The sequence below is a fragment of the Phalacrocorax aristotelis genome, chromosome Z (genome assembly GCF_949628215.1).
Source record: "Phalacrocorax aristotelis chromosome Z, bGulAri2.1, whole genome shotgun sequence".
Taxonomy (NCBI): domain Eukaryota; kingdom Metazoa; phylum Chordata; class Aves; order Suliformes; family Phalacrocoracidae; genus Phalacrocorax; species Phalacrocorax aristotelis.
Window position 1 is genome coordinate 71,176,094 of NC_134311.1, and position 253,855 is coordinate 71,429,948.

The 253,855-nt window shown below is 43.0% G+C and overlaps 1 protein-coding gene across 4 annotated transcripts; it reads right to left on the reverse strand.

Annotated features, from left to right (window-relative positions):
- Positions 1-14,652: 14,652 nt before the first annotated feature.
- UNC13B (unc-13 homolog B) lies at positions 14,653-234,357 on the reverse strand. Of its 4 annotated transcripts, XM_075079701.1 has the most exons (39): positions 234,231-234,357; positions 205,647-205,676; positions 203,438-203,537; positions 197,177-197,294; positions 196,015-196,138; positions 189,294-189,364; positions 186,169-186,226; positions 167,164-167,386; positions 152,048-152,374; positions 150,079-150,169; positions 107,556-107,602; positions 102,207-102,285; positions 100,428-100,502; positions 99,704-99,923; positions 88,304-88,531; positions 87,852-87,993; positions 78,534-78,703; positions 77,595-77,710; positions 75,601-75,764; positions 73,225-73,375; positions 72,165-72,233; positions 69,261-69,350; positions 67,655-67,789; positions 66,688-66,821; positions 65,682-65,767; positions 57,913-58,039; positions 52,410-52,506; positions 51,478-51,621; positions 51,264-51,341; positions 50,195-50,272; positions 42,921-43,009; positions 39,638-39,790; positions 37,563-37,686; positions 29,565-29,621; positions 24,958-25,038; positions 24,451-24,598; positions 19,021-19,113; positions 17,758-17,917; positions 14,653-16,587 (listed from the first exon to the last, which is right to left on the reverse strand). In XM_075079701.1, the coding sequence occupies exons 1-39, from the start codon at positions 234,250-234,252 to the stop codon at positions 16,302-16,304; spliced, it is 4,785 nt and encodes a 1,594-aa protein (XP_074935802.1). In that variant the 5' UTR covers positions 234,253-234,357; the 3' UTR covers positions 14,653-16,301. The 4 variants fall into 4 exon arrangements, with proteins under 4 accessions (XP_074935802.1, XP_074935803.1, XP_074935800.1 ...); XM_075079702.1 differs by lacking the exon at positions 29,565-29,621; XM_075079699.1 differs by lacking the exons at positions 150,079-150,169; positions 152,048-152,374; positions 167,164-167,386; ... (5 more) ...; positions 205,647-205,676; positions 234,231-234,357 and adding exons at positions 114,093-114,115; positions 119,099-123,700.
- Between the last annotated feature and the right edge of the window lie 19,498 nt (positions 234,358-253,855).

Consider the following 253,855-nt stretch of genomic DNA (forward strand, 5'->3'; position numbering starts at 1 on the left):
GTAATAAGAAGGTTTAGCATGACGCTGATGGATGAAGCAGAAGATATTGGGGTTTCACCCTCCTGAAGATCCAAACGGGACAAAACCACTCTAACCGAAGACTGTTCCTAAAGCAGAGATGCATCCATCAGCCACATGATTTCACTCAACGTTTTGGACACTGACCAGCCCTACTTCATTTTCTAGGACCTGCCATGTAGGCCAGAGAGACCATACAGATTATCAGCCAGACATAATCGAATGTCTAACAACATGTACTGGTTGAGTGTGAAGAAAAATAGGCACTCTGAGCTAAGGACACCTCAGTTCAGAGGATTTTGGTACAAATATTCCTGCAGAGCGGTTATGCCATAAACCATCAGTGCCGTTTTATGAGACATGGGCTTCAACAGAAAATCCACCTCCAGAAGCTCCTGTTTGCCCCCATCCTTAGACTGGGAGCTGGTTTGGGGGAAAAAAAAATTATTTAAAAACATGAGTTTGAATTTTTATTGAATCAGTTCCGTTATCTGGCTTAGTGGCATAAAACCACATCAGCACAATATAGTGACAGCAAGCTGGTGGGGGCCTGGTTATGTCCACTTGAAGTCATTGGCACACAAACAGAGCCCAAGGGTTTTGGGGGCCTTCCACCCCAACCCTCTCCTTTTTTTCTTCCTTTTTATTTTATACTTCTTATCAGCAACTGATTTCAACGCAGGGTCTCATGAAGACTTGTGTTGTCACAACCCATGGTACAATGAACCAGGATGTTAGGTCTGGCAGAGGTTAACTTCTTAAGCCAGTTTCATGGCTAAAACTAGTGTCTTATAGAAGTGTGCCTTCACACATGGTATTAAACCAGCAAAATAAGTCTCCCAGTGGTGCCCAAGATATGGGATAGGGAGTGGATGTTACTGAAATGAGGGAAGATGAGAACACCCGCTTTTGAATATTCAGCTTGACTGTATATGGAGAACCCTATTTTATGAAGTGTGTTTGCAAAAAGGCAGCTTTAACTTGCCTTCAAAGATATGATCCAAATCTCTGGAGGGAAATCCCATGTATATTCACTACAGCTACCCAAACTCACTTGCAGAATCTAGAAGTCTGCTACTGAAAAATGTGTCAGCAGATGCTTCCTGACATTTAACGCTAAACACCCTATAATGAGGCTATAAACAACCTTTCACTCCAAAACATATGAAGGAATAGCACAAGACCCTGGGGAGGGACAGCTCTGTAGAAGTAGGGGTTTTGTTCCTGGTTAGGATTTTGACAGCCCTCCCTGGCATTGTTAGTTCTGCTGTGATTTGTTCTAAGGCATGTCAGATGTTTGTTGTACAAACAGACTCCCTGATGCTTGCACCATGGTGGAAAATAAAAAATAAGATGTGCAAGTAAAGAAAGGGTACCACAATCTGAGTCTAAAAGCAGCACATGGTCATGTAATCATTACAGCCCACTGCTGTCATGAGAACTCCTGACGAAAGTTTCCATTTTAACTTTTGCAATAATGTAGTTGTCACCTTCCAGTGAATTTTAGGAAGATTTATGTGCCTACCTCAGTTTCACAGCTGTTTGTTAGAATACCAGTGACATAACCTTCAAAGCAACAATTTCTGAGGCTTTGGAGAAATTGAGAGGTTTCATCAGTGGCTGAATACCAAAAAAGAAACCTTTCAGCCCTCTGAAATCTTATTAGCAGTTAAATGTAGAGAATGTTACAAGAAAATAACATTAAAAGGCCGGAGAGACTTCTTCATAAAATATCAGCTAAAGAACAGTAATAGAATAAAATCTGTTCCCAGTGAAGGTGAAACTCATCCCAAGATAGGCATGAATGACATCTTTAGAGCTCACATCATTAGAGCCATGTCAAGGCTTATGCAAGCTTTCCGCTCAGGTTCAGCTCAGTTTTTCTGAGATTGAAGTTAACATCATTAACGTGATCCATAGTTAACAACATTAACGTTACAGGACTTTGAACGTTCGACGGGATCATAAATTAGATTTTGACCCCACACACCTATTTCTGTGCAAACAACAAGTAAAAGTTCACAAAACATGTATTAAGCTTGTAGTTGTTCAACACACACAAACTCCTACAACTGTAGATGTTTAAAATGTTATTGAAAGTGATCGCTGACCTCTGTCTAGTGTTGTCCATCCTTAATTAGTCAGCAAGCTCTAAAATATTACAAAGTACTTTTTTTTTAAACATATAACATTAATTAGAGTAGGTTCAGTAAGAACAACATAGTGCATAAAGGAGTTCAAATCACCCACAAAATCAGGCTCAGACACACCAATACCCATTCAAGTGAAGGATAAATCTTGGTGAAGAACTTCCAGAAACATAATGGTTGTCATGTTTATAATAAAGGATTAGCATTAAAATACTCCCTTAGAAGGACAGGCAAAGCAGAGTACATGAGACCCAGTTTTCCCCTGCAGAACAAGATATTTTCTGGCCCAGCACACATTGGAAGTGAAGCTACAATACTATGTGCTAGTCAAGGATTGGCCTGAGTTTTTGAATTTTCCAGGCCAGGTGGATGTCCCCAGTCTGCAGCATTAGGCAGTCAGTGCCAAGGGCCCTTAGCAAAACTGATCTGCAGCCTCCAGTGGATGAGTTTACATCCCACTGCTCAAAATCCCATCTGGTGTTCACCTCAGCGGCTTTGGATGATTCAGTTTCCATCCTCAGAAACTGCTCCCCCGAAGGACTCCCCCATGACACAGCAGGGGTTCTTACAGCACGACTCTCACTGGAGACAATTTACAAAAGAGCCGCTAATTAATTGTCTCCTGCCTTATCAAGGAAAGAGCAGCATGGGCACCCAGATCACATCTGCCTTTCCTTGTCTGCTCATCTCCACCACTTTTGCCCCAGCAGCCATGGGATGTTACCCAGACTTGCATTACTGCAAATCTTACCCAGATTTTGGCTATTCATTATCTGATGTGTCCCAAGAGGTGCCTGAGGCTGCTGAGACTCTGGAATAGGACTGGGGAGGAAACATTAGGCAGGAATTAAGTTTTTCTAGGATTTTTCACATATTCGCATGTTCTTCTGAACACATGAATAGTTTCCCCTCCACTGAGGAGACAACATAAGTTAAGACAACATCATGGACATACCCAAAAACTTCTGTTTTCCCCAGCAATAATAGTTAGGCCTTTGAAAAGAGACATCTGACAAATAAGAACAAAAGAACTAATTTCAACAATGACACCCCCAAGTAGAGTTTAAATTCACAGGAGAATAAATTAAACAACGATGATATCTTGTTAGCATCATTTCCTCTTTCCCTGACATGTTTTTGGAGTGCCTGAGTATGTTCCTAGGACGCCAGGGACATCAGATGTTGAGAGATGTAAATTCAAAACTTCTGCGAAGATGCCTGTGATATCCCCCAGCTACTGAAATAAACTTTTGTTTAGCTTTGCAAAATCATCAGGCTTCCTGCTATCTCCTGTCTCCTCTCAAGGAAAGATAAAGGCTCAGTATAATAGGTGCCCTACTTACCTAAGGCTTTGATCTCTTGCAACTCCCTGCTCACAGAAGTTGGAAGTGATTTCTGAAGGAGCCCCAGCGTACGTGAATTTACAACCCAGTGAGCCGCTGTGCTTTCCAAGAGGGCTGGCCCCAGCACCACATCTGTGAGACTTCAAAGGGGAGAGGAAAGTAATTTTCTATTTACTGCTCCAGTTTCCAATGTCTCTGGACTCTCAGCCCTAGAAGATGTGATGTTCCTCAGGACAGACTCCACACTGAACTTCTATGAGCCATATTCAAGGAGAAATATGCTCGTGAGAGGCTTTGGTTTTCCTTGCAGGAGTCATAGTGTGAAATACAATGCATCAGATATATTGGCCTCTGCTTCAGATGCGTACAAACATGTATATCACTTCACTTTGTCTGAAACAGCTACCTGAACTAGCAGGCAAGCCCATGACAAAGCCATTGCTCTCCTGCAACCCATGGACAGGGTGCTTAGACCTTGGCAAAGCATGGACAGTATTTGCAGAGCTTGGATTCTCCCTCCATAATTTAATAAAAGTGACCACTTCACAAAGGTTACACCTAAACTGGTCATCTGGGAGCGATTCCAAGTCTCCAAGCATAGACCATTGCTGTGTACCAGTTCCTACACTGCTGGGTCTTGCCCTCGTACGTAATCTCTCACTGCCAGGTATCATGGCCTGCTTTCTACTGGGAGGAAACTTGAGAAAATAGTGTTTCTCCTTGAGGACACTCCAGATGGCTGTGCAGCATGTTTGGGCCAAGGTACTGGTCTGGGCAACGTGAGGAAGATGGGGTCTTCCAGACACGCCGCTGTGCACACTGGTGGGGTGGCTGGGACTCTGCCATGCTGACAGAGCTGCCCTTCAGTTATGCTTTCAGTTCGTGTGGTTGATTTAGTGCCAAACAGTCAACACAGGGATTCCTGTGATTGCACAGCCCATACCACCGTTGCTGGCACTCATGAAGAGGCAGGAAAGTCAGCTTATCTGATAGCATGACAAATAATAAAAGCTTGAGTCATTTTTCAACCTTAATGCTATTTTAACAATGACCTTACTTATGTGGTAAGGCTCTACGATCCTATTTAAAATATTTTTCCCAGACTTCCATGATTTCTCACGATTTTTGTCATGTCTCATGAGCCTTTGTTCCAAGTTCTCTATAATGGAAGCATTGTGCTCTATTGGAGCAATATCCCTGCTAGGCTTAGCTCCAAAGAAAAACAATACGACTAACCTGGCAGGGAGAACCCCGTGCTTGGTAGGAGTGGCACTGTGCCAGGAAAACCACAACACTTGCAGGATCTCATCCCGTATTTCTGCACAGCACCAGCCTGTGCAGTATCACCCCACACAAGGTAGGATCCTGATGGGGGTAGGACTTTACGAGAGCGGTTGAGGATGTGTTACTCCTGGCTGAAGCCTCACACGCAGACACGGACTCAGGCAGGCTGGTGTACCAGGTGTGTAGGAAATCTGCTTGGGCTGCCATGCTGTACAGAAAAGGAGGTTTGCTTTCACACCATTTGACAAGAAAATTATTTTATCCTCACTGAATACCCCATGTCAATATTTTATAGTTGATATAGTTCTGCAAAAATGTCCATTATGCAGTTGCAAAACACCCGCTCCATGCAAATGACAGACATGAGGGGGCTACCGAGCCATAAGGGCCTCCAGAGACATGCGTAGTCTGGCTAAGAAATCTAACCAAAAGCAGCACAAGTCCTCCAGCATTGTCCCTGCTACAGAGATAAACTAAGTATGTTCTTTTCTTAATTGTGCTAGAACTAGATAGTGTACTTTCTTCATTATTTGCAATGCTAGTCACATGGAAAGAAATCCCTGAAGACTCAGAGAGGTTTGGGTGGTTTTTTTTTTTGGTAGGGGGAAAAAAACCCTATTTCTGCCTAGGATTCCTATTCTACAGAACTATATAGTCAGATCAGATGTTCTGAGGGACTGGCTAGGTGTAGAAAAGAAGGTGGTAAGAACCCAAACCACTAATTGACAAAAATATCTCAGTCCTCAGAAGGCTGACCTGCTATTTACTGCAAGCAGGTAACAGGATTAATTGAGCCTCCTCCAGCAGGCAAGGCCCTTTCTCTGAGAAAGCTTTACTTGGGACAGAGATGCCAAAGGAGCTTGGAAAATTATTTGAGGCTATGAAGAAGAGCTGGGTGGAGACCCTCTGCAGAACAAGCCAACATGACCTGAAAGAATACTTCTGCTTGACCCAAAATCTACTAACTAGTACAACCTTGAGCATTTGAGCAAGATGTACCAAACGGACATTCAAGAAAAGCAAAGCTTTATGCTTCCCATAACCCATGGAGGTGGGACTAGATCCATCTCTGGTGCTTCTTGGGAGAAGGAAATAGATATATAATTTTAGCTTATTTCTAACCAGCTGTTCAATGGGATGGTGAAGGTTTTGGCTGGGATAGAGTTACTTTTCTTCATAGTAGCTGGTATGGGGCTGTGTTTTAGCTTTGTGTTAAAAACAGTGTTGGTAACACAGGGATGTTTTAGCTGTCGCTGAGCAGCGGTTACACAGAGTCAAGGCCTTTTCTGCCTCTCCCCCCGCCCCACCATTGAGTGACGGGGGGGGCACAAGGAGCTGGGAGGAGAGGGGACACGGCTGGGACAGCTGACCCCAAATGACCGAAGGCATATCCCATACCATATGATGTCGTGCTCAGCATATAGAGCCAGGGGAAGGAGAAGGAGGGGGAGACACGTTCAGAGCGAAGGCGTTTTTCTTCCCAAGTAACCGTTACGTGTGATGGAGCCCTGCTGTCCTGGAGATGGCTGAGCACCTGCCTGCCCATGGGTAGCAGTGAATTAATTCCTTGTTTTGCTTTGCTTGTGCACACAGCTTTTGCTTTACCAATTAAACTGTCTTTATCTCACGCTGTGGGTTTTCTCACTTTTACCCTCTGATTTGCTCTCCCATCCCACCAGGGAGGAGTGAGCAAGTAGCTGTGGAGGGCTTAGTTGTTGGCTGGGGCTAAATTGTCCTGTCAGACAGGACATTACTGCCTGATCCTTCCAGGAGGCTTCTGAAGTACTGAAGCATACAGCCTGGTAATGATTTATCATCTCCTATTTCCTTGTTCTAGACCTAACTTCAAGCTGACTGGGTCCCTGTGGGTTCATTTCAGTAACTAACGCTTTTCTGATAAACCTGCAGGTAGACAACCTCAGTCAAACCTCTCATCTTCTCTTGCTCTGAACATCTGACCTCTTGTCATGAGAGCATAAAAGTAAGAACCAGTGGTTGGAAGCCTCAAACCAAATAAACAGGTGTTAGGGAGCAAAATGCTTCCGAACCATTAACCAACAGAGCAAACCACCAGCAGCTGATCTCCATTTCTCAGTGTTTTAGTAGCAAGATGAAGAGCCTTTCTGGGAGAGGTGACAGACACGTCTAAAGCCACTGAGCTCAGTGCACAGTTAACTGGGTGAGGCACTATGCCCTGGGAAATGGAGTAGATGAGGTAAAGACCTACTGGTCCTTCCCTGGCTCTAATGCTATGGATATTACACATCCTGCAGTCATTATTGCTTTGGTGGGGTATAGGAAAGGGCCATAACAGCCTGTAGTGAATTGGGCAGATGGTGGGGTGGTAAACTATGAGAGAACCTCTGTCACAGAAGTTTATGGCTTTTAACTGCTTCAGAGGACTGCTTTTAAAACTCACATTATCCATGCTTTCTGCCAAGTCACGCTTTTCTGTCAATCTTTTACAACCACATTGCATGACTCAGATGAAACCCACAGCATGGACAAAATTGGCTACAGCATTAGCACTTGGTTTACTGATGCTCATTATACTGTAAGAACAGAGCTCTGAAGAACAGACATGAACTATCACCAGGGTAAGGTATTATGGCTTTGGGGATGACACCGGACTGGTTTACTGGAGACTGAACAGTAGCAACGTTGAGGAACAAACCATGTTTCTTTATCTCCCATTTCATCATCCCACACTGTGCAAAGAAGATTACAAGCGGGATATTCTCAAGACGCATTCTCTTCTTGTCCCCCTCCTCTATTTCCCTTTGCTTCAAAACTCACGCACATTAGCTAACAATTTTCAACTTTCAGCAAAATGCCTGATTGCTATGGTCACTCCAGGTAGCACAGGTGAATCCCGCAGATTTTCTCAACACCAGAAACAAAAGATTGGACATAGACAGAGGCACAACTCACCTTGACTGGACAAAAAATGTTAAGTTATGAAATACAAGGGAAAGCCAGTAAATGGCTTGTCAAGGAGACAGAGAAGAGAAAGACTTCCCATGCAAAATAGATCAGCCTCCATTTTGTTTGCTGTTACTTTTAGTGAAAAAAGTAATTTTCTGGCATCACTACATTTATGAAGTTTAAGGGCCATATATTGCTTTCAGAGCTGTCTTTTTATTTGTGAAAGGGCTCAAAAGAGATTGAAGGGGAGGGGGTGATCACCGAGTGCCATCATGCCAATTATCAGGCAACTGCTGAGAAGCACAGCTTGTACCCGCTGGCTTACAACCATGGAAATCCTTTCTTATGCTGGCACAGAAGTGTAGGAACCAAGTTTAATGTGTGAACTTGTGAGTCATCCAGTGGAAGATGTTTGGCTTGTTACCCTGGGGTTGTCACCTTCATGCTTCTTCTTTTTCAAGAGTGCTCACAACGAAAAAAGTCACTGTCCTACAAATCCACAAAGCAAAACTTCCTCCAGCAGAGGTTTTGCTTTCACTTCCTTCATAACTTGTCAATTCCAGAGAACAGATCTGATAGCATGCAGCACTGTCAGCTGACTGAAGCCCCTGCACCTCCTTCATTTGAGGAGCAGTGGCAGCAGTATAGTTAATCTGGACTCCAGCTGAAGGAACGAGATGTTCTTCGGTTGGGTTTTCCACTTCCAACAACTAGACTGGACTACAAGCTCCCTCTGCAGAAAAATCTGCAGGGATCACTCATGCAGCGCTATTAGGTTAAATAAAGGGTGGTTTGGAGAAATGAGCTGTGATATAACACCTTCAAATTCAGCACTGACCATGGTCTCCTGTTTGGCTACTTCCAACAGGGAGAAAAGGGGCAAGGAAGAAAATGCCCCAAAGACTTATGCACATATGCACCCTGCACATATGCAGCATGTGGGGGTTGAGGGTATCTGTGAAAGTGTGTGTGGTTTTGTTGAAAAATGTTTCAAAACTGAACACGAAACTGCCCTGAAACACACAGGGTATTTGTGTCTTCAGACTCCCGCCCCCCCGCAAGGGAATAAGCTATTGCTGCTGCCAAACTTTGAGAGAAAACCTTGGTCGCTATTGTGTGGGTTTATTGCATCCGTGATGGTCATCTTCAGAAACTTCCTCCTTTGATGAAACAGATGACCTGACCTAGGCTTGTCTCCAGGCACACAGAAATAATTCCAAATAAGGATCTGCAGCCTGACAAGCTGCTGTGCTTGAGAGAAAGAAAAACTGACCATGTTTAGCAGCAACTTAAATTAAAGGAGGCTTTTTGACTTCATCACCTCTTGCAGCTGCCGAAGTGTTACACCCCTCTGTACCTCCAGCTGTGATTAGGGAGCAGATAGACCACAGTAAATTATATTTTCTGCTCCTGAAGATGCTGACAGACAAGGTTTATGTTCCTCAGTTTGCCAAACACCAGTGGGTAAAAAAAGGGAGCCTTGGGAAAGAGCATCTCAAGGGAGGGGTGGGGGGGTGGGGGAAGATTCCCTGCAGGCACTGTGAGTGCTTCTTTGTTTGCAAAGTCATGTAACTTAAATGTACCTCCCTCCCCATACATTGGTTCACAGGGTTGATATTCTCACATTATCTGAATTATAGCCAATAGATGGAAATCCTTTTGGCTGACAGTTGTCATTACAGGAAATTAGCATCTCAGCAATCAGTGAATGGCTGTTATTATTTATGGCACCGCTAGATGTGACAATCGACAGGTTTTGTCGCTACCTAGTCACAAAGATGATAAAAGGAGGTATTATTCTGGGTTTGGTTCCAATAAGCAGTGAAAATACTAAAAAGAGCAACTCATAAAAGCACTATTATTCAGTGAATAGTTATTTGCAGTTTAAATGCAAGGAAAAGTAAAGGATCTTTTAATTTCTTAAACAACAACAACAACAAAAACCCCACAGGCATTGAAAATGAAACAAAGATAAATATGAACTTGTTGAAGTTCATCTGAATTCATCTTGCCAAGGGAACAGAGAAAACATAAAGATTCTTTGAGGTACGTAACTTGGGAGCACAGAGCGCTACGTACTTTGTTGTGGTGGAACTTGAAGCTAGTGCTTTGGTCTCCAGACAGAATAATTATTGGGCTGGAAGAACTCTTTGACAGAGTTTGTGATGAGTGCTGCTGGCCTGCCACCATCCTGAGTGCTAGGCAGTCACATCAGGATCTCCAATAAAAGCTTTAGTCTCCAAGTATTCTGTATCTTATCTGATATTCCTTGAACTTTCAATATGTTTATATTATTTTTCACGCAGTATTACATTGTACTGAAATAACTAATGCTACACTTCCAGACTTCTGCTTGTCATCTGTAGGCTGCCAGAAACTACTGCTCTTCCTTCACAATGCGTAACTGCTCTAATGTTCAGTGTATTTTGCAATGCATAAAAGGTGCTAAAAAATGAGCTCAAGCACCTCATGATCTTGCTTTAGCTCAGTGTTAAGCAGGTTTGTGGGTATGGAAGTCCCCAGGTCAGACTGACAGATGTCACCTGGGTCTGGGATTAGAGAGACAGAGTTCACCTGCTTGCTTGTCTGGCTGTATTTGACTTTGACACATTTAGGAGCGAGGACTTTGCTAAGGTGGTTGCAGAGCTCTGGTTCTGGCTCGCTCAATCTCTCCTTTCTTGAGATTTTGAGGTTGCTGATGTAATGCTGGAGGATTTCCTTGGTGTTCTGCTCTGAGGGGGAGCAGAGCTGGTGTTCGTGGGGACTATTCTGAGCCTCAAGCCTGTTCCATGGTCATGGCTGACTGAGGGACAGGCTTCGAAGGGACTCTGGGGTCCCTTCAGTCACGTGCTCTTTTTCAGGAAGGTGGTGGTCAAGGACAGGCAGATTAAAAAAGTCCTACAAAAGAAGAATTTGGCCTCACAGGGACCACTCATAGAGAAAGAAATGGCCTGAAACAGCAAATGAGGAAAAAGAAAATACTGTGCCACAGTCTCTACAAGTTCAGAGGGCTCAAACCCCTCTGATCCCAAGGGAAGGATCGCTTCCGTGCTACGCCTCTGACAACACCAAAATGTGGAACTGGAAGTTTGGCATCAAGAGTCTGTTCAGCTGTGATGGTGGACATTATGTAATCAGAGAATAATGTGCAAAATATATCACATATCCAAGTGACTTCCAACTTGTTAGGCTGACCTGAACAGCATGCAAGATTTTACAAGAAAGAATAATAAAAAGAAGGATGGAAAGTGAGACAAAAGGCAATGTGGGTTTGGCAAAGCTAGAATGTGCAGGACCAACTTGACCCTGGCTCTGATAAATGATTTCCCAGCTCTCATCTGTCAAAGGTGTACATGTGTGTAGGCTGGCTCCATTGCATCTGAGATGACTTGGGAGCAGTAGCCACTTCCAGGACTAAATGCATGATAGTAAGAGACATTCAGTGTCATTTGGGAAACAGCTGAATCTTACCACAGGTTGCAACAGGGCAAACCTAATTCTAGGGACATCTGTCAATTCAAATACAGGTGGACTCAAAAAAAACATTGCATAATTTCTGTTGGGAGCTCTTGGTGAAACTGGAGGAGATTGGAGTTAGTAAAAGGACTGTGAGGTGACATAAAGGAAATGGGCTGAGAAATATGAGAAGGCCACGAAGGCAGGGACTGATGATGAGAAGTCCTTCTTAAATCTAGGGAAAAGTGACGTTAGATAAGGCTGTACATTAGAGCAGGTGCAAAGAAATTATGCACATATGGCTGGAAATGGAGAGCACTGCTTATGAGCAGAAACCTATCTCTTGTCTGGTTTAGCACAACAAAGTTTAGTGGAGGTGGCAATGTTAATCCAAGCATCAGCAGCGACTAAAGAGGCCTCATAATGATAAACAACACTGTGGTGCAAGAACAAGTATTTCTAGATTGGCCACAAATCACAGGCAGCGAGAAGGTAGTTTGAAGTATCAGAGAACTGAGGTCCTGGAAAAAACCCTCCAGCGTCCAGACCCCTGGTTTAAAAGAGGAGTTTGGGGGATTATGACACAACATCCAGGGAGGGCTCAGACCCACGGCGTATGTTCCACCAAGCACTAGGGGATACCGCCAGCCTCATTAGCCATGTCGCACACATTCACAGGCCTAGTCCAGAGTTTTCTCTAGACGAGAAGAAATGAGAGCCTAAGAGCAGAAACAGAGGAAGATGACATGTCTGGAGGAAATCCCACGAGCAGCCTGACTTCCTCCACTGCCACCTCCCTCCCTGCTGCTGCCCAGAAACAGGGAAACTGAAACCCATGCCTGAAGTGCCAGCTGCCTTCTCAGTCTGTTCTAGTCACTCCCCTCACATCCTCTGCCCGCCTTCTTATTTCCAACCATCAGCTTGCCCATCTCTTCCAGGAGGACTGATAAACTGCCTCCCCCCCAGCCCCCCAGCCTGTGCCTTGGGTCTCTGCTCTTTCTGATCTTTTTCAAATAAAGGCTAGAAATAAACGGATTGTTAATAGCTCCCTACCATCCCCTGAGTCTCTCTGGATAGGCTTCTATCTCTCAGGTTTGCTCTGAGTAGTGCTGATTTCCCAAGCTGCAGCAACCTCTTAAACTTCCCCTTTTGGGTTCCTACAAAAGATCTCCCTGTCACCGGGGAAATCTGACAGCTTGTCTGCTCCTTGGTCCTCCCAGCAGCCTCCCACTATCTTCTGCTGGCAGACTGGAAGCTTTTTTGAACTAATGACTATTGTTCTTAAGATTAGGAGTGAACTTCTACCCTCTACTTCATCACGAAAGCTGGTCCATATTTTGAAGGCTGGACACTGTTCTGGTCCTCATATTCCTGGTCCTCACAGCTTAGAAGTGATCTATATAAATGGAAAATTTTCCAAGAAGGGCAAAAATTATCTGAGGTTTGGGATAACTGAATAAACTGGGACACTGCAGGCTCAAAAAGCAATGAAAAGGGTGGGATATGCTAGAGGCCTACAACACCTTTCTTGCCCAGGTAAGGGTGGGTAGGACCAGCACTTCAGCATCTTTCTGAACACAAGAATGGGGGGCATCAAACTGAGTAAGTTGGAACCAGGTTAAAAACAAAGGACTTTGTCTTTGTGCAACAAATTGTATATCCATGGAACTCAATTTTTGGAGGTTCAGGGTGAGATAGGAGAAGGAGAGCTTAGGGCTAACTGAAGAGAAATCATGGAGTCAGGAATATCCTGACCTAAAAATTGGCAGCACCTTGAAGTGCATCAGAGGAAGCATCACTGGTTTACCTCATCCTTACTCTTCCTCTGGACAGCTGCTTGTAATCACTCTGCTGTTCCGCAGACGCAGCAGAAAGCCCCCGGGCAAGAGTCAGACCATCGGCAAAATTCACTCACCTGCCTCCAGCATCCAGCTCCTGTCTCGCCTCTCTCCTGCCCCACTTGAAGTTAGCATCGCTCCACTCTGCAGACTCCTGCGTAGGATGGCAGCAACTCAGCGCTCCCTGCTGCTTGTCATCTTTGCCACCATGTTCTTGGAACGGCCTTTTCCAACTCGGCATAGCTGTTTCCACCTCAGGTACACCAGCACGTGTGTATATATATAAAGTATGTATTCTATTTATTAATTTAAAATATTTATTATTATGTAAGCCTATATATTTGACACACAGAGTGTATATCCTATATCCAGCTGTCATTTTGAGGAGCGTTTGGACAGAATGACTAGAGCCATGTGCACGACAGTATGGTTGCCACAGGTACAAGAAAAAGCGAGTGTTTGTAGCTCAAGTCTGCTGATTTTTCAGGCAGGGAAGAAAATGTGAAAGCATCACAATTAACATAAACCCAAGAAACAAGGCAAGATGGCATGACAGTTTTAGGCAAACATGTTACAAAACAACACTTATGGAAAATGATTCTATGATTACAAAGTTCACAAACGTAGTTTGCAGGAGAAGCACTAGGCTGGTGGATAAGCAATATATTCAGAAGCCTGGGGTTCCTGGCTTTGTTAGTAACAGCCAAAACTCTTGCCCTGCCCAGGCCTCTTCCCCATGGTTACAGGCAGTGCTTGTTCTCTGAACAGCTCTTTATTGGTTTCTCTCCACTGCAGCGCTCGCTGAAGCGATGACAAGTGAGCACACCGGTGAGTTGGAAACTGGCGTACCACTTAACCTGGCACGGAAGCGGGGCTGTAGAGCTGTGTTTCAAACACATCACATGGGATATGCCATCAGACTCAGTAACTTCATCATGGGGAATTTACTTGAATAGAAACACAGCTACAAGCTGGACTGTGAGTTAGCCAAGTTACTCGCACTGCTCAGCATATGTTACCTAAGGAAAAAATTGCTTCTTGGATCACAGAAATTCAGAGACCCACATCATCATGAAATACGAGTTTCTGAGTTATCTGAGCTTGTCTGCTGGAAATTGGCAGGATCCCCCAAAAATGAGGAGGAGGAGTAGTTTACCTGATATCAAGAAGGTTTATTTTCTCATCTCTTGTCAATATCATCTACAGAGTATTAATGCTCATATCAGACTGAAAGCAAGGAATCAAGCTTCGTATATAATTATTTTTCTTCATGTGTTACCTGTGCAGTATCCTACTGCCTGCCTGAGTCTCTCTGTGCAGCACCGTCAGGAGGCTACCAGAGTACAAAGGAAACTTGACTTAATGGCCAGATAGGAGAAGAATAGGAAGTAAGTTACTCTCTGTGCTTTTCTGTGATGTCTCAGTGTGTTATCAGAAACCAAGAACCTCAGGGAAAGATGTCAGAGGCACCATGGAGGAGGGGGGAATTGTCTGACTCATACCCCTTGCTGGGCATCTAGAGCACCAAGGAAATATCTACCTACTAAACAAGAGCAATTTGTAAAGATGCAGTAGCGATTCTGCCTTCTGTGATTTAGCAAACCCAATTACAGTTACACTTCAACAGATGACTCCAAGTGCTGCTAAAAGAGTTTATTAAAGACTGTACTAATAGTTCTCGTACCAATGGCACATACAATGATTCAAAATCATGACAAATAGCATGGAGTTTTGAAAAGCATTATTATAATACACCAAGGACAAGAACAAAGCAGATGTGAAGTCTCATAACGCTACGAGCAGGCCCATGAAATACAGGAGTCATATCATACAGCTGTACAAGTGTCAGAGAAAATAGAAAAAAAATAAAAATAAAAGTCATTCAGCAAAATATCCCCAAGAGTCATAGCAAAAAATCCCCAAAACAGTAAAACCCTCCAGCAAACATACCTCAGGTGCAATCACTAATCCAGACCTTCCTGCTGATGAATTTTCAGTCTGACTAATTCTGACCTCCCTGCAATCACTTTGCTCTGGACAGTGTTTCGCTTTGCAAGAAAACGAAACCAGCACGCTTCTTTAAGACAGTGCAAAAATATTTTCAGTGGTATTGTTAAATCACAGATTAATGACAGTCAGCATGGATCAACCGCAGCACGGCCACCAGCAACTTCAAGATCAGAACCGAATGAACCTGCTGCCCCTTGACCAGTACTCCAGACTGAGTGCTTGCAGAGGAGAGACGTGCTGCTCTCTCCCAAGCGAGCCATCATTTCTGGGTTCATAGTGAGAAATGGTCTCAGCTACTCCAGGATAACAAAATGCTACAGAAAGCCTGCAAGTATTCAATTATCCAATCCTACGTCAAAAAAACTAACAAAAGAATATTGAAGTGGAAAAAGTATATAGCAGCCATGTTATTTGTCATGGCTCTGATGTTGTTCCCTTCCCTACCGTGTCGGTCACGGTAGCCAAAGTGTGACTTGAGATGTTCAGCAGCTTACAGCACCACAGTGTTACAGCACTGGTGATGCAGGATTCCCAGCAGCACGCAGGGATTTATATTCTCCGAGACACACCATCTAATTACAGCGGCAGGGCAGCTGCAGTCTGCTCCTGGTGTGTTGCCTTTGCAGCTTTTGGCTATGAGATCTTAGGCCCCCCTGCACTAGTCCCGCTAGCCTCGCCCATGCTCACAGCAGCACATCCATGGTCATACAGTCATTTGGTGTGCATCTTCAGAGCAGTTTGCAACTTCTTTTTTAAGCAGACGTTGAGCTGTGTATCACACGGGGACATTGGTATAATGTGTGCCAGAGCATCCCCCGGCAGCTCCACAGTACACGAATTCAGTGAGAGAGAACTGTGCTTTGCCAAACCCCCAAATCATGCTTCTCCCCATTTCCACAGAGTTGTTTGTATCATAGTGTGATTACGTAGAACCTTTTTAACGTCTGCCAGCTTCGGAGGATAAAATCACAGTGCTGCATATCAACAAAACCCAGCATACCCAGCCTCCAATATAAAATAATTTATATACACAAAGCAGAATTTGCATCTTAAATAAGAAGAGATTGTCTCATTCTCTACAGTTTCTTACCCAGCTACTAAAAAATAAATAATTCACATCAGATTGATGGATTTGTTTCCCGTACAGCACACGTGCGCTATTGGAACTGACAAAGACGACATGAAAAAACCTTTTGTAATTAATAAAAGAGAATTGTTGAACACTTGCACATATTGGCACAAGGCAGAAGAGAAAAGGGAACATTACACAGCCCAGCTCAGGTGCCCTCCTCTGTGGAGCGGGACTCAGATTTCAACTTTACAAATTCTCTGGCAACTTCATCATTGGTTCTTTGAGAGAGAATCCTCAGGACTGTAAGGCCAGTCTCATCCATGTGAATCCTGCGCCCGAGGGGGCACCAGCAAGCACAGCTTCCTTTGTCCACTATGTCTCTGAGCTGCATCACTGCTATCCCCAGCACCCGGTCCTCCCGAGCGAAGCAGTAGTCCTTCACACAGACTTGGAGCTCGTAGGCATCAGGACCGTCTTCGTTCCCCAGTATGCTGAAAAACACACTCAGAATGTGTAAATTCCTCTGCAAAATAAAGGTGTCAGCAGCTGACTAGAGTGCTTAGATGAGCCACACAAAACTCCTTTCTACAGAAAACCCTGGTCAGAGAGGGAGAAGGAAAAACCTGCGGCATACGGGCACTTTCGCTGTTCCGTGGCTGATAAAGAGAACCTGGCTACTTAAAAAGAAAAAATGAACAACCCTTATCTAGTCGCCCTTCCATGCGCGTGTGTGTTAAGCTGTGAAATGAAAGGAGCAGAGAACGTTAAAGCCATGCTAATAGATCTTCAATTCAGATGACTTTAAACATTTCTGCTTCTGTTCAGGGTTGCTTCATTTTAGTAATTAATACTTTAATTAGATGAAGACTTTGTTAATGATTCAGAACCTTCCATTAAAGCAAAAGCTAACAGAAATACAGCCCCAACCTTTCTGATGTTTCTAAAATTAAAACAATAAAAAGAAAGGGACAAAATCCTTTTACTTAGAGGAAGCCTTCCTTTCCTCACATCAAAGAAAAATTATATGGACAGTCTGTCTCCCCTGAGATGTTTACAGTCTTTTACTGGTCATCTCTTCTCCTCTCTTTCTTAGTGTACAGCTGTGTGAGCACTGGTCTGTATCTCCCTTTGCTGAGCCTTCCAAGAAGGAAGATGCCTTTGTAATAATGAAAGCCAAATAGGAAGAGCTCAATATTCCGCATTGAGAAAGACCACAATTTTAGCTGTGCAACTTACTAACAGTCCCAAGGGCTGTATCCTTAGAAACAAGTTCAGAAACCATGTCCCACAGCTCAAGTTGGGATAAAAACACACATTAAGATTAAAAGAACTAAAAATACATAATGAACTTTTAGCCTCAACTCTACCAATAAAAGATACAAAGTGCATTAAAATGATGGAGCACAGTAAAATATGCTGATAGGACAAACAACGCATTTCAGACGGTAGCCAAAGGACACTGCTGGTATAGAACAGACCTCGGCATCCCACCCACAGCAAAAACTCCCACAATCTAGCTTTTCCTGCCAAGACACCAAAGACTTGGCCAAACTACTGGTTCAAGTGCTTTTTTGGGCCCTGAGCAGGCTGTTCATGGACACATGGACACTGGAAAAACCTATCTGTCCTCTGCATCTGCACTTGCTATTTTTCACACTTACAAGTGAAAGGTTTCATTGTATTTGGGAGCCCAGTTGTTGCTCTTCGACTTGGTTGTGAACTTCCTCTTCTTGTCACTCTGATGGGGCCCGATCATGGTGATTTCAACAAATGGACGGAACATGCCGGACGTTTGCCACTTCAGGTCATTGGCTGCCACAACTGGAAGAGAGAGTCACAATGTGTTTTACAGTAAATACTTGTCTGTTCCCATTGCTCTGGACACCTTTCTGCTCTGCTTTTAATTTCTTGTTTCAGAGGACAAAGTCCAGCTCAAAACACCCAAGTGTCCCAACACACATGGGCAGGACTTTTTTGTAATACAAAGATAAGCTTTTTTTTTTGCTCTGGTTTAAGTTCTGTAAAGAGAATTTAATGCTTGCGGCAGCACTTAGCTTTTGCCATATACATAGTCGAGAAATTAGTCAAAAAACCCAGGCATTCATGCAGCTCCAGGCAGGCTGCCCTGCCACTTCAGTGCTTAACTCTACGTTATGCGTGGGATGGAAAAAAAAAAAGGGGGACATTTTAGGGGCCAATATTGAAGCCTCTGCTGAAAAGGAAAATGAGACTGCAGGTAAGACAAACAAAGCCCATGAGCTGTGGGTGGTTCCAGAAGCCAGAATTATTAGCTCTTTAATTCTCATTCTCTCTCAGGTCACTGCAGGGAGCAGGCTGAAGCACATGAAATAGCTCTGAAAATCAGCTTTTGCATTGCAGTGTAGATTTAGCCAGGAGAAGGGAGGCCTGAAGAGCTGTTTATATAAATCTTTAGAGGAAATTAAAGTAGTTAAATATGCTGTATTCAAGCAAAGGAGACCAAGGAGGAAGAGGAAGCCTGGGATGAATCACTGCTCTGGTTATTTTCAGAGCAGCTCTTCAGGGACCAATGTGGCCTTCAGGATGGGGGAGAGGAGCCTCTGAACTCTGACTGGCTCTGCAATCTCTCGGTTTACACCGAGCAATTTCGCAACACAGGGCAGTCATGCTGCCCTGCATGCAGCACAGGCTGAACTGTAGTGGCTAGTTAAAGCCATCATTGGATTTTTGTTTACTCTGTGTATCATTGCCCAAAACCAGAGGGACTGTCATGGGCTGGACCAGGCAAGTTCACTTGCTGTTTTTCTGCATGTTCCTGATGTGAGACAGAGAAAACAATTCTGGTTTCACACCACATGAGCTAACACAGAAATATAAGACTGCCAACTGGAGGTTTGCCTCGACACAGTCACAGAGCCTGAGCAGTAACACATGCCTTGCCATACCTTTCACTGTGACCTTGTGTTCACCAGTTCCTGGGTGGGTATACAGGTCGATCTGTATGGACACTTCACCCACAGGATCATCCACACCAGAGCCTGTTGGAAGAAAATTGACAGCCCCCCGTGCACACACAGATTATTGTGTATTGGTGCCCATCTTTGGTTTATGGCCTCAGCGAGACAACAGCATTTTCACAGTACACCTTCCATAGCCAGCTTTTCAGTCAACATGGATAATGTAACAGTAATGCAAAATAACATCAGGCTTGCATGCCCAACACGCATAAACACTAACATTTTTTGCACTCCATCATAAAGGTTGCATCCTATTGAGAATACTAATAAGAATTTTAGAAGAATTTAAGAGACCTAAAGCTCAACAATGGACCCTCACAGAGAGCAAGGATTTTTCAGAGATTCCTGCCAAGCTATCGTGTGCACATGCAGGCATTCAGTGGTGGGCATCGGCATTCTTGACTGCTCAGGGAAGAAGGGAGAACAAAAAAACCCAACAACACCAAAAAAAACCACAAACCTACACCAGAGAGGAAGTTTAGGAAAAAAAAAGGACAATGATATTAGCGATTTGCACTGAGCTATCGTGCAGTCTCACCCTCCAAGAAGTTTTTTCCACATTGTACATCAGATAAAAGTTGTCATCCTGACTGACTATCTGCTTCCCTTCAGAGGATAATGAGAATTCCTTCACTGTTGTGCACCAAAATTGATGAGAGAGAAGCACTCATAACTTGCATACTTATCTCCCTTCATCCTTTTCAGCCAGGGAGAAAACAAGATTAGCTTCACAGAGGAAAAGATAACATGTTGTAACCAAGGGAGAAGATGTCATGAACTTCACAATTTGTTTATTATCATGTTTTCAACTTTTTAACTTTTAATCACAATCATCATGCAATATGTGCAAATAGAATTTTCTGCAGCAGGGAAGTCAAGATGTCATGTAAATTACAGAAAAACAGTCCTTTGCAAAATGAAAATGAAGTCTTCGATAAACCAATCTCAGTTTTACTTTCTGTTTGGTAACTGTCTGATCTCAGGCTGACAATTCGCAATGCTGTTGTAATTGGGATACCTACAGGGTTATTGGGTACCTATGATCAGCAGTGTTATTTTGCCAATTTTGAGGCTAAGACACATTACTATGTTAAAAAATTGGTATGTTTGAAATTCAAGACACAGAGCTTGAAGGATATAATTAAACAAACATTTTGATTAGACAGATCTAACATGTCAGCTTTCACAGGAACAGTCTGCAGGTAGCAAAAACACTGATTTAAAAACCAGGAGTTTGAGAGCTAATCTGTGCAATTCGCTGAAGAGAATTACATGGCGCAGAACTGTTGGCAGTAAAAGTCACATTAATATACAAGTAACAGCATCTGAGCAAACATAACAGAACCTCAAATTATTATCTTAGGGTAGATTCTCATTTTTGACCTGAGTACAATAAACAGCCTCTAGGCTGTAACATTTGTGCATGATCTTGAATGTTCTGTTTTCTCCCCACTTAGAAGGTCAGCGTTCCTTCTTTTCTGTATATAAGCACAGAGCTTTAAAATTGGTAGGCTTAATTATTGACTTGATCCATCTGACAGTGCAAGTCTGACACTCACACCATCGGCTTTTTCCACGGGAACAGACAAGATTACCAACAGTGTATGACGATTTTATCAGGCCACACCTGCAGAAATATCAACCGCCAAACAGGTCTTCATTTTACTATCTTTAGTGTAATTAATAGATTATAGAGGAGAGACTGATGCTTCAGGGGAATGACAGCGGAATCATCCCATTACCTTTGACGGGGACAAAATTTAGATTATGACCCCCTCCCCTGTTCTTGTCTTCTACAAAAATCTTGTTCTATTAACTGAAATGTTCAGAGACAAAAACCCATTTTATGGATGTTGAGTGAAAAACATTCTGATCATGTACAACTGTGTATATACACATACTTGCACATGTAGTGACAAGCAGATTTAAATCTTGACATGAAAGTCTCACTGGTATTGCGATACTGGAAGGTGAAACTGCAGAACTAAGCTCGTGCAATGTGTTACAGATGCATTTCACCTAAGATAACAAATAGACTTTGGACAGCAGAAAATAAATTGAGAGATGAAACAGAACAAGACTTAATTTTCTAGGGGTCTCTTGAGCACCCAGACTTTTAGCTATCCCCCTTCAAGCCAGATGTTTCAAGCTCGGCCATAACCTTGAGTGCACATCATAAATTACCATTTATTGCAGCAGCACGTCTCAGCAGACCATACGCATGCGAGTCTAGGACTTGAAACAGCAATACATAGCCCCTGGTAAAGGGTAGGGGAGCAAGTCCATAGCATCTCTCAAAAAACCATCCACTTTTGAAACAGCTTTCTCATCCCACGAATAAATCTCAAGCTTGGGGACAGGCTCTCAGGCAGGGTACAGAACTCTACACCGCACAACCCGTGGCTCCGTCTGTGGGATGCAAGCATTCAGTGAAAGTTCACTTCTACAGGGAGCTTGGGGAATGGGTCTCTGGAAAAGGTTTCTGAGCATGGGCAAGATGACTTCAAAAGCATGGCAGTTGGCTAATGTTGTCATGGTAACAACATTAGTCTTGAACATACCCTTATCAGGAAGAACATCCTCATTAGCAGTAAACCTAATACCTTTCCCATCATGCACTGAGACATGAATTCAAAAGGCAAGAAGCAAGCAGGATAAAGAGAGAAGAGTGTGAATTACAATCCAATTAACAGTGGTACTTAAATACAAGACAAATATTCTAGCTCTTAATAGACAAAATATTCTCTTAGATCTTCTGCACCAACACAGGCTTTGGAGAGCAAGGCTGTCTGTTAGTAAGGGAACGTCTGGGTTAAAACAAGAACAGAATTTGTGCTGGTATAACTGAACTGCAAGCCCCAATCCAACTTTGCAAGGCAAACATTTAACGGCATAGTGCTAGGGAAGCCTGCTCAGTAAGAAAATGAGGGCAACAGATACCTCAAAAACTGGAAGGTGCAACTATGGAGCAGCGAAGTAAGAGAGGCAAACAGCATATAAATAGTTCTGCATGCAGCCATTTCCTCCCATAGCCTTGTGGGAAGCTTGACTTAGGCAAAGGGAAACATCAGTCAGAGAGCTCTGCTAAGCAGATGTCAGCTGTAAATCCTAGTGCTGCCCCTTCTGTCCCTCCAACGCGTGTGCGGATCTCCAAACCAATCTACCAACAGGGGTATGTGAGAAGTGTATGCAAGCAATATCCTTTTCTAGCCCCAATCTCAGGAGTAAGTCATGCCTTTCTCAGAGATATTCCATCACTGATCCTGCAAATACAGGTGGTGTAGCTCCAGTCTTCTGTTCCCCAAACAGCATCCAAAACTCTCAAGTCTACTAATGTAGAAAATGCTGATCTGGACCAGCTCAGTGGCCCAGCATGCCCAGTACCTGTCTCCTAAAGTGGCTCAGATGAGCCACAAAAAAATGTCAGTCAGCTCTGAGATATAATCAATGACCTCATAACAAATGCATCATGTCCTAAAACTAGAGCTTAATTCTTTCTAAGCTTCTTAAAAAAAATAAAAATACCCAATCCACATACACTTCTGGGGCCACTCTGTATATTCCTGCTGCTCTCAGATTATATTCAGTTCTTTTAGTGTATCTGCTAAACACTCGCCCTCAGTGGAGTTTTACTGTCAAGTCGTGCATTGCATGAAGCTGCTTCCTCATATCAGCTTTGAATTTGCCACTTTGCAACTTCAACGGAGCATCTTCGTCCTCTAATTTTAAACAATCCTGACTGCAGCATGGAGTGTGAACAGCAGTGCTGCACACACCCTTATATCTTGGATTACCACGACAACATAATAGGATCCACATAAAAAACTAGCTTCAATTCATGGTCTGGATATATAACGGGAAACACTTGCAAACAGCAAAGATGTTAAAACACACTGTGTTTTCACAAGTTCCCGGTTAAAAACTGTTTGTGTAACTCTAATGGCAACAGCCAACTTCCTGGAGTCCCCTGTGGATATAGCAGTCTTTGACCTGGCTGGCCACTGGATGTCATCGTTGCTCTGCCGGGACACAGCTATAGGACCATTCTCTCAAAGGCACACACTGACTCTTTAGTTAACTTCAGTGTTCTAATGCAGCATATTTCAATCTAAGCAAGACTACATCGTGCTGCTAAAGGCAGGGATGATCAGTCCCCCAAAACTACACTCAACTTTCCACTGTAAAACTTTGAAACCAAACTCAAGGTTTGGTTTTCTGCTCAAGGATTGTCAGTACTTTTTTCACTGGTTGGGGAATGCCAGTAGCCAACATTCTCATCTGCACACGAGGGAAAAGCCTGTTGGCTAGGGATTGCTTTCCCCTTGATTTCAGGGCTCAGTGTGACAGTATGCTGATGGAGTTAGTACAGTCTGAGGGGATGCCGGCTCATGCAGGCTTGGAAAGATTAAAGGAAAAAGAACCCCAAGCAAAAAGGTGGCAGAAAGACACCCTCATGGAGCTGTAGGACTTTTGCTGCTGATATGTAATGGCCCAGTGTCAAGGCTTGTATTTGAACAGCCTGAAAACTTAAAACATCAGTTTTAGTTTTGACCTAGCCTCTAATAGCATCTGTTCCGTCTTCCTGATATTAGTGAGATTCATAGCCAGTGAAGGTCCCCGACTATACACCAAATTATTCTGTACTACAATCTGAAGATGTTTACCTGAAAGCAATGAAAGATAGGCAATTACCTGTCTACCCCTTCCAAATCAGTGAAATAGCTCCACTGTCGCACCTTCCCAAAGAGCTACCAAAGAACTCCAGTGACACATCCCAGCAGCTTACTAATATGTTATGATGATTTGTAATCACCTAGCCCACACATGTCCTATACTGGCTACAGACAAAACAGTGCTTTTGTTACTCTCCTGAGAGACTTCCCTTTACAGGCAGCATGTAGTTCCGTGACTCATCACGCTGCTGCCAATTAGCCTTAGTCAGACCTACTCGGGCTGTGGGCAGCGGGCCTGGGACACAGGCACCAACTAGCTTCTGTGTGGTGTCTTGCTGAAATGGTGTCTTTCACCACTGCCTAAGCCTCAGTAAAATAACTTCAAATTTCAATTCTTTTAAGTCACCCACCCACTTCAATTCGTGAAATGTGACTGTTAAATGAGGGTTGCAGAAAAAAAGACCACAAACACCCCAGGACACATATTTCTGCTCTCTCAAAATGTAGTTGTTGAGTGGGATATAACCCCCTTTCCCTCCTTCCCAGTTTCAGAAGCTCTGCACTGTTATTTTTCCAGAAATGTTACTGCCAAAAGCACTCTACAAACTGGCAGTACAAAACAGAGCAATTATGAACAGAGAAGATAGTTCCTTTCAACTTTGCCAACCGCACAAACGAGTCTTACCCTGAGCTGTCTGAGTCTGGACGAAGGTTTTTATGAGAGTGTCTGTGGTCTGAGTGTAGAGAGAGAGGGCATATCGGAGTGACTGCAGGTCTGGACTCTTCTCCAAGAATGTTTTCTTCAGGCCATTCCCACCAGCATGGAAATATTGCTAAGAGTAAAAAAAAAGAGGAAAAATTGCAACCAGCAACCAACATTTCTGGGGTATTTTGTCTGTGGATGGGAAAGAGCTGGAAAAATTCACAAAATAGCTTCTGCAACTGGAAATCCAGCGCTTAGACCAAGTGATACGAACTGCTCATGGCTTTCCTCTTCCAAGCACTTAAGTATCACTATGCTGGCTCCCAGTGCACGCCAGTCATCTGAGCCTATTCAGGTTCTCACAAACATGGCAGATTCACAGCAGCGACAGACTCCTGCCGTCTCCTGAACCAGGACAAGCACTATCTTCCCAAATAGTATTCGGGGATGGAGCAAGGGGATGACAGAGACAGAAATGGAATCACTTACTTTGATAGTATCCAGTGCCAGATCCAAAACAGCACACTGCTTTGGAGTGAGACTCCTAGTTTCTTCTCTCACCATATGATCCTGCAAACAACCATTATATTTGACATGAGGATGCTGTCAGAGACTGAAGGAAAAGGAGTCCCAGTACCACATCTTTCTCTGGAGTCATGCTGTGGCTACGTGGCCACAGCATTAATTCAGCTGTTTAAGGAGCACTTAATGGAGTCTCTCAGAGTAATTTGTTACAGCTTAACTTGAAAATAAACCCCCTTTCTCCATTTCTTGCAGGCACAGAAGAGAGAAATAAGGAAAGGAACTGGACAGAGATAAGTGACAATTTAAAATTCCAGCCTGTCTCTCAGAAAACCTGAACAGGAGTCTGCTTGCTACCCCTATAATTCCAGAGCAGCCACAACAAAACTCTCAAAACACCTCCTAAATCAAGGAATTCTGAGAACCAGATATTGGGCAAAGTTGTGAGATTTGGTTGTGGATTTTTTTTTAATTCTTCCATATACAAAGGTCACTAATTCACCATACTGTTGGTGTAGAGGAAGAAAAGCAAACAAAGAAGCAACATGTTCTAGAAAACACCTTTGATAAAAGAAGTTGATCCCGTTAAGACCCACCATCTCTAACTGCAAAGAACCAGAATCCCTTTGGGAAGGGATTCCCTTTCCTGCAGCAGGAGCATATCCCTGTTAGCCCCCTGCCTGACTGCAAGGGTGCATCACCCTTTGGTATTTCACTAAGCTCTTTCTCTCTGATGCTTAGTCTAGGTCTTAAGGAAAACTGGCACATTTTAGGAAGTGAGAGCTTTGCACAAACCCATATTCTAACTGTCTGGGCTGCAGGAGGGTCAGGTCAGCTGGCTGCAGCGTGGGTGCTGAAGCATACATGAAAAAGATGCAGGCAAATCAGGCGAAGGCTACTTATCCCTGCCTTAAATGCATCATAGCCTCTGATAAGAGACACTGTCCAGGACACACATCTACCAAATTGTCTTTTGAGTAAAGCATGCACAGTGTGTGGCATCATGTGTGCACTTCACACTGATAAGCCTGCTGGCTATCTTGCAGCCTGGTGATTCTTCACATTGCCTGGTGCTGTTCTCATTCATTATCCAACATGATCCATCTCCTGCCTGATGGCGACAGGGCTCACTGCAGTCTAGGTGCAGTGTTAGGCGTTTGCCATGCTCTCACAAGGCTAGCACCTCTGCACAGTACTGCATTAAACTGCACAGCAGACGCCTCTCAAGTCAGCAGTAGCTCAGACAAGTTTGCATTGTGCTTTCTTGAGTACTAGAGACACAGCTCACCTTGCCTCTTTTCCCCATGCAGGCTGCTCCTGTCCGTCTGCAAAGCTATGTGCAGGGGCACAGTACTCTGTAAGCCGCAAAGTATCTTTTTTTGCGACAAGCTGTCCTTAGGGGAGCAATAGCTCTCTTCCCTCTTCTTCATGAGCTGGGAGTAATTCAATTGAAGATGATGTGGCTTAACACTTCAGTACACAGAGGGTAAAACATTATTCCTCTGTCTGACAGTCAGATTAAGTGCACAATCAGCTGGAGCCGAAGGCCACGTTATGGGACAGGCCAATTTAGTCAGGGCAGCTGTGTCCCCAAGGCAGAGTGACTTTCATGTCTGTTGGAATGACTTTCTAGGTCTGCCTGCCAGGTTCCCCACACTGTGACAGAAACCAGGTGGCCAACATTTTTCTCTTAAACACCTAAAGAGCTCACTCAGCCCCGCTCTGAGTGGTCACCCTGCTGGTGCCCATGCTGTCATTGCACAGCAACACATCACTGCTTTCTATGACAGTTTCTCAGTGCCATTTACTTCAACATGTTATGTAAAAACAACCCAGTGACTGGACTGGTAATGCTTGCACCTACACACAGAGGAGCCCACGACTGTCATTCCCCTGTGTACCTGCCCCTGTGCAAATCCCACACTGTTCCTGTAAAGGACTGCACAGAGTGCTACCCTGCACTTCCCAGACTGCCAGCCAGGAGCAAGCCACAAATATTTACATCAAATAACTATGCAACTTCAAGCAGAAGAAGCATTAAAAAAAAAAAATCTTTTCTTGGTGTCTCAGACTCTTCCTTATATTCTCCACAGGTGTTCCCAGAACCTCTGCAGTCAGAGCTCGGCTGCTTACCCTGGGGCTGCGCAAAGGAGAGGAGGCTGCTGCTCCCTGCTCCACCTGCGGGCTATTAAGCAAACTGAGCAGGAGTTTGATAACAAATGGGAGGCAGAAATGTGGCACCAAGGTGCCAGGTATATGGTTGGTTTTCTGAGCATTTTAAAATGTACTGTGAAACTGATTTGTCAGCAGGACGAGAGCCTGTGCTTGTCAGGTCTGTCAGCCTCAGTTTTCAGCTGAGTTACCTGATTCACTAGGGCTCTGTTCCCCTGTTATAAGACAAATAAAGCTTAAAATCCATTCCATAATTTCCCCATGCTTTTAGTGGAACTGCAGAAGCACAGGAGAGAGGCTCTGAAGAGCCATTTACTCATGGCCTTCCCTGTTAGCTTGTATGTGCCTGCAAAAACATAAGGACAAATGAAAAAAAAGTCCACAACGCTTACACAGACCCAAACCATTTACACCTTTACTCTTCTGGAAATGAGTGAATGCAATGTTGGTTCACACCATCTGTCTGAACTAAACGCCTCCAGAATTCACGTGGTAGAGTGTTTTCATACTTGTGTACGCCTGTCTTGCCACATATAAAATCCTTTTTACCTGTGCTGTTGTAGTCCTACATGTGGATATGCACATAACGGCTTGAACACACACCGGGGCTTGCATGATTTGCCTGATTACGTGCACTTCTGAAAATGCAGTTCAGAGTTAACAAAGTTAAGCTTTAGAGTAACTGAACTGAAGACAGGCCGCTGCTGAGGGATGGCCTTCATCTGTCCAGTGAGAATGGAAACCAGCAAAGCTGCCAACTCATTCCTGGCTAAAGGCACTTTGTATACATTAAGAAATCCCAGTAATGAGAACATATGCAAGCAGTAAAAGATAACAGTGAATGTCATTTGCTACACTAAGAATGCAAGCAAGCCACAGGATCTCGCAGTCATCTGTGCTCAGACTTGTCCTTGTGACCTGGGAGAAGAAATGGAGCAAATTCAGGTCTCTCCCCTTTTAATACCAGGAGTGCACATATAAGGTGGGGATGTCTTCTCTTCCTCCAAATGCTGTGTTCTTGCTGATGTTTTTGAACAGGGAAGGGGATACTCACAGGAAAAGGGAGTCACATTTGGAGGCTACAGTCCAGCTCCCACTCTTCCAGGCTGGCTACAATGCTCCTCTCTCCCCATTACTCCCATGGAAGCAACACAGCTTTGCAAGTGCAGGAAGCAGAGGAGGTAGCGCAATCCTCAGGAACCACCAAATCATCAGGGAGGACAGCCTGTGGGAGCGCACGGAGCCATCCCACAGCACCAGTGACAGCTATTCCCGTGGGGAACCACACTTGAAGGCTGATGTTATGTCACTGTTAACTGCTATGTAAAAGCCTCAAAATTCAGCTGGAGAAAACCATGTGCACCTAATGACAAACCTGCGTGTCCAGATCACTTACTAGGATTGCTAATAAGCACTTCCTTAAATGAATTGTATGCTGGGCTGGCTCATAAACATATGTATGTAAAATGTGTCTGCTGAGCAAGAGAAATAGATAGTTGTATGAAGACAGCTGTAGTAAGTGCACAAGACAAAAAAATATTATGGGAAAGACAAATGCATTTTGAAACTGCACTGATCACTTAGGAGAATGTCTTTTGCTGTGGGAAGATTTCCCTGATCATGCTCTAAGGCAGAGTTCAAGTTCAGCTCAATCTTCCTTGCAGCAGAGTTTGTCCACTGCGACACTTCAGATTTAGACCTTGTCTTGGACAATACCTGTTTTGTACCACAAGTCAAACCACAACACAGTGCAATTTGAATGTTGCAAGGCATCACTATTTTCATACCATTCCCATCGTGACCAGTGAATTAATGCTTGATTGGGTTATGATGAGGTGGCGTGCACTTAGTAATGCTCATGTCATGCACTGTCATGTCACGCACTGTCAAAACACATCAACATAGCCATCATGCTAAATGCCAGCTTGCCTGTAAAGAGAGCCCACGCAGAAGGAATTTACAGACGCAGGCTTTCTTCCATAAGCAACAGTTATTTTTGTAACAGTTCATATAATTCATCAATAGCTAGCACAACTATCTTCCTGACTGATATCTCATTATCAGGATCACATAAGGCACTCCCTTTTATACATGGGGATACAGAGGAACTGGCCAGATATTGAGAACTCCACTTCTTTTGTTTTAAATTGATATAGCAAACCGATCACTGTATCTACAGAAGAGAGGAACTACTTTGATGATTAAACCCACAATAAAATTTAACAGTTAAACACAATACTAATGTCAGCAGAATGCAATTAAAAGCACATTTAATGCGTTTAAAAGCATTTATCTACAACTGCATTCAGTGACAAACCACTGGAAGCACAAGACATGCTATGCGCTACTACACTTCCACGCTTACACACATGGACATTAACACAAGCCATGCAGAACAATACCTTCAACTTTGACAAGTGTCCCAGTTCCTTAGCAGCACTGAAAATCAACTGTGTGCCCTATGATTGCAAGAAGTTAGAAAAGAAAGGAAGGGGAAAAAAAACATTATAAACAAGCCTTTCATGTTTTTCCTCTGAGCAATTCAAGTCAGTTCATAGAGAGACAGAACTTTACATAACTACCCCAAGGCCAGTCACAACAACTTGACTCCTTGCCAGTTTACTATCTAGTATAAAACCTGGCATTTCTGTGGATATCACATCAAGAGCTATTTCAGAGCACAATATTCAGCTAACTGGTTCACTCTTGCTTACAGCAGCCACCCGTTCGAACAGGATGTGCCTTCAAATGGATTGCGCAGGCTGGGGGTGAAGGCAGTGCGCTGGCTTCATCTGCAAGTGCTCCTCTAGGTTTCAAGTCAGTCTAAATACATGTGAAGATGATGTAAGACTGGCCAAAGCAAAAGATTACACAATTGATGACAATCCTTCTATAGAAGTAGAGCCCAGTCAACAGCATGGGGTAAGCATATATCAGATCAGAAACATAACTGGATCTGATCAGTTTTTGTGTGAGAGATGGGCGAAGTCCAGTGAATACGACAGCCTCGCCTTTACATGTCAAAAGCTTGACAATTGCTCTTCCCCCACTGTGGGTTCCTGATGCTGTATGACCAATTAAGAAATAAAAAAGGAAGATAAATCCTGATGACAGGAAATCGTGCTTCAAGTTCACTTACACTCTAGCATAATGGATTTTTACATACTTCCTTTGCAATGTTACAACAAAGATATTTTTACTTTTCCCCGCCACACCATTTCTCTGTTGTGTAATATTTGTAGCTACACAGAAGATGGACTCCTTTTTTACAAGGAGTACATGGAAAGGGCAAGGGGGAATGGACACAAGTTGCTCTTGGGGAGGTTCTAGTTGGACATGAGAGGGAAATTTTTCACAGTGAGGACAGTCACCACTGGAATAATCTCCCCAGGGAAGTGGTTGGCTCGGCCACACTGAACACTTTCAAGAGTCGTCTGGACAGGGTGCTGGGTCATCTTGTCTAGACTGTGCTCTTCCTAGAAAGGTTGAACTAGATGATCCCTGAGGTCCCTTCCAACCTGGGATTCTGTGATTCCTTGTCGTGGTTTAGCGGCAGCTCAGCCCCACACAGCCGCTCGCTCACTGCCCCACCGGTAGATGGGGGACAGAATCAGAAGGGTAACGCTCGTGGGTTGGGATAAGAACAGTTTAATAATTAAAATTAAAAGAAAAAACAGTAGAAATGCAATGTAAAGGAGAACAATGAGAGGCGCAAAGCCCCGGGGGAGGGGGGGAACGAACCGCCGAAACAAACCGCACGCGCCGCAGCCGCTCCCCGCCCGCCGACCCGACGCCGCGCCGCCCCCGCGCTGCCGCTGCCCCCCCTCAATATACTGGTCACGGTGTCACATGGTACGGAATGAACCTGCCATTGGCCAGTCGGGGTCAGCCGCCCCCGCCCTGGCCCTGCCCCTCCCAGCCCCCCCCCGCCACGCGGCAGAGCGCGGGAAGCTGGAAAGGTAGCCGACCCCCACAGTGAGGAGAATTAACCCCTTCTCAGCCAAAACCAGCACATTCCTTTTGCCTAGCAAGTTAAGTCCAAACTTTAATGAGAAAGCCAAAAGCAAACAACACATTCTCCAGCCTCTTCTCCCAGAGATGTTTTATGGGGTGTGTTAGAATTTATTTTCTTCCTCTTCAGTCCTTTCATTCATTGAATCTTGCCTTTAAAAGTCACAACTGCCTGTTACTCCACTTCGAATAAAACCCCAGCCTACTGTAATTCTGGCTACGGATTGTGCATCTACCATATCATGAAACTTTGCCCTCCACTTCAGCCCTCCTAGACTAGTCAGATTTGGGCTTTAGGACCAAGCCAAAGCTATAGTTGTCCTCTCTTCCCTAAATATAAACCTCCCCTCTATTACCTCTCAGAAATGCCTTAGGTATGTCTGGAGAGCTGTCCTTACAAAGATGTCCTTTGGTTCTTCCCGCTTGTAATTGGTCATTAGAGGCTAGCGTTAAAAGTATGTGTAAATGTCACCACAGGTGTCAGTTGAGAAGTGCCTGGGGCATGTCCCAGCTGAATGCCTGAACTAAGCTTCCAGGGACAGACAGTGGTGGGTGGCACTTTCCAGTAGGGGTTTTTTGCTCAGGAAAACATTTGGGACAAGATGAAGGTCATTTTCTTTGGGGACTGCTGGCTCCATGAGGACCACATTCCCCTAGAAGTCTCCAGTAAATCCAATTCTCCTTTCCACAGCTGTCCTTCCCTCTCCTTTACTACCCTTTCTTATCTCAACAGTCTTTAACCTTCCCACTTAACCACAACTGCCATGACCACTCCCCTCCCTCAAACTGTAACAAAGCAAGATGTAAAACCAGAATTATTATATTGCCATTTGCCCATGCCCATGCCACTCAGTTTGTTTTCTTTGCTGCCTTCATAAGTATATGTTTATTCGTTGCCTTTTAAGTCAGTAGTCTGTGGAGCAGGAACCACCCCATACATGCATTTGCAGAGAAGGCTCTGGGAACTGGGTTCTACAGGAAAGATCATTGCTGAAAGAATTCTTTCTTTCCTATGATTAAAGTTAACATCAGCACCACTGATGGGTTCCCCTCAGCAAAAAAAAGTGCTATATGCTTGTTGCTAGAGGTATCAGGTGCCCTTTTACAGAAGGAAAGCAGGCAAACAGTTTACAGCAGTAATGCTGGAAAGACTGAGACACACCCTAGGGACACTGGACACACTGTGCCCATTACAACAGCAGTCCAGAAGTGAATTTTTAGATTAGATACTTTTTCTTTAGTTTTGCTAGCTTCAGAAATTTCTTCAAGCTGAAAGACTCTGTGACCTGAAATCACAGACAACCTCTTGATTTGCTCTATCTGTAACCATCACCTAACCCTGACTGTTCCTCAGCCTTTTTTGTTTGTTGAATACAAATCAATACAGAATTAACATTATTGACTTTGTAGCTAAACAGAAGTTCTTGATAATTGATTAAATTCACAGCTCTTGGGGGGGAAGAAAGCGCAGGCAAGGACAACACATCCATAAAGGAAAGCTTCTGAAACAAGACTGGGAGCTTCACTTGCTGCCAACATCTAATGTGCAGCATTAGAGTACAACTCTCTAAGCTGAAAGAGTACAAAATTCTCTGTATTTCCACCAAACGAGGTTGAACATGACTGCACACCAGGAGCAACACAGATTTCACTGTGGGCCACACCAAATAATCCACAAGGGATAGGCAGTGCTCTGGTAACCCAACAGATATGCCTGCTGTTCTGTATGATTGGTCACGAAGTTTGCTTGACTTAAGGGTCTTAAAACTTAAGGTTTTCATGCCTATCTTCCAAGCAGAAAAAAAATTTACATTTTTATAACCTGAATTTTGAAAAAGTTAAGCGAGCAGTCTCAAAACACGCTAACATTAACATTCCTCAATCCAGTATTTTCAACCTTCATTGGACACTTTTTAAATATATATAGAAATTTGAACAACAGCATAACTAGCCTAGGCATGTAGTCTCCCTGCTGCAGGCTTCTAAGAAGAGCAGGTCGGTAACACTGAGCAATACCCAGTGACTTGATATGCTTCAGGGAACAAAGCTTCTCAGATAACTACTCCTCAGTTCTTGCCTGCTAAGAAAATCCTCATCAGTCAGTGCCAACCTCTGTCAATGTGTCTGCAGGAAGTTATTTTACTGTTACACTGAGTTTGTCATCAATGCTGGTAAAAATCTTGACAGCTCCTTCCTCTGCCAAATGGCATTCTTGTAAACAAGATGCGATATCTCCTCAAAAAAGTTATTTATTCATGGAAAACTTAGCACAAAGCTCCACAGACAGCACTTATTCCAGGTGTGCCTCTAGGGAAAGAAAACAATTAGACTTAAGTATCAGGTAGTTTTGAGAAAAACTGCCCACCACGGAACTGATTAAAGCATCAAGGACAGAAGATGAGGAAGAATGAAGTCCTTATTATGAATTGTTTCTGCCCAGCTCTGTCACAAATGTGGCAGGAGGAGGGACAGACCTTAGTGCTGGTTTTCCTGGTTCTTCCCAGGAAATTAGTCTTACCTTCCTAAACTTTTTGGAATCATGAAAGACATCTATAGTCCACAACACAAAGATTTTAAGTTTCTTGTTAATGGTCTGTTTTTCCCCCTCAGTGAAAGCATTCAGAGAAGGATCATCAGCTGACTCAAGTCTAATTGCTAGAAGCCAATAGAACTGCACTGACTTATGTTCCAAGAGGCTCAAACTCTCACAGCTTAACCGTCCTTCTGCTCAGCTGACAAAGTTAGGAAACAAAAGCCTACCGCAAGTCTTCTGAATTCCAGTCCTTCTTTGGAAAACATATTATTGTTCAGGCTTATTTTTCTGAGACATACCAGTCCAAGGAAGGTTCATCTGGTATTCTATATTCCATTCCCAGATTTTTTAAATTCCAACATTCAACAACAATGAGATCTGATCATTTATTAGCAGCATTTAAATTAATTAAAAAAAAAACTTCATCAGGCAATGTTTACTATCACCAATTAAAAACTTTTTAAAGACTTTTTTTTTTGCTATTGTTATGTATTAAACTTTGAGAAAATAGGCATAAAAGTGGGCATAAAAAAGGGAAAATAATTGCCCGTCAGCACAGAGATCTGGGCACCTGTGCAGTTCATAGACCATCATTTAATTCAAGGCTATGAATGCTTTTTCTCCTCATCACAGAGGCAGCCTTGGACTTTTTGGCTCCTAGCTAGTGCAAGGGAGAGGATTCATTTAAACTAACACAAGTTAAGAGAGGTTTCAGAAAACCTCTTAAAGCCACACTCTCCTCCACCACAGAACAGCTCTGGAGCAGAGCTGCTTGCAGATGAGCCTGAAGAAGAACCAGTTTGGAAGTCACATGTAAAACCTGTTCACAGCTTAAAGAAAATTTTGTTCTTATTCTGGACTACATTCTCATTTAGTGAAGAGGAATCTTACGAGTAGAAAAAAGCACAGCAGGAGCAAGAACAAATGGAGCCTCATGTGAATGGCTACATCGTACCATGTGAAATATATAAAGGAGAGGCTCCAGAGGAATCATCTGCGTGTAAATTAAGCAACTCTTCATTGACCTGATTAGTCACTGATGGCATGCTATAGTTTTATCCTAAGCAGTGAGGGAGAAAGAAATGTATAACTAATCTGTTAATATCCCCAAGCTTTGTGCACTGAACCCCAAAATAAGGATTCCCAGAGAGCTGTGTTTGCATATCCACTCATCCAAGGCACAGAGTGTTTAATTAAATGTTGATCTTTACTTAAAACTGGTGAGGTGTGAACTGCTCGATGAGTTACTGGAGATCATGTTGCTCCTAATCCCACAACCCACGGACAGTCAATGCTCAGAAAGGTAGAAGCTAGTCATCTGAAAGTCATTAAGGCACTGGCAGCTCAGGTCATCAGAGTGGGAGGCTGTAAAACTGCCCCGTCTCCATTGCATCCTTCACAGGATGTAGCTGCCTGCTTTCTCACCTGAGCCCCACCCTACATAAAATCTTCCAGAAGCAGCAGGGAATGGAAGAGCAGAGCTCAGATTTTCTCCCCTGTATAAAACAGGCTGAGCTAATTTAAGTGGAATAGATCAATCTGGAGAGTAACAGACATTAAAGCACTGTGCAGTGACAGGGTCATTCGAGAAACAAGTGAGACACTGCAGCATGTCGAGAACCATCTACCTGAGCATCCTTTCCTTGACCACCATCAGAAACACTTTCGAACCCTCTAGTAATTTTACAGAAAGGAGAGAAAATATTCTATAAAAGGGACCCTTTCCTACCATGAAGATCCCCTGGTTCTTTAAGGGCTGCAGAGAGGTTTTGGAAGGGAAACCCTCATCCAGTGGTCCTTCAAACATGAAGAGACAGCACTAGGGCTTTCTATTGCTGAGGGCAGGGAGGACAGAGAGTTACAGTGCCTGGAGCTATTTCTGAGCCTGATGCTTTCTTTTAATAGAAAGGAAAATTAGGTAAGAGTTGCATGGCAGAGAAGTGGAATAGCAAAGAGAAAGTGCTACTTCTGCCCACACTACCAACCCTGAGTTTTGCCTTGCCTTGCCTTGCCAGCCTTCATTACTAGGATGATGAAAATCTGACGGTGACAGAATAAATCACTATGTCCCAGGGCATAGTGGAAGCAGGTCTTTGCCGCCGTGGCCAGTCTAGCCTTGTCACAGGCTCCCTGCTCAAGGACTGCAGACAAGGCCATTTTAATCACTGCATTGTTCAGAACCGCCTTTCTGAAACAGTGACTCTTTTCCAGTTTGGATGAGTTCAGCCTCCTAGCTATGATACAATTGATTAGACAGCTAAAAATCCAGCTATGAACATTTTGCATTATCTCAGAAAACTGAGGATGTGCTTCATTACACAAAAAGAGCTTCTTAATTTGAAACTGAAGTGATGCCAACAAGAAACTATTTGTGAAAAAAACCTCAAAGTGACTTATAGGAACATCCTGCAGGTTCGAAAAATTGGCTCATCACAGTTATTGCCTTCTTCATGATACAAGCACTGAACCACTCTCCTGCTCTGTCTTTAAAATGCAAAACTAGCAAGTATAAAGCCCAAGCAGCTCCCCCCGGTCCTCTCTGAGGCCCTTGATTTCACTGCTTCTATTCTGAAAGGGGTCATGTTAATGCTGTCTTACATGCTGATTTTAGCACCTGTCCCCAAAGACTCCTTTTTAAAGCAATTCAATAGAAGGAAAGAAATTTAATCTTAAATTTACATAGGTTTCTTCTCCTTTATAAATTAAAAAGGCAAGCAGAAACGATTACTCCAAATCAGAGCTCAGAGCAACCAGTCTTTAGCGAATTTAAACCTCATGCTAATTTTATGCTTAGTAGGTATGACAGCACATTGCGTCTCAGCAGTTTTGTTCAAAGTTGTCATCATCAAGGCCAGAGGCAAAGGCCTTCCCTCTCAGAGCAAGAAACACCTACTGCAAGATGCAGGTTTGCGTCACTTCTCTAGGCACTGCAACCCAAGAAGTCCACTCAAAATATGTAGGCAACTGCTGAATAGTAAAGACCACTATTGTTCTACTTACTACTGGGGGAAAAAAAAGAATCAAAATAAATTAGCCCCAGACCGCACGTTTATTCCAACACAGAGATGAAAAGGAGTTCTGGATCATCTCCAAATAAAGAGGTTGTAGCCCAAACTTCACACAGCCTCTAACTGAGTGTCATCCCCCAGAGCAGCTGGGCATTCGTGACTGACATTTAATCAGTTTCTCTGGTTTCTCAAAACTAGGGAAGAGGTTAACGTTCCATTGTTAAAAACATCACTGCATTCATGACACACATTCATCTAGCACATCCACGCAGCTGAACAATTATATAAAAGATTGCCTTTGAAGACAAACTATCTGGACATGCTTCCAACTCCTCAACATCAAAGAGATAGAGATAATGCCAGTCCAAACTGATGTTAAAGCCGTCTGAGGGGTAAAACAGGGGTTGTGTTGTCATTAATAAGCAAGCCCAAATTAATCACATCTATACTGAGAGACACCTGACTAACAGATGACAACAATTAGATGAAAGTTTTTGCAGGTGTTGATCTAATGCCATCGAGACAACACTAACTGCCTTACAATCCCAAATACACAGCTTTCTTTAAAGGACTGCAATCAGTGTAATCTCATATACTTGATGGCAACTCCTTTTGGATCATGGATTTTGAATTGTTTTTTTCATCTGAGTGTGCTCTGTATCTTGCAACCCTACTATAAATAGAGCTGCTCTCTTACTTTGCTAGGTTACAGACATATCTTTCCATCCACAAGCAGGCTACATGCAGACAAATTTACCTGGACAGATGACTCATTAGGTCAAGGAGCTGAGTTACATAGGCAATGGCAACACTTTCTGCTATGAGTCAGGAAGGAGAAAATGTTTTACCGTATGGTCTGTAAGAGGAGGCAGCACAATCAGCTTCTCCATGGTATTCATTACAACCCTCCAGAGCTCCTTCAGCACCCGTTTCAACACTGTCTTTTCACACACAGTTGCAAACAGTGTCAGGCTGCAGGAAGAGAGCAAGAACTGAGTAAATTCAATTTGCAAGGACAAAGGAGACGTGTATGGAAGAATCAGTGCCACATCCAAAGCAGTTTGTCATAATGATTGCTTTAAAAGTAAAACTCTTCCCTTTTCGTAAACTACAGCCTGTCTTCACCCTTGGACTTCTAGCACTAAAGATGTGTGGCCAAAATGGATTATTGACATTTCTGATCTCAACCATTTCTATTTATTGACCTGGGGATTACAGAAGGTATCACTAAGTTACAGTGGTTGGGAATAGTCCAAATAAAAGCAGGTACCATTGAACTGGTTCCCTTTAAGAAGATACTTCCTGATGTATGGGGTTTACAGGGCATATAGGAAAAAATTACAAATACAGAATAATAGTTTTAAGCTTCAAGGGGTTATTATAATTATTTTTGTTGAATTGACATTCAGTATGATTTTGTTTAATTTTATATGAATTCATATCAGTTGAAATTGGTACTTCCCAGACTGTTACGCAGAAGTTCCTGCACAGCTTCTGAGAGCTGCTGAAGTCTCTAAATCTTCCATCTCTATGACCACACCTTGAAGAATTTCTTGGACTCCTCTGTATTTTGTTGCAATTGCATTCACCACCATTCACCTGCCATATGTTTATTCCCTTTTACATAAAGAAGTTCTGCCTTATCTCCCTATTTATTCCTCCTTTATTATTGTACAGGCATTTAAAAAGGCCAAGAAACATTAGATTCTTCTTTGAAATTATTGCTGGACTGGCATTTACTGATCACACTGGGAACACTAGAAAACAGGAAGTCTGCAGCCAGCAGCAGTGCACAGGTGATAGCTGACTCTTCTACATAGTGCAACATCTTCTCCCAGGTTTCCCTTCTTCCCACAGACAGTAAATGAACAAAACTGACCAGGGACAAGACTAATGTGGGTAGCATTGAAAAAGACTCTCCTCCTGTAAAGAAGGAAAGAAAATAATCCAGGCTGGGATTATCATAATCAAAATGATGTGCTGCACAGCTAGACGAAAAGCCCATAGCATACCAAGTTACCAGTCATACAATGGAAGGTGCCTTCTCAGGATTCATGAAGGCATGCATGGAAACTGTGCAAATGAGAGGGCTCCTAGATGTGATGATTGCTGCAGAGTCACTTACTACATGGTGACCCAAAAGAAAGAAGGGACAATCAATACAAAGAGCAACAAAAGAAACTATATTTTAAACTTGTAAAGCTTCACATGTCTCACAGCATTTGTTATGAAAATTGCTGGCCACCCCTTTCAAAGTAAGTAACTGCTGTGCATCAGCAAGAAGTTTAACTTCTACAATGATTTAAAACTATTTCTCTTTGTAGATCAAGGCTTAGCTGATGAGAATTATGCGCAGTTAGCCACAAAAAGATCCTGCACCACTGACTCATGCTGCATGGAGTTCATGGCAAAAGTTAATTAAAGCAATGGATCAAGCTTATGTACATCCCATAGTTCAGAAGTTTGTTTTCTAGTCAGAACAGCACCAGGTATGACTATAACACACACACTTAACACGGCTGGGATACTGAGTAGTATATGTATCAAGTATGTAAGCATGGTTTGCAATATGTTTGCTAATTGGATGCAGTACAATTTGTATAGGGAAAAAACCGTAGCTAGTAAATTTAGAATATCAGTCTTTCCCACTACTTGATCAGCAGCGCGTTTTGCTGATAGCTCTAGCTGCCAGAGGGATAAAGGAGAACTGAGAGTGTGCTCTGGCACTGAATGAAGGCTGAAGAGGTGATCCATGGCTAGAAGAGAGAGGCAGATATGGGAAGAAAACCCATCAATTCTTCCTGGGAATTTGGAGGCTGAACATCTCAAGAACAACCCAAGGACATGGAGCTATTTTTCCTTCCCCACCCTGTTCCCAATCCGATGCACTGTGCATGTAACATATATTTGAACACTCACTTACTTTCCATCCAGGAAATCCATCAATGGCCTCAGGACATTATCTGCATCTTGTGCAACTGTGTTTCTGGCATTAGCAGCAACATTTCCCGTCCCTTTCACTTGACAGAGGATATCAGACATTTGCTTGACACACTCATCAATACGACTCTGAAAACTGACAGATAGAAGAGAAGCAAAACCAAGATTATCAGTGGCAGAGATCTCAGCTCCAATACATAAGGTAAAATATTACAAGTCCACAAACCATGCACCCAAGATTTTCTGCTCGTTTCCTTACTGTATTTGTTACTAACGGGCATGCTATCCAGTTCTATGTGCAAATCATCCACAGACAGCGTACCACCTCTGAACACAAGACACAATCTCACTTGAGAGGAGTTTGTTCATTCACGTTGCAAAAACAAATGATCCTTTCCTGATTTCAAGAAACACTTGTTATTAGCTCAAAGCACCCTGCTGTATCTTTGCTTTCTACACAGGGTGTTACACAACAGAGAGTGGGATATAGCATGGAGCAATGGCATGATGCATGCACAACTCTGAGCATCCAGGAATTCACTGGCAGTAATTTGGTTACAACCCATCATAGGCTAAGTCTTTAAAATAATAGATAGCCTGAAGGCAGGCACGAACTGAAAACATTCCACTACCATACAGTCCTTGCTATATCAAAATGTCAAAATGGGATGTGGGGCTCAGTTGTGAAATGACCAGCATCACTGTAATGAAGTGACATGCAAGCCATTAAAGCACAGTTACTTCTCCATCTTCTACTGCTAAGAGAAAGTCTAAAATGAAATACTACAGTGGTTAAAAATGACGAATAGATCAGCAGAGCTGTCAACATATCAATTCAGTGAATAAAGGAAAATACTTTGGCATGTAAAAGTACAGTTTCTAACAATAGGACTGCAAGTGACATTTAGGTATCCAGAGCACAGAGATTTGAAACCAGGAAGAGAAGTCAGTGCTAGGAGCTAGGGTAAAGATTTAAGAGCAGGAACACTGGCTTGGAAGTCAGCTTTATATATGCGTAAGTGGCCTGAACTTCTGCTGTGTGAGCCACCTAGGACGTCTGTGAGTTGGGTGCTAGCATACAACCCCTCTGCCCTGTGGCACTCATCTTCCTTCTCCACGCCATCACCTCTTTCCTCTCCTGCACTGCCACCTCCAGCCTCACAGTCCCTCTGCTCACTTCTAACCTGCCTTTCACTGGAGCCATTCCAGCAGTCTTTCTCCACGCAGCCTCCACTTCTGCTTTCCCCATTTCTGGAAGAGTGGCTTGCAGCAGCCTGTTGTGGCTACAATGACAGCTTAACCAGAGGCATAGTCACCTCAAATAAAATAGTACCAAGAATTTCCCATACTGCTGACAGTCCCTGCTCTGTTACAGGCTATCTCACCCCACAGTTCTCCCAAATACTACAGCAATTGTGGGATGCTGCTTCAAGATGCTGTACATCTGCAGCCAGAGGATGAAAAATAACAGCATCCCTTTAAGATAAAAATTAATGTGAGGCAAAATTGCCACCAATTATGAAAAATTATAAATCAGTTACTGTGACAACAGGTTCACTTGAAAGTGAAGCTCATGTAGATGTACAGCTTAACAGGAGCCCTTGGCAGCATCACATTAGAAGACAACCTTACCCATGCTATCAGACAGGGCCTTCTGCTCCCTAATCCTCACAGGAATTCCCTCCATCACTCCTACAGCCTCCAAGAACAAAACAGCAGCTAGCCTTGCATGAACTATAAACCCTTTCAGGGTTCCTTTTCTCTGTGATATCATCTAAAGCAGAAAAAGCTTCTGTGTCCAGACATAACCCTCTCTCAGCGCAAAGGTGATGAGGCTCTCTGGATGTATGCTGCTTTCCCAGCAGGTGCAATGATCCCACACAGACGAAGAAAAGATCTGCAGCACCAGGTGCGCACAGTGTTATAGGAGCAACTGTTCACAGACTCGACACAGAATACTGTGGACTTCTGTCTTACCTTCCACCTTTACATCCTTTAGAAGGTCCTGCTTATACAGTGAACTGCAGCTCTGCTTTTCATTCCCTGTTACTGTTAAGGAATGAGCAAAGCATCTGAGCCATCTGACTGGCTAAATCTCTTGCCGGCACATCCCTCTAAAACCCTCCCTGGTATGTATGCTGATACTGAATTATTTCTTTAAATCATATTTGCAAGTGTCAAGATTGTACCCTAATTGTCTTGTAGCAGTGACACCATGGAGACAGGTTTCAGTAACAAAATTCACCCCCTAATTATGATTTCTCATCATCCTCTATCTAATTATGAACCTTATCGATTCAATTCAGTTACAGTTTGAATCTCTCCATTTCTTGCTACAGCATCCATTACTGGCAGTGGGAGCTCCTCACTTAGCTCTGTGTGCTGAAATCCAAAAGGTCGCTGATAAATCCCACCGTGATTTTTTGGTCATAAGTACTGCAAACCTGTAGACTTTAGGAGGCCAAGCTGGTACAATTTGCTTTATTCCCCCTGCCCATGTTTCAGCTATACGACAGTTCACGCCTGCATTAATCTTGTTATAAAGCAGAACATGAAATGAATGGGGTTTATCATGAGGAGTGGTTGGCTTTGAAGATCAATTGGGAATGCTGTATTTCTAGATTTTGCTTAATTGACATCTTTTATGGCTCACTACAAAAGTATTATGAAGTTGAGCACATTTTTATCCTGAGGTAAATGGTAACATGATTTGCAATAAAACTTGATTGCCATCAATTAATCTGGTGATACTTTAAAGAGCTCCTCCCCTTAAAACATTAGAAAACCCCATTCATTGCAACATTAGAACAAGTCAATCTCAAATTCTAAACCTGTTTCCATTCCAATATTCATTTAACAATCAGAAATCAGTCAACTGTTTCATATATTTAGAGCAGAACGTTTAAATAAGAATGTTTTTTTCATAAACACTAAGCTGGAAACTGCTTTCCGAGCAATAAGGGAGCAGGCAATTCTGTTGCTGACCAGCACTACTTACAGAAAAAAATCACTCTATGTAATTCAAATACATTTCACAATTGAGAGATCTCCACGTTACATTTCTAAGCAGAGCAATACAGAAAGAGAGACCTTAAACACATTTCTCACTTCTTTAGATAGTCTCAGTATTTGAAAGACCCTGAATTTATGACCAAAATAAAAATACAATGCAGTTGACACGAGTTTGTTATATGTTCTTAACCTGACCGAATGGAATTAGGCAAAAGAAAGGAATGGTTCAAGGACAGGGGCCTTGTTATACTCACCTGTTACCAAACACTGCACTCAGCTCATCCAAAACATTGTTCAGCTTCACCTGGAGCTCTTTGAGATGGTCACTTGCTTCTGCATCCAACTGTGGATGAAAAAAGAGCACTTAGGTTGAACCCAGAAGGCAGTCTCTGTCCTTCACAGTGCTGCTCTTCACTGTTGAGGCTACTCTTGATAAGCAGGTGTACTATCACCACTGGACTCTGCCAGCTAGGATGCCCTCCTCCTCTGCCTGCTGCTGTTACAGAAGCTGTGAAATCATCAACAAGTATTTGCCTAAACCACAGCAAATGGTTTCCCCAGGCTCCAGTACCCTCTGATACCCTTCCTGATATTTGTGAAGTTGAGAAAGAAAGTGAGTGCAAACTCCCTGTGGCCGACAGAGTAAGCAGGCTGAGAAATCGTCAAGCACTGTGCATTGCATTGGGCTCACGGGTCACTTCACTCCTCTAAGCCTAGAAGGGGACAGGGCTTTTCAGACTGGATGTTATTTACTTGTGCATTTCTCCATACACAGTCTTGAAAGATGCTATTTCACCTTCTACCCTGCTGTCAGCGTGCAAACTGAAGATTGGCCCAGCCACTGCTCTCAGGAGACTGGACCCCAGCTACTTGGAAAATCTGGCCACAATATCATGGCAGGAACTGTTGTGCACTAATCACTTTTGTACAGCATAATCTCAGCTATGGGGATTGAGCACAAGTAGCTCTTCTCTCACATGGAACCAGATAGCTTTTTGTATATGACTGTTCAGAGGAGACTTCACAAAACAAACAAACAAAGTGCCCCGAGCACTGTATGGACACTGCTGACACCGTGGCACATTCTGTAATGAAGTGCTTGCTCTGTTATTACTAGTCCAAAGCCACTTGTTTGTAAATTCAACAGTGCTCTGTGTTCCAGCTGTAGTCATCCCTCCAGCCTCGAAATAGCCACCTTTGAGCAATCTACCTTTGTGTATACATACCACCACATGATGAATGCTTTGGGATAATTTGCTCTGAAAAAGTACCTTGTAAAACAGACTTGCCTTGTATGCAGGCAGGCAAACTACTTGTAAAGCAAACATTTCTGGAAGGTTTTTGTATTTGGCATTCAGAGATTCAGCCCTTACCTCCAAGGCAGAGTGTCTAGAAATGTAATGAGCCAGATGCCATTATAGCGGTTAAAAACGAGTTTAGATTTTAATGGTATATCCAATAATGCAGCTATACAGGATTTGACAATGACAGGAGTCCCCACCTCTATATTCAGTGCTGAAGGCCTCTTCATATTCCTCAGCATCTGTCACAGAAAGCCAACCCTTAGGGGATTTGGAATCTGATCCGTTCAATTTTCCTGTTGTAAGCTGGCACAGAAAACTGACTCTATTAGGCATTTGAACCTGTGCTAATGAAACTTCTGGATCAGAATTTTTAAAATAATTTTTAAAATCCAAGCAAATTATGATTACTTAAGCCTTATAACACCAGGCATTGCAAGCTCTGATTATTTTTCCTTTATTAAAGTGAATTTATATTCCTATTACCTTTATAACTGCCTCCACAAAGGCAGAAGGAAGCTCATGTCATGCCAATAAGCAGTCATTCTAGCCAAGCTTGTAGGTAACAAAACAAAACCAGCATCTGTTGGTGGTGGTTTGTCTTGCCCCCTAAATTAATCTTTCCCTTCTCCTACTGTTTAAAGGGGCAATGAGTCACAAGCTGACTGGTTTGCTATCTACAATTAATGGCATTGAACAGTCCTCTAATTTTGGCCATTTCTGGTAGATTTGAGGTAGGACCAGTTCATGATTGATCAAAACATTTCAAGTAACTGCTTTTCCACACTATTTACTTCTACTTCTTTATAAACTACCAGATGCATGGTCTAGATGACATTTGAGGTCAGGATCAACAACTCGCCCTGGTTCACAAACCATCCAATTAATGACTTGTTTCACTGTGAGGTGACATGGAGAGCTCACCAACTACCTCTAAGCTTCTCCTTGCTATTGCACTTGTTGACTGCAAACTGATCTCCTCAGGACCAGAAGAAAGGCTGACCGACAGCCCTGCACTGCAAGAAGTGACAGCTGGAGCAATGCTTTCCTGTGGGGCGAGCTCCATTATCTGTGGTGAGGAACTCACTCTCCTCCAGAACGTTACCTCACAGCTCTCTGGGTGCAACCAGCTGCCCAGATTTAACTTTGAGGTGTCCAGCTTTACCCTCAGGAAGCAAAGCCCTGGCGGTAAGCACTCTGGTTCAGCATCCACCAAGTCCTCTGTCATCCTAGAAAGGCTGCTGTCTCCTGAGCAACTGCTACTATGGAAGTAGGAGTCCACATAATACATTACTGATCATTAATGCTTAGGCATTGGCACGCTTTGGCTTGAAAGCAAATTTTGGGGAACTACCTAAATGTGATTTAAGTTCATTATGAAGGTGTCTGTAGGTGTGTACTGCTGTTTCATGTATATAAATTACATGTCAGTTACAGAGTCCCTATAGCATGTGGTGTAACTGGAAACTGTTCTTTGCCAATATGGTGAAGCGCTGATAACAGTGCTCAAATGAAACGGCATACATTTTCCTTTTGCTGCTCAGCCAATGAATTCTAAGGACATCAGCTATCACTGATAGCAGGAAATGCTACTTGGACTGCATGATAAATCTGACTGGTAGAGTAAAGCAGAAAGCAGTATTAGGAAGCTGGGTCACTGCCATATGTCACATCCAGACCATTGCTATCAGAAGCTGGAGCTCAGCAGGCTTATGATGTCCATTCTGTGGGTGTATTGGAGATGATTCAGAGGAAGAAAGCTAATGAAAAGTTCTCTGTGCAAAAAACAGGTAAAGTACCCACAGCACGGTGGCTTCTGATCTCTGAGCAAATGCTCCAATTCCAGTGGAAACAGTGGCTGGCATGGCTGTAGCTCTGTGTTTGAGACTAAATGTGCAATGCAGAAAACTGGGGTGCACACCAAGAGGGAAAAGGTAATCCTATATTTACATTTCAGGGAAGAAAGCAGGGCCCTTTGAATTTCCTGCAAAAATTTGGACTTGGCACTTCAGAGAATCTGGTCCTCGAAGTCTCATCCAAGCACAGCCAAGGCTGGAACCTCAAGTTCTCTGCTAATCTGAATGGTGGCATTTACAGAATAGTGCTATGAACTTCAGTTTAGGTTGATCTTCTGCTTCTCTCATGGATGAAATGGAACCCATGAGTATAAGAATTTGCTGTGAAGGGCTTCCAAGTTTTCCAAGACGTGTCAGTAGCTCTTCTTTGGTTTCTACACACACTGGTGAAGCGTGAGCAACCAGAACTGGAAGGCCCCTCTGTAGCTGAAGAAACAGATACCTCTTGCCTTCCTAGAAGGTTGAAGATGTTAATCAATTCACATCTTAAAGCCAGAGAATATCTGAAATCATCACATCTGATCTGACATAGCAGCAGCTAAAGAATTTTGCTCTGCTATCCTATTTTAGCTTTATGCAAGTTACAGAGTTCATCTGGCTCCAGCTTGAAGTTGCTGATTTTTGTTCTGTCTCCGTCCACCAGCACCCAGGAGCTCCCCTCTGCAGAGGTGACCATGAGGCAGGGAGCTCAACAGATCCAACCTCCCTTTAGTGTCTTGGCTGCACTGAATTTTCATGCATCTCCCACTTTCCTATCGGATTCAAGAGTAAGAACCCTGGAGTGCTGAATCCAAACAGCTGCCAGCTTCTCAAAAACTAGGGTGGCCTTAGCTATGGCACATGGGATGCAAAAAAGAAGGCTTCAGTAGATACCACAAATCCTTTGAGAACATTCCTATCAAGCCTTGGCTGTTTCTAAGTTGTCTTGCACTTTGTTATTCAGCTGGCTAACTTAGGAATTAAAACGTGGCCTAACCCTGGCTGAGCAGTAAGAGGAGTGCTTCCTGAAGCATTAACTGTACAGATTAGCTTGAAACCAAAGGCATGAAAATTGTATGATGACAATCTGCTGCTACTCAGCAGCTAATTCCTTGGCTTCCTAGGGAGTGCTTGTCTCTGATACTCATCCTGCATGCTTAACTTTGGGAAAAAAAAAGTACAGAAATGTTTTAAACTAGGCTTCCACAGGACATTTAGGCTTCAGCACTGTGCAATGTCGTACAGCACCTTTTAATGTCAGTGCTGTGAGTTCATAACTCATGAAAAGCTAAGCAAAATAATGGACTGCAGAAAGCCATCTCTCAAGCAAAATGAGAAAGGTTTATTCTGGTGTCAGGGACAGTGCACTGAGCAGGCTGAAGTCTGCAGGAAAACTGCAGAGGTGGGTGGAAGATGTAGGTCACATTAGGTCTCATTAGATAATGTATGAATAATTAAATAAATGGGACCAAGTTCAGGCAAACACTAGCAATGAATCCATATAGCCCACTTTAGCACAGAGCTAAATTACAATCTCCATTCCACGAGTGTATTGGAGATGATTCAGAGGAATCAAAGGTATCAAAAGGTATTTGTGTACCCAATTTCTGTGCAGGACATGCTCCCAGATTCCACTGTTCATTATGCTTTTAATGCTACCTGCCACTCCATAAACACTGCCTTTCCAAAACATGCTTCAGGAACATCTGAGAATGCTACTGAGCCACAGTGAAGCTGTTTTGATCCAATGAGATCAACACAGCTCAGAAGGGAAAGAAAAATATTAATTATAAATCCTAAAAATCATTTAAGATACTACTTTCTCTGTGTGTGTGTGTCTGTGTGTATACACGTATATATGCCTTGAGATTTCAAGCACAGACTCAAGAGAATCCTTCCACACAGAGCTCGCTAATGCTCTGCTGCTGTCCTTATTGTTTCTGACTAGTAATGTTCACAAACCCTGTTTTGTGCCTTCTGAGTACTACAGTTGGAAAAAGAATATGGGAAGAGAGTGCAAAGTTACCACTCCTCTTCTGGGGTGGGGAAACATAAAGGAAGGCACTATATCAAGGAGCCCAATCTCAAGAAATAGTACTGGGCAAGCACTTCTGTTCCATGTTACGCCATTACACTCCAGGGTGACTATGGATGAGCCCTGTCCCTTCATTTCCCTTGCTGCAAAAGGGAGTAAGTGATATGGATATCCACAGGAGTGTGTTTTGGATGCACTGGCAAAGAGCGCTAGGTAGCAGCAGTATTTCAAAGCTTTCCAGAGTTGTGCAGTGCTACAGCTGTAGATGGAGATGGATCTGCGAATCAGATGCAGATGAAGCCACCAGTACACAGTACCTGAAACCAGTCCCCAAGTTCTGCCTTCGCACATGGTACATCTAACATACCTGCCACAGGAACAATGGCATATTTGGTACCCAGTTCTCAAAAACATCTTTGAGAACACAAAGAAGTGAGCTATTCAAGATGACCAGGACATATCACCATCCTACTTTCTTACTCCCCCAAGGAAGCAGTTCCTTTTTCAATAGAGAAGTCAGGACAATGCTTATGTTTGTGCAGACTATTGTGTGATGTACAGATGAATATAAATCAAATTTGTCACAGGAAGTAAGAACTGCCATTTCTGAAGGAGAGGATAAAACCCATAGATGCATTTCCAGGAGCATGATGGTCTACACATTCTACTTTCAAAGCTGTTGTCTCACCAATTGTTACTCACTAGCCAGGCTCAATCTACGTCAGAAAAAAAGGACTACTCAGACTAGGACAAGACCTTGTTAACTCTAGCAAAACAGAAGACCTGGCAAGTTTCAAGTCAAGAAGCAAGGTACTACACAGTTACCAAGAGGGAAACTCCTGGGGACAGCAAATAATGCAGGTACCTAATACAACACGACTTATTTCTGGTGGTCAGCAGCAGCCTAATGAAGTAGACAAGCAGCATTTGAAAAGAAAAAAATAATTTCCAGAAACCAGCTTCCTAGCATGGTTGCCTGGTTTCTTCCCATGTATTTTATTGCTCACAGTCTGGGTTCCTCTCTCTCTCTTTTTTATTTTGATTCCACAGGAAACAGTGGATTCACCACCTCTGTTCTACTTTACCTATACCTCCTGGGGAAGGTTTTGAAGTGCAGAATGCAGAGAAGAGGTCTAGGCCAGGAAAAGTAGCCCACAGTCTTAATAGACACTTTTTCTTCCTCCCCCTATTTCACACACTATCAGGGGGTATTTTCAATTTGCAGGTGTATTTTCAATTTGAAATATGGGGAAACCCCACTTAATGGCCACCACTACGGAAAAAAGGTGGCAAATTGACTCCGTAATGGAAATTAAGTGCACATGGATTAAAACTTTATAAACCACTTCACAAACCATCACAAGTTTCTTTTTTTCCTGAAAAATGAGCATTTAGGTACCGCTGCTATTACAGCTGGAAACATATAATTCTAGTTCTTGATGAAGCGCTTAGAAATTAGGATTGTTGAGATCACATGAAAAAAATGACAGCAGTTTCCCTTGGCTCATGGGGTAAATATATTTGGTGAGATTTTTGCCACTTCATAGAACTCTGCCACTGAACACAAGAAAGATTTGAAACAGCACTACAGGCAAAACTGAGGTGCCCATCAGCAAAGCTGACTTTTGTTTTGGCATACAGGTCATAGCACAGATTCTACCACAACACAACCAAAGAGAATGCACTTAGGCTTTGAAAATATTTTTTCCTAACATCTGTATCAGCAGGCTTTTCTTCATCTTCTTGAATCTTGAAAAGCAATGAAAAAACAAGAGAAAAAAACAGATACATGGATTATATCAGAATAGACACAGTGATCTGGGGGAAGAAAACCTTATTTCCATAAAAATGGCCATCTCAGAACAAAGAATGAAAACTAAGATATTTATATTCATGGACATAGCTGAGTATCCAACAAAGCATGAGTACAGAACTCTTATTTGCATGCCTGCAATATGTTGTCTGCAATATATTAGATATTGTATATTTAATGCCAACGGTACTGTCCCACATTTATATACCACATAAAATGACTTGATGCCACCAGTTCTCAGACTTAACTGCCTGTCTTCAGTGCTGTGAAACCAGCATCCATCCCCACATCCAGCCCACATGCACAGAGTACCTATCCTTCTCTTTCCTCCTCCATGCTATTCTGCCTTGAAACACTCACTCCTGCATCTTATGATAAATTTTGTTGAAAAGCCTTCAGGCATGGATGACCCCTCACATTTCTTATAGTGCCAGGTGTCACAGGGCTCTCCTTATGACTGCAGTCTGCAAGTACCAGCATGATGCAAATAACCTAGTAACAGTGCAGTAGGAATGAGTAATAGTCAGTCTTTTAGTGTTCTTACCTCTTTACCACCCATGGCTTCAAACATCTTCTCTAGCTGCACCCTAAGCTGTTGGATGTTATTCATCAGGATGCAGGGCTGAAGGGACAAAAGCAGATGTCTGTTACTGCTCAGGATGCCAACACATTTTCACCAGTGGTACAGTCTTGTGCCTCAACACCCTTCCCCAAGTACCACCAGATCTGAGAGTCCAACAGGAGGTAGGGCATGCACAGATTTCAGCAGTCAAACCTAAAAAAGATAAGTCATCTTCTTCTTCAGCTTGAAATGGGATGGCCAGTTTCAGAAACCCCAGATTGGGGAGATCTCTGCTGTTTTATTTTCCTCCTCAGCTTTATCACAGAGAACAAGCTGACAAGAAATCAGTGTCCGGACAAGGCCCAACTCTCTTCAGCTCCTGCCGTGTCCTGCAAGAGTCCAAGCTGTGTCACCTTCAGCCGCTGAAAGCTGCAGTGTACTATTGTGAACTGTGTACATCCCAGATCAGAAGGGGAACTGCTAGCCAAGGCTGCATTCAGAGACACATCTAGGTGCTGCCAGGCCAAGCCTGAGGGCAACAGTCAAAGGCATCCTGTGCAATAGACTCTTGCCTACAGTTACATCCCCAGTACAGGTGTGGGAGATAGCAAAATCAGCCTGGGACAGACCCAGGGTTCAAAAATGTAAGGTCCTGTTTTATTCCATACACAGAATTTTATTGAATTCAGGATTAAACAGCAAGATAATTAGATGGAGACAATAGTAAACCAAGAGTGATGCTATGTACCAGATCTACAGAGCAATCTGCGCCCATTTTTCTTTTAATCACCTCTGTGACACACAACCCAGACAGGTAGAGTGGAAGTTAATTCCAAGGGGACCTGACAGCTGCAAAGCACTGCAGATCATCTTCTGGACCTAGATTTATTTTATGGCCAAGCCAGAGTTCAATCCGCAAAAGCATTCGAATTATGGTAAAAATAATACTGAAAATCTTTCACCACACAGTGAGGTGCAGTGTAAGAAACTTGGTTTCATCAGGACAACTGTGTGATTCCTCAGGGCAGAAGAGAAACTTAGCATGACTCACCAGTTTCTCCTTGGAACAGTAGGTCTGGAAGCTCTTGGAGAGGATGTCAGCATACTGCATCAGCACTTTCCCAATAGTCTGTGAAGACAAGATGTGTGCACTGTTACTTGTCCTCTACCACTGCAGAAGATCTCCAGGAGGTAAAACAAAAAAAATCATACTGTTTTGCATCCCACTAAGGGAAGGACAAACAGCTGGATGTTGAGGGTTTTACCTTAGCAAACCTCCTGTTATAATGAGCAACAATGACAGGGTCTGGGCACTCCAGCTTCTTAATGATCTCAAAGCTCTGATTGAGTTGGGTGAAGACATCCACCACTGAGCAAGAGAAGAGAGCATGCTCAGACGTTTGCTGGAACTAAAAGAGAATTACAAAGAGTCATTCTCAAAGGAAAAGATCTGAAACACACCCATTTCATGGGTGTCTCCATCATCTGCCATATTGGAGGCAGAACAACTGTAGCAAAACCCACATCTTCCTCAAAATTCATCAAAAGCTCTCCAAAAGGCCCAGAGGAGCCAAACAGCCAATGCTGTTGGGTTATTGAGTTTATCGTCTTTCACTAGTATGACATGACAAGCACCAAGAAAATGCAGCATGATGCTGAGACCCTTAATGAAATGCACGGCTTACCTGTCAGTTAATGAGGAAAGAACAAGAGACTGACTAGCCTTTTTTTTTATTTTTTTAAGATTTTCTTAAAGAGAATGCTTACATTAGCATCACAGACTACAGCACCAACAGTGACTGAACAAATGGGACAGCTGTTGTTCTCCATCAGGAATATTCAGCAAATTAAGTAGGTTAAGGTCACATTCTTGCTGCATGACTGAGGACATGCAAAGTGCCTTATATTTCAATTACCTCTCACGAACACAGAAGGATGAAAGAGCACCAAGCCACTGGCTGACAGATTAACAGCGGCAGAACAGAACAGACATAAATGAATGACATGCAACTTGCTATTAAACAGCTCCGTGTGACCTGTAGAGAGAAGTCCTAAAATAAATTAGTTTCTTATTTGTTTAGAAAGCAAAAAGGGCTGCATCTCCATTTGTATGACAGCTGAATTTACAGTATTGTTGTTTGGTTCTGGGCACTGAAAGATATAATGCCAGTTCCTCCACTGAGAGTGACCTACATACCCCATCTTTTTTATCTCTCTCCAGGGCACCATGCAGGAATTCCAGGGAAACGTCTTCATTTTCATCCAGCCACTGCATCACAAACTGCTCAAACCAGCTGCAGGAGGGACAGGAAAGACGGCAAGTTACAGCAAGAAACACAGCACCCTGACAAGGCTCAGACAGTGCAGATGTTTCAGCAAGCCTTGTGAAAGCTTGCCACTGTTAGACGTCTGAATGCCCTTATCTGTGTGTGCAGCCAAAGTTCCCAAGAATACTCCTCCCTGTACACAAGCTACCAGCAAGCAGGGGCTGTACCATCACTTTGCTGGACAAGCAGAACACAGCCCAGACCAGTCTCTGCAGATTGTTGGTCTTGTGTTGGATTTGTCTTTCTCCCCGGTCCCTCCTATTTCTTCGTACCTTCCCCATTTTTCCCCTTGAGGACGACATTTAACTTTGCATCATCTCGGAGCACTTTGTCTTTTCTTCCCCTTTCACCCATGTGCCAGACAGGACAAGGGAGGCCTCCAATGCCACTACCTCTGCATGCTAAGAGGGACTGCACACTGTCCTACTGCCCATTTGGGTCTACCACCTTTCACATGAGAGCTGCAACTAAGTATAAAGGGAGGAAAAGTGCCTGTTTTCCACAGCCCTTCAGCTGTTTTATCTGCAGATACAGAAATATTTCTGGAGTGCCAGGAGGAAGAATCAAGGCTAGAAGTTTTCTCCACTTTAATTCTGCTCTGTTTCCCCAGGCCTTCTCTAGATCACCCTCCCATTTCTATGGGCTGCTCATCTCACTGTTAAGATGCTTGACTAAGATTAACTTCTGGTGATAGCACAGCACATCTGCTAGGGCTTGCAGGAAGCTGGCCAGCCCTGTAAGCAGCTCTTCCTTGTTTTCTTTTAAAGAAGCACAAACGTAGTTCATGTTAAGTGCTGGATCAACAGCCTTGGAGCATGGTCAAGTCCCCAAATGAGGCAGTTCCTAGAAGCAGGACAATGAAGTTTGTCTCTGTTTCTTCTCCTCACTTAGGAGAATAAGCTAAATGGTAGAGCAGAATCCAAGAAGCTACTGAAACAGTCACTGCTTTATCTCAGGGAGGTGCCTTACACAAGGTGGTGTCTGGAGCTACCTGCTGTACTGAACAAAAGGCTTCTACACAACCCCATCTGGGCCAAATAGGTAAGGCGAGAAGCAGCTTCAGTGATGGTCATCCCTCTGTGCTCTGCCCTGTGGGACGTATCCGTGTAGTAAAAAAGCAGGGTGGGGGGTGGTTGTCTGTGTTTAAGCAACAACATAGCACTTAGAGCTTTATTTAAATGTCTGTCTAGATTTGTGATGTACAAGTGCCAACATACCGCAGCTGAAGCAAATCTTAATTTCAAATATTACTAAACAGCATTCATAAATAAGGGAAAAAAGTGCCCATGTGTGATTTCAGTCCATATAAAAGATTATTATATGAGCTTCACAGAGTACAGCCTCCTCTAAACAGGCAGCTGCGTTCATAGAGATTGTGCTAATTATGGGCTGAGTTTGCAAAGAACATGAAAGCATGTGCCAGACATGAGAGGGAGATCAAGAGCAGATTCACAGACAGAGCATACCAGATAGCCTTAAATACTTTCTACACTTTGAAACATAAAGCACATCAATGCTAATATTGGAAATTGTAACTGACACAATGTTAAATGCCAAAAGGAACCTGTCTATGCAGCCCTATTTAATATAGACAGCAGCAGTGGATCATTGTCACAGACATATGGACTTACTGCATTCTGGAAAAACTCTTTTTGAATGGCACTTCAGGCTCCTAAAAGTCAGCATATTTCAGAGACTGCTGCAAGTTTCTCGAGCTTGCAACATTTTTTAATTAATTACAATAGCCTGTTTTACAGCAACAGCTCGATCCTTCAAAGAGAAGCCAGGCAATTTACAAGGAAGCAACTACACATCTCCCACCTCTTTCGCCATTCCCAGGCTGCAAGTTGCTGACTGCTTCAAATGTCATAGAACCATGTACAGTGAGTATTACTTGTTTGTGCCAGAAGCCATGATTTTCTCTCTGAGAAGCAGAACTACTTCCTGATTAACATTCATCCTTAGTTACTGCACCACATGCATTAGGAAGGGCCATTCACTGTTAACAACAGTCATTGCCCATTTTTATGGCTACCATATGTTGATATACAAAATCAACTGCATAGGTATTTTACTGTTTTACCAAATTGTCCAAACAAAGGTAGTAAGGAAAAAGGTAGTAATGGAGGGGTGGTGAGGGGAATTACCACCAACGCCCTCCCCCAAATAAAAATAAAAAAATTCACTAACTCCAGAAAGAGTGCACAGCATATCATTTGGATCAGGTCAAGAAATTCCATAACTACATGTGCAAAGCCAGCCTCAGCTTTGCCCCTTAATGGCTGGCAGGAAAACACAAGAGATATAAATTGTCTATAAATACTTCCAGCCTCTGGACACATTCAGGACCAAAATGTGCTTTGAGCTGTAACACAAAGGTAGAGTCATCTTAGACCAAATACCCCTTACAGGGTTTTCTATCAGGTCTTGTGCTGCTGAGCAAGCGAGGGGGGACTCTGAGCACTACACAGGCAACATATCCAAAATGATATTCAAAATTGTCTAGCAAAGAAACTAATAAAAATAATCTGATTTCACGCAGAAATACCTTCAAAATGTTGTTATATGGCAAATATCTTCTTCCTCGTCTGTTTCAATTATTGATCTAGAAGCAAATGCCGTAATGACTCACACACCAGCACACAAGGCAGAGGCTCATGGTGCTGCTTCAGAGATGTTCTGTGCTTGCAGGGGTCAGCACAGCCTGACTCAAGACAGCATAGCCAACCTTTCCAAATGAGGTTTGCACAGAATATGCCTCAGTCCTGTCTGCCAGGAAAGGGAATGGTGCTTTGTGACTACATGAAAGTTTACCTCTGTTGGTTGCACAACAGTAACGTAACACAAAAAGCTTCAATTTCAGCTTGGCCATAAGCCTAGCTCCTGTGGTTTCAGACTTTACAAGTGAATTAATCTTGTTCATTTGCTGTATTGATGCATGTGAGTACCCGATAAACATCCTGTGGGCCTTGGCAGACAGGCAGACAGGGTTTCAAAGAGTACAATAATAAATACTATATTTGATGAAGTGAGCCAGAAGAATAAGACAGGATTTCAAAGGATAGATGGATGCCTTCCACCATCAGAGAGGAGGTAGTCTCCAGTACAGCTACAATACTAGCTGCATGCTAACATCAGTATTAAAACAAAACATAGAACACTTCTTTACACATCTAAAAAGCTAGGGTTTTTCAGAAACTGACAATTCACAGTTTTTAACTGGCAGCTAAAAAGTGAAGAGAGGAAGTTTTGAAAATCCACTCCCAGCTATGTTGCTACTTCAGTTTCAGAAACTGCTGCAGAATTTCAGGAAATAAGGGGAGCATAAAAACTTCCGCTTCAATACTTTGGAGCCTTCACTTCAATCATATCTCAAGGCTATCAGAAACACGGTTTCTCATAGTTTCAACATGAAAAGTGAGTTTGTGCATAGCCTCTTGTCTGTCGAGTAGATAGACAACTCAGCTGTTCCCTGGACAGCAGCAATTTACTTTCATCTAAGGAGTTTACTGATGTGCAAACCTGATGCATGGACTCCTTTAAGGAAGCTTCAAGACTAAAAATACTTGTGATGAAGCAAATCAAAGGAAAACAGCACATTGCTGTAATTGATAGCAAGGGGATAGTTCATGACAGGTGAAGGTTATGGTTGAAATAAACATCACCTGTGTCTGACAACGCGGCTATTGGACTAAAATACAAGAATGAAGTAACAAAGCCAGTGGCTGTAAATGTACATGAGCACTGAAGCTCTACCACAAAGGCTAGCAGAGCAGAACAGTCTGCAAAAGACTGCAAAGCGAAATTGAGCATCATTATCCTGATCACACAGGAGAAAAAGACAGATTAAGAATATCTGATGGCTTGCCTGAGACTGCACTGACTCAGAGGCACAGCAAAGAGAACAGGCCTTCTGAGACTGTCAGTCCAGCACCCTATTCACTGAGTTAATGCCTCTTGCTGACCTGATTAGTTAAGCAAGGCCCATAGCCCAAACTGAGCAATTACACCAACTGCCTCAAGTCTTATTAGTATGCAGCTAGCTCCAGGCTTGAGGGACTGCATGCACCCCAGGATGGGAAGAGAATTCAAAATGCCAAACTGGAAACACAGTCCAAGGAAGATGGATTTCTTTTTTTTTAAGAGGGGCAGGTGTAAAGTGCTGCATTTAGACAGCAGTGAACAGTCATATACAGGATGGGAAGAACAGCTAGGACACCCTGTTGAGGGTGCCTGGGGCTGATTTGTTGCCCACTGGAAGCACCACTAGTCGACAATACAGGAAAATAACAAGCTGCTACCATCCCAGCATGCAAAAGCAGCAGCACTGCCTGCAAGGCAATGAAAGGCAAGGGCTAGATGAAACACCAGTATTTAACTGTGGGTGTTGTATATCCAGACACAGACCAGGTGGAGAGGGGTAACCAAATGTCATTATAAGGAAAGCTGGGAACAAACGGGAACCAGTAAGATGGGGAATGGACATAAGAAAAGCATTTTACTCTTATAAAACAGGAACAATTTGTTCTCCATGCCCATGCTGGTAGGACAGGTTATAAGAAGCTCAAATTGAAGCAAGAAAGAATTGGAGCGGGAAAAAGGGGAGCGTGTTAAACCCCCAAGCCCCAGTGGAGGGGTAACAGTGAAACACAGGGAAGAAAGCTGCTTGAAGGAGATGTGATGCAACCATCACTGAAAGCCGCTGAAAACCAGCTAAACACCAGTCAGAAACAATACACCTGCCCTTGCCTTAGGCCAAGTGTGGGACTAACACAGTAATCTCTCCAGGTTGCTCAGACAACTTTTTGGGCTCATAAACCTCTTGAGGTCTGAAATCTACTGCTGCTCTTTTAAAGTTAAACAAAAGATGCAAAAATAATCGCTTAGAGCTGAAGAGCAACAGTTTATCTGATGTTTCCAACTAAACCACTTGGTCTTAATAAAAAAATAAACCATTATCTTTACTTACAAATCCTGTTGTGTGTGTATAGGTACAACATTCATACACACACGTACATGCATACATACAGTACATACAGATAAAGCTGTATCTCTTAAGACAGGAATGTAAGCATACATCCAGAAGTCTGCTGTTCAGGAACCAACCAAAGCCCACCCTGCAGGCACAAAGTGGCTTAAGGACTGTCCATGCTATTGCTAAAGCTTTTGAGATCTTGGGAGATACTGCACAATAAGGGATTGAATTGTGTCAAGGACAGTGCCACAGAACACCAGAGGGGACAAACACAGAAAATCAGGAGTGAAGAAATGGTGCATCAAGGAGGCAGCCACAGGAGAATCAAATGACTACCCTCAAGGTAACAGAAGCAGATGCATGGTGGGGATTTACTACAGGAGATATAACACACTCACGCTGGATACTCAGGCACTTTTCCTTTGAAGGCAGGCAGATCACGAACATATTCATTGTACAGCCACTTCACTTTGAAGTGTAAATTCATATAGTCTGCACTTTTACACAGTCTGTGTTTCTCATGCTCTGTAAGGAAGGAAAAAAAGCAGTTAGGTCTGAATATACCACTATCACTGCATCAGGCAAAGGAGGGTCTTATAAAGCATATCCATGGTATGCACTGGTTTTGAGGATGAAGCAACTATATAGCCACGAAATCTTCATGACACATGATTTTGGCAGCAGGCAGGGGTTCTTGGTGGTTGACTGTTGGGTCAGTCAACTGGGTGGTTGACTGGAGTTTATCTCTGTAGCTCCAACTAATACTTCCACTTGTTAAAGAATTTTTGGTTGTCAAAGCAATAAAATAGAGCAATCTCTTATGGCCTTTCCATTTAACATATGACAGTCCAGATTCCATATTTGCAGGAAACAAATCTAGAAGAGCAAATCTGTTCATTCCTGGATATAAACAAAGGCAATACCAACATGTTACACTACATCTCCTAAGAGAAAGAATAGAAAGAAAAAAGTTCTTTAGAGTTCAACAGTGTGATTCACAAGCAAGTTCAAACAAGCTACACAGGAGCTGGAGCCTTCCCTGATCCCCAGTTCAGGAGAAATTAATGACATTTCTCGTTCAGAATGCAACTGTTTTCTTATTTGTATTGCCTTCCTGAGCACAGTCCACTGAAGCGTCCCATGGATATCTACTTGCTGCTAAGCCTCTTCCTCCTGCCAGGTTTCATTATGTTTTTGTACCCAGGCTATGTTGGGACAATGTAATTCCTTCCTGTACAATGCACATACCCCCACAACACGACCGACCCTTCCCACACACCTATGCTGCAAAAGCATTTGGCATACTCAGAGCTATGTTTCTGAAGAGGTCATCTCCTAGACCCCTGGCTCCCCTTTCTCTCTCACAAGAAATGTACGCTCCATGTCTTTGCTCTCAAGGTCCTTTGCAGCCTACATCCACACTAGCATCTTTCAGCAGTTGACTCCCACCCCTGATCAGCCCATGACCCCTGTTTTTAAACTACCGGTTAATTTCCCCCAAAAGCATATCAACACTTTCTCCCATGCCATGCCTCATGTGCTTACACAGGCAGCTCCTTCTACTCTACTGCTTTTCTTCAAAATCCTACTTGAAAAGAATAAAATTAATTCCTTTTTCATGATGCTGAGAGGACTCAGGAGCCAGCTTTTACCTGTACTGTGATCCTGAATCATCAGCTGACCAATTCTGCGCCACCACCCCTAGTGCTGCCTATTCCATATCCATCTATCGTCTGCCAAGCTTCAACAACATGAATATTTGTGCCAGGCTTCTTTGTTCACTCTGGCACCACAGCAAGCCGTTAGTCCATGACTACAATGTGAGGTATGAGACTAAAACACATATGATTTTGGCTTAGACTCAGGGTTTTCTTTCGTGCAACTTGACTTCAGACTCATCTTCCTAACTTTTATGTTGTCACCTCACTATTCATGTAACTTTCCAAGGGCATCACTGCTGACATGTAGACAGGATCCAGCTATGTTAAAAAGTGGAAGTCTTTCTAACTTTGAACGGCTTTAATCTAGGACACAGGTATAAGTATCCAGTAACTGTGTAGATATATGCACATGTGAGCAATACATGCTACAGATATTCATCACCAGAACGTACATCTTCATGATGCAAAATGGCCCCAGCTTTCTAATCAGCTCCTGACAGACAAGCTTGTCTTACAATTTCTCATCTATTTTAATGGAAATGTGAATTCTTGCAACTATTTCAAAACATGTAGAAACTTCCACATCTCTCTTGAAACTTCAACATGCACAAGAAAGGCCAAATAAATTATGAATTAGCCAAATGGAAACACAAAAAAGCGAAGAACATTTCATGCATAATTATTCCATAAGCCTTGCCAGTTCCCAAGCAGTGGAACACTCCAGTGGGTTGTTTGCAAACCTCTGTAACAATGTAATATAGATTTCCTTCCAATTCACACGTAGCAGATCCACCCGGATACAATAAAAAAAAAAAAAGAGAAACCCAACCCTTGTTTTAAAGAAATTAAAATACCCAATATCTGACAGACATAGTCCCCAGGGGCGATGGTTTGATGGACAAATTACTTTACACATGCTACCATTTCACACGTACATTACTCTCCACAGTGAATTTGCTTGTATTGGAGCCAATGCAAAGTCCATTCATGTTTTACATTAATAAATCTAGTACCTTTCTTGAGCGCTAAGGAAGTATGAGTATACTCAGTGTCTGAATTGCTGACCTCCCTCAAGAACAACTGCAGAAGAAAATGCAGAGCTCTCTCTGCAGATCTAAACATGGAAACAAACAAAGCAATAACCACGCTCACTCAGCTCTCTGAGACAGCGAAGGAATCAATGGACAATTATAACTTCATTAACTTTGATATGAGCTGCCACCCAGGTGCTGTTCCCATATGGGGAAAGAGCTGTTCCTGCAGAGGGAGGGTCTGACTTGGAGGTAAGAAGGACTAATATCAGATTTATTTCCTCAAAATTAAGCAGTGCACTAAAAGCAAGTCATTCAAGCCTTTTCCTGTTTTTTAGGACACTTAAAACATTACAACGCTGCAGAAGAGGAAGACGCAAAGCAGCCAGAGAAGCATAAGCCCAAGGACTGCTACTAGGACTACCTAGCCATCTAAGCAGTAAAGGAGACGCTTGACAGCAAGGAGATAAAACTACAGGAAAGTAAAAGAAAGAAGGAGAGGTCTTACCACCATAAAAGAGAACTTTACGTATGCGAAAGAAAGGTGGGGCTTGTGACAGAGAAAAGACAAAAGTGAACTATAACAACTCAAACATGGTGGAGGACAAAGAAGCCAACAAAGCCCCAAACCCCCTCATCCCCAGCAGCATGTGCCAACTGCCTTCCTCCCTTCAACAAGCCCTGCATGCTTTTGGTCAGCTGCTTTCTTTGTGAAGGGAAATGTTTAAGAGCACTTGAAGGTGACATGGAGACACATTGGCCAGAGACATAGTTTGAAAAATCCATTTTAAAAAAAGTAAAGTGAAGAGCATTAGAGCCATCAGTCTCAGCACATTTCTGCTCCACTTTATAACCTGGTGGTGTTTAAAGAGCTTAGCAGCAGCAACAGTGGAAGAGTGCACAGATATTTTGCAGCAACTGCTGTGTTTTATCCTAAAAAGACTGCAGAGTTCTGTAAGTCTCTCACATTTCCTCAGCAGATTTCATCTGCAAACGGTCTCCTCCAGAGAAGAGCTTTTAGGGTCACCAGGGCCATATTATTAAGGCATTAATAGGGAACTGCTTCCTAGCAGCACACTTTCTAGTGTCATGTCCGGTTCTATTTTTCAGGCAGAGAACAGGACTTCCACCACATCGTTAATCCATGGATTTTTTTTCTTGATTGTCAGCCTACTTTCCATGGCTTAATTTCTAGCAAATAATGCCAAATTTCTGCAAAGAAGCTCTAATAGGTACTGAGGCTGTTGAAGCATTTTCGCTTTAGACAGCTGGCATCTGTGCGTGCATCTGATCCCCCCTCCCCTTATTAGAAGTGAGAATGCGGCAGAATGATTTATTTCAATCCTGCCCGCCAAGTCTACTCGGTCTGTCTTCCTATTAGAGATGCTTCCAATTTACAACTCTCCTAATGCTGATGCATCCAAAATAAGATGAACCATTGCTGTCAAGGATGACATTGATTTTCTATTACTGTCCCTTAATGTCTTCCTAGCGAAGGAAGAGTGAAGCCCTCTTTGCTTGGAAAATTTGTGCTGTCTGGGTCACAGAGGACAGCAAGAAAACTAGTAACTCCAGTTACCAGTGGGCTCACAAAGAGGTTATCCAGCTGCTAAGCACTGGTCAGCGTCCCAAAGGTGGAGCTAACTGTATCACTTGGAAAAATCATCCTCTACACTACAGTGACTCCAGGGTAGCATGATCTTGCCAGCCAAGTCTGGGCCACACAACATATCAGTCTGATCTGTTTTACTCTTGGGTTGATGGGGAACAAGGGATGCTTCTCAATGCCTCATCCTGCACTGCCTTTGCCAGTGAGGAGGGAGGGGCCGGGTCTGCTGTTCATGGTGCCCTGAGCTGCCACTGCTTTGGGGGACAGAGTACACAAAACAAGTGGGGTAGATCCTGGAGCTTCTGCTGTGTCTCAGCAGCTGAGTCTCCTTAGGGGAGACAAAGGCATAACATAGGTCTGCAGTGCACTTGCTTTCCAGCGGTCAATCACACTGCTGCCATGACTATTGCTACCAGATGCTGAATGTATTTTAAATAGAAAATAGGTGTTTAATTTTTATGGTTTGGACATTTTACACATTAGCAATCTAACTGTTCAGAAGGTGCCCAAAGGACACATGCAGCAGCATCCACAGGCTTTCAAGACTTCTGGTACTGAAGCCCCTGAAAACTGCAATCTAGGTATAAATTAGTATTACCCCCGTTGCCTACGGGGGTAAGCTCCAGCTGGAACAGGCACAGTTAGCTACCACCCATGGAGAAAAAGGAAAACAGCTCATGCAGCCAGGTACTACCCTCCAACTCAGAGAAGCCATCTCCCACCTGAGCCTCCCAACTCTCTTCCACCCTGCATACTGGAGAGCAATGTGGAAGCATCATCCTGGAAGGAGGGAGGGGGCAGTTTCACACAGCCAGGCCCGCATTCTTTCTACACCAAAGCCATTGTGTGGCCTTTAAGCTAGGAGAAAATTTACTCCCACTGCACAGTAAAGGGCCAGAGACCCTCAGTTCTCACCTCAGCCAGGAGGGAAAGAATAGAGCCACACATGAACTATAGCTCTGACCTCACCAGGTATTCTCCATCAGATGTTATCTACAGCTTACTGCCTGGGACCCAGCAAAGGGGTTCTCACCCAGAACTGCTCAGTGTACTGGGTACCATCAAAAAGCAACTGGAGTGACTAGTCAGAATAGGAGTCTCCTAAGCAGACATACCCTCCTTTTCTGCAGCAGCAGCATGGTCTTCCATATCTTCTTTGCAGATCTGCCCATCACTGGCATAAAACTACGGAACACTAAAGCTAATATTAGCAACTACATCCAAAGTGCTAAAACTACAGGTAGCAGTTGAAAGTCTTTGCCTACTCACAACTACAAACTCTGTTAAGGAGCATGAACTTACCACTTGGTGAGGTGCATGAGCTCGTGTTATCCAGAACTTAGAAAGAGAACATAAGAGAAAACCCCATGAAGAAGGTTAGGAGCAAGTATTATACTCTGGGTTCATGTGCACATATTTCCACAAAACAGATGAGCTTTTGTTGCAGAAAGCTCCTGATGCATACGGATCTTGGAGCACACCAGAAATGTACTCAGGGATTACTCCACAAACTGGCAAAGACCAGAATATGAAACTCAGTAGAGTTAAACTGGTAGAGGAATTAGCAACTCAAACTGAGAAATTACAGAGCCAAGAGCTGAGGAGAGCAAATCTAATCATCATCCTCCACATCGCTTAATCTGTTTCCTTTAAACCCTTTTTTCCTCTCATTAAAAAAAAAAAATGCAGTGAGCTAATCCAATCATCTGTATTTAAAATACATGTAGTAAGGTGCCTGTAACTGAATTATTGTAAAGCTTGTTATAAAGGTTACCCTCATGGGTTTCTGGAGAGAAAAGCAGTGAGGAATCATACTTTCCTCAAATAGAATTTGGCCCCCTGAGGATTTCCTGAATATGTATTTGGAAGAGACATACACCAACACAGACTCTACCCCTGTTCAATCCTCCTGCAGGACTTGCACAACTAGAGTACAAATACATGTACCATTCAGTTTTTCAGCTTTCATTCCAATTGAAACCTTCCTGGTCCATCAGCTGCTTGTGCGTCCACTTTCCTCTCCAAGAAATGCTTGGAAGAGGGATGGTCTTTCAGCAAGTATTTGCTCTGCACTGATGAAATCACAGGTGGAAACGTTATGCCAATCTTTGTCTTAGGAAGCTCACAAATGACCAGAAAGGATGCTAGGAAAAGCTAAAATAAGCCAAGATTCACCAGGCAGGACAGAGGCAAAGGTGACACGGTATGAAATGTGAACAGAGAAAACCTAGGAGGCAAAGTTAACTTGGGCACTGGCAATCAAATAAAGGCATTAAAAAGAAGGAAAAAATCAATCATGTCCCCTTTTGACAGTCAAATTCACACACACAATCAATAACCTTTTTGCAGCTAAATTTTGGATGCAACAGGGAAAGGGAATCTTAGGAAAGTCAGGAACTACACCTGGAGAAATCCAGTTCTCATGACTGCTGGGAAAGGTGGCAGATATAGCACTTTCAACACACAGATGAGCAAACTTCATTACAAATTCCTGAGGCTGAGCACATCGGGACAAATGAGGACAAAACAGAAAGGGCAGCCAAAATGGTTGCAGGAGCAAACAGTTTCTAGAGAAAGTGAACATGAAGTTATCGCAGTTGCTTTATCTTTAACACATGAGCAAGCAGTGACAGTCACTATCACAGTTAGTAGGTCTTGGTCCTTCTTCCCAGTGTCTGTTCTTACATCAACGTAACCTCACAAGACAAGGCACTGTGGTGTACAAGCATATATAAAAAGTTTGTAACACACAAGTGAGAACATTTCACCCAGAACTGCAGCCTGCTGAATTCAAGCCTAGAGCTGGCAAAGGGTATCCCCCCACAGCACAGTCTCTACCCTGTTGTGTTGACAGAGACTAAGAAATAGATGGAGTCAATCCTCTCCACTTACAGAGCAATTGAAGAGCAAAATGCAGGAAACTGTTAGCTGGCAGCAGGTTTTTTCTAGTAGTCTGAAGTAAAAGCCTAATAGGCTGTCACTCTATAAGTCAGCCCAGGTCAAACTGGGGGCAAATGGATTGAGCGTAATTTTGTGAGTGACCAAAAGCAGTAACCTGACTCGGTTTTGGAATATGAGTAAAGCTAGCATGCCATAGGCAGCACTGGCACTTCTGCTTTACCACAATATCACCTCATAGGTGATCATAAAGCCTAATCCTGCAAAATACTGGGAAAACAACTGACACCACAGCTGCAGAGCTAGTGGGAACTGCATTCTCTCTGACCCTTGTAAGAAGCTGCTTACACTGTGCAAATGAGTTTATAGAACTAAAATCAAGTTCAGAAACCGTAAACAACCACCAAAAGAGCACTGCAAGCAGCAGAATTCCTTTCTGGGAGTTTGCTGGGCTCTGCATGTCTAACACATTTTCAGAAAAAGTAAGAATTCTCCTTTACCAGGAGTCTGGTGGAATTATGCAAATATTAATTCAAAACGAAGACATCTGCAGCAGGATTTATTCTAGCAGCATGTTTCTGCCAATGGCTTAGACTGTCTACACTGTATCATCCAGGGAACTACAGCCACGGCACAACCCAGAGTCCACCTACTTCTCCAGGCCTTTCTACCATTGTACATTGCAGAAAGAGGCTGCCACTGATCTAAGCCGTCATACCCTCAGGCCAACGTGAACTTCTGATTTCAAATCAACTGGGATGACAATACAGAATGACACACAGGTCTAGAGCTCATGCAGATCTCACTCTCAATGCCCACTCATCAAGCAGCTGTCCACAAACAAACCACTAGAAATCCCTGCTCCAAACAGTGGTGCTATTAATGTGCTTAAGCCTCATTTACACCCAATGGATGGAGAACAAGAGATCAGCAACAAGTCAGCTTGCAGCAGTGAAGAGTTCTCTTACCTTCCATGGCATATTTCATATCCTGGGCAAAAAGGCTCCACATCACCTCCGCGCTGATCTTCCCCACAGCAAGCTCCTGAGGAAACCTGAGGCGACATTTGGGAAAGGCTTTGGCATGTATCAGAGCAAAAGGCGCTTTATTCTGAGCTAAACTACAAGTTGAAAAGCTCAACATTACAGATGCTTCCTTCTCCCTAGAAAGTGGAAATTGGAGATCATGGACTGAACTTTATGGCATAGATTAAATAACCTGAAAACAACGCTGCTGGTGAGACTGGTTTTAACTCAGAAAGCCAGGCCCTGGATGTCTTTCCTAGAAGAGATGCATACAATAATTCTGGGTACGTGATCTCATCGCCCTTGCACCTCTTCCCCTTTCTTCCCCCCTTTTTTTTTTTTGTCTTTTTTCCTACGGTTACTAGGCTGACAGGTGAACATTACTCAGGTGTCCCTACCATGTTAAATCAATGATCCCTAGGGCATAATGCAGCTCTTTGTATACAATACCTTGTCAGATAAATCCCTCTCTCCTGCCCTGTGAGACTGCTGGAGTATCCATCGGCTGAAAAGACCAGTTTCAGGTTCCTTTCCGACGCTGTGCCAAACCCACCCAATGCAATCTCCCAGTGCTGCACTGAACACCACATTCCTGAATCACAGCATATAGTGGTGTCACCACGGCACCACTGTGTGTGTTAATGTCATCCCAGAACTGCTCAACATCAGAAAAAACCAAAAGAACTCTCACCCCATTTTCAGGTGCCTCCCTGAGTTCAGGATTGTAATAATCAGGGTGCTCGAACGCCATCGTAACTGAACCTTTTGAAACTCTTCCATCCCAATCAAAAAGTTATTTATATAGACAGAGACAGATAAGACAGAAAGACAGACAGACAAGATAAGTACTTCTATAAATACACAAGTGACAGAAGAGATAGAAAGCAGTTAAATAAAGCAGAGCACACAGAGATTAGCATTAGCCACACAGGACATGGAAGATCCTTACTGATTCAGGACTGGGGTATAAGAATTCTTATCCTCTTCTATGATGGAAACTATCAAAGTGATGAGCTTGGGCCAGAAATCCAGGTTCCTGATGCTGGGGCCCTGTTCCTCAGGAGGAAGGTCCTGACTTTTGTTCTGGGAAGGAAGCCATTGGAAAACCAGTGTAAATTTAAAGGGGAAAGATAAAGCTGACAAATGCAGATCACCATACAAACTCCGAACGCTAATTAGCTGTGGGCCATTTCTTCCGAGAAGCTTAAAATTATTAACGTCTGCTGGCAACCTGCGTGATCTAATGCAAAACACAGTAACATGCCAAACCATGTTGCTTACCAGTGGCCTCAAACCCAAATAATCCTGTTTTGTCATTTACCATGCCAAAAGCAGGTCATGCTCCAGAAAACCTGCTGAGACATCACTTGCTCTAAGCTTGTTCCAAAGACTTGCTTTTTAGGCACCTGGGTTGATGCCTATATCCATGTTGACACATTGTGTGTGCATTACTGCAGAGTGGCTGGTAGAGCTCTCATGGATTTGAAAACAGTTTGTGTCTATGGGTACCTCCTAAGACAAGTGCAGGGCAGTGGATGCTAGAATGCTAGAAAACAATACAGAATTTCATTGCTTGAGGTCTATCTACACTAAAGGCAGTTTTCTTGATCAGTCTGCATTTTCTCTAACTAGCTTTTTCTCATTCAAAGCTGCATCAAACCTTCCCTTCACAAATAACTGCTCATGAAATAAAACCGCTGAGGCCAGCAAAACGAATTGCAGTTAGTTAAGTGTAAAACAATTATCACCCTCCACTTTCTAATTAGTGCTCATCAATTGATTACAAGTTTTGCGCATTTAGAAGATAACAAGTCACATAATTTTGATTGTGTGGCTTTTTAATATCAATTAGTATTCTTGTTATTATCTTAAGAAAATCAGAAAATTGGCTTTCTGCCCGCTTGTCAGCTACTCACAGGATCTGTCTGGTACTCGCGACTGTACAGCTCATGACAATTGTTGAAAATGTACTCATAGGTGGAGTTGAGGCAAGCTTTTACACAGTCCTTCACTACCTGGCTGGCTCGAGGTGGACTCTGCAGCTCTTGGACCTGGCAAGGAGACAACAAAGAGAGTCAAACAAAGCACTGTTCATAAATCAAACAGGGAAAGAACAAGTCCCTGGTCTGGGAACTACCCAGGGCTTGGTGGATGTGCTTTCAGTGGCTTGTGCTTTCAGTGACCTGAAACCATGAACAGGTCACTCTCCCCGGGCATAAACCAGCAGTGGCAACACTGATGTCCCCACAGGATCATCTGGAGCATAAAAGAGATGTTGAAGTGCCAAGGAAGATTCTTCAGAATGAATAAATAAATCATGTGGCTTGATATGTGTATAATCTGAGCCAAGCACACATGATTTCTGCTGAATTTATAGGATTTTGCTATGAAGCCAGTGGGAAATCTTTTCAAACACTGGAAGAATGTGCAACAGACTAGCAGAGACATTATGTCTGATCTGGAAAGTCTTGCTGAAGACCAAACACTCACACACCTTTAAATACGGTAATTTTTTTAAAGGACGTCTTTCTTCACAAGCTTTACTGCATTTTAAAGCACACCAGAATCCTTAGGAACATGCCAGCCAATATGCATTCTCCTCTTGCAACAACAGCTCTTTTCATTATTTCACTGTTATGCTGCTTTTAAAAAACACTGCAGGGTTATTTTAAACTGAACAGATATGCAGGCATCACCCTGTGAATAAAACTATAACCTGAGACAATTTTGAAATCGTCACTACCTCTAAACATTTTGGAATATTTCTATACAGCAAACTTTCAATACAGACATATTGTCTGAATGAACACTTTCAAAATAAAGTTCTAAAACACCATTTACCCTAGGGCTTAAAAGTAAAATTTTAAGCACTTCCTGAAATAGCTCAAATTAAAGACTTGCTTTGTTTCTGATTAGGTAAAAATTATTAAGTGACATTGCTAACCTACAACAGTATTTTAAAAGAAGTTTAGAAACAAAAATTAGGAATTAAAAATAATGTCATTACACATTGCTTGAACAATAAACTTAACTACTGAACCAGCACATTAGCATTCGTAACAACTCCCTTGGATTTCTACTGAGAGATCCTACGCCATTTCAGTAACTTACCCTCCAAGAAATAAATTTTAAAACATTTACTAGATAAAAGTTTGAGAAGAGATTGTAGTGACTGATAAATGTTGTAGAGAGTTTTACAGGAAAAGCTTCCTAATGCTATTAACAAAAGTAAATTTACTTCCTAAACCCAGATAATTTTCTTTTTCCTTTTTTAAAAAAATTATTTTATGCCATATTTATGACTGAAGAACCCCAAGTTAAAAACAACTTTCACCTTCATGGTGCAAAATACAGTGGAGTAAAGATAAAATGTGGATGTTTATCACATGGTCAGCAGATGATGTCCATTTTCCTTATGTGTCTAAAGCACAACGACGTGAAACCATGGTTTGAAAACTGGGAAACCAAACCCTGTAGCAGAAACTGCAGAGGCCCCATTCCCATCCCCACCCACAACATTACCTTCATCCTGAAAAAAGTAATGCTGGTCAGCAAATCCACTGTAGACTTCAGGTCCTGCAGCCGTTCGCGGCTGCTGGCTGGGAAGTTATTCTGTCGACAAAAAAGGGAAATCCTGTTGGAAAGCACAGTCAGATCCATGCAAGGCTTCAAGCATGTGCTAAATAAGGAAAGTGTCTTGGAAACATTTCCTGCTCAAGAAGCTTGTACCAGTCAAAACAATGCTCAGTAAATAAGGCCTTTTTGCTGCAGGAGCTTATCTGTTTGCTTAATTAAATAGCTTCTCATATGAATGTAAAGTTTGTGGATGCCAAAAGACTGACAACCCTCAGCAGCAGGAAATCTCTCCTTGACTGTAGGAGGAGCAGGCAGGGAGCAACAGCCTCGCCACTGGCAGCCCTGGCCTCTTGCTTGAGGTTGCTTGTGAGGGTCCTTTCCTTTCTGCACTCACCCCTTTGTTTTTGGCTTCTCTTCTGAGACACCAAGGTGTGGTATATTAGCAACCTCTCCAGAGAAATAAACTGGACTGAGAAGGGAAAATGAGCACCGCTCCCTGTAAGAAGTCATAGTAACCCCTCAGTCCCCTGTAAGATCCAATCTGCCAAGATTGTACATATCCTTCAGTGCACCTTTCATTCTAATGCATTTATTTTACATACCCTGCCCACCACCCTACTGTCCACAGCCATAGCTTCCATTGTCTTGGTTCCACTGAAATTAGAAGTCTCATTGTTCCTTCCAGATATGACACATACGTGCGTGCGTGTATGTATGTATGCATCTACATGCATGTAAATGCATATGCTGAATCCAGCAAGCTTTGCTTCTTGCAAGAAGTGTTCGCTTTCTGACCTCAAGCAGCATGCCCTTTCCTACACTCCCATTCTTTCTTTCCCATGCCCTTTAACAGCATTCATGTTCCTCAGCACATTCGTACGATCAAGCTGATGTGATTGGTTTTGCTGCAAGTAAAATAGCAAAGGCAACCTTGGATAGTTTCTTCATATTTGCACATTTGAAAATTATTAGAGACAAAGGTAAAAAGAGCAGAGAGGAACAAGTTTTCATTTACTGCTGAGGCCTTGCAGAAAAGTATGCTGTCTCTTGACAGCAGTTGAGTATTGCTGCAGTTCAGCTAACCACTGCGAGCAATTTAATGTGCTTTACGGTCATTTGTAGATGCTCATTCCTAGACAACTTGCCTTTTAAGGTTAAGTTGTCCACACAGGGACTCTCTGGCACTCAGGGTGTTTAGCAAAATCGAAGACTTCCGTGGGTCAAGGTTTAAATGTAAACCATTGGATGAGTGTTGGGGACTGAATGCATGTTCTTGATTAGGAATAAAAATCAAGAAAAGATTACAATATCTATACTGAAATTCAACCTCCTCTATGCTTACGTCAGCTAGCGACCAACCATCAAAAAGAACAACTGATGTACATACAGAATAACTGCACTTGCTCACAAAACACTTCTCAAAATAATCAGTCATAGGGTGACTTGGAGCTACTCTTGAGAGGGCTCCACCTCTCCCCTCCCTACCTGCCACCCTGCCCTAGAAGGAACACACATTAGTTGAACACTTTCTTTTTCACAAATCCACACTGTAGATTATTCATTGGTTTAAGTGCTTACAAATAGCTCGATTAAATTAGGGGAAGGAGGAGGCTTAATCTGGGTAATTCAAGTTGTAAATGGCCACCTCCTGTCTTGAAAGCTGGATATTACCACCGGTTTCTTCCAGAACATAACCTGCCCTTCAGGGGTCTTAAAATAATTACTAAGAGCTCCCAAATTGCTTCCGCTGTTTCTCTAAACATACTGCCAATTAGATAACATCTAAATTATTGTAACTACACAAATCATTCCTGGTCCTTTATGTAAGATCTCACTTGTCTGTCCAAGTGCATTAGCCACTGGAAAGCAGCTTTTATTGAACACCAAGCAAACAAAAAAGGCATCACCACTACAGATTCTTATTGCCATGTGTTGATAATTTTCGCTCTGCTACTCAGTGTATCAGTGCTTTCGTTAGACCTTCTCTTACTAGTAATGTAGTTTTAGAATAGCTTTTTACACAATATTTGTTTTATCTTCTTTTGCACCTTGTCCCTCGTCCCTTTTGTTTGCTTCCTAATGCACTTATCCTCTTAGTCCACTTGTTTCCCTCCTCTGTATGTTTTACTGTGTTTCACATAAATGCAGTAACCAGAAGAGGATCTACTTTTAAATAAAAAAATAAGACCATAGCTCATATTTTGCCACCATTTTGAAACTTTTCAATGAATTAGTCACTGATTAAAATAAGACAGCAAGTCACGTGATAAGACTATGCTGACTCCAGAGTAGCAAAGAAAGAAACCAGAGAGTTTAAGAAGCGTAATGAACTGATGCCAATATTTGAAACTCATCTCTTCCCAATATGCTGAAGTGGGGGGATCTCAACCTGAGAACACATCTTGTAGATCCAGAGTCAAGGACAGTGATTCAAGTTTGCCAACCTAAAATAAGATACAACATGGCTCCAGGTCCTCTAAAAGATTTCTGTCTTCCCTAGGGAGAACACATCTGCTTTTCCCTCTGTAGATAATACCTGAAGTAGCTCATAAGAATAATTCAAAATAAGTAATCCAGCTACATTTCTGGGAGAATATCAGAGATGAGCATAGCTCACTATCCTTAAATTATTTCTGAAGTCTTGAGGAAGTTATAATGGAAAAAAAAACCCCATGGTTTAAGTTCTATCCATGAGGAAAACAAAACAGTGTATTCAAGCAACAAGCTTGTCATGACAATTCCATAAGACACAAACTACCCAAAAGGTTAGAAATGTAACAGAAATCTAAATGGTGTGTTTCCCCTCTGCCTACCAGAATGCCTGGAAGGATTCTGTTTATTCCCACTCACCCTGTACATTGAGAGATCAATCCGGAGTGAATTATGAAGCTGGTCCAGAAGCTTTACAAATCGTTCTTTCTGTGGAGCAGAAAACAGCAATAAACATCACATATCACCACTGTCCAATCGATGTTCAGAGTAAGCAGCAGGATATCAGGGAATTAGTGTCAGACCTCAGGAGCGCAGGAGGAAGCAATATGGATGCATGGTATTGTGCAAACAGTATTTTCTTTTGATTCTTAGATTTACTCTTATCTGTAATCATTTCTGAAGTCTGTGTAACATCAGAATTGTCAGAAAAATACTCAATTATCACTCTGAAGCAGAGGTAGAACAAAAACACCTCTGATTTCTAGTCTGCAATTTGCACTAAACTTATATTTAAGAGAAAATATTTATTCAGAGATTAATACAGGAAGACGAATACAGGAACAGGCAGAACAAGGTCTAATTCAGAGCAATGACGCAGCTCAAAGATCTTATCTATGAGTTCAGTGTCAAGTACAGGCTTCTCGTGACTGTCTTCTCGAGGTCATGCCCCTCCACTGGATTCTGCTTTGGCATTGTGACCACCTCCTCATTCGATCTATAAATTTGGAAAAGCACGAGCTTTTCCAAATATGTTTCCAGCATGCTCAACTCCACCATGTTATACACAAAACATTTTAACCATTAGGGGGACAGACTTTTTTTGTTGCTTTTTTCTTATAGCAGTTGCTGGTTTTAAAACCAAAAGTTCTGAAATGATCAGATTGCACGGTATATTTTATCAACAGCATCACCATGCAGAGTTTAAGATTATTTGTTCATTTCCATACCATCTGTGCTCCAATGTAATTTGAACACGAAGAATACACATCACAATGCATTACACTGATTAATATCTAAAATGTATGGGGATGGCGACTATAAAACCGTTCTCTTTGTCTAGTCTAGAAGAGGTCCACAGCTTCCAAATCCTCCCAGATTTAACGTTCCTTAAACAGAACAAGTTATTTACTGAAAGGCAGACGCATCATAGGCAAATTACAGAAGTCCAATTGTAACATCACCAAACATGCAAACATACCCCAAAGTTGGAGGCTGAAAAGCGGTCCGAAGCAGACACATTCGTGGAGGCAGTGGTGTGCGCATAATAAGCATTGATATTGGCAAGTAAGGTGCTCATCACAGCTGGCACACCTGGGCACATGTATTTAGAGGAGAGACATGCAAAATGCCTGCAAAAGGACAGTTCTGTAAGTCATTCCGGTCTCTTTTGTGTAGCACAACTTGTCTCTATCCTTTTAGTAGCCCCCTTACTCTGGCTGCCACCAGAACAGATGAAAGTTATGTTTTTTCCCTTTCTGTAAATCTCCAGTATCTCAGAGCTTTTCCAGAAAGATGCCACCTAGGTAACAGATATGCTTGAAACAAGAGAAACCCCTTCACTACAGCCCTTCCCAGATCACAAAATAGCTTATCAACTATTTGTTGCCAACAGCCTGTGACTTTGGTGATACCCTGGGTCCTGATGCCAGTTCCTAGAACCAAGCCTGACACAAAGAAATCTATATAATTTGCTGCCACTTGAGGCAGCCGCAGGTTCTGAGGTAACATGAGGCAGCAGCAATTGGAAAGCATTCAAGCACAGTAAGATCACACACCAGTATTTCTGTGCTGCACTGATACGTGATCCCTTAGGGCTAACCCTTCCAGCCTGCAGGAAGCACGCATGCTCATTTGCATTCTCCCTTTTAACTGCTCTAATTAAAGTGCAAGGAACTCTCCTGCAGGATATCTCAAAATTATACCAGAAGCATCTGGGCTTGTGAAATGATTATACAATCAGAGAAAATCTGTTAGGCATAAGGGGGGGAAAAAAATCAGAGCTTAAGAGGTCTGATATTATGGGACATGGCAGGTGAAGTTCATTCCAACAGACAGGAGAGTTGAGCCAATTTTAAGCAGTTCTTTTTAAGCACTAATCCTCAGTGAGCTCCCAGACTAAATTTGGGAACTGTTTTCTAAATAATGTAGCTTTCTCCCTAAGGGACTCATCACAGACATTAGCTTCTGTGCTAGTTAACCTACCAATGATTATAACTAAAAAAGCTCCAGTGAGAGAGTTTCAGAGGAATTCACAAGTCAGTATTTCAGACAAACATGATACTGATGCCTGAATGTTCACTTGCATGCTGCATCATACCTATGTACCAATTGGCCATTTAGGCACTTGGTAAATAAAGACAGACACACACGGTGGCTTTGTTCAGCTTGAAGAAGAGAAGGCATGAGGAGTGGGGATCTAATCAATGTCATGACACTTAGCAGAGAGGGGATGGTTAGTGAGAAGATTGAGTCAGGCCAAAATCCTTTTAGAGAGAAGATAAAAAGAGAAGCAGCAATATGCAGCAGTTACAGCATACAGCATAGGAAATTAAAAGTAGGATTTTCCAGTCTGCAGTTCAATCAGGTATTCTTTCTCCAGAGTAATACAGCCTGAGAACAGGAGAGAGGTGGTGGGTCTACATCCTTTGAAATTTTCAACAAACAGAAGGAGACCCTGAGCACTCTGGTTCAACTTTCAAGTTAGACCTGCTATAAGAGGGACTAGACCTCCAGAGGTACCCTTCCAATTCTTTTCCACTTTGGCTTAAATCAATATGCAGAGAAGGTACTTGCAAGGTGATGTAAGTACAGATCATAACTCATCCAAGGACCCAGACCCCAAAACTTTCAGCTTCTAACATGAAAAAGTTCACTTTTGTCTGCTATATTTAGTGTTATATTTGAAATAAGAACTGAGCTAAGTATAGCACTACTAGTCCTTAAGAGGAAGAATGGCTAAACTGAAATCCAAGCAAAAGTATATTGATAAGGAAAACGCTCTTTGAAGATCAAGAACTGCATTAGCCCAGCTCTAAAGAGGACAAATCTGTGGTTCAAACTTCCTGTAAATGCCTTCAGCAGCACCTGGGAAATTAATGACTTCAAAGGACTGTATCAATTGCCAAAACAAACACATTCACAAAACTTCATCCCTTCTCACACCATCAGAAATCTTCAGTGGGATCCTCGGGAAATATCTTTTTAACAGAAGAGTGCTCAAATAGTGATTTTTAAAGTCTTAAAACAGGGATGGGTCAGCTACCAATAATAAAATACGGCCGTTTACACTACCAAAGTTGGTGTAATACCTTAGAATTAGTTTTAAAAGTGCTCACACAAACTGTTCAGATAGATGCTTAATTCCAGCACTTTGCCAGACATTAATTTCTAGGCTTTGAGGAAACCAGTGATTCAGACACAGGCAGCCTCTTCCTACTCACAGTAAACCCCGTGAGGAGCAGCTGCCACTGCCAAGCCTTCCATTACCAACACATTTAATCTTCTAAATATTAACAATCACATAAATTAATTACACTGATTATCTGCATTAAAGACCACATGAAATGCATCTTACGTCATGGCCTGGTATATCGACTCAATGCCGTAACGCATTGCAAATTCATCTACGATCTCTTGAGCTGTCTCATCAAAATACACCTTCCAGGCATCATCTCCTTTGGCATCAGGGATCTTCACCACCCCATTCCCTTGCACATCTGTGAGATGGTGAAAGAGGTTCTGAAATACAAAACAGAAATTAAATTGTATGTGAGGCTGCTGAAGCCTCCAAGTGAGATTCATAAAGAGCTTGGAACTGCTGAGAAGAAGGCACTAACACAAATTTCTTTGCTCTCATCCCTCTTTCTTTCCCCCTACCCACTATGTATTTTTCTACTTTTACCTTCTTTTCTTCTTGTGTGCTCCTAGCTGAACTTTTTGCATGCATATCTACAACTTTACCCAGCAGACACTGTGAATGATGCAGAGGAGTGCTTCATTTCACTTAAAACACAGACTAATCAGTTTCTTGAAACCTACGCAATTCTGTCCTCAGAATGAAATGCCTTAATATGGACAAGCTATTTAAACTAGCTGATGTAACAGCTCTGTATCAGCTTTGTAATTATTATTATACAGCAGAACAGTCCAAACAGGTTTATTTTCCTAAAACGGACATCCTTTAAGATCACCCCAACAACTAGACACTTGCATTATTATTCAACATGACCTTTCACTTTATCTAACACTGCAAAGGCTTTCAGCTGTCATTGCAGTGAAAAAATTGCACATTCAGTTCAGTGGGTTTCTCAGTAACCCTCAAATCCATGTCACTTACAGATTCATCAGCCTTTCAGACAGCTGGCTCCCTGTAGCAAGGGATGCAAAAGTCTAATGATCTCATTAGGAGCTAGAGGACACTGCTTTACGCTACTATTTTTCCTGATTAAATTATGCTAGCTGTAAATCATCTTCATTTTATGATAGACAAATGAAGGAAGGAGATACCTAAAAAGGGACATTTGCAAAAAAAGAAGGGCAGCAAGTGATCATGCATGTTCAGATGGAAAAATACAAAATAGCTTAGCAAACAGAAGCCACCACTAAATTAAAAGCAATAAATATGTATTGAAGGACACAACACAGCCTACTGCTGTTTTTCTAAGCTTTGTATCTGTCTGTTCCCTGGTAAGGCCAGAAAACACCACAGGGTTCATCTAGCCCAGCGTCTGGATAAAGATGTTGTTCCCTTAGCTGAACATTCCTCTCTGTGATACATCTGCCTTCCTTTTCCAATCTGAATTTGCTTAAACCTCACTGGACCTCATGATATTCTTGTACATCAAGTGAAAGGGGCTCTGACTAGTCTTCATTATTCAGGCACTTAGAGACTGACCCTGCCACCTGTCTTCTCTTTGATAGATAGGTTGGGCACCATGCATCTCACCAAGACAGGGTTTTCCCTTTAGTCCTTCTCACAAAGTAATCTTTGGATTTTCTCCCAATTTCTGCAGCACTGCCTGCCCAGCTTAGTCTACCCTGAGACAGGTCAGTTCCCTGTAACTGCAGCTTATCTTCTGTTCCCCAATAGTTGTTCATAACTATACACCAGTGCAGCAGCACAGAAGATTACGTCACTCAACAGCCAGAGTCAAAGCCCTCCCTGGATCAGAATTTACTCAAAAGCATTTTAGTATGCTTTCTCTAAAGACATAGGTACAGTACACGCTGAAAACATCACTCAAGGGAATTCAGAGGTTTCTCCATGTTAAATGCATGGGGGCCTCTGAGTTGGATCAGCGTGTAATCTCTGCCTGACAGCAGCACGGCTGTGACAGCGGGGCAGACTGAGCCAGGCAGCCCTCAGTGCAGGGAAGACAGCCTAACGCCTTCTTTGCCTTCCTGACAAATGCAGGTCTGATGATTCAGCATGTTTCCAGGCCTGCAGAGCAGGGAAAAGAAAGCTCATCTAGGGCAAGGAGAAGTATTTCAAGGAAATAAAGGTCAGAAAATTTTTTCTTTGAGAGACAGAAGGGACATGGAGATGACTGAGCTGAATCAGCTTCTTACCTCATGAAGGCAAGTGTACTGAATATGATATGGGGCCACCTTCTCCTCGCCTTTGATCTCCACGCTGATTTGCAGGCGAATAGCCCCAGACACTGCAGACTTATCTGTTCGCTTCTCTAGAAGGAAAAATCATCAGCAATTACCTGCATTTTTCACGATCAGAGCACAGCCATCTTAGGGCAAAAACACTGGAAGAGAAACTGCTGGAAGTTCAGAGTCACCACGGAGAAAACTTGACTTTTTTCTTTCAAAACTTTGAATGACTGTAAGCAGGTCCTTCTGACGGCAAATGTGCTATAGGGTCCCTGAACTTGGATTCAGTCAGCTGAACTAGAACCACCAAGGACAGATGCTTTATCTATGAACGGGGCTGGCTCATGTGGAATTTGGTCCTGACTTTACCACAGATCTATCCTCCTGGGAATTGCTGGTTGTCCCTATCAAGATTCTGGACCTCCTAGGATTATTACTATGCCTGTAAACTCAGCACCATCTGGTTACTTGTCAGTACTTTCTACAACATTCTATTCTGGCCACTTGGAAAGGTCCCAACAAGTTCCCAGCCCAGTGCCATGCACTTGCAGGTCTTAGAGACTGGTAAAATGCTTGTGTTGGCACAAAAACAGGCCCAGGGCAGGAAACATGCCTCCAGCATTCCAGGGTAGAATCCAAACCCTGCCCCAAGAATTTACCCATTGTACTTTCCAATGCCTGACAGGGGAAACCCATCACCCTTCTGACATGTTATATTCCAGCTCGTCATTTTAACTGGGATCAAAGTCTTGCAACTGCTCCACAGCACCATCATATGCCCCTTGAAATTAAGTAGAGTTTTTCTTTTTTTTTTTCTTTCTTGAAAACTGCCCAGATGCACCCAAGTGTTCTTAAATGTTCCCAGACTAACAAGTGACATGTTTTCAATTCAAAAGCCCTGCTCACCAAGGTTGTACCACACATCCATTTCTCCACTCAGAGTACGGACTTCTATGATTGTCTGCCCCAGGAAATCATCTGACTCGCGTTTCAACCTCTGCTTGACGCGAGACTTGATGTCATCATCTTCATCCCATACACGCACCTTGATCCGGTCAGAAGAATTATGGCACTCACTGCAAGCAAGACAAACATAATGTTGAAGAGGACACAATGCAGCCAACGTTTATGTGCTATATACTTCACGTTCCTCTTGACCCACTTGTCCAAAAGCAGAGGGATGCATAAAGAAAATGTAAACAAATGCCTATTTATTTAAAAGTGGAGCGCCTGACAGGAACTACACAACAACTTCTTGGGGCACTCTAAGCCCTCCTGTGACATGATAGATACTGCACTTTAGATGCATACTGAAGGACTGCCCTGCCCTGAGTGCAACCACCAACTTCAAACTTGCTAAGCGGCTGCAACTCCCCTGCTCGTCCTCACTCTCTGCAGCAGCCCCTAAACTTGGGAATTCTCTTCACTGTTGTTGCTTTTGCTGTGAAGCCCACCAAAGCCTGGTGTGCTGGTAAACTTGGTGTACATACCCCCAAAATGCTGAACAGCATCTCACTGGTTTTTGATAGCTCTCCCCATCAATAACCTTATGTTCAGCTATGGGTGTTAAAGGCTACTTGTGCTGATGCATGTGCAGTATCTAGGATAGCACAGTCAAGGCCTGTGACAAACACCCTTCATGCTGATCAAAGATAAATAGCTCAGGTGGAAGTAGCACTCTTACTTCAAGACAGTCACAAAGAAGTAGTGTATTAATGTACAATACACTACAATCAGATGGTACAAACACTGCCTGTGTGTGGAAGGATAGGGTGCGATACAGCAGTTACAAAGTTGGTATTTAATTACTAGAATTGATTCTATTATTCACAGTTCAGACTGATACTTTGTGCCCTGGGCAGATCAGTAAAGACATTTCCATTAAAAAAAAAGCAGTCTACTGTTTGCTAAATTGGCACCCTCCGGCTTAATGCACAGGCAGACTTTGCGGCCTCCCCCTCTTTTTAGGTGTTCAGATACCTTTTGTAGATACAAACAGGCTCCTGGATGTCAGAAGTGGGTAGAAGAACCTCATTATAAGAGCTCTGCTCCTTTACAGGGCATGCAACACAATAAAGCAATTTGAATGCTCATATGAGACCATGACAAGGGTGATTACTCACCATAACCACTACAAATGTCTGCCCTCAAGGAAATAAAACCTATGAAAACAGGGAACTTCTGCTGAAGGCCTGTTTTCCAGCCTTTTTAACTTTAACATGCTGCATCTGTTGCTAAGCAACAGGGAGAAGGAAGAAATGGGTCAGAAGAGATCTGCTAAGCCCAGTCAATAAGAGGTGGCAGTGACTGGTATTTGCATTCTCCCTACCAACAAATCATTTGGGCTCCTATTGCCACTACTGTGATTCAGGACTGCTTAATAGATGTCCATTCAGCTCCTACCAATTTTTCCAGCACAGAGGAATAGCTGGGAATTATATGGACAAAGTTAGAGGCAATTCCAGGCAGTTCTGATCGCGGGCAGGGAGCATTGCTGCTCCCTGCCTTTGCTGTGCAGTTGAAGCTGTATTTAGAGTTCAGAAGAAATGAGGTTCAATATTTCTTCCTACTGCAAGGATATCTTCCTTTAACAAAACCATGCAGCAAGCATTCACAAGCAGGGAACGCTTGGACTGCTGCTCTTTGTAGCTCTCAATTTTATCTGAGCGCATTGTCATATCTACCAGCAACACTACATAAGCATGTAAAAGAAATCCTCTCTTCCTGACATGTTGCACTGATGTGCAGTTCTGTAGAGGCTCAGCATTCAGAAGTACACGGGTGCCTAAAACTACAGATTGGCACATAGTGCCATTTACAAAGCACCGACAAATTAGCTCCAGACTTCTTCAGACCTCATCTTCTGGTATGCCAATTCTTTGTTAGGACGACTTCGATCTTGTTTCTTTGCTACCAATGGTCAGAAACTGTTCTTTTCTTTAGGAAAACTTTCACTGTTGAGATCTAAATCTACCTTAGGTAGTATCACATGCATCATCCCACACGCCTGGAGTGGCTGGCTATCATCCTTCATTTGGCTACAGCAGTATAACTCACTGCTAAGTGCTACAGGAAACTTTCCAGTAGCATTTACTGAGCAACTGAAGCTTCTATTTTACCACACCTTTCTCTGTTGTTTTTAAAAGACTGCTCAATTCCTATTCCTTGTGCTGCCCCCATGCCAGAGAGTGAGCCTTATCAGTTGCTCACAGCAGCTGAAAGCCTTGGGCTGGTGGCTTACCCCTAAAACATCACCATCGAAGTCTGTAGGAACCACAGTACTTGCTTTTGGTGCTGCAAGACAGCTGTGTCAACACCAGTTCACCTTCCAGAGAGCAGCCCAAAACAGACCCATGAATGCTGGAGGACTTGGGCTTGTTAACTGGTAACAGGCTTTCTAACTAATGAGAAATAGCTTTCAATTTGTGACAGCATCACAATTCCGTAAGACTGGCTAACAAGCTCTGCTGATAGAAACTTTCCCTTTCATTAATACAGAGGCCAGTACATTTCTGAAGATGCCTGCCCCACTTCTTGCTACGTTTTTGTGAAGCTGGATTTCACTGTGTGCACACATTCATCCACCCCGTCTCCCACAGCTGAGCTCCCACAGCTTCCCCAAGTGGACGAAGAGAGAAGAAACTCTGTAGCCCCACTGCAAGGAAGAAACTACTGAATGCTTTCAGGCCCATTTCAGAGTGCAAGAGACTGTAAATCATGTTCCCTTTGTACATGGCTCAGAAATTGTCTTTCTTTTATATCCATATTGCCCTGATGTTTGCAGCGGTGCCATTTTTATAAAGAAGTTACTTTTACACTTCAAGCTATCCAATAAGCTAATGTTTTCAGGAAACAGCACACCAAACCTTTAAGGAAAACAAAATCAAATAAATTGTGAATTCTTTTCCATGAAGTTTTTCTGTGTGAAGCCAGTGGTTGCAGGAGCAGCGGAAGCAGCTGAGCCTGATTCTGCTGACTTGCTCTCTAACCCACTCTCTACCTCCATTTCTTCTGCCACGTTCCCCTTGGCCTTACCCGACCCCAAATCACCGGTTCCCACACATGTCCCCTGTGCTGCCAATATTCTGGGCTCTTCCCATGCCCAGCTAGCAACTAGGCTGAGGGGAAGCACGCGAGCACACGAAGCTGTAATTAATTCTGATCTGCACACATAGTGGCATGCCCACACACACGCTAAGTGGTATATTGGTGGCTAAACAGAACAGGCAGCTGGTGAATTTACATTACAGTGCCTCCCACAATGAAGTTAGTAATTCGTATCCTTCTAATCTAGCTCCAACTTCCGCAAATAAATTGTAGAAAGTGATTCTTAGTTCCGAGACCTCTGCCCATCTGTAAAAGTTGGCCCAAATTGGCTCAGATGATGTCAGAGGTCTGGGATGGAGCTTCATCTCCTTCAAAAAGTGGAGAGAAAGAAAAAGGAGAAGCAGCTAAAAATGACTAGAACACCACTTTTGTGCCAGTGATTTGTACTTTGAAGCAAAAAACCCAATGACATTTGCACTGAATTTGCTAATCATTTGCTGTTTATGCTAACAACATTTGCAGGACTGTTACTTGACCTCCACAGGAACACTAAAGCCAAAGTCATGAGCCTTGTTACGCTGTGGCAATACTTGAAGTTTGAGAAAGTCCTGCCTTAAAAGATACAGAGGTATACCTATAAAACTGTGTATCCAGCAGTTCACAAAATGATCTATATCTACAGTAAAAATCACAAGTTCAAAGCATGGAGGGTGCCAAATTGAAAACCTATAACTTTCTAACACCATTAGCTCATATTGCTGGACCTACACTTATGAAGACAAACAGAGCCTTGTAAATACCCACAAGGGTGAAGGTCCATTTGTATCGCATGAACTTTTCTTCCTGTCGTGGTTCAGCCTCAGCTGGCAACTGAACACCACGCAGCCGCTCCCTCACTCCCCCCACCCCTGTGGGATGGGGAAGAGAACTGGACGAGCAAAAGAACTTGTGGGTTGAGATAAGCACAGTTTAATGATTACAATAAAATAATAATAATAATGATTATGATAATAATGAAAATAATGTTAATATAATAAAATGGAAAAGGAAGGGATTTCTCATCAATTTCTCATCTCAAGAAAGTTGCTATCAACACGTTAACCCTTCAGGACACACCAAGCCTTCAGTTTCATTCCACTAATGCTGAACTGTGGAGACCTAGACTGTGCATCTCTAAAATGCACTGTGGAGACTAGAGAGGTGGGACACCAGTGCAACCCTATCACTCAACATGCCCATTTTACATAAAGACGTTGTTTTCTTGTAGTTTCTGCCTGAAGAACAGGAGAGACCAGAGGCCTCAGTTGCAGCCAGGACTCCTTTGTGCTTGGCAGCTCCCAGAACAGCATGACAGCCCTTGCCTTGTAAAGCTGACAGGCTAACGAAGACAAAAAGCAACAACTAGATGTAGCAAGGATGAACACTGGAAGTGAGAGAGCAACGGCAGCAACAATGTTTTGCAGATTTAAAAGTAGGTCAGTCAGACGGAGAAATAAGTAGTCTTGTTGTGCTTTGATAGTAAAAATATATATGGTTCCAAAACTGTAGTGAATATCTATATGGCCATATTCTATGAGCAGTTTCCCCTTTGCACCACAGCAGATGCAGCTCTCAAGAAGGGCCTGTAAAGTTTCACAGTCCAGTGCAGGGGACAATTTGTACAATGGTGGAGAAAGAAAGTGCACAGCTGCTTGCAGAAATAATGGATGGGATTGCAGGAGGCAGGAGAGAACAGATCAACACAATAGGACATTAGGACCTGTGATCATTTCAGGAGGAAAGTTTTGCTTCTGAGGAAAAAAAGCTTAAAAAAAAAAAAGGCAAAGCAATTTTCAGGAAAATGAGAAAGAAAGGAGTAGTTGTAGCAACCAGTACGAGAAAGTCCAGCAAAGAGTTATAACAACATACACAGAGGGAGCAGAAAAAAAAAATTGCCTCTGGGAAATGGTCTGGCTGAAAAAGCAGGAAGATTTGAATGTGGTTCAAATGAAGTGTCTTGACAAGGCCAGGTCCACCTGGCAGCTCTGTTGTGGCCAACTCCAATGGGAATGGAAGACAGAAAACTACTCAGGACAGGTTGATTTTTAAACAATGGCAAGTCTCCTCTATTAGGGGGAAGAAAGGACACTGGAGAAAACACTGAAGGCAAAAATCGGAGTGGTAAGAGAACAAAGCTAAAATTCCTAGCAGCAGTACCTGTAATATAAAGCAAGCAAGACAAGCTGCGTGGCCCCTGACATGCACTGAAGGGAGGCTGAGGGTGCAGAGTTACAGTGACATTTATACACACAGTGGTCTCAGAAGGGAAAGTCTAAAAACCAGGTCTGGTATAGTCATACGACCAAAGAGATAACTGAAAGATGCTGAGCTTGATCAGAGGCTCAGCAGCTGAAAGGAAAATTGAGGAGCCAAATGGAAGCTTTTGGATGACAACCCAGTGGTTAGTATGCCACAGCACCATTCCCAAAGGATTAGCAGGAATGTATATCATATGGGGCTCTGCATGCCCTAGTAAAATATTGATTATCTGCTAGCAGGAGGCACTGCATTTATTTTAACGCAGTTACTCTTCTGCAGCGAAAAAGAATAAACATGCCTCTTGCAAACTGTTCAGTGACAATGTAATCTGTTCCAGGCAATGATTTCACACCCACCATTCAAAGCTTCAGACACAGCTGTACTCAGACAATACAACTTCAAGTGAATATTACTGTAAAATGAACGAGTCATTTTGTGGCTAGGCCAAGAAGTATGGCAAAGTCTTGCTTGAATCCAGTAACTTCTAGTGCTCTTGGTCATTGAAGGCTGGGGTGCTTCCTGAAAAAAAGGTACAGACCAGCAGCCTCCAATGGAGCCCAGGGCTCTCCCTCTAAAACTGTCCTGTGGTCAAAAGCTTATTCACCTAAACACTGTCTGCCATTGTAACCCGTTCAAGTGGATGCTCAGCTTCAGCCTTTACAGAAAAGATTATAGGAAGCCTGTATTTTCTACTGACAGTCTAAAACATGCCTAAATGGAAAATTAATGTCCTGTTCTAAATGCATTGAATAGTGCAAAAATGTCTTCCCTCTAATATTACTGGGCTGTGGCCTAAGGAAATGAGTAACGCAGACTTTTTATGGAAGCTTCTATGTTCCAATAAGCTTTGTGAAAAAATTACAGCTAGATGGAGAAGAGAAGCCCGTACCAGCTGCTGTCCCTGGAAAGTGTGTAGCCACCTGGCTCTCATGAACTAATTGATCCATACAACTTGAAACCAGCTGGAGGTAGGACACGTGCTTCCGTCTGCCCAGCCATGGTCAGGGGCAAGGGAAGAGAGTTGAGGGCACAGAGGAGAAACGTGCAGGGCAAAGCAAGGAGGCTACCTGTAAGCCTGCTCATCATAGCTATAGGAAAGGGGTCTGGGATTACTGCAGAAGGGGAACAGGATGTAAAGCAAGGGAAGCAGGCTTCCTTGCTCACAGAAAAACATTTCTGTATTGCAGCAATGGCTGGCATCCCCTATCAAGCTTCTTCCTGCCAAGCACCATACATGCAGCGTCTTTGCATTAAGCCTGTGAACTTTGAACGGAGCAGAAAGGTCATAGGTCTTCAAACTCGAATGAAAGACACAAAACTCTATAACATGTTTCCTAAAGCTAAAAATGTAACTATACAAAGAAACCTGCAACCCCTTGCTCAGACAACAGGAATATGCTCCAAGAACCGGTCATTAATTGAAGCAGATGCTTGCAGTGACACAGGCTAGTAGTGACCTAGATAGCACTTATAGTAGAAACATGAAGTATATTTTCTAAAATACCACTCCAAATCTGGACTCCCAAATTGGGTCAAGCCTACCACAACATTTTGTTCTGAAAATATATAGAAAAGGAACAAAGTAATCTTTAAGGTATTTAAGTTAATAAACTTTTCCATCCATCACTAAAAATAAGCACAGAAAAACTATTTTAAATAGGGTACTGCAGCCTTAAAAAACTTTAAAACTTGTTTAAGCTGCTTTCAATAAACTTCACTGAATCTGTAGAAAGAATTTTACCACTTAGCTCTACATAGTCCACCTCAATTCATGCCACGGCTTACAATAACAATGCTATAACCATAATGACCAGTGCGCACCGATTTCTGACTCTATATCCAACCTTTGAAAAGACACTGCAATTATGGCTGTATAAAAGACACTAGGCACCTAATGAACACCAGCTACAAACAAGTCTGTCCAACAAGCCAAACAGAAAAGGAACAAAAATTGCTAAAAGACACATTAGTTACTGATCTGACCTCTCTCTACTCACATATCTTGCACCCCTTTAAATGTTTACGTGTTTTGAACACGAAACTTTTCATACGTCTACTGCAAGGTAGATTTTCAATGACTACCAGCACACCTTTCTACCACTGTAACAAACTAACTTCATTCTAAGAAACAAACACCCCCCCACAACCCTTTAAATTTGACAATCTCTTGATTGCCCTAAAAATCTCTTCTGAAAAAGTTTGGTATGTAATGGGTATTTTTGGCATGCATATGTTGATTTAAATTTCCATTTGATTATAGGGGCAGAAAATGTCATAAATTTTAAGAGTTGTAAGCTGAAAAAAGATCCATAAATGCAAAAAAGGAAGATGGGCATGTAAAAGACCAGTGCTACACACACTTCTAAATTACACTCTCCTCACACAGCATAAGGTGAGCTTTGACATCTACTAATGAAACAACACATTGATTCTAGTACTGAATGCTCTCCTGCCATTGATCTGGACACTGTGCTCATTGTGTTCACCTCCTCCTGCTATTCCATGGCAATTAAAACAACCACCTATACACCGGCAAGACAAAGTAGCATCAACTTTAATGCCTAACAGCATATTATCTGCTGAATCACAGACATGGCGATAAAATCTGAACAGTGGCACTGTTAAAACTGTGACATTTATCACGTTGTGCTATCTATCTTTAAACACAGTATTTGTTGAAGCTCCTAAAATTAGAAGGGAACACACTGCGAATACCATGGTAACTACTTGGCATGGTAAATCAAGGTCCTTAAGGCTCCCACACAGACTTACTCCTATTGTGACTAGAGTTATCCAAATGGCACCTAAGCATACTTACTACTTACCAAGCAGTAACGTTACCTTGGATTAAACTAAGAATAAAGCCAAGGGTTTAGTTGCTCAAAATAGCACCAAGACTTTTCTGATGTTATTGAGTAGCTCAAAACTACTTTAAAAATAATTTTGTTTGTACTGTGTAAAGACAAAGCTGGGCTGATATAAGCCTGATTTTAAAACACAAACAAATTTTACTTTGCAGCTCCCCCCAGTCAGTTCAGAAAAAAACAGGGAAGAAAAATTAAAAGGAAAGGGAGAGAAGGACAAGGGAAGAGCTTACACATTAAAGGAAATAAAGATGTTTGAGGTTGCATGAGATCATCCAGAATCTTCAGAAAATGCTTGCTGGATTTTATGTCTCCATTTTGTTTTATAACACGTTCAATGATAAATTGGGGGTACTGTTTACTGATTCAATAAAAGCAGCATGGAATAATACATTCTTCAGCCTTCTGAGAGCAGTTGATATCTAAAGAATTGTGCCTCCAGCCTTTGCTTTCAATTCAGACATGGATACATTGCTCATCTTGAAAGCAGATAATCCCTCAAGTTATTGTTACATTGATTTTCCAGAATTAAAAGGGGAGACTGGTAGTGTCACAGACAAGTGACAAGCAACTAACTACCTTTAACCTTTGTCAAACACCAGTAGCAGGTCACAGCAACAGGTCATGGGAAGACTGCTCACTCTTTTATACAAATTTCACTCTCTTACATTACAAAGAATTTTGAAAGTAAGTGTACTAGCCAGGAACAAAAGTTGCCGAGTTAAAGATTTTCCTTTCTCTTTAGCTTTCTTTAGAAACATCAATATAAAAGTGTTCACAGAGCAGACAATTTATATATACACAAGTAAGACAGATGAAATGGACAGGTGTGCACTATGTACACTGTTAAACACATCGACCTGCTAAATGCACGCACACAACGCTGAGTGGAAGTGAAACCATCATACATTACAGGTGGTGTGGGAGAGCATACTGACAGAGAAGACATAGCTGTTGAAGCACAGATTGTACAAACAGGCAAAATTGGGGTGAGAGTCCTTGTAAGAGAACTTACAAGTAAAACTTCTCTTCCCAAACAGGGTTCAGATTCCCAAAAATTGTTTTTGTCCTCTTCTTCGTTTTACCGACTTGAACGGTTACATATGGATCGCTGGACCCAGTCTTGTCTTTGGCCTGCAGACCCTGAGCACACAGCACTGGAAGGAAAAGAGAAGGGTTACCACCACCATGCAATAAGACAATGTGTCCACACACTGTGTGAAGCAGCAGCTCTAAGAGGCCAGAGAAAGAGGAATATCATGCATGAGAGCTTTTCTTATAAGCCTCAGCTCATGGTGCACTGCAGTGCCTGGGGTAGGAGTAGCTCCACCTGCTACCTGTACACTGAGCAGAAAGAGACACAGGAGGGAGAAGCCCTTCCTCTCCGTTCTCTTTAGCTTTACCCCAACTCTCTCTTACCTTAGGCTCCCAAGCCAGGCCAAGAGAACCCATGCCTTCCTTACTCACCCGTGATAGTTATCTTTGCTGACCATTTTGAGGTGCCATCAAGCACGCTCTGCTTCACTGTCTTCATCTGCTGAGCATGTGTCATTTTACTCTCACAGAACACATCTCTGATCAAGTCAAAGATCTCTGGCTTGTTCCGCTCCCGAATTTTCATGCGATCCTTCATGGCCATGATGAAATTCTGGGTTCGGTCTTCAGCTCCATGCTTTGAGCTCTTCTCTGCTGCTCCTGTGCACCAGAAAGTACACAATGCTCATCAGAAACAGACAAACACAAAGTCGTGTTTCACTGAATCTGGACAGCTGGATCAAAGCCATGAGTTACCCTCCACGATGGCTCTTGCTACTGACTTATACGGTCAGACCCCCCCATTTCAACATACACACAAGAGAACCTGGACCACTTGGACCTGGGAGGGTACAATGGAAAGTGTGCGGCCAGACTCCTCTATAACCTGGGACCAGGTTGCTCTCCTGACAACAGGCTTGAGTTCAATACGCCTGCAGCTGAGGAAGACTCAGAACTGAGGTCCTTACTCATAACAGCAGATACGCCCCCTCCTCTCATCACCTTGCTTTGAATAAATAAATCCCTGGTTGGACCTCCATTACAAACAGTATCTATGAGCTTGTCTCAGTGATGCACCTCTGCACCACAGAAGAGCAGAAGTTCAGATGGGCTGACATGGTCAGCATTCCCTACTGATGCCACAGGAGTAGTCCTTACTCAGCACAGCACAATCTGTGTCCTGTTCTTCTGCCAGGAACCACCCTGTTTGGATCACGGTGGAAGTATCCAAAGTGCCTCTCTGGATCCCACTCTATCAGTATGTAAGGAGACAACTCAAATAATCCATTCTTAGAATCACACAGGCATAGTAACTATAACAAATACCTATAAGGTGGTAAAATCAGGAGTTAAAAACTTGGGCCATCATAGGCATAGGGCACCAGTATGGTATCTAGCGGCTGGAAACACAAAGGCCAGACATAGGGTCTGTACTACATAGGTATTTAACTGTATCTGGAAAAAGAGAGGCCTCTAGTCACTTGCATAGCCGTTACAAAATATAGAAGTTCATGTAATTATGAGATAAGAATGCTCCCGCAACCAACTACTCCATACTCAATTTAGACAGTCATGTTTGCTGCCAAAATTCATCCAGTGACTATTGTGACAAACATGAGGCATGCGTTAATGAAAGCACTGACATGAGCTAACAGGGTAGACAAACCAGGGTGTGAAACAAAAAGCTGGAAACTCAAAATTGCACTGTGCTCTACATGCAGCCTGCAGCAATTTCCAGTTCTGATCTTAAATCTGATCAATTTAAACCAGTACAAAAGTCCTGTGAACACATTCAGTCATAATATTTCTGTTTAGTTTAATATGGTTCTGTTTGTTTGTGTGGGTTATTTTTGGTTGTTTGTTTGGGTTTTCTTTAGTTTTTCTCGGAGTGATTAATTAAAGTAAGCTTTGTCCTAGAAAAGTGATCTTCATCCAGATGTTCACCAATATTAAATTACCTTAAAAATATTAATTAAAGCAGGTGCAAGTGTGTGCAAAGGGAGCCACAGTCACAAAGATACATAGAACTGTTTTCTTCTGGAACAACTGGGCAAATATGGTATCTGGAGAACCTTTAACGTAAGGCATTACACTTTTGCATATGAAACAGTTTTAGCAGGCAGTCACCAAATATGAATAAAGTTCTATGAACACACACACACATAAAGGACCCCCAGCAGTACAATGTAACAGGCAACCTTGTTAGCAGGCTCGACAGGGTGCTCAGTGACTAATGCTGCCTGAAGACATTAATTTCTAAGGCGTTCTGTCTAACACCTTTCACCGTTACTAAATTCACTTCAATAAAGAAACAAAACTCAATTATAACTTCCACCATCCAAACCAAAAATAATAAAAACACAGTTTGGAACAGACTGTGACCACTGAAGTTTCAGAAGTGCATTAAGGACACTGCATACCAAGGCATGCTATTAAAGACCTGGGTATAAAACAAGCCATACCTCTGCATTACCTGGTAATTACTTTTTTCATTTTCCTTGTTAGAGGCTTGATGTTCAGTATCTCATTTAGTACAATAAAATGTATCTGCCCCAGTGTTTCCTATTGTTGGCTTAAGATGAAATGAATTAAAAATACTGGAATTAATTACAGAGTCCCTGCTGTCTCTACTCACTGGTGATGAAGAACTAGCACCACCCAAAGTGATGCCTTGTATCAGGCAATCATCCAGCTGTAGACCCAACATTTATTAAAGGAGTGTGAAACCAAAATGATACCAGGGGCTATACTTTGAACTTCAGATAAGAAGTGCCATTCAGCTTTAACAGAACTAGGTCTTCTGGGGATGAAGGTGGACTCTATACACTCTGTGCAGAGATACAGAAATTAGTGGGAAATCAGCAAAGGCCAAACTGAACAATTTACCTTTCCTAGCTGGAATTCTGAAATCTGTAGTGATCCAGGAAACCAACCCTGCCCTTTCTGACTTTAAGGAAATTAAGAATCAAATTCAAACATTAAGAGTTCATGTTGTGCATGAGCAGACTGCTCTATTTCAGAATCATTTTCTAAATAAATTACTAGCCAGGCAGCTTGTAAATCTTAATTTCTCACTGTTCATCACTGAGATGGGACAAGAGTTACCACAGTTCTGGGGTGGCACGGTCTGTATCATTGCTTTAATGCAAGCACTCCAAGAGCATCAAATGATGCTTTAGAATAAAAACTTGGACGAATGGTGGAATTCTAGTTGAAAACATATTTAACATCCCCACCACCTCTAGAGACCTTGCACGGTGCATTTGTCCCTCTGCAAGGGTAGCAGCAGTCCCTAGCATCCTGGGCTGCAGGATGTGCAAGCCATGTGTCACGGTTTAATCCCAGCTGGCAAGTCAACACCACACAGACACTAACTTGCATCCCCCTCGTGGGAAGGGGGAGAGAATCAGAAGGGTAACAGTGAGAAAACTTTTGGGTTAAGAACAGTTCAATAATTGAAATAAAATATAATAATAGTAGTAGTAGTAGTAGTAGTAATAATAATAATCATGATGTAATGAAAAGACAAGCAATAAAGAGAGGGAGGGGAACAAAACTCAGGAAAAACAAGTGGCGCAACCGCTCACCACCTGCCGACCGATGCCCAGCCTGTCCCCGAGCCGTGACTCCTGCCCCCGGCCAACTCCCCCAGTTTAATATGCTGGGCATGACACAATATGGTATGGGATTTGGCCCAGTTTGGGTCAGCAGTCCCGGCTGTGCTTCCTGCCAGCTTCTTGTGTACCTCCTCACTGGCAGAGCATAGGAAGCTGAAAAGTCACAGAATCACAGAATCCCAGGTTGGAAGGGACCTCAGGGATCATCGAGTCCAACCTTTCTGGGAAGAGCAGAGTCTAAACAAGATGGCCCAGCACCCTGTCCAGACGACTCTTGAAGGTGTCCAACGTGGCCGAGTCAACCACTTCCCTGGGGAGATTATTCCAATGGTGACTGTCCTCACTGTGAAAAATTTCCCTCTGGTGTCCAAGCAGAATCTCCCCAAGAGTAATTTGTGTCCATCCCCCCTTGCCCTCTCCATGTGACTCCTTGTAAAAGGGGAGTCTCCGTCTTCTTTGTAGCTGCCCCTTAAGTACTGGTACATGGTGATGAGATCCCCTCTAAGCCTCCTTTTCTCAAGGCTGAACAAACCCAGCTCTCCCAGCCTATCCTCGTATGGCAGCTTCCCAGTCCTCTGATCATCTTGGTGGCCCTTCTCCGGACCCCTTCCAGCCCGTCCACATCCTCTTTGCATAGTGGGGACCAGAACTGGACACAGTACTCCAGGTGTGGCCTGACAAGCTCTGAGTAGAGCAGGATAATGACTTCTTTCTCTCTGCTGGCGATGCCCTTTTTGATGCAACCCAGCATCCTGTTGGCCTTCTTGGCCGCAGCAGCCACTGTTCGCTCATGTTGAGCTTTCTGTCCACCAGGACCCCCAGGTCCCTTTCCACAGAGCTGCTCTCCAGCCAGGGGGATCCCGGTCTGTGCTGCACTCCTGGATTATGTTTTCCCAGGTGCAAGACCTTACACACTTATCCTTGCTGAACTTCATAAGGTTCTTGCTGGCCCACTCTTCCAGCCTATCCAGATCTCCCTGCAGAGCAGCTCTCCCTTCTGAAGTGCCTACTTCCCCACTCAACTTGGTGTCATCAGCAAACTTCATCAAGCTACACTTGATGCCATTATCCAGACCACTTATAAAGATGTTGAATAACATTGGGCCCAATATTGATCCCTGGGGGACTCCACTAGTGACAGGTTGCCACTTGGAAAAGGAGCTATTTACCACCACCCTTTGGGTGTGGCCTGTCAGCCAGTTCCCCACCCACTGCACAGACCACTTGTCTAGGCCATAATGCATCAATTTCTCCAGGAGGAGACTGTGGGGGACCCTATCAAAGGCCTTGGAGAAGTCCAGGTAGACAATGTCCACCGCCTGCCCCATGTCAACCAGGAAAGTCACTTTGTCATAGAAGGCCACCAGGTTTGTCAAGGACAATCTGCCTTTAGTGAAGCCATGTTGGCTTTTCCCAATTACGTGCTTCATTTGACTTGTGATGGCCCCCAGGAGGATTCGTTCAATAACTTTCCCAGGGATTGAAGTAAGGCTGATGGGCCTATAGTTACCCGGATCCTCCCTCAAGCCCTTCTTGTAGATAGGGGTAACATTTGCCTTCCTCCAGTCCTCTGGGACATTCCCCATCCTCCATGACTTCTCAAAGATTATGGAGAGCAGTCTTGGAATGATGTCAGCCAGCTCTCTCAACACCCTCGGGTGGATGGCGTCAGGGCCCATTGATTTGTGGGGGTTAGGCTCCTGTAGTAGTTCATATACTAACTCTTCCGTCACCGATGGTGGGTTGGTGTTTGGTTCAACTGGCAATTTTGTTCCCAAAGCCTGGGACCCTACAGTGCTGGTAAAGACCGAGGTGAAGAAGGTGTTGAGGACCTCTGCCTTTTCTGCATAATTTGTGATTGATTCTCCTTTTCTGTTTAACAGTGGGCCTATGTTTTCCTTCTTTTTCTGCTTGTGGTTGACATGTCTGAAGAACCCTTTCTTGTTATTTTTTATGTCTACAGCCAGTTTCAATTCAAATTGGGCTTTTGCTTTTCTGACTGCGTCTCTGCACTCTCTGGCTATGCCCTCGTAGTTCTCAGTGGATAATCCTCCACTTCTCCATTTCTGGTGTGCTTCCCTTTTGGATTTGAGTAGACCCAGGAGGTCATGGTTGAGCCATGGGGGCCTCTTGCTCCGCTTACTTCCTTTTCCTTTGTCGGGGATAAAGTCCTTGACTTAGTATAAACATTGATTAACAACAACCAAAACATCAGTGTGTTATCACATTATTTTCATCCTGAGTCCAAAACATAGCACTGTACCAACTACTAGGAAGAAATTTAACTCCATCCCAGCTAAAACCGGGACACCATGTCACACACACACACACACAGAGCCCCCTCTTTTTTTCCACCTCTAAGGCTTGGCTCTGCCTCCTGACTTTCAGATGAAACCTCCCACCTCCATCCATGCTGATCCCTCACTCTGCCCAGATAACTTGCTCAGGTAAGAAGGCTCCACCATTCCTTCCCTGGGGAAGGTCTCTCTCTCTTTGCAGAGGTTGCACCTGAACTGCCATGCAAAAGTCAGAATCAGACAGACACTTTAACAATACAGACTAATAAAGAACAGATAAACCCTCTGTCTCAACAACATGCTCTTTCTAAATTTTAACACCTGCTTATTGGTACAGAACCATCGGTTTCCAAAATAACCATCAGGGGACTAATCACCTAAAAAGTATGTGATACTGAATGGCAGAGGATACTTTACCTGCTGTTGGACTTGGATTGTATTTATTCAGCTGCTAAAAGAAGGTTTTGGCTAGTGATTCAGCTTTTCAAGTAGCCCTGTAAATGGCAATAGAAAGGCATGGGAATATACAAGTACCATGTACAGTATCATACAAATGGTACTGGGCTTTCCTTCTCTCTTCCACTTCAGGACTGAATTATGAGTCAATTTATGACTAGAAACAGAAAGGCAAAATGTCTTTATTGGGAATTGTATTGATACAGCTATTAGTAAGCCACCAGTGCTGTTATCTTATGCTTTAACAGGAAAAAGTCAAGAAAGCAACACTGGCAGGATAGAAGACAGCTGTTCAGTAGGCGGATAATGCTTAGAAATTACATATTCCTGAAACTTAAAATAGATATTCAAGTTTCAAATAAAGGTATCCTTCCTCCTTCTGTGCAAATATTTTCCTACATAGGATTCTGGGAGCACACAAGTGTTCATCACCATGGTGTCTAATCATCATTCAAACCAGAAGCCTAGATGATTATCACAGGAGTGACTTGATTGGTCTCACTAACAGTCCATTCACTGAGCTGGTCTCTGGACTACAGTCTCTGAATTCAGAGTGGAACACATAAACGTTTCTCATCCAAAAGGCAATGGATATACCTGACTTCCAGTCCTGAGTCAAAAAGCACTGAACAACTCCAGAGGTGAACCAGGGCCCCAGGGCCGAAACAGTACCAAAGGCAGGACATTCAGTAACGCAGCCCCAACAGTTTGTGTGAAGTTCTCCAAGGTTTGTTGCTCCAGCTCACCATAAAGAAGCACTAATAAAGACACAGGGCTAATCACACTTGCAACACAGATTTCATGTTCAACAACAGTTTGAAGCTTGAGATCTCATTTCCTGATTGACAAGATCTCCAGAAGACCAGATTCTGATACCCCAGGGCAATTTTCTCAGGTTTAACTGTAACCTAACGAGGACTATAATAGCATCACTACAAAAAAAAACAACCCAAGACACACTTGCAGAAGCAGATTACTACAGCTTTTCAAATGCTAGTGCAGAACTGTATGGGCCCCTTTCACTAGGAGCCTGGTAGCATAATGTCCTTCCACCCTCTTCAAAATTCTGCCAACTTCTCTGCATCCGTTCCCTGGTATCCTATACATACATCCCCAGCTTTACTCTTCCTTTGATACCAACATTGTCTAACCCATTATTTTTTAGTTAGTATTACACCAGTGCTCAGGGCAAGAGATAAAAGCTCTCTTTTTCCAAAAGCTTTGCATGCTATGGGAATTTTAAAGAACATCCCTCCATCCATTTTCAACCAAATAAGAAAGGAAGCGTACCTGTGCAGCAGAGATTTCAAGTACTTCAAAGAATAGCAGAACGCTAAAAAGAAAGCATCTTCTCTTGAACAAGTATTTATAAGCTTTTTATCATAAGGTAAGCGCCCCATCATCAGTATAGTATCTTCTAAGTAACTAAAATAGAGGAACATCCCCTCAGAGAAACAACCTGGTGCCAACAGAGCCATAAATCAGATGGCTGCAGTACACATGCCACAACTGGTTCCAGTTTACTGCGCTTCAGACATTGCCAAATTGTGGAACAGCCCTGCTGAACTGGTCTGCAAATGGATTTTCTTTCAAATTGCAACAAAGCATTGCTGAATTTGAGTATTTCATGATGGCGGTCCCACACATCTGTTGACTGTACCAGATACTCAGTTTCTTCAAACTGTAGTGGGTAAGACAAACACCCTCAGCAGAAATAACCAAACTTAATTCTATCAGACTTGGGGAAAGAAATCCTTTTATTTCCCACAGAAAGGTACTAAAGGATAGAAGATGGATAAACAGCACATTCTGATTCTAAGGAATAAAACCCCAGGTATCTACCCAAAATTTTAATGCCCAGACAATGGAACTGTATTTCTGACCAGCCTGAAAATTCATTTTACTCCAATGCAACATTTTGTGGAAAACTTACACAGACTGAGGTGAAGATACATCCTGAGGCATCAAGGTATAATCAATAGAACTGTATTTGTTACCAGCCTGAAAATTCATTTTACTCCAATGTAATATTTTCTGCAAGCCTTAAACAGACCAAAGTGAAAATATGTCCCAAGAGCGTTTTGGGTTTTTTTTACACACAAAGCAACAAGAAAGCTCCTGTTAGGAAGAAACACCTCCTGAATTCAATATACAAGAAAGTTCAGTCTTGAATTTATTGGATCTCTAAACCACTACTTGTCCCCCAGAAGCCACATTTCTCATTCCTCAAGCACAGCCTATGTTCTTCAAACATATACAAAAGTTAATTTAATTTTTCCATTTTTTTCTGGCCTGGTGGGTCCCAGTTAGAAGAATTTTAGCATGAACATGTGAAAGCAAAGGTTATAGTTACACAAGAAAGCCTTTTAATAGATTTATAGTATTGATAACACTTGTTTTCCCAAACCCGCAGCACATCCACATATTGGCCTCACCATCTTCTTAATCTCTCAGCACTACCTTTCCTCTGTCTACTCTGTCTTTTAATTACACAATTGCCATCTTCAGTTTCCTTTACATCTCTACTGCAGACAATGATAACCACCACACTCACACTGGGCACAAACCTCCCGGTTCACGGTCTCTGTATCTTCCATGTTCTGATGCTGACAGCTTTCATATAACTCAGTGAGTAAAGTTTTTGATTGTTTGGGTTTTACCTTTCTCAAGGCTTCACAAGTTTTGAGCCCAGTGTACTCTCAGTTGTATCCTCTCTGTTTCTTTAACTCTGCATGCTGAAATATCTTGTGTTTACATTTTGAAAGGAAAAGTGCAAAGCAAACATCTGCAGTCCCGTGAATAACAAGTTCTTATCTGATGCTTTGCCATATATGAAAAATAGAGTTGTTTCCAGTTGTTGCTTCTATTCCGCAGAAAAGCGCAGACTATTGCCACCATCACATCCCACATCCCACTGCATAAGCTTATTTAACTCCAACCAGAGATTAGAAAACCTGCCCCTATGGTTATTCTTCGGAGGCTGTTCCAGAGACTCTCTGTTCTCATCACTGAAGTTGTCTTCTACTTCCACATTTAATTTTCTTACAGCAAATTTATTCCACTTTTTCTTTTGTAAACAGTAAGCTCAAACAGACCATCTTCCTCCCTGCTGCTTATCTCCCTCTTCCCCAACATAGTTCAGGCATAAACATGTTCAAACAAGGATTAAACCAATTCACAGAGCCATCACTGCCAGCTATTAAACATAGCATGTACTGCTCTGAAAGGCTTTAAGCCATGGATAACTGCAAGAATAATCCAGAGCCATAGGAGTCACACACACGTCTTAAACCTCTGCTTTGGGCTCCACAACATCCCTTTAGAAACATCCTATTGGGACAGACCTGGTATGGTTATTTTCACTTGTCTGAAACAGCATCATTCCTGTTCTTGTCCTGTCCCACACTGCCAAGCCTCTCTTTTGAAAGATTAACAAACTCACACCATCCTCTTTGAGACATTCGCATATTTTCCTCATTACCACTGAACTCTCTCCAGTACCCATCCCAGTCTCAAGTCTCTCTTCTTGAACATGGATAGCTACAGCTGTCCCCTGTAGGAATATGTTTCCTCTTAGTCATTAGCTGCTACTTAAGTTTACTTTTTCTTCTGTTGTTTTCAGCTTCATGACCTCTGCTCGTACAACAGCTTTGTGCTCGTTCTCTCACTGCTGCTGCGAACCTAATTTTCCTCTGCTCTCCATAGCATTTTCTCCAAACTGAGATATCACAACTCCATTGCAGCATTAAAATATCTTGGATATGCATCTGAATCAAGCCTGGATGAGCATATTGACAGATTTTCATCTCAAATACTGAAAAAATCACCAGTCAGTAGAGGGTTCTGGTGAACTCCAGAAACAAATAAAGTTGTCCTGAGTCTAACTGACCCTCTACATCAGGTTTTGACAGAAAACTGAGTTATGGCTTAACTAAATTCTCCTGAACCAACTGCAACACAGCAGCTCTTTGCTTAGTCACAAAACGGTTGCAATGAAGCCAAGGTCAATGATGCAATTGCTCGAATGCTATAAACTGTAAAGATCACCTTGCAACCCTCAAAGACAAATACAGAAATGCTAAAAAACTGAGGAGGAACAGAGATGTTTCATCAGTATCACCTGTCTGATAAATAAGCCATTGCAAATAACTCCAGTCCTAACTATGACTTACTTAAAACTCTGCAGACATCAACAATACAAGCATAAACAACGTCCATTTGGGGTCTTGAGATAAGGCATAAGAAAAACAAATGACCTACGGTTCACTGGTATCCCTTGCTGGATCATCCAGTCTGGCTTTCCCAAACAACCAGAGCCCGAGGCAGATACAAGATTTTACTCTTTATATTCCTACAATCACTGACATGGGTTTACAGTAAGTCTGTTTATACTCCACAAACTTTTCTGATTTCTTAGACTTAATCCATCAAGCTGGAATGCCAAGAAAATCAAGACTGAGCAGAAACAGCCCCACCTTCCTACTCAAGATTTAACACATATGGCAGAAATTTCTATTCCATTTAGACTAAGATATTTTGCTCTCAGGCAGGAACATTAATGTGAGACCAAACCAAGAAACTCTTTTACAAGCAAATAAAAACAACTTGATCAAGCCAGATGCCTAAATTAATACTTTCACTCTTTTTTTTCCTTTTAAACTTCTCTATTGTTTGTGTAAGGTCTCATTCTGCAAAGTCACAGCTCTTTGAAGAGCTCTTCTCTGAAGAGAGGGCTTAGTTTTTGAACACTGCAGGAAAAAAACCCCAACTCAAAATAAACAGAAAAGCTAGTAGGAAGATTAAATACTGCCCATACATTCAAACAACACCTACCTTTCTGTCTGACCCATCATCTGTGCTGGCTCAGCCCCAGGTCTCTAAAGAAATTCAGCCATGAGACCCTACTGTCAAGGATACAAAATGCCTTGCCAATCTGCAGCTGGTACAGAGAACCTGAGCTAAGTCCATGGAGTCTACCTCTAAGCAGGAACCCAGTGCTGCTCTGAAGAGCTTAAAACAATAAAACAGGCTGATGGTTAAAACAAGCAATCTGACTGGGATACCAGGGCAGGAGGGACAGAAAAAAAGTCAGAGTATCCAGCCTAGTACCCTGTTCACCTAGTCCACTGCCTCTCTTCCATGCATGATATGTTAGAAAATACACCACCTAAGCTGACACTGAGAGAGATTAAACATTAAATGGCTTAAAACCAAACAGACATGAAGGAGTCAAGAATTAAACCTTCTATTAAAGCAAATCAAGCACAATGTTGCAGCGAAATTCTTCTGTGTCAGTGGAGCTGTGTGTGTCCTAGCGGTGATGAGTGCAGCTTAGCCCAATGGCACCTTTTCAGAAAATAGATATTCATTTTAATAAATGCAGCTTTACTGATCACTGAGGTATCACGTATACATTTAGGAAAGCTCTGGTAACACTTTTGCATGCGTGAGAGACTACTCACTCTGTAAGCAGTCAGCGTTGAGCAAGTCTTGGCACTTCTCATGGCACTTGACCCCACATTCACCGCAGCGCATTCCCTGGCGTGCAATGCCCCACAGCAGCCCCTCACATTCGTAGCAGTAGGTAGGAGTTGTGGCTGTCCACACTTCAAAGTTGTGCGGGGTTGTACAGGAGATGGGGTAAATTAAGGCTTGCAAGGTCTTCTTATAGACATGAGATTTCTGAAAGGTAAAAGCACACATAAACCAACATCCAAGAAGGTGATTGAACCTATTTTTGCTGGTTAAAACATGAATTTTAAGGCAAATGGCATGAGCAGAGCAATAAATCTGCACATGTGAGGTAGTCAAATTTATCAAACTTTTACAAGCAGCAGTAGAGGACATCCTTCCAAAAATGTTTCTCCAGGCATTTAAAAAAAGTGGAGGAGCTGAAAGAAAAGAATTAAGGTTCGTGGATGAGGGATAGCTTGCATAAAGCAAGTTTCACACACTGTCCCCCATGGTAGGTAGCACAGAAGGAAATGGTAAGATTACATTTTTCAGGATCATAATGACACTTTAAATGTTATTTTTTACATGTTTGGTTTCTTTAAACAAATGATACAAGAAGCTTTGCATAGATATTTTTAGACATCTGTGAAGCTGGCTCTGCATCCCAAAGAGCCAAATTCCCTTAATTTGCTTACTAAAAGTTAACAGGAGCCAAGCAACCCTCCCACTTACCAGCTCTTCATCTTTGAGAGATGTTCTAGTGGCCATTGCTGAGGTAATTCCGGCTTTCCGAGACTGAACCAGTGACTAAGGAGGAAGAAAGTTTGTTATTCACCACCAATATTCAGAAATGCACCAGCACTACATGCCCAGAGATGTTACCAAGGGGACTCTCTCATCCCAGATAATAAACCAGCAGTCTATTACATTCAAGTTGTTTTTTTAAATGATAGCTCACTTCTAAGAAGAGTGAAATGCATACTCTGAAAGGTGTCCAAGTTGGTGCCCACAACCAGTCTTACTCTGGTAAACTTTTATTTGTTTCTCCGGTAAGAACTGCCGATGAAACCTGGGTTCACATCTCCATTTCTACGTTCTGGTAGCAATGGTAATTCTGCTCTTGCCTAAGATCACTATGTGGGACTCACTTTTCTATATCGAACTTTATTCATAGCCGAAAGGGGATTATTTCATCATGTTTACAACATACACAGCACCCCCAAATGTGACAGAGAATGGGTTACAAATAAAGAGGTTAAACACAGAACAGACTGGGTTGGGAGCACAGGTTTGAATGTGCTGGTGTATCACATTCATTGGCCATCACTGAATACAATGAACAGCATTTTCCCCTCAAAACTGCATCGCACCAACACTAAGTTCTGCAGCCTTGGACAGCACAGGGCAGTGCCTTTGCAGCACCTCCCACCGACATAAAAAGGACTTCTTCTGCAAGCCACTCCAGTTAGATGAAGGCAGAGATGGAAATTAAAGCTAGCAACCTCTGCTTTGAAATCATCAAGCCCTATCAGAAACCTCCATTTATGCTCTGATTTATCATGTTTGAAGACAGACTGAAAAAAGTTCATTCTATCAGTGATGGAGCAGGACAGATACGCATGCACTGCAATACTGCAGGTTCAAAATAAAAAGCAAAACTGTGGAGGTAAAATAAGGTAAATAATATTTGTTTCTGGTGAAAATTTGGTGGATAGTCTTTAGCGCCACTTACCATGGCCTGTGGAGAGAGAGAATGAAAGCATACAAAGGAAGTGACACAAGTTAATGCCGTTATTGCGAAAATTCAAGCCACAAGCAGTTAGTAAGCCACATATTAAGCTTCCCATGCAAAAGCTGGCAGAGAGAATTGCATGCATCTTTTCACAGGAATTACAGGATATGGAAACTTTGGTCTTTCAGCAGTCACAGCATTTCTCCCAAGTATGAAATCGCTACGTGTACTAAACGCAGCCAACAGAAAACCATTTGTCCCACAGAAGCCTTATTTCACCATATCACACAAGCATATGAAACTTGTCCTCATTACTTGCTTGGTTCTTGTGCTTCTTCAGTACAGAAGCCTACTGGCAATATTGTGAATTACTTTAAAAATCCAAGCACATATGCTCATTTGTCTATTCTCTGAAATTCCAATCTCCTGGTAGATTGCCAAAACTCACATGGACATTGTAACTTTCCCCAAAATGTGATTTTTAGGAAAGCATTTAAAAATAATGCAGGCCTAAAAATAATCAAATATGTTGTGTAGAATAAAAAAGAAAAAGAACATGAAAAATATCTTAATTTTGCCAAATGAATGAAACTGTCTGCGAAACTGGAGCTCATTCTCACTGAAATTTTTCCAAGCACAACTCCTAACCCCTTACTGCAAGAAATAATTTAACTAAAGAGGAAACCTTCAGCTTCCTGAAGTGACAATGAATGTTACCATATGCCAAAAAGTAAAGCCACTTGCACTAACAGTTGTGTAGCAGAAGAAAAATCTCTTACCAGATCACTGACGAGTGGAATTGGTTTTTTTTTGCGTAGATCAGGCATGCTATCAATGCCATAGAGACCACCTGCAGGCCTGGAAATTCAGGATGAAAAACAAAAAGATTTAAAAATCTCAGCAGTGAGCAGTAAGAGTCTCACTTTCACTAAAAATCTCAGTAAGCAGTAAGAGACAGTATAAACAGACGACCAAAAAACTTCCTTAAAACATCAGTCTCCTTCCTAATATCATAGTCAATGAGAATGGAAAGAATCAGGTCACTGCAAATGCAACTTAATAATAAACCAAAGTTGTTAAAACACTGAAAAAAGGTCATTTCCCTATTCTTAGTTCTCAGGTCTGAGCCAGCGCAGAATAGGCTAGGCACATGCTTGCAGAGCACCCAGTGCTTCAGAGTCACTGCTGCCATCATGGTGGGTGAAGCCAGCCTTGACCCTACGGCTTCTGTGGGGCATAGATCTGGCAAAAACAGCAGAGCCAGAGCTCCATAGCAGTCATTCACATGCAGCTTAGCCTGTGGTAACTGAGCCACACGCCTCTCCTTCCAGAGCACCTTTTTTTCCTTAGGGAGAGCTCAGTTTATAGTTTACTACTGGCATTGAGTACTACATGGCAAGAAAGACTTTGGAAACCTGAAAACATCCTGTCTCCAGTCTTTATCCATCACCTTGCTTTCCATTTAATTAATTTAGGGTTGGCAGGGTAAGGAGGTGGATGCTTTACTGAAAGAAGCAAAATCAAGCAGAAGATTATACTCAAGGAAATGTAAAGTTAATGCAAAGAATTATTAAGTGGTTATCTTCTTCACATGCAACAACCCAGATGTTCCTGCCTGTTGTCAGTGGTTGGTAGGGAGCATGTCAAAGTGGATCAGCCCAGGGGCAGGATGCTGCTACCTGTCATCTGATTCTAGGCTAGAACATACTTAATCCTGGCCCTAGAGGTCCATATAATTGTTAGGAAAAACCTCACATCTGAGGAAAAAGGAGATTATTTTTATTTCTAGAAAAGGGACCATTCTGGTGCTCAGCATTTCAAGCCATGCAGACCTCTACACAAAAGAGCTGCCATTTGCTGGTGGAAGTGGCAATGGAGCAAAAGGGCTATTACGCCAGCAACACTCAGAGCCTGCTGAAATAAAACACTGTAACCTCATTCCTCCTGACAAGACCAGCCTGGATAGCTGTATCTGGATCCTGCAGTTCACTGGTAACACCATATGGATGTAAGCCTGTGCTTGAAGAAGGTCTGTTAATTCATCTTAAAGGCCCCCAGTAAATCAACTGCATTCATCTATAAGGCCTTTGCTAAGGTTGGAAACTGAGCACACATTTCACTGCTGTTGCTCCTGTCGTATCTGTCCCAAACTGAAGAACAGACCTGCAAAGTGACTCCCTCCCTGCAATGATCATCCAGCCGCCAGCCAAAACCCACAGCCCCTCTCTGTGTCTCACTCAGCTTCCCCATCTCCGCGTTGCTCTCATGCCTTGCTAACACTAAGAAAATGGTTCCCGAGGCCTTTTTCTTGGCTACAGAGACTGCAAAGGAATCTTCTGCCTCTCTATCCTTAACCCTTTGTTTTCACCCCATACCATGCTGGCTTGCACCTTTTTGCAGCTGTATGATAAGCCAGCTGGCACTTTTAACCTGTGTATTTTGCTGATTTGGTACACCACACCCAGCTGAAGTGCCTTAAGACACCACGACTACAGGAACTAGGAGTCTGGGTCAAACTGTTCTCACTGCATTAAAAGACACACATGGAGCTAAACTTTAAAACAATCTAGGACACCAAACTACCACTATAAATTTGCACATGCCATGAAAACTGGGAGGCTGGTAAGTGACAAGAGGCAACCTGCACCCCTTGGCAAGCAGGACCTACTCAAATCCTCTTTCAATACAGCCAAAAGTCAAAAAAAACCATCCAGGAAACAACAAACAATGACCAAACCTATGTTATAGTAGACCATGCTCTAGGATGGACAAGGATGTCATGGCACAGCCTAGCACAGGGCTGTGTCAAAGAGGGAAACAGTCTATTATATACAGAAACATGCCATAGCGCTGTAATTGTAAAGTTGACTTTTTTGATGGGTTGTAGGAGGGTGACATGTCCGAGCCACAGCTGAGTTGACAGCTGCTGCTGGCTGAACAAGCCTGGTGGGAAGGTGAGCAGTCACGGGTAACTGCGCGAACTGCGTTGGCTCTGCATGCAGCATGAGTCACATTTCCACCGCAGCACCGTGCACGGCTCTCTGTGCTCCTACATGATGAACACAAACCACCCACAGTCAGCTGTGACAACTAGACCTCACAGCTGGGGATGGAAGACAAACTCGGACATGAGAAAGGTGGAGATTTACAGCAGTTAATTAAAACTATTGGAAACTTTGGCCAAGAATGAGAACAGTTTTCCAATGCTGGAAATCCTTACAGAGAGGCTACATGGTGTTTTTACTAGCGGCTACTCTCATTTCCAGCAGAAAATTCCAGAAAAACTTTTTGCCCAAGTTACACTGCAATAATCCCTTCTGGCTTATTATACAAAATCTGATGCACATCAAAAAATAAGAAATATCTGCATAAAGTGTTTAAATTATCAGAACCAAGAACTGTCTTGCTGGGATCAAACATGGAGTTTCATCTGCTGCCCTAATGTTACAAACCCTTTCTGATACTAGCGACACTGTTTTGGGGTAAAATAGGTGTCAAAGAAGACTACCCAGATGATGCCAAGAATTCCAGCATTATTTAAACCACAGTACAGCTTATTGCTAAGTTTTGGGTCAAAGATTTGTGTCAAGTCCCTTGAATTATGAAAGCATATGCAAAACAGAAAGCGAGAATCTGTAAACTGAAAAGGTGCAGCAAAATGGTCACACATAAAAATCCAGAGTCAGTCCTCCTGCTCAAAGTGAATGGCACAGCTGGGAATTTACACTTCTTTTCTACACAATTACCAATAATTACTTTTTTCAAATTCAATTGAAAGGGAACTGTTATACCCTGACACATTTCAGAGGAAAGAAAAACATTGAAGTTGCGTGTTTTATAAATTCAAGGTGAGCCTAAACAAGTTATTGTGCTGGAGAAACATGTCTAGTTACAACCTGGTTTGTTGCAAAACATTTATGATAGACTGAGGTTTACGACAGAACCAGTTGTAAGCCAGACTGACAGAGCATATGACAATTTGACAGGGGCGTCTGTTCACCACTGAAGAAAGGTATCCTATTACCTATGTGCTTAAACACTTAGATGACCTGCTTTTAGCTTGTTATATTTAAAAAAAAAAAAGAATTTTCAGCAGCAATACTTAATTTTCAGAATTACTCAGCTTGTTGTGCTTTCAGCTACCTCAGCCTCTTTATTCAAGCACAATCTCTACTTCACTTAACAAAATTACAGTGTTTGCACAGGCAGAAGTACTGACAGTGCCTCAGATATGCACACTGTAGCTTTATATGTAATAGGGTAACTCTCCTCTGCAATGCATGTAATATTTATAGCATTATTAGGGAGTGATGTATTGAAGAGTGAATAGCATCTCCGTATAAGAAGACAATTCACACTAATAAATAAAAAATATATATATGTGATATTACACCCAGAGACTGATCCATAATACAATTGTACTTTTTTCTCAAGCTATCTCTCCAAAGCCAGTGATCACAGACTGGGAGCTACTGTTGCATTATGCTAAAAGTGCAAATAGCTTGAAGCCTGCATCCATCTTTTAATATACATTATACCACACAGATGTTTTCATTAACTCTTGAAAACTTAAGCAAGCAAAAATGATTTGCAATGACAGATGATTACTTCTTTCAAATGACACCGCTACTCTAATCTTCATATGAAGGAAGAACTCCAAACGTAAGTGCTTTAATATACTTTGTGGATAACAAGCCACAACGTGACTGTCAGTGGAATTAAAGGTTCACCACCCACAACCACCTTTTTCTGGAAATCCCTTGCATGTGGGGATACAGTGAATAAGCCAAACTTTTGTCAAAACTACAGTAGCCAGACTGTTTTGTTGTATGTTGCATAGAAAGGGGAACAATTACACACTAGAGCAAACATTGCCTTGAATTGACGAAGCACATTTTAAGTATTTCAGGACTGTGGGTATATTCATCTTTCAGGCTGGGAAATCATCTTGTGTGTGTGAACCAATAAACTCAGTACATTGTCTCCTTGTTAAAGCAAGAGGAGGTGCTGTTTATAGTTGGAATAAATCACTGTCTTCTCTTCCTGCTTATTGCCAGTTCTCCAGCAGCCTGCTCACCGAAGTCCCGGGCTCCTTAGGAAAGCGTGGGGTTGCTAGGCAGCTCCAGGCATCTGCAGGTGTGGAGGATGCTTTGCAGGAATACCAACATCACAGAACAAAGTCTCCAAAAGCAGAAAGCTGTATAATGAAGCCCCCAATTTAACTTTGCATTTTACTAGGGGAGCTTCCTTCAGTAGTATGGGTATTAACTTATGCATGTAGCAAGCCAACCTCTTGCTGAGATTTCAGAGCAAAGCTGCTGCTACGTCAGCTCCTAATGAGTGCACCACCACCGAACCATGTTGCCCTAATTGCATACAAGGCACATAACCTAGCAGCTTGTAAAATGTGTCATTGTCTTTTGTTTTCCAGAGAGGATTCTAGGGAAGATACCATGCTGGCACCCATTAAGCAGAGTATCATGCTGAAGTTACACAAAATACGAATTTGTCTGCTTCATTTCCTGCAAGTAGCATGTTGTGCAGAGAATGCACAGCCTCTCACTCTCACCTGTGCAAATGAGGCATGCTTATTACGGCTTTAAAAATTACAAACTGCAATGATTTCCAGAGTTACTGCAGTTTTGACTACTACAATGACCACAGAAATCACTGCAAAGACAGAAACATTCCCAAAGCTACTTATTTCTTCTAAGAGCAAAAGACACAGCAATCTTTCTGAGATACTCTTTCCCTTCCCTGGTGCCATCAGTGACTGATTCAGGAAAAAAGATTTCATCCAGACCACTCGGTGGTGCTCAGTAAGGGTTATTTAATACTGCTGCCATAAGCACTTGCCACCACCACGTTACAGATTATACGTTGCAGCTATAACGTTTTTCTTAACCACAGTTCTCTTGAAGAGCTGCACAGCCTACCTCTAACTGTTTAAAAGGAGACTCTGAAATATAGCAGCAGCTTGGCCCTGAACGAGGTATGGCCACGTGATTATTCCTGACAACAGCCATTAAAAACATCAGAACTGCTGCTTTTACTTAGGTTGAACTGCAGACCTCAAAGGACACTGTAATTATAAAGACAGGAAAACAAGGTCTCAAAATACCACTTACCCTCCTTTGAGCCAGGGTGGTTTTGATGGATCAGCCTCATCTTGACCCTTAAATGGGAGAAGAAAAAAGAACAACATGAAATTAATTTCCAAAAACACCAGAAAAAGTATTCAGATTGTATTCTGAGGAAAGTATAATGGACCACACTGCATGCAGGAAAATGCATACAGAAATGTATTCAAGCGCCTCCAATGACCAACAGGTCAGGACAAGTAACACAAACACAGACAGGCTATGCAATTTCATTGAACACCTAAAGCCAGGACCAGAAGAGCCTGTTCAGTGCACCTCCTCTTTCAAAAGGCAATCTCGAAGACCAACTCTGATTTTTTTTTCCAACCCAACAGAAGCATGAGTTACTGGAGAGCTCCTGTTACTACAGGTCACCGCGTACATGAACACGGTCATAATGAGGATGCTAAAAATTAAAAGCACCTGTACAAAATGCACAAATGAGTGATCAACACAAAACTTTGTATGAACATGTGCGAGCTTTGTTCATGCTCAAATGCAAAGACTTTTTAACCCCCTAAGCAGGGAGGCCCCATTGCAGCTCCACCCATTCCTACGCAAGTATTTAATTTCCAACAGGTGTCAAACAAGGGCCATCACTTGCAAGATGATTGCAGGTGAACTGGGATCTCACAGTATGATGGAAAATACCAATATGAGGATTCATATTCACAAATTAAAACCATGTTCTTATGTTCCTATTAGTAGTATACTTGTAGAGTAATGTTTTGTTTCTTTTAAAATCTTCAGTGGACTGATTTGAGTTGAGTTTAAACACTTGCAGTGTACCTCAAGGAAACGGAAAAGGTTTTAGATAAGGGGAAAATGGCTTACCTATAACTGGAAACCTCTTTGTTCCAGCTTACAATTCATACATTCTCCTCCACTCCTTGAAAGAGAAGCTGGTTTCAAACAGGAGTAAGCAAGACATGCTGCTATTAGCTAACACCGCAACCTCAGATAATTGTGTCTGCCAAGAGTATAAAGAGGCTGTAACTTGCACATGGTGGAAAACAAAGTATTTCCAGCCATGGGACTTGCAACCAGAGAATCATCACAAAGTAAAGGAGTATCTGTCAGGAAATAGGCTCCAGATATATACAAGGTAAAAGAACACAGACCCAGAAGAATGATTTTTTTTTTTTTTTTTTTTTTTTTTTTTTTTTGTGTGTCTTGTGCTTTGGTTGAGCTGTGCAACCTCAGGCTGTTCACGGGTGACAGACAAGGTCTCCCAAGAAGATCAGAAATAACCAAGGAAAACAGGTTTCTATTTGGGGTCTCAACTTGTACAGCAGCAAAGTCCCAAAGTCCAAACTTTTTATTTGTTAGTCCCACAACTCCAGTGCTAGGCAGATCTGAAGGCTACATACTTTTAATATTTTATTTTTATATAGGCATGAAGAACATGACATTATCCATAACTGAATGGACACTTCGGCTTTTCTACATGACCACACAGGCCTGCAGAACAGGCAGGAGCTCAGACCCGTGGTCCAGCACAGGTGCACGTTTCCCCCACAGCCAGAGCAGCACACCAGGCTCTGGCAGCCAAGATCATGTTCTACACATCTCCGCTCCAAGCTGCGCTTCCAGAACCACTCAGCCTGAACCCTGCATTTCCCCCAGAGGGATCTGAATCAACTGCTGGTCAAGACAGAAGATTTCATGAAGCAAATGCAACCAGATTCTTCAGAGCACACAAGGCAGGACAGCCTTACTTTGCTTTTGAACACTTGGAAGAGCTGTGGCTAGAAAGCAATCCTAAAATGGAACAATGTTTTATACTGGACCGAGCTTGACACTGTCGGTTCAGCTATACTGAATCACAGAGAATGACAAACACAGATGTGGCAACATTTACTGGCAAAAGTTATTAGTGTAACAGGGTTTTCGGTCAGTTTATCTGAGAAACTCTAAATATAAGTGACCAATATTTGAAACATTAACAGACCACAAACATCAGGGGCAATACTGCAGCCTGGAGACTACTGGTACATCAAGAACTCTGTTCAGAGGAAAAAGATCCAGGGAAAGCTGTTATCTAACTGAGGAATAACCATTTCCTACAGGCAACCACAAGTCAACAGAGAAGAGCTGGGAGTGTGGATGCAGGGAAGGACAGAAGCATGATCAGGAAACAAACCTCCATCACCTCCCAGGTTTTGAGACATACCAAGACAAAATTGCCAAGAGGCCAGATAAACTGTACTTCTGCTCATTTATTTTAATTACTTTGCCAAGCCTTTTAGACATGCAAATAAAAAGAAAACAAAAGAGAAGAAAGAGCTTCTCTAGGGTCAAGATTAAAAATCATCTTGGTACAACAGCACTAAACAAAAGAAAGAGCTTTCAGTAAGTGACAATATTGATGCATGCCAAAGGCAGGTGATGGCTGTGTGGATACAGGAGTTATCACTTGCTGAAAGGAAACTAAAGAGGTAATTTGCTTCAGGCAGCATTCTCCATAAGAAAATCATGAGAACCAGCACCTGACATCCATCAAACAAGGGCTGATGGCTTAAGACGATAGAAGAGCCAATGCAGTACCCACAGTTAAGGTATGAGGGGAAGGAGGGAAATGTGATCTCCGCTCATTATTGGCTTCAAAAGCTCGAAAGGCTTCAGAGCAAACATGAAGGCAAGAATTAACATGGAGGCAATTGGAAAACAGGAAAAATATAATACTGGGCACCCCAGTTTTGAAAACATTTTTCTGTCTGTTTGTCTGTCAGTTACCATTTTTCTTTAGACTGTGATAAGTATTATCAAGTGAATTTTTATTTCTTCCAAAAACTTTTGATGCAATGCCATGTGACATTAATAAGGCCGGATAAACTGGGAAGGAGTAGGGAGCTTTAAGGGGGGTAAACAAATAACTGTCGCTGAGCCAGCATGGACAACACAATAAGGAAGCTAGTGGGTGTAAGTAGGATCTGCTGGTTAAATCTGCCAATGACAAACACAGGAGAATTATTGGTACAGAACTCAGATGCCCAGTGGAAAGAACCGATGGCAGTGAACATTGCAACAATGGAGGATTAAACATGGTACAAATGGCAAGGCCTGAACCCCAAAGCCTGCTGTGAATTTGGCTGCGTACAAGGTGTTCCTTGTTGGAGAAAAGCATGTGACAATGGACCTGAGTTCTGCTCAGCACGCTGGCCATGAGCCACTGTGACACAGCCATGTAAGGAGACAACATCATCCATACAGTATGTCCAGTGAAATGTCTCCATAGAAATAAAAGCATAAATACCACTGTACTGTGCTGGCAAGACTCCTTCAGAAAGGCATATACAATCTTTATTCTATACCACAGGAAAAGAATACACACAGGAAAGCGGCAAAAACAGCATACCATGTAAACATGAATCTATAGGAGGAGAACAGAACAGCTTGCTTATTCTAACAAAAAGAACCTTTTGCTGTGCTTACTCAATAGACAGGAAAAAACACCGCATAGAAGAACTGCAGCTAAACAGAAATAGAAGATGAAAGTTAGAAGGGGTCTAACCACAACAGTTCCGTAGTAGCCTTTCGAAAGGAGAAGCAGACACCAAACCTAACTGGTTTTAGAAAAGGAAACTGGGAAGTTTATATATGAGGTAATGGCACAATATCACACAGTGGCAGAGGGCTGGCAGTCACCAAGAAGCCCTCTGCAGTCCCTTGTTGTACTGGCACACGTAGTCAAAGAACCAGAGGCTGCATTACCTACAAGTGTTGGCATGAGGATTAACAGGGTCCACACACCTCTGGGAGTGCCAGTTAAACAAAGTAATCCACAGTTTACAGCCCTGTTGTGGGTAGGAACACTTCATATATTCCTATTCATTTAAAGAAGGCAAATGGCAATGCTATTTAGATGGATTTGCTGCAGCTGGGGAGTTTCCCACCCCTTGAAGGCAGCACTTGTACCAGGACACAGGAGGGCTCCAGTAGCTGCTCTGGGCCTTGTCACCAGCCACAGATCTGCTTGAGTTCAGCCCGTGACAACAGCCTGGCTTGCTTAGAGCCTGGGCAAGCAGGATAAATGATGGGCAGATGAGAACACTGGAACAACTGTGAGAGTTTTTAGCACCATCCTTCCTGAAACAAATGGGAGGGCAAAGGGAAAGCAGACACATGTAACACCTAGACATCCCCATGCTGTATGTCACAGAAAGTGTTTTGCTGTCTTATGCTTCAGTTCTCTGCACAGCTCTGTCACTTGATCTCTCCTTGAAAGATGCCAGGCCAGTCTGAATCTGAAATTTTTATTATTTTTTTTAAATCTCCAGTGAGCACATAGAGAAGCACTGAACGGATGGAGAAGCAAACGTAAACAAAACAGCCCATCACATCTTTTTTTTTTTTTAATTTCTGATGTTGATGGATGACAGTTTTACACTCACTGTCCAACAAATACCTTCGGCCAGGAAAGTGCTTGCCACACGTAGTAATGCACGCTGCAATCAGTTGCTGAAAGGTCTTCTCCAAGTAATTAAAGTTTCTTATCAACCAAGAACCAGTTAGCAAAATAATGCCAGTGACAAGGTCATATAAATTTAATACCCTGGATTAAACAAGGCAACAGACATGGTCATTTAAGGTGCAGTCTTCAGTCATAGGGAAGGCAATGTTTAGTGAAGCCTAAAAAGGAAACTAATAGGAGTTTTCCTTACTCGGGAAAAGCAGCAGCTAGACTTACAAGTAATTTGAGGAGTTATTTAACCAAGCTGAAACTTGTAAATTTCACAATTTATCTCATACACAAGAAGATGTTTCAATGGACAGAACAAACAATTATGTACTTTGTAGGGGAGAAAGTCCATAAAATGGACACATAGGTATCAAAAAGAGAAAAAAGAAATTCACCAAGTCTGAAGCACCAGAAGGAAAAGGAAGAACATGCCCAGATCTGTTCGCCCTCTCCACATAAATCCATTTCTCCACATAAAAGGCTTTCTGACAATGTAACTTTCCATCACAGTTAAGTACTGTGTCTAGCACATTATCCTCTTAGATAAAAAATAGATGTAAAACATGGAAAGTTGCTTTATTTAAACAGATAAGAAAAATCAATAATGAATTGTTTTGAAAATCTTCCCAACTTGTTTTCAAATATCATGCTTCATTATTAAACCTCAAAGACCTCAATTTAGCTATAGATTAATCTGAATCAGGCTACAACAAGGAGCAACTGTTTCACTGTCTAAATTAAACTTCTGGTCATGCCTAATTAGACCATTTCTTTAGGGATATTAGCAGAATCAGACTGAACTAAATCATCCCAATTAAACTAGTCGGTCTCGTGGTTCAGTGTCTTCATTGACTCAAGTATGGTATGTTTTACATAGAATCCAAAGCTGCAGCAAGCCAAGGGGTTGTTTTAAAGTCACTGTATTCTACAACAGCATCAATTTAAATAACGACTGAAGACCCCCAAAAGAAGCTCCTGCCACCTGACGTATCTTCTGGCACTGAAGCCAGAAGAGGACAGAATGTGACACCAATATTTGACATGGATGTCTCTGCATTCCTGAAGAAGCATTAATGGACAGACATTTGCCAGTAAGAATTAAACAAAACTGTTGATACATGACCCAATAAAACTTAGAGATGCAAATTCATCAAACTCAAAGGATGAGATCTGCACGGAGGCCCCAAAGCCATGCAATGTTCAGCCTGCTCCAGGAAGCTGATTTAGCCTGATTCATACCACTAAGGGAGAGGCAGAAAGACAGCAGGCACTGAATTCACACAGCATAGATTCAAGAAAATAAAAAAGTTGAGAATCTAAGAGCCAGAAATTTCTCTATATGAGGTATAGTTGCAAACAAAAACTAAGATGTTACACAGAAGCCAACAAAAAAATTCTGTGGATCCTCTCAGGGGGAAAGTTACCTGTTGCCCACAGGGTGGTAAGCAGAGAGATAACAAGGTCCACGAGTGGAGAGGCAATAGCTGTAAGTATTAAGGGAAAAATCCTGCTCTTCCCATGGGGCACTTCCCTGCTCAAAGCGAAGTGCAGCCTGTAGCTAGCTAAAAAGGCTCGGGTCCTACAGCAGACACTTCCCAGTGCCCATAGTCTTGTTTAATGTCAATTTTATTGCCCATAGGTGGTACTTTTGACTTTAATTGCTGTTAGTCTACAAACCAGATAGAGATGGAATGAAATAATATAACCGAGGAAAAATGAGGAAATACTTGGTTTAAACAAGACTCATAAAAAAGAAGACCTGAGAAGACAAGATAAACAATTTGCACTCTGCCAGCATGGTGCCCATGCACTTTACACACACCCCACAGAGCACCAGAGGAAGGAGATCACTCCAAGCATTCATGTTTTCCTCTTTGTACAAGGTAATACGCACTGAACAGACTCTTAACTCACACACAGTGTTAACAATTCCCTGACAACCACAACATGCTAAACTGAATCTCAGCTCCTCAGCAGGAGCAATTGGCTACATGAACACAAGGCATGCACACACATAGGAGTTTCAGAAAGAGATGCTGGTTACAAGGGACAACATGTACAACCTGGAGCTCTCCTCTACCTCCTTCTGTGAAGAAACAAAGAGAATAAGGAGAGGAAAAAGAAGTTAATATACCAGATTTCTGCAATGAGCTCTGTAAAATTATTTCAGAAAGTGGGGTAAACATTTGCCGCAAGTTGATAAAACATTTGTGCAGCGAAGAGTTTTCCCATGTGCTTCCTAGGACATAGATGAGTTAATTAATCTCTAGCAATTAATCTCAAGTTAAGCTAATCAAATTTCACCCATAACTGCACATGCATTAGAACATATGCTTTTCAGAGCTGATTTTTAGAGCTACAGTTCCTGTTTTATTAACTCAAGAATTTCAAGTAATCTTAACACAGAATTGGAGCTGCTCTTTACCACATTGGAAAGAGAACCTGTATTTATTACAGAGAGGAACAGATTTGTTCCCCCTTTCCCCCAGACTGCATCCACTGCCTGCATCTGAAGCATCCCCCCTCCTTCCCTCCTCGCCCCTGTACATTTTGCCCGTTACGAGGAAAATGATAGCTCCCACGCAACACATTTTGCTTTTGCAAATACCATAATGCAGAGAGATATTTTCTGGTTTTATAAATCCAGGCAATTCTCCTCTGAGGAAAAAAAAAATGCAGAAACCTCCTACACTAAATCTCATGTTTATGGATAGGCAATTTCAAGGCTAGTAAAGTTATATGAGTGTCATACTCAAAACTTCCGGTACAGACGTGATATTAAGGCTTCCAATCAGATAATTCTATATATCTGCATAGAAGAATCATATTACTCATTTGCGTATGAAAGATGGAGGGGAAGGAATATCTTCATGGCAACAAGGGCCACTCAAATAGCTTTAAAAGCTAAAATAGTTTTCAAAGTTACTGTCTACATGGGTGTAATTACACACATGCAATCACTGAGATGGGAAAAGAGAAGCTATTTTAACTCAATCACTAAGGAGAAGTCAAATTACTTTAGCAAACGAAGTGCTAGATTGTAGCTAAAATAAAAACCCTACTTTCCCCCTTAAGACATGCCCACATGGATCCTCATCAGGGAGGAAAGCCTCCGGACCACCCTGCAGGTCTCTTCTCCTCCATCAACTCACAAAGGAAACAAGCAGCAGGACTCTGCTGTCTTCTGCGTAACAGCTGGTGTTGCAGGAGTGCCGTGTTTGGACAGTCAGCTCTGCACAGGCCTGCCAACCTGGAGAGGCTGAGGAAACCTAGGGTCCACCCCAGACTCAGATGTGAACGTGATATTTTAGGAACCGACACTTCTGACTGTTCCCCTCTACGCTGATCTTCTATACCATCCTCCTGCCTGTCCCCTTCTATTAATCAAAATCTTCCCACCTAGGCAGCCCCAATTCCACTTCCAAGTCCTCTGGTTTTCTCCTTCTCTTTGCACAGTCACCCTAAAACCTTCAAGCCCAAGTTCTCCTGACTTGGTCCCCGGTGTTGTTTCAGTGTGTCCCAGGTAGATCCAGACTGCCCTCATTCCCGGTTTTTATCTCCTTTGCGTTTGAACCAGATTCGTTCCTGATGTCTCCTGTGAAGTCTCTGAGCACAGATGACCTGGACTCGAGTCCCCTCTCAGGTCTGCCATGGCTCTCAGTCATGCTGAGCTGGGAAAGCCCTGCTTTAGCCCCCAGCTGGAAAACACTGAGGACAGATGGAGTCTCTGGCAGCGCAACAGCTCAACTGTAGCAAGCTACCAGTAAGCATATGCAAACTACACATTTTTTAAAATGCTTATTCCCTTCGCTCATTTGGGGTTGATTTTCCACAGAAAAACCCTTGACACGGACTAGCCCTGCCAAATTTTAAGGCCTGAGGGCACTAGATCTTCTCAAATATAGGTCAAACTTATTTTTATACAAACACAAAGCAACAAATCTTGCATTAGACTCATTTGAGGATTGGGGGGGGTGAAGATTATTTTGGCTTAAATTCCCCACATATCTTTGACTTCTGAGCCTCTTCAGTTTAAAGCTGTTAGGGACAGTTTCAGGCCAAATATGAAGTTTAGCAAAGCTCTAAGCAACTGCAGACAAAGATTTAAAATCTTCTGATTATGTCTCATTACAGCAGGTGTGCTCACAGCATCATCAATGGTGACTAACTTGGTTAAACCCCGATCACAGAATTCCTTCATCATTCCACTTCAGAGCAGTCAATTTACATCTATAAAAATCACGACCGTTTCAGGGCTTTTTTTTAAACATACACAAAGTCAAAACATCTTCACTTATGCTTTTATTTCCCTCCTCAAAACATTAAAAGCTTGCTCAGATCGTCAGGGGATATTTTATTTTTTCTCTTTTGACTTCAAATTAAACACAACAATTATTTACATGCATCTGCCAAGTTCTAAATTGTTCCGGTAATTTGCGTCTGTGTACAACTATAAATAATTTAAACCTTTATGTCAGTGCATCATATCTGATTCACCAAAACACACAGATTTACCAACACCTTCAAAGTTATCATCCATTCCTTTGCTGCAGACTGCTGCCAAACACATTTAATAAAATACCTTGAACTGAATTTTCAAGCAGGCATGAGTAATACAGTGGTTCAGGTTCAGAACCAAAAAGCCATCAGGCAGAACTGGGTTTTCAGTGGACCCAACCCAGGAACTTAAGAGCCTATTAAGAACAAATGATATTTTTAAAATAAGACATAAACACTCATCTGCAGCTGGGGAAAAAACAAACCAACACCCTTTCATTGCATTCTGAGTATAATGATTTTTTCCAAAGGAAGAAAATAAGAGCTTGCCTCAAACTTATTTTGGGTACAATGAAGCAGCACATAAAACTGTTGCTTCACTTTCTTGGAAAACGCATGCCAAAACAACCCTATTTCAAACTGAATTAGTATATGATTAATTTTGCCCTGCTCTACAGCTCTTGGCAATACTGTCATCCCCTTCTCTTGCTCTGGCTACTGCCAAGTGGTAATTTACCCACTGCTTCCTTGCCCATCCTGTGCGAGCACTGTGTTGCTTTGATTACGTCCCTCAACCTCCGCCCGGGACAGGCCTGCTATTTTCTTCCCAGCTTCCCTGCCTTGCCCTGATGGTCTGGGCTGCTTTGATTCCTGACATCTCCTCCAGGGTTTCTTCCAAATTCTCTCCCATTTCTTATACCTTACCCAGAGTTTTCCACTACCCTTCACTCCTTTAGACTCCTCCTGTCTCTCAGAACACACTTCCTACTTCATTACTTCATCCCATTCTTACTGTCGTAATTTCAGTTGTCCTACCTACCATACAGATACACCTTTATTCAGGTGTTCAGACAACCACAACTCTTTGGCACATCACTTGATGACGTCTAGGAGAACTGAACCAGGGAGGCTCAGGAATGCCAATCCACACTGGAGCCAGATGTAAGGCACAGAAGCCCAGCTGTGACGTTCCTCCTCCTTACTGAAGTAGCTTTGGCTACTTCTCTCCCAGTGAACATGCCTGTACTGCTCAAACTACTGCAGTGAGCAGCCTCCTCTCACATTCAGAACTAGGTTATTTCAATATTTTTGCTGCACTGTGGCAAATGCTAATCCAAACCACTGTCTGCTCCCTTGGGTCCTAAAATTAGAACACATGTTCAGGACTTGAGCTCTACGTAAACACTACCAAAACAAAAAAGTAGATAAAATTAGATTTCTGAATTAAAAACAAACAAAAAACCCAACCAAAAAAAAAACCAAACACAAAACCGGTTCCATCTGTACTATCTGCACATTAGCAATCTAAACATTGTCTTGAAAGAAAAATATGTATCTGTGTGAAGCCTGCTAACAAATCCTAGTGTTTCACTCATTAAAAACCTATTGTTTGAATCAACCCTAAACCAAGGGCCTCATACAAAAAAATAACAAAGTGGAAAGCTGACTACAAGCTTTATGATCTGCAGAGCTGACAAGGTCACTGGTACAGATGTAAAATTTGGATTAGACAGATTGTTTCTTCACAGTGAAAGCACAGTCACTGGAAAAGACACTTGGAACGAGACAGAGCACCCCGATTATTCTGACTAGCTTTCATGATCACAAGGAGAAAGGTGGATAAAATATTAGATACAGGGAGCCTCACAATAAGGCTGTGATGTTTTCAAGCTGTAGTTTCAGTATCTATCACTCTTTAAACAGTCAAGCCTCTTCCCTAAACTGTGTGGTGATTTGGACAGAGATGCCACTGAGAAAGTTTTCTTACTGCCTGGAGAGGGAGGGGGCAGGTGGACCTACATTTCAAGGTTAGGGTTGGTTTTAACAAATCAAGGCCTATGAAAACACGACCCATCAAAACATGTCAGTCTTTTCCATCTCCCACCTCCTTAGGAATGGGTTAACCAGCACTGGTCCACCACTGTATCAGCTCACATCTGCTGAAGTCAAACGCTTCATTACCTGTGATGCCAATAAGAATGTAAACGTTCCATTTCCACAGAAATGGAAAATTTCTCATCTCATGGACAAGTTATGGAAACAATACCAAAACACAGGTCTCAAATTTATTTTTTTTTTTAATTTTGATTTTTAAAGGTCTCTACTAGGATAACATCTAGCAGGGATTAAACACTGAGAACTCCCACTTTGTGATGGAGCCACTTGAAGTCTGGATCCACTCAACTCCCAAAACTGCAAATCTGGCTACTTATAGCTCAAATGCACACTTTGTTATCACATGTCTTAACTATTATATTTAACAAGAAACCAAGTCACGAATTATGACGGAAAACCCTAACACCTGCTATTTTGAAGATGCACTGCAAACCTCCCTCCCTCAAAAAAAAAAAAAAAAAAGAAGAGGTGAAGCTTGCAAACTTGCATTTTATTATTGTGTTACACAATAAATTTTAGGTTTTTTCGGTCAGTACTGTTGTACAGTGTACATCCTTGCCTTCATAACTATTTGCTCACACTTCTAATGAACTGTTTACCCACAGAGTGAGGTGTTGGTTACTGGCTGCACAAATATCAGATTTCAACATCTCCTTAAAAACATTTTTTGGTTTACCTGAATTTGTCTCCTCAGTGGAAATCCAGTTTCCTTCCTGTGCTAATTCTTTTAAGAGTCTCCTACGCATTTGTCTCTTTTCCCTCAGCACATTTTTGAAATTGTTGATGCATTTGTTCAGGTAGATAGTCTCTGCGCACACCTTGTCAAGGCTCATGGGTCTGCACTCCTTTGCTTGTTCAGGTAGAGAGTTCGCATATTCTCCAAGCTCCTCAGGAGGTGAGTGCTGCCCCGCAGGGATTTCACAGTCAGATGATGGCATTAAACTGGAAGCAGGAGGCTCATATGGAACAGAGGAAAGACTGGGAGGAACAACCTGCATCTGAGCAGATGCTTCACTGTGGACAGTTGTGTTTGGCTGGCTCTCAGAGGATTGACTAGGAGGGGTTTCTGCAAAGTTGTCAGAGCTGCCACACATACCTGAACTGGTCAGCATCAGCGTATTGTCATCGTCCATCTGTAAGCCACTATCATTTTCCAAAAGGATTTCAGAATCACTTGTCTCCAATTTGTGAAACACCACCTGCAGAGCAGACCTGAAGTGATGAATAGCTTTCCCAAGCTTATTAGTGTAGAACTTCATGTCTACAAGATCAATGCTATCCCGAGAATGGTCAAGGAAGTATTGGGAATTTTCCAGGACATCCCTAAAGACCTGATCAGTTGGATCTTGATCATTCAGGTCCATTTGGATCATATCTTTCAAGCTGTCACTACTATCAGCCATTTCATCTGTTGTATGATCATAGCTAATGGTTGTCACTCCACTAGAAATGTCTTCTCTTTGAATATCAACTTTCTCCACACTAGTAAGTTTGCATGGGGTATCACAGTCTGTTTCAATTTCTTCTGTGGTTATCCCCTCATCTTTATCTAGAAGGGAAGAACCATTCTCAGTGACTCTTTCAGTGTCAAGCCTGTGCTCACTATCATTGCTTGAAGCACACATCTGGCTTGCACCGCCCAAAGATTCAGATGAGCAGCAGACATTTCCATCACCTGATTTGGCCAAATTGGTTACCTGTGAATTCTGCAGAGGTTCATGAAGGGCCTGGTGAATGTCACTCTCATCTGAAGGCTGCTCAGTACAGCTTATTGTTTGTGCTTCCTTCCCAGCTTCAGGTATGAAGTTGCTTTTCTTAGTCAAGGCTGACTTCTGCACAGAATCAATTCTCTCACCTGCACACTGTGTTTTCCTGCTTGTGCTTTTATACTTAACCTGGCACGAGTCCGTCTGAAGGTGCCCAACTGCATCAGTTCTCTGACCTGCATCAGGATTCACTGAGTTGCGATGATTTTTCTTGAAGCCAGACTGCAAAGAGACTGAATCTGTTTTGCGGCCCCTCTGGCCATTCTGCCGCTTCTCCTCTTCACTGGTAGCAATTCGGACACCTGAGCTTTGCAGAAGGATAGACTTCTGTAAAATAAAGTCTCTCTGTTCACAATTTACAAGTTTCACAACTGCTGGTCTTGGTGTTAACGGCTTGCCTGTACCAATATCTGATCTATAAGCATCTTTTATATACTTACTGCACTGGATACCGTTGAAACAGTGATATTCAGACAAGAAGCTGCAGATAAGCTCTACTGTGTTTTCACCATCTTTTTCTGGGATCCCATAAAAATACAATATGGGTTCTTCCTTGTGGAGCTCCCTATTGGGCTCCCGAGCATGTGTACCCTGGGATTTGCCAGTGGAACCACCTTGCAGGCCTTCTATCTCACTCAAGACTGTGTCCACACAGCTGGAGACTTCATCCACAGAGCCTTTTATCAAATTGAGGTGCTGCCGGAGCTCTGCAATCTCTGTCTGGATGCGACTTATTCCCTGGAGCTCTTTAACAATGTAATCAACCACATCAGCTGAGCGATCCCTTGATTGCCGTCTATGACTCTTGTAAGCAGTGGGCTTTTCCTGGGGAAAGCACCCTTGCCTTTCAGCTACCTCCCTCCAGCTCATGCTAATGCTCAGAGAAGAAAGGTCCTGCCCTTCAGACACTCTGCCCTTTCTTTCAGAAGAGGTCTGCATCATACCATCAGAAGAATTTCCCTGGAAGTCCTTCTTGTTCTGTTGAACCGAGCACGGTATTTTTACATAGCCATCCCAGTTCAGTTCCACCTCACCAACACACATTTCGCTCACTCCCTTGGAATCATGTCCTCCATCCTGATGAAAGTCCCCTCCAGCAGTGCAAAATTCAGTGCTCATGGAGCTCCTCTTTATTCCACAAACAAACATGTCTGTTTCAATCTCCACCGGGGAGAGCTGGCAGTGATGAGCATGGTTTGGATTCTCATCTACCTGACCTTGAAGAAGCCTCTTCATTTTGTCCCGCAGAAACAAATGGAGTTTTTGTTTCCGGAATTGCTTTCTGCCCCACAGTTTTACAACAGGTTTTCTGTGCAGAAGTGCAATTTCATTTTCTTGCTTTTTCAATCTACTTCTAGCAAACATCATCAGCAGCTGCAACCTGTGTTTCTCATAGTGCTACAAGCTGCACAAGCACACATCAATCACTTCCCAATGCAAAACTTAACATCCAGTTTTTATTCTGTCACGAAGCAGCTATCAAAAAAGGGGAAAAAAACATTACAGTTTGCTTCAGATAGAAATAGCTAAAGTAACTTAAGCAGCAGAATGAAAAAAAAAAATAGCATCCACACAAAAGCAGACAGAAAGAGGATGTGCTATTTGAAGTGTAGAGACATCCTCTCGTTTTGGCCACCTCCCCAGATCAGGTCCTTCTTTGTCAAAATAAGTGTTCCTCATTCCCTCTTCTACCCAAGAAAGTTCAAAAAGAAGAAAATAGCAATTCTGTGGCCACTCCCTTTTTCTACCAGGTTTGCAAATTACTCTAAACTGAGCTCCTGGCAATGGTGCACTGATTTAGTTACCTGTCTGGATACAGAATTCTGGCAATTATTAGTGATTCTATCCCTGCATATTTCCTTTCCTTTCAAGTCCACAAAACTCATCCTCTCTTGCTTCGAATGAAAGCAGAAATCAAGTTTGACTTGGCGCAGTACCAGCTATCCCACAAGAATTGTACAAAGTGATGTAAAGTGGCAGGAAGACCGGTTGACAGATTTTAAGTGTAAAACCTTTTTGCTATTTTAAGATTTTATCTTAATATTTTGCCTCCAAACACTAAAAATAAAACCCAAAACCCCAAAGCTTACAAGCTCCCAAGTTAACCTGCCGTTAAATATTCCACACTCAGCATATGTACGAACAGGCTGAGCTGACAGCACAAAGATTCTGCACGTCACTTCTACCTCAACCCTCAAGATTTTGCAGTGGATCCTTTTCCTGATTTAAATCCCCCCTGTAAAGAACAAAATAATAATAAAAAAAATACTATGTTAACTACTTAAAACTTTTGTGTGTCTTCAGTGCTGTACTTCCTAAGCAACATACAATCAGCTTCTTCCTCCAGAAAGCAAAGCAAACAGAGACCCATACAGAGGTCCTGGAGCCATGGTGACTGGAGGATGCCAATGTCTTTGATGATTCAGTTTCGACTTGCTGCTGAAGCATATATTCTTTCTCACATTCTTGTTTAAGACCTAGAACTTTTCATTTTTATTATTACCTAGTTCTAAAAAAAAATTTTTAAGCTGCACAAACATAACCATGACATGTAACCCTCAGCCTAACTTAAATTTTGCCAAGTGCGTCCACCTTTGTGCAAGAAGGTTTACTCCCATGTTGAAGGTAATAGAATAGAATCAGACCTTGGTTTTGGTTTAGCTGTTTGAAGGCTAATGTGTAACCGTTCATACTGAGATGTTTTGTGCTGCTCCATTTGCACTTTCTTTGAGGTCTGGTAACCTCAGCTCTCCTAATGTGGTCTTTGCAACCCTGAAGTCTTCTGCAGAAAGCATCACATATTGGTCCAGCAGCACCCACTGGAGAGTGCTGGACCACGTGCTGAGCCCAAATATTTCACACTCTTATGCTAAGCAGAGGAGCGAACACTACAATAGATCTGTTTGCACTGCATTGAAGCCTTGATCTAAGGCCCAACAAACTCACTCCAAGCATTTTCACCACCCAAGGGCCAGCTCCAGAGCTTGCAGAAGCTTTCACCTGATGCCCTTTCCAGACATCAAACAACGATTCACATTTTCAAAGCATTAACTCAAAGCTTCTACACCTGCAGTGATCCCAAGCTGCTGCAGTGCAGAAACACTCCCTAAACATCCTCCAGCCCCACCTGACAGCCATTTATGCTACTACCAGCATTTTTCTGTTAATGAGCATTTCTATCCTGGTGAATATTTTGTTTTCATTTTTGTTGTTTCTCTTTGGGGTCAGGGGAGGAAAGAGTGGGTTTTGATCTGTAGGAAGCAGCATTTGCAAATACCAATCTCTATAATCAGAGCTAATTAATATGCTGTAACAGAGGCTACATCTGTGCTTTAGGTTTAAGCCCCATCACCCAGCACCTCAGCTGAACTTCCATACCAAAGGCAGTATCTACTCCTGTTTAGGCTAAACAAATTCCCTGTTAGATTGATTGTCAGCTTCTTAAAGAAAACAAGTTTTAATTTCATAGAATTTTCAGGCCAATGGTCTACAAAGATCAGGCTTTCTTTTTCATGTCTGTCTTATCTAACTACTCCCTCATGGAACGGGTTTGACCTAAGAAATATTTGCTCAGGCTCTCTTCTTCCACAACTTACACAGTTTACCTTTCACTTGAGTGGCTAACTGGTGTTTAACACCAGAAAAACACTTTTGTATCAATATTAAGAAGCGATCCCTCAGAGAGCAAGAACGTGAATTCAACATCAGCCAAGAAGAGCTCTACAGCTGTGGGTCCCTGCATGTGTGGCTTGAGGGTGGCACACAGAGATGCTCATTGCAAATATTTTCCAGCACATCGAACCCCAAGCGCTTGGAGACAAGCCTACACAGGCTCGTGCAAGCATTCCTTCAGAAAGCTCAGTGCTTGTCATGCTTCCTTCTACACCCAACTCTCAAGGCACCAAAAAGCCTTAATGATCATTTTAGTTTAAAAAAATAAATCAATTCAAGCTGGAGCTTGCTTTCATTTCCTTTGTCTGCTGCAACTTCACTCACAGCAGCAGTTTGTTAGAGATAACACTTTTTTCTGCTAAACACTTACTTGCAGGACTGCAGCTGTTCCAAAGCAGGCAGCTCAGTGTAAACACTACAATGCTGTCATTTTTATCTTTATATAGCATTTGTGGTATATGTATATGCATCTGTGTATATTCTAGATATACACAAATACTTACTTCATTAGAGATTTTCAAAAAACATCTTTGATTTCAAATACCGGCTTGGCCCAATAGGGTCTTAAACTGTTTCCTCCCAGGCTGGGAACAAGGCCAGAGCAGAACATGAGGACAGCAGATCTGGCTCAGAGGGAAGTCTCTCTACCCCTCCCTACAGTGGGTAGAAGTGAACGGAAATCTCCGTTTCCACCAAAGAGCAAAACACTGCCCACTTACAAGAATGCCAAGAAGCAGGTACGTCGATCTCCCTCTTTGCACCTCTCCTACAGGCTTCCTCCCTCCATTCCCTGCCTTCTGCCACCCCAGGCCCACGTTCAGACCTGGAGCTCTGGATATTCACCCACTTGATCCTGTGGGCTGGCCCCACAGTGCCTCTGCACCTCCTGCCAGCGTCTGTCACTCGTCCTCCCAACCCAGGGCTGTGTGTGTGAGTTCCTGTTCCCTTCTACTGCTCCAGGCTAGGTGGCTCTGCAGTCACTTTTCCCCTGTAGGGATCCCTATTCCTGTAATGTTGCCTGTGTTAGCGTCATGCTTCTTTGTAACACAGACAGGCAGAGTGACAATGAAAGTTAACGCAGGCTCAGCCAGGGGGAAAAAAAAAAAGTAATCTGATGGTTGTAATTCCTTGCTGAATTCTTTTTCTCTTCCAGAATCGCTCCAGGAGTCACACTAACACATAACAAGAAATCAAGTCTATAAAGAAAGAGTATTTACATCCTGGTATCCTGCCAGATACTTCAAGCCCTCACTGATTACACAAGCTTTCTTCCGACTGCCTTTTAGCAGGCATTTCTCTCCAGGAGAGCTCCATGCTCAGTTCAGTATGGAACTGTCTCTGGGTGTGCAGATTGAAGAGCAGCATGCATGGGTACCACTGCTTCTACATCCCCACCACTTCCCAAAAGGAAGCCAGGCTCAAGCTAAGGAGGAGGGAGACATCACTGGCTTTACCCGGGGATGTTTGGGTTGTTTTGCTATTTCCATGAGGACAAAACTGATGTATTAAGATTTTAAACAAGGGAAACAGGTGAACAACTACAAACACTGCACCGTTTATTACCTTGCCAGCAGGCACACCTCTAAAATATCCTTGTAATACATGAATGACTGTTACTTTTCCTCCTGAAATATGGATCTGCAATGACAATACGAGCAAAAGCGTTGCGTGCCAGTGTGAATGAGTGAGAAAAAAGTACATGAGAAATCCCACGAAGGAATAAAATGCAGTTATGAGATTTCTGCTCAACAGCTGGGGATCAGTCATACTTTACACTTACAGCACTCTGGGGAAGGTCAGGCTCTCACCAGAAAGAAGAGCGCTGGCTGCAACCCCCTCTGAGCAGCATCTTCATTTCTGTGAGTCGCTGGACAAACGTGGTTCAAAACAAAGGCAGCACTGCAGTGCCTTCAGCACTGCCCCACACAGCAGTGAACTGCAGACAAGTGGAAGAATGGGGGGTCAGAGCACAACCCCTATGTCCATTAAACCTCTGCTAAAATGAGGTTGGTTTATCTTTTTAGTGGCGCTCTGGTTTTCACCACACTAAGGGAAATACTGAGACACCTTTACCCCACACCATCCTGTTAGAAAGTGCTGGTAGCCCAGGGTAGATGTGATGTTCAGAGTCACCAGCAAAGAGGTACAAAACCAATTAACTATGATCAAAAGAACATTTCACAGCAGCCTCCCTGGATGTCGACTCATGCCACCATGGCACTGAGTCGAGTCTTTTGGATTTGATTATATTTACCGTGTCTTCCACACAAAGTGGTACTGCATTACCTGTACTAGCAATTACATTAGGTAAAGCAATGAAATGGCTGATAAGTGGTCTTGCTACCTTATAAAGAACCATTTAACATGAAGAATACCAATAACTAAAATGCAGGACATTCTGGAAAAAAGGTTTTGGCACTAACAAGAGAGAGAAATTATGGCTAAGGCTGCCATAGCAACATCGCCCCAGCACTCTGCATGCTGAAACATCGACTCTTCCTGAGAATATTACAGCATTTTTAAGCACATTAATTGCCGAAAGAATCCTAACAACAAGGTTTGACAGAGATATGAAGGGTTACTACCAGCTTTACTGATGTATGACTTCTGGAAGTGAGCATGCAATTTTCTGATTAACACGATTAGACTTAATTTTGGGTTGGATCATACCTAAACATGGCATTATTGCTTGCTTCTGAGAATCTGTTTCTTTTCAAACCTTCTCCTGATAATTAACAAAAACTCTAACTTTTGAGTCCTGGCATGAATTATTGGAACAAGAAGGTAGTGAGTGAGCTGAGCAATCCTGGGTGAAGAGCAGCAAGACTGGAGAACAAAATGTTCCCTTGAAAAACGTGTTCACCTCAGGACATTTCTGCTAAAAGTAAGGTGCAGAAGAGACACATGGCCATTCACAGTGACTTAAAGAAGAAATACATCCATGCTATTGAAAAGACAGTAGTTACAAAAGGATGAAAACTATTTTAAAAACCAAATTATGTGAGCAAAGGAACTATTACACAGTCCCTTTGAGCCAAACCTCAACCTATGTTTTTGTTCAGGAATTACTGTATGAACTGCGAAACCACATCCCAGCCCCCTTGTAGAACTTTGAAATTTTTAAGTACAGCGATGATCTTTTCCAGGTTTCATCTGTACCTTCAGCTTAGCAAAAATTGTGTCAGAACACTTCAATGCAGACATCAGTGAGAGCCAGCATTCCTGCCTGTCACATTTTAGAAAAACCACACTTGAAACCTTTCCAAAGCAGTTTGGTAGATGTGACAAAAGGTCAGGTTTGGCCAGTCAGTCACCCTCATGGTGGAAAACTGATCTGTGAAACACTGCATATTGGCTGAATGAATTACAGGGTTCTGTACTTCCCACACCACAGTTATTTCTTACCTTTTACACAAGGCCATTCAACAGAGGCAAAACATACTTCTGAATAATATTTTGCTGTACCAGCAAGTTATCGGTGTAGCTACAAAGTGAAGGAACAGTAAAAATCACTAACTATGACGATAAAACACCCACTGGAGTGTTGCAAGTGCATTCACTAGCGTAAAAAATTCTGTTGCAAAACAGCATGGAATTAAATTCGTGTAATGAAGAGAGTATTGCTACATAGTAGAACAAAGAGATAGCACACCCTGCCTTAACTCCTTAATACCCCCTACAAATGTAGGGGACCACAAAAGTTGCTAAGCGTGTCTCAGCTTTCTGTAAAATGGGACTAATGTTGGTTGTCCCCTTGGAATCACTTCTGTGAGCACAGATGAAGAGGGATTGAGATGTTCAGGCCTTTTTAGTCCAGCTGTCTCAGGAGCCCCCAGAGAGCACCGTGCCACCAGGCAGCCCTGCCATTCTTCAAGATGTGCTCATTCCCTCTGCAGCCACATCCCTTTATCACTTTCTTCTGCAAGCTAAAAGCAGCAGTGGCTAGCACAGCAATGCACCGGTTACAGTAACAAATGAGGTCTGTCGTTACCTCGTGGCCAAGAAAAGGCAGCATCCAGAGACAGAAATAGGGGATGTCCCCAAGTGCAGAGGGAGGCACAAGCTGGAAGCTGCCGACCATGGACGTGGAAGGCTTGTCCCTAGCTGGCAGCAAGCTAAGTATAAGGCACCGACCTAGTTCTGAGACCAGCCTGTGCTGAGAAAAAGGCAAAAAGGATAATTGACTGCTAAAAAAAGAAAAGAAATCACAACTGCTTCTGTCATCCTTATGTAAAGTTACTTCACTCCATGGCAGCAAATACAAAACCTGAGCAGCAGCTGTCAGCAGTTTAATAGCAAACTGAGAAGCAGTTAAGTTCAGCAGCTCCCTTATTTCCAGATTTTGGGGTTTTTGTACACAGCTGAATCAATCAGTAAACCGTTTACCATACCAACCGAAAGCACTAACTGTTCCTTCAAACAGATTTTTCCCAAGTCAGCATCCTAAGGACTGAACAGATGAGCCAGGAGCAAGAACCAACTTTTTGTTTAAAGGAAACAGCACTAAGAACTGAAGCACAAGCACTGGAGCATGCTGACAAGTTAGCTGGCATTGGGGTCAGGGCTGTAGAAATTTCTGCTAGGCTTTGAGGAGAAGTTTCTGATTGTTCAGCTACCTCTAACTGGAGAGCAGACAGACAGCACTGCCAGTACAAACCCAGTACTTCTGCTTTAAATAAGGTTCTCATGCGCCATTATAAAAATGCCGAAGGATGCTAAGAGCTCTGCCTTAACTAACAGGAACAGAACATGCTGTACCTTTCCTCTACTTGTAATCCACTTTACAACCCAGTGCTGAACCAACAGTGTTGAACTCTCCAAGTGCTGCATTTCTGACAAGAACCACCAGGAAACACTCATCCCTGAGAATTTTCCCAGAACTCTGATTACTCCCTAAGGAGGTCTGGAGCTGGTTTTCCAGGTGCCTCAGCTCACAGGGACATTCAAGTAAGGGAGGGACAGGCAGCACTCACCAACCCAGGGTGACAAATTAGGGGATCCAACTTCACTTGTCCAGGCAGCACTAGCACAGCTCTGGTACAGACTAGTGCTACCAGAGCTCACTCACTGGTTTTGACCTGTCTTGCACGCTTTTAGAGCAGACACTCAGCAGCATTCAGCCAGGCTGGGTGAAGGTAACGTAGGCAGCTGATGGAATAATTAGGGTTTTCCAACTCATGCTGCTAAGCTGCAGCACTCGGCAACTAAAATCCTCCTGGGCTAAAACTGCAGCTTTACTTCTATAAGCTTCCTCCTTTTCATCTTGAGGACAGACGACCTTAGCGTTCTGTATTAAGTCTTGATGTTTATCCCCCAAAGGCTCGCTCCATTAGCAAAAGAAAGCTGCCCATATAAAAGGAATGAAAACTGAAAAAATGTCTGAAACAGTCACACCATCTGCTCTGATTCACAAGCTTGTACAGCATCCTTATCGGTCCTGCATGCCAGTCATTTCATCTCATCAGCTTATAATCTTCTCTGCACAAGAAATCAGGCCAATGACAAATACTCTGAGTTAAAAGCAAGCCTGTTTTAAGTGACATTTAAGGAAGAATCAAACCAGTTATTTAATTACTCTCAAGCTATTTGCTTTTCAAGTGATCACATTTAAATTATCCCCAAATCCCTTTCCCTTTAACTCTTCTTCACATAGTGTTTTTGATGTCAAATTCCAGCTGAGATACAAAACCTCCTAACACAAAAGTAGAAGTAAACAGACACAACCTCAATTATACTAGCAATAAGACATCCACAATTAGTGTCTAATGGGTGAACAAAAAAACTAAGAAATAAGGCATACAAATGGACATGCTAAGAGTAAATTGTTTTTACAAAGCACGTGTTTAAATCCAGTCAGCTTCCAATGGAGCTGTTGTATTGCTAAAGTAAACACACATACACACATACACACACAGAGCCCACTCTAAAAATACAGAACAATTCTTCTTGGTTGCTGCCTACTTGCAGTTTATACCACGCCACTTAATTTGTTCCAATAATTCACTTACCTTGCTGCTTCAAAATAAAATAAAAGGTTAAAATGTAAAGGAAGTATATAGAATTAATAGAAAACTACAGAACATAATAGCTTGTTCTCATAGAAAAGACAAGTCCTGAAGGATTCCTAATCTTGTTAAAGGTTCACCAGATAACGAACTTGCACTATGGACATTATCAACATATTGTTCATGTCCCATCTCAGGTATTGGGGAAAGCAATGTTAAAGGCACCAAGAATATCCCGTTCCACAGCAGCACTAGGATGAGAAATCACATAAAGTTGAAGGCATGTTTTGATGGGGGGAAAAAAAAAAAAATTCAAACAGCTACTAAAAATCCAAAAAGCAAAAAAACAGCAGAAGCCAATGAATGTAAAAGCCAAAAATGCAGAAATCCTGTTGGCTTCCAGGAGTATCCCTCAACAGAAATTCTTTAGTTCACCACCACAGTGCATCTTTTCCCTTTCTCAGGCAGTACCAAGTACAGTTAAAACTTCATCCTTCTCTTCAGTTGTGACTCAACAGAAAATATTGTACTTCAGAGGCAGAGAGAAAGCTGTGCAGCTATTGCTACTTTACTCCTCCTCGTCAGCTGCTTACTGCCTAGCTCCTCACACACGCAGCCTCCCCGCTTTGCTCGCGCACCAACAATTCTCGCCTCAAAATGATTCTCCACTTTATTATCCATTCAGAAGGAAATACAAACTGATGGAGCCAATCTGACTGAAGACAAAACGTACTGCTTTGGCATTACAAGAGCAGGCAGTACAGCGCAGCGAGCCGATCAGTGCTGGAAAAGCACTCTGCCTGACTCCTGGCATCCTGCAGGACTGCAGAGCCGGGGGGCTGGGGAGGGAAGCCCAGGACTCAACATAATTAACCAGCTCCGAGAAGATTCTTCACCCAACTCTGATACAGATGTTTATTTTTATATCTCTTGTTCACCCCCAGACTAACCTGCAAGATTCGGTGATGCCCTCACTGAAATGAATTGTATCCAGTTTCCAAGGAAGACTAGTACCAGTTCTGTTACGAGTGTGGGGGATTGAACACCCGTTGATCTCGCATTTCCCAAAAATAAAAGTCACATTGTTACATAAAAGAATGACTGCAGAAGTGTTGTGCACAGAATCAGATCCACTCACGTTGTACCGACACTTCTCTCCTGGGAGTGAGCAGCCTCAGGCCCTCATCCTGCAAGAAGTGCCTGAATTAAAGACACCATTTATTTGCCCCACAAGCTGCTCCAGGAGCATCCAACGCACTGCTGCTAAGAAAATCTTCCTGGCCAGTTGGTCCACGTTCACATCCTCCTTTTCACAAATGCTCCCTTCATCCTGTCTCCCTTCTTCATACACCCAACACAAGCACCCACCTCCTTCCCAAAAGCTGTTTCTCTGCCTTTAGCGCCAAAGGCACTGTATGTGAGCTGTGCACATTTCCTGGTTTTGCTCAAGGACAACTCACTGCATTTTTCAAAACAAAGTCTTTTCACAGTGTGGGGTGGGATTTTGAAGAGGCCTATATGACTTAGCTGTGGAAATGCCACTATCCTCCCATCTGCTCAAATACCTCCTACCACCCTGTGAGCCAGCCTTGCTGTGAATGATACTTCCCCCCAATCTCTTACCTACACCAGTATCCAATGTTATTCACCACTTCCTCCATAAGCATCACTGTACACCCAGCCCTGCCCTTGCTGCATGGGATGTTCTCCTGGCACCCTCTACCCTGTGGTCTGACAGCTCCATCCCAGCACCTCGCTGATGCAACAGCTGACAACAGCCAGGCTGGTGTCCCCATCGGCTCGTTGGTTCGATGGACATAAGCACAAGTTTTGCAGGCAGGTAGCCTAATCCACGGTTCACAATACTTTGTCTTATCAGCACCACTGGTGAGCAGTACACCCCTGCTCTTTCCATGTGCAGCCGCAGCACTGCCCCTTGCACCCAGGCACAGAAATCAGGCCACTGACCTCCTTTCAGACCCCCTGTGAGTCTGGCATTCCTCTGTGGTCACTCATATCCTCCATTCCACAGAAAACCCTTCTTCTTTTTGCTCTTTCCCTTGCTGCAGGGGCAGGGACCATAGGTCAGGTTTTCAGAAGTGCTTTAGCTTTAAAAGATTTTAAGAGTCTGACCCCAAGTTTCTCATTATATGTTTGCACCCTGCCAGGAGAACAGGCCTCCTACCCAACTGAGGGCACCGAGTTCCACTGCAATAGAAATGATTGTTACTAAACACATCAGTTATAGCACTCAAGCTCAGAGCCGAAGCTCTGTATCAAATTCATCCACATAAGGATGAAGACTGCCCAACTGAGAAAATAAAAATGCAATCCAGGATTCATACAGCACTAGTATCTTCACAGCTCTGCATATGAATAAGACAAAAAAGATCTTACCAGGGGTCTCTTTCAGAGCAAATGCTTTAAAAAATTAACTTTTTTTTGCATCCATCAGACAACACTTTCTTATTCATATTAACTCTCTGTAGCACCTGAGGCATCCATTAGACAGCCTCTCAGACTTTTACATGCCCTCCTTTTTCCACGGATCCTACCTACAGGTGGAGCCAACGTAATTCTGCCACTGCTGCCTCTGTCCTTCACATCTCTTCCTTCCTTGGCCTTTGCCCATCCCCGCAGCCATCCGTACCAGACATCAGCACATCCAAGTCAAAAATGCAGCAGGGCCAAACACAATCTTCCTGCCACAGCTCTCGAGATTCAGAAAGCCTGTGCAGATTTCCAAGCACTACCAGATAAAATCCCAGTACTCCCATGGCTGCCTTATAAAAACAGGAGCAGGAAAAAACATGGAAAAAGTGAGCAAGTCTTATTGGAGAAAGAGAAAAGAGACATCACTAATGGAGGTCATGAGCAGCGAACTGCTGGAACAAGACATGGTCCTCACCATAGCTCACAAGGATAGGAAAATGTGGCTACGGAAATACAAAGGCACAGGTGCCATCAGAAGCAAGGAAGACTTCACCTTTCAAACATTTAAAAACCTTTACCCAATGCACAGGAGACTGTTACAGGCTCTGTTTTTCAGGACTATTTTGGTTACTGAAATAATGAAGGTAATTCAGAACTGGGAAAAATAGGCATGGCTTGCACAACAGGCAAAAAGCCTATGAGAAAGAGTGTGCTTTACCTTAAGACTCAGAGCACAAAGTTATTTGCCTTCTTCCAGAGAAATAAACTTCCACTTAAAAATTTAAGTACTTCTTACTGCAATTTTTTAATTCACCAACAGATTTTAATTTTAGGTTGAGCCAGCAGGGAACTATTAAAACTGATAAACCCAGGCTAGCTATATAGGCCAAATGCTTTGATGTCTGTGAGGTATACATTATCCTTTCTTCTTTTTTAATCCTCATTATCTATTTCATTCCAACTTCTTGTAAAGCACTGTATTACAGATAAAATTGTAAAAGTAAGCAGTTCCTTCACAAGCACAAGTAGATTAACCACAGGAAAATGAGCAGCACGCTTGGAGCACAGGTCCTGCTCCTCCCTCTCCCACACTCACACGCCTTCTCCCCACAGGAAGACAAGCAAAAAGACTTCTAGTGTCTGGCTCTTGGGGAAGTACAAAACTGGAGGTGGGGCTAAGTCAGAGGATAAGAATGTTACACAGAAAGATGAAACAGAGAGACAAGAGGGGGGAAAGTCAAGAGAGAAGAGAAGAAAGCCAATGGAGAGAGCTTGTCTAGAATGGCAGGGATAAATTCTGACCAGCTCACACTCAGGTTTAATTCATCTCACAAATGGATTCAGACATCTCTGACCCAACAGCTCTCCAAAATAATTTTTTTATTTGTTTCACTGGAAGGAAGATAAGAACTATCTGTCCCAAACAAAACTGCCTGCTGCACCTCCCTGGAGACAGAGTTCTCAGTAAGGTAGTTTGGGTTCAGAGCTGCATGAGACCTTAGAAGTTCAAATAGACAGTGTAAAGTTTATCAATTGATTCAGCAGTGAAAACACGCTATTTATTATTTTCTTCAAAGCCACAAGAAGATCAAATCAATCAGCAGTCTAAAGACTGAAGTGTTAATGAAAAAGCAGTGACCTCCTGCTGTTTGACAGCTGTCCTCAATGAATAGCATGCTTTGAGGAGCTGTGCATCACCACAGCCTAAGCAATGCTGCTGAGACAGAAGCCTGGGAGACAGGAGACTGCATATTCCAAGGTATTTAAAACTATTCTGTCAATGCCGTTTCTGGCATCACAAAAGCTCCAGAACACACTTAGGAAATACATGCTTAGTATGTTGCTTTCAGATGAAAGGACAAGTTTCTTTAAGCAAGGTGTCATTCAAAGCACTGATTCTTTCTTTTCCCTTTAGGAAAGGGTAAAGCAAGGTGCAAGAGTAACCTGATGCTCAGAAGGGAACAAAGGCACAGGTCCTTACTACAGCACCCCCAGCACCTTGGAAAGTGACAATGTCCAGACATTGGCCTTGAAGCACTGAAGAAGAGGAAGGAGACAATCTTCCCCTGAAGTTCTCCCTCCTAAAAAAGGTTTTTTCCTCCCATAAAAATAAAGGTGAATTTTTTGGCTTGTAGAAAGACAAGAAGAATAGCACTGGCATGTTGAAAAATCTGCTAAAGATTGGAGCTATTGGGATTGTTTACCTTCCAAAGACAGGCAATATAAGTCCAGCTGTTAGGAATATGTGACATCAAACCACTGGCCGACTTGCCTTCTTATGAAAGATGTTTACACTCTGTATGTTCATGTTATTTGACTGTAAGGACATCTGCTGAACCCTGAGAGATGAATGTTTCTCAACTAATAAAAGGAAAGACACTCATGTAACCTGGGAATAAAAGATACTCCCAAGGCAAAGAATGCAGCAAGATTCAAGGATTGGGATTTTTATTCAGTTAACAAAAAAACAAGTTAACATAGTACTAATGCTTTTACAGGGCTACAAATCTTTACACTTCTCAGTTTAGGCCAACTTTCACAGGCAGGTATTGAGCTGCCTGCGGTGAGTCTTCCCACTTCCTTCCCACTGAGGCTGCTACTGCCACACTCAAATCTCCTCCCAGGGCTACAAAAGATTTAGTCTGACATGGGAATTTTTAAGGTGCAAAATCCTCAAAGGGATGTTCTTAAAGTTAGAAAATGTCAGATTAAAATCATCCCCCATTTGATTTGTTTACAGTCATCACCTTGCAGCAACAGAGAAAGCCTGAGCTGAAGCAGCCCTTTCAATGCACACGCTAAACCTGCTTGCCCCATTCTTGTTTCCACGTGGATGTTTGTACTCTTGACTTTTGGAATACAGAACCAAATACTACTAGCTCTGCAACTCAGCACTTCACAGAAGAGGCTATTTTATTCCTTAACCAGTAAGACCCAGCTACTCTGGGGCACAAACAATTCTCACCTCCTCAGAAGCCGCTGCCAAGACAGCGCCAACCCCACTCGTCACAGCCCACACCAGCCTTCAAAGTCAGAGTCAGACTTTAAAAGCAAAGTTGTCTCAGGTGAGAGGCTCTAGGGTAGCATGCTGTCTCCTTGTGCCCCAGCAATTACAGCCAGAAAACCTTCCTTAAATGTGCTCCTGAAAACAACTGAATGCCCCCAGAGCTCTTGTCCTGGATTTTGGCTACCTGTCCAAAAGCATGGAAGCACTTCTCTAGCTGTGCTGTCATTCTCCATTTTTAATCAAAAAGTCCAAGTAGAAGACGGACTCTTAGCAAATCTGTGCTACCCTCTAGAACTCAGATGATTCAAAAATTTTATCAGTGGGATGCTCCCATTCCAGAAACAACTCTAATACTGGCTTTTAAACCAGACTCAGCTTGAATACCTTAGGTGAACAGGCAGTGAAGAAGCATTATAGCAGAGAAAACTCTCCCTCTGCTGCTTCCTCCTTCAAATTACACCTCTCTCTCTCCCCTAATGGCATCCAAAACATAAGGACTTTCATAAATAAAGGTACTCCATGAAATTGGAAAATTACAATCAATGTCTTAACTGAACATCTAATTAAATAATCAGCATCACTAAAATGCAAAGGCATCTGAACACAGACATATGCTGCAGGTGGAAAAACATGAAATTATGCTATCAGAGCTGTAATTGCTTTTTTGATCAAGAAACCTTGGAGGGAAGGGTGCAGATGCTGTGAAATGTAGAGCTCAGGTAGATATAACAGCCTTCAAACAAGAACTAGTTAAGACTAGCAGAAGCAGAGTAAACTATTCAGCATTTCTACTGTAAATAGGTAAAGAAATAACAGGCTTAACTAGCAGTTAAGTTGGAAGCTAGGTTAGGGATCTGGAAAAGCTGTTAATCATAAGTACAAGTGAGCGTGGATTGTCTAAGGAAGCTACAAAATCCCTATCCAGGAAGGTTTTAACAAAAGGGAGTACATGCGTTTTTCAGGGATGCTTTTGAGGAAGATAGATGCCTAGTTCACATACCGCCCAGGTCTCAGTTTTATTGCTTCTTACCCATATCATTGCAGAACCTGTCTCAGGTTTGAAACCACGTGGGTAATGCACATGCCTGCTAACAGACACTGATGTGCCTTAACTTTGTCTGTAATCTTGGCATGCTATTAGAGACCCTGGTGCTAGCTGAGTTCCACCGCCCCTTGCAGTTTCCTTCTCTAGTGACAAAAGATGAAGGTGCGCTACTCCCCCATGGATGGTCTGCATGACAACCCAGGTGTCCACAACACAACAGCTTCGTTCAAACACTGTACAGTGTGTTTTTCTGCCCGAGCTTGACAGTGAGAACAGGCAAATGGTGTCTGACAAAATTGTTCGTGCATTCTACAAAAGGTAGGTACAACATATAAGGATTTGGCTACAGGGATTCATTGCCTTGCTCCTACAGGGTAGCACCCAGTATGAACTTAAAGAAGATTCCTTCTCCAGTTGGAGATAAACCCCTTTCTCAGCAAGCAGAAAGGGTGTCTGACTCCTCACTGAACAAGGAACTATTTAATATTGTTTCCTTCATGTTATCCAAAGCACGACCACATGTATTATTTATTGCATTGCAGCCAGGCCCTACCACTACATGTAGTTACACCACTCTTACATGCAGTGGGCTACGGAGTTTCTTCACATTCATCACCATATTACTCAAGTAATTCAAGCATTAATTGATGTCTTCATTGCATACCTGTGAATTGAAGAAGTCCCCAATACAAGTGAAGAATGAGAGCAGACTCAGTTCAAGACCTTCTTCTCTGTTTGGACAGCCATCTCAAGATAACAAAAGCCTGTCTTTTCAGAGTACTTAAGTTTGGAGCTTATCAAACACTATAAGCAGTCTGACTTCCAACTACTTCACTTACTGCTCTGATGGCTCATTTCCAGCATCCTAACTTAAATAACCAGAACTCAATTAATGGGTCACAGGGACAGGCAATGGAGAAACCCTTTTCAAGAGCCACCGTGGCTTGTCTCGCATCACATACAGTGAGGCAGAGGAATAACAACTAATAACCATATGGAGCCATGCCCAGCTACCTCTGCTGTCGGATTGCTTCCTCTGCTGGCACTTTTCTCCTCATTCACTACAGATGCAGCAACTTTCAAAAAGCAGGGAAACAATCTTTTTTGCTCCCCTACCTTCATCTTCATGGCTCCTGTCTTAAACAATATGCTTTTCTCTGTAGGTAGGAATAGTTTAGTATATTTATATTCCCTGCAGAAGGAAGAAGAAGTTGATTAAAGAATTAAAATACCCCATAAATACCTGTTACAAACCACATATTTGCCTCTGTCAGTCTCTGAAGGCACTGTTAGTGTAGACATTGAACAAGAAAAAAGGGGCACTGCCACACCATAGTTCTGACAAAGCTGACTCCTGCAATCACACATGAATTAGTAAGCTCAGCCACAGCTTTCACACCTCCAGAAAAGGCACTTGACAGGCTGAATTAACTGAGTCTAGAAACCCAGTCAGTCTGCTCCCCTGATTGGGAGGGACACGGAGGAAATTTGATGCAAAAAATGAAAATTATTGGATTTAGAAAGCCTCAGCAAGGGGATGAAAATTGCGCTACAAAACAGGCTTTGATTAGATAGCTGACTAAAGTGAAGAGACTGAGAGGCCAGTTAGCCACCTTAGCAAATCTGTGACAGGAGGGACAAGCACAGTTTGACCAAAACACACTCAAATACTGAGCAGGGATGGCAGGGGGTCATTCCAGGGGCTGCTGCCTCTGCTCTGAGCTCTCAGGTCACAGAAGACACTCCACCTTCACCAAAACTGTCAAGAAGTATAAGTAAGACAGGATGAAAAAGGGATGATTCCAGCAGCTGTACACAGCTGTATACTAACCAGCTATTACTACTGCAAGCTAAAAATAGAGTGACTTAATTAGGATGAGCAACAAGTATCCATGTCAAAGAACTGTACTTGGTTTAAATCAAGTTTCTTAAATTAGGCATAACAAAATTTCGAGTGAATACACGAGCCAATCTATAGATATTTGTGAAGACAAAAATGGATCCTTCATGAGTCTGTTGCGACAGGACACAGGGTCATGGTTTTAAACTCCAAGGCGCTACCATTCAGGCTAGATGCAAGGAAAACTTTTTTTACCATGAGGGGGGCCAAACACTGCAACATGTTGCCCACAGAGGTGGTTGATGCCCCATCCCTGCAAACACTCACGGTCACGTTGGACGGGGCTCTGAGCCACCTCATCCAGTCAAAGACATTCCTGCCAATGGCAGGGGGTGTTGGACTAGAAGACCTTTAAAGGTCCCTCCCAACCCAAATAATTCGATGAGTCTATGATTCTGTAAGTACTCATTATATATCACAAAAACACTTGCATGCATTTCAATCTGCTACACTAACATGCAATGAATAAAAATAGAAAAATTTAAATAATTTGCAATAAAATTTAGCACTCAGTTTCTCAATAACAGTTTCTCACAAATGTCTGCGTTATTAACAAAAATAACAACTAGATGGAAACATGGTTAAAACAAACAGGTCTTTTACGTAAAGTAATCTCTGTTTGTATTTCATATATTCTTTTATGGAACAACTTAAAGTACTGACCAAAGTGAGGCTAAACAGTTCAAGGCCAAATCTAAATTTCCTTCTATTGTTCTGAAACTGTTATTGCTTGAATATTTGTCAGAAAACAAAATAATATCTATGTCAGATTCATTACTAGGCATGAGTCACTAATAATTATAGTTGTTCAAGAAACCCCTCACACAGACTAGCTTCCTTAATATCTACTGCGCAATTGCATGGAAAAGCCACCATCCCAGAGGGGCTGCAATATGATTTTCAACATTTTACTTCAGTGAGAGCATCTAAGTAGCAAATACCTCTCCTACACACCTCTGGTCATGCTCTGAAACCTACAGGGTCTGGCAAGATGGCACAGCTTGGCAGCAAAGGCAGGCAGGTGGGCAGTGCGAACTCAGGGAGGCCACACTATGAAAAATAGTTATGGAGGCTGTGTTTCCACAGACATTTCTCACAGCCTACTTAGAGGCTTCCTGGATGATGAAGTCCCATTCTTTGCTCCCACAGGCAACTGTCATATAATAGATTTCACAAACAGACCCATTTTTAGATTAATTAGAAACAGAAAGGGCAACGAAGTCCATTTGGAAGCTGTTCACTAACAATGAGAAAAATCACTTTCTGATTTCTAGCCTAGGTTTGTTCATAACCAGCTTATACCCTTCTGTTCTTGCACTATCATTAACCTTTAGCTTAAATAGCTGTAAACTTGCCAATATTTACTCCCCTGCTCTATTAGTGCATGGCAGCAACATCCGCTCTCAGTTTCCAGTCTGCTAAGCTGAGCCTTACTTGTTTGGTCTCATCTCATGTGTCCTCAGCACCTCCCCTCCCAGGACTGCCTCAGTGTCCCCTCTCCCGCTTCCGTTACCTACTCTCTGGTTTCTGCAATAGACCCAATCTTCTCCAAACCATTTGCTCTTTTCCTACATGGCCTATTAGAAATATTATGGAAATACAGGCAGATGAGACCTACCTGCCCACCTGGTCTGTCACAGTGTAGCACAGAGTATAACACAGAATGCAATTAGTGTTTTTACTAATTTCCCATCTGCCAGGAAGTAACATTTTCTAGCCTCACACACTAGCGAGGGCAGACTAAATGAGCCTGGTTACCCAGAACAGCCCTTTCTTCTCTCTTCCTGATCCAATGCAAGAGTGCATTAAACAGAATCCTCCTGTTTTTAACAGGATACTCCCATAGGCCAGAAAGTAGCACAGCTGCTTGCCTGGTACACCATCCTGAAAGCCTGAAGGAACGAGCTACCCTGTACAGCAAGAGACTCACTGCCTATGGCACCCCAGTAAATTAGCACTCAGACTTATCACAGCCCTTCCAGAGCCTGGCACCTGCATGCTTGAGCAACAGATGAAAATCTCAAGCTACAATTGGAATTCCACCCTAGCTTTATACCTAAATTATCTTTAGTTTTATAGCACACAAAGGATGAAACTATCAATGCATTCAAGAAATTCTCCCTGCAGAACAGCTGTCCAGTACCTCAATGTTCACAAGCAGCTTGCAGCAGAGGATGCAGGTTACAAACCCAGCTCACAGGCTGCCAGGAAAGGCTGCAGGCATTTCCATACAGATTCAAAACCCAAGGAGAGGAAGAACTGGTCCCACGTTTACCAAGTAAAGGTTTCAAGTGAAACCAAAGGGGAATCACCAAAAATCCCTTTTTGAAAGTGTCGGTGATTAACCATCACAGCAATGGAAATGAACATACAGCTTGACCCAGGCTCATCTGATCAGTCCTCCACAATGCCACAAGATTTTTCAGACACTAAATATGAGTAGACAGTAGACAACTTGCTGGTGGCCATGATATGGCTTAAAAATCCTCTTTGTTTGCCAGGAAAGGAGCCTGGATGCAAAGAAAGTTCTCATATCACCTGGCAAGAACTACTTACTAATGGACAGCATTCACTTGTTGTACCATAAGACCTTCAAGTGGCTTGAATTCAATAAATCACTGACATTAAAATGTGCAGAAAATAAAAATGTTACTCTATTTTACATACTACATAGCATCAGCCAGAACTGGAGTCCTGCTGTCTTTATGCACTATTACATTAACCATTATTGGCAGAATTTTGAGTTCCAAACGCCACTCTTACAATGGGAGGGGCGGTGGGGGAGTGGTGAGGGGTGGGGGGGAAGCAATCCTCTTCCCTAAATCCAGAACCACACTACTAGAAGATTCCAGTTACAACAACCCTTACACAACTCCAAAAATTAGCTCACAGCACACAAAGCAATCCTGCCCTACATCTAAACAAGTTGTGTAACCATGCAGCTTGGAAAACAAGAAACAAGTGAAAGTAAAACAATGCTAAAAGACAAAATTGTCATGTACCAAACACTTTTTTTCTGACCTGTTGCCTTTTTCTATGAAGTTATGATGTTATTCAAAGCACTGCTAACATTGCAAGAACAGTTAACGCTTCATTTATGATGCTTTCAGCCAGTGCTGGTTAGCTCATCTTTTTTTCCCCAAGTCTTGTGCTTTGTAAGCCAAAGCCCATGCTATCTCTCCGGTGCAGCATTTCTTGTACAGATTGCTTCATAAACACACAACACTGGGAAATATCCCCTCCTCCCACACAGAGCCTTAAAAATAAGAGTGTGAAGTCTGGCTCTCCCAAGAGCCAATGCTATTTTTAAGGGCTGTGTATGTGGCAGGTAGGAGTCCCCCCACCCACCTCTCCCATTGCACCCCTATTCTGAGCAGGGGGAACTGACTTACTCCAATGCTAGATGAAGCTCTCTTAATTTCTACTGATGAGCACTATGCGCACATGCCATGTCAAGGTGGCCAGGACACCACAGGTTTCTGTGACCCACTCCACATCAGATACAAGCCTCTATCAACAGCTCACTGCTGTAATTCTTTCTGCCATTACATCCCCAACACAAGGTACAAAAAGGGGAGTTTTGCATAAGGTGGCAACAGTTGCCTCAGCTCCAACTTTTTTAGTATTCTTCTACAGCCTTTGGAATACACTATTTAGAGGACTTGGTCCACTCTCCAAGCAGATCTGGGTTCCATTTTTGCTGAAGGCTTCAGACAACTGCTGCAGCAGACCCTGGGAAAAGACAATCACTTGCTTGACAAAGTATTTGGAAAAGTCTTGGTAGAAATGTGAATGCAAGCTGGGCAGCACCAGACAGGGGAAAAGAGCTTACTTCAGTTCATCCCGGTTCAGAGGTGCTCTGCACACATGGATAGCTCCTTCAGCCTGCAACACACAAGTCACTTCTGGAGATAACAAACACAGAAATTGCTGTGACCAGATTGCCTAAGAGAAATTATACCAGAGACAAAAAGGCAGCAATTCTGGTTGCGTAGTCTGACTCAGAACCTAGGAGCTGTACAAGACATAAGGTCATCTATCCACATTGCCAGCCCGCTGCTGCTGCCACTCACATCTTACTGTCTGATCAGCAGAGGGACATGAAGGAAGGTCACGCTTTCCTTCAGAAAACACCAACCTGTCAGAATCAAAACTTGCTTTACAGCACCATGATGAATTTGAATGGGAATATTTCACAGCTCTACAATGTCAAACAGGAAGGAATATAGGCAAGAGTCATTTCATAAAAGTGTGTTACAGCTTAGCAGTCAATGTACTTTTCTAAAATGTGGGAAACCTAGGCTAAAATCCCAGTATTGCCCAGTTTAGATCAGGAACTAGAGTCCTGCTCCCCTCCTTATTCTAGATATATTCTAGCTTAAGCTGCTGGCTCTTCCACAGAGGAGTCTCCCATCTGTCATATCCCAATCTCAAAAAGTCAAACCCCCCCCACCCACTCCCAAAAAACCTGCACTTCACAAAAGCAGCAGCCACTTTCTATCCAGCTTCACTGCAGAAGTCATGACTCACACATGAAGTGTTTCGAGTCAAAAAAAAAAACAAACAAAAAAAAGAGACACAGAGAGAGGGGCAGACTATTCACATGCTTCCCAGTACTGCCATTATGACCTTACAAGTCAGAAAACAGAAGCATACAGTTCAGCCAGACTGATTACTTGAACTTTATGTGAAGTGCTGGCACAAAGTAAGAGATGCACCTGATTGTGGAACATCCCATCTTTGCAAATTATATCCCAGATGTTACACAAACACCTTCCCTTTATTCTTAGGGAAATCAGTGGAATAAAACTTTGAAGAAAAGTAAATCACACTTAGATTTCCATTCAAAGGCTTCATAAGAATTTTGACTTACGTATGTGCAGAGATTACGATACAAAACTAGAGAAGCAAAGCTATCGTACTAAATACTAGAATAGACCAGGAAAAGTAATAACATGTCAGGATTCTTTGCATTCTAGTGAAAGCTAGCCCTCATCTTCCAAGCCCACGGGAGGCTTGGAGTAAAAAAGTAAAATAGCGTTATAGAAAAGTTAGCTGTCCACTCTGGAAACTCCTGTTACAACTAAAAAAACTTTCCAAGTTTGGGTTTTTTCTCACCAGCAACAGGAAGGTATGGAGGAACTTTGTTGTCACTGAAGGGGACAGGTGTCCTATGTGCCGGTGAACACAGACCATCAACACCAAACGGGTTTTTAGCAGACGGGAATAGAAGTTGAGCGTCAGTACATTGGTACGTTCAGAGAAGCTTGCAGAAAATCCTGTTAACAACTGAACAGGCTCTGGTCATTATGAAAAGCACTTCTGACCAGCATGTTGCTCCACAAAAGAGCATTTCTCTTAATTTTAGTGTAACTACCCTAAAAACGACAAGCCTGCTGGTTTTTCTTACTAGAGATAAGGTTATCAAAAAGCTACTCAAAAATCACAACAGCAACTAATGAAGGCGCAACACTTAGTTTCTTGTGTACACACAAATAATTATCACTTTGCTATATTATAATAGTTAAAATTTAATGTAGAGCACGTTAAAAAATGATAGTAGGTCTCAGAATTTCAGTAAGGATAAATAAACATGTATCTTATTCCAAACAGATGCAAGTATGCAGATATCTTATTTAAGACAGTTGGAGATAAAAGAAGCTTTTCCTCTTCCAAGTACAGTGTGTCAGCTGAACCCTCCCTCGCAGAGAGGCAACCAGAAGAGACAACAGACACAGGTTGTTCAAGCACTGGGGAATCACCCTGCACTAAAAGCTGCCTTGGGAAAATCGTGAAGCGCTTTGGGGAGTCCCACAAGACTTGCCAGTTTGCAAACTCAGATGCAACACAGGCAATGAAGATTATGGCATGGGGAGATAGTAGAAGACCACCGCTAGTTTTGTATTTAATCGCTTTCTAAAGAATTATTGTTGTGCAATCCCTAAGAGACTGTGAAAGCTGCATACGCATTTTATGGATAAGGTATGCAGAAAGCATTTGACTGCCATTGCAAGCACAGTCACTAGACAACAGCCTGCACTACAGCTGGCAGCAACCCTCAGGTCATACCTTACCTACACAGACCTGCTCTCCTCTCTGGTGTAGGAACAGCAATTTCATGAGCACAAGATTGTTCTACAGATCCCCACCAACCCTGATCCCTGTGACATTTGACCAGCAATGTTAGTATTTTGGTAGAGGTTAAAGATAACCTTCATAAATACAACAAGTAGAAAAGAAGGGAGACTTCTAACTGGAGATGTACTTTTTCTGTATGAAGAGAAGTTTCTAGTAACTTTCTGTTAGAGTCATAGTGCTTCAGTTTGCTTCTTTGCCACTGTGTGGGAGGCTTTGAAAATGCAGAGCTTACTCATCTTCACGGGACTGATAAAAAGACACCTAGGCAACAAAGCTTAAGGGAAATAAAACACCCAAAGTAAACTATTGCATGGACCGCACAGTTCATGAGAAGTGGAAAGGGACAGTTTCTAATCTTTTGGTGATGGGCTCAAAGCAGGCATGTCTTCCACAAGCCATCTGGGCTGCTGTGCAGTACGTGGTTTTATTGACCAGGGGGCCTGGATTCACATGTGGGAGTGGGGGCAGGCAGATAACTTACAGTCAGACTAGCAACCTAAACTTGCACCAGTTAGTGCCTTAATGGTGTCCTCACTAACAGTGGAATAGTAGAAGTCCAGAAAGGACTCGTCAGGGCACCCCACAGCTACACAAGAATGGAATAGTGATGGTTTGCACCAACAGCTCGCATTCTCAGAACAAAAATAGGGCTTCACACTCCAAAATCACTAACACCACACCCTCCCTGGACCAGGGCTTTTAGACGAGAGGCCCTGATGGTTCTAAAATATTTGCAGGTACTTGATCAGAAGTGCTGACTGTGAAACTATGTGTCATGGGAAAATAAGACTGAGGCTACAGTTGGGTACCTGTAGACTAGAGAATACTCCTTTAGTCCCCCTGCTGCAGGTGTTTATTGTATTCCAAAAAAACAATGTCATGAACTACATCTGCCACCTCACTGTGTGATCTAGTTACGTGGCAATCAAAAAGAACAGAATATTGACATTTAAGAGTGAAAGACAAAGATTGAAAACAAAATAATTGGGATAAAATGGCATCTAGAAGAAGAAAAACCAAAGAGGAAACACTGTTCCAATTACGTTAGTTTTGAAATGAAAACAAGTTGATGTATTTAATACGCTGACGTAAGAGGGGAAAGTGATGCATAAGACATTTTCCCCCATAAACAAATTCAATATAAAACATATAAAATAATATAAAATTCCAGACTCCAGACTCTGTTGTAATACTTTAATATACTTGAAAGAATTGGTAAGAGAGGCAATTTGATGATTTGACTGCATTTTTGCTCTTTTCCAGTCCGCCAATTCTTCTGTGTTTTACACAAACTTGAATCTGAGTTTTGTATCTTTACAAAGTCCCACAGCCATGTCCCTAGCTGGAAGCTCCGTTAAGGAGGGCTGCAAGTTGAAGATGCAATAGTTATGTGTTTTTCATTCTTCTGGAAGAGAAGCTCCCACAGAGGAACTGCAGCAGACGAGCTATCAATTAATCCCTCTTTGTAGACAAAGTTCTAAGTGTGAAGGTGAGAATTATTGAGTCATTTCTCTCAGGGTTGGAAACCCTAGTTTGATTCTGGCATAATTAAGTTTCCTCTTCACAAATAGAGAAAGAGAACAAGCAAAACAGCAGAAGTGAAAAAAAAAACCTGTGCATGCTACCACAAAGGTTTTTTAACATGCACAGTTACAAATATCTGTGCCATTTTATAACTGTCAAGTCTTAATTAAAGTAATACATTTCTCTGACTCATGGTGCTGTAGGATGCGTGTATATTATTCACATGAATATTAATCTCTTCCCAGGTAGGAGGCTGAATTGCTCAGGGGATTTATAATCACATCACATATGCAAACTTCTTCGGTGTCTTCTTTTTTTTCATTTCTGTCTTTCTTTCAAATTTCAGCCAGATCATTAGTTAAGAGGCATAAGAACCATTCCAGTAGTCTATATGAGAGGAATCCAGTAGTTTGGGTCAGTGAGCTGGAGCTCCACATGCATTAGTGAAATGATACTGCGCACTGAGGAAGGGGAACTTGGAAGAGAGCTGGTGGCATCACTTTGAACATTAAGGACATAAGCAGCGGCTCTAAGCGGTGGAACAGAAGAGAATGATAGTTCTCTTGAAAGCTTCTAGGTGATGACAGAAGATGGGAAGATGTTAACAGGGCGATCACAGAAATGAGATGTGACCTTTTCTAACTGCCAACAGAATCACCTGGTTGTACTATCACCACAGGGACCTTTCAAATCTTGATACCTCTCTGGATGGTCTGTATTCATATCACTGACTTTCAAACAAGATCTAGGAACTAGCTGATGATGATGCACCAGGTGCAGAAAGCCACTAGAACAGACATCCTTCTAGATTTGACCAAAAGTATAGAGAGAAATGAGGATGCAAGTGCATATGAGACAACTGTGACAGTCTTCCCGATACTTTGGAAGGAAAGGAATTAGATAAACTAGAAAAACACTATGTAATTCTAGAACACAAACTAACAAAAACTCAGAAAATCAGTAGCTAGGGCTCATGAGAAACAGGCTTAAAGGACCAGCAGTTCAGGAAGCTCTCAACAATTAATAAGACAGCATTAACAGACAAAATTCACAAGCTATCCCACTGAAGAGAAAGGAAAGGATGTACAATGACAGGCCTGTCAAAAAAATCAAAAGCTCTTCAGATTACTTGAATGTCAAACTACAGGTATCTTCTTGATGAAGCTTTTAAGGACAATCATGATTGCACAGGAAAGAAATCTGAAGGTCGAAGAACAGAATTAAACACCTGGCAGTAAATACACAATATGACAAAAGCTCATGGCTGCTACTCATAGGAAGATAAAACTATCATCATGTGGCTTTAAGAAGGTTGGAACATTTGATGCCTTAATTGCTTCAGGTCTTCACTGACAGGGACAACTGCAGTCAGGCACTGCCAGAATTAATGTTGTTTTTTAAAAAAGGAAAAAAAGTTTAGCAAGTTATAAAAAAACAGGCTGCAGTAAAGGAAAACAAACTTGAAAGCAAACAGATAAGGTAGCTATTTCTAAGTCAGATGGCCCTGATAAATCTTCATCCTCAGGTACTAGGTTGCAAGACTGACAATCATAAAGCACTAAGGACTTGAGAAACAGGCAATGCACTTGAAGATTTGAAAAGGGCAAAGCAAGCATTTATGCTTAAAAAATAGGAAGAGAAGGGCTTGGATAATCATGGAAGTGTCAACTTGACTTTACCGCTGTCGTCGTCCCCCCTCCCCGATGTTAAAGACTGGAACAAATAATCAAATTATTTGCAAATTTTCTAGAACATAAAAAGGAGACAAATAACAGTGAGCATGGTTTCATCAAGAGTAGAACTGTGTCAAATGCATTTAACTTCCTTCTGTGACAAGGTAAATTAGTCTTAGGGGTAGGACAAGAACAGTAGAAGTTTTATATCCTGAGGTCTGGATTAAACTGCTAAAATAGATGCAAATACACTGGAAAAAATTATACTTAGGGTAGGCAAACTCAAAGAATGTATCAAGCATGGTCCCTCGGGCAGCTCGGGTAGCACACAGCCTGGCAGCTTGGGTACCACTCAACTTTTTCACACACAACTTGAAGGATTTGTAAGCATGACAGATTAGGAAGAGACCAACAATGATGTGCTTAAGGACTGAGAAAAACAATTCTGCAAGAACAACTGCAAAGGCATATTCAGCTCTAATCCAACACAAATTAGGCTAGGGAACAACTGACAAAGCACTTCTTCGGAAGTAACTTCAGCTCTGGAAAGGCTAAAAGGCTAAGAATGCATCAGTGCTAGTCTGCAATGAAAAGGCATCATCACATCAGGAAACCTGATATCTTGGGATATCAGGATCACATCCGGGGGAACAGAGTCTTCTTTGCTTTATAGTGCACATGAGCAGGCTCTCAGCTGGGTTTCTACATTCAACTTTGGACACTGCACTTCACAAAAAAAACAAAGAAAAGAGAAAAAGAAAACAGTAAGACAGGCTGATTAAAGAGTGCCTGAAACAAAATCTCACAAGAAAACGCTAAAAGAAAAAGGGTCATTTAGTGAACGTGAGTGGAGCAAGTGGGGCTTTGTCCTCTCTTTGCAGCATGCAGCAGCCCTTCACTATTCCAGAGACGAAGGGAATCAGTTCTGCCCCTCTACTCTTTGTCCTAATCATGAGAAATGGATTTATACAGCACAAGAGACATCTAGAGCAGAGGTTAGGAAAAGGCTTTGGACAGTAAAGACATCTAAGCCCTGCAGCAGCGTGCTGGAAAGCTCCACCTCTTACTTTTTTTTTTTTTTAAGGGAATTTTGCATCAGTAGTTGTCAGGAGTAGTCAAGGCAAAGCAAATTATGACATTTTGCTATGACAGCTAAACCAATGTTTCTGTAACAGTCATCTCAATGTGTGTCTTCCTTCTAATTCGGCAGAAACACAAAGATTGATGCTGAGCCACCTCACGGACCTTGTACTCTCCAAAAAACAGAACAAAAAAGAAAAATAAAAGAGAGATATCTAGGGAGAGGCATCACTGAACCTCTTGTCCCTTCTGGTATGCTTGTGCACTTGTTTTCCATAAAGCACGGAACTAAACTGTTGCTTGAATGCTCTACAAAATCACAACAGAAGTTCCTTTTCTTCTTAAATACTAGCAGTGTTCTTAAATTTCACTTTCCAAGTCATGTTGATGGTTTTCACCCAAATCCCTTCTGCTCAGAAGTGAAGTAACACAGTAATTGTTAGACAGGAAAGAATCTCCTATCTGGATACACGAAGACAAAAATGATTTCTACTATGGCACTTCAGATGCCTCCCCAGATGCAACAAAAAATAAAAATGTTGTCTTTCTAAATATTAGCAACAAATTCAGAAGAGAAAGAAACGTCCTGCTACTGATACATAGATACTGTAAAATAATTTCTTTTAAGAACAAAACAAGAGACCTATAGAAGAAAGTAGTATTTCTAAATGAAATATATTAACTCTGCACTTTGGGTAGTAGGCAATAGTTTATCATCTATAGAATATGAACACCATATGTTATCTTTCTGTGGGCATACAGATGGATGAAAGCATACGACTTTTTTTTTAAAAAAAAAAACACAACTTTTTGGGTCTTAATTGCTGTTTTCTAAAACAAGAGTGTTTATACTGTTGAAGAAAATGTCACAACCTTTTCCTTTTGACTTCCCAAATCAAGATTATTTATTTTTAAATCTTACTTTCATGAGATGGAAATACCAAGAGTTATTATACACCCACCTTCAATTAGTATATATAAAAATATTTGATGTAAAGTTTCCCAAGGAACATTTCCACACGACAAATAATAATGATAACTCCTACTAAGCTAACAAGCTATCCTCAAGTTGCCTTGAGAAAAAGTCTTCATTTCGAACAGTTTAACAAACCATTTAGTCTCAGACATTATTATTACTATTTACAAATTCAGAGCTCATTTCTCTGCTTCTGCATCTTTTCTGATATTCATCACTCGTTCCATACAATGATGTTCAAAATGCTTGGTAAAATTATATAGGTCTAAGACTATCACCACATGCTGTAGTCCTATACAATACATTTGATTAAATTTTTGTCTGCAAAACATCAGAACTGTAAGAGGTGTCTTACAAGGGAGAAGAAATTAATCCTTCAGCCACCGACCTAAAACCCAGGCAGCACAGGGAAGGAGCAGAGCAATACTCCATCCTACCTCCTGAAGGCGCAGTCGAACTTTGCTAATGGCTCTAATCCAATGGGCTCTTGCTGGAGGAAATGGTGGTGGCTCGTCCTCACCATGGCAGCTTAAAGGCAAGAAACAGAAAATCACAATATGAAGAACACTCAACTGTAGCATTAAAGATTCAACTTTACACCGTGCAATCACAGGTTCAGCTCTGGAAGCTGAAGTAACCAACGGGTTCTGGTCAACCCAGTCCTGCGCATGCTCTGGGAAGTGAGAGGCTAAAGCAGAGGGTTCCTTATATACAGGAACCATCTTGAAAACTGATGAGCTGAAAGAGATAAGCTAGGATACAATCCAGCCCCAAGAGTAAGATGGTGTTGGTCAGAATATCAGGAAAGCTGTCCAAGATATCCAAACAAGGCAGCTCAACATATTGGTACCATAACTGCACACACAAAGAGGCAGATGGAAGATTTTTCACCCCCACACCTGCAGGAGGTCCCTTCTAGCCACTGCCTCTTCCTACTCACCCCTACTGCTACAAATCTACAGGCCCTCTTCAGTCAAAACACTGGCAACGTGACTCAGTTGTGTTCTTCCCCATTCATTGCACCTTTCTCAAACCTCCCTTTCCTACAGCTTTTCAAAAGGGAATATGCATCTGGTGGCAATGCTCCATCTCAGTGCCCCAAAGCACATTTTACACTCCCTAACCTCATGGTACACTGGGCCTTTGGTCGCATTCCTTCTTTCGTATGTTGCTGACATGTAAATCACCAAAACATCCTTCTCTGTCTGCAAAGGACTCTGTACTGCTGAGAGTATAAAAAAACCCACAACATATTTGAGGGCAACATGCATCCATGCAGCACATCTAGCTCAGGTGCAACTCTAAGGATCAACGTTCCGAGCTCAGTTCCATGCATACTCCACAGAAAGAGGAAAGCATTGCCAGAGTGGAGAGAAAGGGAGCCAGTGATGCAGGAATATCCAAGTTAGATGCCTAAATTAGAAGTCTGAAATAGACTACGTGAATAACCTTCCCCATGAATAAATATAGGCCAGCCATTCTGGGACAAGACTCCTGCTGCTCTGTAAGGAGAAGATGAAAGTGAGTCAGAGTTTAAAAACAGTTTAGCACTTTTTCTAGTCTTGTTTTCCTTTTTTTCCATCTTTAGTGTAAGGGTTGCCTACACATGAACTGCTGTGGTTAATTCTCTCCTATCAGCACAGTGGCACCAGCTGTACCCTCCAAAGTGTACAGGCAGACACCCTTCCATGGACCTAACTGCACTAGACAAAAAACAATACCTCATACTTATGAAAGTATAACCATATCCACACTAGGGGCTGCAATGACTTGATTACCTCAAGGGAAAAGTCACTCCCAGAGTTTGCAATTCCTGTAAAACAGGTATAAAACCCAGCACATTACTCCCCCAAACTTAGCTGAAATACTTTTGAAGACTGTTCGCGATACTACTGACAGCTTGGAAAGCCCAAGTGCAAGGACAAGAAAAGCTGCCACAGTTAGTTAGAGCAAAATGGCTATGCATATTGTAATTCTACAACCTACAACTACATAAACACAAACTGTAATTGTGGTAGCCTGTGACACAAGAAAGGAACAAATGCAACTCTAACCATGACTACAGGTAGTTCTTGGTTGCTGACATGTAAGCGTGATCACACATGAGCAATGGAAGCAGCTATCTTTGGGCCAGACTACATTCATCAAACCAGAAACAGAAAATACAGCAAATGAGCTTCAAGGCACTAGCAGGCCCTCCTCTTTACATAGATAGCAAACATAGTTTAAGCTTAACCAATGTCTCATAAATAACTGGTCCTGCACATAAAGGTGTTAGATCAGCAACACCAAGTTAGTTGTTAGAGAAGGCTGCAAGAATAACGTACATAATTAGCCCCAGGAAAGAGCAAAGAGAGGAATTGTCTTTGAGTTAGCTGAAAAGAACTCAGTAATAGTTTCACCTACCTCACTTGGGCTCCTGCATCAAAATCCTTGGGCTTCTCAAATTCCAGAGGTACCTTAGCTGCAGAATGGTCTGTACGTTTCTCCTCTGCCTCACAGACCACCTCCCCCTCTCCTTTGCTGCGAGGCTCCTCTTGCTCCCCAGTCCACGCCTGACCATCCTTCTGGTAGCTGTCCAAACTGTGGTAGGAATGATTTGACTCCCTTTCCTGGTGATCATCCTCTTGCTCAGAGCCATGGGCACTTTCATGGGAATGGTCCAGCTCACTTAGGTGAGAGCTTCCCTGGCTGACATTACAAGAGGAGCCATATCTACTACTGCCAGCAGGACTATGAGAGAATAAGAAAGTTAATCAGAAAAAACAGTGGCTTGGAGAAACGCAAAGCAACCTGCACATCTAACAAAATAAGCGGGGCACTAAATATTAGAGAAAAGACATGTTATGCAATCATATTTAACTATTATGCTCCTTGAACTAGACCTAGACATCTGAACCTCAAAACTTGGGATAGGCAGTACAAATACTTCATACACAGCCTACCAGTGTACCATACATGCCAATGGTCTTTCTTGCACCGACTACTTCGTCACCTCACATCAGCTAGAAACGGCCAGTGAAGATATTCTAATAACCAGACAGGAACAAGAATGGAAACATAGCAATTCAGAGTGAAAGTGTTTCTGTCTTCCAGTTTCATTGCGGCTAAGGTCTTTACCATGACCATTTAAGCTGACTATTGTTAAGAAGCACAGTTAACTTAAAGTTAACTTTATTTTTATGTATATTGTATGTTTATGATAAAATACACTGCAGTCAAAATTAAGGTTTCCAAGACTATAAGTTTAAAACCTTTTAGAAAAATAGTGCAATTGTTCAAAGGAAAGCCACGTCTCACTCCAAAGAGCTTTTTCAATAATTTAGTTCATACAAAAAAAACAGCACCACATGTGATACAAGACACCACTTCCAGGACTGAATTCCTACAATCCTCACACAAAATACAGTGGATGGAAATTCCTCATGCAGTCAGGAAAACCACAGCTTAGAATTAAGCAGCACTAATGCTTCTCTCATGAGCACACTTAGGAGACTTTGAAGCCAGACAGGAAGTTTTGGGAGGGCAGAGTTGCAACTGTACACTCAGAGGCACAAGTTTCACTTAAGTCACACAAGGATATAAGTTTAGCGAGTCTCTGTTTTGATTTTTTGAGGGCAATTTTAACACATACACAGACTGACTACAGACTCAGGAAATACCAATACCTTCATTTACTGGCTTTCCTAACTGCATGAAATGACCTTTGCACACATTTTAGGAAGAGCAAGCATTAGAATGCCTTCACTGATACCTCTGAAAATGTTTTAAAGTCTTCACTAATGTGAAATGAACCTAATTAGTTCTATAATACATCAGCAGTAAGTTAAAATTTCTCTCTAAAATTAAAAGCCTTTACCTTGCATTTTAAAAACAAAATGCTCATTCCTTCCAATACGTTCTACCTACTGTTACTTTCTACTTAGCAAATACAACATAATTATCACTAAACAAGAAAGCAAAGTGAATTGTATGCAGCAGAATTAACACACAGGAATACAACTTCTGAAAGACTAATGAAATTAGCACTAAAAGCATCTCATTCAGTGGGACACAGTATAAGAACATGGGAAATCAAATTACACTTACAGAAAAAGAGTAGAAGGTGGTGAGAAAATGGTCTAAGGGCTTGTATATAACCAGTGACTGCAGTTTGCCACATCCTCTGTGACAGCTATCAGTAATACTACAAACACTTGACCACAAACAGGGGAAGAGACTAAGCTACAAACATCAGACACCCAGGCTGATACCTACTGCTGCGGTATTGCATTATAAATGGTCAAAAACCTGAAACCATTTATTATGCCTCATTTGTAACTAGCCTTTTCTCATTCAGTTGTTCCATGCTATTCAGTTCTGCAGCCTGTGTGCTAGGATGAAGCATTGTTCCATTAGGCGCAGAATCAGGCTCAGTTTCTTTCAGTTCAGACTTGTCTGGTGCATGCTCTTCTGCCTGATCTTCTTTCTGCAGTTCACCTGGAATTACATTCTGCTGATCTTCTGACTCTCTATCAAACTTCTCTCCCAGCTCCTTGCTGGATATATCATCAACCACGCTTGCACCAGATGGTTCTTTAGAAAGTTCATTGTCGACAGTGTCAGGCTGCTTTGAAGACAAGTTTACTTCTATATTTGCATCAGTCAGTTGATCTGAGACAGCAGATTTTGAGTTTTCATCTGAACTGACTGTTCCTAACACCTTGTCATCTGGTTTTGACAAAGCCTGTGGGGGTACATGTGGTTCCCTTTTGGCAGAGGTCTCCCTGTTGTCTTTTTGCCAGGGAAAGGTGAAATCTAGCTTTTTCCCAAATACTGCTCCTTGGGCACTCTCTGGCTTACTCACCTTTTCTTCACTACCTCCTTCAAACAGAGTTGAAGAAAGTTTCTTAAAGCTGGACATAAGGCCCTGATCTTCCCCTGCTTTATTAACAGAAGGTGGCTGCTGAGAGAAGAATGACCCAAATGGCTTTCCACTATCATTAGCTGACATAAAGCTGAATTTTGGCAAACTGGGCATGTTCGGTATTTCGAAGACAGGTTTAGTACTGTTTGCATTTGGAGGAATGTTATTAGGTTTACCCTGTTTCTTCAAGTTACATTTGGAAGCAACCCCTTCTGCAGGAACCTCATCAGTTGCTAAATGTTTCTCATGTTCAGCAGTTTGCTGTTGTATGTCACTTGTCTTCTCTTCAGTCAGCTGGAGCAGATGAACGCTGGGCTCATCAGCTGGAGCTGTGGGTTCTCCACCGTTACTACTGATCGTGCCCTGCTGATCAATATCAGCATTGGTCTGATTCCCTGTAACAGCAGGCTCTGATTCAAGTGTAGCCCTCTCACCCAATTGGCAAAGGTTTGTATCTGCCTCACTAGTTGGGGTTCCCATTTCCAGTTCAAGCCCATCAGACGAGCCAGTCTGAAGGATGGGAACTGCTGCCTCATCTGTAGGAGCAGCTTGTTCCTCTGCTACATGTGAAGACCCCACATCTGGTTGGCATGTATTTACATCAGTCTGGTCAGGGGCCTCAGCCAGCACTGTATCAACTGCATTACTGAAATCAGACTGGCATGGCTTACTATCTACCATCTCAGTGGGCTGTGCATCATTCTCCAACTGCAGAACCTCAAGGTCTTGATTTTCACTAGAGACTGCTGCTTCTGGAGTGATCCTTAAAGGTTCCTCTTTACAGGTTTCTGAGTTCTTATTTTCCTCAGTTTCTATTTTCACAGGAGACTCTTTTGTGGAGTTCTCCTCTGCTGAAACAGGTAATATATCCTCCTTCAGAGAGCTCGTAACATCTCTTTTAGACTCTTTGGCTGCAGCTGTATTTTCTGTCTCCCTGGAGTCTTTTGCTGGAACAGACCCAGTGACATCTTTCACACTACTGCTTTGAGGTTTAGGGGTGGATTTTGGAGGCATCTCTTTTGGAGGTTCTTTTGGACCTTTGAAGATGCCAAAGAGATCATTTGTGAAAGCTGGCGCTGGGCCACTTGGGAGGGATGAGAAACCAAAGAAAGAGGAGCTTTTCTTCTGTGCAGTAGGAGGTGCTGTAGCTTGAGGTTGGGAAAAGAAACCAGATAATGTTTTAGGAGGTTTCATTTTTGTCATGAAACTTGAAAACATTTCAACTGAAGAATCCAGTACTGATTTGTCAGTCTCAGATTCCTTAGGTTTGTTTTGCAAATTAGATGCCTCTGGCATTTTAGAAGGAGAGTGTAGCTCTTGTGCCAGTTCTAACCTGTCACCAAGAGTTTGTCTGGGTAGTTTATGTTCTGGCAACTCACGTTGGACACACAATTCTTCAGAGACTGCTTCATTTTTTAAGTCACTCATAATATTTAAGTCATTTAGACTCTGGGAGTCCATTTTATCATCTAAGGTCACGCTACAATCTTTATTTTCAGAAGCTTGTTCTTTCGAAGAATAAGGCTCGTCTTTATCAACAAGAGATTCAACACCATCCATTTTCCCCATGCTACCCAAACCATCTTCTTCTGCCCCTAAGGAAATAGTCTGTTTGCCCTGCAAACCCTCCTGCAAACTGGAATTCTGAAGGCAAGGACCAGAAGCAGCTGAATTGGTTACTGCAGCACCATTGGTCTGTGGAAGCGTCTCTAAGTCACTCTCTTCAGCTGCCTCAGCAACACTTTCTACATTTTCCACTGCCAGCATTTCTGAATTATCTTCTGGGATTGTGAGGTTATTAGACATTTGTTTACCAGTCACTGCTGCAATAATATCATCCACTTCTTTTTTATTGTCTGCATCTTGTTGCCTGGAAGAATGGCTACTTTTGACACCAGAGTCAGAGGAACTATTTTGCTTCACATATGGCTTAGAGTTCACCGGTTTAGCTGGTTTTGTATTATTCTCCTGTCCTGGAGCAGTTTGTGGCTTTTCATCCAAAAAGGATGTCAAATTGAAGAAGCTAAAGTTAGTACTTCTTTGAGGTATGGTCTTCTCAGCAGTTGGGCCACTGGAGAAGAATGAGGGCAGATGAAACAGCCCCTCTGTTTCTTGCTGCTTCCCACTAGCAGGAGCTGCAGCAGGTGCTGAAGGCTTTGGTTCATCTGATCCAGTGAGGAAGGAGAATATGCTCCTACTGGCTGGCTGTGCTGGCTGTGATTTCGAAGCAGTCATAGCAGAAAAGCTGAATGGCAAACTAAAACCTGACTCTTTAGGTGTCTGATCTGGCTTGGGTTTTGCCGGATTAACTGTGCCTCCTAAACGATTTCCTTCGTGTTGCTTTGGTGTAACTGACGGTACACGGCTTTGGTGCACAGCTGACTGACTCAGTTGGCTTACTTTAGGACGTACATCCATTGGCTTCTGTGAAGTGTTTCTGGCAGGCAATTTTTTACTCTCAGGAGACTCATCTTCTTCCTCACCTTTTATACTCCGTTGTTGCATTTGCACCCCAGGGCTAGGGGAGATCTGCCTGTCCATGCCTGCTGTTCTTGCCCCTTCCTTAGGGGTGGAGAACAGACTTGCCATACTGCCACTCTGAGGACCTCCAGGCTTCTCAGTTTGTTGTCTTGACTCAGCCACAGTCCTGCTATTGGCTTTTGGCAGAGTTGTAGTACTTGGGGTTGGTTGAGAAGACACAGCCTCCACTTTGAAGAGATCTCCAAGGGATCCAAATAATGATGAGATGCTGGAGGTTTCCTTCTGCTCTGGCTGTGTATCCTTTTCTGGTTTATCACTTTGACTTTTTTCCAAATCTGTTGATGGCTGTGGTGCTTTGCTTACCTGTGTTTTAAAGAAGTCAAAAAATCCAGAAGCTTGGGTTTTGTTGGCAGTTGAGACTGCAGGAGAATCTTCTCCAAGACTGAAAAATTTCAGAGCACTTTTAAATAGTGTCTCCTCAGGCTCAGTGGCTGGGTGGCTCTGATTTGGCTGTGACTGACTGGGTTCATTAATACTTGCATGCCCTTCAAGATGCCTGGAAACTGGTGTTGCTTTAGCAGATCTCTCTTCTCGCATGGGCCTGCCATCTGGAGCAGTTTGGCTCAGTTGAGAAGGAGATTTTTTTAATCCTGGTTTTTTAACACGGATATTTTCATTCTGATTTAATTCTGGCTCTTCACTTCTAGCAGCCTCCAAATTAAGTCCTGATGAAGTATTTTTTCTTGGTTCTGTTATAACAGGAAACTTTTGCCCTGCCTGTGCTTCATCTAATTTTTTATTTGGTGCAAGTGATAAAACATCACTTTTATTTTCAGATGACTTTAATTGTGTGTCTGTTCTCTTCAAGGCAGATTCTTCTGATGTCTCAGGGTCAGGACCTGAAGACTTTCCAATCAGTCCACCCAAAGCAGAAAATAAAGAGCTAACTTTGTTCACTGGTGTTTTCTTAACTTCCTCAGTCTTTTTTGCTTCAGTTACTCTTTCAGTAGATGCCACATTTTCTTCAGCCTTAGGAGTAGATTGAAACAGATGGAAACCAAAGAATCCTGATGACCCGCTCCCAGTAGTTGTCACAGGGACAGCCTTGTCCACTTCCTTGGTGTGGCTGTCCTTACTCAGCGGTTTATCAGAAGCCACTCTGGAATGTGTTCTGAGGTCAAGGGTTTGCGGAGACTCCTCTGAATAATTCAGGATTTCCTTTTCAGGTCTAAAATCTACTTTGACTTTTTGAAGTTTATAACCTGAGAAGTCTAATGGCTGCTCTCTCTGATAATAAATAGACTCTTCAAACATTTGTGAAAAAGTCTCCAAATTCATATTCATTAGCTGATCGCTCCTCTGCAAAGCTACCGACAAATCCAGAGGCTTATTTGTTGTGTAATCATCTAAAGACTCTTCCTCAGCAAACCAAAACAGCTCATCTTCACTGCCAAGAGGGACTTTAAAACCACAAACAGCAATTGTGTTGTCTTCTAGCACAGCTCTTGGAATGGAATCCATCTGAAAATTATAATCCCAGCAGTCTGGGTAGGAATACGTTTCAGGAGCACACACATAGACATACTGACCAGTGGGATCAGTGAGCAGCGAATATACATACTGGCTATCACTGTACATGTAGTATCCACAATCACCATCTTCTGATGGCCACCATATACCCTGCTCAAGCATCATTAGCCACTCCTGATACTCCTGGCTATAGGATGAGTACATAAAGCTCCCATCTATACTTAAAGTCTCTTGGTCAATTAGAGTCCACATAGTTCCATCACAGCCAGAGGAGTAGCTTAAATCCATGGGCAACTCTTCTAATGAGTAACTGCGATCTCTTTCAAATGCTGGAAAGTTATTATAACTTTCATTGAGAGAATTATCATTCCATGCATCATTTTCTTCTGAACAGACATCTTGAAATATTAACTGGTCAAATGACTCATATGACATCACACTTAAATCTAAACTCTGTCCGCCAAAATTGGCATTAGTCTGCCAATCCATCACATTTGCATTTCCATCCTTTTTACAGAGATTCACTACTGTATCATTTTCAGGCCAGTCCAAGAACTGAGGGGGCAGAACAGAGCTCTGGTTTAACACGTAGTAAACCGGTACTGCTATTTCATGAGTGTCAGCCACTGCCCCCACTTCATATTCCCATTCAAAGCTAGAATGGCTTCTTGTTTCCTGATAAGCTGAGTACCGATCTGTAATGTTATAGCTTTTATTACTCAAATTGAGAAATTCATTTGATCCTTTGTTGAAAGGAGTTGGTAAAACTCTAGATCCTGTGTCCTGATAAGGAATATGCCTACCATTTACAGGCTTTCCAGATAAGTCCTGTACCTTGTCTTGAGTATTTAGAGTATCAGAGATCACAGGGTGACCACAGTGGGGAACATGAGACTCAGCTGTTTTATTTACTCTTGCACTGGATATGTGGTCAGTAGTTTTGGAAGATTCCATTGTTTTCACATTATCCAGTTTTTCCTTTGGTTTGGGCAGGAGATTTTTTAAGAAGCTGGAAGCTTCCTGCTTTTCTACAGTACTGCTTTGAGTGCCAGAAGCCATTCCGGAGTGGCTGGGTTTTGCCTCTGAGTTAGAATCCTCACCTCTGTCAAAAAGCTTCATGAAGCCTAAAGAGTTTGTTTTCACCTTTTCTTGCTTACATTCAGATAAGTTTTCACTTGAAGCAAATTTAAATAAACCAGAAAATAATCCAGAAGTGCTTTTCTGGCCATCACTCTCACTTTTAACAGCCAAGTCTTGATTATTGGCTGTGTTTTCATTGCAAGAAATGCGAAGAAACCCAGAAAGAAAACCTGGCATGTGCTTCTTCTGCATATCATCTGCACTTGCAGCTTCTGGTCCTTTGGCTGAAGAAGTGGATTCAGCTGAGCTGACATGTAAGTTTGGTGCATTTAGTCCTTCTCTTGTCAATCCTCGTTTTACATTTCTAGGTTCCTCCTGAGTACTCTTAGTTCTCTGCTGCTCCCTCTGCTGCTCTCCTGCAGCCTTAAAGGTAGCAGAGGCACTCTGCTGGTGTTTTTTTCTATTTACTTGGGCACTCGATAGGTTTTCTTTATTCATGTTTTTTGTTTGTTCAAGTTCCTCTCTATGGTCTGATAAATTTGGAACAGACCTAGATTTTAATGAAATGGCATTTTGTGAATTACCATTTTTGTCTTCAAGCAAAGAAATGCCCCTAGAACTCTGATTATTTCTTTGGTCCTGTGAAGGAGCTAGATTTTCTGCAGAAGAAAATTTAAATAACGAAGGAATAAAGCCTCCTTTCTCATTCATATGTTCCTGCTTTCCTGAAAAACCCAACCCACTGAAAAAAGGAAGTTTCCCAGTGAAAGGAAATGAGTGTTCTTCATTTGATGTACTATTTTGTGTTATATCCTCCTCAGACTTATGGCCTTTAAAAAGACCAGATGTACTTTCTTTCTGCCCTTGTTCAGCAGAAGGAAGCAACAATTGACTGAAAGATTTTTTGAGTGGACTGAAAAAGCTTTGAGATGCTGTACCCTGATCTTGACGCTGTGAATTAAGTTCCACATTTCCTCTGTTTTGCTTGTTTCCCAGTCCATGAGATGTAGAATGCTGGTCCCCTAAGTGATCTGCAGGATGCTGCTCCCTGGCAGCGGGCATATCCTCTTTCACAGAGGCATCTGGCTGATACGTAACATGATGCAAATCTGACTGCTTCTGTGGCACATCCTGCTGCTTGGGAGCCAAGAGACCATCAAAACTGGCTTTCAGACTGAAGGAACTGACTGAGTTTGTGAGCCTGCCAAAGATTGAAGACACAGAACTGCTACTTGCGTTCACCTCTGTCTCGCTTCTAGTCTCACTCGGCTGTATCTCTGGAATAACACTGCTGGTCCCGGCTGCCGTCTGTCCAGATGGCGTCTCACTTCTGTTTGCTTCATCATCTTTCACAGCATGGCTGTCATCGTTGGTGTGCTCCTCTTTTATGACTTCTTGTTTTGGCACTTCCTTCTCAGAGAAGATCTTTAAAGGATTAAACATGCCTAGAACAGAATTCATAACCGAATGCTGGTTGCTGGCAGTAGTTCCTTGTGATTGCTGGAGATGATGTGGTGTGGAAGCGTTACTGTCCACCTCAGTGGTTTCTGTCATGTTGGAGTTTACGTTCTGGGCTCTTTTATCACCACTTACCTGGGATGGTAGCAAAGAGTGAATGGAGAACTTGGTGTCAGCTTTATTATCTGCCATTACTCCAGAAGATGAACTCTCGCTTTTGGACTTAACAGAAAATATATTCGAGATTCCAGTCTCTGATGAGTTTCTGGTTTCTGTCTTCTCTGGAGTGGAAGAAACAAGCTTTTCAACAGAGGCTGTGAGCTGCTTTGTACTTGATCCCACCTTTTCAGTGAAAGAGCTGAACAGGGAATTCACTGTATTCTTCACACCTGACAAGTCTGGGAGAGATTCAGATTTGCCCTTGGTACTCTCCTCTGCAGCAGGACGTTTGGTCTGTTCAGACTTCATGCCCTCTACTGAATTATCAGCATTATCCTGCTTCAGTGGCATGCTCTCAGCGTTTTTTCTGGTCTCTGGCAACGTACCGAATTTGCTGATTTCTTCCTCCTTTTCAGCCAAGTATTCTGAAACTGATTCTACCAGACACTGAAGTTCATCCATTGTGTCTATATACTCCTCGCTGGGTTCTTCCACAGGAGACAGTGTTAGGTCTTGCACAGGATGACCGTGCTTGCTCCCTTTAGTCTTGTGTTTTTTATCACAGCTAGCCTTTAACTGGGAGCCCATATCTGCAGGGTGATTAACAGTGAAGTCTCTCAAATGGCTGATGTCAGAATCACACCATGTTTGCGAAAGCGTAGCCAGTTCCTCCATTTCCTCATCTGAAACAGGTGAGTACTGGAACTCATCAGAAGCACTGCTGTCAAATTCCTCAAGAATATCCACAGGCACAAAAGCATTACCTGGCTTCCCTATGTGTTCCACGTCTTCACTGTTATTGAGGCAAAGTGAGCCCTCACGGTTCACTCCCTGCTTGTTGGGCAGCTTGCCACTTTTAACCATTAAGCCATTTTTGTACGGACGCAGGATGGGATAAGCAGAAAACCCTTCCTTACTTTCAGAGCTATTGGTATATTTTCCAGTTCTGTCATATACTGGGAAATCATCATTAGGTTCAGAACTAGTTGCCACACCATTGAAATAAACTAGTTTCTCCCCAGGAAACTGCAGACCTTCATTACTTCGCAGGCTTATCTGTTCAGGCTCTTCAAAACTGTATCGCAGCTTCTTTTTTCTTCTCCTATCTATTGTATCATATTCCTGAGGATACCTAGGGACACCTATAGACCCTGACTCCATACACACATTTTGGCAGCACCTTGATCTTTCGCAGTGACTGACATTTTCTCTTTTTGAGAGAGTTTGCATCTTTTTTGTATTTGTTTCCTGCCAACTTCTATTTTTATGACTCTTTTCTAAGAATTCCTCTATTAGCAGTTTTCCTAGCTCTTCATAGTTACTCTCGTGTTCTTCTCCATCTTCAGAGTTAAATGGAATGATCCTGACTCTTTCATTTCTAGCTAGAGATCCTTGTCTAAGATGAGAAATAAAGAGAGTGGGAGGAAAAGGAAGAGAGGCAGTGGAAAAAATAGGAAGAGGAAAATAACAGTTTTAAAAAAAGCTCTAGAAAGGACAGAAAAAACAGTAACAAAAACATGCATTAAATAAAGGAAAATTAAGATGAGAAACATCCAGAGACGACAAAACTGAAAACCTGCCAATCTACCACCATTACATTTCAATCAAATAGTCAAAAAAAGCAGCATGGGTTATTATATTCCACCAGTTAAGAGTTGCACAAAATTTTAAAATGCCTGTTTGAAGGAAAACAGCTTTTTGTGATCAAGTGAGGGTACACAGCCTTGCCTGCACCAGTACTCTGCTGTTACTTTTTTAGGCGTGCTGGAAAAAGTCACTTATTACGGTAACAGGACTACTTTGAGATATAGTGCCCACACATGCCATTCCACTATGCTATGCACGCATTTTGGTCACTCTAGGCTGCAGACTTTGTTTTAGCAGTATTCATGAAGCTCCGAAAGGTGACTAACACATCAGAGACTGCATGCAAAGTCTCAGGAGTCATTGGATTCCACGGACATGGGGACAGGGGACAGAATGCAAACTCTGCAGACTGGCAACACATGGAGTTCCAGCTACTCTACCACTCTTCTTTGCTGGGAGGGCTCTCAGTGCAACTAATGCCCTCAGGGCCTCCCACCAACACAAAATGAAGATCCTTGGAGCTGTTACTGCATCAGAAGGCAAAACAAAACATTGGCGTTGGACAGTAGCCTATCATAAGCCTGAGATGCTTTTCAGAATCTGTACTTCCCATTTTTAATGCATCTAAACAGATCCAGCAATCTATACTTGTCCACTGCGGGAGGATGGATTAAAGCAGCTAGTGTTTTTCAATCAAACAATCTGAAGCTTCCTAGAAACCAAAGTAAATGACCCTTGGGATTTTGGGATTAATTCCTAGCCCTTGATCGGAAGGATTATCTCAATTGCTCTGCAACCCAAAGGCTACTACCAAGAGAGCTTCCTCTTTATCTAAATCTCACAAGAGTTCCTGCCAGCCTCCATAAAAATAAACAGGTAGAAAGTGGGTGTAAAAGAAAAAAAGAAAAAAGCTCATCTGAAAGATGTGCTGCAGCTTTGTCTCACATCATTCATCGCTGAGAACTAAGGAGCGTGAGGGCACAGATGCCCTGACCCCATAAGAGCAGGGCAAGAGAAGGGAAAGGGCAAAGGGCACATGGGCATTGTATGGATACTGCTAACACAGGAGTCTTCACCTTGAGAGTTGCCTGGGGCACCCCAGTATAGGATACTGATGGGTTACCCCTGAAAGAGAAATAGATCATTGCATTTCCACTGCTGCTGGTTTAGTGCTTCATTTCCAACAGTATTAGCTAACTTACACTAATTGGGAGGATACTCATTACTTTAAGTGAGCCCTGTTGTACACAGTTTAGAACACTTACTACACTTCTTCCTTGCCATTTTAAGCTGGCAGTTGAAATAATTTTCTTTAAAAATGCTAATGAAATGTAAAAGACTCCCAGGGCAATCATAGTTACTGGCTCAAGCCCTTCCAAATCTCAGCTGAAAGCAATGGGAGCTGCACGAATGCCTGAAGAGCCATTAGCTGTAAATGCTGAACCAACAATTGACTAATTTAGGCATGAAGGAAATTACTTTTCTTTCTAATTGAGCTCCTCCCCTCGTAAGTATTTCCCCTGCTATTTTACACAGCATTCCTTTTACTAGAATGAAGTAATGACAAGTCCAAAACCTGAGAGGAGAAAAAGATGACAACATCAGCCCAGCATTAAGCTACCACAGATCTGAAATACAGCCCAAGCAAACAGCAAGTATCAGCTGAAATGTATCACAAGACCACTGCACAGCAGCAACAGCAAGGAGACAGGCACAGACACTGCAAAGAGGTTAACCCACCTATCGGACAGATCTAGAGAGTGCCTGCTCCCTAGTGAGCACTGGCGGCTTGTCATTTGACTAGACTCAGATGTGGACTCTAGGTCAGTTCGGCCACTCACAGTGGAAGCTATGCTATCATAGCGCCTTGGAAGTAAATAGAGCAAGAGCAGGGAGACATGGAGGACACATGGTTACACACAAAATGAACACTGCAAAGAAAAGTTAGTGCTTAAAAAAAAATCCAAGGGGAAGACTTGTGTTATTCTGAAGTCAAACTGTCTGTTGGCAGTGAAACACGCTCCAAGGACAAAATAGGAATAATACTTGTTATCCTTAGGAGAAAGGGGAATAAAATACATGTACTTCTATCAAAGGAACACAATCACATGTAACAGCTGATAAAGAGGATCAGAACTTTTCCCGCTAAACCTAAATGTTCTTAGAAAAAAGCCCAGCTGTTAGTACAGCCAGTTTCAATTGAAGCATTTGGGCATACACAACTTTTTGTCCAGTTCAAGACAGGTTCTTGCAGAACCCGGTCTAGTTCCTCTGGGTCTGCCCAGGACAGCCTACTACAAGCTGTCATTTCCTCAGCAATCACTAGCTGCAGCCTGCTAGCAACACCAATTTCATTAGGTTGCTGCCTGGTCCATATCTGTTAGAGCTGCTAGGAGCAAAAGTCAAACACAAGTTGGTTTTGCAATACTCAGCTACAGCTGTGTTTTGAAAATATTTAAGATCTACCCACATGCTTCTTTTTAGCCAGCTCTCATGAGGACTACCTTTCTGGTAAGAAAGGAAATCCCACATAGCTTCTTTGGAAAGCTTATTTGCATTTTCTAAGTTTTAAGAGAAAATATGTCACAAAAGATCTTGCTGGGCATGTGGAAAAGCACAGGGAACAGGAATGCTTAGAGGGAATTAATCACCACCTAGGACTTGCCTTTCTGGAGTGAAAGTAAATTTAGACCAGAGCAGACTACAAAGCTCTTATTTTTTAAATAAACTTTATCAGTCCAGATCCTTTCATATCTGTACCTTCAGGAAACCAGAAAAAAAATATACATATCCCAGCTTGGTATTGTTTAAGAATTCAAACCAGAAGTGCTTCTTTGGACAGTCTTAAAAACATGTTTATCCATTTGACACAGCTAAAAGATAACAGACCCCCTGCCTCCAAGCAAGGCAGGTCATGTGTCCTTGTACTGTCAACACCACCCCAAGAAGTCACATCACTGCACACACATCCAGCCACCACTGGCTTCCCCAGGCTGGATGCCCAATGCCACCATTCAGCTCGGCTCTTCCATAAAGAAAAAGCTTCAGCTCACCTTCCCAGACTTTCAGTAAGATCTTCAGCAATGTTACCACTGCAAAACATTAGTACAGAATGGCATGGGAAAGAGAGTAACTCCTTATATAAGACATTTAATGGCCTAGGACAAGAGCACCAAGAATGACAGGTCATACTGCAGTAAATGCATTTTGTTGGCATATTTGCCTCTGCTGCTTGTAATCTCCGTAATAGTAACAACATTAGGTGTTATCATTAAACTTCAGCTTTACCATTAAAGACCATAAGGCAAAACCAGCCAAATTTAGCCTGAGCCATACGCTTCTGAGGGAAACTGAGTTCAGGTTCAGGCTTCAGGGAACAAGAACATTCTTACCAAGGGGGCTGAGATAGAACAAATCAGTTATAATAAAAATAAAAACCCTGCACTTCTAACTGTGACAGGTTTAAGCAACTGCCTCTTCCTTCCACACTGAAGGCAGAAGCAGCAGCATGGCCTGTCCTACAGACCTGCTCTTACCAAGCTGACCAGCACTGACCAAGTTGTCCTGCTTTCCCCTTACATTTAACTTATCCTTTATTTGGAACAGTCATTTTGTAAAGCTTCTACAGTTCCCAGCACAACCGTCTCTAGTTTATAGCCACTGATCCTGGTAATTTAATGCGGTAATGCTTGATACTTTAAAAAATATAAAAGCAGTTGTGAAACTAGTGATTTATGGTCAAAAAGCTAATTTAGAGAAAGTAAACTATCTTTCATTCAGCTCAAAGGGAGACCAAAAAAGAAAAAACACTATTCAACAGTGCTACATGGTAACTGGGAAAAAAAAACCAAACTCAAACAACTTAATTGGTTACAGACTTTCTTCTTGAATATGCTGTTTTGGCAGAGCTAATGAAAGAAAAGGAGCTAATCTAAAACAGAAAATAAATTTGCCCCAAGAAACCCCTCATAGGGTAACTCTGCTAGACTGTGCTTCATTGGCTTGGGAGGCACACCCATGCAATAGTCCCAGAACAACCAGTTAACCAGTGCTCTGGCTTTCAAAAGGTAAGGTGAAAGTAGAACCAAGAATAAAGGACCTCAGAGTTGAGCACCTCCTTAAAAGGTAATTCACTAAACTGCTGGATCTGGTGTAACACATAGCTTTATTTTTCCTGGTTCAAGCAGAGTCCCAGTGTTAGAAAAAAAACATGTAACACCTTCCTACTAGAAGTCTTCTGGAGCCCTTAAGCTGCCCTCCTCTGCTAGCAAGGCATCTTCAGGGTCCACTATGGAAAATGAATGGGAGAAACAGCACCCACCTGATGGCCACATGTTCCCGATAATCCAGATCATAATTTTGCAGGGAGTCAGCACAGGATTCCCGCGAGACCCCTTGCTGCTGCAGGCGTGACGGCACAGTGAACTGGTGCACAGAGGCATTGGGCTGCGCAGTCGTGTGGTACTGAGGAGGAATGCTGTTACTTGTCTCACTGCGATAGTCACTATCTCGATCATCCACAGCACTGTCGGCATCTTCAAAGGCTAAGAAACAAAAGCAGTTAAGGGCAGAGCTCTCTCAAGGTGCCTTGCTGGGACAGTGAAGCCCATTTAGTTTGTAAAGAATGACCAAAAAAGGCTATTTCTGCTATGGGTGTATCTCTTCCACCTGGTAGCTGGTTATAACCCCCAGTTCTCTCAAGTATGTACAAAGAAATTGCTGCAATCTCCTCCATATCCTCCTTTCACACTTCTTATTATAGAAGTTTATTTCTCTTTAGTCATTCCTAATAAGCAGATTAAGATATTTTTATTTAAAACAAACAAAAAAACCCTCACCCTAATACCCAGAATTTAAATTTCTTTCCTGTGGACAAAAGGAATATTTAGATGTTGGGGAAAAAAACAAAACAAAACGTAAAGATTCCTTTATGGAAAGGAGCTCTTTCTGGGAAACTTCTCAACCTTTAAGCTCTAATACTATCTCTTCCTCTCAGCATCCTTAGCAGTACTTTAGAGTTCTGGATTTTTTTTTTAAGTGCCTTTTTTTTTTTTTTTTTTTTAAGACCATTAGTTTAAATTAAGAGAAACTAATGGAAAGCACTCAGTAGGAAAATCAGAAAAACTGGGAGAGCAGCTCTGCTTATAGACAATTATACTACCTCTTGTAAGGGGAAAATTGCTACATTTAACCCATACAGGTACATTAGCTTAAGTTTAGTAGTCAACACTAATGATAGCCTTCACAAAGGAAAAAGCTCCTTTCCAATGAGTCCCTCTCCTGCAGAAACACTTCTGCTTGCTAACCCTTCAGAAAAAGAGAACACAAAGTTATAGTAAGGAAAGGCATCAAAAATACAATATTGATGTACGGCTGTGTTTGGTTGTGCAGAATGCAGGGTTATCTTTGCAAGCTTGAAGTGAAATACACACACCATATGGCAGTGGAGTGCACCACTAACGTGCTTGCAACAAAGGAAAATAAAGATCAGCCATTATTCAGTCCCTCTGCCACCAAAAGCCTGTCTAAAAAGGACAATCAAATTAAAGCCCCTCTGGTGTTATTCAATGGTATGTGCCCCACACAGCCATTCACCATGAGGCTGAACATTAAAGGAAGAGTACTGATTTCATGCCAGGTCCTTAAAAAAACCCTGACTTTAATTGCTGAGATGGAATGCAGCATCAGGGAACATCTTTTTGTTCCACTGGTGTTTCCCACACCTCCAATTCAACTTCCGGTTTTTTAATCCAAGGTAAAGTTTGTTCTTGGTGATCTTTTCAGTTCCTTTCCAAATGAGTAAGATTATATCAGTTCCCTAAAGTGGATGGAAGAGAAGAAAACAACCCCAGCAGAAAACGTCTGCAAAATGCAAACCACTTGAAAGTGCCCAGATCTACTCTCTTAAGTACAATCAATTCAATTAGATTGTCCACACCAAAAATGGAGATAAGCCTCCTACATTTTAGTAGTTTAAATGCTGCACAGTTCTTGTCAGTTTCTAGTCAATTGCATAGAAATGAATGGCAATCATATACTGCTTTATTCAGCCTTATTAAAAGCACAATGTCCAACAATTTTAGTACAGTTCACTGCTTAGGGGAAACATTCAAAATGTGCTGCACAAAAATGATTTGATATGCCAAAGTGCCAAACCCCTTTGAGAAGCACCAGGCTTCCAGTCTGTGGAGCAAGGGCTGATCTATTTGTAGATCACAAGACACACACCATCCTTAGAAGGATAATGAGCTATTACTCAGCTGATCAAAGTCATTGCCGAACACTTGAGCCATTACCATCTAATGCACAATAATTACTTTTATTGGGACAAAAACAGTTTTGAAGAGCTTTCTAATGCCTCACTTTGTTGCTCAACCAATTTCTTCTTCCAATCAGATGTAACTCCCATCTAAGGTAAAGCCTAAATAACTCTGGTGTGATGCAAAATTCTTCCAGCTGTGGCTGCAAAATCATTATAGGCACTTTTAGGGGCTTAAGGCAGCCCAGATTCAGGATCTGGTAAAAGATACCAGACCAACATTATTAGGGATAAACAATTTATCTCACCACACAGTATAATAACAAATAGAAATCAGTGGTACAAGTATCTGGGTCAAAACAATAGTGAATCCAGTAACTCACTAATACTGGGCTCAACTTAATATCAGGGTGTGCAAAGACTTACACAATTACGGTTATCAGGCAGCAGAAAGCAGGATACAGCTTCTCCAGGTCAGTGACTGCCCTGCTGATGGGCTCAGTGATTTCAGAGTTCACCAATAGGACTGTTGCAGAAGCACTATCTGGATTTCTTAACCAGTCATTGTACCTTACCTCTGCAGTATCAAACGAAGATTTCTCATATGAACTACAGTATCTCTAAGCAACACCTAAAAATAGCTGATTAGCTTAAATGTTAATCAAACATTTACAGCTTGTATGTTTATAAAAGGTGGCACCAGAGTTTCTCCCAGTTGTCACTGGTGTTTCACATGAGGAAGCGTCTTAGAGGTCATGACACAAAATGCCTCCTTGATGACATGTTTAAAGGATGCAAGGCTCCAGCCTCCACAGAAATCGATGAGGTAGGAACACATTAATTCTCTGATGTATGCACCATGTACCTACAGCATCCATAGATGTTAATACCAGGCAGAAATCCTCAACTGACTCATAAATAAGGGCCAACTCCAGAGACTCTTATTCATGCTGAATTGCACCTACCCTATGAGCAATCTCACTTCATTTAACAGAAGTGTTCATAAATGAAGACATTGCTCAGCCTGATTAAAAGTACCAAAACCTGGCCCATATGTGGCTTACAGCACACGTTACCTTTGCAAGAAAGTATACTGTGAAATGCTTGCACACAACAATAATCCAATTCATTAACATACTTGACACTTTAATTTTATTTAAGGAAGAGACTGACGAGAACTTGCAGGAGCAGCTTTGGGGATGCAGCATCCCTTCAAAAGGAGGGGTCAGGCATTACAGCCCATGTTTCAGCAAAATATCCCTCACAACACACATGGTGTCATAAATTCAAGCATTATCTTCTTCAAACAGATGATACATGAAGTCTTCCACATGGTAAGTTTTAGTTTAGCCCCTGCCTCTGAAAAACGATTAGTTAATAACAAGATACATAACAATAAATACAAAAAGTCAGTAACTGTTTTATCCCAGTTTGAGAAAATTCACATGTACCAAAGACCTCTCAAGGGATGAAAACTGTTTCTTTGTCACCAGACCCACTGTGTAGGGAGTGGGGGGTAGGGCTGCAGGGGCAGGGAAGAAGCATGCTGTTCATGTTTAATAATCGAATATTCATGCATATAGACAGAATAAGAAGAAAACCCATTGGACAGTCAATCACACAATAGGATTTACAAAAAGTGGGGGAAAATTAATCACGGAGATAGCTTCTCCGAAACAAACTGCCTCCTGGAAACCCTGTTATTCCTCCCCACTCCTGCCTCCAGAAGTTATTACACTACTGCTGCAGGGCAGAACACGTACAGCTCCTAATATACTGACCTCAAAACCACTTTGCACAGTCCTGTCATTCCAGCTCTACTAGCAATATTTAACCTCCGGCAACTTTATTTATATCAAGCTTCAGGACAGGAAGGAAAGCTAACAGCAAAATTATTACAGGTGGCTGGACGAATGCACTTTCAGAGTGTTTTTGTTGTTTTAAGGTGCCAATGCACAGCAGGAGCTCCTCTCAATAGGCTGCATTCAGTTGAAATTGACTCCTACTTTTCTAGCAGTGATGTGTCATCAAGCCACTGCGTGCTGAGGTCCAGTTATTCTCCACAAATTTCAGCAAAGACTTGGACAAAAGGAGTAAGTGCAGCACATTCAGACACTTGGGAAGAAGGAGGTTTGTGTAAGATTCTGTATCCCAAGATCCCCACTACTTCTCCAAAATAATCCACCAAGCTTTTCACAGCTTTTGTCTATTTTTGTAACTGTCAAAGGGAAGAAAGTGTGCTAACTGAAGGAATGACTTCCAGTCCAAGTCCAGAAGACATCACTGCCAGCTCCACACCAGGGCCTTTGCAACTCACCTTCCATGCCCTTCATCCACTTAAATTGCTTTTCACAATAGCTGCCAACTGCTTTCCTGAAGTCTCAAACCCCAATACTCCATCATCTATTGAACCACTGGTCACTTCTGACCATCACATATGTTTTCTGAACTCTTATAATTAAAATGCAGAGAAGTTTGAAGAGGACAATTGAAGTAACAGTAAGGAAAAAATATCTCAAAAGGACAGGAGGGCATTTTTGAGGCTCTTCTATAGCTTTGGAGGCTAAAAACTGAAAAGCTTGAGCAATGATTTAAGTTTAACTTTGCAGGTCATTAGTAGTCCATTCTATTGCCCTCACCACTTTAAAATACATTAGAAAATTGCGTAATTTTAAGAAAACAAGTTAGCAATATTCAGTCTTCAGTTTGAGAGCTTTCATAGCCTTGTTTTCCTACTTGAAAATACCTTCTGTTGCTGAAACACTCAACAGTCAAGAACTGGACCGACAGCCTGAAGTGTAAAGACTGCCTCGAACATCTACCCTACTTCTTTAAGTCTTTCCTAAAACAGACCTAGGTCAGCAGCACGAGATGTCCTTTATCTAGAGCGCCCTCTGCCCCACTAGCAAGGGTCTGGGCTACAGTGCTCTTCTTGCAAGAAGCTCTCCCCAGGAAAAAGTCTTCCAGCTACCAACATGCTGTTTCTGCCACTTCCTTCTCAGTTGCTGTTCTAAGTTTACAAATATTTTTCATTACATCATCATGCTAAAGGAGTTCACTTGCAAACATCATCAACACTGGCCCAAACCTGCCTAGAAGGATGCTAACATGATTTCAAAGAGGACGGCACAGGAAGGATGAAGCAGAGGGAGGGAGGGACATCCATTAATACAAGTACTTTTTTTAGAAAAAAAACCAACACATGAAACAAAAAACCACACACCACCACCACCAAAAACCACACACACACCAACACTCCACATAAACAGAGGAAATACTCTCTGCACAACCCTCCTAAATCTCTGACTGACCAACGGCTAAGCACCCTATTTCCTTCCCAAACACTCAAACATGGGGAATAAAAGAAAGCTATTTAGGACACTAATCTTTGATTTAGTAGTGTACAAAAGTTAAATTAATTCTCAGTTATCCTATCATACCTCTGAGAATAACCCCAAACAATTGAGACAGCCAACACTGACAGTGTGAGGAAGTTGATCAATCCAAAGAACTTATGGTTTGATCAAAGACAGGGAACACGGATGACAAAACATGTTGTGGGAGGAGAAACTGGGAAGTCACTGGTGGAACACTTCTAAAACGCAGAACAGGTCCCTGTGTGAAATGCACTGTAACATTAGCTGGACAAGAGACTTAAGTTACTTGGCTACAGTAACAGTGGCCTCTCTGAATTCCATCGTGTCAAAAATGGAGAAGCAGCCCCCTGCTGGCAGCAGTCACAGTGATCTTTCTTTACATGCTCCCCTCAGGAACAGGCTTGGTTTTCACACAGGGAATAGACACCATCGTTTCAAGACCAATGGATTGATCTTTGCAGTTCCTACGGGCAGCAGAAGCCATGCACTGCATCTTGAGCAGAAGCCTTGCCTGTTGGAACCCATAGGACTTTCAGAAAGTGAAGATGCTTCATGCATATTTTCTGGAAAGATTAACAAAAACCTTGTGGCCTCTGCAAAAGTTATCACACCAGCCTTCAGGTGCAGGCATTAGCCCTACAGATCACAGGCAGCTGTGGTATCTGAGTTTTATCTTTCCAAGACTGGCAAGCACTAAGGCAAAGCCCTACCACTCTTGCCACGATGCTGTCTCACTGAGCTTGAATATGCCACATTACCTACAACCCTTCTGTCACACTGGTGTGCATCAGACATTTCTGCTTTCAGATTTGCTCCTAGTTGTAGCATTTGGAATTTCTGTGATCACTTCCAGCTTATCATTGCATCTTAGCAGAACAATCACTACAGATTCCCTTGTGCTTTTCAGTTACTCCAAACATTGGTTTGGGCTTACATCGGTATAAAGACCAACACAAAAGATGCAGCAAACCAGAATCACCTTTATAGGAGAATAATAATTGTCCAATTCTGCCATCTGATCCTCAGATTCCAGTAGAAGGCACAAGTAATTCATATAAAACTTGGTCAAAACAAAGCAAAATAGTGAAAAAAATGAACAGCCATCCATCCAAGCAAATATGAAGATTCAATGAAAGTAAAAGAAAATACAATGGAACAGATTTTCTATATGCATGAATATTTTCACTTTCCTCATACTGGAGCATGCTGCATCACTATAGGATCAGAAAACTTGCAAGAAATCAAACTGTTACGTACTCAGCTGCTCTCCCCATCCGAAATAACTCCAGTTGCCTGCATGTAACACAAATGGCAGCAAAGAATAGGAATGGGAAAAAAAAGCTTAGAAAAACAAACCAGAAACATACTTTTCATGTATTTAAAATGCCTTATAGATTGTGAGCTTGAAAGCATAAGAGATTATTTTCTTTATAAATACAATATTAAATTTATTTTTGGGCTTACTCTTCACTGTCCTGTTTGTTTATAAGACATTCTGAAGATTAATAATTCCTAGAGTTTATAGTGATCTTAAACAATTGTGCATTTCCTAACACAAGTAGACAAAATACTTATCAACACACTACTTACCGAGAGCTGTTAAAAACTTATTTCCTAGCACACATGTGATCAGGATTACAGACAGAATGTTCTAGACACCAAAGTCCAGGTAAGAGCAGTATCTGATTCTAGGCTAAACTATGCAAGTCAAGTGGCAAAAGTTGCTTCATGCTTCCAATTCTGCCCCCTCTCCAGAACAAAGTTAACCCAGTGGTGAAAGCATCACACCAGTAACAACAGTGTGAAAAACTATGTATAAAAACTAGCATTAAGTGAAGAGCACTTTCTTAGCTAGATATACACAGTGGTAAAAAATGTAAGGGCTCTTCATGGCATCCTGAGGACGCAAATAGTCATAAGTTAATTCTACAACAGTTAGCAAATCTCTCCATGTTAAAAATAAAGGTGACACCAAATTCATGCTAAAGCTAAACTGCAAGTCAGTAAGACAGCCAAGTTGTTATTATCAATATCCATGTTGTCACCCCAAGGCCACACTCAGTATGATGGAGGCAAAAAACTGCTACATACAAACCTGAAAGTACCTTAGCAGTATGCGCACAACTTGGAACTCCAAGAAAAGCTTTCAGAACCACCATTTCTAGAAGATGGTGTGTAAAAAAATTGCTTTAAAATGTGAAGTTTACAGGAAAGTTGATGCATTAAGTGCAGCAGGCAATAAACAAATCCTTTACATGCAGGCAGAGAACAAGCGAGAGCTTTCTGTCCTGGTTACCAGCCTCATCTCTAGCTATGAACCAGGCACATATTTCCAGGAGGGAGATTGCTCAGAGGATTCAACAGATCCCTCCCCCACCCTCATTAACAAGACTCACAAAGTTAGAATGGGCTAGTTCTTGTTTTTAGCTAGAATTGCAAAAAACAGTTCCGAAATAAAGATATCTTTGTTTTAAGAAGTCACTACCAGACCACTATTTAAATAAGAAATAACTGGTACTGGTGAGTAACTTGGCTTCCCAAGGGTTTAGTCCCTATGCACATGTACTACAGAGGGGCTTTGTTGGCATTTCAATTCTATGGGGTAAGAAAAGGTGGGTAGGAAAAATAAAAATAGGCAAAGATGTGGAGTACCCCAAGGAAAAAAAAAAAAGGCAAATCAGGGTTTAACTCTCCCTTCTTATCTGGGAAATAATGGTACATCAGAGTTACAACCAGGCTACTCCTTTCTTCTCAGATACAAACAGTTTACAAAGCGATGCAGTTCCTCAGATACACCTCAGTACTTCAGGGTCCCTGGACTTTAGGCTCTCACACACACGTGTGGTGCTTTGCAAAGGCACAGCCATAGCTCAGGTTGAAGTGGCACTTCTATTACATAGTAGAGCTTCAAAGGTAGGTCATTCCCCTCAGACTCCTACAGGAGTAGTTAAAGAAAAAAAATAACACGTGTGTTTGCTTTGGTCACTAAATGAAGCAGCTCCGGCCAAGTATGTGCCTGGAACAAATTCATGATACTGTTTACCAGGTTGATTTAGAAAGAACCACATATTAAACTGGTATAATGCTGAGTATATGCAGTTTCCATGGAGTGTAAAAGGGTTATTCCCCTCCTGTCTATAGGAATAATACATAAAAACTTTCTTCTTGTTTACAGAACTTAACAAGTGAGAAAGGCTGAAGTCCATAGAATCGAGCACCAGCAGACTACAGTCTGAGACATGACAAATGCTGCTTCTCGGGTCCACAGCAGCAAGTGTGACAAGCCACCACATGGAGCAATCCGTGCTGGCAATTTGAAGATGTACCCACATGTATCAGAAGCCTGCCAGGACCCACCAGTCACCGTTTACACAACCCTGACCATACGGTTTGGTTTTTACAACTACAAAAATCCACGGATTGCCTAATGATCAGCTTTGACAGAGGTCTAAGTGTTTTTTCTGGGGAAAAGGAGAGGAGAAAGACGAAGACACAATCAAGCTGGCAAAGCAAACAGAAGAAAAATGTGTGCAGCAAAGAGAGATGAGAAGGGGAGACAACCAGAAGAAAGGGTAGAGAAAAAAGAGGCAGGGAGAGCAGAAGCATCAGAGAGGGACATGGGAAGAGGGCTGAGGCAAAAGAGCAAGAAGTTGATAGAACTCTGCACTGAGCTTTAATTTGCTGTAATAAATAGCTCATGTTAAAAAGAAGACAATTTCCTATTCATGTACAAGTCAAACAATAGCTTATGCATATCTTATTCCTGAAAATCTAAAGCCACTAAATCTAAAGCTAACACATGGGATAGGAACCTTTTGATGGAAGGAAGTGCTGGGGCTGCCATCTCGGGTAATCAGTAAGAGGAAAGGAAGCCAACATTCAGGCATTTGCAGCCTAGATTACTATTAGTGTATCACTAACTAGTCGAGGGAGGTGATTGTCCCGCTCTGCTCTGCACTGGTGCGGCCTCAACTCGAGTGCTGGGTGCAGTTTTGGGCACCACAGTACATGAAGGATACAAAGCTACTAGAGAGTGGCCAGAGGAGGGCCACGAAGTTGAGGAAGGGTTTAGAGCGGAAGCTATAAAAGGAGCGGCTCAAGTCCCTTGGTTTGTTCAGCCTGGAGAAGAGGAGGCTGAGGGCAGCCCTCATCACGGACTGCAGCTTCCTCACGAGGGCAGGAGGAGGGGCAGGTGCTGATCTCTCCTCTCTGGTGACCAATGTCAGGACCCGAGGGAATGGCAGGAAGACGTGCCAGGGGAGGGTTAGGTTGGATATTAGGAAAAAGTTCTTCACCCAGAGGGTGGTGGAGCACTGGAACAGGCTGCCCAGGGAGGCAGTCACAGCTCCAAGCCTGACGCTATTCAAGAAGCACTTAGACAATGCCCTCAGAGACATGGTGTGAATTTGGGGTTGTCCTGTGCAGGGACAGGAGTTGGACTGAATGATCCCTGTGGGTCCCTTCTAACTCAGGACGTCCTGCAATTCTAAAGATCCAGAAAAACTCTGTAGCGGAACAGCGTTATTGCACTCAGACTACCTGCTCATTAAACCCATGCCATTATTCAAACACACACACATGTAACATCCCAAAAGTAACTGTGGAAGAAATATCAGAAGATACTAAAAATTCCCCAAACCAGTATGCAGATCAGAAAAACTACAGAGGAAATGGAGCTTACCTGTCCTGCACCTTCTCCCAGAGATAAAACTCCCTGACTGGCAGCCTCTGCACAAACCTCAGTACTGTAATCTGCACAGGGGGAATGAGTGGCTTCTCAAGGGAAAACAGGAAGCCTGACCCCTGAAACCAGCTCAGACTGTTCCCAAACCTTGCTTCCTTGACAGCAAATGGTCCAATGGTTGACAAAACACTACTCACAGTTTCAAGTTGCAACAAGGAGAAAACGACCAAGTGCTAAAAACAAGCCTCACAGATATAAGGTCTGTCCTTGGAGGAGAAACGTTACCACCTCCCATAGACAAGAGTCCTCAAACTGACAGTGATATGCCCAAGCCAGCCACTTACCTGCCTACCTTACCGCTACCAAGTTCCTTATGAACAGCAGGAAAATTCCACAAACTTCCCAAAGCAGATCAGAGACTACTGTTTCCATGCCTAAGACAAATAGCATTTGATGCCAAGCAGGGCAGGGTGGAGAGAAGAGCAGCTGCCTTTAGACACCAGCTCCTTACCCTGCAAGTTTTCTCACACTGAAAAGTTGGGTCTTGGCTAACCAGGGCACGCTACAACTAGAGACTAACTGGGAAGGCAATGCTGCAGGAGCAAACAGAAAGGGATGCAATAACAGAGAGTAAGGGATTTTCAGCCAGAATCTCAAAACTCCACTTTTGTTTGTTTTTACTAACACCCACTCCAGTATCTAACATTTTGGTTAAAAGATGAATTTATTAAAGATTCAACACATGTGCTGCTTCATTTAAGATTCAGGAGCTAACAGTATATATCTCGGTCCTTCAGAATAATCGCAGAAGACCTGGGCTGACAGTCTTGATATTTTGAAGGTTAATGAAAACAGAATTTCTTTTTAGCCTTTTCAAGCTGTTTTTCTGCTTCATAAAAATAACCTCAATTTATTAGGAAAAAAATCCCTTCCAGATCACCTTTGGGAATAAACTTAAGCCTGTACAAACTTGAACTGAAATCACCAAGAAGTCCAGACAGATAGAAAAGGGAAAGTTGTAATTCTGAAAACATACAACAACATACATTAACACTGGAATAGATAATACAGACAAGTCAGACTAGTTACTCCGAATACTCTTAAATACCAACAGTGTGTGTCTTGGGTATCACATTATTTTGTATTCATAAGTTTCAGTACGCACAAAATAAGGTTTCATATAAACCTCCAATTAAAGACTAAGTGATGCCAGCAGCCTGGTGCCTTGGAAGCTACAACATTCTTGTCATTAACACATTTTATAAAGCACATCTAAGCTCCCACAGTTAGCCAAACATAACATATGCTCGTTCTGTGTCTCAATTACGCAACTATTCAGGGAAGAACTCCTCCTCCCCGCTTCACACTGTCAAGCCTGGGTCAGCAGGGACACTGCAGAAAAGCAGAATATTCCAAGTTTTTAATGCAGTCTAATTTGATTGCCTGCATGCCATTTTGTTGCATTTCAGCTTAGAAGTCTCAGAGTGGCTCGAACGTACTATGCCCATCAGAACATTGTCATTTAGTGCTGTCCACTGCTTACAGTCACGCTGATAAACTATTTAATCCTCCTATTATATCCCATGCTGAGGGAAGACAGAGACCATCTAAACAAGTCTATAAAATTAAACTGAGCTCAGGAAATTACACCATAATTGGTGCTGATAAAATACTGCTTATAGAATACAAACAAAGCTGGGAAGGTCCTGGTTAGTTCTTCCTTCTAGGTTTAATAAACCTCCTTTCCCCCTAAGACTTTCACCACAGTGCACACAAACCTCAGATTCCATAAAAATGTACATTCTTCCAGTATTCAATATACTTCCCAAAATTAAACAGAGTATTTTAGTGGAATAAACTTCTAAAATACAAAACAAACACTAATAGCTTTTTAGAAAAAAGTCAAGTTTTCAGTAAGAAGGATGCCCAAGAGGGTTTCATAACAAGTACCACTACTACCAGCTCAGTTTTGGAACTCCACAGATGAGGGCTAAGATCTCTGCACAAAAGGGCATGAGAAAGCACAGGAGGGAAACAAGCTAAAAGGAGCTGAAAGGCTCAAGGACAGGCACTAGAGTACCACACTAGAGTACTCTTCTTGCCCTCCCTCTTTTTCACCATATTTTAACATTCAGCATATGCTGAAATTTTGGAGTATTTTATTTCACTAAATTAAGTGGCCCTTCTGGCCACCTTTACAATAACTAAACAAAATCAGATTGAGAGCTGAAAATTTAAGCAGGGCTTGGATCACCATCAAATCATCGAGAGTATCCACTAAGTTATTAGAAGCTTGTGCAGCTCATTAATAACCATAGTAGAAAGAATCTGGCAGAATGCCACTTAATTTTATGTACACTGGAAAAACTGTAACATTTCTGTCACTGCATTAATACCTAACACAGCTATATGATCTTACAAACTTCTGGGCTACCAAGTCACACAAACCATTTGGATAAGAGATGCAAACACAAGAACCAACAGAAGTTTTATATAGTCCCCATGAGATAAAATTTTGGATACAGCTATTACCTAACATTACATATATGCATAATAGCAAAGAGGAATATAATGTTCTACAGCAACTGAGATAAAAGATTTGGTGCCTTTGTTTCTTCTGATTTTCAGTCAGTACAAGCCTTATTTCTCAAGGACACATATTTATGGCTTGTGTATCAAACTGAGTAAAAATTTTTCTATCCGTTTAAAATCTTTAATCTAATTGTTAAAAAGCTTATATTCCACTGTGGTAAGAAAATCCAAATTAGTTTTCTGTTATTACTATGACATTAACAGATGATTAATAAAGCTTCAGAGTCCTTAAAAAAAATTCCCACCAGGAAAAAAAATAAGGCAGCATTCATGAAGAGCACTAAAATGATGGAACCTAGAATGATCAACCATGCTTTTTTTTTTTTTTTTTTTTTTGACCCCTGCTTATAGAAACACATGTCAGTATTAGCAGCGTTCAGCTTTCAGGAAGAGCTTTAGGTTCAGGACCTATTTAAAAGTCAAAGCTTTATTTCCTTGTCAACACCTTTCAGAATACAGCATATACTCTAGGAAAACAACAACTAACAAAGTACATTTAGAGGATCAGCAGCAAAAACAGAGATCGGCTCTCCTCTTGTGTTCAGCAGGAAGTCAAACTTTGTTACTGTATAATCTTCTAATGTAGCTAATGTTTTTATTTTTACCTTCCATTTGCTGAGTACTTTTCCTCAGACAAATCCAGTCCTGAGGTAGCAGATTTACCCTGAAAATGTGGGCAGACATTTTAGAACAAGACCTTGAATTCCTTTGAGCACACCTATCATGCCTTCAGCCAGCCCAGGCACTGAGTAACACAAAGCCACAAACAAACAAGTCTCCCAGATGGGATTTATCCTAAACAAAGAGGAACAGGAGCTGCCAGCCACTCAGGAGCAGAGAGGCCAAGGAACTTGCTTTCCCAGCCCGTCAAACTACCACAAAACAGCTCATACAATAGTTTCACTTGTACAGACAAGAGTAGTTTTTCCTCTGCCTAGCTTAATGAAAAAAAAGTCATCTATGTGTCTTGTTTTGAATTACACTTAAAATGAACATTTTTTGAGGACTGTTGTAAGGCTGTTTGCACTGTGGCCAGTAGTTTTACAGCTTTTCAATGAGTGCAGCAGGACCTTTAGTGTCACCTACCCTTGAGAAAGGTAAAATAATCATTGACCTCTTCCTTACTCTTCCCAAATCAGCCTGGTCTAGAGATGCCATAGGTAGCTGCTGATCTCTTGTTATTTCTAAGTGCAGAAGCAGGCTGGTAACTAGAAAAAAAAAAAAACAGCAATAATCTAGACGTATAGCATACATCTCTACAGCAAGGAGGGCAGTATCACCCCCAGCAATCGCAGCAACTATGCTGCCTGCCACTGCGCTATTGCAGATCATACATCTCTATGAACAATTAAGATGGTCAAGTTGTGGCCTGCTTAAGTCTAGGCAGCATCAAAATGTTTTTGAGAGTCTGGTATAGCAAATCATTTTGTTATATACTGTTAGTGAAAAGAAAAAAAAAATCTCTTAATAGGATGTAATTTCAGCACATTTGCTGCCATAGGGTCAGTAACCCAGCCGAGCACTGGAGGATGGCAGCCAACATCATCTTTGACTAGAATAAACCACAGGATTCAACAACAGCACAAGATGGCATGCTCAAACGAGTGCACATGTAACCTTGTATGGCTATGACTTCATTCCATGAAAACAGGCTGCAATGCGTATCCTTTATCCAGCTGCCTCGGACCCACAGCCTACCCAGATCTGTGCACTCAGTGCCACTGCTTCTGCTAGAACCATACCACCTGCGTCGTGGAAACCCTAGCAGCAGGGTTTTGATATCCCCACCCTAATGGCACTTTAATGGCAGCAGCCTGAACACAAAATCAGCATGGATGTTATCAGGGCTTGCTGGGGAGTCAGGGCCAGGGAAGACAATCATCTGGCTTTTTAACAGACAAAGCTCCCCATTAGTGCCATGGAAAGCACCGTAATCTCAGCATTAGAGTCAGTCTATGCAGAGGAATGTACAAACCTTCCTGATGCATCAGTGGAGTTTGAGCTCCTAAAAAGAGAACTAATGGGCATCAGGAATGAAATCTCTCAAAGTCAGCCTTTGCTGCTTTTGAAATAGTAGTTAATGTGTAGACATTAACAGAATTTTGCCTTACACATTTTGCAGATATAGATTTCTTCAAATATTAGTAGGAAAGAAGGGTCAACACAACAAATCGATCTGGCATTGAATGACACCCATTCCTATAACATGTATAAAACATTTTGCCAGCTTTTAAGTAGTTAAGAGGCTCCATATATATCTACAACAGAGCTGTAGCGCACACACACACACTCACACTCTCAAACATTCCAGATAGTGTTTAGAGTTCCTTATCCTCCTGGAGGGGCTGTTGTCTTGCTCCTTTCTCTCTGATCTGCCGGCAGACCAAGCAGAGGCTAGCTTTGGTTCTTTTTGCTGGAATAATAGTGTATCAGAAAAGTTATTTCTTTCCTTGTTGCACCAACTCACAATCAGAGCCAATCCAGAAATTTACCTTCTGAAAAAAAAAAAAAAAGGCACAACAAAACCCATAAAACAAAACCAAACACACAAGACTGGTAGACAGGGATTTTACAGAGCAGAAGATGTGCAAGACATCTTGCGTGTGCACTGCAACACAACAGACTCAAGGAAGTGGAAGAAAAGAATATATGCAGAGAAGGGACAATAAAGCATTCTCAGAAAGATTATCAGTCAAAGATAAGAGGAAAGCCATGAATGGTTGACTCAGTGGCACTTAGGTTATCTTTTCTGAGAATCATACTGAACAAACCTGCTCTTTTCCAGATTTGTAAACTCCCTGACAAAAGGTATAGGGCAGTATTTATAGTAGCTGATATTAACTAAGACTGCCAAATCTTTTCTGCAAAGATACAGAATACCTTTCTCATTGCATGGCGTCTACTCCAAGTCAGAGCTGCATTTAAAATACTGACAGAGTGACTCACTTGGGAATTATGATGGACTTTTGTGTTGCCAGAAATGATCTTGAGCATACAAGGAAAATAAATCTGTACCTACCACAATAAATAACTCAGAGCTATTTGACTCAATGAATGCCAAAGTAATCAAATGACATTTGTTTCAGTCTGCTTCATTTAAAGTGAATTTCCAGGCAATAAAAGCTTGCTTTCTTTTTAATTTACATTCAGTTTCAGGTTGCAGGTAAAAGTCAATATGAGGATGCTACAGTTATCCAACAACAAGGTATCAGGAAATTAAGAATTAGTATTACATTTAATAGAAATGCAAACAAAACTGGATCTATGGGCACTATAGTACTTTGCTTATTGCTTGGGATCACTGAAAGGTAAATCAATTGGAAGCATGTGATCTTTCTGGGGCAGGAAAAAATACATAGGAAAGCACAGAAGTCAGGAGGTAAAAATGAAACGGCTAAGTATGATGAAGGAAGAGCCAGGAAGTGCCAAAATCAAGTAGGGTTTAGAAGAGACTGAATGTACAAGAAGAGACCCACCTGCTTCATTTAAGAATAGGTAGGAAGTCTGAACCCTGCATTTCCTCCGAAATCATGGGTCAGACTCTTCTAAGAACGAAGCAGCACTTCACACTGTGAAAGGGGGCCTGAAAGCCTCATAATCTCTGGAAATATCAGAGCATCTACTCTGGGCTGAGATTTCCCATGGCAGTATGCCAAGACAGCAGCCCACACATGACCAGAGATGAAAACCCACCCTCACAGATCAGCTGCTGGCTTTCAGACATGGCCCAGCTTTCTTCTCTCACACCCAGCTCCAACCTTCTCCCCCTCCCTACTCAGGGGAGATAACAGAACAAGTTGCACCCATGCAGGAGATGGGGAAATAAGCATGAGAAAAAGAGGTTTGAGAAAGGGACCGTACATGTATAAAAAAAAAACAGAAGCAGAACAGGGCAGAAATGAAATCTAATTCTAACAAGTAAGGATGCCTAGTTCCCCATTTAATGAGCCTGACCCTGGTTTTCTCTAGCAAGAACAAAGAAGCCAGAAGAGTCTTCTGAGAGCTGCAAGAGGGCTAAGCAGGACGCCAGCAGCATGTGCCGCTATATCATTATTTCTTGAAATGCAAGCTATATGGAGTGTTGTGCTGCGCTTAGTGCCTCAAGTGTTAAGATAACTTGGTATTTTTTAGGATTTGGGAAGATATTATCATGGGGCAAAGCCCACTCACACTCAGGAGGTTTTTTGCTCCTCCTAGATATCTACTCTGTTGTCCAGCTGATTGTGTCCTGCTCCCAGCAGCAATCACATCTCATCTAGCACATTGTGATGTAAAATTGGATGAGTTTTACAAATGTTCTTGAGGATATTTTTATTATATCTAAAAATATATCTATCAATTATTTACCCACATGGTAAGTAAGAACACTTCATACTTAACGTGTTTAGGTTCAGGAAGGACACCCACCCTGCTCCTGTATAACAGAGGGTTGAGCTCCTGTATCATACACAAAGGTCAGATCAGCCTTCAATAGAAACATAATCAATGCACCTTCCATGTTGAATTCTCAAATTCCAAAGGACTATGCTACATTCAGGCAAGTTTACAATTCTTATGCACAGATTGATGCAGGCAGAGTTCATTTTCCAAAAGTTCTTCTACATTAAATGTCTATTTTATATTTGTCCATGTAAACAATTAGATACTCTGATGTTGGATACTTGCAGGCAGTAGATAAGCTAAAGTACGTACAGTGCCACAAGCTTTACTGAATTACTAGAAAATTCTTAAGTACTTCTTAAACACATTATCCACATACTGCTGTTAAATATTTAACATAAATTCTAATGACTGGTTTAATCCCATGAATGATTAATTGTTATGCGATATTAATTGTTCAAACCAGAGGCCTTCAATTAATTATTGTAAAAGGTCACTTTCCAGCAAGAAGCAGGCTGTTAAGAAGCAACACAAAAAGAGTGGCTACAGTTCTACTCTTCACTGTGTCTATTTGCAACAGTTGAGCTTAGTCCCCTCCAGGGACGAAACCAGCTACAAGAGCTTGAGCATGATGTAAAAGCACCATGCTGGGGAAACAGGTGCTGCTACTTCACCTACACAGAAGCATTCCTCCCTAACTTACCCATTCATCTCCATACCGAGAAGAATCAATCAAACCAGCCTCTCTTGAACAAAAGCAAAGTCCAGGGCACATAGCCAGGAAAGTCATTTCGGCAAGTAACACATTCATTTCTCGGACACTTCATATCAGACTGATCTTTTGACATTAGGGGTTCTGCATATGATGCTAGTAAGATAAATATTAGTTTCTCCAACATTTCTTATTTGTAGGCTTTACACAGCAATTGTACCCTTCTGACCATTTAAAAGAAAACAAACAAAAAATGCTTTATTCTTTACATACACACTCTTTTTAAGAAAAGGGACGACACATTTGGGTAGTGACAGAATACTTTCACATAGCTTTGTACATGTTCCAACTAAACAACACATCCAGATTTCCTAGGCGCTTGGTTAACATCCGTGTTTTGTTGAAGATAGTTTTAAGATAACATAGTAACAGTATGCAGATAAGTTAATTCTACTCAAATAAGGTTAAAGAGTAATTACCATTTCCTAATGCTAACAGTTTTGTAGAGATCCTATCATTAGTCTAATCGATAAACAGCCTGAAAAGTGTAATATACACATCTTATAGGATTTGAAGTAGAGGATAAAAAATTTATTTAAATTACGAGATGTGAATTCTATTAATGTTGTTGCCAAACGGAGATAAGACATTTATAAGAGATATCACTGAGCTTTCATCTATTGTCCACTAAAAGCAGCATTTCAGAAATGTAATTTTGCAGACCAACAGATACAGTATGTCCTAGGTTATTTTTCCATCCATGTTTTCAGAAGCTTAAAAAAATGCAAGTTAAGATAAGTAGAAATTAGTAAAAAAATTTTTCATCCATCAACACAGCACTGAAAAGTGGTATCAAAGAAATTAGGCGTCAAGTAACCTCTGGTGCATATTTCAAAAGGCTACCAACAGCACCTGTCTCCATCTGTTCTCCTCCTCTTAAAATCTCATTAAAAAGTCATAAAAATAATATTGGACACAAGATACTTAAAGAGGACCTAGCCTGAATTAGTTATATGAAAAAGCTCAACATTTCCTTACTTGCATCACTATTACAAGGTTCTGATAATCTAGATGACTTTGAACACACAAACAGATTAGACTCAATGCTTGATTTCACCTTCTAGTATCAGAAGCTTTAGACCAACGTTTTGAGGGGCACAATGTCTCATAACTGACAGGAGTTATTGGCTTCACAGAGATTTAAGTACTTCTAACAAGAAAATATTGTTCAGATGTACCATCATTCAATATCTAACCAGAGAAGGAAATAAAGTACACTGAAAGAGTAAAAAAATACTGAGAAGAAATAAAGTCTAACTTACAACACTGGGAGGCAGCACTGGGCAATGCTTTCTTCTGGGCTTCCTCCTGAAAGGAATACTAAAGGAGAAGAAAAAAAAAGAAGGAACGCAGACCGGTAAGAAACAGCTTTCAGAGTACAGCATGCCACAGGTAAGCAATAACATCCCTGGTAGCGTCAAAGCATTAAATGTTCTTCTTAATATCCATATTCAAACACACTCCAATAAGCGTCCTCTTTTTCCATGCTAAAACCAGGTGTTTAGAAGTACACATCTGGTTAAGGTGAAGTCTGCTTCACTACAAGCACAGGCCCCATTCTCCATTTTGAGACCTCAAATTAGCCATCTAAAATACCTGATTCTCCGCACCACAACGTTACTGTGACACAGCGCTCAGAACGGCTAAGCCTGTTTATGGTTACACACTCAAGCACAGCTTCAACAGTGCAAAACTCATGTGGCCTAACAGCAACACTGCAGTACGAGACTGAAGCAGTTAGATAATTAGCGTGCCTGGCAGAGCAGTCACACAGTGTCTGCCCAGCCAACACTTAAAAAGTCTCCTGTGATCCACTGTACACCAAAAGTGAAGAATTTTTCATCTTATTTAATACTAATTTAGAGGACATAGAGATATTTCAATTAGCCAGCTTTGACTTTTTACATAGCTGTTTGTTACAGCATCAAAGTGTTCCCTAGGGGAATACCAGTGGTTTTATTTTGTTATTCTCCTCTGCCTCATATTACATAGAAAGATGAGAAAATCAGGACAATTTAGTGAGATAATGAGAACAGTTTTTGCTAGGAAAAAAAGGTCCAACAACAAAGGAAGCAGAGACCTTAGCATGCTGGTGATGCAACTTGTGCAAAACAGGGCCACCAGACAGTATCTCCTTCAATTTTGTAAGGATTAATGACCAGTTCATTACATGGAAGGCGACAACCTGCAAACTTCCACTGTGGCTGTCTTCCAATCTGTGCTATGTAACATGCACAAGTGATCCTGAAGGGTGCTTAGTCTTATTATCAGCAACTGCCAACTCAGTGTGTTAATCAGTACTGCAAAAACAAGAACTGCTGGATCTCACAGCACTAACTGTTTGACAAAGTGGTGAAAGGAAGTCTAGTGATGAGCAATGTCCAAAGCAATAGGTTCTGAATTATTATACTCAGAGACCCAAAAAATGGCTGTAGCTTATTTTCTTTAAGACATCAGCCTAACAGCTATCAGCAGTCCCAAAAAGAAACCTGAATATTAAGTGTTTGTAAGAATAGGGACTGGAAAGTATTTTTATGACAACACATAAACCCCAAATTAACCTGCTTCTTGAATAAATACTGCTGTGCACCTTCAGTCTGTTCATCCATTGCGTCAAATGAAGACAGCTGTGCTTACCGCATAGAAAAGAAGATGAAGGCACAAAGTTGTACTGTACTAAATACCACTACGCAGACTAGAACCCTGCAGCCCAAAAGACCTGCAAGAAGGTGAGGTCTGTAAAGCTGAGTGGCACAGACTGGATGAATGAGGATCAGTCATTCAATCTCTCCAAATAAACCTGTCTCCAGCTGGTTTCACAACATAAGGTTTGTTTGCTCAGAGCAAATAAGGTATTTCTTCAGGCAGTGCACAATTAAGGTGCTGAATTCCTTTGCCACAATATAACTGACCTGGGTGCATTCAAAAGGCAACTGACATCCACAGAAGAAAAATCCGAGCATTGTTAAACTCAGCGATACTGCCTCTGGCGCTGGAAGTTCCTGAGCTACAAGTCACTGCAAGTTATGGGAATACACAAGGAATATATCATCCCCACTCTGGGCTGCTGTCAGCATGGGACAAGATGAACCTTAGGTAAGGCCCTGCACAGGTGTTCTTTTTCATTTTCCCCCTGGTGACAGGGAACATCCATAATAAATCTGAGGTCACAAATACAGACACACGATTTTGTTACGGTATTTGGTAACAGCATGCACTTTGCACACATAGGGATGACACTCCAGGGAAAGAGGAGTCTCACAAAGCTCAGGCTATCTTTCAGCAACTACCAGTTCAGTAGAGCACTAGAGGGCACCTATGCCTCGCTGAAGTACCTGGCACAGACGGCTGCTGCAGTGCACAGGAGCAGGGAGGCACCACAGCAGTATGACTGACAGGCCAAATCGCAGGTGGGGCTTATTATCAACTCCAAGAGGTTCTCAGACTTCTAGGAAGGCAAGAGACGTTGCCCTCAAGCACTTATGTTTTTATCCACCCAAATACTGGTCTGTCCGCAGTCAAAAAGAAAACCCAGCATATTTTTCTTCAACTGCAGAGTAAACCCAGTGACTTAGATAATGAGTGGAAAACAATACATGAACGGTCCCAGAACAAAACCCTACTAAAGTCTCTGACAGAACATTTTGCAAGTTAACTTGTTACAGAAGGAGACCTATTAAGAGTTTGCGCAAGCACCACATTCCTGCTCAGTGACATTGACATTGACACGAGGATTGTTTTTAAAAATGCTACACTTCTGGAACAGGCTTTAGTATGTCAACTCTTATTTTGCAAACTGTATAAACTGTAAAGAAAAGTTTTAATAATAAAAGAAAGTGCAACTTTTAGTTCATAGATGTTTAGCCAAGTATACACTAGAAAAAACAGGAAACCAATGCCATAGCTAGCAGGTATTACAATACAAGATTCATAAACTGAGCCACTAAAAAGGGGATTAGGAAAAAAGTTAACACCTCCAACATCCCTCAGTTCCAAGAAAGATTCAGTGTCTTGCTTTGTCTTCTTCCCACTAACCCACTAACTGCAAAAATGTCCTTTTTGACTTGATTTCAGAAGTGAAGAGAATCTACTACATCTTGCCAAAAGTTTCACTCTCTTGAGTTAAAACATGACACTACTCTTTCTTTGAGTGTATGCACAGCAGCAAAACAGTTCTCACTAATCGAGCAATTTCAGCACGCGGAAAAATGTTCCTCTCCTTAACACTAACAGTACACTTGAGAAAACAGTTCTGTAAACAGTTCATGGAAGACTTGTAAATTACTAACATTTAGTATTTACCTTAATCACTGGGATTCAATACTAAGAATAAAAACAAGTTATAAGGCATTCAGGGCTACATTAATTTTTCAAATTAGATATTTACCTCATCATTTCCCAGTGAATTTATTTGTTCTAATTTTCTGGTCCAGTATCTGGCCTCTTCTTCTGGGATATCTAAACCAAAAGAATAAATCACACCATCTTATTAACCAGGCAAATTGCATGTATCATGAATCGCTTTCAGCGAGAACAAGGAAAATGGCAGGTTTAATGAAATTTGACGTTTCAGAAGTATTTCCTCAGACTACAAATGAATGTCTACACCTTTGTAACAGAAACACCACTGTATTTTTATGCAACTAGCCTCACACAGAGAAGAGGGATAAAACAGGCCCTGCCTGAGAAAGTTTTAGGTAACTGGAAACTTAGTACCTGGCTCTAGAAAACCTGCATTAAGTAGAGAAAAGACAACCTATTTCTCCTTGCTTGAAGGGAGACCACCAAAGTAATTTATTTTAACCATAATACCCAGAGCCTGTTGCTCTTTCTGATGTACAGTGCATTGCTTTATTGTTATATGCTATTAGAAAACAAGGTAAGAGAAACATTAGAGTGTCTTCCATATTTACAGGAGCTGAGGAAAAACATACATGTTTTTGATCATCAGGGCTGTGGATCACAGCTGCACAGATTTATTAGATGAGCTCTGCACTGCCATCAACACTGCAGGAACTGCAGTTGTCTCAGAGCAGGCTCCAATGCTTTCCCATGGACAATGGTTTAGTGGCATGCCCAGGCATCAAGGAGCACTGTGTGTCTCTTGGATCTGTTGTTCCTGTCTTGTATTCAAGGTGCCCATTTCATAAACTGAGTTATCAGATTTTTAGTGTAGGATTGCTGCTAGTCTATTGAAACAGCTTCTTATGCAAATCAGAGATAAAAATCTGCTACTGTCTAGATACTGTCTGCTTTAAGAACATCTTATTGATCTTAGAGAGATTCTTGTCATCAATACTAACAGCAGTATAGCCAATTGCACAGCAAACCTTAAACATGAAGCAACCTGCCTACGAACTTGAGTCAAGTTACCTGCTCAGAAGAATGAATGCCCAGTTAGAGAGAAATCTTTATTTTTTGGAAGCAGTTTATAACTATTTTTTAGTTTCACCATCCATTCTGCTGTTTCACCTCATTCAGCTGTTCTGTTGAAGCTAGTTCTTTGGAACACAGAATATAAATCCCTAGTGCAAAGATCACAGACTGACTGCTTGTAAGGCCACATCCACTGGCCATCTCCTACGTCACTGCTCAGCTTTGATTAAAAGCCCAAGTTACTTCACTACATTAACTTTTGCGTACAAGATAAGAAGCTGAACTAGTTCAAACAGGGGCCACATGATGCCATCTCAGGACTCTGCTGACATCACACTTGGTAAACAAGAGGAGCAAGGCCATATGTCAGTAAAACAAAACCGCTCAACAAGAACAGAGAGGAGATGGGGAGATCTGTTCATCAGCTTTTGGGGTTTCTCCATTTGATACCAACATGGAAAGGTTACAAACTTTACTGTCCTTGCTCCTACAGCTGTCTTCAGCCAGAAGCTGAACACCCTGCCTTCTCTGGGCTCCTGGTGTCAGAAAGCAGTGAGGTCTGGTTGCTCCCTAAGGGAAGGATCCCATGGTTGGCAGGGCAGGGGACTTGGCAGCCAGGGCCTCATCCTATAGCACCCAAGCAAGATGAGCAGCAGGCCCAGTGATCATGGCCAGGTTCAACCAGGAGCCCAGATCAACAGGCAAGTCCATGGTGACAAGGCAGGCCTGAGGTCAAGCCAGGAAGTCAGTCCACATCTGGGCCCGGATCTATGGGGTCTGTAAGCAGGTACAGACATGGCTATGGCTGAGGTGGGGGATCAGTAGCTCCCACTGGATCACTCAGGAGTGAAGGCTCAGAGCAGAGCTGAAGCAGGACTCCTGGGCCCATGAGCAGAGGATGCAGGTGGAGGTCCCAGGTGAGGCTGCTGACAGTAATGAAGACTCACCAGTGCATCCAGGGCCCTGACACCTGGATACACTGCACCACCACAGAAATAGGGACACAGCAGTACAGAGACTTATCAGACTGAGGAAGGAATTAGAGTAGAATTTGCTGCATCTATACAGACCACTTCACTCATAGTGAGATCCCCTCAGGTACCTAAACATGACAGTATTCCCACTTAGAAATCTCTAACTTGGCAATGACCAGGAGGTTCAGCCCTAAGGCTTTTCTTCAGCTCAGGCTTGGTGGTCCTTTCTCTACTACTTGCACATCACCTTGTGCCACCTGAGTTATTCCCCAGTAGCACGTCCTGGGCTGGGGCACATCCCAGGTAGGCATGAGTGAGAACAAGTGCTGGAAGTAAAAGTGACACCCCCCCTCTCCTCACTTTCCTACAAGCCTTCACTTCGCTTCCTCTCTTGCCAGTCCCAATTTCTTCCCTTTCCAGAGGTACAGGAACCTTTACAAGCTCTCACCGAAATAACTTTGCAGAGCGGAGTATTACTCTTTCTGTACAGCTCCCAAGACAATAAAACAACACAGCACATTTACTCCACCTGATGGCTGGACTCGGGAGTGGTGAGAACACTGAAAGCATTTTCACTCCAATTATCTACTAGAAACAGCCTGGCATAGACCCAAACTGCTATATTTTGGGAGACAAAAGGATTTTTGAGCACTCCATCCTGTGAGGGGCTTGCACATAGCCATGTCACTTCTAAAAAAAAGGGGAGAGAGTAAAATTGCTTTTAAACAGCACAATTTTACACTTTAAAAGCAGCGTCTTGGAAAGTCTGTGCCAGCACACATTCACTACATCAAGACAATAATAGCAAGACTGTCTTCTCCCTACCAGCAAATTTTCTAAACCAACCAAGAAGAAAAGCTGTCTCCCTTCCTTGATATGTCTGTCTTGTTCCTGAAAAGAAACAGACATGATCAGTAGAGAAAGCTGCTCCACCCTGTCTTTGCTAACAACCACTTCCTCCCATCACGAAGGCAGTTTATGGCTGTTTTTAGAAGACTACTAAGCATAAAAATGCTTTACACCCCAGGGGTTAATATCAACTCTCACTAACGGTTCACATCTCAGATCCTCACGCTTTGCTGCACTTCCACAGAAGAGGATTTTCAATCATTCTCTGCCTGCGAGATTGAACATTTAAGAACATCGGGCTGGCAGAGAATGTTAGGTGACAGTCTGGTCCCCAGCACCACAGTCTATCACACACAGATACTCACCACAGAAGGGCCCAGAGATCTGCTCTCTCCCTTATTCACCATAAGCTAATGTCACATGAACAACACTACTGAACACAAAACAAGAGCTGCATCTGGAATACATGGACACATGGAATATCTTCCAAGGCCATCGAAGATGTTCTTTGTCCCATTAGAGATCTGGGCATTAAAAAGGTTTAACTCCTGGATGACCTCAGGAAAGGTTATTTTATATCACCAGGAACAGAGACTACAACTCTCACCAGCCTCTGTTAGGAAAATGCTTCCCAACCCCAAGCCTGGTAAACACTTAAAAACAACTTCATATGAAAAAGGGGAAAAAAAAAACAAAAAACCCAAGCAATCTCTAAGTTGCCTTCACCATATATTACCACTGCATTTACTTCAGCTGTTGCAAGTCTCCAGAGTATCAGGAGAAGATATACCACGGAGGAAGAATCCTGAACATATCAGGTGGAAGCAGAAGTAGCAAACTAATCCAGGATAAATATAGTGCAAAAAACAAACCAGTTTCTAAACCTCTTTGCATATGCAATCATGTTTTACACCAAGGACTTCAGCTTTTCTGGTTTTTAGATTTGTTTATTCTCCCTTAAAATTCCTTAAAAACTTCTCAATCTCCACCTAAATACAATGGAACATTTACAATACACAGACTGAGTAACCTGGGGTACTGCATCCATGTGCATTATCTAACCTAAATGAAACAGGGCAGCCAGAAGTGATAGAAAAAGCACAGAAGCACAGCCAAACAGAAGAACACACTTTCTTGTTAAAGCTGCTATTCCAGACAGCTGTTATTTTACCAGACTTGGAAAGCAGCACAAGCTGTATGTGTGCACACATATCGCTCCAGTTCTTGTGTATCTACAACAGCCAGGAGATCTTCACCTGCGAAACAAAATGTGATATGCAATGTTCCTAAGTGTCACTGCAAACGTGCCGTTATTAAAATGTTACCTCTACAGCAACAGATCTGCTGACTTAATTTCCACAGCAGATCAATGATCCATTTAGTTCTCTGTGTAGGTTTAAAGCAGCAGTTCCCAGCTCATATGACAACAGAGTTTCAACACCTGGGGCACTCTGAGTCCACACTGCTATGCTCCACTTAGAGGGAAACTGACCTGTAAATCCATCAGGAGCAATACAGAGGCACTGCTGTGAGCTGAGCTACCTCCATGCATCCCTCCATGTCCCACAGTCCTGCAAGGGCAGGGAGACAGAGCCTAATTCATCTTGTGGGGTCCTTTTCTATCCTAGAGGTGATGGCAGAAGACATTTAGTCATGGTGTGAAGAGAAGCACCACTGGAGAAGGGGTTATGGGTATCTTTTCTGGAAGAATATCCCACACTAGTTGGTGCCTCCTGCTTTTCAACCTACTTCCGACATTGTCATGCCAGGACAGACGAAATGGAGAAGATCCAAGAAATTCTGCCGCTCTTCACTTGGAGTGCTACAGTTTCCTTGAAAGAGCTGATACGCCTATTTTTCCTGGACATTATGAAAAACTAGACAGGCAGACAACTTCACATTCTAAAATAAAATCCCTTTGATACAGCAATGTGGACTTCCTGTTATTTCAGTATTTGGCATAGTAAGTGAAGGAATAATTAATAGATTTGCTTTAAATGATCAATTTAAAAACAGGAGAGTCACAAAAAGCTTGTTATTTACTTAATGTTTTCAGTTTTCAGCACGAAATCCTAGTTCTCAGAGTTCTATGTTCTATAGAACATCATACATTTTAAAATAGTAATTAAAAAAAACCCAAGAGTCCTGTGTTTTGAGTATACTAGTAGGGAGAAAATACACTATTACCTGAAATGTTTTTTATTTTTTAAATCCAGATGCTCTAATACATAATGGTTTACTGGCAGTCTGTTTTCCTAGACTTAAAAAAAAAAAAATAATCACAAAACATACTGCAATCCAAAACATGAATTGCAGAACAAAGCAGATTTGCTTTTGCATACTCTTTGAATACATAGGGAGAGATCAGAACCTCATTTTCTTTTGAAGCAGAGACAGTTTACAAGCAACTAAGTCAGAATGAACCTAGATGAGAAGGCAGTGGCTACAAACCTAGTCTTCAGCTATGTGCGCTGTGTTCTCTCCCACCCAGAAGCCTACATGCTTGCCCCAAAGAACCAATGTTTCACCTCACAAGGAAATCAAGTGAGTAGTTCCTCTTCTTAGATAACAAGCAATTTCAGTAATAAAGTCACTGACAGGGTGACAGCAGTGAATCACCAGGATGTTTTCATGAGGAAGAGGGATGCTCTAGACCAACGTTAGACAGCTTAGTTGTCAAGGCAGCTGTGATGTCAGATACCTTTTCCCCTTTACACACTGGACTGTAGTTAAAAAGCAGTGCCTGTTAAATCTATAAAACACTCTGCTCACCCTGAATTGCACCATCCAGCAAACTGTGCACTTGAAACAGTACACCCAGCTTAGCTCCCAGAGCACAAGATACGATTTATATCCATTTTAGTGCAGCACGGCCAAAGCCTGCATTCTCCCTTGCACAAGGAAGCGGGGTATGAGACTAAGAGATGACCTAACTTTTTCCCACAACAGATGGCCAATCCTGACAGTTGCTGGCCAAATGCCAGTGGGTGCACAAATGCTCCACCAGTGCTTAGAGCATGTTCCAAATTGCTCATGCTGCCAGGACCTCAGCTGAACAAAGAAAAACAAGCAACAGGCGAAAGAGGGGAGATGAGCCTTGTAATGACAGACAACTTTGAAGCACTTAAATGCCCACTGCAGAAAAAAAAAACACCATGAGCCTTTGTTCTTGGTCTGAAGAGTCGGCTAAGAGCTGGAAAGAGAAGCTATGTAAGCCTTGGATGCATTCTGGTTAAGCCCTTCCTCTGGGGGTTGGTTTGTTTTGTTGGGGTTTTTTTTGTTTGGATTTAAGTAAAATAAAATTTAAAAAAAACCACACACAACTTCACTTGAGTTGGGTTTGTTCCAATTAGCTACTTTTCCACGTTCTGTACTTTTCAACCAAAAGTAATTGCTGAAAAGGCAGTTGTTCTTGTACCACCAAGTTATTTATATACTCGGCTAATAATAATGTTCAGGAGCACTGAGCATTAACGTTTCACTACCTGAACTGCATGCTTCTAACTGACTTTAAGTGCACCTACCACAAAACAGCTCTAACAACGCACTTGACCTCTTCTAGAGCCAAACTTGTCTAGATACAAAGAAGTGAATGTTCCCTGCTCAGGAACAAACTGTCTGACTGCACAATCCTGAAATAGTATTAATAGTTTCTTAAACTGCTGCTAGTCTAAACATTCCATCACTCTGACACCATCAAATCTTCCATATTTATTCTGATCTTGTTAGAAAGAAGCCAAACAACAAATGAACACCAGCAATTTAATTTGCACTGAACACCAGCAATTTAATTTGCACTGAACTATTTTGGCTGAACTGTGAATGAGCAAAACTAGTTTATAAAACTCAAGTTGCTCCCAAACACTTTCTCTCCACTGTCAGCACCCTAAGTTATTGAAATGCACTCACCAAACGGTAATTCAAATCTTGTGTCCAGCAAAATTTTATGAGGAGTCGGGTTTTTGGTTCCACAGATTTCATCATGTTTCATTACAACTTCTGCCTCCAGCGTAGACCACTCCCCAGGACCTTCCTGTGAATCACAAGGCACAGATGAAGCTTCCAGTCTGGCAGGTCCTTATGCAGCAACTCTCACACATTTGCTAAGATAAAAGACTCCAGGAAGAGCCTTACAGTATTATCAAGACCTGGTACCTGATTTTAACATCAAATGACATCCATTCAGCATATGCTGGCAGCTTTTCTTCCAAATCTCAAAGGCCTTTACCAAGACAAGCAGCAACCACCTCCTAGCAGAACTACTGCCTTCTCAGTGGAACTGCAAAGGTAAGTCCTCAGAGGCAAATGCCAAGAAGTGCCTGGGCAGCCAGAGAAGCTAAGCACCACCTAGACCTATGGCCACACTGTTGGGTGTCCCCACAGTTTTCCTTTTATGGAAAATATAAGCTTACTTTCCCAGCTCAAATTTAGCAATCTTTTAAATAATTGCCCTGAAATTGAGGTAAAGAAACAAACATGTTCCTGCAAGAACCACCAAATTCAGTACTTAGGGCAGTTACAGACATTGGTACATCCCATTTCCTACTTTTTTCAATTCATATTATCACCACTAGACACCCTCTAACACTGCAATCAGAAAATTTAACAGGATTATGTAGACACGCTCTGGGCCTACCTGAAAGGTCAGGTTGTCTGTTACCAAGGCACTCTCTGTCTTTGGCAGGAACTTACAGAAATTTGAGCATCAGACTAAGGAGTCAGTCCTTAACACTTCAGATGCTTGTCAACTATATGCATTCCTTAGCAGATTAAGCCCTATTTTTTGAGTCCACACGAGTGAAATGAGACCAGAGATACCTACTTAAGCTCAGTTTTGGTCTCACTGTTGGCAGCACCCTTCAAATGAAAAAAAAAAAAAAGACCACACACAACACAACCCAAAACCAAACCAACATAATGCCAAAAGCCCTCTTCTCCCACCCAGCCTTCTTGGCTTTGCAGGTGGAAGTTTTGCAGAGGAGCCCAGTCCTGGGCTGCACCAGGCTAGATTTGTAACATGTTAACCATCAACATTGGAGCTGTCAAGATAAAGCTTCTGTGTCAGCTTAACCTCATCAGATTGGTGAATGGCCTTCAGAGCAATCCACACGGTCCCAACCAGTGTGTCCCAGATCAGGCCTTTGTTCCATACTTCAACAATTAGGCCCAGGTCCAGCCGACTGATCTCACTGCAAGAAAAGAAAAGGCAGCGCAGGTGAGGAAAAAGCAGAATACAGACTAATTCCGCTCTAGCTCATGAAGAAAAGCTATTGTTCCCACTACTTTGAGCTCAGGACTTCCACCTAGTGCAACCACTGATCAGCAGAAGTAGGTGTCTTGGACACACAGTGCTGCTGCCCGCTGTCCTCTGTCCAAATGTATCCACTTGAAGTTTATCAAGGGGATTTAAAAGCACATTAGTCACTAATTTCTATGGACTGCCATCATGGCCAAAAATACCAGCTGCTGCAAATCCTAGCATCTATTTGAGCTTTGTCCCAGAGCCTTCTTACGACTTTAAAAGAGAATATCTACAAGGTTCAAGACAAACCCTACAGATACAGCAAAGCACGTTAATATCTATTTTAAATCCAAGTGCTCCTGCTTTTACTTAAGGACACAGGAATTGAGGTCAGGAGCACCCGGTACTTGGGTGACTTGGTCTACATAGTTCAAAATCAAGGTACTTCATAGGCTTATTATGAGTTTACTGCTAGCATCCTGAAATTGAGTCTCCAGCTCCCTTTGTTTGGATATGGCTACTCAGTACAGCCAAGCTAACAACTAGCCACCAGCACCATCACTGCTCTGCCCTCCCACTGCTTGCCTCTTAGAAGATGATACACACCTGATTGCAAAAACTTGCAGTAACAGAAACGACTGATTTTCTGCTGGCTGGCCTAGTGTGAGGCCAAAAAGAGAAGGGAAGGAAGAAATACTATATTTTCAGGCACACTGTAAAACCACATTCTTTGCTTCAACATACATTGACAGAGCAAGACATTGATTGTAAAAGACCCAACATTCTCCGTACAGAACTCCACAGCACAGGTCACCAGATAAGAGCAAAACATAAAAAGATTTTCTCTACAGTGGCTCTGATTGCCTTTGTGTCTCCCTTTCTCCACCTCCCGGTTAGATATAGAACAGCTTCAAAGAACAAAAGAGCTGACATTGGAATTTGGCGTCTCTCCCTTTCCACACAGAATTCAAGTGAAAGACATTTCTAACAACTTCCACACCGATTCAATCATCATGTTCTAAACATCAGTTTGCACCTTCACTCAATAGGTGCTTGCTGCAAATATGCTTTTAAGCTGTTTCAAAATTAGAAGATGTTCTCAAAAAAGACATTAAAGTGCTTTATTGGTCTGGTAAATAAGCATACCTCAAACATCCCCAGAGCCCCAAATTCTGAAGTGTTATGTCTCACAAGGAGCTTGGAAGCAAAAACAACAAACATAGATTGAAAGTGTTTTCTTGGTTGCAGTCTGTTCTTCTACTACGCCTCATAAAAAAGGTAAACACAAACAGACACTAAAAGCATCTTTCCTCATGGAAAAACTGCTCTGTTCAAAAGGCTTTTCCAACTTCAGAAACAAAAAGAGCAAACCAGTGAACAGCAGTATTGGAATATCAGCATCATTTCTCCTGGGACAACTTAACGTACAGGATCATGCAAAACACGTTCCCTGCTACGCGTAACTTTTTTTAAAAAGAAACATCAGAACTGTGCTGTTGCTTGGCTAAAGCAGGGACAATAACAGCAAGGGAGTTCAGCTAATATTCTGCTTTCATATCCCCTAGCAACTAATTACGGAGCAGCACAGTGACCGTACAGCATGCTAACTAAGCTCCCAGCTGATATCGGAAAGCAGCTGCAGGAGCTGTTTGAGAGGAAGGAGGAGGAGCGACCGTGAGGGCCATCATCCAACACAAAGAACTGCCTTCCTTAAATCACTGGTGAGCAGCCTCCTCTGTAGCTGGCCATGTTTAAAGCTAGTTCCTGCCCACAGGTTGAACACAAACCACAGAAAGAATGAGTTAGTAGTTTGGGTATGGGCATGTGATCTGGCAGACAGGTACAATTCCCTGCCTCAGCCTTACCCCAGTCCTGCATGGTTTACGTCAGTGATAGGCACTGCCTCTGCGTGACCAGGAACTGCAGAGCTGAAGAGACGGTGGCATTCAGGAGCACGAGTTTTTCACCACATGCCCAAGGATAGACTCCAGACTCTCTGTGAAGCAGCACACACCTCACGTGCTGCTCCGAAAGCAGGACGTCACAAAACAAGGGAGATGGGAGCACAGCTATGACGGCAACACTGTACTGACCTAGGTGAGTTCCTCACCCAGAGGCAAAAGCTTCCCACTTTTGGCAGAGGAGAACCAACTGCTGCTGGATCGGGAAACATACACAAAAAATCCCATGTGGGTCTCTTGCTAGAGATACTACGCAAACACCTCAGATCCAGTCAAAAACAGCAGCATGAGCTTTGACTCCACAAGATGAGCACAACATCATTTCCCCCGCAACAGCAGTGTCCATGGAAGGTTCAGAGAAAAACACTTGGAGTCCAGGATTTAGTAAATTTAATTCACTTTGTCTTACAAAGCTATAGAAACATAAGCAGATGCAATATATCAATAAGTCATTCATCTACCAGCAAGAAAACCACCATCCTAAAAGATACTGGGAAATCCCTAGCTACATGTCAGGACTATGAGAACCAGAGCAAATCAGAGGTGCCAACTGCACCAGAAAACCTGGGAGAGCTGGAACTGGCTCTGCTGCTCATGGCAGGGACTGGCAGCCCCTCAAGCTACACCGGGAGAGCTGGAAAACTCATGCATGGGCACCAGGCCAATGGCAGAAAGCATCAACACATAAGAGCAGCTCTCACACTGAGCTAACCAGGATCACCATGTTGAGGCCCTGGCCAGCCTCAACAGTGTCCTCACCCACACCCTCCCCCTGTGGCCCAGGAGTTGCATTTAAGCTCAGCTACAGGCCTAAGCAATGTTGTAGGTGCCTAACATGGGTTGACTCTAGCTGGATGCCAGGTGCCTACCAAAGCCACTTTTTCGCTCCCCTCATCAGCTGGACAGGGGAGACAAAATATAATGAAAGTCTCATGGGTCAAGATAAAGACAGGGAGAGATCACTCACCAGTTACTGTCACAGGCAAAACAGACTCAACTTGGGGAAATTGGTTTAATTTTATTACCAATCAAAATCAGAGTAAGAAAATGAAGAAAAAAAAAAAAAGTCTTAAAAACAGCTTCCCCCCACCCCTCCCTTCTTCCCAGGCTCAACTTCACTCCTGATCTTCCCCCCCTCCTCCCCCCGAGCAGCACAGGGGGACAGGGAATGGGGGTTGTGGTCAGTTCATCACACAGCGTCTCTGCCACTCCTTCCTCCTCAGGGGACAACTCCTCACACTCTTCCCCTGCTCCAGCATGGGTCCCTCCCACGGGGTGCAGTCCCTCAGGAACAGACTGCTCCAGCGTGGGTCACCTGCAGGGTCACATGTCCTGCCAGCAAACCTGCTCCAGCATGGGCTCTTCTCTCCAGGGGCCACAGGTCCTGCCAGGAGCCTGCTCCAGCATGGGCTTCCCACAGTGTCACAGCCTCCTTTGGGCATCCACCTGCTCCGGTGTGGGGTCCCCCATGGGCTGCAGGTGGATATCTGCTCCACTGCTAACCTCTGTGGGCTGCAGGGGGACAGCCTGCCTCACCATGGTCTTCACCACGGGTTGCAGGGGAATCTCTGCTCTGGCACCTGGAGCACCTCCTCCCACTTCTTCACTGACCTGGGTTTCTGCAGAGATGTTCCTCTCACATATTCTCACTCCTCTCTCTGGCTGCAGCTGCACAGGGTTTTTTTTCCCCCCCCTTCTCGAACATGTTATCCCAGAGGTGCCAACACCATTGCTGATGGGCTCAGCCTTGGCCAGCAGCAGGTCCATCTTAGAGCTGGCTGGCACTGACTGTCAGACATGGGGGAAGCTTCCAGTGGCTTCTCACAGAAACCACCCATGTAGCCCCACCCCACTACTAAAACCAGGCCACATAAACCCAATACAGTATGCTTATCTCCAACTTAGTATTTCCCTGGATCCTCCTTCCAACCCTTCTTGTACAGGGGCATCACATTCGCTGGCTTCCAGTAATCTGGGACCTCCCCGGTTGACCAGGACTGCTGATAAATGATGGAGAGTGGCTTGGCGAGCTCCTCTGCCAGCTCCCTCAGTATCCTCAGGTGGATCCCATCCGGCCCCATGGACTTGTGAACATCCAGGTGAAAGAGCAGGTCGGTGACTGCCACGTCTTCAACAACTGGGACTTTATTCTGCATACTATCTCCATCTCCCAGCACAGGGGCCTGACAGCCCTGAGAATGACCAGTCCGACTCTTAAAGACTGAGGCAAAGAAAGCATTAAGTACCTCAGCCTTCTCCTCATCTTTCCTGGCAAGGTTACCTTCCGCATCCAACAGAGGAGGGAGGTTCTCCCTGGCCCTCCTTTTGTCACTGATGTTATTTATAAAAACATTTTTTGTTATCTTTAACGGTGGCAGCCAGTTTAATTTCCAACTGGGCCTTTGCCTTCCTAATCTTTTCCCTGCATAACCTCACAACATCCTTGTAGTCCTCCTGAGACACCTGCCCCTTCTTTCAAAGGTGGTAAGCTCTCCTTTTTTTCCTGAGTTCCAGCCAAAGCTCCCTATTCAGCCACGCCAGTCTTCTCCCCTGCCTGCTCGACTTACGGCACATGGGGACGGCCTGCTCCTGCGCCTTTGAGACTTCCTTCTTTAATAACACCCAGCCTTCCTGGACTCCTTTGCCCTTCAGGACTGCCTCCCAAGGGACTCTGTTAACCAGACGCCTTAACAATCCAAAGTCTGCCCTTCTGAAGTTCAGGGTAGTGGTTTTGCTGACTCCCTTCCTTACTTCTCCAGGAATTGAAAACTCTATCATGTCATGGTCCCTGAGCCCAAGACAGCCTCAACCACCACATCACCCACCAGGCCTTCTCTGTTCGTAAACAGCAGGTCCAGCGGGGCACCTCCCCTGCTTGGCTCGCTTACCAGCTGCGTCAGGAAGTTATCTCCCACACACTCCAGGAACCTCCCAGACTGCCTTCTCTGTGCTGCGTTGTATTTCCAGAAGATATCTGGTAAGTTGAAGTCTCCCACGAGATCAAGGGCTAGAGATTCTGACACTTCAGCCAACTGCTTCTTGAGTACTTCATCTGTCTCTTCATCCTGGTTGGGTGGTCCACAACAGACTCCCACCAGGATGTCTGCCTTATTGGCCTTCCCCCTGATCCTTACCCATAAGCACTCAACCTTATCATTACCGTCGTTGAGTTCTAGACAGTCAAAACACTCTCTAACATACAAGGCTACCGCTCCACCTCTCCCTCCTTGCCTGTCCCTTCTAAAGAGCTTGTAGCCATCCATTGCAGCGCTCCAGTTGTGTGAGTCATCCCACACAATTGTTTCTGTGATGGCAACCACATCATAGTTTCCCTGGCGTGCAATGGCTTCCAGCTCCTCCTGTTTATTGCCCATGCTGCGTGCATTGATGTAATTGCACTTCAGTTGATCTATTGATCTCTTCTCCAACACAGGCATGCCACCCCCAGGCTCATCCCTAGCAAGCCTGGTTTTATCCCCTTCACCCTTCGCATCTAGTTTAAAGCTAGACCAATCCAGACCCAACCCACAGACTGACTTCCCAACTCAGCCTCAGACTTGCCTCATCACTATCGTCCTGACTGGCAATTGCTTGGACTACGTCTGACCCTGATTTATCATACCGGACACAACCTTGAGCCTGAGTTACTAACTTGCACACCCAAATTGACCTCAGACCTGTCTCATTGCTACTAACTTCTCCGATGACCTGACCTCTCATCAGACAGTGGTCTGGTCCTTAGGCCTGCCTGGCTGGAAAGGACCCTGCCCTACCAGCCATCCTACCACACTCTGCTTCCGGCTCCTCATCCCTGCTGGAGCACCCAGCCGTTGCTGCACCCTGACACACAGGTCTAAGGACAAGAATCCGGACAACCCGGTACAATTAAAGGACACAGGCTACTCCAGACAGTCTGTGGCACCAGCAAAGACAATCTTCCAACACACATCTTCAGCACAGGTCATTGTGTACAGCAGAAAAGCAAGTGCTTTAGGTTGTCACCAGGTTTGTGCATTCTACTTACTTAAGTACCCCAATTTATACAACACAACAGCAGCTCCATATAAACGTCAGCACTGTGAAAGGACTCAACCACAAGCATGTCATCGCTGCACAATGCTGTACTTACAACATGAAGTCCTGTTCCCAGCAGGGTTGGTCACCTCGCACAGCTACCGTCGTACTCTTCACATTTTGTACTTTCAGGGTCACATACGTATTGAATTTATCTGGGGAACAAGAGGCAAAAATTGTCTCCTCCACTGTACCCTTTCATCACATAAGCACAACACTTCAAGGTTTTCAGTACATACATTACATCCCAGGGAGGCGCAAAACAAAAAGCCCATATGGGAAGACATCACTGAATTAAGGGGCCAAATGTTCAAGATTTTTTCACCTGCCATCAAATCTTCAATCACAGGTTCTTAAGAATTCATGCACAAGCAAACAAACAAACGCAACTAAGCACTTGCAGTAAGTCAGGGTCAAAGAAACACTGTAAAATCCTGAAGAACAGACACTTTGTGGGTAAGATGTTGCTTACTGAAATGCACATGAGAGGAAGAAGAGACAGTCTGAAGGAATAGGGCACGTCATGCAGACTATGCAGAGCAAAAAACAAACTTGCAAAGCATACAAGCAAGAAGCATTTGGGCTGATAGGATCATCTCTTCCCTTCTGACCAAATGCTCTCCCAGTTCCAGCCTGGCTTCCCACCCATGAGTCCACAAATAACTTTACAGACCAGTCAGGCGCAGAAGTAAAATACCATGATTTATGCTAAATGTGCTAAAATTGCTTAAACCTGCTGACCTAGAACCACCATGTTAAACTCACATTTTGACAAAACGGGCTGTGTTTAGGTGTTTTGGTTTTTATTTTCAATCTGAAGAAAAAGTATGGAACAACTTTTTTTTTCCTAGTTGCTGCTATTTGCTAATAAAACCAAAAGCAGCCAAGGACAGACACATACAAAGTTTGAACATCAGCTTCTGAGAACAAACAAATACACTTTTAAGGGGAGTTACTACCTCAGACCTATCAGTTTCATCAAGCCTGGAACAAGACATATGCTAAGTAGCTAGAAAGCAGTGTACTCATTTTATTACTTCAATGTTCTGTTGCAACTATTCCCAGCATAAGTTAGATCACAGCCCACTTTAATATCACCAAAATTCACATACATCATTGTTGTGGGCTACTATAGCATGTCCCAGCATCTAGCTTCCAATATCCTAACAGAAAGGGAGGAAAGGGAGACACGATCCAGAAGCTCAGGAAGAAGTAGGAGTCACTGAAAGTCAGATTCCCTCATATCTAGCAACACCACTTGCATCCTCCTAGGACAATGGGCTTGTCAGTGAAACTGTATGCTTCAGCTGAGTTAAATCTAGACTACAGGACAAATATTTTGCAGCTGTGAGCAGGTTTCTTGATTAGAGAAAAGATAAAATACACATAGTCTCTCTTCCATTCTGGGCACTCAGCTTTCCTTCCCAGGAAATTCAAGGTCAGTGCACACGCAAATCTTGACCTGACATGGGGTATGGAGACCAGGGAAGCTTTCAGCTATAACCTGAGGATGGCTATATCATGAGAATAAAGCTGAACAAGTCAGTCATGAATACAGCTGTGCAATTGCTTCAGATCTAAACACGTAAATAGGTGTTATTCCAGAAGCAAACTGCTTATTCTTTTGTGAACTGTACATCAAATTTCATTCCATAAACATATTTACCTGCTAAGGATTTCCTTGCTAGCTATGAACCACAGTGAAACGTCTGTTATGTCGACGGTAAATGCTGGGTGTCACCAGCGCTTTGATTTTATTTTGTGGACACAAAACCTGGCAGGTGGGATTTCAATCCCAAACACAGCCCTGGATTATGGACTGCCACATGAAGACCATGAATTACTCTGTGGTACAATCCAGCAACCCCGATTAGGATAAAGGAGCCAGTGAATCCAGACAGGCACACAGCAGTTCTGCTCAGCGGACATTTTCAGATCTTGTTTTTGACAGGGACAAAGGAAGGATAAGAGGAAAGGGCAGTGTGGGGTGGGAATTAGTGAGAGTAAAGGAACATCCTTCCTCATCCATCACCTGTTCAAGTGAGGTGAGCAGGTAGAGGTTTCACAGTACTGTGACACCAGGTCACATCCTCAAGCTTTATACTAACTTAGGCTGCCTGGACTCTCAGGGTAGGTTCTGTCACTGCTAAGGAGAACGTGGAGGAGCAGAGAGGAGGTAGATGAAAACTGGAGGGAGCAGCATGAGCAGGAGCGAGAGAGCAGGTGTCACTATTGCTGCAAACAAGTAATAGAGCATGGCTTACCTGGTGGTCCTTGGAGTTTCGCTTTTTTTACTGTAAAAAGAAAAAAAAAAAAAGGAGACTCTTAGTGATTTTCTGCTACAGTTTCATTTGAGTGAGTGAGTCACAGGGCACCGCAGTAATCAGACAACATCCCCCAGAAGAGGACTGATAGCTGGAAATCCTCACTCATTTTAACAGCCTAACAGATCTGGAGGCAAAACATCTTCTGTACTCCACCTCACCTCTTTAAATCAATGCATTTAAAAAATAATCATAGGATTAACACGTGGAAAGCAATGTAATGTGACTAATGCAAAGCAGTTTCAAAACCAGTCCTTTGCAACCAGAAGTTATTGCTGCTTAGCAAGATGTCATTTCATACCGCCTAATTTACAAAGTTACAGACACTCTAGAAGAAATAAACACTTCTCTAAAAATAAAGAATCTCTCCTCAGCAGTGCAGAGCAGACTTTCAACCACAACTTGAAAATAATCAAGCCTGAATAGTAGCACTACAGTATGACATCCATAAATCAAATTAACTTGCTATGCCAAACAAGCAGCAGTCTAAAATCAAATGTCACTTTTCTAAGCTCTCCTCTATAGGACAGTATGTATCAAAAACAATGGTTAGAACATAAAACAGCACTGGCTCTTATCTCAGCGGATGGAGAAGGTCCATGTCGACCTAGGGGAGATTTTGTTTACAGTTCTCTTTTGCAAGCTCATATCCTCACTGGTATTGCTAAGTGTAGGCACTAAGAGAAGACATCTCTAGGTTCCAGCTAGTTTTCCCTGTGGAAAAACAACACTGAGACGAAAACATATTTAACAAGCTAGGAAGCAAGATACACCTGAGAGCAAAAATATTTAACAACTGCTGTAGTGAAGTTCCCTCCAGAAAAGAGCACCCAACACTTACAAAAAGCTTACAGAGTCTAAGCTCCAAGATAAATGTTCTAGAAAGGAACAGTAAAAAATAAAATAAAATAACAGCCCTTGCACAGTTACGTACACAGTGCTACAATGGCATGTAATGTTGGAGAACATCCTCGCTGTTTGAGAAAATCTGCTTTGCAAGCATTTGCAGTCCAGGTAGGTGTCTGCATGAAGGAAATGCTGCACCAGTTATAATACGAGCCTGAGTCATCTCAAATCGAAGTCAGAAGAGCTATAGCTTTTACCTAGACTGCCAAGGTCCATGAGCCTTTAAGTCCAAAATAAACAGGTACATTTTTCCCAGATTCAGGGCCTGAAGCATTCCTGGTGGTAAACCTAATGGTGCAAGCAAACATACAATGGTGGGGGCCAGTGTTCCTGCTGACTGAAGATGCAGATTCCTTTTTAATCTCCAAATCAATCAGTCTGTTTAACCACTGAGAAACAGGTATGGCAATTTACCAATTTACTAGGTGCCTTTGGATACCACACAAAAGCAGGCTTTTAATGAAATACTGTCCTGGAGTGGGCAGACACCAGCTTATCTCTGATCCTCCCCTCTCCGCCCACCCTTCGTAAGAGGTGGGAGACAAAGAAGCAAGCACACATGCTTGAGGGACTGAAAAAAGGAGAAAGAGGGCAGGGGATGCACAGCAAGCCTCAGCTGGTCTCTCTGCCTGTTGTAACAAGCTTCACTGTCATTAGCAGAGAAGCAGAGGCAACCCCAGTGTAGAAATTTGGTATTATTTGTCAAAAAAGCAGCCAGAGTGGGTCAATGGCTCCTAGACACAGAGACGAGACACCGTCTCTGTAGCAAGTGATATGCAAAGCGACAGATGCTGTCTGTACATCGTGGTCTCAACCTCTAAATATTAAGAGGTTCATCTGTGGAAAGGCAGCAAACCCTGCTGAAAGGAGTGCCCATGTGGGGCTACAGCAAGAGCTGTTCCAGGGCTTGCAGCAACAGGGATATCCTGGGGCAGCAGCAAGGCTAAATAAAGATCACAAGCCTAACATGGGCCCACCAAAAATGGACAAGAATAGAGTCTTGCATATTTAGTATCTACCGGGAATGAAATCCATGCCAGTAGACAACCCACTCGTAATAAATTACACCTTTAGTTGCAGAAGCAGGGCTTATAAATAAGAGCTGGATCACAAACATGGGAGTCTTATCTCACCAGTAACTCTTCCTCTATCTGCAAGTTTACCCAGCATGTTCCCATGAACACAAAAAAGTTCCCATGAAAAGCAACTTGGAAATATGTTGATTTTGTTAACACAATGGAAAGCACTTCCTAGGGGTGTGTGAAAATCATTGCAAAGGTACAGCTCCCACAATAACTCGGGATCAAGGCTGGCTGTGAGACTGCAGGATTCCCCGTACAACAGGGCGAGTGTCAGGGAGCTCAGAGCTGGAAAGAGCTGTTCGACACTGCCAAGACCCAGCCTATTTGTCAGCCTGGGGAATTCACGGGTCAGGTGCAATGCGCAGAACAGCATGACCATGACTCTGCTGAAGGACCACAGCTTTGGAAAAGCACAATAAAGTTAACTTCCCTGAGGAAACTTTTGTACCTGCACCTGCTCCTTCTGTCGCCTTAGAGCTCTCTACGCCACTCAAGAAAGGACACAAAGGAGTAATGAAGTCGTGAAGAAGCCTGATGCATTAACAGTTAATTACTCACTGTTGAAACAAAGCCTGAAAACTCATTGCTATCCAGGTACAGGAGGACAGCAGGCTGAAATCAAGCCGTGTAAAACATGTACATTTTAGAAAATAAAATCTGTATCACAAAAGGAAACCGTTCTCCAAAGCACTGAGCAACACCAAGTTTCACAGATACAGTTGCTTCTGTGCTGCTGGGAAGTAAAATCCCAGAGACAGAGTAAACCAGAGGTCTGGATCAGAGATTTCCTGACTCACTCCCATTTATCTCACAGGCACTTCTGGGCTCTGGGGAAGCCGCATTTTTAAAGAATCTGGAAACGTTAAATTTCATGCCGTTTCAAACGGCTTCTCTCAGCAAACTGGGCAGTGCACAAAGCCCAGCCATTCAGAGGCAAACATTGAACTATGCTGAACTGCAATCCTTCTTCAATGCCACTTCAACACTATGGGAACGACACCAGGGAGGGAATGAAAACAGTAGAAAATCAGAAAGGAAAGCGAGACCTAGTGCTTTGCACTGCCATGTGTGAGCACTGCACGATACAGATGCACAGAGATGCACCTGCTCTCACCATGCAAGCAAATACTAATTTAATCACTAAAAATGACTTGGGCTTATCAGAGACACAGCTATTGCACCTCAATTCAAGGAGGTATTAGAAAGCAGAAAGGTTGCACTGAAATAACCAGATGCAAATTAGACAGACAGATACAAAACCAGTGAAAACTGATGTAAGCATTCATCCAGAGATTTTTTTCCTCTGGGAATCTCTCACCATTTTGGTGTTACTCTAAATAGACAGACAAGAAAAATATTAAGTTGAAGTCTTGCCTGCAACTTAAAAAAAAAAAAAAAAGCCACAACAGGATTTCAGATGCTTTAGAGCTGCCAGTTACAAAAGGCTGGAGAGTCAGAGAGACGCCTAAAGGCTACGAAAGTAAAATACAGGCCAGAGATTGCAAAAAAGATCCAGAATCATTATGGCAGGGTGGAAAAAGAACAGCAGAACTTCTCTCAGAGTATTTTTAAACTCAATTCTACAGATAAAATCTTGCTATCCACTTATTTTTCAATCAATCTGAAGGCTAATTTTTTCCTGACTAGGTGCCCCATACACCAGCCAAAGAATTAAAATCAAGCATGCCAAATTACTGCGAGGTTCAGACAACACATTGCTCAAATCTCTTAAGCAGGAACACAACCATATTCAGTTAAAGGGGACCTGGGTGTTCTGAACATCTGTAGATTCGAGATCACCTTTAACATTTGCTTGCAAATCAGAAGGATGCAGACACAGGGAGTGCCTGAGCAGATGGCCAAAAGATTACATCCTAACTAAATCCAGCATGACTTATGAGCCGGTCACTCACCACGCTACAACAAAATCTACATCCTTACTTGGAGGCCAAGAAAGTGCCATAGAGGGGCTGTGGGAGAAATCAGAAGGAGGAAAGGATGCAGTTTAATTAGTGCTCTTAAAAAGAATGCAACGCTGAAAGCAGAGCATTCAAAAAGCATTTTCATGATCAGCGGTTTGACAAATGGCTTCCTCTTCCCTGTGAAACTCGAATGCAGTATTAACGTGTTTTCAAAAGCACTCTAACTTCTACAGTAACCATCCCCAGTTGAACAGCAGAATCGATACATATTTCCATTTCACTCTGTTTTTCTCACCTCTTCCAGGTGCTCAGACTTCAGTGCACAGTGATACGCAGCTCTAGGTGCAAAGGTTGCTTAAGCAACTGAAATAAGAGACTGCAGCAAAATGCTCATACTACCCAAGACACCAAATTCACGGTGTGCACCCTGCAGCACACGCACAGAAGGCAAGGAATCCCTCTGGGAAGGGAGCGCTGGCTAGGGCAGTCCTCTAAGCCCTTCAGGTCTGTAACATTTTCTAAACTGAGCCTTTGGTAATGATTTTGCTGTCCCTCCACCAACAGGTATAGCACATGTACTCATTGCAGAGTCAGAAACTCAACACCACCTACTCACTTCTTGAAAGCTATATATATACAAATCCTTGAGAAACTGGCAAGTGGCGCAAGACTGGCACATCTAACAAGGACTGTCCTGTCCCTGTGGATCCCACCCTGACACACAGGTACCATCCCCTCTCCTGGAAATCAAAGCACTTTACATGTAAAGCCCCTGCACCACCTCACCTCCTACCCAAGGGCAAGGAACCCTCCAGGCTGGAAGAAGCAGAGGCCATGCAGTGACCTCACGTATGATTTTAACTATCACTGTTTTCTTTCCCATGATCCCTATAAAAGACCAGCAGCATCAGAAGTATGCTGTTAAAAGCAATGGCACTTGCCACAGCTGAGCAGCAGTACTGACTGTGCCATGAAACTCTTCTCATCCCTTCGTAACTCGTAAGAGCTGGATAAAACAGCAGTTTAATGGTTTTCTGAGCCCATTATGAGGATTCAGCATGTCACAGCCACCTTGGTATTCCCAGCCTGGGACAGGTTTAAAAAGGAGGGTCCACTACATTCACATATATTCAGAGCTAAGTTATGTTCAGAAGGAAAAGATTTTCCTGAACTAGCTCAGACGAAGAATAACGGCACAGCAGGTCCCAGGGACCCACCGGCACTCAGCAGCACCTTGACAGCCTCTGCTCTAACTGCAGAGAGCCCAGAGCAGGGTCCGCCTGCGCTCCATCTCCTCACAGCAGAGCCCGGCTCAGCTGGCGTGGTTATCGCAGCCAAGAGACTCCTTCAGCCTCACGGGCCACTGAAAGACAAGAGACTTAAGTCACATTTATTACTTTATGCTTTGCCTTTCTGCCAGGGAAAACAAACTGCTGGTTGATATGTAAACACTGTTCCACTCGAGCAGGGAACAGAGCACTTTATGCACCAGCGTATTCCCTTCAAGAAGGACATGACAGAAACACAGTGGGTACCTTCGTGTACCAACATACATAATAGCTGAGACCACATTCCCAGAAAGCAGAGGATAATATTTTGTTATAATGTGAATGGAGGGCTCAGCTGACCAGAAAACTGCTCTGCTGCCAGAAAGAAGAGTCACTGAAAAAGGCCATTTTCCTCAGTAACTGGCAGAGAGCAGGAACATAGCACAGATTTCTATCAGTACTTGAAGAATTACTAGGGGCTGAATTTTTCTCACTTAATACCTGAAATAGTCCTTCAAAAAATTCATCACCTGTTTGACTGAGACAACAGTGGAAGAATCTATACAGCCTCCAAAGCAAGCCATCAATAGCACTAAATTTACCTCAGCTGAACAGATCTGCTTAATAAGTAGGCCAGACTAAATGGACACAATACAAGTTTATTAATTTTTAATAGCTCAACAAAATGAAAAAAAAAACCAAACACTTTTACATTGCAGTTCCCGTTCATGTAGCAAAGAGCTTTCTTCAATTTGACCACTCTAAATGAGCACAGGACAACTTGACTCTCCTTTCTCAAGGCCTTGGGAATCATGTCAAACAAAGGGAAGGTGTGCTCACTTCAGCAACCAACCACATCTAAAAAGCAACTACTGGCATCCTTGGATTTTTCTCAGGAAGGACAGGAAAAAAAAAAAAGACATTCTATTCTGTTGCCTGTGACAGCAAATTGACCTACCCAAGGGATTTCCATTTTGCCAGATGTCTTCAGAATTAATTAGAATCCCTCCTAATTCACATGAATTAGCATCCTCCTGCTCAGATGATCTGCAAATTCATTACCCTGTCCAGAGACACACAAAACTACCAAGTTCATTTGATTTACAATACATTTCCAACAAACAGCTTTCTAACAGTCACTCCACCCTTTCCGCCCACTGCGCAGTGACTGATAGCAGCTGGGACACGTGTCACTGCTTGGAAGGGTTTTCCAGATTCCTGTGCTAAAAGGAGACACACTCAACACTAACCCCATTTAACTTCAGCACCATTTCCAGGAAAGCACTACATAAAGTGCCCATCCCAGTAACCCTCCACACTGCCAAACCTGACGAGATGCTCCCCTGTTCATCAGTGGATTCTCTGGTCAGTTAAGATCCAGGGCTTGCACGCACACACTGTCACAACCTGCAAGAGGACAGCACCCCCCTTATTTCCCTCCACAGCCCAGACACCCCATACCCTGGGGCTGACAGATGTTTCCAGTCCCAATGGGACTCTGTAGCTGCCTCCTGGTTCCACTTACTAAGCTTCACCCCAACATCTGATTCTTGCCAGAATTTTCACACCCCCAGGCTCACACCCCATCACCTGTATGGGCCGAACTTTGGTGAGCAACATAACTGAAATCTACCCAGGAAAAAATAACCCTAGCTTTTTGTATATAAAAGCTATATATCATTGTCTTGTCTAAATCTCTGTTAGTGCCATAGCCATGGGCATCAGAGTGGACATAGCACAGTGGCAGGCGACCTGGATTAGTCCCCACTCTTTCATTCACACAAACCTGGGAGAGCTAGCAGGTCAACGCAATGGCCAATCTACACAAAACTGAGCAAATCCGAAATTAATATTCTGTGCTGAACTAGTTAGCAAATGAAAGATATGTCTGACTATTTTGCTCAATCACACTGTTTGATCACCTTAGTGAACTAGGTAACTTCACAGCTCCTGAAGAAAACGTCACTTTTCAGCTCAGCTTCTGCCTAAAACTTGGTAAGCGTACACAGCACATCTCAGCTTGCACCAGAGCTTTGTAGTGCTCCACTTCTTCCATCCTTTCCAAAGTTACCAGATAACTTAAACAGAACAAATTAAGAAACTCTGTAGGAAACCCCTTCTGGCAGTTGCAAACACTCCAGTCAAAACCACGTTCTCAAGGTATACCTGGAGCAGAGGACTAACTCTGCAGACCCTTTGGCAAGGGTTGTCTAATTGTTGGTTGTTTTTTTTTAAATAAAACTCAGTCCTTGTCAGCAAAAGAAGCATTCTCTTAAAAGACCCTACTTCTCTAAAAGGTATTTCATGTGACAGAAAAGTGACAATTCAATTTACCTTCTATGATGGTTTAATGTAGAGGCAGGAAATGTAAGTAGGCTTCTAAACACTTTCAGTGACAAAATAGATTCAGACAGTTAGAGACATCTGGGTCTTGCTTACAGGTTAATCTGTTACCAGATTTGATTTGACACACTGACTTAACAGCACACTGATTTTCAGCCTCCTGAAGAGTTTCACATGCATTCTTACTTGTTTCTTAGCTCAAGAACTCACCTACTCAAAATACTCTTGAACTATTTCATCAACAGAAATTCACAGGTGAAGAAAATGCTACAGCAATTTAAAAAAAATTATAAATAGTGCTGCAGAAGATATGCCACAGGGACTGCAGTTGTGAACAGAGGTTTTGGGTGGGGGGAAATAAAACCTGTATCTCAAAGAAACGCAAACTGAAAACATAGCATCTTACTAGCAGAATACAGGACAGGAAAAAAGGAACTGAAACTATGGATGTAACTTGTAGAAAGCAACTGTGACAGGGAACAAAATGCAAGAGGAAAACTAAAGATGTCCGCAACAAGTTCCTTCCCTGAAGACAGAGCAGCCATCAGATTGCTCTTCCAGGATCCTTACATCAGCGCTTCTCTGGAAAACACTATCAGGCAGCTGTTATTTGTTGGTTTGAAAACAAAATTTGAAAAAGAGTGATAGGACAGGATAGGTTTGCAGAGAGAAAGCAAGGGAGGAGACTCACAAAACAGCAGGTCCCAAAACCCAGAAGTGCCCTTATCTCTGAACTTGTATGTGGATATGGTGATTTTACTAAAAAACTAGCACAGAACAGGATCTACACTGGCAAAATACAATTAATATACCATGACCATTAGGTATTGCAAAAGGATTCCAGAATTTTAAAACATGCAGATCATTTTATCCAAAAAGCCTCAAGAGATCTTACCAATAAAATGCTTAAAACATTGACAAGTTATTTTGTAAACCACAGCTCAAATCATTATTACATTAAGCAGTAGCACTTAGTGAAACTTCTGCTTTGCAGTAAGGAAGCTGCAAGTTTACTTACAGCTGATCCCAGAAAAAGCTTCCTGAAAGGCAGTAGGAAGCATTCCACTGATTTCATACAAGCAGCAGCTGAAATAAGCTTGACAATATTGTTTCTTCTGTCTGGGAAAAAAAAAGTATATTCATGAATGCCACAGCCAAAAAAGCTGGAAGCAGATGCTGGGAATCAGTTAAGAAAGTAAGAACATGCAAGCCTTGAACTTTACAACCTCCTGAAACAGATTAGCACTACCAGTGAATCCAGAGTGCCAACAGCCCATAACACATTTTCCAGTTTTTACATGAAATATACTTGGAAACAGAAGAAGTGCAGAACATTCTACTTCCAGGCAGCTTGTGTGGCTAAATCTAGTGCAGGAGAGAGGAGGAAGCAGCAGTTTGAGGAGAGGAGTGGAACACCTCATGCTGGAATTCTCAACACCAGGTGAGACACATAACTGCAGACTCTCTGCCAGGCTACAGGGCTATCCATCCGCCTTTCTCCTGCCTGCATGGTCCCACAGTTCAGCTGGCAGGCAGGCAGCCTCAGGACACTTCCCCAGCCAACAAAAGCAGACAAACCCATTGAGCTCAAATCACCTTTCAGGTAACTAGAACAAATTGAGAATCATAAGCCATCTTCTGCCCACTTTGGGACTTGCTAGAATGACAGTCTGCTGGTGCCCAGACAAAAACCTTTCCTCTAGCAACACATCTCGCTGTTGTCCTTAAAGGCCGCACAGAAAGTATTAGCTCCAGCTTTCAAGAGGCCCACAGCCTGTACTGGAATACAAGGTGCCTCAAATTTAGGCCAAGTCTGCGTGCTACTCTCCAGAGAGCCCTTTACCTCACACTACTCACCTTTTCAACTTACTTGACAACAATCACGATCTCAATGCAAACCGACAAGTTAATTCTAGCGGGGTGAGAGCCAGCATACTCAGATGGTTATTTAGAATTGTGCTTTGCTTCTTCATAACCATTCCACAGACACATTAACAACTACCTGAAATCTAATTTCACACCTAGTTGCCACCTCTACATCCGTTTGCTACTCAAGGCCAAAGGCCCAGGCTCTGAAACACAGTTAGTGCAGCATGCAGGCTGTCTTCAGAGGGTTTTCTTCACCAAGGAAAGACTCTGAAGTGCCAGTTCTCCCACTCTTTCTCCACTGAGAACTGCAACCAAGTCACACAAGAGTATTCACAAATAATACTCCACAGAGACCTTTTTGCCATCTCACAGATGTTTGTGGTTAACTTGTGGTTACTGCCTCTCCCCACACCAGGACCATGACAATGCCAGTCAGATTTGTGATTTACTGTTCCCAAAATGTTGGTTGTTTGGACAAGTCTCACAGTCCCACTGCTCAGACCGGATGCTGGAATTCCCTAAGAGCCACTATGACATCAATGGCACCTCGCACTTGGGTCCTAAAGCAGATGTCTCCCACTGTGCAGACCAAGGGGCTCCCTGCACGCCTTCAGCAGCAGTTTGCACTATGAGAAGCCATTTCACGATAGGAAGGGCTGCAGAACAAGACTGTTTAGCCTGGTCCATAAAAACACCTAGATGATTCCTAGGAAAGAGCATGACACAATGACACAGCAGTACCTACTCTATATATTAACACGCCCCCACCTTCTAGGCTTAGGACCCAGAGGTGACACTGTGGGAAGCAGTTTCATAAGGTCTGTTCTACCACCAAGTCTCCACCATCCCCAATATAACGAAGACTTCAGGGTGCCAACAGGCAACTTCAGGTGAATTGCACTTTGGTATTTCTTCAATAACAAGGGGGAACACACACTTCAGAGACCTCACTTCACCATTTAGCCTTTTTGCTACACATCTTTGCAGTCACTTGACAGGTGTTTTGAAGTAGGCAGACAACACAAGGAAACCCACATCACTATCCATTGAGAAGAAAGGGACTATCTCTCAAAGACAGGCAAGATGCTTTGCTGCCTGTATGACATAGCAAATACAGTCTGGGGTTATTTGGGTTTGGCGGGGTTTTTTGGTTTTTGGCCTTTTGGGTTTTTTTTAAAGTTTAAAATAAATAGCCTCCCCACAACCACAATACACAAAAGAAAATCCTTTTTCAAATTTTGTGGGGCTATAAGTAGAGCCAAGTCCCTTATTACTAACACCACCATTTCTCAAGGGTGAATAAATATACGTTAGTCGAGCGAGCAATCCCTCCCAGCTTTAGCTTGACCTAGCACAGGCAGGCAACCATCAACTCTGACTGATTGGTCTGGATCAGTTACATTTTCCTTGAGAAGTGGGAAAACAAATGCACACTGAAGTTTTATTATGTTGTGCTTACAAACTGAGAGATGACGCCTTTGTCCAAAGTTTGCTTTCCAAGGGGAAGGGGGAAGCAGAGTGTGGTGATGGAGAAATGGATTTGATACCACTTGTGTAACAGAACCCCTTTTAAACCAAAAGGAAACTGAGGTTGTAGCCAACTTCCCTGATTCGCTAGAACAGCTCCACCTATATATACTCACCCTACAAACACTAAAAGCAGTTGCTAAAAACCACAGCTGGGAGAAATCCTGTAACATCTATTTCTTTCTTTTTTGGCTGACCAACACAGAAATGTTGCTGAAGATTCACTGAAGTTTCTTCTCAGTAGCTGCTTTGAACTGAGCAGTGAGGACAGGAACAAAATCTCTTATTCAAATCACAGAGATTATGAGAGGTTAATCCTCCTGACGCTGGCAACACAGACGACTCTGTCAGGTGACCTGCTTCCCCAACCAAGAGGTGAACCGAACAGTAATCCCAGCTGCCTCCAGTATTTTGTTGCAGCTTTTGTTTTATTTTATTGGTAAAAAAAGCAGCTTGGGTGCAACATATTAGAATGAGTTACTGTGTTTGTGACCCTCAGAGGATGATTTCTGTTAAGATCATGCTTTGGTCACTTTGCTTTAAGGAGTTCCCTACAGGTTACAGATTTCTCCTGGACTTTTAACTGTTTTACGATCAGAAGAGACAGCATCCCTACTCCTGAATTTGTGCCTGATTATGGCACAAATTATGGCACAATCAGGCATTTGGCCTGATTATGGGGGGTGGGAGAGGGAGGAAATCTATAAAATCTTTCAGAATTTTTAGATATAGAAGATAAATACCACTGGCCAGAGAATAAAGGAGGCTTCCAATTTCCAGTGGCATAAATTACCCTTCTTTCCAGTTCTGTAAGGTTCAGAAGTATGTTATTTTAAATTAGTGGAAATGCCTTAATTCAATAATGGAACAAAACCCATGCTGCTTAATTTTACACAAAAGAGACTTCAACTCATATATGCCCCAACTGCCAAAGACTAAGGAAATATACATAATGAAAGCCACATCCTTGCACCAAAAGGCAGGAAAATAAACAGACTGATAATGAATTAAGTCTGCTAGCAGCCAGTCTGAGTTGGTAAACGGACTTTGCTAACAAACCAGTAGTTCAACTAGTTTATAAGAAAAGCTTCAGCACACAACAAAAGCTAAAGAACAAAAATTTTAAAAACAAAACAAAAAAACCCACCAAACCCTCATAAACTTCAAACTAATTTAGAAACCAGGACAATCTGAGGTTTTTTTATTTTTATTTTTGAAATAAGATACACCTCTTTACAGAATAGCTTCTTCCAAGACACAAAGCACATGTAGCTGTTGCTCACACATTGTGTGTACAGGTAAAGGTCACATAAATGACTAGAACCCTGCCAGAGTTACTAGGTCAAATCACACAGCCTGGTCACAGTGAGGTAACAGCTGCTAGAAGACACAAGTACTCTGGTACCAAACAAAAGAAAAAGCAGGAATTACAGATAGAGTAAAAGACCTTGTATGCTTTTCCTTTGGCTGGTGTGTGCTTCTCTCCTCAGTCAACAAAAGCACTGAAGTCACCTGCTACAGTCTACCAAATGACTCAGGTTTCTGCAGTCCCTGTTCAGATTTAGTTTAAACAAGATGCACTCTGGAACAAGAGTTGCTGACTAACCACACCAAAAGTGATTGCTACCTAATCACAGCCTTGGTATGTTTTCTGGTAATTTCGATCTCAGTTACAGGATTGCAAGCACTCAACCAACTGGAACACGGCTATTTGTCAAGCAGGACTGAGCACAGGCCTGAAAGGCATCAAGCAAAAAACTGATACTCACAAGTATCGTTGTTCAACTCCAGAAGTCTAGCATATTCACCAAAAGAGAAACTCAAAAATAAAGCAAGAACACATGTGGTGGATTCAGTAACTTCTTTTTTGTTTTTAAAGCAAAAACATCCCAACGTACTACAGCAAAAGCTCACAGGAAAAACAGTACCTGTGTTTTCCTGCACCAAATAATGAAGCAGGATTGGTCTAGTTTGAAAAATAGTTTTAATGAAAATAGTCATATTGTGTTACTTACATATTTACTTGCTTGAGTTCACAAACCAGAGAAAAGATTACTATCTAGGAGATAGAAATAAGCTGACTGTGAGCATTAGAAAGAGTGAAAGAACTGTTTAGGATATGAACTGTTTAGGATACCTGAATGAGATTCCTAGGCAGGAAAGGGAGATCACAGAATCAGAGAATCACAGAATCCCAGGTTGGAAGGGACCTCAGGGATCATCTAGTCCAACCTTTCTAGGAACAGCACAGTCTAAACAAGATGGCCCAGCACCCTGTCCAGACGACTCTTGAAGGTGTCCAACGTGGCTGAGTCAACCACTTCCCTGGGGAGATTATTCCAATGGTGACTGTCCTCACTGTGAAAAATTTCCCTCTGGTGTCCAATTGGAATCTCCCCAAGAGCAACTTGTGTCCATCCCCCCTTGTCCTCTCCATGGGACTCCATGTAAAAAAGGAGTCTCCATCTTCTTTGTAGCTGCCCCTTAAGTACTGGTACATGGTGATGAGATCCCCTCTGAGCCTCCTTTTCTCAAGGCTGAATGAACCCAGCTCTCCCAGCCTATCCTCGTATGGCAGCTTCCCAGTCCTCTGATCATCTTGGTGGCCCTTCTCTGGACCCCTTCCAGCCTGTCCACATCCTTTTTGTATAGAGGAGATGTAACAGCACACTGTTTGCAGTTGAATTCTTTGGCAACCTGACTTTACCCTTAGCATTCACAAACTGCTCAGGCAACACTGGTCCCTGGAGGACACACACAAATTGCAGAAACAGGACAGTTAGATTGGCAGCAACTTTTTTACAGGCTTTTGGATTTGCTTTTTTTGAGGGGGGGGTTGGGGGTGGGGGGATTGTATTAAGGTCTTGGGACATCGGTCACTAAAACTATTGCCCCAGAAGGAAGCTGAAAAGGATGGTTTGGGGATGTTTGGTTTTTAAGATTGTAAAGATGGAATGTGTTTCATAAAATTCAGTACTTTTGTTTTGATACAGCATGTACACAAAGACCTGAACAACAACCATGTCTTACTAATGACAACGATTATGCCCAAGATTGTTCTCCTGAAACCCATGCTATTTGCTTGCATTTGAGCCTCCATAAAAATTAAAGTGAAATTCCATCAGACTAAATGCCATTGTAATCAAAATCATTAACTACGATAAACAGCCTTAGGTAACAATCAAGTATGAGCAAGTTCCCTCACATGTAGTTTGGTTTTTTTATTGTTAAAATTTATAACTAAGCAAGATGCTACATCAGAATTTTACCTTAGTATAATTTGTCTTTAGCAAGTAGTTGTCAGAGCAATAATTCACATCATAATGAAGTTAGTGCTGGGAGGATCATAAGACTGGAAGGGCCCTTTGAGGTCAGGAACTCTAGTGCTGGTTCTCGAAGCACCTGTATCACTTAAGCCATTCGAAATCATGCCTGACTTCCCACCTACGCTTTAATTAATGGCACGCTTATACCTTCTGTATCTTATGTCAACACTATCCTCCACCTTAATGTTTTTTCTCACCCTGTGTTTAATTTCCTGATGTTTTTAATGGACAGAATTCATAGATCCTATGTTTGCGTTTATCCAGATCGAAGGAGCCGCAGCCTCCTAATCTTCACACCATAGAGACTGAAAGGAAGAAAGAGCCAGTCAAGGTTTTCTTTCACCCTCTCCCTGTAGTCCCACCTAAGCTCATCCTTCCTGAACAAGGTCAGCCAGTGCTGGCCACAGTATGCAAGGACCAATTACAGATGCCTTTGTCCTTCCCTCTCTCACAGGAATACTTTCCCCAGCACATACTGGTGTCACATTCTCTCTCCACAATTATTTTGTACTGGTGCTGAGTCACGAGGACTCTCCAATACCTCTCCTTTCACCAAGCTTTGCATTTTTCAGAAATTCTTTTTATTTGACTTTTTAGTGCATAGCTCTTCTACATAATATCAACTCATTTTCATTATCGCTATCCTCAGGGTCATTGAATCCTTCACGTGCTATATTTATCTACTTCCAAGTTGATTATGTCATTAGGACTTGTCTTAAAATCAACTTTGACACACACATTCCTACTTTTCTTGCCACAAGACAAGTGGAAGACATCCACCTGCTTCTCCCACCAGCCTCTGCAACATTACAAGCTTCTGCTACAGCCAGTTCGTTATGCACTCTACATTTCTTTTGCTAATTCCAATTTTCTTCAAAGAGAAATGTCTGCTATGGTGACTTGTGAGATATTACAAAAGTCCAAACAGATGCATGCTTTCATCTAGAAACAAGAGGTTAGCCCAGCACAATCTTCCTCTTGCAAAACACACCACATTTTACACCTGATGACCTTCTACACTGCTTCCACCTGTCTATACAGTTTTTATTATTCTCTTTTTAAAGTTTATTTTAAACCTTGCATATATCAGTCTTGCCTGCCTTTGAAGTCAAGACCCATACTTACCAACATTTATCAGCCATCACTTTATCTTCCTGCCAACCCACAGAAACCACCTTTCTTGTTCTCCACTTAGGTGATGCCACTGCTTGATTACTGCTGCCACTGCAGCAGTCAAAATTCTGCTAACAGAGTTTAGATTTCAAATGTTGTGTGTTTCAGCACTCTGGGCTATAGATTACCAGTCTCAAATTCAAGGCATTAGAAGTTTTGCTCCCACCCTGTGTATCTGTGCATTGTTTTCAGTGTCATCCTCGTAAGAAACAGTTCCTACAGTTCAGGGATCATACCCAGATCATCTTTACTCCACTCCCTGTCCCTGTGCACAGCAGTCTGGGTCTTTCCTTTGTGAGACTGTTTCTCCTTTTCATGTGACCAAAGCACCTTCTGTTATCTGCTTTAATACTCTTTGCAAGACATCACCTTGTCTGCTCAGGTGGAAGCCCCTGTCTTAGCCCTGGACTTCCTGATCCTCAAGATACACCTTCCTTTACAAACAGATTTTTTGCCCACACCTCAGAGGTTCTGTGTTTGCTCACCATATCCTGACGCAATGATCAGGTGAATCATCAGCTCTGGGGTCATTTCCTAGGTGGAGCCTTTTCTTGTTATTTGAGATGCTAATATTTACCCCTGTAGCTTCACTGAATTTCATGCTCTCCTCCATATCTAAGCTCCTCGCTTCATCACAAAGCTTCTAGATGATCCCTGAGGTCCTTTCCAACCTCTGATTTTGTGATTCTCCATTTTCTCTAGGGGCCTGACAGTTGCTGGTCTACATGTTTTTCTGTTTAACTTAAACTAGTTCAAGTCGTGATCATTGAAACCAAGTTCACTTCTATGTCCATCTTCCCTGAAGCATCTTTTGTGCTTCTTAAAGCCATGTCTGCAGCTAACTCCATTGATTTTATGCCTTTGGTCACTATCTGATGATGAAACTGCCAGATAACGCAGCTCTCTGTACCCAGCCATTACCAACAGCATTTACCCTCTGGTGTGGGGAGTCAGCTTCTCACAGTGACAATACCCAGAAATACTTCTCTCTAACCATATTATGAGATCTCTACCCACATTTAAATCCTGGACTACGTGCAGTAGATCTCTTGCGCTACCACAGCAAAATCTCTTATCAGCTCTTCCCAAAGCAATTTCAGCCCAGCTGGTTCTCTTTTATCCACGCTAATGCTGCTTTACATTTTGTATCACTAACACACAGTGGAATTTTCCCAGTCACCTTTATTCCTCTCTTTCCAGAGCAGGGCATGCCCTCCAACATCTCTGTTTCCCTCATAACCCACTCTCCTCATGGCTCCTGGTAACCTTATGAGGGCTAGTTCCGAGTCCTACCCCAACTGACCCCTTCCCACCACCACTTTAGTCACAAGCTCCCTGCTTTCCTTTATAACACTAACATGTCTGCACCCTCTTGGAAACAAACTTGAAACTATTAATTTAAATGTTTTTCACTGTTTACTTCATATAACTTGATATCACTCGTCATTTCAGGATCATGTAATCCCTGTTTCACCTCCAACACCAGCTCTTTCCTGATGCTCTATGAGAAATAAAAAAAATACAATGCAGGCCCCCAGCAAGCATGCACAGGGTTAACTCCCACGTATTCAGACTTCTGTCACGTGCTGCTCTGCCCTAATAAAGCCTGAACACATTTCTGTATCTTTGGTCAAAGTGTCAGATGTATACAGAATGGTAACTTCAAACTCAAGTTTACAATAGAAATAAAAGGTTTGTTGGTAGAGCTCTGTTAAATCACCCTCCTCCCACCTCACCAAAGTGTAACAAAATACCGATTTAACACAGTGATCCAATAGGTCATGGCATGTCTCAATCTCTTTTTAAGCATGGGAAAAATATGTAAACACTTCTCATTACAGTCAGATTAGTCATAATACAACAGCCATGTACTTCTACACAAGTAAGACATTACCAAACTCCAATTTTCCCAATCCTTAAGTACGGGAAGGGCAAGGTGTACAAACTTCGTAAAAGGTTCTCAAATCCAACAAAAGGCACGCCAACTTCTGCTGTTGTGATGCTGAAGCTAGAAAACCAGTTCAGTCTAAAAAGCATGAATTTGTCACATATGATGATAATCAACATGAAGCTGCCAAGAACTGCCGAAAATCCTTCATTAGTTTTAATGCAGAAACTATTCTTTTTCTAGAAAACTGTAGATTGTTATACTAAAAAATACTATGTCCTACAGAGGGTCATATTAGATGATTACAACAATCCATTCTGGCCTTATAACTACAGAGTTTCTAAGCAGTTAATCTCTCCAAAAAACCTCTTACTGAAATGGACCATACACAGACTCCACTTACCTAATTTGATATGTCAAAATCAAATAATATTTTGCACATGCAGCAAGTTATACCACATAGGAAAGGCTGAAATAAAAATATTATTTCACATCCATTTTTCCTCTCCCTAAAAATCCATGTCCACGTTGCGTGCCAAACTCAAGTCACATAGTACAAGTTTAGGTTCAGATCAGGAGTTCAAGACTGGGGCATGTTTGAACCAGAGAACAGCAATAATTTATTTCATTAAAAACGAAGGCTTTATTACTCAATTAAATGGCATTATGAATATGGTGGCATTAGAACTCCCAAATCCAGAAATGAAGGCAATATCACCTTTCTAGTAATTTATGGCCCCTCAAACTCTCAAAAAGGAGTCATGTGAAGCATGCCATCCACAGAGGCCAAACAATCCTCAGAGGAACACCACCTGCTTGCCTTTAAAGAAGTCTCATGACGAAGAACAAGTCATGAAATCAGGAAGGTGAACAAACTAGGAATGACACATAATTTTCTAACATGTGTATAGTAGTTTATCAAACTCCTTCCTCACCCAAAGCTGATAAGCTACCTTGGCATCATCTCAATTAGTGTCTGGAACTCCTGGCCCTATAGTAAAAAACAGTTATTAAAGATTTCCAGTATAACAGTTTGTAGATCTCCAGTGTATAACTGCAGCCATAACACTGCACAGGGACTTCATTTGCAAAGGACTGTGGTTGTTGCAAGAGAAGACTGTGTGACAGCTAAATGTGAATCATCACAGGTACTGAAAGTCTGAAGTCCCTGGACATATCCTAAGAACACATTCTGAGGATTATACAAGCCCTCAGGAAAGGAAACGTCTCTAAAGAGCTTCTCTCTAAAAATTTAAATACCTACATATTCATATACATATATAGATATACACACACACATATTTATTTATTCCTTGGAACCTACTATGTTTGCTAAGCAGGAATTTTCAGTTTACAACATAGCTTAAGTGAAATTTGACCCTGAGTTTCTTCATGCCTACTATTTCCATCACTACCTGACTATATGGAATGGTTTTGAAATACCCTTAGAACATATTTTAGGGCAATTAAAAAAACCCACAAGACTCTGAAAGAATTCAGTTTGCACAGCAGTCTTTGAACAATTTGGTCAAGGATTTGCTGGGGGAAAAAAAATGCCTTACAGTAAGTAACCTTCTTGTGATACGCAGGATGCCAACAATCAGCAGAATAAAGCACACAGCTCCCCATGCTTGAAGATTATAAAGTTGTCTGGCCTTGATCAGATATCCAGCGGCACAAAAAAATAAGATAAATCTACAACATCTCCAAAAATTATGGCAAGCCAAAAGAAGTGGCCAGGTAGAAGTCTCGTGGAGGTTTAGAAGCACAGTGCACCTTCATCAGCACATGAGGCTCCAAATCAGTGACTGACGAGGAAATTTGCCATCTGCCCACAGCACCACTACCCACTGCGCTCCCCAGTAGGGTACAGCTGAGCAGAGGTAACATCTGGTGGCACAAAGTCACAAAAACGCCAGGCAGCAGGACAACACAGGACAGATTTGCTACATCACAGAAGTTGTTCAAGCAACAGCCCTTGTCTGTTGCCAAGCCACCAGCCATCTCCCAGCCCAGGCCTTGGACAACAGCCCTAAATCATCCTCCAGAACAGGTTTCAGGGGATGTGGTCCCTTCATCAGTTCACTCAGCCTTATTCAAGCGTGTCTGCACCCCTGCCACAGGGCCTGCACCACCATGCTGGCACAAAAGCTTACAAGAGTGAAGGGCTTAATGGGCAACCATTCTTAGCTCCAGATGCAAACTCCTCTCCTCAGGAGAGGCCAACAAAGACAACAGCAAGTTGATTATATGTTGCAGTCTTTACCTGGACAGACCCAAGGAGTCCTTTAATGTGTAATTTTGTTTTATGTTTCTTAAACTGAGTATTACTATGTTGGCCTGAGCTGAGAAAATAAATACTGAGCATACCAATACTCCAAAGTCTAATTCTGCAGTTATTTTGTAACTAATAATTATGTCTCCACGGTGGAAATGCTGGAGTCTGTTTAGCAGAGCATTTAGCTGTAAAGAATTAAGAGAATTAAGTCACAGGAGCTTTAAGTAATAGGGTTAAAACCAGTATTCCTTAAAGGGACATGGTCAAGGCTGGAAGCCAAACTTCTTTTAAAACTCGCCAACAGCTTTAGGCTAGAGATGATCCCCAGCAAGACACCTCCTCTTATCCATCACCAGACATGCCATTCCAGTCCAATTCACTTTCCATTCATACACGATGTTCAACTGCAAGGAAGAGCATCAAGAGTCTCAGGTCAGCACAAAGTTGTTGAAAGATCATACCTTTACATTTCTAAATCACCCAGCTCCCCAAATACAGGCAAGCAAAAAGGGAACAAAGTTTTTTAATCCCTTTAACATAGTTTCTAACTCATGCACCCTGCCCAGCAATGTTAAGACCTTGACAAATTTAAGCTTGGCCAGCAAAAAGTAAACCCTGTGAACAAAGCAGGTGAAGTTTATACATACCAGACAACACCTCAATTTCACCATCTCTCAAGCATAGGATTTCTGTAAATTGAGGGTCTCTAAACACATGCTTCCATGTTGAATGCAGGTACCCAACTCCTTTACCGTTCTTTCCAAATCCCACCCAAATCATCTGACAAAAGGATGAACATATCAACACTCGAGAGCCATGTTCCAGAGGGAACACAAACTGAGACACAACATTAGCTGGCAGCGTTTCCTTTCATTTTCAAGATGCCTCACCTGGCTGTCAGAGAGGCAGCGTACCTGCCAGTACCATGCTCCAGTCCCTTGCCACTTTCCACAACAGCAGGACATGAACCCATGCCATAACACAGCGCTTATGAAGTTCAACCAACATTAGTCAAAAGAATTCCTCAGCTGAGGATTTATCATCTATCTTGATCCCATAGCCACAGCTGGTCTCTTGCACGCCACGCTGCACAAGAAGGAAAAGGTCACTAAAATCTGTAGGTACTCAGTACATTATTTGTTAGTTAGAAGTGTAATTATTCTATTATTCAAAGTCAATAATGGGAAAAATACCTTAAAAGGACATCAGGGGATCTATTTTGAAAGCCTGGTGAAGGAGGTGAACATCTCAACTTTTTGCAATATGCCAAGTAAACCTCACTTGCAGCTTTTCATTAAACTATCGACCAGAGGTTTCTTGGTTTAACTATTTTTTTTTAAATCTGGATTAAACATGAAGTTTTCTTCCTAGCTGAACTAGAAATACAGATGCTTATAGTATATCTCATAATGTATTTAACTGAAATCTGCGAACTCGCCACAGAAGGCAGTATTAGTCACATCGACAGTTAAACATAAAAGTGCTGGAGAGTTCATATGCCTACCAGTACTCTTCAGTTCTTCTAGAACTTGTAAATGGCGTTCCAACTCAAAAACTGTTAAACAGCAGGACAACTATTTCGGATCCCCACTAAAATTTACTTCTACAAAATAATTTTTTTAAAGTTAGCTGCAGTAGTTGTGATCAAATCAAATACAACATGGACTGTCCAAAGACAAGCCCTCAAAATACATGAGGGACATTTCAGAGAGGGTTAATTTCATAAGGCTGAGGATAATTATTACAAAATTGACTGAGGAGAATAAATTTGAACCAAAACTGTGATCTCAGATACAGGAATCATGTATTAAGAGTTTTCTAAGAGGTCAAAATGCCATTGCTCCTCAAGCAAGAAGGACAGCTGAGGCCCATTCTATCCCAAAGAGCTACAGGCCATGATAAAATTGAGAAGAAATAAACAGTAACAACGCAGGTTGGGTGGCCCTAGGTGTAGGAAGTTAGATGCAGGGGAAAGGAAGACAGATAAATATAAAAAAAATCTTAATTAAATTAGAGAAAAAACACCAACAAGGACATTGCCCTCCCATCCCATAATTGACTTAACTGCTAATGGTAAAAAAGCAAGAGGCATCTAATAAATGTTTGCTCCATGCTTGGGGAGAGGCAAGTACCAGTGAGACCGGGTACTTTCCAGCCCATCAATAAGTGAAGGTGACGTTAAACATCCAAGATGCAAATAATAAAAGTCAGAAGGTCTAGATAACAGCCACTCAGACGTCAGTGAAGAAGTCTGTAGCCCAGTGACGTCTGCTTTAAATGCATCCTGACAGATTAGAAAACAGGCTCCAAGGCGAGCAGAGTACGACACCTGAGGTGACCCTTAGGGCACTCTTGTAGAAGACAGGTACCTACAGATCACGGAGCACACCAGACAAATGTCTGGAAAAACTAATAGAGCAACCAATGTGTTAGGAGTTGAAGTTCAGAAAAAACGATGCCTATTACTCAACACTTGTTTGGAAAGTCTTCTCTAAACTGCACAGATAACAGGCAGAATGGAGACATATGACTTACTAGCACAAGATGTTCTCATTAAAGTGTAAAATGACATTGTATGGTGGAAAGCCAGTGAAACAGAGTTAGCCACTTGAGAGATCAGTCATGATCAAATTAACGCCTGCCATGTTTCAACATTTTCACTCCTGGACTAGGCATTTGTCCTTTATACAAAACCAAGCAGGACACAAAAGTCAGTGAAGAGGCAGATAATCAAAGAAGCATTATGCACAGCAGCCTAGTCAGGTAGAAGGAGAGCCTAAGAGAAAAGAAAATCCATCTGAAATCCTGCTAAATGCAGAGAGATCTGATCCAAACAGCCACGATATACCTACAGAATAGGAATCCGTACCACAGAAAGCCTCTGCCAAATGCTACAGGTCACAGTAGACAAGCAAACATTACTTCAGCAAAGTCCTTGGCAAAGATGGCTAATGCATGCACAGATAAGCACGAGCTGGCAGTAGGAACAAAGCAGATTTTTGTTCTCCATTTAATGATGACGAGATCAACACAAGAATATTAAATCCAACTTTCATTTCTGCATAAATTTGAGAAGTACAGTCAGAAGAGCAAATGCAAATGCTACAGAGAAACCATTCAAACTACAGGCTCCAGAAGCCCTTCTACCGAACAAGAGACACGTATAACAAGTTGCTTCCACCTATTTCCACACCAAGAAAATGCCAGGTGCTATTAAGGTTTAACCTATCAAAGAGGCAGAGTAAGGGAAGACCCTACACATCCTCACAGCGGCTCCCAATTTGTTTGCAAGACAACACAATGAATTGTCTGGATGAAAAAGCAAAAGCTATTAGGCACATCACTCTGGTTTAAGCTCTCCTGGAAGAGCACCGAGAACAGCTTTCACCAAGTGATTAAACTATTTTTCAAAACATGGAGTAAAATTTGATCATAAGGCATAAAAAAATATGCAGAAGGAAATTTAAAAGAAAATTTATAGGAGGACCATTTGCCATCAGACGTATGCATTTCACATGCCTCCAAGTCAAATATTTGAAGCAAGGTCCTGGATTTAGAAAAGCAGTTTCATTTGCTTGGATTTTATATGCGAATGTGTAAAGTGCAACTGGGTCTCAGACTGCTACAGTTCAAAATGAGGACTTTTCAGCACTTGGATTAAATCTAGCGGTTTGCTGCATATTAAAACAGTATGTTAATAACAACTTTAATAAGTTTGACCTGGTAGATCCCAAACTGAAGGCGTCAACTGAGAGGACACCAAGTGAGCCAGAAGAAAGCAGATGCTATTCAAATTCAGCAAGCAACATTGTACACTTCCTCAATCCCACTACAAAATCACGCGGGGGGGGGGGGCGGTGTTCAAGTAGCTTTCAGTCCCTAAATAATGAAAAAAAAGGCTCCACGTTGTTTGTTGAAACTTCTGCAGTAACAGAGTCGAAAGCCACAGGAGTGAGGGTTTGAAGCAGGAAAATTAATGACCCCCCCAAGCCTCACAAGCCAAATGCAGTTTGTATGTTTTAAACATTCCTATTACTTAACAACTGAAGCTTGAAAGTTCAAGTTTTTTCTCCCGTTAAGCCGCTAATTACAGCTTTACAAACCCCAAACTTAAGACTCAGTGCAAAGAAGCTCCATTAGAAGCAAAGACTATTATCTTAGTGTTTTTATCCAAGTTTCTAATGCATTTTATTTTGTTCCAACACTATTGGCAGCTTCCTGACTAACTGCAGCTAGAGAAAAGGAGTTTATAACACATTTGCAGGAAATTCTTCATGAAGCATTATATTTTTATTAATACTCTACCTTTATAACCTGTACTTCTGCTGCTGCTTTTAGAGTCCAATTCTGTTCTTTTCCACTTTGATCTACACAAAGACAGGCAGAGTATTTTTTTCAATTCTGCAACCATTTCAGAATACTGTCACAACAGAGCAATACAACCACCCTATTGCTAAGAGTCCTGTTTACAAGCGTGCAATGTAGGGAGCTCCAGCTCAAGACCTCCACCTTTGAGACCAAATGCTGGAGACACTGCATTCAGCCTTACAGAAAACACCGAGGTAAGTTGAGGCTATTGCATCAGGGAAAAAAAAATCCTTTAAACACAAAGAAAAAGCCCTGACATTTGACTATAGGACTTCTAGTTATGAGTATTTCCAAGTACTCCACAAGGTGAACATATATTCCTTTCTGCCACCATTAATATCTATTTCTTTTTTCCCTGTTTGATTCTTTCACTTGGATATCAACGGAGTTTAATTCGGTGGGCAGATACTAGAAGCTGAATTGTGCTGGCAACACAGGGATGTGCAGTTAAGTTCACTGAGCAGTATTCCAGCGCTCCCGTTATTCTAACAAACCAAAAATGTCACAAAATAAGCAAGCTTTCTCACTCTTCAGAGCAGCAGCAAGACAAACAGTAGGCAAAAAAACAACATCCCTAACTTCCAGACAGTGTCATTTCACACAGCAGCCAGCAACTTAAAATTTTAGAGTGCAAGACCAGAAGAGATCACCTAATTCAATCTCCTATATACCTCAGGCAGCCAAATCTCACACAGACACTGAGTCACAGAACAGCAGGGATTGGAAGGGACCTGTGGAAATCACCTCATCCAATCCCCCTGCTTGAGCAGGCACACCCAGAGCAGGGGGCACAGGACTGTGTCCAGGCGGGGTTTGAATGTCTCCAGGGAAGGGACCCCACAACCTCCCTGGGCAGCCTGTGCCACTGCTCTGTCACCCGCACAGGAAAGAAGTTTTTCCTCATGTTTAAGTGGAACTTCCTGTGTTCCAACTTGTGCCCATTGCCCCATGGCCTGTCGCTGGGCACCACTGAAAAGACTCCAGCCCCATTCTCTTGACACCCACCTTTCAGATATTTATAAGCATTGACAAGATCCCCCCCAGTCTTCTCCAGGCTGGACAAACCCAGGTCTCCCAGCCTTTACACTGTTAAGCTGTCTGTGAAGACACAGCATTAGCTGGTATAAAGCAGGGAGGAAGAAAACTAGAAGAGAATCATCATTATCTAGAGACAGCAAGAGCTGGGGACACAGTAAGATGCAGTAAAAGTGAGCAAGTGAAAAGGCCTGAAGTACATCTCAGGACAATGATGCAAACAGAGCAAAGGAACCGATGACAGAGCACCTGTGACCGGGTGATCCAGTCTCAGTAGGGCCCTCCTTTGCTCTGACCCTTGCCAGCCCTGCTGGGATAGCAGTTATTTCTATCTTGAGAAGAGAGAAAGGTTAGAAGAAGAAATTTAATTGAGATCTGAGGTAAAAATCAAGACTTCAAAGAAAAGGCCAAGAAATTAAATGATGCAAGACTGATGTGAAAAACTGGACTGCTTCACTGTGATTAGTTTTAATATGTGCTATTTTTACAAATACAACACCAAATGCAAACTAAGAAAGCAAACTATGCCAAGTGAAGATTATCAGACATAATCCAGACACAGCTGCCCTGAACAGAGGTCCATGCAATCTCTTTTGCACTTAAGCAGTAGAATCAAAACACAAAGAAGTCTCCTCTAAAAGCCTCAGTCATGTAATATTCAGGATTTGTTTTCTCCTTCACTTCACTTACACCCTCTGCATACCTCCCTGCTCCCAAAGGATCCCTTAATTTGCTCCTGCAACCGCCTGTTAGCACTGGCTCACTTCACGTATCCTCTCAACACTTGCGGGTGAGCCCAGGCTCACAATTCCTCTGAGCTCAGATTTTCTGTCAGGTACTCCTATGGCACATACAGCTCAATGATGCTGAAAAAAAACCCCAAACCCAAACCCTGATTTGTTTTGTGAGATGAAAAGGTAAAAGAAACATACCGCCAAACATGAGATCAAGAAGCCATGTATGTTGGCTGTTCTTTCAGGAACAAAGGCAACACTCAGACATGTTTGGCGTGCACTGTTTTAGATTAGCCGTTCATTAAAATACTATTAATGTGCGTAATTCAAGGAGGAAAAAAATAAATCTATGAATTACAACACTATCTTTCTGGCTGCCAGGCTTCTTGTTATACTGCCACTTAGGGTTTTTTCCACATTTCCCTTTATCTGTTAAACTGCAATTCAGAGGCTATTAACAGTGTCCCAGTCGCCTACATTTATTTCACAGGGTTTTTTTATTGTCTTGCTTTTTTTAATCTCAGGTCTACAACATCCAACCCCATGTTACTATGCAGTCTTACATGTGCAGCATTTTTAATGGGGGAAAAAAAAGAGCAGCTTTTCCAAGTTTCTTATTAACAGCTACACTGCTTTCTCAGCAAGATTAGTTCATTTCAGTGGAAAGGGAAAATGCAAGAAAAGTGTTAATTTTTTTTTTTTTAAATAAGTAACAGTTAATAGAGCTTTCTTCTCCTTGCCCCAAAAGTTATTCTTTTATCTCAGCTCCTGGTATCCATTTTGTTTTGCAGACTGCTCTACCTCAGCACGCTTCCCTTTTATGTTTCATGGTTCATACTTGTGAGATCTCACCAGCTCGTTTTTCCCATCATGGCTACTTCACAAAACATGTTGCTTCAAGTTTAGTAAATTGACTATATTCTGCATTCTTATAATAAAGTTTCTCAGTATCCCCTATCTAAACTACTGCTGGTATTTTCTACAGTGTTAGCACAGCAGATGGAAATGAAAGATAATTTTCACAATAATTCTCCATCACACACAGTCACCAGCCACCTCAAGTTTCTTCTTTAGCTCTTTAACACATAACTAAAGAATAAGCCAAACAAAACAGCAGGCTTCTTCCAGGTTGCTGAAATGCTTTTGTCCCAAAGACTATACAGACCAAGACTTAACACCCTGAAAAGGCAGACAGTTTCAGTAACTCAATCATCCAGTTCATGAGCTTTCACTACTCTTCTACATGGGGTGTAAATACATCATAAATACCCAGTCAGCTCCAAGCGGCATCAAACCCACTTTTCTTTACTGGACAGCCTGAGAACATTTTGAGGGTGAACCACCAAAAATATGAAAAAGCACCTATAACCTGTAAGCATCCTTGAGCTTACAAGAATCAGCTTCAATTATGACATTCTGGCAAAGCCTTGAAAATGGACAAGTCTAACAGAGGTACTACATGCACTTCAGAGTTTACACAGAACTGCAACAAAAACATTTTTAAGATAAACTTTGTACTTGTAAATGTTGTAAACACAATTATGTTTAATAAAAGGGTTGAAACTGCGTTTAAAAATGCTCTCCTGCAAAAACAGCCCTCTCCCCAAAATAATGCACACTTGAGATACTCTGCTGGCATCTTTTTATTAACACCATCATCAAAACACGGATTTTGATTCAAAAAGGTGGTGAACAGCTAGATGAAGAGCTGTTACCAAGTCGACCGATGTGAGTGAGAGAAGAGCTGAGCTATCACCACCACAGTCATGCCAGTTTTTTTATCATACCTGGCAAAGGAGTTGAGAGCATTAAAACTACACTTTTAAGCTGCAGGGCACAGCTGGCGTCCGGGGACACCCTGTGATCACAGTGCTCAGTGCAGAATGCTGACGTGAGACACGTCCCAGTAGCATGAGTCCTGGCAGATGGCTTTCTCCAGGGATTCTTTTTTTTTTTTTTTTTTGGCATGAAAGAGCAAGGAAATGAAAAGTAGAGATTGAGAGCAAGCCACCAGCATTATAATCCTGGCTGCATGAAAAAGTGCTGCCTTTTGGTAACTTGTTCAGCAAGGGAACAAGGCTTGCTGGCCGGATGAGAAGATAATTGGTGATGTATCTGAAGGAATCATGTATGTTATAGGCGAGTATACGGAGAGTGAAACTGACAGTAAAGCCAGCCACAGCAACCGGCTTCCTGCGAGCGCCGCTTCACTCAGCGACAGCGTTTCAACTCGTGTCCAAACAAACTACGAAGCTCAAAGACGGCTCCTCCTCGCTACGGGAGTTTGGGCGCCGGGTGGGACCGCGCCTCCCCTCGCTCCCAACGCCGCCCGCGACCCCCGGCAGCGCCGGGGCGGACATTGCACGGCCTGGGCTTGGGGTGCAGGTGGATGCCCCCACCCGAGGCCAGCTGTGGCCCCCACCCATGTTGCCGCTGTGGGGCACGGCGGCTCGCCCGCCCTGGCCGGAGCGCGGGCTCAGCCAGGAGGTCACCGGGACGTCCGTCCCCGCTTCCGACGGACTCGATCCGAGAGTTTAAAACGAGACGGGCCCACGCTCCACACCGCCGCGCAGCCCGCCAGCTGTGCTCCCCTCACTCGGGACGCGGGGTGCCGGCTGACAGCTACCTCCGGAGGCGGCTGCGTGGGGCGCGGCCCTTCCCTTGGGCGACCGGCGGGTTTGCCCCCCACGCCTCTCCCCACGGGTGGCGAGGCGGGGAGACCCCCGGGGCGGGAGGGTGCGGGCGGCCGGCACCGACCGGCCGCCCCCCGCCCCGCTCCCCGCCGCCTCCCGCCCCCCCACTCACCTCTCACGCACAGCAGCGACATGGCGGCGGTGGCCGCGCCTCAGCTGCGGCCCCTCCGGCCGCCCCCAGCTCTCCTCATGCCGCCCCGATAGCACGGGGAGGGCGGACGGGCAGGGCGGGCAGCGGGGCCGCCCCGCTGAGGGGAGGGGCGGGGCTGTGCACGCACGCACCCCGCGTCGGCCGACAGGGGGCGCCACCGCCCCCTCCCGCCCCGTCACCACGGCAACGGCGGGCGGGTCCCCGCGGAGGTCACAGGCCTCACGGGGGCGGGGGGGGAAGCACACGCCTCCGGTTGTTAGTTAGGTGTTAGTTAGTTAGCTAGTTGTCCCGCCTAACTAAGGGCGGTCCGGGGTGTCACCTGTGGGTGGAGAGGTGCGGGAGCGCCCGCCCGCAGGCTGCGGGGCAGCGCCCTGGTCCCCTCCCGCTGACTGACCCCGGCTCGGAGGTGGCCGTACCTGAGCAGAGGAGGGCTCTGCTTGGTCGGTGAGGGAGCTTTTGGGTCTTCTTTTGCAGGATTTGCAGGTTTTGGCCTTTGCAAGATTTTGCGATTTTTTGCAAAAGATTTTAAAAAAATTTTTGGCGTGTGCAAAAAAAAATAAAGGCAGTTTTTTGCAAATTCACCTCTTTGTTTTTCTGCTTTTCTCACTTTTGTTTCACTCCTGTGCGGTAAGAGTACTTACTAGCCACATACCATCCTGCCTGCATCTTTGCAGGAGTCATTCCCACCGTTTACACGCCGCCCACCCTGGAACAGACTCTGGTTTGTCACCATGAGCAGCTCAACTGATGCACAGCCACAGCCACCCATCGCCCCCCACATAGCAAAAGCTGTAAGCAGACACTTTGGGAAGAGCAGGAGCAGGACAACCTGTTGTGATTATGCCGTTAATTCCTCCTTCGGTCCCCTTCCAGCTCTGTGGGTTTCCTGATGTGTCTGTGCAGCCTCAATCCACCTCTCTGCTTGTCTAGCCTTCCTCAGGCCCCTGCCAAGTCCTTCCATCCTCATATTCTGATAAGGTGTTTCACAGGTCTGCGGCCTGTTGCATGAAGAACAACTCTTTGGTCTCCCTTGAGCCTGGCTTTAGGAGTTTTCTCTGTTGGCCTCTAATGCTTTTAGTGCAGCTTCATCCCAACCTATAAATAACCATAACACTGCAGAATGTGCTTCTGGTTCCAGACAGAGGATCCAAAGAGAAACAAATCATTTCTGAAACTGAAATTCAACAGCAAAGTGTCTTATAATGTGATTGCTATTCCATTAATGTTTAGAACAACTCAGAAGTCTACATGGAAAGTAGAGGACACGATACCTAGCTGGATGTTTCAAAGACAAAACAAAACTTCCCAAAATTCAGGCCTAGACGGGAAAGACATTTTCTGCCCTGTCCAGCACAGTGTGTTTTATTGCCCTTATGTTTGCTGCACAGAGGTGTATCAGCCAAGGAAATATGTCAAAAATATATGTAAAGCTTCTCTGAGATATCAGGAAGGATGACTTGAAAGGACAAACCATGATGTTCCTGCAAACAAACAAGCAGAATGAGTGCTAAACGTGTTAACCAGAGGCGGTCTCAAGGGACTGGGATCACTTCCACTTAGCACTGTGAATGCCCACTGTCGGTGCAGGGAGGTGCAAGCACCAGTGCTGAGCCAGGCAGGGAAGGAATCTCCTTTTCTCGCCCCTGAACTGGCTTCAGTGCTGCTCAAATGCTCCTGAACTCCTTGAAAGTTCTGTTGTGCTTTATGTGTTATTCAAGCCTAGCAGTGGCAGACTGTAAGGGCTCTGGCATACCAACCTCTGCATTTTGGCTGTACGTCATCAAAGCCTGCCCCACCGGTGAGCCGGGCACAACACTGGCTTTTCAGTTAACTTCAGAGGACATTAGAGTTTTGCTCTAAAAAGTCCTTTATTATTTATCTCCCACATATCTTAGGGTAGGATGCTAGATCCTTGGCCCTTTCACATCTCCATTGCTCCTCTGCATTCGTCGGAGCCTCAGAGCTTTTCAGCAGCAGAAGATCTGCCTGAGGGTCCCTGAGCGGTTCTGATGGCTTTTTTCCCATCTTCCTTTGCAGCCTTGTTGCTAAATTAAAACTCTTAAACTGTGCATGAGCTAATCTTTGCCATAACCACACAATCCCACCATGACTGCTCTCCTCCCTTTGCCAGGCCCCATTGCTCTGCCAGTCCTAATTTAAAAATTAAAGCCTTTGAGGCCATGATTGTCACCTACTGTGTCACACAGCACCTGGCACAGCAAGTCCTTATCTTGCCCACAGCTTGTAAATGCTAACATAATACAAAAATTATCTCATCAAGGGCAGATGATGTCATACTCATTTTAAAATCACAGTAATGTGTTATTAGCAAGCACACAATCAGCTAAGTATCTTGTAGCCAGGATGAGATATCTTGCTACCAGCACTAACTGTGAAGGCTGGGATTATCACAGATGTTATGAATTGCCTGCGGTTCTGAGGTATAATTAGATGCAAGTGTTATACCAGTCTTCATCTAATCAAAAGACATCATTTGTATAACTCACGATTCCCAAACACGGTGATTACTTGTGTGTCTGTCCACCCCTCCTCTCCTTTCCACTCAGATTGGCTGCAGGAAGGACTGTGCAAAACTTTTGCAAAGTGGTATTATCCTCTTCTAAATCAGGCTTGCTCCTTTAAGTTGACTTCCTTAGGTTTTCCCAGCTGAAGTGACACTCCTCAAATGCATCTTCCTGTTATTTTTTCTAGTTCTTCCTCTGGACATTGTTGTAACAAATACAAAAAGAGTTTAGTGATAAAAAATAGTGCAATTAAAAAAAGGAAAAAAACCCACACCACTTCCTACGCTGTCCTCAACCTCTTAAAGATGACCAATCTTTCTAGGTCTGTTTCTATAAATCCACACAAGGGAACGCCAGGTTCACAAATACAAGGAAATACAAACCACAAGGAAAGTGCCAAATCCTATTGTGGCAGTGTGGATCTAAATTCTGCAGCTCACAGCGTGCTCTGGTAGCACAGGCAGTACACTCTGTCAGCCGTGGGTGTTATTTTAATGAAGAATTTTACTGAATTAAAGAGGAGAAAGAGTGCAGCCAGCACACTGCAATAACCTTCATGCACACTAAAACTATATGCCTCTCTGAACAAAGACTGACGTACTCTGCAAACACAGGAGGGAGGCATTACTGCCAAATCCAAAGCATTAACCAATTTTCACTCCCTGCAGAACAAGAGTTAATTTTCTCTGGTTACTCAGGCCCCAGCCGTTGGTCTTGGCTCACCTGCTGTTGGATAGCAAAGTAACAAATGGGTGATCTTCAACTCACTGCAGCTTGCCAGCTGTTTTATACCTGTCTATTTGCTATCGTTTCACTGTTCAGAGAGCAATACTGGAGCTGTGTTTGTGGTCTAAGTAAACTGCATTTTCTTCTCCTCTTCTTGTTCTTCTGCCTTTTTTGAGTTTTGTGTTTCTGCCGCTAGTGAATGGCTCAGACTGAAACTCAGCGTGTAGCAAACACACATGGGCTTTATTTTAAATCACAGGGTTTAGATTTGTTAAACCGTTTTTCTGTTATGCAACTGACAAAAAAAAATCATTCCAGGCCTGGCTTTTGGGGCTAAGCTCTAAAGATAAGGAAAAAAGCTTTTCATTTACCCTATGACAGTTGGCAGGAACTGAGTCCTGGATATAGACTAAGCAGTTCATTGATATTCTGATATTGAGAGGCAGCCCTCAGATTTTACTGTAAATGTACCAGGCTACTGAAATGGCTTTCACTGGCATTTCTGCTCTGTTTGTTTCCTGATGAAATGTAACTTGTGCAGAACAGCTAGTGGATCACAGGATCCTTTTCACAACACTACATGGTGTCTTACCTGTGTGCAGGAGCCATTTCAATAGCATCTTGAAATGCAGATTTCTCTGGAGTGGATCACAGCCAATAATCAGCGCAGCAGCTGAAGAATACCATATACCTGCGCTCAAACTTGCAGGGAAGCAGCCTGTGATCCTCTCAGTTACATGTAAACCAGAATGTTGGTTTTAATATTCAAAAATGCTCAAACAGGATGACATCTGTGAATTTTTAAAGGTCTGAGAATGGATAGGACTTCTGCACCTGCAGGACAGCGAGGGGCAAGAGCCCCCACCGAACAACCAGCCAAACTTCAGGCTGCAACCTGGGGCATCTGCTTTCCAGCCTCAAAGGCTTGGCTTTTCCTAAAGATTGGTGACACCTGAAGTGACTGTGGTCTGGCAATTTAAGGCATTAACCTGTGGCATCATTTGAATTCCCTCTTGAATCAGAGACCCAACCTTCCTGTTCAACCTGCCACCATGCCACTGAAGTCCCTCTACTGAGTCTTTCCTTTAGGCACGCTCCGGAACTCTCTGCAGCCGTTTAGCTTTCTTCCCTCCAAAGCACGGGCACTTGGGTAGGGTTTAGTCTTTGTGCCTTAATTTTTCATCCCCAAAATGGTGGTTGTGATATTTCTTTAAGGAAGGAGCTATTAAAGATAAGGGGTGTCTTGATTATAAATACGTTAGTGTCAATGAAATGCTTGGACATTGTCACTACATAACCATTTAAGAAATATAGCACAAAGAGATCTGCCAGCTTTTAGATTACAAATCCATGTTCAAAAGGCTGGAGAGACGAGAAGCATCCTTTCATCTCAGGGAAAAAAAACCCTCTGCATAAGAGGGCAGCTTCCATGGGAACTGACCTTTCAATTACAGCTGCTATGCAGAAAAGTCTTTCAACCACTCGTGCTGGGGCCCATAGAAGTGAAACCATTACTCATGCAATTATCCTGGCTGTCCCAAACATAGCTTTTCTTGTTCATATCAGGACACTTCGTCCTTGAGCAGTACAGTGGGATTGCACTGCAGGCTACACCCAGGGCTACACACGTGCAGCATGGGATCTCTGACTGTCCAAGCAGTGAGCAGCAAAGCCAGCAACACAGGGTCTGTGTGAAATAGACCCTGACAGGGGATATTTTCCTGGGATCTGATCATGCGTGCTAGGACTAGTGCTCTCTGCTAGTGATCCCTAGCTTGGCCAGCATGATCACTACTGCTGTCACCACTCTCCCAGAAGCAGGTGTCGTAACATATACATCAGCTGAAGGACGTTCAGGTGCTCTGAAAGTCTCTGCCTTAGATTGAAGCTATCTTTCTCATGAGCAGTAATACTGTCCTTTGAGCAGTATTTATTCTCAGCCACATTTTATCCTTAGCTATGTCCCCCTTGACACATACCTACCATCTGGCAGTCAGGAGCGAGGGATGTGGGGACACAGGGCTGAAGAGGTGTCTGGGGTCAAAAGCCCTGTCCCTACAGTCACTCTGGCCCTTTTCCCCAGCCCCGCCTCTTTCACAGGCAGCTGGGGGCGTTGCTCTGGTGCTTTGCAGGAATGCCTCAGCTGCCACCATCTCCAACATGCTCACATTTTTCATCCTTCTGTCAGCTTCACATTTCAGCTGAAACAGTGTTTCTTTCTTCCTAGTATTTGCCCACAAGCAGCAGCCCCATCCCCTCTCTAATTTTGCTTTGCCAGCCTTAAAAAAGGCATCTTTTCTGAGTGGTCCAGAGATCACTGGCTCTGATTGTCAGATTTCTGTTTTGTAGCTCTTTCTGTTTGAGTTAACACTTCTCAGGTATGGATGGCATGTATTGTGCACAGCAGGTCACGTCAGGATCAGGCCAGTATTTCCTAGTGCTGATGCCTCAGATTAGCTATACTGATCCATGCAGTTCTGTGGGATGATCACCTTCTGATTTAATAGGGACAGGTGACAGCCATTCTGCTATTCCACACTCCATTTTGGCCGGATTCACATTTAAATTTAGCCATGGCTTCCCTATTACAAAGGGAGGGAATAACTATTTTATTTTAAAGAAATCAGGTATTTTGCCTTTCCAAGAGGTGTCACTTTTAACTTGGCAAGGTGCAGAACCCCTCACCTCACCCAGGCTTGTTTCCTGCCTTGCAGCTGTGTCTTCAGTTTTTGTTCTATTCACACTAACAGACATTTGAGGAGTGCTGGATGTTATTCTTCAATAGAGAAGCCTAGGGGGATAGCTTTTCTCTTGCTTTTGTAGTTTTTATTCATTGAAGAGGAACATTTGTCAGAGATAAAAGAGGAGCTATATGTCAAAGCTAAAGTTGTCGGCAAATATAGCCAAAGGGATGGGCTCTGAGGAAGAATCCCCATGAGACCACAAAGGACTCCTCTGTCTGCCTGACCTGCTTTACCATTGCAAGACCAGAGTCAACTTCTCACAGCTCTTCTTCAGAGTCAGTCAACTTCTAGCAAAGAGCATCACAGGTGTCAGGGAAATCATGTTACCCCTTGGGGATACTGGATCCCTCTCCCTTTGCTGCGGAGCAGCTGGCCAGAGTTTCTTCTCTCTGGTGTGATTTCATGTCACAGTGTTTCTGTTATCTGAGAGCAAGCATGGAGAGAAGGGCGATTCTGTGTGAAAACAAAAAATGCCTCAGTGAGACCCATGAAGAATATGGGAGGGCATTTAGCTGTGTTTATGTGCAACATGTTTTTTGTCAGAGGATTTTTATAGTGCTCTTGTAAAATTACTCTCTAGAGCAATAAAGTACATTGCAGGGAAAGGCCAACCTCCCACAGTCTACTAAAGCCACCAGCCCTCTAGAAGTGGCCAAGTGACTGATCATTTCTTAGGCAAACAAGCTGTTTAACATGCCAGCTAAGTTGTTCCATAAGCACTAGAGTCCAAGCGGTGTGCATGTGTACCGTGCCTTCCTGCTATGTGAAGAACAGGGGGAAAGTAGGCAGGCAGGCAGGCAGGCAGGCTCAGCCTCCTTGGACACACACATCAAGCTTTCAGAGCTGCGATAGCGGAATAAAAGCCCTGTTGTGAACACTTTCTGCCTCCAGCCTCTGTGGAGGGGTGTGCAGAAAGCAAGCATTCTGCAACTCTGTCTGCCTCCCTGGTTTACCCAGGAGTCTCTTTAGTTCACATTTTGATGCCCCTTTTTCCACATGATTTAGAAAAATCATTTTCCAAATAATTTAAAATGCAAAGATGAGAGAAGCTCATCCATTTCATTAAACTCCCTTGCAATGTCTAGCACTCTGCTGCTGGTTGTTTCAGTTTAAGACAAGTAGTAACTAATAATTAGGAAGCATCTCTCTGCCCAGATTGTGATTTTTCCCATTCCTTCCTCAAATCCCCTTTTTTAAACAACAAAAATAAAAATTAAGAACTCTCCCGACTTTACTTGTGTCCACAATACAGCCCACCTGGCAGCTGTGGGGCACAGCTTCCTTAAAAACAGAGCAAGCTGCAGGTGAAGATAATTCGCAGAAGATGTAGCATTACAGCCTGGAACCTGTTGTTTTTATGGACCATAACTCTTCATTACCAATATGTGCGTGTTGCTGAACTTCACCTGGTATCCCTGGTGATAGGTCTGAGAGAGTGGCATTTGAAAGAATAAGAAAAAGAGAGGATCCTCTTGACATCTTCCCCAGGAACACCTTGAATAACATCTTTTTGAACAGGATAAGTCATTTAGGGACTATTTCTCTATACTGTTTGCTGCATCTTTGAAATAAAATGCTAAAGAGCAAATACAAAAGCAAACCTCAAAACTGTAGCTAACAATCCCAGATTTCCTCTGTTTCTTGAGCAGGGTATTATGATTTTATGTTGCAACCAGAAAAGACGCCGTTCACAAGCTCTTTGAGCCTCTTCCAAGAGTTGAGGATAAAAAGAACTTTAAAAAAAAAAGGGGGGGGGGGGGGAAATACTGCTCTTCCAACTTTCTTTTCTATCATAAAACAACAAAAAAGGGGCAATAAGCCATTGCTCTACACCAATGGAAATCCAACCCAGCTGGTTACATAAAATTGCTTAGGAAAATCAGCAAAGGTTGGAGAGAAATAGCCTAGCACAGATATGGTTGTTTAAACACTGGGGCTGTGATAAGGGATCTGCAAGCATCCTGCCATGGTCAAGGTCTGCCTTGGCAGCAAGCTGTGAAATCTGAGGGTTCAGAAGTCCCTGGTTACTAGATTATAACTGCTAACCTCATGGGGATTTCTTCTGTGGGTCACGGGGGCAGGCATCCCGGAGCCTTGCCATAATGCCCAGTATCCTTTGCAATACAGCATGCTACAAAAGCTATCTCTCAGCTCACCTGGGAGACTTGTCTGAACCCATCCAGGGGGACACCAACACCTCCAGCTGCCATCTCCACCCTGAACAGTGCCTGCATTACGACGGGGCTGACATCTCCCTCCCTTTCTTATCTCTTCCCATCTGCCCAAGAAGGGTTTTGCTGAAGCATCTCTCAGAGCCTACAACCAGAGCATGGCTGCAGGCAATACCTTTTAACAGCCTGATGCTGTAAAGAGTTTGCCAGGTCTTGCCTTAAGTAACTGGTGTTTCTCACTGAGGAAAGGGATACAAAAGCAAAACAGTCCAGGAGAAAAAGGCAGTGACAGAATAGTGCCACTGAGATCAGGTCAGGTGTAGCAGCGGAAAGCAGGGTGGTGTAGGAGGGGCTGGAGAGCAGCGCAGGTCTATCCTACCCATCACCTGCAGGAAACAAACTTTCATGGTCTGCTGAGATGCCATTCCCTGTCACCATTTGTGTAGCTTCCCACATCTGAGCACTGAAACCATGCAGCCTGTAGTGACATCCATCTAGTATGAGCTAATAGGAGCATGACAGGCTAATTTCGGGGCCCACCCATCTGGACCAGACCAAAACCTGCCCCTGCCAACTAACAGTTGGAGTGCCTAAGACCTGCCAGGAGGTGGAGGTGGGTGTCTAACCTTTAGAAATAAGAAACTATGAAGAAACAACCTACCTGAAATGACATTTGCCTAGCCCAGAACATTTCTGGGCAGTACCAGGCATGCTTTCTGTCCCCTTACACTTTCTGCTAAGTGTATAAAGCCAAGATCCCACGTGCATGCGCCTACCAGAGACCCTACAACCCTTTCCTTAGGGTACTGCTCTTAGTCCCAGCATCCTGGCCAAATTCCAGTTGGGTAATTAGGCCATGATTAGGTAACCGCTTGCATATGCTGTTCCTCTTCCTTAGGGAGCCTGGCTCTAAGTTATTTGATGCTTTCAGGACTTCTAGTCATTAGTAAGACTGTTTCCTTTGCCAGTGGGAGACTAAATATTGGCAGAGCTTGGGGAATAGCTCCACTGTACATGGCCTGCCTGTAGGATGAGTGTTGCCTGGGTGGCTTGGATATTGCTGGTAGTCAGTGGTCCTCCTGCTGTTTGGGGAAATGCTGATGTGAGCCTGCTCATAGAGCTGAGGTGGGAGCAGTAAGACCCCCCTAACTGGGAAAATGAACTCTGAAAGTGTCATTGTTATGCTTAGTGGGTAGGAAAGAAGCAGATTGGCAGAATCATTTACATGTGCTAGGGATAATTTTGTGGTTTGCAGATTGAAATTCTTAATGGCACTCATAAGTTGTTTGCTTCCAGATGCTGTTTGCTTTCATGTTCAGAGCTACACACATTAACATAGAAAATTCTGCTTGGAAAAATGTTGAGTACTGGCAACCACACAAATCTAGAAAAAGTCGGCATCCAAAATGCAGGAAATTTTAGGCAGATACCATAATTTTTCCCTGTCTTTTTATCCTTAATTGCTAGCCATTTATCTCCCATGAGATATTTGTGTACATACATACAAAACTGCTGATTGCTCACAAAGATAATGGGTAAAGAGATTTTTGCTTCTATCGCAGGATATTTCCTGCATCATCTGCCTCTTCCCCTACCCAGCAGTTCCCCTCTAGTCTGTATCTCTTATCCAGCCAACTATCACCTCCTATTCCCATCTGGTGACACTGGTGGTGTCTTCTGCATTCAGAAGCTCCTTAAAGCCAAGCCTTAGCTGACACATCCACAGGGAAAAGCCCAGTTCCTCAGGCTGATTACAGCCTGCAGCATCCATGGCAAGCTTGACTGTGAAAAGGCAGATATTCTGGCACCAGGACCCCCTACAGAGAAAACACAGATGTAGAAGAGAAATATTGCTCTCTGAATCCACCCATGAGGCAGTCAAGCTTCTCTAGAGGTCTCCCATGAAACTACCAAGCAGCCCAAGTCCTGCTTTTGTGTGCAGAGATCTGCCACAAGAACATCCAGCAGCAATAAAGTGCAAGTTTTCTTGCAGGGTCTGGAGGTTTTAGTGCAGAGGTTGGAAGTACAGAGACGCCTTGTAGGTCAGATGTGATGTGTTTGGGGTTGCTTGTAATTTGAGGATTTACCAGAAAACTACCCAGTTTTGGGGTTATTTGAGGAAGGTTCTCCCTGTGGCCTCACCAATTTAGCACTAACAGAGTGAGTTTCTACAGACCAAAATCTCTAACAGCAGGACGCTGTGATGGCAACATGAATGTCCCTTAGATACTTAGCACTAATTACATCTGCATATGGGGATGGAGGAGCTGGCATCTATACCCCATCTCAGCTTCTTGTCTGCCTGTGGGTTCTTCCCGCTGTGTCTCTCTTTATAATCTGTTGAAACGCTTCTAGGGAACAGTTCCCTTCACCCTCAAATACATATTCAAACTAGATTAGATGCCCCAAAAGTACCTCTTTTTCTCCACTGACTGTAAAGGGAGGCTGGGAACCTTAGCTCAGAGGAAGGAAAATGTCAGATGAGATGAATCTAATGCTTTATCTATGAATATGGGCACCACCTCATACAGCTCAATGCTGGGGACTCACAGATCTGCCTCTCTGTCCCAGACCCAGCTTTCTTTGTCCAAAATTAACCTCAATCTGCCACGATTTCCTCCTCACAGGTGTATCCCATGGTCTCAAGTTCAACTTGGCTAGAACAAAGCTCTTCACATCCTTCCATCGCGGGGTACAAAATCATTATCCTGCCAGTTTTTCAGGCCATAACCAGTATGGCATCTTCAAACCAGTTCCCTCTCCATACCAAGGTCTTGCAGAGCCTTTCAGCAGAGCACCTGTGATCTTTCCCCTATCTCTCACAGGGAGGTGTTTCATCAAAGCTCCCATCAGAGCTATTCTGAACTGTGGCAAAGGCTCTTTACCCAGACAAATGTTGGGCCCATCTGGATGACACCTTCCTAAGAAGAAATGACATGAACCTGTTGCATTCGTCATCCAGCTCTCCCAGTTCTCCTCTGTCCACTTGTCTTCATCTCTAAGGTCTTCATCATCCCTCCACCCTCATTTTCAATGCTCACATAACATGAGCTGACTGGTTGGCTCAGCCATCATGCTCAGATCCATGCAGCATTGGCTGACTTTGTTTTCCCCTGGTGCCCCTTGGCAATGTCTCTACCTGCTGCTGTGCTTGGGATCACAACCTCTCAGAGACAGGTTTGTCTTTTTATTGTGAGCTTGCACAACAGCCTCTGATGTACAGCCCCTCTGGAGCAGGTTGTTGCTGCAATAACTCAGGCTGCAAGGACTGAAATGCGCTCTTTGCCTGATTAAATCTGAATGGGGATTAGTAATGGAAGAGGAAAGGGCTGCAACTTTAATTCATGAACATTATCCTCTTTCCTTCCCTCACACATTTGGCAGCAATGTGGATGCGTGGCTGTAAAGCAGCACTTTTATGAGAGATATACACACACCCCCTGTGCTCCCCTGTGTGTTTATTCCAGCTGCAGCCAGCAGAGATAAAACTCCAGGGCTGGCCCTGTCGGGGCAATAAGCCGGCTTCTGGAAATAGCTCGTCCCTGTGGAGCATGTTCAGATAGCACAGCCTGGGAACAGAGACCCCAGAAGTAACAAAGTGCCTCTCACTGCAGCGCAGATACCTGCACGTGGAATGAGATAGCTGTGATCTCTTCCTGACCTGGCCCTTGGGCTTTCATACCAGACCGCTTTGCTGATGAAAGCTACACTGCTAGTGCCCTTTTGCCTCCACAGCATCAATATGGTGGCCAAGGGCCTCACTTAAAGGTATAAGCCACATCAGCAGCTGACAGTTATCAGCAGTAGGTCACATTTGGGGTGTAATTTTTTCCCCTCTGAACGAAAATCAAACGATCTTCGCTAGTGGGGCTTTTTTTTTTTTTTTTTTTTGTGGATCAAAGCATGAAAGACACAGAGGCAGGTCCCTTGGGCTGCATATTGCTGCAGGGAGCCCCAAAACACTTCCCATCCGTTGCTCTCACTGTCAGCAATGCTGCAGCATCCTCCACCAGCATAGCGCAAAGCCCACAGGTGGATAAGTTTGCTCAGCTCCAGCCACCTTCACACCTCTCCAGGATGGTGCTGGGGATCTGCACCCCAGCAGATGCTTCCCTGGGACGGAGGCAGCCATGGTTCTGGGAGCCAGGGTCCGAGGCTCCTGCCTCCCCCATGACTGTGACCTTGTTTGCTTGCACGCTTGCCTGTGCTGAGCGGCAAGACTCATCCAGGGAGTCCCGTGCAGGCAGCTGGCAGGGATTTTTGCATCATTTAATCCTCAATCCTCCCAAGAGCCTGGTGAGGGATTGAGTTCATTCACTGAAATGAAGGGCAGACATGAGGAGCAGAGCTGGACACAGAGAGCTGAAAGGGCCCAGCAAAAGTGGTTTGTTCCCAAACGGCCCTTTGAGTGGGAGAAGCTAAGACAGAAACAAATGCCAGAGTGGCTAGCAAAGCAGTGGCACAGCCAGACCTGGCAGCTCCCATCCTGCCTGCAAGTAGCACACTGAAACCTTAGGGAGGGTCCCAGCCCCCCAGCCCAGTGCAAGCAGAGGTGACAAGCCATGAGTGGGTATGATTTGGGACAGGAAGGCTTGTCCTCTCTGCTACCTGCTACCCACTGAGCACAGAGGTGCCTGTGCGGTGGTCCTGCGTGTGTTTACACATCTGAGCACGGAAAGCAGTTGTACACAGGTGGCTGCTCAGACAGGGTTTTTCTGATGCTGACAGGCACGCTGGCAGGGCAGCAGCTGGCTCATGCTGCCCAGCCATCTCTGATAATGCTGGCAGTCAATGCAGCACCTACTTCGATCTTCCCCTCTGCTCTGTGGGCTCCTTCTGACCTTGTTTCCTCTATAGATGCAGTTGTAAATGTGCTTAAGATGCAGAGAGAAGATCTACTGTTCAGTGAGGCATCTTTCCTCCAGAGTTTTCTACAGAAGCTGGGAGCAGTCCCTACCCAAAAAATTGGTTTCAAAACAAAAGTGCAGTGACTGCAAAGTGAGGTCCTGCAATGACAGGAATGGTCAGGGATGCCCACATCCCAGCCTTAGATAGTCAAGGCTCAGGGTATGGCGACAAGGGGGTAAACAGGTCTGGCATGAGATGGAAATGCTAGCTGGTGCAGACCTCTAACAAGGTCTATCACAAACGCAGCTGTCTCATGTGTCCCTGTTACAGATGAGCAAACAGGAGAGGGGAAGGGGTGCACGTCAAGATGGAGCCGGTCCAGCAACACAGGTACACAGAGCAGTTTTGGCTGATTGGGTGACACAGGTAAACCCCAGGCCTGAGCCAGGCACCATCAGGAAGATCCACTGAATTATCCCATAGCAGGAGCTTCACAGTTCTTCTTGTTCTTACAAAAATGCACCTGCAGATCATGCAAGGATGGAGGGAGGGAAGAAATGGGAGGCTGCCATGCCTCCTCATGGCTGTCTCAGTGAACGCAGCCACAGGGAATCTCAGGCACAAAACAGCCTCCAGCCTGCAACAGGCAGAGGGAAACAACAGGACATGGGAATATGGTCAACCCCAAGAACTGAGACCAGATGCCAAAGAACCAGGGTCCCCACAGCATCAAGAATTTGTAAAAAGACCTCTCTCCACCCCTTTGTTTGAGGTGCATAGCCACATCATGGTGAGAAGCCTGTGAACACTTAATGCATCCTAACACCCCCCACCTTGGGCTGGTTATCACAGACCCCAGGGTGGCCCTGCTTCCCACAAGGGCAGAGAAGAGCCCATCACTTCCCATTGCTGCGCTGGCTTGTTTCCCTCATTCCCGTGTTGCTCCTTCTTGCTCAGAAGGATCCTGAAAGAAGGTTGTGGTAGAAACCATATACCTGGGTGTGGCCTCACACTGAGCCCTCTGTAGCCCAGGAGCTGCTGCTGGACTGAAGCCCACCAGCACGTCCCTTGAGCCCAGAGCCCCTTGCAGAGGGAAGGTGCAGCGGAGCTAGGACAGCCAAGGTGCAAACCATGGGTGCCCATGGGCACGGCTGCCCCATGCCTTGGAAGAGCCTCACTGCCACGCATCATAGCAGAGAGAGCTTAGTACCCAGGGGCCCTCCTTCCTCCAGAGGGTAGGGGATATAGGTGCAACCCCTGGGCTGCTGCCCGGCTGCCCTCACAGCCCTCCTCTGGGGATGTGTCATATCTGCTACGAGACAGGCTCTGGTTTGTGCCACCATGGCCAACGTGGCCAACTGACCCAAGGCGGTGCCCCTCTGCTGCTCCTCATGCCCCGTGGGGCTGTCTTTTTCAGCAGGGTTTGTCCCTCCTGTAACAATGACCCATGGCAGGGCAAGGGCAGCACCCTGTGGAGGACGTGCACCCCAAGTCTGCGGGGACAGGGGCCACCCTGGCAGGTCATGGCAGGGCCCAGCTCCCCCCGAAAGGTGCCAGTCATGGCCCTGCTGAAAATAAGCTGGGTTGGGCTGCCACCTTGTGCCAACAGGCAGCATCCACTGACCAAGGCAGGCATGGGAAGGGATTTTCCATCCCCCCAAACGTTTCAGAGACTGAAATGGGTATATACCCAGTTTCCTGATGAACCCCACAGAACTCAGCACCCCTCCGGCAGCAGGCGGTGGGGAAGGGGTTTTGCTGTCCCTCCATGCTGCTATCTTCACCCACAACACAGGGGTCAAAAATCCCATTTCTGCAAAGCTTGGCCCTCCATCCAGCAGCTGGGTCCTCCGGGAAATGCCTGGGCACTTGAAGATGGGGTGCAGCCAGCTGCAGCACCCTAGGGTGCTGGCACTGCACAGGGTGCAGGATCCCCACAAGTGCTCCATGTCTCAGGGTGCAGTGGAAGGGCTCAGCCCCAAATGCTGAGCATGGCCGGGGAGAAATGCCAAAATTTAGGAGCAGGCAGGTACCTGCAGTGAGTGGGCAGCTTTGGGCCCTGGAGCAGCCTGCAGCGGTGGGAGGCACTTCTGGGTGGCCCCAGCCTCCACCACCCCGCCAAGGTGACGCCAAGGGGACTTTTGCCTTCTGCTATCAGCCCTGGCTCGCAGCCTTGGCGTCAGCAAAGGCTGCTGGCGTGACCAGGGGCAGCAGCAAGGCTGAGACGTCACTGCATGGCTCCGGGCATCCCTGGCACGCACAAGCACCGGCACGGGCTGGCTGCTTGGGGCTGATGCTATCTGGGTGGGTAAATGGAGTTTATCAGTTCCTCCCTTTTTCTTTTTTCCCAATGCCAGCACAGAGGAATGGAAACATTTCTGCAGGGAAGCTGCAGCAGGAGAAGCTCAGGGACCCATTCCCGTACTCAGTGCTGGGGCATGGCACATCTCTCCCCAGGCCTGCCCAGACCAGTGGCACCCTCTCTGGAGCCCATCTCTGGTGCCATCCTAAACCCACAGCCTGTCCCCCAGCTGAAGGTCAGAGCAGAGCACTGTTAAGTGAAGTCAAATTGGCCATGGCAATGGGTGACCCCAAGGGATGAAGTGGCAGCAGGGGGAGGTTTGTGTGCCCAGCGGCGGGGGTGAGCAGGGATTACTCCCCCGGTGCTGAGCAGGCATATACTGTCTCCGGGTGTTGTTCCAGCACTGGGTATGGGGTGGCAGTTGGGCACCCCTGGAGCACTACTGGCCGGAACAATCCCAACCTGACCTCCTGCTCAGAGCAGGACATAACCAATGCAACATCAGAGCTGCTGTGGCTTTGGGCTGCAAACCTCTAGGGCTGGACATCCTTCCTGGAGGTACCTGCCTGGGACTGCACATCTCCCTTGCAGAAACTCTTCCTGATAAAAATCCGCAGCCTGCCAAATTTTCAACCTGCAGCCCTCACCCCTCGTTACACTGCCAGCAGATCCAGGGTGGACCTTTTGAGTGTTGCCCACAGTCAAGACCCTGTTTGGCTCTGGGAGGCCTCATGTGCATCTCAGACACAAAGCAGCAAAGTGTGGTGACCAAAGCACTGATTTAATGACCTGCATCCAGCCACATAGCCTGGAAGGTCCCTTTGCTCCTCAGTGCCTGAGTCTCGCCATGGTCCCACGGAGTTAACAAGGCTGCCCTCCTCTCCAAGGTGCTGGGAGAGGGGCTGATGGGAGAGAGGCAACAATGGAGCTATGAGGGTTGCATGGGGTTTGGGAGGAAGGCAGCAGCCCAGCCCAACCCTACCACTGCTGCTCATTACAGTGATATCATATACAGCTTTTCTCAGTAGTGTTGTGACCCCTCTGTTATCCCGAAAAGCTGGTTCATTCACCCAAATGAACCAAACTCCACACAGAGCAGAGGTATTTTTTTCAAGTTGTTTCTGTGCAAAGATTGGTGCTAGCTGGGAACCCACAAAGCGAGCAACCACACCGAGAAACTGCAAGGCATTTATACAGTTAAATGTGTCAGTCACAGCTAATATTCATATGCCTCAGCTAATAATTGGTTAATGTCTTTCTCACTTGGATGTAACGGTACAGCTCGCTTTTAACTTACCATGCATGCTCATAGGTTAAGGGGCTTACTAGAGGGGGGAAGGTTCCTGGCCTATGGGCCTGATTTTTAGTATTATAATAAGGATATTTTCCCTACTGGGCACTTTGTTTTAGTTCTTATGAACATCCCAATTAGTTCACTACACACTTTATCACCCTGTTCTCAGTGGCTTCTGAGGCAGGATGCTTACTTTGGTCAGTCTCTCAGCTCTTCACAAGGATGTAGTCATAAAACAAGTCTCTCCCTATCTCAGTTTCTGCCTCTGGCCCTCAAGTTCTGTTTTGCCAGGCTCGCATAGTTCATTGTTATGTCTTTAGCGAACAGTTCCAAAAATTCCATTTTCTTAGGGATATCACCGCCACCCCTTTCCCAGCAAGGCTCTGAATCTTAGCAGACACCCACCCCCACCCCCACCCCAGTTTGGGATGAGTCATCAGTGGGTACCAGGGTTCAGTCAGGGTGCTGCAGTGACTTTGGCTGAGTTGTGACTGCAAGCGCTGCTCTGAGTCACGCAGGGAGGGATTCCCACCATGCTGGGAGGGAATGCCACCCCTACCCCTGAGAGGCAGAGGGCTCCTCTGGCAGGAAGCTCTCCAAGCATGATTCATATCTCTAGTTTTACAGCCGTTTCGGTCAAACAGGTAAATGAAGCACGTTGTGGGAACAGGTTCCAGCAGGGGAAAGGTCCTGCAGCACCAGACCACGGTCTCCTGGGGATGTTCCCCTGCTCTAGCACGGCACTGTGGGGGACCGGGTTGCATCCCCTCCTTGACACGGCTGTGGGGAAAGAAGCAGGATTTGGACTTGCTCTCCTTCATTGCTAACCATGGGAAGGATGGTAAGTGTGAAAATCCTTGAGAGGCAACACTGCAGGAGCCAAGGCCTCTCTGCAGCATGTGGAGAACAGAGGGTACAAGATAGAAAAAAGCCAAAGCCCTTTTGCAGCAGCCTGATGAAGAGATGCCTGTGCGGCACACTGTTGAGAGGGGAAATGACACCCAACGCTCCTCTCACACACCTGCCCTTTGGGCTTTCTCCATCTCCTCTGACAGCTGGGATGAGGTTATGAGTCACCATGGGACACCCTGTCCAGCCCTGAGCCACTTCGCACACCGCATGGCCGGCCCGGCTTGCCAGGGGCCCCTGAGCAACTTGACAGCTGATTCCCACCAGCTCCTTCTATGGCCCTTTTAAAATTTTCTGCAGTCTCTGTCTGGCAGGGCTCCAGAGCTTTCTGGGCTCATTTCTGCACTCAGGTCCTTTATTGCTTTACCTACACAGGCTTGAATCAGGTGTGCATAGCCTAGGCTAGCCTGCCAGCACGGGCAGTGTGCAGGGGTGGCATCTCCCCTATAGAGGCACATCAGCTTTGGGAGATGATACACATACTTTTCAAAGGTGCTTTTGTGATTGCAAAACCTGCCCACACCAACAAAATGAGCACATGCATGGGGACGTCACCCTTCCGTGATGAAAACTATTAAATTAAATTAAAACTGCGGCAGGAGCTTTGCTGGTGTCAGCTCCCCAGCCTGCCTGCTGGAGCTCAGCACCCAACAGCCTCCCAGCTTGGCAAACAGGCTGAGCGGCCCCAGCCCATGAGCTGGCTGGTTGAGGCAGTGCTGGCACCTCCAGGAGGGAGTTAACCCAGTGATGAACTCACCGGCACCCAGTCACCTTACCAGTGCACTCTTCAAAGGGAAGCCCCGCAGGCAGCAGAGCTCATCACGGAAGGACGTTGTTCCACCGCGCGCTTGCCTGGGACACCTCATCTTCCTGGGGAAACACCCTCCTCCTGGCAGGCGAGCCTCTGGAAGGTGGCCAGCCATGGTGCAGAGGCCTGCCTAATGTGTTTAAACCTTCCTGCTTGCCTTCACCGACCCTTGTGAAGTCATTTGCAGTTCCCCAGGGTTTACAGGGAGCTGATGAAGCCCACTCCTGGCAAGCCCTGGGTGGGCTGTCCCTCTGCAAGGCAGCGATATGGCTCGTGCAGTAACTTTTCACCCATCCCCATCCACTCCAAGCCTCTGAAGGTTTTGAGATTCTCTCTGAACCACCGCTGTCTGCTGCCCACCTTACCATTCCCCAACAAATGGTCACATTTGAGGTCCTGCCCTGCGCCCGGGAGGAGTGGGAGCACCGTCACCCCACCCAGCCTGTTAAAAGGAGCTTTTACATCCTGCTCCTTAATCTTGTTCCTGGAACGAGACCGTGTTTTAAAAATCAGGGGAGGTTGCTAAGGGACAGCATGCTCAGCAGGGACATTGCTTGCAAACCCTCAGCACTCAAAAGCGGGAGGTAAATAACTTGGGATATTATTAATCCTTCGCTGCCCACACAATAAACAGAAATGTATTATTCTTGTCAGGGACAAAGGAGCCCATATTCCCCTGCAGCTGAGGAGCTGAACCAGCAAATCTTTTGGATTCAGCTCCACGGCAAGTTCAGCTGCGACTGAAGTTGTTCCAGTTCAGTTCCCGTTCAGGCCAATAGTGGTACGTTAACCATTTGTTAACCCTGAACTCAGTCCAGCTAGTTCAAGCTGGAAAATGCAGCCCATGCAAGTAGCTGTGCGATGGTGACTGAGATGTTTTCAACCCATCCCTGGTTTCCATGGCCTCTGCTCCCTGTTGGGCACCAGAGCTTCTCACCAGCTCAGCAGAGCTGACACATGGGGCCAAAGGGCAGAAAAGCTAAATATTGCCCTGGGAGTGTGTAGGAAACCTGTGTGGTGAGGGGTGAGAAGGGGCATGGGGAACTGAGCCTCCCGGGCGCTTCCTCCCTGAAACCGGTGCCTGCACATGTGCGGTTCCTAAACCCCCAGGAGCACCGGAGAACCACGTGTCCCCATCATCACACTCAGAAATTTAAATGCTCCGTATATTAAATACCCTTTAATGGCCCAGAATCCAATTCTGGGACCAGCCAGGAGTTATTTAGCAAGAAATCTCCCACCACAGTAGGCTGAGGCTC

Bases quoted from the DNA above. Each gene is read 5' to 3' on its own strand.
- UNC13B (XM_075079699.1), bottom strand. From the start codon at position 121,556: ATGATGTTTGCTAGAAGTAGATTGAAAAAGCAAGAAAATGAAATTGCA. The intron at 88,532-99,703 runs GTGAGTAGTCTC...TCTGGTGCACAG, and splicing joins CAACGCTGACTGCTTACAGA to GAGCAGCAGAGAAGAGCTCA. The intron at 58,040-65,681 runs GTAAGAGAACTC...CCTTCCTTACAG, and splicing joins TATGAAATATGCCATGGAAG to AGCATGAGAAACACAGACTG.